The sequence below is a fragment of the Xiphophorus couchianus genome, chromosome 14 (genome assembly GCF_001444195.1).
Source record: "Xiphophorus couchianus chromosome 14, X_couchianus-1.0, whole genome shotgun sequence".
Classification (NCBI taxonomy): domain Eukaryota; kingdom Metazoa; phylum Chordata; class Actinopteri; order Cyprinodontiformes; family Poeciliidae; genus Xiphophorus; species Xiphophorus couchianus.
The window spans coordinates 7,060,245-7,348,602 of NC_040241.1; the positions used below are offsets into that span (position 1 = coordinate 7,060,245).

General features: G+C 38.4%; 2 protein-coding genes across 4 annotated transcripts; both read right to left on the reverse strand.

Moving 5' to 3' along the window:
- Nucleotides 1-6,720: 6,720 nt before the first annotated feature.
- LOC114157721 (wiskott-Aldrich syndrome protein family member 3) lies at nt 6,721-41,896 on the reverse strand. Of its 3 annotated transcripts, XM_028038866.1 has the most exons (12): nt 41,770-41,896; nt 40,294-40,577; nt 24,226-24,370; nt 22,701-22,835; nt 17,176-17,329; nt 16,947-17,064; nt 15,583-15,651; nt 15,016-15,060; nt 13,908-14,041; nt 12,680-12,973; nt 11,438-11,853; nt 6,721-10,264 (listed from the first exon to the last, which is right to left on the reverse strand). In XM_028038866.1, the coding sequence occupies exons 3-12, from the start codon at nt 24,356-24,358 to the stop codon at nt 10,107-10,109; spliced, it is 1,656 nt and encodes a 551-aa protein (XP_027894667.1). In that variant the 5' UTR covers nt 24,359-24,370; nt 40,294-40,577; nt 41,770-41,896; the 3' UTR covers nt 6,721-10,106. The 3 variants fall into 3 exon arrangements, with proteins under 3 accessions (XP_027894667.1, XP_027894669.1, XP_027894668.1); XM_028038868.1 differs by lacking the exon at nt 15,583-15,651; XM_028038867.1 differs by lacking the exons at nt 40,294-40,577; nt 41,770-41,896 and adding an exon at nt 39,703-39,907.
- A 9,777-nt stretch (nt 41,897-51,673) lies between these two features.
- On the reverse strand, nt 51,674-218,928 carry htr2cl1 (5-hydroxytryptamine (serotonin) receptor 2C, G protein-coupled-like 1). The gene is made up of 10 exons (XM_028039372.1): nt 218,491-218,928; nt 176,769-176,850; nt 131,059-131,149; nt 96,280-96,452; nt 89,871-90,908; nt 73,173-73,373; nt 56,564-56,727; nt 56,318-56,465; nt 55,125-55,360; nt 51,674-52,936 (listed from the first exon to the last, which is right to left on the reverse strand). The coding sequence occupies exons 5-10, from the start codon at nt 90,289-90,291 to the stop codon at nt 52,367-52,369; spliced, it is 1,740 nt and encodes a 579-aa protein (XP_027895173.1). The 5' UTR covers nt 90,292-90,908; nt 96,280-96,452; nt 131,059-131,149; nt 176,769-176,850; nt 218,491-218,928; the 3' UTR covers nt 51,674-52,366.
- Between the last annotated feature and the right edge of the window lie 69,430 nt (nt 218,929-288,358).

Here is a 288,358-nt window from a genome sequence, read left to right on the forward strand (position 1 = left end):
TATCCCTCATTTTGATCCTTCCCTCTGTTCTTCCCCATAAGCACAAGCATTTACATCACAGTTTTTAATAAGCAGGGTCAGGGGCAAGTGTGTACCGCAAATAAACCATCTGAAACCCTCGATTATGGAAACACTTCAGGCAAGCAGAGATTGTTAATAAAAAAAAGTAAAAAAAAAAAAAAAAAAACATTACAGAGCTAATTTTCTATCAGACCAAATATGGCCTTCATAGAAAAACAAACATTGTTTTATGCATCAATGTTGTAGGCTTGGATGAGTTGTAAGCATCTCTCTTTACTATTGGGTAATGATACTGTGATGTCATAGACCTGATAAAGCGTCCGTGAATCATGTGAGGTGTGTATTTAATTTATTTTTTAAAAAATATAATTACTGTTTTTGTGTTTTTTGGTTCTCTCAAGTTTGTGTTGTGACACGATTGATCAAAAAGTACAAATGCACTTTATAAGATGGACATGTTACACATTGCACTTGTAAATGTCGAATGTAAAACTACGAAGAGAAAGATTTATTTTTTAATATTGTAAATAAATAAGAGAAAGTGGGGGGGAGGAAAAAAAGTTGAGAAATATTTGCCAAATAAACTGTAAACAACGAAAGAAAACCAAAAAAAAAAAAAAAAAAAGAGTTGTTTTTTCTTTGTGTGTGTGTGTTCGTGGGTGTGTGTGTAGGTTGTTGACGTCAGCCGGTGTGTTTGTAGGAGTGAGCTCGTGTGACATTAGCTTCCCGTGGGTGTTGCTACGAGTGTTTATGTGGGAAGGAGGGGTGTGTGCCTGTGAGTCAGCGCTGCAGGTTCACTGTAGTGTAAACCAAAATGTGCTGGGTAAAAGAAAAAAAAGAAAAACAAAAGGACGAAAGAGATGCTGCTGAATTATTAAAACCACTCCCCGGTTGCATAACAACAGCAAAAGGTGTAAGACAGAGGCAGTGTGACGAGGGAGAGAGGACAGGAGAAATGGGGCGATGTCCACAGGGAGAGACGAGAAGGGAAGGTGTGAGAATCTACTCAACATGATCGGTTTCTGTGTTCATTTTAGGTTTTATGCAACATAGATAAAGGGTATTCCTGACCTAGAGATGCACAGAATGACTGTCTGGTCGCCAAATTAAATTGTCTGCTTGAGCAGCTGAAAGTCGAGATGTGAATCTTTCAATGTCTAGAGATTCCCAGCCTCCAGTCTTTAGGGTCCTGATTCGATTCCGAAACCAATTTTGCTATTCAAATGGTCGCCAGATTCTGTTTAAATGTTGTGATCGACAAGAGGAACAGACGGTGAACAGAATATTAATTTAAAACAATTTTATAAGGTTCCATTAAGTATCAAATTCCATCAGATTATATTTAAACAAAACTAGGTTTTTACGCATAAAATGCATAGTTCTCATGTGACGCCACACTTCTGGGAACTTTGCCACTGATGGCCATCTTGGTAGGTATGCATCACTAACCCTCATGACAGTTGCTACAGCGTTGCTATGACAACAATAAACATTCCTATCTAACTTATAAACAACACAAGTACATCACAACTATTATGTCAAACTTTTTCTTCTCCATTTACTTTCTTTTTGTTGGTGTCGAAGCCATGGTTGATCTATGCTTTGTGTTGCGTTTGCCTACCAAGATGGCGGGTCAGTGACACGGTCACTTCCTATTCAGACTTGTGGGAACTACGTATTCTGGCTTTTCTCCTAAAGAAGAAAATATATAATATTTATTCAAAATATATGGTGGATGAAATGACCAAGTGGACACATAAATCGATATGCAGCGTGCTTGCAAATGGGAGCGGCAATTCAAATTTGAATTGAATTTGATTAAAACTTAAGCAAATTAAATTCAGAAATACTTTATAGATCCCAAAGGGAAATTAAACAATAAACAAGACACATTTTAAAGTTCATTTTTGAGCATTTTGAATCGATTCAGAGTTCCCAAGACTAGGAATTGGTCCTCTAGTAGAAACTCAAAACTCTTTTTATGTACCTCTTTTTTTTTCTGTACCTCTTTTTGAAAAATCTTTTTCCAAACAATGAACTCACGGTCCTAACTGCTTTTGTGTTGTGCCAAACACTCTTTGTGGCAGATGTTGCTACTGATGGAAGTATGCTCAAAGTTAACCATTTCCACAGGATACAAAGCGAGGTAAAAAGCTACTTAAAAGAAAATGAGACTTTCTACCATGCTGAGAGATGTCAGCGGTGAGAGAAAGCGAGACCTTTTAAACGGATAACAGGAAGGCTTGATTAATTAGTAATTATACTCTGTTTTCACCTTTTGCTAACAGTGAAGGAGTGAATTTACTTTTTTAGGCAACACACAGAGACAACTGTTTAGTTAGTAGGATGACTGTTCAATATTTCCCACATGTGTATATTATATATATATACATGTGTATATATTATATACACATGTTGTATATACAACTCTTGCTATGAAGCAGTCTCTTCATAGCAAGGGACTGCTTGCTTTGAAGGTGTGAACAGTAGGCAAAGATTGTGTTCAAGTAGCAGTAGCACCACTTCAACTTATTTTAAGACTGAAATATAAAGCTTTGTGGAAATTTAGCTATTTTAAATATCAAAATTTAAATAATTCATACAATTACAAACTAACAAAAGAGTCAGACACGTCAGACAATAGAAGCATTTTTTTTCACATCAGTTTCTTTCAATATAAAACTTATGAAAATTTAACAAAAACTTCAGGTGTGTCTGTGTCTGGTGAATGTTTGGCTAAAACAAGCTTGTTTTTCATTCACAGTCACTCACAGTTGGCAGAGTAGCCAGAAATGTTTTTGCTCAAGTAAGAGTAGAACAGTAAAAATAGTTTCAAAAGTACATTTTTTTCCAAAAGGTTACTCCAGTAAATGTAACTAGTTACTACATCTAAATCTGTGAAACATTTCGGTACCATTCAACCTTTAATCTGCAAACAGACCCATCTGCTTGTGTGAGCCGGAGAATCGTGACAGCATGATGTGTGTGTCTATAATGCCCAAACTCCTTGACTCACCTTTATGCGGCTGCAACTCGGAGGTGAAGAGTTCCACCTACTGGCTACGGGTGAGTACTGCAGTTCCTAAGTGGTGAAAAGCCGCAGCATCCTGCACACACACACACACACACGCACACAAACCTCACTTGTTTTACGTCAGCAGCTTCAAAACAAGCCAGATTCCCCCCGTTTCCCAGCCTCCCGTCTCACAGGGTAGCTCTCCCACCCTCACATCCTCCACTCAGCGAGGCACAACAAATGGCCCCACTGTGGAGATTTGGTGGGAAAGTAAGAACCCGAACCGGAGTGATTCGCCCTCATCCGCTGGTCCTGACTCACACGTCGTCACGGTGATTTAGGAGTTTAATGAAGATTTGATTGAAAGTTGCGAGCATGAGTCCCTGTACGCAGTCTGGAGCTGAATCACGAGTGGACTGGGTGTGAACGAGAGACTACCAACACGTCATCAGGGTGACATCAGAGATAAACAGAAACAGTTTTAAATGATCTTTTCTTCTTTAAAAATTTTTTTTTTTTATATATATATATATATTTCCGCTCAAAGGGTCTTTATCTGAAAGTAAGCTGTCATGAGTGCAGGGAGAGAGAGGGGGAAGACATGTGGCCAGGGTAAAGAGAACCGGACTCGAGCTCTGGACGCCGTGTCAAGGTCCTCTGAATGCGCAGCGCGCGCTCTAACGACAGCGTCACGCGGCGCCCCTTTTATGAGCCTGTTGTCACTTAAAAAACAATTACTAACTACTGAGGAGCCTAAACGCAAGATAAGTCCTACAATATGGCTGCTTTTCAGTGCTTCTTCGTGTATGTAGGATAGCGTGATAGTTCTGTCAAAGTATGCGGCAAGCCATATTTTGTGCTAAAAGATCATTTAAGCAAAAAGAAAAGAAAGAAAACAATTTTTTGCAAAAAAATTACTTAAAACATTATTTTAGGAAGGTGGCGGGTGACGAAGGTCTAGGTCTAATTACCGGTTAGTGATTAACGTGTTTTCTCTTCAATCTGAATATACTGAAGCAGTCTTCAGTATATTTCTGGCTTACCATTGAGGTCAGCTTTAATAAGACTAGCCCAGGACATCTGAATGTTTTTCTTTACAGCAGTGGGGTGCTGTTCGTTGACTTGTTGAAGGGTAAAACTCTCGAGTTAATGTGGAACAACTTCTTTACTGTTAGATGTCAGAGAAAAATGATTTATAGCCTGATAGGTGAAGAACAAATTAATCATCATCATCAAATTTCGCAGGAAACAAGAAAGCTTTTGTCACAGCAAAACAAGCCGAAACGTCAAAGCATTCTTACAACAACATGACAGACAAGAATAAAAATGGTTTGATTTGAAGAGACCCAGCTAAATGAAAAACATGCACAAGTGAAGAAATGAGCCTGGGATGCTTAGAAAGGGCACTGCAAAGTTCAGCCAGTGGCAACATATATCCAACATGTCTGCAGATGGAATAGTCACTTCTAGATTTACAATTTAGTGTTACTATAAAGAGCTCTACTATGTTAAGGTGGGGATGAGGGGAAAGTCATCAATGTAGTTTTTGAATTTGAGTGGGGGTAACTAAAAGAGCAAAAAGCTTCCTGCAAACGTTCTCCAGATGTATTTAAGGAGGAAGTTCTGATATAAATGATGGCGTCATTCGAATATAACGGCTTTGGCTGCATTCATTCCCAGTCCCACCTCATTTTTAAAGATGGGGAAATGAAGAGGGTTCGAATAAGAGCTTTGGAGGAACAGGTAAATGATCTCTGACAACAACATGCCAAATATTTTCACTGTATTAATTTCTAAAGTGCTGCAGATGTAATTTTGTTGTGTTCTGTAGAATGGTCTTTTTAGTGTACAACTATGCCTATAAAATGCTGTAACTAAATGAAACCACCATATCTACATAAGGTTAAAGTTTTGGGAGAATAAAAATGTGATATTTAAAAAAATAAAAACATTTTCGGTTCTTTGTTGGAAGAATATAGATGGAGACTGATTTAAACATAAACTTGAATCCCACCTTCTTCTCTTTTTTTTGTTTTCTCTGTACTTCTCATAAATAAATAAAAAAATATTTGACTATGTTTGTTAGAAAATGTTACAATCTTGTCACTTTTGATTCCAAACTTAGATTTACACTATAGTTAGACTAAATCGGAACACAATTCCCAAGATAAACTTCATAACCTTTTCGCCACCCCAAAAGAACAGGACTTGAGTCATCCACATTGTTCTTTGCCAAACGGTGCGTGTGTGATTTATTTGGCTTTTTCCTCTGACCTCTCGGTTTCCATCCTCTCCTCTCCGCTGTGTCACCATCTGTGTACCGAAAACGGGAAACGGCGCCTGTGGTTCCCACCTCCGCCCTGCCAAACTCTGCCTCCTGACCATGGTGACTGGGCCTCCCCGAGAACAATGGAGTCATGGTTGCTCAATTTACGTAACAGTTACGTTTTACTTATAACGCTGAGCCACAATGGCTGCTTCCTTTTATTCTGAATCTGCATGGGTCTAATGACTCACGGTAGCCAAGGGGACAATATTAGCCTCCTGTAGGAAATCACATCGGATTTTACAGGAAGTCCTTTTACCGGAGCCAAGCCCCGTTTTTTAAAAACTTTTACCCATTCTATTCATAACATTACAGTGGACAGCTAATCAAATGCAATTTTCTTGTATAAATGTGGGGGTTGACCGATTGTATACTTCGCGGGACTGTAGTGCCACCCTATGCATTACTTACCAGCTAAGCAGTGGAAATTCCCCCAGAAACGTACTCCAACCAACATGGCCGCCAGATCAGTGGCGCCCCCTGGGAAAAGGTAGGCGACACTGCAGGCCTCCCAAGAGAATCACGTTCACGTCTTAGAAACCCACGCAGTCTTCATCAATGAAGACATAAATGTAAAATGAAAACAAAATAAATTTGGAAAAAAAAAATTCTTTGGGTTTTACATTTACTTCTTCATTCAAACAAAAAAAATGTATAGACCTTTTTTTTCAGCTCTGTTCCCTTAAAAAAAAAAATTGTCCCTGTAAATATTTTCTGGGGTTGCATTATCTTGCAATTTAAAATACTGAAATATATGTTTTAATCAGGAAGGAAATCGTAAATCTGTCACTTAAAGTGGACATCATGTATCGTTGTTTACATTTTAAATGCAGTTTACACTTCTAGTGAAGATATATTGATCTTAAAAATACTTTTAAGGGATATTTTTGGGAGAGAAGTTTCTTTAATTAATTACATATTTATTGATGGAACCTGACTTAATGTCGTGTTTTGATTGTTGATTCTATCTTGCATTGTGTTTCTGTGTTTGATATGATGTAAAGCACTTTGAAATGCCTTGCTGCTGAAATGTGCTATACAAATAAAATTTGATTTGATTTTAAGTTATAGTTATTATATGCTAGTTAGCTACGATGAGCAACGTTGTAATATGTACATATCGTACCTTTCAAACTAAAAGACGTATTGAGGCATTGGAGCTAAACTCTAGGTAATATGAGGATGATGCTACGAATAGCATGCTAGCGAATGAGAGTATCTCAGAAATGAAAGGGTTTTGATAGTGGAGCTGATAATACGACACAGTTCAAATACTGTTTTCAAGTGTGAAGCTACTGGAAAAAAAACAACCCAAAAAACCCAGGATGATATCAATAGAAGCAAAGGAAACCCAAACTGCTGTTTTAATCACTATTTATTGACTTTAGTCACATGCATACTTGTTTACAGCTGATTTTAGTGTGCAATACACAGCTTCACTTTGTTTTATTGTCTAGGTTATGGTAAACCAAATGCATTTAACCTCGAAGGCTGCCTTACCAAAAGTTTATACAACATGATTCATTTTGTCACATTTTCAACACAGAAGAACATTTTCTTTAAAAGCCAGAAGCCATAGATACACAAGGTACGGGTGTTCGGAGAACTTCATCATTTTGTGTCTCTGTGGTTGCTTTGCTATTTGTTGGCAAATATTTTGTCGTTAAAAGTCAGTCAAGCTAGAGTTTTACATTCTCGGAGTGTTGGGACAGATTTCTTTAAACGCGCAGATGGGTGTGTATCTATGACTCCCGCACAACAACACGATCACCGAAGAAACAATTTGGATAATATAGCAGATTTAATGCCTCTTGACTTCTCAGTTACAACATAAACTTTTTTTTTTTTTCTTTCTACAGTAAACTCTCACCGAGCTTTGTGGCAAAATCCACGCTGGCTTGTTTATATGTGCTTTTTTTTTTCTGTTTTGCTTCATGGCACAGTTTGAAAATCGTAGTTCGGACCTTTGCAGAGAATACCAGGAACTCATCAACACGTCGTATCATTCAGTCCTCAATCCAGATGTGGTTGTATTCTACAAGAGTGCAAATTCTGAGTAAGCCAACTTATTGTGTGTGAGTATATATACATCCTCCAAAAAAAGCGTGGCATCATCTGAAACGTAGCGACACGATAAGTTTTTTTAAACGTTTTGAACACCGAAGCTTTAAGACAGTCTCCGAAACGGAAAAATAAAGATTTGCTAAAGTAAACGCGTAAAAAATAAACCGTTAGTGTTTTTTCGCTATCAAAAATGCTGCTCCTGATGTAAAATCCGGTACAAGACTCTAGTATCAAATGCTTCTTCTGCTGGATTTTTGCTTCTGTTTGAGATGAGAATACGTCAGGTTAATCTGCTAAGGAATACAAATCTTTTAGCTGGCTTCTTGGACACATCTTCCACTCTGTCATCTGGCTCCTCACCTAATAAAAAAAAAATCCCTAAAATAAAGCAAACGAATCACTGCAGCACTTTAAGAAAAAAAAAAAAGAAGAAACAAACAAAAAGCACATTAGAAAAACACGACAGTCCAATCAGTTCACACTGAGGATTAGCCAAACCTATACTGAGAAGAGAGAAGAGATTTCATACTATATATTAGCGTTGCAAGTTTCTCACATTTATGTATTTATAATTCACAAGAGCCTCCACGGAAAGCAACGGTATTAAGCGTTTGGGACCACCAAAAGGAAAAGATGTCAAGATGAAGATGGTTGTTTTTTAAAATTTTTTTTCATTATTAGTACGGTGCTGGTTGTGGTTTAGCCTTGAAGCATTTATAGAAGACCAGGGCATACAGTCACAGGCTGAAATATTCGGCTTTGAGTTTGGAATGGCTAACAAAGGGTGAGAATAATAATAATAATGATAATAATAATTTTAAAAAAGCACAAAGCAGTGGGATAAGCTAACTAGGTGGCCTGACCGACCGAAGCAATGATATGTAGGCAGAATAACAACTTTAACCAGGCTGGTGAGGCTTGTAATCCCATGTTAGCGTTAGCATTTGCGGCGTCTTTTATCCCAGTTTACCAAACTATCTCAGTGGGAGAAAGCGACAGCACATCACAATCGTAAAAGATCAACAACTACATCAACGTTTGGGAGCTTGGTTTCCAAACCACTTTAGCCAAAATGTCTAACCCCAAATTAAAAAATATAAAGTTTTATTATCATGCTACAAGACCAAACGAAGCTTTAAAACACACCTAAAATTTGACTTTTCTTTAAAATAACCTAAAATATTATTCTTATTAACAAAGTGAATTCTAAAAATAAATATTACTTTTGCTGATTATTAAATTGTGTTAAGGCCATGTTATGCTTTTTCTCAGAGCTTTATATCACTACTCCAAATCGGCGACAGGCAGATGATAATTTAGCAGTTTAAATGTCTTTTTTGCCTGAATTCATTCAAGATTAATTTTTAAAAATGTTTTTTTTCAGCCAAAGAAGAAGAGATTGCTAATTTGCATATAGAATTTACAACAGATATGAATGAATGGCTTTCATATGGGCAAAACTCTGACCACTAGATGGCATTAAAGTATTTCCAATACGATCTGTGATATTTATTACTGTATTATTGGGTCAAAAAAATTTAACACTCTAAGAATGCGTTGAAAATTCTTGTGGCTACAATTTCTGATATTGACAAATCATCCTACAGTCTATTTTTAAAAAAAGTAATTTTCATTAAACTCTTAAGTCTGTAAATGTATAAGTACAACAGTACAGTGGTTGTCTAGTGCCAATAATTTAGAAACAAACATAACATGGACTCTTTATTAAAATATGTAGTGCATTATGATCAATCAGAAATTGTATGAAAATACAATTCATGTATTATTTTTATGTGTGGTTTTAAATAAACGTATTAAAGCAAACATAAATATATCCGACAGAAAACAAGCCTGTTAAAGTTCTCAGCTACCTTGGCTAACTTCCTCTTTAAGGTAAATAAATTATGAACTATTTTGTGAATGAAGCAAAGCTTAAATATCTAGCTGGAACATGTCATAGCTCACCTGGAGTGTGCCGATGCCGATCCTGTTAGTCAAGAGAACCAAACTCCCAAAAGTTTGGCTTCATCTCTAACGAGAGCGCGCGTGTTCCACAAACAGGCACAGTCGTCTGCTAACAAGCTATCATTTTCCCTGATTATCCTGATTTGCTTCCTCAAATTCTTTCGGAACATTTGGCAGATACGTAAATATTGCACTATCGTTCATCTTTCTTGTGCTGTACCATGTGTTCTGTAAACACAATAAGCCCGTAGTCACAGGGGGACGCTGCCTACATACTGCTAATAACTACCGCTCGGGTGTGAATATGGGGAGATGTTTATGGGTTTGTTTTTCACAGCTCCGTGCTTGCGGTTAAAAACGAGCGGACCGGGGCGGGAGGCTGCCGAGATGGAGGGCGTGTTTATTGTGCCACACACCAAGGGCGGCCTGACATAAAAGCCTCCAGGCTCTCAGTTCGAGAAGAGGTGTTGTGAGGGGCAACCGTGCATGCTGAAAGTATCGACTTGTCACTCGGCCTTCTCCGAGCCCTGCTCCGGCGATCTGTGTAAACAAATGTATGATTGGTTTTTCAGTCAACCTCGTAGTTAAAATGCGAACCTTGAAACTAACCTGACACCTTCGTTATTTACTCAATGTAAAACTTATCTCTCTTTTAGCTCCGCCAGTCCAGCCTTACAAAGCTCCATCTCATTTTTTCTCTTATTTTTATTTGTTTTAGTCAGACCACTCGTTCTCATCCAGCTCCGAGTCGTCGTCGGATTCGCTGTACTCCACGGCGATGCGGCGTGACAGGATGGTGGCCACGTCGTTGCCGACAGGCTCCCGCTTGGCTTCCTGTTCCCTCTGCTCCTGAACCTTCCTCAGCTGGATGCCTGCGAGGGACAAAGGGAAGGGAGGAGCAATGAGGTCTGATGAGAGCTTTGTCTTTAAATGCTACTGGAAGTATCTTTCATTTGATCAAACTGTAAGCATGAGCTGTTAAGGATTAAGGGTGTTTTCACAGTCCGTGTTCAATTGGAAACCAAAGTTCAGCTGGTGCAATTCTCTTTCACTGGCCATTGTATCAGACTATCCAAACCATTTGAAAAACTGGTTCACCTCCTCGTCTGTGGGGGCGCTGCGCCATGTACCATTGAAAGAACATGTTTACATTCTTTGCAAAATTTAACAAAAAATGGAGTTGCTTCAGATTATAGACATTGTAGTATTTCCCTTTTGTCCTGGCCTAAAGACCACGAGTCATTTCCCCATCAAGCAATACACTTTTGCATATTTTTGGTTTTATTTACCCAGATTGCCTTGTGCCATAGTCCCATTCCTGCTTTTGGAGCAGTCTCTGGTCTGCTTGGTGTTCGAACTTGGTGCCACAGATCACTTCAACCAATCAGAGAACAAGGTTTGTAGGTGGACCAAAGTTTGCTTCTTTGGTCAATTGTGCACTCACACCTCCCCAAACAAACCGGACTTTCTAGGTCAGCAAACTAGAGATTGATCAAAGTACACTAAACAGGGCTAGTGTGGATGAACTGGTTTCTCCCAGTGTATTATAAGCCTGGTGGGTCCCCAGGCTTTCCTTGCGCCCCACTAGGCTAAGCATTGTTTATTTATATATATATATATGTCCACCAGCTGATAATGCAACAAATAAATGTTTTTTAATACACCAGTGACAGACAGAACAAAGAGTCTCTTTGGTGAAAGGGTTGGAAGCACAATGGCAACATACTGTAGTATGGTCAGTATGTGAACACATAAGGAGACTGAGGTCAGGCGTCTTCTTTTATTGACTGGATCTCTACAACCACTGTCCGTCTTTACTGGTCTACACACTAACAACTTCAAGAAAGTTGGTGTTTAGGTAATGTTAATAATGTCTTCCAATAACCCATAATTACTTAGTCATATTTTAAAATTTCCTGTCAACTTGAAACATTTTTCAACTCAAAAACATGGTAGTGTCCTCTACCATCAGGGTTAGCAAGTTTTCTGGGAGAAACCCTGAAAGATATTCGCCACATATGTGGCGAATATGCCGACACTCGTACCTCTACGTATGGCGGCCAGCAGGTCGGAGCGTGCGTCGCTCATTGGAATCATCCCCAGCATGGTTGACTTCCTCGTCGAAGGCGCCGAATCCACGGCTGTCTGGCCGACAGCGGCGTGAGGCGGGGATGGGTGAGCCTGGTGTCCAGCGGGCACGCCAGGAGGTGGGGGCGGAGGGGCAGCTGGAGGTGCACCTGAAGGGGGGTGGGCGGGGGAGGGTACGTAGTTGGCAGGGGGAGGAGGAGGGGAGGGGGAGTAGTGGCAGGAGAGGGCAGAGGAGGTCGGTGGGATGGCGGAGGTGGCCGCAGAAGGCGGCGCTGTGGCGGAATCGAAGGCAGTCTGGGCGGATGGGATGGTTGGCGGGGGTGGGGGAGGAGCTGGAGGGATGTAATACTCTGGTATGGTGGAGGGCTGCCCACTACAGAGTGAGAAAGAGGAAACACACATTCATATGGGTCGGTACTAAATCATCTTTTCAGAAACATCTGTAGACACGACTGCATTTCTTTGCATGTGGAGCTGACAAGTGAGATCTAATCACCAACGCTCGGTGCGAACAATCAGGCTCACAGCTCTCCCATACTTCACCTTGAGACGTCGTCTCCTCCGTGGACGACAACTTTGCAATTTCCATTCAAGACTTTTTTTCACAATGTTTGCAGGTATTTTGTGCAAACTCATACCAATCCACGTAATTCCTCAATGTGTCTGATAAACACTCCAAAAACATATTCATGTCGCCTGCGGATACAACAACAGGAGACCTGCCCACTAACTTCAGACTAACACATCTCACAGAACGCTATGTGAAATTGTTTGTTGAGAAGCGGAATAGGACGGCTCACTGCGAACAAGATGACGCAATTTTTGCCACGTGACTACATCAATGAGAGCCGATTTCAATGCTTCGGATGAAGTAGGGGAGAGCCTTTAGAGTTGTCCACTTGAAATCCAACCAGCCAGGATGAATGTTAGTGCCAACCCCAGGTAGAACCACAGACTCCAATACAACCTCTAAGACTTCTACTTAGTTTCTTTGGACTGGAAAGAGAAAACAATAGTCTCACCCCAGGGCACTAAATTCTGCAATCTCATGAAAAAACAGAGGTTCATCAACGTAATGGAAGAAGATTCAAACCTTGAAGTCCTCAATGTTTCAGCTAAATCAAAGCCACTGAACCATTTAAACTGTAATATTCGCCACTGTCTCACTTTGTCAGTCAAATTAGTAAGCCTACCCGTACCCAGCTCGGTATTCCTTTATCGACTGCTGCCTTGGCCCATTGACCGTTGGATCTCCCCCGGCCTGGACCCCGTGTCCTGATGGGGTCCTGCCGAGGGAAGCTGCGTGTCGACCCGGTGGTCCTGCCCCGGCGGCTCCTGGGGGCTGGTTGGCTGGCCTCAGGCCGCGATCGAGCGACTGTGTCTGGGCGGCAGCAAGGTGATCCCTGGCATGGTGGTCAGCGGGATGGGCAGCGCTTGGAGCCTGGGTAGCCGGGTGGTTGGGACTTGCCGGGTAGGAGTCGGACGCCATTGACCTATTGGGTTAAAATTGAGGAGGGGAGCGGGGCTTTATTCACGCATAGCCTAAAGTAAGTGATATCAATGGAAAATACAATGTTTAATCAACGACCTGAGCCTGGATTCCATTTTAGTTGATTTCCATTTGCTTTAACATTTTAATGTTTGGCTATTTGTACTTCTACCAAACTGTGATGCTCTGATTAGTATATTTGAAAAGAACAAATACAACATTGGGTTTCACTTAAGAGTCTCCATAAGAGGGCAGCACAGAACTTCAAATGACACAAGTAAAGAACATTTCACAGTGTCTTGAAAATATTGGTGGACGTTTATCATTTATTGAAAATTTCTTATCAAGATAAGAATTTTGACTTATAGATGTGACAATAAAATCCAATTAATGATGTTTAAAACACCCTACAACTGTCCTTATTGTCGGGATTGATAGCTTCCATCAACTCTGACCCCTACCATAACGTTTCAAGATGACGGGAAATTGACTAAAAAGTTACATTTGACCTTCTTCCACATATTTTCTGTTCTCTACATGTCTTCGGACAAAAAGGTTAGGATTTTACTTTGCATTATCAAAGTAAAGTGGGTCTGAATACTTGGAACAACGTATAATTTTCCCCCCTAATTTTGAGACTTACATGCTGCTTTGTGTTGGTCTAATACATTGCGATTTCTGTGTGTAATATAGCAAAAAATAAAAATAGGTTCAAAGGGTATTAACATGTCTTCAAGAAACTGTAAGCCACTATATTTTGCTCGTCTTTAAATGTGTTGCTGTGTCTTTATGCAATTGCAATCCGAAAATTTCCAACAGAACACATTTAAGTAAATATGGTCAAATGAATTTGCGCTTAGCTTGTCTGAAATAAACAAAAAGAAACAAACTGATGTGTTAGAAAGGTACAACTGAAGTGGTTTGGGGTTAGCATGTACCTGCTATCTGGGGAGAGGGATCCTTCAGACGACATGCCGTGGTAAGGGGAGGGGGTGAGCCTGGCATCGGGTCGAAATTCTTTATCGTAGGCCAGAACGTTCCATTCCTGACGCCTGTTACGAGCCTTACGCACCTGCGGGACGAAACAACAGGAAAGAAAAACACAACTGGTAAAATCTATGCTTTCTTCTTTCTTTTGGTATAAGATAAAAGATGACTGAGCATACTTTTTTTAATCTATTTTTGTCAAACAAAAAATTATCATAAGTTCCCCAACCTTATAACCAATTGAATATTTGTTAAAAGAATCAAAAACAAACAAACAAAAAAACTCAAAGAGCATGTAAATGTATTTCATGACAATATAATTATAAGTCTCACAAAATTAGCTTTTGTAATAACTTCACAACCTTGTCATTGAAATAGGTCAATGTGTGGGCTTTGCAGGGCCTCAAAAAAAACTCAGCAAAAGGTCCACTCCCAGGAAAATGACTAACTAATGTAACTTTTTTTTTTTTTAAAAAGTATTTCTTTTTTACATTTTTGTTAAAACTGTTACCACAACATGAAACAGAAAATCTGTGAAAACAAATCACAACTGTGCTGAAGCACCTCCTCCCTGAGCTACTTCAGCAATCTGCTAAAATGCACCACTCTCGATCAAAAACAACCAATTATAGCCAGGACCTGGGTCTTATTGCTGTCGATAGACCTTGGGTACGCGCTGCTCAATGTGCTAATAACCACCTATTCACCATCACTGGTGGACATGTAATCTAACATTAGTATTGTTGACATGCTCTGATATTGGGAAGAAGCTACAGAGTAGCAGAGAGCAAGTGGGGGCGGGGGGCAAGAGTAAGGAGTGAACGGCGTGTACACGAGCGTGATTGGCAGTGCTAAGACCCTCCTCCTGGCTCTGATTGGTTGCTTCTTATTAGCACTGGGAGAAGGCAGAGAAACTAGATTTTTTTCACAGATTATCAGTCTCATACTATGCCATCACGACATAGTGGCAGCTACAACAAATATGTAAACAAATCTATATTTTTTTATAGATGTTACATATCGAATATTTAAATGTATCAAGAGCAAGCGGTTACCAACCTTTTTCACCTCTCTGCTTGGGTCTTCCACCTGCCGCTGCTGCTCCTGTGGAGGATACACAGACAAACAGGAGTGGAAAGGACCTCAGTCATTAGCTACTGGCTCTTTGTTTGCAGAAGGAAAGTGATCTGGACCCCTTTTTACCATCACACTGAACCAAACACACACACACACACACCCACTGGTCTACTCACTACCCAGTTCACTACTGTGAAACACGGACTATCACACAACGGACGACGGAGCCAAAAATGGGTGGGAATACAACAAACCAACCAAAATCAAACACAGGAGGTCAGAGAGAGAGGGGTGAGATGGTGAGATAAGGTGACGGTATACACACAGACACACACACCGGCGGGAGTTCATAGGGGTGTGTGTGTAGATTTAGTTTTTTCATACAGTGAGGACTTTGTTTTAGTGCTGTTTCTAAATTACAAGGTGTATGTAAGACTTCCTTTTTCAGAGGTGAGTGTATAATGTGTTTTAATGGAGAGTGAGGGCAGGAAGTGAGGGGCGTTGGGGTGGTGGTAGCGGTAGGGGGGTTAGGGGTCTGGGTCGCCTTACAGAGATGGACAGGGGGCTCCTGGGTGGGGCCTGTCTGGAGTGGGGCCTGTCGGGGTGGGCCGGACAGCCCTATGGAAACATGGGAGAAAGACAAGCTGGTGCATTAGACTGAGCAGAGGAAGAGGAAGGGGATGCGCATCTTCCAAGGCCAGCAAGCTATAGACAACTGAGAGAAAGGAAGGAGCAGGCGCTGAGGGAATAAAGTAGAGTGATGTCTCAGGCAGCCTGCTGCAGCTTTTTCCATCCTCTTACACCTGTTGTTTTTTCTTAAGTGAACGCTTGATGTAAGGTTCAAAATTTTATAAATCAGTACATTTAGAAGGAAGGGAACAGAAAAATATGAAATAAGCATTAAATTCGACACAAATATTGACAAAAGGCAGCAAATGCATACAGCAGCAGCTGTTCTGGGATCTGAATGGAAGGATTTCTTTTTTTTGTTAGACTAAATCAACGTAATATACTATCAAACGTCAGCTGTGAAAAGGCTTCAAACAGCAAGTCCATGCAACTTCTTCCAATTCACTGGAAGTGGCTCATAATTAAATCAGTTTTTTTTTTTAATGATTTATTTCCAGTTTTCAAAACAATGAATGACAGATTTAAATAATTATTTTGCAGGTCATTTATTTATTGTAATTTGGCCCTTTTTTGTTTTCATACAAAACAGCTGTTTAATTGAGTATGCTTAAAAGTGAGGTGTGTAATTGGAAACCAAAGTATTTGAATCAACTCTACCAATTCTGCCAAGTAAAGTAAGCAGACACATGTCTAATGGTTGTTGATGGCTAGAAAATGCATATCATTTAGGTACAACTTGCTAACTACAATAATCAGAATAATAATCAGTGATCAAATATATTAGATCCTGTATGTAAAACTTTGAACCTAGTGGTAAATCTACATTAAATTTGAACTCGAGCATCTACCCATTTTTTAAAGCTAATTGAAGTTTGTAATATAATAATGTAGTATAGAAATAACAGCTTATAATAAAACATTAAGATATAGTAACAAATTTGCTCTTGTCTCAATTTCAATGACTATAAGCAGTTATTTAAGTTTTCAAAATCTCTGATTATATCTTGTCACTAAGTATCCCCCAGCTGCTGCTGCATTCAATAGAGCAAAGCTAAATGGTGAAAACATTAAGATAGGAAAGCATCAACTTAAATAACAAAAGAACATGACACAAGTCGGCAAAATAGAACAGATAAGCAAATTAAAGCAGAGGATGACTTTATTTCTTGTAACTTTTCTAAAACACACTCTCCTCCAGCTCCACACTGACACACAAGCTGTACGTTCACAACAAAAATACACCTTCACATGCAAATGCACTCCCTATGGAAACGGATGCCTACCTTCTGCCGCCTCTTTTCTTTGCGTTTGTCCTCAGTGGCCTGCAGCATCTTCTCCTTCCACAGGTTAAAGAAGTAGGAGGAATCAGTGTAGAACTTCAGCGCATCCTTCTTGTCGTCCCTTGCAGAGGTAAATAGAGGAGGAGAGGTGAAAAAGTAAGCAACAGATAAGAAAGAAAAGAGAGCAGACACATCATTTGCTGGAATTAGGCCGACTCCAAATGTAACCCACCTATAGGGGCTGAGGATATTCAGTGGCGGGGGCTTGTCACAGCGGTGGTACATTTCCACCACAGGATTGGGCACAGACGTCCTGGAGACCACCTGCTGGTCTTGAATGGTACTGCTCTTAAATGCTTTCCTCATGTTGATGTCCTGGAGGGAGACTGAAAGACCAGAGGATGTTTCAACTTAGCTGTTTTGAGAAGTTCTGCACAGAAATACCTTTTTATGTCTTAAAGGCGGAATAGATTAGCAGCTAAATCCTGTTAAAACACTACTGTCTGGTCATCTGAACCTTGCTTTCAAATTTTACAGGCAAAAGGACAATTTATGGTTTCAGAATTGTCCGACAACTCCGATAATTACTTATCAGGGTTCTACACTCTGGCATGTGACTACTACTGATGAAACCTAATGTTTTAATAAAATCCAAGATAAACAACAAGTGGCCACAAAAGAGCTCCTACTATGGTGGAACCTATTATTGTATACACTTTTTAAGTATGATCAGTTATGTACTTCTATCTAGTTGCAAAGATTGCAACTTTACCTTCAGCCCACACTAGGAATTGATTTTCTTTACACTGTCATAAACAAGGAACATTTTTTGAAATACATTTATCTTTTACAGCTACAAATACAACAATCTGATTGGAATTTTGATACCACACAACTGGAAAATGATCACATATATATATATACACACATTTTTGCAAATTAAAATTTTCAAGTGTGGTGGCATGCGTTCAGTAATCTGAAACTATATTTTGTGGAACCATCAACAAAATTTGCAAGATTTTATTTTGGATTTTTAAAAACTTTTTTACAATCAAACAGTCAAACAAGGTGAAGAGTTTCTCGGAAGATCAACCTTTTAGGTCTTGCCACATGTTCTCAGTTTGATTTAGGTCTGGAATCTGTCTATTCTCACATTCATACTAAACATGATCCTAAACACACACAGAGCTGGATAATAACAGAAGCATCTGCACTGTGTTGTTTGCATACGCCACAGAAACAGAAATAGCAATGATGTGTGTTTGTGCGTGTGTGTGTAAGCATGCGTAAAATTTTATTTTTGACATACTTTTTGTGGTTACCAGATGTAAGAAAAAGTGTGTCCCCATAAGCATGCTAAAAGTCCTACTGGTATCATAAACCACAAATACGCGTATGTGTGTGTGCGTATCATTCCTTTAATACTGTAAGAGGTTTAACACAGAGCTATCTAGCATCTTCCATATGGCAGAACACATAGTCACACACATGGGTGGGATCAGCTGACACCAACCCAGCATATAATAAGGTTAAGCCACAAACGGTGTAACATATGTCCCGGTCAGTGATTTACTGAAGGATCATTTATGTGTACAGAGGCTGACAGAACAGTTAGACTCTGAATGCAGTGACTTCCTCCTTAAAAACTAAAAGGCAAAGGGTTGTTTGATTCATATGTAAGTTTGCAGTGAAAGCACTGTACCGTCTGAACAGTGTTTGATCATTGCCTCCTAAGCCTCTGTCCCTGTGGCCAAATGAATAATCCACTGCTGTAGAAGCCAATGAAACTTTGAATCAGACTCATCTTAAAAGAGACTTGACCTACTCTTCCAGCAAACTTATTTTATTCCTCACTGTGTACTCTCTTTTTCTTCATCCCTCTAAGTTCTGCAGGATATTCCTTTTTGCACATCCTTGCAAATAATCTAAATACAGTTGATAACCAGAGTAATGAGATAAAACAGAGAGTGAGGGCCTCTGTACATGTCTAGAATCTGCAGAAGTGTTTTACCAATCTTCTGAACATTTACACTGCAGTAGGTGAAACAGAAGAATGTATTACTGATTTTTTTAAAACACTCTCTGAGCCAGTAAAAGATATCTGGGGTTTGCACTTCAACAAAAGAACTTATATTTTGCTGGTTCACAAAATGTTTTATTCTGTAATATAAAAAATGCAAAAATGGTTATTAATAGTTTCTATGAGATTGCTCTAAAGCTCTTTTAGCCTACTTTGTGTCAGACAGGTCTGATTAGATGATTCTTGATTCTACATGTCTAAATGTGTCTAGGAGAATTCAATTCTGTTGTTTTTAGTCCTTTATTATAACAGTTTTCTGTTGATCAGAAATATTCAAGTGTGTAAAATAAAGCAAAAACAGATACTATTTTTAAATTTAATACTTTTTAATACCTATTAAATGAGCTGGTCACTGTTGAAAATAAAAAATAAATACATTTTAAATTGTTCTAAATTACTTTGAGGTATTTTTTTTTGTAGAATTTACTTTATTTTTTTCATTGTGCCGTTTTACTACTCGAAAAAAAGATAAGACATAAGAAGATTAACAAGAAGATTAGCATAAATCTTTCAAATTTTCCTTTTTCATTAGCATTTTTATTACTGTTTGCCTGCCTTGGGAAAGAGCACACAAACACACCTTGCTAGTTAAAAAAAATCTGCTCAATCAGCCTCCACTTTTTTAGAAACAGAAATTGATGTCTTTGTTTTAGAATTTGAAATAAAATACAAATTAATCTAAAGCATTTTACCTTTTAAAGGCGTGCCAATAACTGAGGGAGGTGCTGTATGTGAAAGGACAGTGAGCAAAGCATTTGTTTCTCAATACATGTCAAAAATACCCTCAATAATACTAAGGTGATAAAGCTCGTGGGTTTGTATTACTTACTATCTCAGGGTACAATAATTTGAGGAATCAATTGTTCCTTCTATGGCTTAAACCTGATACCATCTATGATAACCTAGTTAAAGTGAACGTCACATAATAGTTTTACTTGTTACATAACAGAGAGACATGTCAAGTGTTTTTGCCTTTTCTCGACTAAGCACCATTCTTTTATTCTTCTTTTCTTACAAGATACTCAGATTTCTCCTTACCAAATTTTCTATCTTTACAATATATATTCTCCTTTTTTTATTTTTCTTTACGATATTTTTACTCTTTTTTTCCCCATTTCACATACCCCTCCTTCCTTCTCGACTAGAGAGAAGCCATCAGTGTCGCCATTTTACAAATAAGATGGAGAGACTGAAATAGAGAAATGAAATGAAAGACAGGAGAAAATGACTGAGCAGAAGTAGTAAAAGCTAAAAAAGTGAAAGGTTTGTGAATCATGACTTCTGTAATGGAGAACTAAAAAATGAGTATCAAGAGGGCAGAGGAATGGATTGCGAGTGGGAGGACAAGGGAGAGAGGAGATGAAAAACTAAGCAAGTGAGGAGGAGGTGGAAGAGGAAGAATGGGAGAGGGATGAAAGGGTATGACGAAAGACTGCTGAGGTTTTTCTTTTCATCTCCGTCTGCGCTGCTGTGACGCTGAATGTCTGAGGCTGCTGTGCTGCAGAATGACTCGGCAGAACCAGCAAGGATGGAAAAAAGAGAGAGGAGAGGAATAGAGCGAGAAAAGAGGATCATGAATATGAAATAGATGGGGAAAATGAGAACTAAACATGAGGAGAAAAGGAAAGTGGGGTAAAAGAGAAAAAAACCTGAGCTAAAAAGATAGGAGGTATGAACACGATGCGGCTTCTTTCAGTCACTCATCAAAAAGGTTAATGACAACAAAACATGGCATTTAAGTAAGCTACAAATCTGTTGATCTTCTAAACTCTGGGAATGGCCACAAAAAACTGTGATTTACCAAATACTTGCATTTATCTGCAGTCTGAATGATCATTTTAAAGTTTTAAACAAGTAGAATAATGAGTATACAATGACAGTTTTTAATAAAAGGTTCAAATCCTGACCTGGGCTCTGTCTAAACTGCCTTTAGGTATGAGTGTGTGTGTGAATGGTTGTTTGTCCAGTGGGCCTCTGTAGGTGCCTTTCCATTGACCATAAAATTGCTCAATTTGGCACATCGAAAATAAATTTGCATAATGAAAACAAGTCAATCTTCAAAAAACAAATTATTTGATCAAACGTTTTGGCGCTAGGATGAGGTGTTTTTATGGAAAATTAGTTTAGTTTGATAAACTGCAATGGAAACACTTTTCTTCACATCAGAAACGGATGTTGCCACTGGCGCAAACCATGAAGACAACAGGAAGGAGTTTGAGGATCATGGTGCAGAATGATTTTTAATGACTTATCGCATGAACAAACTTAATCCCTTCTGATTTTATGTGGGTTTCTTATTTAATGGAAACACTGCAATTGCAAAATTGTGTTTTTTTGACATTAACTGAATAAGAAATTTTTGTGCACATTTATAATGGAAACACAGCTTGTGTATGACCTGCTATGGACTAATCCATTGTGCACCCCGCCTCTTGACCAATAACTGCCATAGATGGGCAGAATTAGATAACTGTAAATGCTATAGATTGGTTTCCAGACTTTAGGGCTTGGCAGAAAGCTAGAAAATATCAATCTTACAAAATGTACCTACAAAGATATTAAATCAAACATCTGAGAATTAAGTATGAATTCATATAACTGACTATTGGAGACAATATGAAGCTAAATGGCTGAGAGTCTGACTCACTAATAACTAACCAGAAGCTCTAGTTAAGCACACAAACACAGCTAAAGAAGAAGGTTCATCTTAGTGAGTTCACTCCAGCACTCTTGGGATATGGAGACACACAGACATCACATGAGAAGGGAGCATAATGTAGACAAATGTCATAAAAAAACCAGACAGATTGTTTACATGCACTGAGCAGACATGTACTTTTTGTGATACTCCCCAAGGGACTAGGCAGAACGCCAAACCGTAGCATCTGAGAATTACTCTGGCAAATAAATGTTCCCCTTAAATCAAACTATCTACCTTGACTTTTTATGTGAGTAGAGAAGGATATGTATAGACTTTATGGTCATTAATGTGAGTTTTAGGGTGTCTACGTAAAACATGTATGCAAACTTTATGACATGGTAATCTTGTGACACCAACCGTCCAGAAGCTTCTGGGCTTAATCTGGATCATATTCATGTCAAAAATCATGTGTGTGATCCTAACATCGAATTCATTGCCATCAGAATGCGCCCTTACTGTCTCTCAAGGGAATTTACATTCCCCTTCTGGTATAGCCGACGCTGCCTGTGACGTCATTAATTAATTATTATTATTATCTATTTTTAATTTTTGTTGTGTGCTGTGCTGGGACAAACAAAATCACCCACCCTTCGGGGGGCAAGAAAGCATTATTATCTTATCTTAAAATTCAAGGGGTATGAATTCTTTTGTACTGTATATAATAATGTAAGAGCTCTTTTATGCATCAAGCATTGCTATAAGACTAGTTAGAGGACAAAGCACAAACACACATGTACCTATAAACAAAGAAAAGACAGATAAAGCATAAATTGCAAATCACAATACACCAACACTCACATTAACCCACACACACAAGCATAGAAACAATCCCTTTGTTCAAAACAACACAAAAGATGAATCACAGATGTACACATGTGGCTGCTTGGATACCACTGTATTTCTGCGGAAGAATGACCTTTCCAGAGTCAGACACACACACACACACGCACCCCCACACACGCCTGCACACACATACCTTCCTCCACAGTGGAGTCGAGCTGAGTGACTTTCACAGCCAGCTGGTCCACTCTCTCCTGCAGGCTGCTCATCCTCAGGTAGAAGCTGTTGGCTTCATTGAACAGTTCTCCAAAAATGTCCTCAGCATGGCGACCTAGGCAGCAGCGCAAAGACCCCGGTGTGGTTAGATTTGATTTGTGTCATTCACATCCTTAAAATGTCAACAGCTTTTATTATTCACCGAGATCAATCCCCCCCCACTCACCAGAACTGCAGCATCTACAAACACATCCGTCATAAAATATTTAAAAGTAAACGTTGTTCCATCTCGACAAATGAACTGCACAAGGACTTCTGTTAAATAGCATTCTGTTGCAGACAATTCCAACAGTGTAGAATGGCAACGCTGGCCGCCCTTCCTTAGTTCTGGTCTTGATAAGATGGAGACCTGTATAGACATCTTTTGTTTGTCCTGTTTTGACAGGAAACCATTTATTCTTAGCAGCACTTTGAGGTGGTAAAAGGCTGTGTTAGTAAGACTTTCAGATATAACATAAAAGTGGCACAGGTATGGAGCCCTGAGGAACCTCATATGTTATCTTTGTTTACTCAGTCTCAGAATTTCCACTAATTCTGCCAAATAAGATCTGACCCGATGTGGCACAATCCTGCTGAGTTTCTAAGTTTACTAACTAAATTATTAACTATGTCGACAGCAGCAATGAGATCTAACAATCCCAACTCACAGGTTTTAAAACCAGCACTGTTGAGACGGATGTCATTTGAAGTTTCACCCATAATCTCACAGTAAGATGGAAGGTTGTTTCAAAAGAAGAAGAAAAAAGAAATACATTTGTTGATTATGTACTTTTTCTATTAACTTATCTGAAAATGCACAAGAATATAAAAAAAAAAGAACAAAGAAGCCTGTCGTCTGTCTCTGCAGGAAAGGCTGCCCCCTGCTGTGAATCCCGTCAGACTGAAAACTAAAAAAAACCTTAATGTCTCTATAAAACCATGACAGGAAGAGAGAGAGATGCAAATGCAAACTAAACCAGATTGCAATGGATAAACAGACATCTATTCCTCCCTTTTTTTTTTTGTCCCCACCACTCAATTTACGTCTGACCGACGCAGCAGAGTCACCCAGTCACCCTCTGGGCCTTTAGTCACCCAGAGTGAGCTGTCACAGATTTAATGTAGCACATAACTGTTAAACACATTTAGATAGCCATTTTGCCCTGCATATATCAACTGAGTCATTTGGGTGGAGATTAATATTCACGTAAAGTTTTGTCCTTGCTGGTAAATTAACTATTCACGTTTCTAATGAGTTGTTTAAAGTGAGATATTTCAAAAGCAGACTAGAGACTGCGCTTTATAGCTTTATTAACCAAAGGTGTAATTGACTGGAAGCATCTCTGGTGTTGAAATTGACCAAGTAAATGATTTTAACCTTGTTACTGTAAGTGAGAATTACTTTCTATTGGAGATTAGAAGAAAAACTATCAAAACTTAAGTAAATATTATGTAATATTACTCACTCAGGCTGCCCAGCTGTTTGATAATGGCTGCCAGTGTGCTGTTGGTGACACACTCCAGTTCACTAGTCACCCCATCTGGCAGCGCCCCGCGGCACAAGTGCCGGGGTTCAATATTCCTCTTCACCAGCGGCATGTTGCTCTATACCTGCAGAAACAACAAAAAATAACTGAAAACGCCATGTTTTTAAATTTTATTTAATTTTCCACTTCGCTGATTTATGGTTACAATCTGTTTTCTGAAACTTGGAGCTTTCGTACCTCCCAGGGAATAGTTACTGAATATCCAAATAGTAAGATGGATGCAAATATACCAACAACATTTCTGGGAAATAATAAGGATGGGGGTGAGGGGAGGAATGACTTGATGTTGATTTGTGAGGCCTGATGGAAACGGAGGTGTCATGTCCACGGTGGGGCGCAGTCACTCATCGTGCTGTCTAATGCCAGAGCGCCTCGCGTGAGCCAGAAACTAAATGAGCCAGAAAGAATTTTATAAATGGAGCAAATGAGTTTGAAACTGGGCAGAGAGACCCGAAGGGTCCTGACAGGGAGACAGAGAAACTAGACGAGGCAGGATGAGTAAGGATCAGGGGTGCTACTAGAAATAAAGCTTCTCTGGGGCCCAAAACCACCCAACTGCCAGGACTGAAATGAATCTTTGACCCCTAGTATGAACTTAACAGCTAAAAAAAACCTTCTGGTTTATCTTAAAATACATTTAAATGCCATCCAAATGTTTTTATTTCAATAATTTGATTCAAATAATCAAGCATATTTACTGTAAAAACACAAAATCTTACCAAGTGTTTTTGGTAGCTTGTAGTGGAAATATCTTAGTACACTTGAAATAAGAAAAACTAGCTGACGAGTAACTTTTAAGCAAGATGTAGAAGCTTGTTTTATGTAAATAATTCTTTAATATTGATTGTTATTGTGATATTGTTTTTTTACTGATAAGACATTTTCTCCATGTAACAAGTAAAATAATCTGCCAGTGGAACTAGTACTTTTTTCATAAATTTTAAGAAATTATTGACTTAAACAGGCTCCTGTATCTTGCTGCAAAGTGGCATGTGAATTATTTTAGTCTTTTTTTAAATATGCTAAGATATTTGCACTAAAAACTATACAAAAATACTTGGCTTTAACAAACATGTAAAAAAAAAATTTTTTTTAATAAAAGTTATATATTGCAGTTTTAAGAGTTAGAAAGTGACAATCTTAGCCCAGTCCCTGTCTGTTTTCATGTATTTTGAAAAGTTGGTAAAAATCGAAATGAATGCCCCCTACTGGCCTGGAATAGTTGTTTCAGGGCTTTGAGACATTTGAGAAGTTCCTTCCGTCTATTTTAATGGGTATGGAACACCTACTAAAAACAACTAGAATATTGTGTTGTAAAAACACAAGCAACGAGGGAATCAAGTCTCTTATCAATATAAGAAGTGTTTGTGTCTGCATATTCAATCAATTACGTGTTAGTTTACTCTGAAATATTTGCGATAATGCAGGGGTAAACACAAACGTTTATAGTGAGTTTTCCAGTCGTAACCAGATCCGTTTGAAGCACTCCCCCGCTCGTTCCTCCCTCTAACAGCTTCTGACATTTAATTATATTAACTACCTCAGATGACGCTTCTTAAGTACGCTGTTGAGCTTCCCCGCGCGTTTATGGGTGCGCAGCAACCAACGTCTTCCCCCACTTCCTCCAGCTGTTGTAAATAATCTAAGAAGCTCGCTGGTTAATAATACATAAACGCTCCCCATCATCCTCCTTCCCCGCTCCGATTGGTGCTCTTCCTCTCGTCTGTTGGGTGGGTCCCCCAGTCGTTCTTTTAGCAGGCTTCTGCACTTGTTTTCAATCCAAATATTTTGTACTTCCTCGCTTGGTTTCATCAATAAATCAGTAGGGGGCGAATATATACTCCAACTCCCAAGCGTCCAACAAAGACTCGGGGTTTCCCCCCTGTCTCCGTGTCGGTCTGAGAATCTACGGTTTCTTCCTCGGTCATAAAAGCGTATGAGTGTGAGCTTCAGCGACTCTGTTTTGACCCTCGGGCGCTTACGTCTCTTTTCATGAACACTTTTAGGTCAGCTGCAAGGCAAACTGACATGGTTCTAGTCGGCTATTCTTCAACAAGGGAAAGGGTAAACAGAGAAACAACTCCTAACAGGTTCACCTTCTTCCGAGGATTCCTCTTTAAATAGAAATATGTTCCCACTCACAAGCAGTTTCTTCAAAGGAATGTCAAGAATACAATAGCAACTTGGTTGCCTTTGTTCTAGCAGAAAATTGTAAGCTCGTCTTTCCCCGATGTTCTTAGGAGGTTCGCCTCATTTTCACATTTCTTTCTTCATATAAAACTGAACTATTTAACTATTTTTACAGCTGAATAATAATAATAATAAAAATATATATATTTTTAAAAAGTGTACAAAGATGCAGGTTTTTGGTGCAAATCTGTTATTCAAAATGTAAAATGTTCTTTCGATATAAGCAAACTTATTGGTTTGTCCTATCAAGGTGAAATTCATATCAACACTAAATTTAAATTAGGGCTGTCAACATTTGCGATTTATCCAAAAAGTTCAACGGCCCTTCTGTCTGCTCACTTCTTGTCAAATAACGTCCAATAACATCAAAACAACAACAAAAAAGATGTGACGACAAACATTTGGATAAAACCAAGGTAGCATGTACCCTACTTATCACAATGGTGAATTATTCTTTCACCGAAGCATAGCCAATTTATAGTTAACATTTCTAAATTACATTTGAAACGAAAGGACTTCATATAAAACCTTCGTAAATATGAAAACATGAAAAGCTTAGATGTTTGCTTTGAGACAATAAAACACTTTTTCAAGCATTTTTTGAAAATGTGCATTTTTACATTTCAGGCTTACACAGTTAAGCATGTTAATTGTGATTATTCAAAGGGCGAGAGTGTGATTAATCTGATTACATTTTTTTAATCGATTGACGGCGCTTATTTTAACTACAACCATGTTTACTAAAGACTGATTAATATTAAAATTCACAGCACTCCAGTCTCGGTGATTCCTTAAGTTTAACTATATTAAACTTTATATAGACTTTGCAGGCATCAAACTTTTCTGGCATCATCAGCGATAATAGATTTGAAAACTGAAAAAAACAATTAAAAATTTGTGACCTTTAGCATTTTGAGCACTGTCTTTAGTGTCTGATGTGAGCATCTCAAAATCAAAAATACATAATTCATATAGCACATATAGCATTATTAACCAAAGAATCTTTTGAAAGCGAACAAGAGTAAAGAACACAAGCTTAAATGTTGAAATATTTAGGTCCAAACATCACAAATGTAAAGAAGAAAACAGACAAGAGACAGAAGAGGAAAAGCACCCTGAGAACGCTGTGGAGCCACGGGAGTGTTGTCATGCCAACACACTGAGGAATCTGCTCTTCAGATCAAAAGTTGAACTGGCTGAGCCACTGAAAATAGTATGAAAGAAAGACTGCAGGAAGAGGACAGGAAATAACGAGAGAAGGGAAGCAAAATAAAATTTAAAAAGAGGGAGCAAAGGAAGCCAAGAGATGAAAACTAAAAGTGGAAACTTTGGTACGTCGGCCTGCAGATGATCCATCACAACGTGACACCCGGGCTTAACACTGGAAGGTCTGGAGAGGAGCAAAGGAGACGATACCTAAAAGGTCAGGTCAAAAAAATTCGTAGCAAGATGAAACTCTTTAGAGATGTACCAGTGAAAATTGCCCTGTCAGAAACTGTTAGTTAGCATTGTTACTTCCTAACATGGAAACAATTTTCTGTTTCCATGAGCAACAGTGAATCTGTACAGACTAAATGAACAGTCCCAAGGTTATAACCTAAGGTAAATAGGGAGATGGTAAGTGGTAAACATAAATCAACAAGGTTAGCTCAGCCTGAGTGACTGCCTTTTTTCCAAAAGCATTGTTAAAAACCCTAATTTAGCATTTGTGGATATGACAACGGTGCATACAATATCATTCGACCATCAGACAAGCCAGGCTACGACTGAATTGTTTAACACATATGCTGAAGAGGATCCACTCACGTCAGCATGCTGAACGCTTGAAATTGTCAAAACCTGAGCTACCTTAAAAATAATTTGATCCTCAGATATGGACAAAAAAAATTCAACAAGGTGACATCATGGTTAAAGTAACAGACACATCCTGTAAAATTCACAGATGCAACAGAACACTGTGAATTTTACACCACTGAACCTAACATCAACATACTATTCGAACAAGTAGTGCATTAAAGGAAGTTTTTAAATAATTATTAACCATTAAATTCAATGGAATCCTATAATTTGTGTGATTATTTATCTCTATAGTTCTTCAAAATACTAGAGTACCAAGAAACATACAATGATATGCATTGGTTATTTAAATAGTTTTGTTTACTGATAAAAAAAAAAAAAAAAGGAAGTAGAAATGGATGAAATGTGAAAACAAGGGCAATTAATCCTGCACCACTTTCAAAGAAACCCCCGTAAATCAACAGTAGGACTCTAACTCCTACCGTCAAAAGCAAGATGAATTTTCAGAGTATGGATCAAGGCACGTCTTAAAGCAATCAACACAAACTGTTACACGTATCACTTAAACACTAAACGAAAAACATAAAAACGAAAACTAAAATGCGCCTCTCACATTCATGATTGCTGCCACCGCTTTTAGCACAGCCTGTTCATGTTATCTGTGAAAGGCTGAGGGATGGAGTGGCAGATGATCTGAGATGGGTGTTGGGGGTGTGGGTGCAGATTTGCTACCAATATCTTGAGGAAGGATCTTTACACATGCAATTTCTGTCAATGTTATAACAAATGATTACATAGGGCAGGAACATTTTGTACCCACCTAAAATTTGACATTATATACAAAAATATAAATTCAGATACGTAGGAAACCATTCAGAAGGAAGCTCCTGCTCCACAACTTCCTCTCAGCGTTTCAGTGTCTGTGGTTGTAATTACAGATGAGACTTTATCCGTCTGAACCAAAGCTGATTGGATCCTGTTTGTAAAACCTGTGGGGACGTTATAAAAAACCCCAGCTTCCATGCTAACCTCTGACCCCCCACTCCAGACTGGTTCACGCACCCAGACATCTCAGCAGGGGGTAAATTAACCCACTCTGTTGCCTCTTTCCACTGAGGCTGTAAAATATTTTTTTAGCCTTTACCATGAAGCAATTTTGAGTGTTACTTTAATTTTACAAGCATGTAGATGGACAATGAGCCAGGAGAAAACCTGACTGACTTTAATTACTCCTCCTTCTGTTCAGGAATATGGACTTGAGCCCAAGCTAATGACCAAGTACACACTCACAAACAAACACGTCTTCACTGAGCCACTTAATCGGTCTCAACCTGTGATCCAACCTGTCACATCCCCCTCGTCCCCTCTCGGCCCTGCAGGACTTACCCAAATAATCACAGCTAATTAGATTTGTGCAGTAACTACAGGAAATAAGGAGCTCTGCCTCTATATATTGGTGTAATTAAATGATGCACTGCGTGACTTATCAATTGGGATTTATTTTTAAAATGAAAGTAACATCAAAAAAATCCCCACTGTAAAATGTTTATTATCAATAAATTTAGTTATATCACATAAGCCTGTCGCAATAAGCAAAAAATTATATTAATCTCATGATAAATTAAAATGAGCACAATCAACAATGATTTATCGTTTTTCTCTTTATTTCTGTCTTTCTACCAAAAACTGGATGACAAAAGTCTTCAGTCTGGTGTTTTGGTCTCAACTAGCCTTTTTTTAAAAGGCCAATTTTGTTAACAGAGACTTCATAATTCATTTATTTTGTTTAATTATTTTAGAGATTTAAAATGTCTTCCAGCTCTAATGTTAAATGTTCAATAGAATTGAAATTTTATTGATCTTTGAGAATGTGTTCAATGTTAACATGGCTCAGCCAAATCTTAAAGAAAGGAAAACTTCAATAAATAACGAGCCAACAAACCTGGAGAAATTTGGCGAAGGTTTTGATACTTTCATTTAAGGATGAAACAATGTGAACATCTGGACAGAAATTGAAATCCTATACTAGCATTGTTGTTATGTCCGATAACTGATATTTACCCATATCATATGAACAAAACAAATGTATTAAAAACTGTATTGTAAAGAATCTGTAACCATCAAAGAATAATTACAACCCTGGTTTGACTGGTCCATACATCACATTTTACAAGATCCGGACCAAAAAGTAGAGCTTTTTTCTTCTGCTTCTGGATGGACTGATCCTTCAAACGCAATAAAAACTTTAATCTGATTCTTCTGTAGTAACAAATACTCTAAATATGTAAATAAATTAATAAATTACTTCTGTTCTCAAAATTATGCAGATGCTGTCCGGACAAATATCTGTATCTCTTCTGCATCTTACACACAATAACTGGTTTGAAGAAAAAGAAAGAGAAAAGAAATCTGCACAAACAATAAAGTGAGCCAACACAGAGAAACAGAGCTAATGTTTTATTCTCAGTGAAAATTACTCTGGTGTCGCTCTGTGGCGCGCCGGAGCTCCTCGCTTGGCGGTAAGCCAAATGTCATTTAACAAAGAGGCATCAGGGAGCACATCGCTGAACAAAAAATATTTCACAAAATGAGTTTGAGAAGCTGTCAGCTGTATGAAAAGCAATTTTCAGGTGGGTTTTATTTGTTTGATGCTACCAAAACCAGGAGATTAATTTGTTTTTTGTTTGATGTTGCATTAGGCAGACCATGGGAGTTTGTTTAAATTTTTAAATGTGCGAGCTGCCTTCATTTTAACTCCCTCTTTTCTTGTGACTCTAACCTCCTTGTTTTTTTTAAACTTTTTTACTGTTTTCATCCTCAGTGTGAAAAACTTCATGCTCTCCAACCCCCCCTTTTATTCCAGCTTTAGCTCTCTTTGATGTCTTCATTCATGCTGATGCTCTTGGGTGAGAGGCCAGTGTACAAAAAGGATTGTTGTTATAAAGCCACTCCCCTCCCACCCCCAAGTGTTTTGTACTAATCCTCCCTAGAAAGAAATCATCCAAAACTGTAAAAGAGAAGAAGAGCAGAGAGGAAGCGAGGAGGCTGATGCTTGCCTCCCTCTGTCCCTTTGTTTCCCTCCTCGTCTCCGCTCTCTGACATGCGGACTCTGACTCTGTAGGGTCGTTGCCATGGTGTCTATGGAAGAGTTTCTGATTTTGGCAGCAGAACGGAGTGATCGGGACAGAACTGTAGTTAGTTTACAGTGGAGAAAATACAGCCACTGACTAAGAAAACAAAGCTCCAAGAAGAAACGGTCTGGAAAAAAAACTAACTTACCAAGTATTTTTGGTCTAGTCTCTAGTGGAAATATCTTAGTCCAATTGAAATAGGACAAAACAAACATACAAGTAACTTTTTTAGCAAGAAATAGGAGTTTGTTTAAAGTCAATAATTATGTAGTTAAAAGATGTTCTCGAACAAACTTCTGGGACCTTCACAGAAACAAAAAATGTTTTACACAAATATTAAAATTGCACACAGATGGCCTGCTTTTATTAAGTGGGTTCAGAAGGAAATTGTTTGTTTTTTTTGTTAGGGGTATCAGAGTAAAGGCAATGCAATTTCTAAAGAAATATCCAAAAACATGTGTCTTTATTTTTCCACCCTTCAACAATGCGTTATTTTGCGTCCCTAGGTCTCAAAGGCTACATTAACACAAGATCTCCGTTTGGAAACGTTTCATGTTTAGACGACACCGTCAAAACACCTTGAGGAAGCTGTAGTTATCATGCCAGGCCACTAGATGGCATGTGGATAATAGAATAAGAACTGCAGTTCAAAGCATGTAGTTGACTTATTGCCACTTGTTTGGAGAAGCGAGTGCACCTCCTCCATCGTTACCTTCACATTTTATTTGTTCATCAGACCATTGATCAAAACATTTAAAAATAACACAGAGCTAAAGGTGCCTTACATCAGTCCTATCTTCTTGTATCGTAGCCACGTTTTATTGTCTGCTAATGCGGTTAGTAAACAGGTCAGCTCTGGGCTTCAGTGTTGTGTTACCGGGGAGCATTCATCCTCTGCCCGGTTGTGTGTTGCGGGAAAAAAACTCCCCTCGTGCCCCTCTGAGACCCAGTCTCCCACAATTAAATGTGCCGGCCTCAGCGCGATCGCAACAAGTCATCCGGCAAAAACCATGCGACCTGACACTGTCACACACAGTATGGAACAAACTGGGTTCTACTGAAGCAGGGATACTAGGAAGAGGAGGAACCCTCTTGAGGAAAGACAGGTCACATCGATCCCAGTGTCCCAGTTTCTCTGGTCTGGGAAGAAACAGGGAGGTGCCCATAAAAGACACAGATACTTGTTAAAGATGGAGGCTTATTTTATCTGCCACTTTACAATTACAACTAATGGGCCTAGCAGAGACAACGCCAATACGCCACTTTGGCTCACCGTGGATAGTTTTACAACATTTCAGAAACAGGGTGTCCGCGCATCCTTAAAATATCTTGCATTTATGTATGTAAAATTAAGGCCTTAAAATGTCTTAAATTTCTTTTTTTTTAAAAAGGTAATATAGCCTTAAACATGTAATGACAGGTCTTAAATTTTATTGTGGCAGGACCATTTAATTTTATATATTCTATGCAGAATTTTTTTTCCCTTGGATATTCCTGTCAGGCAAAAGTTTGAGTCGCACACACTTTAAGGTTGAGGCTAGTGCTGATGAGTTGCTAATATGCTAGCTGGTTAGCTAGCTTTTTTTGCATCTGTTATGGGTAAGTGCAAAATTATAACTAATTGGCTGGATGACGTTCATCGTCGCTAGGCCCGTCACAATAACAAATTTTGCTGAGCGATTAATTGTCTCAAAAATTATTAAGAGCGATAAACGATAATATTGCTTGAAGACCATTTTAAACTGATGTGATGTTAATGACATAATAATCCAAGCGATATCCTGCCAAAAATAGATTTTCAAAAGAACACTTAACGCTGGAACTGGTAAACAAAACAAAACTAAAATTGACTCTCAGTCTCCATTAACAAAAAATGCACTTGAATAAAAACTAAACATAAAATCAAAGTGGAAATAAATACTGCATTCTACCAAAAGAGTGCAGATTATGAAGACTGTATAGTATCTTGCCCTTCAATAATCATTAGATTTAGATGGAGAAGATGGGCACATCCAACTACCTGATACAAAAGTTCACTCCTACCTTAAGTCCAGTTCACTCTACACAACCAACTGAGATTGTCGCTTACGATAATCATAACCGATCATCCTGTAGTGTGTTACGACTGATTGGGTCCAGTCGGCCGCTCTAAATCAGGCATATTCAACATGTTGGATTGTCTTGACCAGTTTATCACAGCAGCGTGTGGTTTTCCCCGACTGGGAGCGAGAACACAGCCTGTTGAATGTGACAGGTAGCCAATCAGAAAGCACGGAGAGGAATCCCAAACAGCTGACATGGTGCAACCCAAAGTCCAGCGGACATCGGAGATGATTTGTGGAAACATTAATGTTTATTCAACATTTTGTGCAAAGAATATCCACAGAAATGACAAGGGGAGGAGTTGGAGCACAATTGGTAAAGCATTTGATAAACCTGGTAACTTTTCAGCTGTTCATCGTTAACGTGACATAAATAGGTTATAATGTTATTCATTCAGTCAGGACTTTACCTGACGAAAAGACGAAAAAACAGAATAAAAAACCTCCTCATCATAGTGCAGCAAATAAAGCCCCGTCCTCCACTTTTTCATGCAACGCCTTTTCTTTTTGTTACATTTTTTATCGCTTAAAATAAGCTCACAAACTATCGCTATTGCTTCTATGTCATCAGCCGTGTTTGTTTACATTAAATTCGCGTGTCATATAGTGGGCTTTTACAGGATTTTCTGTCTGAAATGTGAATGTCGGTGAGAGAAATCGGTTATTGTGTGGTGTGTTGCTCTTGCTGTGTGGCTGGACAGACTGCAAGGTCGAACCCAATCGAACCCGTTACACCTTCGGTTTTTTGTCTGCTAGCTTGTGGTCTCAGGTTTTGAAAATGGGCGACGATCGGCCGATAATTCTAAAATCATATAGTGTGAACTGGGCAATAAGGAAATGAGGAAGGTCAGTGGAGAGCACTGGAGTTGAGCCTTTTTTCATCCATCATCATCAACAGAAAGAGGAAAAGGCCGGAAGAAACGATACAGCCGATAAATTAAAATTAGGTCGATAACTTTCATTTATCGTGTGATTAATTGATTTATTGTTTATTGCGACAGGCCTAATCTTCGCCATTGCCATGTACATTCTGCGCAATAACGCTTGGCACTATGGGGGTTAACACTGTAGAGAGCCAGTGTGAGAAGCACAAAGCAAAGTAGGGCCGCCATTTGCTTTCCTTGCCGCTGATTGGCTGAACTCTCAAAAGCAGAGAGAATGAACAATGTAGGTATTAGCTTTTGTTAGTGCTAAGGCGGTTTCCACTGTGTGCACTAATACATGTAATGGTGTGAAGTGTTCCTGATTTCATTGCTTTTTTTATGCATGTTTGCCAAACTAAAGAGTGTCAAAATATTAAACCAATTGAAATATTAGTCGAAGACAACACAATAAAATACAAAGTGCAGTTTTTAAATGAAGGTGTTTATTACTAAGGGAGAAAATAAAAATCCAAACCTACATGGCCTTATGTGAAAAAGTGATTCCCCCCTGTTAAAACATAACTTAACTGATATTTTGCAAACATGCCAAAACTTAGAACATCAGAGAAGGGGCAAACTGTTTTTCACACCACTGTAGTAAGGTATATTTGGTATTTGAACTTCTAAGATAAGCAGCTCTGAGCATTTTTAGAGGAGCGTCTCAAGTATTTTAGCTAAGTATTTCAGTTAGATTTTAGCTAACTCCCCAACTCCCGTGAATCCTGGGCATTCACTTCAATGAAAAGAACCTACTGCTGCTACCTTTCAGGCTTATTATCATACAAAAAAGGGACTTTTCATAAGTGTTAATAGTATCAGACTCTAACAATTTATACATTTCTGCAGTTATCTCAGATTTTTTTAAAGCACTGAACTGTGAAAGCTCACCATGACTTCTGACCTCAGTGGGGGAAAACAAAATACAAGTTCAACTGATGGATCAATAACAATGTTATGTTGGGCTCAGATCAGCCATTATTGCGTTCTTCTTTGATATATTATCATAGCCAACCCAGAGGCAGGCGGCCACAGAAAAGTGCTTAGGATCGTTGGCTTTACCAATAAAACCACCAGCAACACCCGAGCGTGAACACCCAAACGCTGCCCCCGAGCAACGGCCGCCGTTTCCACGCAGAGAGGCATCGATCTCCGTGCTGTAAATGAACGAGCCTGGAAACCGCTGACTAAGGCGGATTGCGTCAGTCGGGGCGGAAGAAAAGCCAGACGGAAAACTACAAATTTTTCATGACATCAGAGAGCAGCCAGAAACGGCGAGTGCGGCAGACTGAGATACGAGCAGGACGATGAGTGTCCTTATGCTGCTGGGTCAAAGCCCACACACACACACACACACACACCCACACACACAAACGTGTATCTTCAGTGATTGTTGCACTGTGAATGACCCCAGAGGGACCAGATGGATGTTGGGTCAGGGCGACAGGTGAAGGCAGAGTGAAGCTCAGATTTAGGAGAAAAAAAAGTTTCTAGATAAATGCTTTAAAAAAAATGTTCCCAGATCCTGACAAAACCTACAATGTTATGTTTACTAAAAATCCAACCTCAACAAAAAAAACAAACTGTTGACTAAATTATTCATTTGTTACAAGAAACTAAAAAGCAAGAAAGAAGCAGATTATTTTTCACTTATCTTTTTTAAAGCATGAGGAAAGTAACTGAATTATCTAGGGAGAAAACAATTAACAATTAAAGTGAGTAATCACAATTGGCAATGATTAATTAATTAGTGAAATAATCGTGACCTAAGTTAAAAATCTATTAACTATTCAAATTCTGTAAAAAAAAAAAAAGTCCTATTAATCACCTTTTGCCATCCAATTATTAGTAGGTTCATTATAAAAATAATTAACAGATTAGCCCTTCACTGTATTATCCTTTGCTAAAAATATTCAAGTGTACACTAAAGGAATGCTGTATAGTTGCATTTTAGGAAATAAAATGTTTTTTTCTTATTTAAAAAATAGAATTTAATTACTTGTTTGTTGCATTTTTATTATATTTCTTATATTGTATAAAAATGCTTAAGTGATGAAATAAAACATCTGCAGAATGTGGAAATTGTTTTTATCCGATTAATCATCAGAATAATTGATTACTAAAATAGTAATTGTGCTTTTGCAATAACTATTTCTATTTCCTTTAAATGTTTGTGAACTAACTGTATTTACATTGCCGACCATTTCCTCTATAACTAAAATAATTTCCTCTGATGAGCTGAAAATCCACTTCTGGTTCTAAGCGGCAGCTGATCACAGTTTGTCATTTGTCAGTTTGTTATTTTCCAGCTTTTGCAGAACGGACCACCTGCTCTGCATGAGGTTAAGCTTCCTAGCCACCATTTCGGTAAAAAAATGATTCTGATAACCTCACCAAATTGCCCCTGGATTGTTGGGAAGTATTGCTCTTGGAGGGCATTTTGAAATCCCTCTTATTTCCCAACAATGTCCTCAGATAAAATTGTAACCCAACTCATCTGGCTGAGAAGCAACCCCATAAATAGTACAGTTGGACTTTATATTGACTATTTGATTACTATTTAAGTTTAATAACATTACTATAAAACCCTGAGTAAATTCCCCTAATGTGGTGCAAAAGTTTAAGTTAAATAGACTCAAATTACTACGTTTTGGTTATAACAGCCACACCTATTTCCATCCATGTTGTTGTGAAGGAACATCATTTTCCTCTGCACCTGCACTCTGTCCTTAGACGCTGGACCATTTCCAGGAATATTAAGTAGTAAATTTCCACTTCCTATCATTGTCAGCTTTTAATACTTTGCTAATCTACTAATGAATCACACAGCACACAACTATTTTTCACAGGATAAAATGTTGTTTTAGTTTGAGTAACTGTAGTCACAGACGGAAAACCAACTGTTGACAGTGTTGAACAAGCTCTGCAATGGTGGAAATTTTATTTGATTTTGCTATAAAGTAAAGCTAATAAAACTCTTCACGACTATTACTGTGTATCTGATCAGCATAGAAAGCAACTTGGGACTCCTGACAATACCTTTAAGTCAGTAGCAAACCTTTTTTCACGACAGTGAAGCCAAAAAAGCAGGTTTACATGCAACAACATGACGGAGGATTTTTCAAACCATGAATGAGTGATTAATGGATTTGCACTTTAAAGCAGTATTGTCATGAATAATATTTACTCTAAACTAGCGGTGGGCAACATGAACTTAAACTGTTATCACAATATTTTGTGGTAGTATTACAATAACGATAAAGGTGACGTTAACTATTTCTTATTTTTTTAAGAAACTCCATGGCTCTGACTGAGTGTCGCAGGAATTATAGTCCAAATAAAGCTCTTGAAAAACATTCCTATTTGCAATACGCTTCTTTAGGACACCAGGCACATAAAGTGTGATTTGTGTCACTAAAATGCACACAGTGACTGCATTTAGTCATATTTTCTAATCTATTAATACTTACTGTCACACCTTAATTGAACAAACAGTGGAATAGCAAAAATAATAATTCCAACAATACCGGCACTTATAGGAGGTTTTAAACATCACTAATTGGAGTTTATCGTGACAACAATAAATCAATCTTATGAGAAATTTATCACAATAAATGATAAACGATCCGATAAATGCTAACCACCAAATATTTCCTCGAGAAAATTTTCACATGCAGCATACAAAAATGCTGCAAAATTCCAGAAAATGTCCTTTTATTCAACCAGTGAAGGCCTCCCTCCACATTTCATTTTCACCCATTGAACTTAAGTAACCATGTGTGTGCGAGTTGAGGCTTCTTGGCCCTTCTTCCTCCATCATTGGCTTATGTAATAAATCAGTACAAGCTTCTGTGAGCACAGCCTCTCATGAATACGACTCTGTTGTAGCTTCACAAACAAGCATTAAAAAAAAGCCTATTATCTAATCCGAGTTCGGACATGAAAGGACCCCCTGAAGTGGACTCCGAAAGGAGAGCAGTTATGATGAGGACGACCGTTTCCAAATCGCCATGAAACATGCATCAGGTCTGGTCTTTCATCTCTTATTCTGACATGTTTAAAGTAAAAGCCTGGACTTTTATTTCATTTGAAGCATTCATTTTCCTGCCAGGGATGAATATGACTGCACACGTACACATAGTCGGTTCAGATCGAACCAATCGCCCTCAAATGACCAGGAACAATCCACCAACGCTTAAGAGTGTCATGAACTATAAGCCACTAGAGCAGCAGCATCAAAGTCCACATTAATAAATCCAGTTTCTCATCATCAAAATCCAGTTTCCATTTGCTAATATGAACAAACTAAATATCTGGGTGACAATTTTACTGTCTGATGGGACAAGGATTCAGCTATTTGTTCGCAATGACAGGAAATGTTTGTAAAAGTCAAATTGAAGTTTTCGAACCAAAGCAAACTTTAATGGCTATCAATATATCTTTTATGCATGTTTAAGAAATTCTTTAATCTCCCATGGCAACAATTCAGCTGTGCGAAACGCCTGGGTGGACCTAGCTCCGCCTTCAAGACGCAGGTCCTCCTCGCAGCTGCAGTTTCCAAGCTTCCGCCTCACAGAACAACCCCCCTTGAGACGCCCTCATTCAGCTCCTTCAGACTAGCCAGCAGCAATTAGCAAAAGCCTGGTGGAACTGTGCATCCGCTAAGCTCATTATATGAGCTACTCCTCAGTGCACCGCTGGTAAAAACATTAAAGGGTTAATAGAGGATGACTTCCTGAAGGCGGAGTTTCAGAAAGAGCAGGAGCTTCTTAAAGAAGCAGAGTCTCAATTTGAAGGCATTAAATTAAGTCATATTTGGAAAATACACAATACCGCCCCTTTAAGTCTGTGTTCTTGTGGTTTTTAGTTTTTATATGAATCATGCATAAAATTAAGTAATTGAATGGAAAAAATTAATGCATCGTCGTATGCTAAACTGCTCTGGAGAATAATATTAATGGTCCACAATCTCTGCTGCTCATCTTTTACTGCCCATCAGCATCAATCCCTTTGTTGACCTATTTAATATGCTAAATGCTAATTAAAGATTTTTTTAAGTTACATCCCTCAAATGACCGAATACCATCCAAACATCACAGACTGCTTAGACAGAGGAGGACTTTAAACATGAAGGCATGTTTAAAGCAACAAAAGCTGTAACATCAAAAGGCAATAATAATAATAATAGTAATAATAATAGTAATGGTTTTTTTAGACTGAAAACAACATCTCTATGCCGTCCATTTTAAATCACACCTTATGTCCACACACAGCATAGATCCGGTGCCATTCTCTTCTGTTTCAGCAGCTACTTTTGAGCAGATCCACAGACATAATCCTCCGCACACCTCCTCTTCTTTATACTCCATTCCTTTCCTCTATCTGCCTCTCTCTTTGGAAGCCTGGAGCGTGTTTTCTGCCAAATCCTGCAAGAAAAATCCTCCCAGCTGGTGACATTTTGTTGCAGGCAAGCAGAGAGAGGGAGAGAGAGAGAGAGAAAGAGAGACACCTGACCAGCGCGCCGCCGCCACACAGGGGAGGAGAAAATGGTGTGAATGGTGCAAAAGGAGCGCCTGTCTTGCGTTAATTCATTAAAACATACATAATATATATATTTCCAGATAAATCCGCGCGCATTTATTTGATCACATTTGAAGCTCTGTAAGTACGCACGTATTGTCTTTTTATTTTTATTTTTGCGTGCAACAATAACAAAAACAAATGCATCATCCTCCTTTCTCCCACCCTCCCCCTCATCCCCCGCCGTGGCTACGTGCCCCCGCATGGACACGGCTCCACGCCACGGCCGTGGCACGCGAAGCTGATTGGAAATCCGCTCACATTTACCTGGCTGCAGCACCTCTCGTCACCTCCTCTCTCTCGCCGTCGGTTATTTCGAAGCTCCTCGCCGTGCCCCGTCCGCTGCGCCGCGCTTCATTTCAGATCCCCCATGCTGGCTGATGGATGGAGGAAGAGGTGGAGGAAGAGGTGGAGGAAGAGGTGGAGGAGGACAGAAGAGGGGCGGAAAGCCTTTGAAGTGAGGAAATGTAGGTCCCCGCTCGAAACCCAGCTCCACGCACTGGATTTATGTCGTTTCCAAGGCAGCGTCTGTCTACCCGACGGGTATCAAGCTGGAGAGCGCGAAACAGCAAGTCAACATCCGGTGGGAACTTCAAAATAAAAGCAATTTAATCGATTTTGGGGTAAAATACGTCCAGTTTGTCGCTGATAAAGCGCTCGCTAACGACGCTGAATGTCCATGAAACTTAAGAAAGCATCCAGTTTTTAATCCCCACTTTAGGTTTCAATGTTGCGCTCAATAAAAATAATCCTATTCCTATTTTGTTGTTGTTTTACGTTTTATTTGTAAGGTGTTTCGTCCATTTTTACTTTCCGTTTTAGATTCAGAATGTTTCTTGCATGAAAAAAGGGCTTATTGACTTTTCCCACATTTTTTGTCTGTATAGCTACAAGCATCAATTATTTTAATCATTGCTTTAAAAATAATGCCACTGGCTTGGAAGTGAATAAATTCTGAAGTGGAAGGAACATTTTCAGATTTTTTTTTTATTTGTAATGGGCAGTGCGCATTTGAATGCAGGCCTCTTTACAATTTAAATTTAAATTATGCATTTATTTTGTTGTCTCTACTACCCCTTGATAAAAGTCAGTGCAATCAACAGTTTGAAGAAGTGACGTGTCAATAATAATGTCGGAGTGGCAGACTTTAATGGAGTAAACAACCATTTTATTTAGTGTTATAAGAGTAAAGGAGTTGCTTTCTTTATATTTCTATTTATAAAGACATTTAAAAGCAGACAGAATAGAAAACAAAGATTAGCTTCATTCTACCCTTTTTGAACAGTTTATGGACTGATTGTGTTATGTTTGTGTTTCTTATTTACTATTTAATTTCATCACCTAAATAAACGTCATGATAAATCTTTTAAAACAAAATAGTTTAAATTGTTTAAAATAATCCTTCATTTCACAATTAGATTAGAAAGTAGTAAATTGTCATTTGAATAATTTGTAGTCCATTTAGGTTTTATATGTAGCCCGCAGTTAGTTAGCAGATTGGTAAATTGATCAAACAGTATATTATTTTATTAACACACCAAATCAGTGTCCATATTTACATACTAGACTTGAACGTATATTTGATTGAAGGCGGATAGCTTTAACCTTTATGGTGCATGCAAGCTCCTAGAGTGTAATCCATATTTTTACGTTAACGTCTTTCGTTCGGAAAATATGCTACAAAACATTTCTGTACATCGTCAATAGTAAACTGGTCAACAAAGAATATTAAATGTGTCTTACTTTGTGTAGCTCTGGACAGGAGACGTTGCTGCTTTTGCTAGCTTCACACAGCTGTCAGGCTCAAACAGAGCCGCAGCAAACCAGCCGAAGGACGCATGCGTACCCGAATCTGTCCGAATCTTCCCGATGGCAGTCGAGTTTGTCTACGTCGAGGAAAGTATGAGAAGAAAGCCTCCGCCACGGGGCCTAACCACCACGTTTTCTTTCTTTCTACACGCTTATTTCGACTTAATAAACCACAGAAGCTGGTTTTAAAGGTATTATTCCGCCAGGGACTAGTTACACCTGAAAAAAAATGACTCTACATGTTGCATTTTGTATTTGAGTTAGCTTGCTGCTAAGACTAATTATAATCCAATTAAAAGCTCGTGCTACCGAGAAACGAAAAGCCTTAGTCGGGTCGTTACACCATTTGTTGTGAAACAAGCTTGACTTTCCCCCAAGAAAAAATACTGTAAAGACTGAACACCTAGAAGACAGTATGAAATAAATATGCCTGAATTATTTCCCAAGCTCAGTAAAAGTGCAATAAACAATTCAATATTTACAGCTGTCAAATCTGAAATTGTGCTTTTAGTCATTTCTTTCAATTCACTCATATAGTACATTTTTCTCATCCTATTAATCACATTGTGAGATAAATGAGTCGCCTCTGGCTTTTCAAATCAACGATTAAGTGAACTGTGCTGCAAGATAATTAAATATTACATACTCTGCTGCTATTCCCACCAGCTACCACTGGGTGGTGCTGCTGCATCACGTTTCAAACAGATCTCCGTCCCTGGCCGTGGTGCTGATTTTAATGGCGCTACCTAACGCGCTCTCTGTCACTGCCCGTGGTGCTGATCCATCTTCTCGTCGACCATATACCAGAGATAGATGAGCCTTCACACTGAAACCAGATTCCACACACAAAAAGGTGTTTATTATTTAAAAAAATCTTATTGTTATTCTCCACGTGAAGCCAACATGAATTAAAGAACAGGTTCTCTTAAGGCTAAAGGAAAGTGATGCATCATGGTCACCGCCAGCTTTCTCTAGGCTCAGTTAATTCTCACTTCAGCATTCGGAATAAGTCTGCCATTATTTATAGCGGCACTGCTAAAGCTGGAGGTATACTTCAAAATTATTAACTATATTTATTAATAGTCCCTGATTGTAGTAATAATATATTTCTTTATTAATAGTAGTAGTAAGTAAAAAGGCATTGTCAATAAGACCAACTGTCCCAAGTTATTATTTTGGTCACTGCTAGGAAAAAAGGGCGATAAATCAAAAACCCAACTAGCTTAAAAATAATCTTAGCTCTTTTAAATGACACTGGATGAATATTTCTAGGATAATAGAGAAAACTAAAACGTGAGCTGTATAGTTTGTTTTAGCTTTATCCTTTGTCAAAATCAACAAAATAATAGTCATGTATTTCCTTCTTTTCATCGTAACCTTCCTTTAATTTCAATTTGTTGAGACGTTCATTGTCATGTACGCAGCTTTGTCGCCACCTTGTGGCTCATTGTGGCAATTACACTCTTTACACGCGTTGGCTAACCTCAGTACAACCCTTTGTGTAGGTCAGTCTTGCGAGATCACTACTGGGCTCTTGGAGTTTGAATGGCATAAAAAATGCAACGCTGACGTTTTCAGCAGAGCATCGGCTACCACAGTTACTGCTTTAGCTTGAAGTCTTGCCTGCAGCACCTTCATTTATCAGTAATCAGCCTGAGGCCCCTTTAAAATTGGATGAAGTGTGTTTTTCAGGAAACCACAGTGGCTTTTCTGATTTATCATCCTGCCAACTCTCCACACCACTTTATGCTCGCAATCATGTAAAGAGCTTCTTAAGTCGGTCTGCGGCAAGTGCCACTCTTATTTTGTATGTAAGTTCAATAGATTTTGTCTTCTAACATGTTAATTTCATCGAGGTTGTATCAAAACAAGCTACTCTGGTGATTGGAAAAAGTAATCCAATTAAAGTTAACATAGCACTCTGGAGGAGGGGCAGTCAGCTCCGGTCTTTAAGAGCTGGTGTCCTGCATATTTCAGATGTTTCCCTGGTTTACCAACTGAATAGTTTATGTGCAGAACTCAAGTTCATCCATTAATTCAGCTGTGTTGGGACAACCAGAACCTACAGGATCCTTGAAGACTGAGACCCAGATCCTGCAACTTTCTTCGTCAAACTTTTTTAATAAAATCCTTTGCAAAGATTCAGCCATAATCAGTGAGAATATGAGTACTGATGAAGCTCGTTTATAAATTTTAAAGTAACTTTTGAAAAGAACAGGTATTGAACAAACTTGCCTGCGTTTCTGTATTAAAAATGTTGCTTTTATTTGCTCTGATCTAATATTCGTATGTATTTTTATTAGCTGAAGTTGGAAATTATATAGTCAACAGAAATAAGGAGTTAGAAACGTGAATAAAATCTACTTAATGTGTAAATTAATAAAACTGTAAGTTTGTCACTTTGATAAAGTTGCCATTTGCCCACAAAGTGACAAACTTACAGTTTTATTAATTTACACATTAAGTAGATTTTATTCACGTTTCTAAGTCCTTATTTCTGTTAACTATATAATGGCAGTGATTTGCTGAATTTCAGTCAGTAGCTGGGATAAATTGAGATATTTTTTCCAAATGATCCTCTGTGCTTATTGAATTATTTTGAAAACTGCTCAACAAACATTTTTTGTTTTCTTAAAAAAGTATGTTTTATGATAATAAATGCTGTTTCGCTAATCATTTATTGTAGTTTCCATTATTAGTAGACCAAAAGTTGCTGTTGCTTGATTTGACAGTAAAACTGTTTCACCGTCGTTAGTTTTACAGCATCGATGCTCAAAAGATTTCCAAACCTTTCTGCTTCTGACCTACAAAAGAATAGCAAAAGACCAATGACCCAATTATTGGTTGACAATACAAATATTTCTATAAAATCAATCAAAAATGAGCTTCAACAGCCAATGCAGTGGTTTTGTCAATTTACAAGTGTCCTTATCTTATTGAACATTATAGCATAAATGTGCTTCACCATTATCATGTTCATTAAGATTAATTTTCGTACAGCATCTCAAAACGCCATATTTGTGAATCAACAGCTTCAACGAGAAGCTAATAGCTTTCGACCAGGAAGTTTGAGCAAAGCTAATTGATGCAGTAAGCTCTCAGAAACGTTAGCTTAGCGTAAACTTTGTAAAAGGAAGAAAATACAGAAACAGAGTCTAATTACAAGAACTCCTGTTTTGATAAAGTTGCCAGATTTCATTACATTAACAAAACAAAAATAAACAAAGACCAAACAACGCAGCTAGCTATTGCATAGTTATATCAAAAGGAGGTTATGCTATGCTAATGCTAATGTTAATGCATGGAGGTAGCTGTTTAGCTGATCCAGAGCTTCTTTTACTGCCTCTGTACATTTACAACATAAAAACTGATAATGGTTTAATAAGATATCACATGATTACTTTACATTCATTTCATTAAGTTTAAAATTTGGAATGATATCTAGAAAGAGATTGACAAAAATAATTAGTTTATCTTCATTTTTTTCTACGTAACTGCTGGCATACAAAAAGAGGATTGCATGCAATGTTTTAATGAAATGTTTTGTTAAAGATGTTTTTTTCCCACCTGTTTACCGTAGCTGCCTAAACACATGCTAAGCTAGCTAGCTAACTGTCTCCTGCCATTTGAATGTTGACCTACAGTAGCTGTGGACTTCGGTAATTAATCAGTGCTCAGGGGACAAAAATAAATAAATACCAGATTATTTCTTCATTGTCAAAACATTTATTCTTATGCAGCTTTGTTGGAAATATAAAATTCAATGGATACAGAAAGAAAAAAAAAGCAGAGGGACACTCAACAAATAACTGAAGCTATCCCTGTACACGCCAAACCCAGACCAAATTATTACTTTATAACTTTCCACATATGTCTTCACAGTGATTGCTTTCCTATATCTGGCTTTGATTGAATTTGCAGGGCTGGACACAATCAATACAAACCAGAAAATCAATCTCAGGCAGCAGCAGCTTGGGTCGCAGGTACACAGGACGCATAGTTATTAAACTGTGGCTCTCTCTCTACTATTTCCCCTCTATTTTAAACTCTAATCACGATGCATTATTTTGTAGAGGGGAACAAATGGCACCAGGAGGAAACTTATTTAAGGTTGGGTCAAGGAGATTTGAAACACTTCAAACCCAGAATGATGTGAAAAAGTATTTTACTCTAAATGAAGAGGTTTATTTTTTCCCCTCATTTGCATGTTTATATGAAGGAGTAATAGGGCCGTAAAAATAAAAAACAAAGTAATAAAATGACGAAAATAAAGATAATATTATGACTTTATTCTTTCTCTTAATTTTATTCTTTATATTATCTTAGCGTAGCCCTAATACTCTGTCGTATGTTTCTAGTTTTCAGCTCACCAAAAAATTTTTTTAGTATCAGACAAAAAGAACCTGATTGATTAAATACAAGAAAAAGTTTGAAAAGTGCTTCATTAATGAGGGGAGAAACTATGTCCAATCAAGGCCATCTCGATGTGAAAATGTAACCGTCCCAGCAGAATTGAGAAATCATTTACATAGAACCCGTCTGACAGCATGAAGACCAAAAGAATTAAAAACTAAACTAATTTGTTAACGTCTAATAGTCTTGAAATTGTTACGAAGCCATTTTTAAGGCTTTGAGCCTCCAGAAACCAACAGGGAGGGTCGTTATCTGCTATTACAGAAAACATAGAGCCAGGGTTGGCCAGTCCACCAAAGTTACTCCAAGACCCCATCGGTAGCTGCGTTTCCACAAATGTGAGCAAAATTTAGTCGACATTCCACTAATGTGAAAAAGACAAACATAATTTAGTAATTTTGGTGTTTCAATTAAATAAGAAACCCAATTAAAATCACACATGAATAAGTTTGTTCACGCAATGTCATTTAAAAAAACATGCCGCACCATCATCCTCCCACCACTTCCTGTCGTCTCCTTCGTCTTTTCCACCAGTAGTAATATCCGGTTGTTGATCACATGACTTCTCTGATGCAAAAAAAGTGTTTATATTGCAGTTTTGCAAGATACGGAAATTATGATATTTCTGAAAAACTATCTCATCCTGGAACAAAAACATTCCATCCAAAAATTGGACTTTATTTCACAACTGATGTGTTTCCGTTAAGAAAATTTACTTTGGTTATTTCAATTTGTGTAAATTTACGAAATATGCAAATTCTGATGCAGCTGAAAAACTACCTCATCCTACCGCTAAAGCTTTTATTTGAAAAACGTGTTTGGTGTTTTTTTTAATAAATTGGCACGCTTCCATTAGGCAAACTCATTTTCGTAATTCCAATTTGTTCAATTTTATGGTCAATGGAAACGCAGCTAATGAATCATTCAAAAGGACATAAATGAACGCAGAGCAATGAAGCACAGCAGGATTTATCTGCTGTGCTTCATAAAACAAAGAGACATCCACAGTAAAGTTCAGAGATAAAACCCTACTGCTGACCAAAAACAACACAAAGGCCTGTCGCACATTTACTAGAAAATATCTTGATGATCTTCGAGTCGTTTGGTGAAAACCTGGTGACTGACGAGACAAAACCGGTACCATTATGAGGAGGATGTCCTGACAGCAGAACAAAGAACTGGTAGAGAAAATACCTTTGACCCAATGTCTGTTTTCAATACTACTTGATTGGAATTGTTGATACCAAAGGCCTTACAACCAATTGCTAAAATTAGGGGGCAATTACTGTTACACATACAAGCCAGGTGGGTTTAGGAAGCCTTTCCCCCCTTAATGACTGAAAAAAATAATTAGAATTTGTATTATCTCAGGTTTTCTTTGTCTATTAAAAATAGTTCTATAAAGCCATAATGGAGGAAATACAAACTTTGGTACAATCAGTAGCTCGTCCTAACCTCTCCTAAGTGGAGAGAAAATTGTTTCAAAGGAAGACTGTTTAAGTCTATAGCTACTTGAAAAAATCATGATGAGAAAGGAGAAGCTTATGTTTTCAGCCTACATGTACAAATTCAAATACAGTCGCCTATTAGACTGGAGTTCTAACTTACTGGCATAAACTCTGACTCACTACAAGTTGCGAGTGAAAAGAGAGACGGTGAATTGAATTTTTAAAGTACTCCAAGTTGTTGATATTCAGGCTCTGAGAAGCTTTGGGGGCTTCAAAGAAACCTATGGATGACTGGGTCCCACTCCCAATGCGGCTGCAAAAGAAATGTCGGTGAAACCCAATATGTTTCACTACATAGCCGGCTCCATTTACGCTCTAGATCTTCATTGGTAAGACGCAGAAACGTTTTGCTCACTTTTGTTCCTTTAGCAGGAGCAAAGTGACCCAGGTGAGAGTGTAGAGGAAAACTTTAAACAGATTTATAGGCTGAGGAGATTTCTGTTCACATTCCTTGAGGTAAAATAAGGATTTTTGTCCTGTTGCAGATGCCGTCCCCTTTCCTTGCTTTGTGCAGTTTTTTTTTTTTTTGGACATTGTTCTGTTAAAACAGTTCATCACTTCAGAGCCGAAGGCCGTCAGGAGTCTGTGAAAGGTCTGAATGGAGTTTTAATTTGCCTAATTTTAGCAACCCACAGAGCAGTTTAGCAAATTGGACATTGCTTTACTATATTACTGAGAAAATTGCTGCAAGGCTAATAAAACCCCTCTATTTCTTCTCTATAAAAAAAACCCAGACGCAGTTATGTTCTGAACTACTTATGGGTCGATTTAATTTAGGATTTTAATGGTTAAAACTATTCTTCACCCAAAGTTGACGACGTGGTGAACAAAAAATATCATCTAAGCCACTTTAGAAAACAGAATTTGGGTGTAAAAGTTTGAATTTATTGTGTGTGTTTTATAATCCACCGAGGGTTAAAATTTTGCGCGCAGACTTGATTATATACATAAATTTGATATTTTAAAAATGTTCCATTATCTACCCTTGAGATGTAAAAAAAAAGATGTTGACCAACGTTTCTTAATAGAAAAGTCCAAAGAACTCCAAGAAGGAAAGAACTTCTTATTTTGCAATTGTAGATTAGAGTCTCTGCAGTGTTCATGTTTTTCTGACGTTTTCGCGTCTTACCAATGAAGATCGAGAACAGCACCTACATAGTCGCTCTCAGATTAAAGAATATTATTGGATGGACAGAATCAACCAGCACCAACGGTGAAGCCAACTGGTTATTGGCTATTTGGCCTCAGAGATAAGAGGTGTGACTGCAGGGGTTCAACCTTTCAACCCTAAAAACATCGTTCGTGACTCTCATTTTGATAGAAAAAAAAGGAGTAAATTTTCACCAAAAAACTCAGAAAGTTTGAGATAAATCTCAGAAATATTATAGAAGAAAAAAAAAAAACATGCAAATTTCTGAGTTTCAAAAATGGAATATTTTTGGACGTTTCAAAAAAAAACTTTTGAAAAACAGATTTTTCCAAGTTTTCTATACAAAAGTTCTGAGCTCAACCTCAGTTTTTTTTCTAGATAGTATTTTTGACTTTTCAAACTTAAACTTTTTTTTTCTAGAAAATTTCAGAGCTTAATCTCAACATTTCTGAACATTTTTTGGTAGAAATTTACTACAGCTTTGTTTATGTCTACAATGGCCCAAGGTATTCTCAGATTGTACGGTCTTGTACAATCTGAGAATACTTTCGCTTTGTTCAAACTAAAAAAACAAAACAAATAAGAAACTATTCTGCCAATGAACTTCATTTGCCCGACTAAAACCATAAGTCAGATTCTATGTTACTCTCTGCTGTCTTAGAAATCAGATTTTCTGCAATCCTCAAAATTTTGAGTTTCATTGGTAACTCGACTCACGAGAGTTTAAATTCTTTTTTTTTTTTAACTAAGCTACTTTTTTGATATTTATCAATCTTCCAACTGTTAGTGCTTCTTCACTCTGGCACCTCAGCTGACTGAAACTCAAAGTTGCTGAGTTTGACTCCAAAACTTGGAAAGTTAAAGTTTAAAAAGTAATTTTGCAGACGAAAAGTTACCATGTCTGGCTGAAAACTGGAAGAGATGCTAGCGTTAGGGTTTTGGGGGGGAGAGATTGTTTCTGAATGACAGGACTGTAAATTTAGCAAGTTGCAGAGTTGGTGGTTGATCAAAGCGTGTCGAGGTTCTCACCTTATTTTTGAAATTTGAAACATATTTGCTCTCTCTGCTCTGACGGTCTGAATTAGATGGTTTGATCACCGTGTTTCCTGTCAAAGCCGCAGCTCTGCCGGGCATTTCCATTTGAAAAGCCGTCATCAGAGGGAAGGTGCAACCGGAGAGCGCTTTGATCATCTGATTATCTCCTTTTAAATTATTCATTTTCAACCACAGCTGATAAATATGCAGAACGCATCAGTGTTCCTGTTTTAATTCATTGGCTTTCAGCGTCCGAAGTCTGCTACGCTTTGGCCCGCAGCATGACGGGACATCCCGCAGCTTAAAGAGTTCAGATGAAAACAAAAGAGACGGAGCTGGTGAATGGCTGAGCTCTGACTGAAATCCCTGCTTCTCATCGAAGTAAATAACACAGACGCTCTTTCCATGTGTCCTTTAGAGAAGACTACAAAATATTCAAAATTTATGCTTGGAAGTAATGAGAACCAGATGTTATAGGTACAGTGCTGTCCAAAAGTACTCAAACACTTAAAAGTTTGTTTTAACATTTTGACTTGTTTGAACTGGAGGGAAAATATTAAGCCGTTTCAGAAAGATTACAGTCTAAAGGCGTGTGAATAAACTGAGTCAGCCTGATTCAATATTGTTCAAAGCTACTTTTCCCTTAAAATACAGTTTGAGAAATCTCCCGTGGCAACCATTCAGCTGTGCAAAACGCCTGGGTGGAGCTAGACCCGCCTTCGAGACGCAGCTCCTCCTCTAAACCTGCAGTTTCAAAGTTTCCAAACTTCCACCTCGCAAATCACACATTCTGTGACTCCACCAATCAGCTCCTTCAGACTAGCTAGCAGCAATTAGCAAACACCTGGAGGAACTGCGCATCAGCTGAGCTCATTATAGGAGCCACTACTCAGAGCACGTCTGGTAAAAATATTGTTGAAGGGTTAATAGAGGAGCCATGCTGTGATGACTTCCTGAATAATGGGTTTCAGAAAGAGCAGAAGGTTCTTAAAAAGACGGAAGTCTAATTTCAAGGTGTTAAATTACAAAGTCAAATTTCTTTTAGGTTATATTAAATATATATAGTATTTTTATATCAGTTTTTTTTTCGCTACAGAATAACATTTTATGCCTGGAAAATACATAATACTGCCCCTTTAAATACACTAAACTTTTTTGCTTGTGAAGATTAAAAAAATCTAAAACAGTTCAAGGGTTGTGAATCCTTTTGAAAGGCACTGTATCAGATTTTTGATGTTGATTTGAATATTGTCTGTATTTTGTTGTTTTTCAGTGACACACATCTTAACAGAGATGAAGAGACTGATCAGGTAAAGTAGATCCATTTCATGGTGTAAGCAGATAGAAAATGTTCTTTTTTCAGCTCTTGCTTGTACTACAGCTGAACACTAAGTAACGTTGCGGACTGCCATGCTTTTCTTCTAGAGTAGAAAACAAAGGAAGAGATGGAGACATGGGCATATAAACCTCGACATTTAAGACTAGCTGATAAAAACCATGACTATTTCAAATGGCTAGTGTAAAAAAATTCATATTCTTTGTTCCTATTAAAGACAATCTGTAAAATAGTTGTGCACTCTATCAAAAACATTTTCCCCCCGCTTTAGTTTAAACTTTATTTGTGGATTTCAGTAAAAACATTTTGGAAGCAGTGAGTCTCCAAAGTGGTTGTATTTGACGACAGAAGCAGTAAAGGTGAAAGGACTCTGCCTTTTAAATTTTTTATTTTTACTTTTCCCCCTTTTACTTTTAGCTCTTTTATCTACTTTGGTCAACGGAAGATATTTCCATGACCACTAGATGGCACTGTGAGTCCACCGGAGCCTAGACATGATTGTACATTCCTTCATCTCTGTCCTCTCAGGGAAAACTTTCACTGCAGCCTTTATGAAGAGTCTCCTCTGTAGACTCTGTCAGCTGAGCAGTGTGAAAAGGTTCAGCCAGTCAAGCTTGACTGTTTCAGATGTGTATTTGGTTGAGTTTGCTCGGACCGTGTCTTCACTCTCTGCGAGGGCTCAAAGTCACAGTTGGACTCCGTGGGGGGCCCGTTTGGCTCTGCAACCCGCGTCAGTGGGACTCCAGGAGGGGCCGCCTGACTTCATACCAGGTTAACAGCGAGTCCCACTTCACTTTGTCCCTTGCCTCGCTCGATACCTCAATCACCATGAAATGCAACACAAGGTTTGGTTGATGAACACATCAACCCCACAAGTCAAAACCTGAGCTTCATGGTATGAGACCGAACGTTTTGGCGAAGCTGACGGCAAACGTGTTTGGAATGTTGAGGGTTTTTTTTCTCTTCAACACCTTTCCGCCCTCTGCTTCCTTGACGTCCGGAATACAGCTGGTGCAATTCAGCAGCTCTCCTCGTAATAGTTCCCGGGTGAGGAGGTTGAAGTCGGAACAAAAGGGGGTGACCATGCAGTCACACGCTGCTCGTGTGTTCTCTGGGGGGAGGGTAGCTGATGAGCGACAGCTCCTGCTCAATCTCCGTTTCTGGCTCCGTTTCAGAAAGTGTGCCGGCGTTGTGGCATTCCGACAGGCTCTGCGACACTAATCCGATTTGCGTCCCGTCGTCTGTCGTGTCCTCCGGGTCCACCGTCAGCCTCCCGTTGTCTCCCCTGCTGCCATTGCGACAGTTACTGTTGCGGTCCACCCCTGATTTGTCGTGGCCGCCCATCAACAGAGGGGTGACGGCGTGCGACGGGCACTGCTGGGGCGTGAGGAGGGTTTTGCCACCTTGTCCCGCCGCATTAGCCCCGGCTTTGTACTGGCACCTGATGTAGTTGGAGAAGGCTCTCCTGTAGGTCTTGTTGAAGAGGGTGTAGACAAGAGGGTTGACCCCGGAGGAGATGTAACCCACCCAGACGAAGACGTTCAGGAGATCGTGGAGCAGCGACTCGTTGCAAGAGTCGCGGCACAGGACAAAGGTGACGTTGGTGATGAAGAACGGACACCACATGACAAGGAAGAGGAAAAAGACAATTCCCAGGACCTGGAGCAAAAGTGAGGGGAGAAGTTAGTATATTAATAAAAGGACAAAATGAGGTTTTAATGTCCCTCCAGGTTGGTGATCCACACACAAACACCGCGGTTCATCAAACACATGCCCGTTGTTGGTTGTTTCAGCAGAGAACTTGAGTCAGCATGGCACAAACAGTGATGCCCTGTCTACTGTTACCTTTCTACAGTTGCGTTTCCATTACAAATTACAAATGAGTGCAAAACTTTGTTGATCTACTAATGTTGATTAAAAAAAGGAAACAACTAAAATTGCACGTGAATAAGTATGTTCATGCAATGAGTCATTAAAAAACATGACGCACTATCATCCTCCTATCCCCAGTGGTAGGTTTTCGAGCAGTCTCCGGTCCGCTTGACCCACAAATGCATTCGCACCGCGCCAGGCTTCACTTTAATTGAACCGAAACAGAGTTTTGTAGGCAGACCAGAGTTTGCCTGCGAATTCACACCTCCCAAAACAAACTGGACTTCCTAGACAAACTAACTAAAGTTCAATTAAAACAGACTAAATAGGCTTTTAAAAGCAGCTAGAGACCTTCTCATTCCAAAAAGCTTTGAGTTGCACTTGATTGTATCGCAGTTTGTTTCCTCTATTCTACATTGCTGTGTACTTTGTTGGATTTACCCGTCTAATGAAGAACTTTGTGACCACGGTGGTCATAATGTTATGCCTAGTTGGTTGTAGGTGTATGAGCTTTGTGCCTCTTTGTCATTAAAGAGGAATTTGAATTCGGTCACCGCTCTGCCCGACTCTGGCAGCACTCCAAGCTTTCTGACGTTACTCAAAGTGCCTGACAGGATTTGATAGCATGTGACGTGAACTGCACTGAATATTCTAGAAGAAATATTTCTAAATCCGCTGTTGGAAAACGTCCGCGTCAGAAAAATTCACCTATCCTAGTTTTACAGAACGACACAGATATACGGCGACAGAGGCGGCTGCGGCGGACGGAAGGGATTGTGACTGCAGCAGCTCAAGGTTTGTTTTAGCTGGAGTTTTTCTTTAGCTTGTCTCGCGACAGCAGACATTTCCACATCACTGAAGCCAGAAATCTTACAGGTGTAATGTTTTTAAGAAATGTGATCAGTTTTTCTTGACATAAAAGTTCGAAGCTTGGGTATGTAACTTTTATAAAACATTTTTATAAATCTATATAGTTGTAAAAAATGCCAGGAGGAGGTTCTTGGCGCTGTCAATCAACCTCATGTGCGTGCTGCTAAATGTGCTAATGGTGGAGAAACAACTCAACGTTGCAGAAAAAATGTTTTTTTGAAAGACGTTCCGTCTCACATTCACTTCCAGGATTTACTAAAACTTTAAAGACATCGTGGATCATTGTAGATAATTGCTCTTTGTAATTTGGTTTTCTTATTTCTTTGAATATTGGTCATGTCCTTGTTTGTTTATGTCAATTTATGTCTTGCCATATACTGTCCAGTCTTTTGTATTTTGTTTGTTCTTGCGTTCTGCTTTTTGTGACACTCGGATCAGTGTTGGTATTTCCCCCCCTGGTTGGTTGGATCTGTTCAGCTCCTGATCTCCATTACTCATCTTCCATCTGTCTACCTGTTTACCTTCTGTTCCTGCTGCACCACCTGTCTTCTGTGTCAACAATCTTCAGTATTTAAGCTCCTGGATTTTCTTTGTTTGTTTCTGGATCTTTCCGTCACCCTGTCTGTTCGCGTCCTTGTTCCACATCCTGCATTTGCTCCTCTCACTTCCTTATTTTGCTGAGTTTTTCCATTTTCAGTGATGTTTTTTTCTCTATCTGGGTCATTTAAACTGTAAAAATGGTAGTTCTTGGGGCAAAAGAAAAACCCAGTCAAGAGTCTCTGGATATTATTTACGAGTTTGTGGGAACAATACTATGTATATAAAACAACACAATTATCAGAATAGTCAAGATATAACTAATAAAGTTATAGGAAAATATGGCATAATACTATGCCATATCGTCATAGTATTATGAAAATAAAGTACGACTTTATTCTCATAACGTTATTAATCTTGTATGACTTTATTCTCTAAAGTCATATTTTTTATTTAGCTTGGCTCTAATAATCTGTCATACAAAACAAATAAGGAAAAAAGAGAAAAGTATTCATTCATGTTTGTTGTCTTGCCAATCCTCGGTTCTAGCTGCAGCTTCCCTTCTCACCTTGGAGGCCCGCCTCTCGTTCTTTATGGCCTGCATCATCCCTCGTCTCCCATGGCAACCCGAGGCATCGCTCCGGCCCGGCCCGGCGGCCGGAGAGCTGAGCTGCGACGCGGCCTCAGAGCTGGGAATGATGCTGAGGCTGTCTGAGGCGGAGGCGCTGAGCAGAATGCTGGGCTCCGGACCCTTCAGGCAGCTCAGCGTGTTCCGTCTGCTCTGGAGCGGCGGCGGCTTCAGTTCTGTCCCAGGAAAAAAAAACAGAGAAAATACAAGGATCTGTGGGGTTTGAGGGTAAAAAAGGGGAAACTATGCATTCAATACAGAAATTAATTACGGGAATTAATAATTCAGTTACCAAGAAACTAGATGTGTGTCTTACCGCTGGTGTGACAATATAAAATTTTCAGTTGCTTTCAGTTGGGGAAAGAGTATAAGTTTTATTTTACACATATAAAACATGTTGTTTTTTTTTGTCCTTATGTCAAATGTCAATATTTAATTTGCCTTTTAAGACAGCACAGCTACTTTAAAGGGGCAGCATTATGCATTTTCCAGACAAGTGGTGCCATTTTATAACACAATCAAGTAACTACGAGAAACTCAGCTTATATAAAAATGCTGTATATATCAAATATGACTTCATAATTTGACACCTTGAAATTGGGCCTCCGTCTCTTTAAAAACTTCTGCTCTTTCAGGTGGTCTTTACAATATGGCTCCTCTATTAATCCTTTAACATTTTTACCAGCGGTTCACAGAGCAGTAGCTAGTAAACGAGCTCAGCAGGTGGGCAGTTCCATCAGGTGTTTGCTAATTGCTGCTGACTAGTCTGAAGGAGTTGATAATAATAATAATAATAATAATAATACATTTTATTTGTAATGCACCTTACATTTCAAAGAAATCTCAATGTGCTAACAACACAATTATCAGCTGATAATTGTGTTGAGTAGGGGAAATGATGGGAGTGGGCTTCTCTGTGTGGTGGAAGCTTTGAAAATTGAAAACTGCAGCTTGGAGGAGGAGCTTCGTCCTCGAAGGAAGAGCTTAGTCCACCCTGGTGGTCTGTAAAGTAGCTACTTGATTGTGATATAAAATGCCACCGTGTGCCTGGAAAATAACTAATACTGCCCCTTTAAGAGACGAATAACACGCAGTGATCTATGTCCAGACTTTGTGTCGTGATCGTTGGTTACCTTGCGAGTTTGGAGGGGAAAGAGTGTTGATTTGTGGAAGGTGGAAGGGGCTCGGTGGAGGCTGCAGTGTGATTGCTGGTGCGCTCAAAGGCTGCTGGGAAGAAGACTTTGCTTCATACAGGAAGACCGTGGCCTGCCTCTGGAGCACCTACGGAGGATCAGACCGGACGATGAGGAGATAACAGAGCACAGGAATGCGGGTTTGAAGGGCTACAGGCACGTCGCGTTGGCTCCTGAACTGGTTACCTGTATGGTGAGGCAGTAAGTCACCACCATGATGACCAGCGGGATGAAGAAGGCCACAAAAGAACCAATCAGTATGAAGCGCTCCTCGTTGAGGACGCAGCTGCCATTGACAAAAACCTTGTCCTCGTTGTGGAGACCGATCACTGGGATGGGCATTGACACGCCTGGAGAGAAACAGAGCAGGAAGTGGATGTTTAAGATTTTATTGCTGCACACTCGTTTCGTCTTTAGTCAGATGTCGCTTCTTGTCAAAGCAGATTTTAAAGTCAATTTATTTGGTCGTTTTCCAGATTAATCATGTACAGGCTACTAATTTGACCATATATGTGCCTCAATATGTTGTTTCCAAGACTGTATATTTTTATACTGTACATCTTTTTCCCATAAAATCTTACCAAGTATTTTTGGTCTGGTTTCTAGTGTAAATATCTCAACACACTTAAGCTAAGACAAAACTAACTTTTCATCAAGTTAGTTTTGATTTTAAGTAAATAATTAATTAATTTTGAAGTAATCTGCCAAGACATTTTAATTTATAACATGGGCAGATTATTTCACCTATAGTTAGTACTTTTTCACCAAACAAGCTCCTATGTCTTGCTCAAAAGTGACTTGTAAGTTAGTTTTGTCTCATTTCAAGTGTACTACGATATTTAAACTAGAAACTAAACCAAAAATACTTGGTAAGATTTTGTGTTTTTGCACACAAAAAAACAACAACACCAAAACAAATTCATTCTTGGTAAAAGGAGAGGCACCATGAAAACATCTATTGTTGTAAGTATGGTACCATGTAGTGAGGCACAAAGGCCAGGGATCAAACTCGGCTATTGTGGAGTCTGTTCTGAACCAAGTGATCTGTACTGACAACAGTGCAATCATACGATGGAGGCTTTCCAACACTGAGAAGTAACCAAAGTGTGAAAAATTACAGACAAGTGGGGAATGCCGAAGTAGTGTGCAAAGATTTGAAAGTCAAATTTTTGGCTGCCTGCTGCTGCCAAAACGATACTGCTGGTCCAAAATCAGACGATTTAGCATTCAAAGGCGGATGGAGGGAATGTGAATCCTAGTCAAAGCTTTAAACGATAAATACTGTGTCTTTCATGTTGAATGCCTAAGCTGCATTCCTTCAGTACTGTCTAATGCACGCATAAAGTTTTAGGATGTCACTGGAGCATTTCAAAGACCAGGGGTCAACTGACCATCCACCCACTCGTCCATGCAGTGTTGTCGGGGGAATTTAAAGTGACAACGTAACCTTAAAATCATGTGTTTAGGGCGTGCCTTGGTGGCGTAGGGGATAGCGCAACCTATGTTTGGAGGCCTTAAGTCCTCGACGTGGCTGTTGTGGGTTCGACTCCCGGACCTGACGATATTTGCCGCATGACTTCCGCCCTCTCCTTCTCCCTTTCCTGTCAGCCTACTTTCATATAAGAGACTAGAGCCCACAAAAAGACCTCTTGGAGGGGTTAAAAAAAAAAAAATCATGTGTTTGGACTGTGCAAGAAAGGCACACCATGCAGAGCGCCCGGTCACATAATGAGATATCATTTGAAAAAAAAAAAAGAAAAAAGTCAAAGCTTGAAAAAGCAATGGATGAGTTCAGGGTTAGGGTGAAGATATTAATTAAATGCACCATGGTTATGCATGCACATAAACCAATGGAAAGCAACAGAAAAGCAACACTAAGTTTCACTTTCTTTTTTTCTGTTTGCATACAAAAAAGACGACGATTTACTGCAGCAGCTTGAGTGTTAACCAGAAAATCAGAAGTTGCTTGGAGAAATCCAAAGAACATTTCAGACTGCTGGGAGAGTGAATGAGGTAAAGTGTAAAAGATTCATTCCCAGTTACAGCAAACACATGATGGCCATTGTTTCTGGCAAGGAATGCACAACAAGCTGCTAGCTGGTTGCGACATATGAAGTTGTCATATAGGGTCAATACGGCTTTTTCTTTAGGCTTTAGAAAAAATTGTTTTCCTTAACTTGGGCTATCTTTGATATTCAGTCAATTTATTGTCTAAAAATCTAACTGACAAAATAAACCACTTGAATTTAGTATCACTATTGTAGCTTTTTTGTCTTATTACTGCATTAGCAAAGCTAATTTTCTTTTCAGATTAAAGATAATACAGGTTACAGTAATTGTTTGCTACGATAGCAGGTTCTTGTAGACTAAACATGAGATGTTTTTCTAGTTAACTTCTTGTTAGCCATGTTTCAAACAGTCCGATTTAATAAAACGTCATATCTGTTGAGATATCCAATAAAATAAAAGACGTATGTAAAGGTGCATTCTTTAAATAAAAATGCTCTGGTATATGTAATGTTGCTATAGTTGTAGCATTTTATGAGAGCTAAATCAGACCAAATTAGCCTATTAGCAGAGCTTGCATGCTAGTAATTATAAACATGCTCATAAGTCTTAGCTGAGGCTTTTCCTCATCGTATAAAATAAACTAATGTTTAAACAAAAATGGCTTCCACAACATATTAAAGTTAAAAACACCTATTTGTGTCATAACAACCAAGTAATGACCACAAAAAATGAGGAGAAAACACAATATCATCTCCTCTAATAACAACCCAAACATATTTGTTGTTCTATCCATTAGGCTGTGAAGTCTCTATATTTCGGGAAATGAAAGTAAATAATCATAACGTATGGCAGAATAACACATTAAGCAGGTAATGAGAGCCGCACCTGTAATAAATCAACATGCTGTTAGCGTTTTTATAATGTATTAGAGTTTAATGGACGCTCGTGAAGGTGCATTTTTGCTGCTGGGGGACAGCGCTGATAAAAGACTGCAGTAAGAACAAGCCTTTGAAGCCCCAGTGGGCTTTTTGACCTCTGATAATAACACTGACTAATGTGCCTGGTCTGATTTGAAAGGATTTCTTGTGAGGTTGAAAATATCTGGCTGATCTGAGAAACAAAGGAACACCTCAGTGAGAGGGAAAAAAAAAAAATCTCCTGAGGGTGAGAGCTACACTGCAGGTCATGCTAGTCCTTGAGCTGAATCATGGTTCATGTGAGGGCAGGTAAGGGCAAGGTGCATTGTTTTCTCCGCCGCTGTTCCTGACCCGGCCGGCACAAACATCCAATTCCAATTTACAAGCATCCTGTACACCATAGTATACTTCTGCCTGTTTATATGTTGTGCATGAGCAAAACCCTCCTGGGTTTATAGACACATTACATGTTATTGTTTACATCTGGAAATTTCATGCACGCGCACAACGCTGGAGGGCAAGTGATCAATTTATTAGCTGCTATCAATACCTGCTCCCGCGGTAACGCAACTCTGCTAACAAAATAAAACCTGGACATGTAGGCAAGGGCGCTATATAGGGGGGGGGGCATTTTTTGTTCATAGAAAGAGAAAAAAACTGGCGCCCTGTCAATTACAAAATTAATCATATTGTGTTTTTACAATTGTTTTCAGCAGTAAAAATTAAATGTTATCCCTCCTAGACTAAAAAGCAGACATCCATATTTGCGCTGAAGCCTCCCCTGGATCAGCATGAAACGATTCGTTCCTGCTTAGCGCTCCTGACAACGGTGTTCAGCAGCAGTCAGTGGAAGACCAGAATGACTGTTGTAGTTACTATGTTGCTAAGAAAAATAATAAAGTCTGGTTTATTAAAAAAAAAAATAGAGAGATAAAAAGACAAGAGTGTTAATTTGTAACCCAGTTTTTCTCCTAGAGAGGTGGGTAGACTGTGTGAGATTATCAGCCATTTAGCATAGTTAGCTTAGCTACAGATTACTGTTTGGTTGTCACCAGCTAGTTAGCATCATTCCAGGAAGTCTATGTGGATTTCTCTCTTTTACAATTTTTGTTGTGTTTTACAATTACACAATAAAAACAATGTATTATTGACAGAAATTCAAACAATCTTTATAAAATGATGATAAAAAAACCAGCCTCCTGTCTGGACTGGAAACAGTCCAAACAGTTTTACCTTAACTTGAATTTAAATTACAGATATCTGTTGCCACGTCCCTCCTGACCCGTCCTCTCCTAAGTGAAATTAAAGCTGCAGTATGCAACTTTTATAAAAAATATATTCTTTTACATATTTGTTAAAACTGTCACTATGTTGTGAAAGTATGGCATGAGAGATAATCTGTGAAAAATGTATTTCCTCTGCTTTCTTCCAGTTCTATCTAGAAACAACCAATCAGAGGCAGGAGGCGGGTTTTAGCGCTGTCAATCACAATCTCAGGTGGCTGATCACCTAAAGCTAAAACCAATGGCAGTCATTAACGACTAGCATTTCTTTGGCCCTCCAGCATGGAGCTGGGATCTTGCGTGTGCGACGTCACGGTACAGCGTGTCTATAGATCTGACTCATGGCCCGATGAAAGGATTCATTCACTTATTCAAGGACTATGTAAAACAACGGGTCAGGAGAAAATGCTTTAAAATGCCGTTTCAACTTACCCCAGCCTCACCTCAGCTCCCTACACGCCATAAAAAAACTTGCTCTGTACCTCATTAAATTACAAGAAGATCACATAAAATTGGAAGCATCTGGATGGCCTTGGGTTCTAAGTGAATTGATATTGTAATTTGGGCGAAGCAGCTCCTCACGACAGAAAAGTGCCTAATGGGCTTCTTCTGGCTATTTCATAAGTCACTTTGCAATGTAACTTCTGACAGTCACATATTAAACTTCTTGCTGAGCTGTTTAATTTGGTCCTAAGAGCCAGCAGATTCCATTCCTTTAGGTCATGGCAGATTTCTGGCGAAGCTGCAGCGACTCTCTGTAAATCCACAGAATACACAACAGACACAATAAACATAAAGCTGACACGCTCGCTTTGTGGCTTCTCGTGACATGACCGCGGCAGGCTGCTGGAGTTAGATTATTGTAGCACGAGATCGAGATCTGCAACATCAGCAGAGTGCAGGCAGCAGAAGAAAAACTCCAGGAAGGAGAGCGGCACAAAGCGAGGAAATGCTAGGCAAGATCTCAGCTCTGTATTTGAGGAATTTATGAAAATGGTTTTGAAAGTTTGAGAGTTTTTTTCCCCCCTGTAAACGCTAAGAGGAGACTGAAGGTGTCAGTAACGAATTTAACTCTAGCTCATTTGCTTGGAAAGTCTGATTTGTTTGTGTGCGATTGTTGTGAGATTTTGAAAATAAATTTGGTCAATGGAAGAACAAGACAATTTCTCGTTGTAGCGAAGGTTCTATGTTCGAAACTTGAGGCTGGTGGAATGTTACACTCGCCACTGTGTGTCGATCAGGACAAACTGAGGAGGGGATTTCCTACTTGTGAAGCTCTCTTTATTTGGTTATTACAACAGTAGTACAGGCTTGGAGTTGGAGGTGTGGATGTGGAGGTGAGGTGATGTGGTCTAAATCACAACAGAAATAAAGCCCACGTTAATTCACTGTACACATTATCACGTACAAGTTGCTGCAGTGACATCTACTGGCCACAAACTAACCACACGTATATTGAATGCTACAACCGATAGCTAACAGGCTAACCCACGTGGAGTTAGTAAAAGGTCGCATTAAACCGGCGACTCTTATGAATATAACATCAACATGTAATACAGACGGAACTACTAAATTAACTGCCTTGATACATATAACAGCAATTACTTACAGTGAGTCAAGAACGCACATCGACCTCAACCGAAACGGTAAGCAGCAGCTGCGTGTCTCCACTCCCAGAGCTATAATGCTTCTGCAGCTGCTGAATGTGCAATAACGCACTCGCCACCGGGTGGCGCACCTCCCTCTCCCAGTCCAAAGTAATAAACACCCGAACCTTTGTAACACTCGTTTTTTAGATAAAAAAAAAGTTTTGACACTAGGAGGAGCTGTTTGTCTGTTCCACGGTTAGTTTATTTTGCAAAACTTCGATGTTTGCAGTGGCGATATGGACGTAAGATTTTATCACGATATTCCGTGATAAAAGATCGCAATAAAAAAAAAATGGTGATAACGACATTAGTGATGATGTGAACTATTGAGCACTCTTTTTTTATTTATTTTTCTTCGGTAACCTGTATGGCTGTGATTGCATGGCACAGCATTCATAGCTCCACAAACAGAAATACTGCTCTTGAAAAACATTCCCATTTTTAATGTTTGCAAGTGTGAATTGTGTCACTAATACGCACACAGTGACTGCACGTAATCATGTTTTCTAATTTATTGATGCTCTCATTGAACAGTGGAGAAAATAATAAAAAATAATTCCAACAATACAGTTTTGAAGGACTTTAAACATTAACTAGAATGTATTGTAACAACGATAAATCAAAACTTTTAAGAAATTTATAACAATAAATTATAAACAGTATGATAAATGCCCATCCCTATTCGGTGCTGATCATATTTTCTCCAATGACAGATGACGGAATGTGCCATTTCTTTATACTTATGCTTTGGAACGATTTTGTACCCATCTCCTGACTGATACCTTACAAATAATACAGATAAAAACATTGAAATAACTTGCATCCATAAAAGCTCTACATAGTGACAACCTGAAATGCTCAAACACTCCTGAGATCTACTGTACAAACCGATCAAACATAAACAACCTCCAAGTAAAACAGCCGGTGTTACTGCACACGTGAAAACGGCTGCAGAGATCTCCTGCTGCATGTTTCATTGATAATCTTTCTGCATCGATTGCTGGGAGACCTCTCGGACCTCAATCATAGCAGCAGGCAGAAGTGAGGAACCTTTACTGGGGTCAACGAAATGGCTAGAGGAAGACACGGCGTGTCTTATCTCACAAAGGCGCTGGGCCGTGAACGACTACACAAGGAAGAAAGGAGGGGACCAACAGATGATTCAGCTGCATCTAGCTGTGTAGCAAATAATAATACAAAAAAAAACTTTCAAAGCAGTACGGTTTGGTTAGAAAATATGCTTTGTTTTGCTTTACCGCGAGATCCACGCTATGTTTTGTTCAAGATCCCACTGCCTCTTCATTTCTGAAATGATCGCTCAGAGTAAACTTTTACTTATTTTTGAATTTAAAAATGACTGTTAAAATATATTTGTTGAAGTATGTGGAAAAATATACACGTTAAGCACTTCAACACATTATTTTGCTTGATATAAAGGAAACTGAATATGAGAATTATTGCATTATGTTTATAGTTATTGTTTTATAGTCGTACAAAGCACCATTAGTATCTGATATGTTGCTACATTGCATCCAGCTCTCCAGAGACTTTTCTGTTCTTAGCAGTAACCTAATTTATCCAATATTAATGAAAAGGTGTTATTGAGATACATAGATTGCAGTTCGAAGCGAAATGTAAATTCACCACCAAATGTCAACAAACCTCAGTAAAAAAAATTTTTATTGAGTGCATTTGTTGAATTCCACTTACACAGTGCCATTTTATAGCACAATCAAGTAAATATGTTGCTTTCACTTAATATAAAAACTATGTATAGCCTATATCAAATATGACTTAAAAAAATTTAGATTTTGTAATTTAATGTCTTGAAATTGGGCCTCTGTCTCTTTAAGAAGCTCCTACTCTTTCTGAAACTCTGCCTTCAGGAAGTCATCGCAACATGGCTCTTCCATTAACCCTTCAACGTCTTTACCAGCATTTCACTGATAAGTAGCTCCTATAATGAGCTCAGCATACATGCAGTTCCACCAGGTGCTAGTCTTAAGGAGCTGAGTGGGGGAGTCACGGGGCTGAGGTCCTTCTCTGTGAGGCTCAAACACTTAGAAACTGCACCTCACAGGTGGAGCTAGTTCCAACCAGGCGTTTTGCACAGCTGAATGGTTGAATGGGGGATTAAAGAATTTCTCAAAAATACATGAAAGAATCAAAGAAACACTCCAGGTTTGTTTTTGGTGAGGAAATAGCACTATAACATGACGTGAAGCCCAAGAAAGTTGATTTTATTTAATACTGCCCCTTTAACACTAGAACTACCAAAGAATCCCAAAATGGGAATCTTTGTCCAGGTACCAGAGAGGGGCCAGTTTGGCCCTCCAAGAGAGGGTGTGAAGAGGCGCCTTAGTTATGTAAATAAGGCCATTACTGGAATCATCAGCTTTTTGCATTTTGGACTCAGTGTATTTTGTCTCTCTTTCAGGACTACAGGGGGAGGTCGAAATTCTCTGGCATGCTAGTGTTAAAACACTAGGAGGGAGACTGACTTTGTTGTCATTTTCAATGCACAGGGTGTATACAGAACGAAATTTCGTTGCATACGGCTCAGGATAATGTTTGAGGTTCCAATGTTGTGAGTAAAATAAAATACAGTATAAAATATGAATATAAATCTAAATATAAAATATAAAGTGCAGGACTGACAGTAAAATAGAAGTCCACCCGTCTCTCCTGCACCCCAATGCATGCCTGATAAAGCACATGTGCATTCAGTGCTGCCATGTCAATCATGTTTGCCAGGTTTGCTGACCAGCTGTCACATAGTGATGGAACCTTGGTCACCCCCCGCAAGATAATGACTGAAATAAATGCCATTAGTTCTTGTGAACTAAATAGGTGAAGCAGTAACCTATTTATCCTCCACAGCACAAAAGGCTGCATGCAAATTTGCATGTGCTAAGTCTCCCAGATTTCTTTTGCTTACACTTTTTGCATGATTTTTTTGAGGTGGATCAACACAATTAATACCCTCTTAGCTTTATTTCAAAGAGAAACATTACTCATTTCTTTTAGAAAAACCTTTGCATATTTTTTGAAACAGATTGTATGTTTTGCAAACTCTATGTACATTTGGCAAAATGACCTGGATAATGCAGCACAACATCATGGATCAGTTGCAAAAAGTCACATCTCGCCAAAAACACTTCATGTATGCTTCAAAACTAAACTGACTAGTCGTAGGTATCATAGATACCCACCCCCAACATGGACTATTCACATTCCTACCTTCTGGCCTGACGGTCAACGACCACATGTACAATAGAACAATAGAAGAATAGAAGAATGGATGAATGGAGGCTAATTTGAGCCATCAGAGTCGTCAGTTTGGACAGGGTCTTGTGGGGCACAAGACCCTGTCCAAACTGACGACTGGCTGAAACAGGGCCTGTTTCAGCCAGTCTGGGGAGAAATCGAAAACCTGGCCCTCTCCTAGTGCTAATCAATTTAAACTCTTTGATAAAACCAGCCTTTAATCATAAACGTCCCATAATTAAAACTCAAGCAGTGGGAAGACAGCAGCAAAAACAGGATGTAAGAATCAGAAAATTGTTGCTGTTCTAAGTAAAACTGTGTAAACTTTTCAATTTGAACTCTGTACTAAAGAACGTGCTGTGAAAAGAAACTCCTTTGAGAGACATTTCAACTCGCGAAAGATTTTGCCTGTGGACCGACAGACTCAGCACGCCTTGGGGCTTTTCTTTTTCTTTTTTTTAAAATCCATGACAAAAGAGGAAACTTTCGTGTAGATTAGTACTGGAGAGGCGGCACCTCAGGCCAACTGGACCCAAAGAGAAACAGCAGACAGAAGCAGCACAAGGCCAAGAATAAAAAAGACAAAAGGAAACAGAAAATATTTCTGTGGGGACGTAATGGACCAAAGACTGGATGTTTCATTGCTAATCCCACAGTATTGATCGATGTAAGCTCTCTCTGATCTCAGTCATCGCTGAGGGTTTGTGCTGCGGAGCCTCTTGAGGGGTTTAACGAAAGGCCAACAGGAAAACATCTAAAAGCAAATATGAATGTACAGAATCACAGAGGAGGCCAAAAAAAGTCCCAATACAAACAGGGAGCCAGCAGCGACGCTACATATTAAAACAAAGATTAAAGTGAGAGCATCATTAATTTACATCTACATGAATTGAAAAAGTGGTCTGATATTAATAAATTATCACTAAATTTAGATGAAACCAAGTTCATGTTATTCGGGAACTGTGAAGGGGATAGCGATATACAAATAATAATTGATCGTGTGAAAGTGGAGAGAGTTATTGAAATTCGGTTTTGGGAGTATTGATTCATAATAAGATCTGTTGGAAACCTCATGTTAAATATGTGCAATCTAATATGAGAAGGGATATGAGAAACGGGAAGACTATTTATGTTATGAATTACTGAATGGAAAAGAGGTGTGATTATATAAGTTAAACTTCATCATGCTCCTTTTCAGACTGAGTCACCATGTATTTGAGTAAGTATATTTGGTAATTTACACTTACAAATATGAAAGTCTTACTTTATTATTATGTTTTGTTGGTGAAATGTCAGTAAAATAAAAATGATCATCATTATTTGTCTATGCCTTGGACAGATAAATAACATAAATATTCACATCTGTTCAACTGTTCAATATCTTCAATGAAAACCTGCAGTTTTCAGGTTTGTGTAAGTGTGAGGGTGTGAATACTTTTGCAAGGTCGTATGTTTCATTGGAAATATAAATTCAGACATATTTTTAGTTAAATATCAGCAGAAAAACAAACAAAAACACAGGTCTCTCCATATTTTGTGTTACAAATTGTTTGTATGCCAACCGAGACAGTGTAGCCAACGGTAACTAGTAGTTTCTGATTAGCGTGAATCAGTGTCATTGACGAGGTTGAAATGAAAAAGCCCACTTTGACTCACTATGCTGAATATTTGCTCTCCAGGGTTCAATAGACAGATAAACACCACAGTTCCAAACAAGGCCAATCATGACTGACACATTCCATTTCAAGATCTTTATGCTAAGCTAATATGATCTGCGTAATATAGTACCCTCCAAACATGATAATTATTACTCTTGTTTGTACGTTTTTCCTAAACCACGAGCTGTCATCACTTACTCTAAGTTGCTTATCAGTGTGAAATGATCTCTTTGGCCGAACACAAAGCACAAAATTCTCATCAGCTTTTATCATGCCCTTTGACATTGGCTGGATGTTTGAGAGACAACTTATTAAGCATCTTTGTGCAGCCTGTCTGTCTCATAGAGCTCCCTCCACAGCTATTCCCCGACTCTCTGGTAAATAGCTGATAAATGAGCAAATGTGGAGACTTGAAGACATAAATGTGACACTCTTTTAAAACTTTTATCTATTCCTCTGACTGTAAAAACGAGCAGCTACGTAGATTTTACTGATAACTACTTGATATACGTCAGAATTAGAAAAAAATATTTGTATTGCTAGTGATCCAATATGCATCCGCAACATTTAAAAGGAAATTAAATGTAATCTCCGCCAAGTATCTTCAAAACGTTGGTGGATGTTGTTGCTGTGTGCAGGAAGGATCACCTCCAGTGTCAAGCAGTCTTCTATAGCAGTGGTCCCCAACCTTTTTATCACCATGGACCGGTCAAGACTTGGCAATTTTACTGCGGCCTGAGGTGGGTGTTAGCAGGGGGGGCCTCTGCATGTTGGTGTGTCCGCTAAAGAAAAGTTGACATGGCACAATTTTACATTTTTTACCCTGATTCTCCCCTTGCAACAATCTTAGAACGTTCCGAGTTCTCTGTGGATTTCTGTTGGAGGTTTTCAGCCCGTCTGTTCCAGAAGTCTTGTGCGGTCCTGTTCCAGTGGTACCGTCTGGTCCAGTTCCAGAGGACCTGTGTGGTCCAACTCTCGTTCCAGTTTTCGTTCCGCTCTGAAGACATCTGTAAGTCTGTGACGTTTTGACTATACAGAATACATATTCAGGATATGAGTAACGTCATTCTGACTAGTCAGAATGTTAATTTAAGATATCGTTAATAGAAAAACGATGTAATTGAAGATATCTCTAATTCATTTGGAGATATTGGAAAAGAAATTTTGACTAGTCAAAATTACAGTTCAAGATATCTTTAATTTATAATAATTTAGTCATTATTTCCTTTAAAGATATCTATAATTTAAATTTCGCTAGTCAAATCCAAAAACACATTTAAGATATCTTGAATTATGGCGTCATTTGAGATATCTAATTAGAATTATGACTAGTCAAAACTAAACTCCAGATATCCTGAATTTACTTTATGACAAGTCATAGTTTAATTGTAGATATCTGAAATGTGTATTTGAGATAGTCAGTGATGCATTGTAGAAATCTTGAATTGAAGTCTCCATACAACTCAGTGGTAAATCTGATGTCTTTTCAACCAGTCAGAATGTGAGTAGAGATATCTTAAATTGCTAAAACGTCTAGTCATAAAACAATTTGAGATATCTGTAAAATAAGGCAGTAAAACCAAATTTATGTTAAAACAGTTTGCCGGAGGCCTGGTGACCTTTGCCACATGTCTTCCCTCTCTTGTTTTACCTACTTTCCTCTGAACACTTTCAAATAAACGCCAATAGAGCCAAAAGAAAGAAATGTGCAGATTAGGTACATTAAACAAGTGGCTAATTATCATTTTACAGTTAATTGTAATTTAAAAGCATGTTTTTAATAATAGATTTTTTTTAAATTTAAAGATACAAATGCTATTATTACTATTATTATTTATATAAATAAGCATGAATGGGTCGTTTCAGGAATCTTTACTTTAAGTTGGCTAAGTAATGTCTCATAGAGATGTCTTCAAGGTTAGAGGACATAATGATACATGCAGGCAGCTTGTATGCATGTAAGTGCGCTAAAACCCGACAGCCCCTTGGGATTTAAAGGGCACCAAACAGCACCAATGGAAGCTCGAGGTCAGCGACAGGGAGGAGAGAGAGCTGAGTGAAAAGTTTTAAAAGTCATCCTATCCCCAAACACTTGGAAAAATCACACACACACACACACACACACACACACAATTAGAAAACTGATCTGTTCCCTTGATTATTACACTACAGGAACAGTCGAGAGGGGAGGAGATTGATTGGTTAGCAATGTGAAAAAAAAAAAAAATCTCCTGAAAGGGTTTACTCCCGATTCCTCTGAGATGGACTTGCTTCCCTCTCAGGAGGTCGTATTCATGCTTGCGAAATGTATCGTTTATGAGCTCATGTGACCACCGGATCTTATGTGGCAAACTTAATTATCCGGGGCCACATGCAGAGTGTCGATCTCAGAACGGTGGCTCGGCGTCTTCTCCTTTCCTCTGGCGCACGGCAGACACAGGCGGGTTGATGACTACGTACCCTCTGGCTGACCCAACCGCAACCGAGACAGAAGGGAAATAAAGAAATGGAGGGAGAGGCGCGATTTTTACCCCCCCCCCCCCCCCCCCCATGGAAAGGGCACCAAACAATGTGAGTCGTGAGCCGCTTAATGATGCTCTTTATGTTCCTCTCAGTTCACATTCAGGAGAGAGTCTGCAGTCTTTATAAGAGCATACCTTAGTTACAGAACAAAAATATAAAAAATTGATACTAAAGTCAAACTTTCCCATTTTTAAAAGATTTTAAAAGTTTGTCCAGAAAAAAAAATGTACACAACAGCAAATTCTACCTAGAAATACCCAGAAAAATATTCACATGCTTTGAATTTTTTACCCTTGGACATGTTCAGCCACAAAGGCGATAAAATTTACCCTGGAGGAGCTGCAGAGATCCGCAGCTCAAGTGGGAGACACATTAAATAGATTTGGTCTTTATCAACCTGGTAAAACCCAGTTCTGTGCTTTTCTTTGGTCAGAGGGTCTGGACTAAGGATGCACCGATCTGCCTTTTTCCACTTCCAATACTGATGCCTGGGCATGACGTATGACCCCAGTTTGATGAAGCTAAATAACTGTAACTAGTTATTAACCGCTGTAAATAACTCAAGGGGACTAGAGGAATAAAATGTATTATACCTACCTCTTGCTCCAGCTTTAATTGCTCTATATTTGGAAGCGTGGTGAACGAATGGCTTCGTTCACTTCCTCCGCTGACATTGCTAAAACTATGGACAGAAAATCAACAACAATCCTCCTTCAGTTCTCTGATTGGCCCGTTTAAAATTCAACCGGAGAAATGGAGCTCAATGGAAGAAAACCCAGACAGAGCACTGGAAGGAGATGAGAATCAAGCAGAATTGCTTTATAAGGCAATTCTGCTTTATGGGTCTTTATGGAAGGGAAGCAAAAGAAAGCCAGTGTTGACAAATAGAAGTCATGTAGAAGAAAACCACAAACAGGTGAACAAAAATTGAACTTCGTGGCCAACATGGGAAACACTATGCATGGTAGAAGCATTATGTCTTCATCTCCTCAGCAGGGCCTGGGAAACTGAATTGATGGGAAGATGGTTGGGAAACGGTTTGAACAAAAAAGTTCTGTTTCTAAATAATTTTGAAAATCATTTCCAGTTTTCCTTTAAAGTTAACAATTATGCACCACTTTGTGTCGGTGTACCACATAAAAACCCCAAATAAAATACATTAAAGTTCGTAAGATGACAAAACGTGAAACAGATCAAAGGAAACGGATACTGTCGAATACGAGTCTCGCCTGGCTCACAGAAGGGATTATAAAGTTAAATGTGTGACAGCGCTGTCAGAGGTTTCATAGCTCGACTGGACTGTTTCCACTGATAATTTGAACGGGTGCCTGACGATAAAAGTTTTTTTGCGTCCGTGAAATGAAACATTAGGCTCCCAAACTCGACTTTGGGGGATGAATTTCCACTGTTGGATTAACATAACCATATAAAACACAAACCCCTGAAGGTAAATCGGTTTCCATTCTTTATAGATTACCTCTGGAAAAAGAAAAAGGAAATCAAATGATGCAAATCAACCCCTCCCATGGCCGTCTGATGCACAATGCTTTGATTTAACGCACTGAATGCTCCCACTGTTTTAAAGAGGCAAGTCATGTGTAGGTAGAACCAGTTCAAATTTTAAAAACAGCTCACTAGAAGTCAGTGAATTTGATACCAGCAGACAAACAAAAAACAAACACAAGAAGATAATGGCTAGAAAGCACAAATCTGAATTTGGAACAAATCCTGAAAGGCCTGCCAGGGGCTTGTTCACAAAACCAAGTCTTCAGAATAAATACTGGCATCTATAACAAAATGTCATTGTTTTACAGCTTTTTTTCCACGCCACATTTGAGATCTTTAAACAAAAAACCAACAAAAAAAAACAACAAACAAACAAATAAAACAATCATAAACTATAAACATTATTAGTCTGGTGTTAAAATGGGCAAATGAAAGAACAGGCTATGATGTAGTGACTAAAAGATGAAGTGGACAATTCCTTGTGAAAGCAGTATTAGTTTTCAAACTTGTTACTTTTCTAGCTTCTCGTGAAGCTAGCTGTGCTACGTTGCTAGCTCTGCCTTGTATGTAGATGGGAATATAAGGATAAAAAGAGATTTGGCTTCAGTTTGGGCTTTTTTAATCTTAAAATACAGTGTATCTTATAAATCCCTGATTCAAAATGTAATAATTATATCACAATGTTACCTAAATTTCATTAAATAAGAGTGGACAGATGAATCAAATAGGGAATCTAGACTTCAAAACTCATGTTACCACAAGACTTCCATCAGATTTGACTTGGACTTGAGCTGATTTAAAAAGAAAAGTGGACAGAAGCGTCCATTCTCCACGTGGCAAAATGTGGTTGATGTGCATTTCTTCAGATTTTTATCTAAGTTCACTTTTGATCTCAAACCAGTTCTTGGCGACCATACGTTTGGAAATCACTACACAAATTTAGAAATAAATGTCACGGAAAAGTTTTTTTTTTTTTTTTGCCAATGCAAGTGAGTGTCGTGTAAATTTTTGGAGTTTGAACACAAAATGAGGGCATTTGGATTCTCCTGCTTGTGTTTCGTTCTCACTTGGTGGTATTTGTAATTGATTTTAACACAATGGCGTGAAAGAAGTTGTCAAGCGAGATCATTAGATAATCGGCTTCCATTATATCGGCGCTGAGGCTGAAAATGATGTTTTAGAACAATCTTGGTTTGTGTGGTTACACCCGAGTCCAAACAAAGTCTCTATGCGGTTCAGTAGAAGAATCCTTTAAGCCTCTTTTAGGTCTCCAAAGACCAGCTCTCCTGCGCCCCTCGCCTGTTTGTCAGCTTTAATTGTTTCAGCTCATTTGGTCTGACAAACAGGAGAAGGGAGGCGGTCTGCTGTGATAGTTTCACACAGCGAGGCAGTGGGAGGGAGGGTCATCAGCGTCTCTTAACAAAACAAAACAAAAAAAAATCAATGGATTTCTTCCTACCGACACAAACATGCAAATGCGTCTTTTATTGATTCTGTGTAATCTACCAGATTAAGCTCCAAACGGTTAGGCTACATATGTAATTTCTTTTTCTTTTCAGTAATTATAAAATATAATCCAATTATATTTCCTATTTGTAGCAAAAACCAGAATTTCATTTTGAGACAATAAGCTGAACTTTTATGCAAACTTATGAAAATGAGTCCATGTGCTATTAAAAAAATATAAAATTTGATGTCAAGTCCACTTGATATAACAATGTAAAAGCTTAAATAAATTGGGGCAATTTAAAAAAAAAATCTCTTAATTATTCTTAGTTTAATATAACTGCTAAAGACAGTTAAGACAACTTAATTGAAGTTGTAGCAACAGTGTTTTGAACGTCACCGTTAAATTTGGTGCAACTGAGTCAAAGCAACAAGAAAACTTAAGTCGAATCAGCAATTTACCTTCTGGCGGTTTATAGCCTTTAGACATACGTGCAATTTTTCCACATCAAATGTCGAATATGAGGTATGCTGACCTATAGAAATGGTCCAGACTGCGGCGATCTTCATCATGGCTTTGGTTCTGGAGTTGAAGCGGCTGTGCTCAATGGGGTTGCGGATGGCGACGTATCGGTCCAGGGAGATGGCGCACAGGTGCATGATGGAGGCGGTGGAGAACAGCACGTCCAGGTAGATCCAGATTGGGCAAAGGGCGCTGGGTAGAGGCCAGGCGTAGTCTGGAAGAACAGCAACAGGTAGGGGAGGGGGGGAGGGGGAATCATTATGTACTCCCAACTGATGAAATATTCTGATTTCCCTGCTGTGTCTTTCCCCCCAAACCCAACGCAGTAGATGCTGCTGACTTTGATAGGAGGAAAGAAGGTATTTCATTACAGCCAGTCTGTTCTGAGATACAGCTGAGCCGAGTTTTTAAGCTTAGCTGACTATCAAGGCTTAAGATACTCCAAGGAGAGGCTCAAAGTACCATCAATATTTAAAGTTAATTACAGTGAGGGGGGGAAAATCTAAATATAGATTTTATGCACTAAATGTTCACGACGCAACAGCAAACAGGACACAAGTCATTCCATAAAAAAGAAAAAGAAAAACTTTCAACATATGCACGGCTCTATGTGCCTTTGGCATTTGTTTTATCGTAAGGAAGCTATATACTTAAAACTAAATTATCAACAATACTGAAAGCACACAAAAATCAGCTCAAGACACTTGATTAATGAATTCACAGTGAAAGCAAAAAATATTACCAAGTATTTTTAGTCTAGTTTCTAGTTCAAATATCTTATTACACTTGAAATAAGACAAAACTCACTTTTCAGCAAGAAATAGCAGCTTGTTTTATGTCAATAATTCTTGAATTTTGATCAAATATGCTAGTTCCACTGATATATATATATACACTGCTCAAAAAAATAAAGGGAACACTCAAATAGCACATCCTAGATCTGAATGAAAGAAATATTCTCATTGAATACTTTGTTCTGTACAAAGTTCCATTTGCACAACAGCAGGTGACATTGATTGTCAATCAGTGTTGCTTCCTAAGTGGACAGTTTGATTTCACAGAAGTTTGATTTACTTGGAGTTATATTGTGTTGTTTAAGTGTTCCCTTTATTTTTTTGAGCAGAGTATATATATATATATATATATATATTATTTATAACATGGGAGGGAAAAGTATTGTTATACCGATACTGGAATACCAATCACAAATTTGATGTGTATTAATGATTTTAACGACGGCAATATAAAGTTAAGTGCTTGTTTTGCAAATGGTGAATTGTTATGTACGCCTATCGCAATAAGCAATACATCTATTAATTGCATGATAAATTAAAACGGGTGCAATAATTTCCATTTTTATTATTTATTGCTTTTTTCTCTTTTTCTACCAAAAAACTGGCTGACAAAAGTTTTCAGTCTGGGTGCTTTGGTCTCAACTGGCCCCTTTTTTGAAGAACAGTTTTGTTTACAGAAACTTCAGAATTTATTTTATTTGTTTCGTTTATTTGTTTTGATATTTAAAATGTCTTCTAGTTCCACTGCTAAGTGGTCATTAGAATTTAAAGTTTACTGATCTTTGAGAATTTGTTCTCATTGTGTCCTTCTCACAATATTGCTCTAAAATGGTCTCAAAACAACAATATTATCGTTTATCGCAATAACTTATCATCCAGAAAAGTGTGTTATTGTGACCGACCTAACTGCATGATGTTTGTAAGATAAAATGCACTTTGAAATGCCTTGTTGCTGAAATGTGCTAATCAACTAAACTTGACTTGAACGTGTCTTTCTGTTTTTAGAGGTAATCAAACGCTGAAGGGTTTCATCAAGTATCTGCAAAGCTTATTGGTCATTATCGGCGGCTTGTTAGCTTTCCAGGAGGCAGCAGTTTTGTAAGATGATTGGTCATGCACGTTTTATCCGTGCATCTAAATATTTCTATAAGGCAGTGTGATTAGGGATGGGTCGGTAAACAACCCCTCTACATTCCCCGCTACAGGCGACTTTTCTTTGCCCCTTTCCTTGTGAGGAACGCCAAAAGTCAGAGTTCCAGGATGTGATACACAAACTAATTTGGCTGTGAGGTCACTTCTCTACAGGGTGAGCAGGCTGGGTCACAAAGAATGAAACTCCTTCTCCAGGATTGTACAAGAGCCCTGAACCACAGGGTCACTGGCAAAACAAACAAAACAACTAAAGTACAGTAACTGAGGAAACAAAAAAACAACGTGCCTGTCATCTGAGACCAACCAAGAGAGAATTAAATCATCCCCTCCCCAATTTGAGGGAAATTAATTAGCTCAACAGGCATGCTGACAGGTGAAATAGCTTGGTATTAGTTTTTATACCTGTAGGAAAAATGAAAAGCTGCAAATGTTGAAGGTAAAAAGGTGGTTAAAAGTCACCTAAAATGAACCGTATCTGATTAAATTGCTCCAAGCGTGAATGTTCCATTAAACTCCCCCATAATCACCGTCACAGCTTCAGTCGAGCATATTACGTTTGTCTTTTTTAGTACTCTGGCTCATCTTGTATCCGTCACCACCCTCCTCCCCAGCCCCCCCACTTAATCATGTCTCAAATTAATATCAGTGTCTCCACGTTGCATGTGGCTTTAATATATCGTTAACATTCATCGTCGTGACTCAAATTCCAATCCTCTCTGATCAAATACTCGTACAAACTCGAGTCAACTCGAGGGGATTTATGTAAGCGACAGAATCTGTTCACCTTGATTCTTTTTTAGAAAATCTGAAGAGTCTGCCTCTCTGTGTCCTTCCAGCTGCTTCGACAAAACATTCCTCCCTTTGGAGAGAACAAAACCTGCAGCCAAACATACACACGGACTTTTGGATTTTTGCTTAATTTCAGTTCTGATCGCAGGTACAAAAGAAATGTGATGCGTTCGCAATGATTCATCATACGCTCGTATTCCGAGTGGGCGGCAGCTTGCGTAAGTTTTTAGAGGTCAAAGACATGTTGGAGGCACTGAGGGACACACACACCAAGACACAGGAGGTGTGGAGCAGCTGGCTCAATCTAAATTTGGACTTTTTCACATTTTGCAAACCTCACTAGGGTTTCTCCCAGTTTATTATAAGCCTGGCGGGTCACCAGGCTTTACTTGCTCCCCCACCAGGCTAAGCTCTAAGTGTTTTGTATGTTTGCCTTGTTTAAGACTTTATAGTTGTTGTTTATGTATTGTTAATAATGTCTTGCAATAACCCATAATTACCTATTGATATTTTCTCAAAAACATGATGACTGCCCTGGCGCCCCGACCACCGGGCTCAGCAAGTTTTCTGGGGGAAACTCTGCTCACATTTAGTTTTCTTTTTTGAATGGGATGGTAGAGCATAATTGCAAAGTGAATGTGATAGGATAGATATTTTTCAAAGTCTACCAGGAATAGAAACTTAAAAGTGTTGCTCAATTTCCGTTCGGCCCTCTTGAGTCAACATTTTGTGGGAATTTTTGGGGGTATGCCGCAACCAACTTTTAAACTTTCAGAAACTAAAAGGTTTTCCCATTATTATTTACACAACAACTCAGGCTCAATCAGATTGAATGGTGACCATCTGTAAACATCAATTTGGACAGGACTTTCACTGGTCCATTATAAAAAAAATAAGGCTTTCCTTGATTGAGTTAACAATTCTTTAGTATGTTCCACATTGGATATAGTTTAATAATTTAACCCCCCGTAAGATAATTAGTTTACTTGTGAAAGTTGTTGAAATAGATTTTATCTAAGGATATCAGAGTGAAGAGTAGAGTTTAGATTGAGCCTGATAAAATCCAGCCCGACCCAATCCCATAGCCATTGTATCCGAGCCCGATCTGACCCGACTAATTAATTTTATTTATAGTCCGAGGTCCAAAGTAAACCCAACATTTTAATTATAGTTTTACTAATTTCATTTTTTGACCACCATTTAAGTAAGCAGTGTGACTTCTCCCGTATTTAGCTTTCATTTAGCATTTTCCAGCTCCATTTTGTTGCTTGTTGCAACCGCAGGGCGAGTCGGGTGCAAATCATCCGGGATGTGTGACTGATAGGAACGGAGCAGGGCAGAACCAGCACCCTTTCCAAATTTGACCTCGAAATAATTTTCAAAACAATAATCAAATCCTCACTTCTTCACGAACATCAGCAACTTTTATTACTTAAAATCCAAATAAAATCCAATTAAGTTTACGGTTGCAACATTAAAAACTTGAGAAACAAACCTAAAATGAGGAAGGTGCTGAAAACATAAGCGTTGCATTCAGGTTCATCTTGGGAAACTTGCGAGTCACTGATCTATATCACAATTCCTCTGAGACAAAACTGAATCAACAGTAAAGTAGAAGTCCAGAAATTGTTGCGAGGATCCTACTGATATTAGAGTTGTCCTCTAGCATTTTAAGTGTTAGTTTAATAGCTTAATACAACAATAAACTCAGACGGCATCAATCACAGAACACGCTTTTTAATGGCTTCTTCCCTGCGTCAGTCAGACTTAAACAAAATGACTAAATGTGCAATAATAAGTTTAGACTTAGACAAATGTTATAGCTTGGGCAAGCCAAAGCATGATAATCAACAACCGGAATTAAGTTAATTGTTGATATTTATTGTTAAATACATAAAGGATTCTCCGCTAGCTTTATCCGTTCGTCGTCAAACCGACATGGGGATCACACCAAACAGGATGGAAGAGTTCAGGGAAGTGCCACAAAATAAACAAACAAAATGAATGAAAAATTGTTAGCCCGCCCTCACAAGTACAACAAGCAGAAAAACAATCCTAACTGGGCGGACTAACAAAAAAGAAAAAACTAAACGCTAAAAGGACGCTAAAATGTATAATGTAGCTTATTATTACCATCAGTGAAAAACAGGCTCATGAGCCATGCATCTTTATGGAAAATGTGCAATATTCTTAACTGTGTAATAGTTGTAGTAGTACTTTCCCTTTATTTTTGTCCGTTACTTGTATTTTAAATTGTGTATGGAAACTACTCCTATCAATAATCGATGCTTTACACGAGAAGAGAAGGCACAGTTGGTTGCAGCATTTAGCTGTAATTTTGGAGGCTGGTGGATTTTGTTTTATTTTTTGTAATGAATTAATTAACTCAGTGATTATAACTTAGGCACTAAAAGCTCCTAATGGCACCGTAATGATGTTTGAAATAATTTCTTTGCGATAATTGTCTCAGTTTTGAATGGGGTGTCATGTACCGGGCTGTGAGATTTCATCTTCGCTGTGTCTCTTTTGTGAAAAGTCACATCCACCCCCTTGATAGTGCCTTCAGAAATACTCAAAAACAGTTTAAAGGCATTAAGGGACAGTTAAGCACCCTAAGATGGCAGTTTGTTGCAGCCTAAGGAAACATACTGTATGTACACCTTTAATCGTCACATGAGGATTTATGAGCTAGCAGTTTGTAAATGTTTTACCTGATCTTTAGTTTCCAGTTTTTAACATCTTTGATTGTACATGTGCAGGTTTTTCATCCAGTGCACACATTATTCTAAGACCCTTTAAGACTGTGCTACGACGCCAGCAATGTTCCACAATGTGGTTGATCTGTGTCTCTCTAGGGAAAATTAAGAATCCAGTTGGCAAAGTCATGAGGTTATATTATTATGGTGGCAGTGTTTTAAGGTCTCGGGTAGAGTGTGATGTTAACATCAAACCACTCACCTCCTTCATGTTGGCTAAGCAATATCAGGGTTAGAAATTTATCAGATTTTTTTTTTTTGTTCTATAAGTTGTTTGGTCCAAACCTTAGGAACAGGACATTTGAAACCATGAAAAAAACAAGACTGGAACGTGCCACAATGCACATCGACAAGCCACAAATATTCTGGGAGATTTTCCTCTGGACAGATGAGACAAAACTGGAAGTTTTTGGCGAGGCACATCAGCTCTATGTTCACAGACACAAGAATAAAGCAGACCAATAAAAGAACACCATCATGGAGGAGGTTCTGTTATGTTCTGGGGCTGCTATGTTGTATCTAGCACAGGTTGTCTTGAATCTATCCAAGGCATAATGAAAACTCAAGACTGCCAAGGCTTTCTGGAGAAAAATGTGTGGCTTAGTGTTAGAAAAGCTTGGTCTTCATTTGCTGTTTGTGAGACTTCCTTCAGGATAATGACTCCTGAAAACAAAGTTAGACACACCCAAGAGTGGCTAAGAGCAAATTTTGGACGAATCTGACCTGGCCTTCTACAAGATCTGATCTAAATCCTATTAAACATCTATGGATGGAGCTAAAACACAACGTCTGGAGAAGACACCCTCCTTTAAACCCACTGGAGTCGTCTCTCCAGAAGGAGTGGGCCAAACGACCTGTGGACAGGTGCAGAAATCTCACTGATAAGTACGGAAATCATTCGATTGCCTTTAAAGGTTGGGGAGCAAATCTTACGTAACAGGTACCAACATTTTTTCCCAGACCTGTTTCATTAGTTTGATTTTTAAAGATTCTGTTGAACCACAATTCAAAAGGAATGTCTGAAATTTATTGTCTAATTTTCACTAAATGTTTTGTTTATTGTCACTTTTGCCAGTTTCAAGTAATTATTACGGGTTTATTGGTTCATTAACAGAGGTGAGTTACAATTTAGTCCTTGTGTGTACAGACACAAGACACTAAGGACTTGTATTTGCATACCTTCACGTTCATGAGTAAGTCCACTTTAGATGCAGGCAAGTGTGCTATCAAAATACTATCTTTCCTAAAGTGGCTCATTAAGATATTTCTGATAATTGTGTTCCAATAACCAAAAAGGGAAAAAAATACTATTGAAATCTGAGGTGGGAAATGTTTCCTTCCCTCTTTTAACCTAAGTATCAAACAGGACTTGTTCCTGCGACTCCAAAGCTCTTTAACGGGTTTCTTTTAAATTTGCTTTTATCCCTTCTCTTTTTGTTTTTCCTTAGTTCTCTTTTGCTTTTCTTCTCCAAACCTGTTCTTCTCAAATAACAAACACAGAACACGTGCCAAGGTCTTTCCCTCTTCGCTAACGCTACTGGTATCCATAATGCTATTTGCATTGAGATTTATGACTGTGATCTCCTTCAACTTGCTCTTTGCTTGGAGCCAAAAAAAAAAAAATAATAAGATTATTATTTTATAGCTTGAGAGTTTCTAAATAATTCCGGGCCTTGCTCTTTACAGATGGCTGTGGTTATGATGGGTGTTGTGTTTACTCAGATATCATTTCAGGTTAAAGCTGCAGTATATAGAAAAAATATGTTTTTTTTTTAGATGTTTGTTAAAATTGTCATTATGTCGTGACAGTATACTATAAGATAGATAATCTGTGAAGAAGTCAAGCTCCTCTGCCTTCTCCCACTGCAGAAATACACCAGTGAGGCAGAAACATTCAATCAGAACAAGGAGGAGGATCTTAGCGCTGTCAATCACTCTCGCCCTCAACTGGTTCACTACAACATAGCGTACCATGAAAGCCAATGCAGCGTACAGAAGGTTGATTGACAGCGCTAAGACCCTCCTCCTGGCTCTGATTGGTTGTTTTGACCAGGAGTGCTGCATTTATAGAGACGACACTGAGAGGGCGTGCAGAAGCTTGATCTTTTCACAGGTTTTGTGTCTCATACAGTCTCGATATGATGAGTTTTAACAAATATAGAAAAAACCCACATTTTTGTGAAAGTGCAGTTTTAATGATATGTGGGGCTGCACTATGAAGCATTATTTATCACATTTGCCAATTACAAGAAGGTATGGTGTTAAAAGCTCAGCCAGGTTCAATGCTGAGTGGAGTTTACCTGTTACCTACTGGAGCGTGGAAGGATATTGTCTGGATACTACGCCCGCAGTCCAAGGACACGCATATTAGGTTAATTGGAGATTCTATATTTCCCTTCAGTATAGTAGTCTTGTGATTGGTGGGGAACACACTGACATTTACACTGTCTCCTGCCCGTTAACTGCTGGAAATGGGCAACAGCCTCTGTGCAAGCCTGCAACATTAATTCAGTTTAGTGAATAGATGGATGGATATTATCATTGTTTTTGGCATCACAGTTTGCGGGTCGAATCCAAAATGCACCCACAGCAGTTCTGTTGTGTTTTTGCCCCTGCAACTACTGTAGTTCATGAGGTTGAAAATTAATACAGGTTTACTGCTTAAAATCAACGACTGATGCTGCTGTATTGACACTGGCTTTTACATAGTTATGTCAGAGAAATGCAATGCAACAAAAATGCTAAAGAAAATCAATCAATTACAGCTAATTATGTACCATGACAAAAAGGCAAAGGAAAATGGTGACGATATATGACTTCCATACAGAAGGAAACAGTTGTAAGGACTGTATAAAACCGGTGAGGTCACCTCTGATGAAAATAATCCGGCCTGTCATTTTGTCATTCGTCTTCTTATTCAAGGATGGTTAACCTTTCCTGCGTAAGAATGAACATACATCACACGGGACAAATCTAATATTCACAATTTGATTAAAGGGTTCTGAACTACAAGGTGTCTCCTGTGAAGGCAAATAAGATGGAGTCATGTGTTGTACCTTCAGGTTTTGTTCAGGGAGAAAATGGCTTAGTGACACCAAGTCCTTTAGCAACCACATAATTTTTTTAAACTACTGTTTATTTTAAGCCTATTGTTTGTCCTGTTCCAAGAATTTCGGGGTAGGTCTCTACTGACTTTGCACATATCTATCTAGAGACAGATATTTTTAAAATATTTTCTTCTGTGAAATAGCTCAAACCAGGACAGACTGCGGGAAGTGCATCCATAAACAAAATCCTAAGTTTTACCAAAACTTAATCTGATTCGAACACTAAACCATTCAGTTGTAGCTCACGTTGTACGTTAGCAGTTGATGTCCTGGTGGAGTTTAAGTGTTTTTTTATGAGGTCAAAAAAAAAAAAAAAAAAAAAGAATGAAACAAAAAACAGGACCTATTTAATTGTTTAACATATTAAGGTAATATATTAAGTGACCAAAAGAGCCACTTGCAGACCCCTTAAATAACAGATGAAAACTGTGATCCTATCAGAATTTGTCTGAAGTTAAAAGTCCAACACCTTCACTTTTAATTTATTGTTAGATTAAAACTGATGGTAAAAATGAAATTTTTCCAATGGACCATTTAGTTACGATTTCTGTGGCACCGCACGTCATCATAAGGAACTTATTTAGGACAGTCTCTTCAGTCAAGGGTGAAGTTGAGCAACTTTTCGGCCTAGAACTGGAAAGTCCTAGGTTTTGTATTTTTTTTCCAAAAGAAAACATCAGGTAAAAATGTAGCAAGAAAAAAAAATCACAAATCCCAGATATGAAAAAAATGAAAGTTAGCAAAAATCATAGGCAGCTGTGAAAAAGTTTAATTGTGTCAGTATACTTGTTAAATTATCAATTGTACCTTATGTCATATTTCCCATTTCCAGTTGCCTCTTACTTACTCCTTGAAAAAAAACATTAATTAGCTATGCACACTTGGCAGCATCCTCCACTAATGCTTTTCTTTTCTTTGAGCTGGCTTTTCCAGCACCATCTTTTACTCACTCGTCAGCAGCTTCGTCGACTTCTCTACTTCGCCTTGACATTTGATAGATATGCGCTGCTGGCATGGACTCAACCCCCCCGTCAGGTTTTCAGGGGTCAAACGGTAGCTCTCAAACAGTTGGTGCTGTCTCTTAAAGGGTTCAAATGAGAGAAAATAGCTGCACAGTAAAAAGTGCCATTTTACTGTTATTATTGTTCCACGATGCCAACCGGACTGGCAGTGAAGCGGCCCACTGGGAATTGTCCCAACTCTCGCGATTACAGTAACTTGTTATTGTAATTATTCTTCAAGGTTTGGATTCTTCAGGGTTATTCTTCAAGGTTTGGATGATAGATGGTTGTTTGCTCCGTAAGACGTTCAAAGATATTATTTCACAATCTAACGCTGCTTTAAACTGTGCTGCTACTTTCTTTGTGTTCCTTGCTAATGAGTGGACTTCCTGAGGCCACTGATTGCACTGGATGTTATTTGGGCTCATCAAGGTAAAGTGTTGGTAAATTACTAGATTATTAGTAAAAAATAAAAACATAAATAAATTAAACCAAGTAATACGTTCTTTTGACTTCAAAATCATGCAGGTCTTTGTGTTTGCATGGAAGTGTTTGCTTCTAACATGAAGAAGTGTGGAAGGATTCACTGGATTTGAATACTTTTATAAGGCCCTATAAATAATCTACAGTCACAGGAAAAATGCATTAGTATGTCTTACTGATAAATGTTACTTGTTTGGACTCCCTGCAGCAAGATAAGCATCCAGTGATAAACTGGAATGCACCATGAAGGTCACTTGATTTTTTTGTTTCTTTGCTTTTTGTTTCCACTATGTTGCCTCAACTAAATCTAATATTTCATCTTCTTTGGATCTTACTTTATCTATCATCGGTTTCTACGACAGGCTTGCTGGTCTCTCTTTCTGGTTAGAAAACAATCATTGTGCATTAAGGAATGACAGTTTTGCTTGTGTGTTCATTTAAGCTTCAGGTGAGATATACCTAATCTTTTGTTGGCAAATACTGTCAGAGCAGCTTGTTTGTTCAAATGTAATTCTGTCATTTACCCTCTTGGCTAATTTGTTGTTTAATCGTGGTTTAGACATGTTGCTGCAACAGTTTATATTCCAAATACAAGAGGTTAAATTGCACATTGCGAATATGGAGTTAGGGATCTGTGGACTTTTGAGAAGCTGCAATAAAAAGTCTAAATGCTGCTTGATGTTATTTACTGCCATTTAGGAACATCAGTCATTTTCCTTATGACTGATTGGTTGTACCCCCAAAAGTGGCAATAACAAAGACTACAGCTATTAGCTTGCGGGGTAATGAAAAGACAGTTTCCATTGTGCATATAAATGAAAATTTAGGTATATTTTATGTCCGACTCACAGTGACTGAGGTCAAACCTGACGAGTCTGTGTGGTTCATGCTTGACTTACGGACCAACAGCAGAACTTTTAAATTCTTTGACACGCAGGGAAGTTGTGCAGGGATTTAGGAACCAGTGTGATACAATCAGTTTCCTTGGTGTTGGTTTGGACTCAGGCTTCAGCATTTCAGATTTATTTTCAGAAACCAAGTAGATGTTGATGTATTCTACCTTAGCGCAAAGAAAAGCATGTACCAGTGTCCACTGCATCCCATTGTGACAGGAAATATTTATGATCTTTAGACCCGTTGCATCTTGCCAAGCGCCATTACCAACTCTTGCATTTTTGAGACGAAGAACACAAAGTTCTGTCTAATCTGAATTAAGCTAGAAAAAATTCACACCTATTATTCTCTTGAATTTATGTGCAAACTGAGTCATGCGTCGACTCGGAGATAAAAGGTTTTTGTCGCCACAACACGTACGGTAAGAGACGATAGAAATCTTGTTCATAAACTGTGGAGTCCTTCTATACACCAGAGATAAAATAAAAAGGACTGCATTACCATCTGCAATGTGCTTTATTGTGATTGCTATCATCATAATCATTATTGCTACCACAGTCAGAACAATTCACTGTCAGTTAAATGATGTCAGAGACGTGTGTGTGTGTACGTGTGTGTGTGTGTGTGTGAGGAGTGTGTGAATGTCGGCTCTATCTTTCAGCCAGCCTCATTGATCAATGCAGTCAACTAGGAGCCTGATGGATAACACTCAAAGTAAAGATCTAAGCTCCATTCAAGTGTGAGTGAGCGTTTGGTGCGGGCGTCTCTGCAAAGACCAATAGCTCTTTTTCATGATGTGCGTAGAAAAGAATCGAGAGCGGGACTGATTACCCATCTCTGTCTGTAATGGAGTCTGTTAGTGGAGCAGAAAGACAGACCTGTCGGTGTTTATTTTCTGGATTTTTGGTTGTTGTCGTCGCCCCCTCCACCCATACCACCGTGTGTCTGTTTGTGTGAAACACTGATTACCACTGTGAGCAATCAGTAGCTGCAGTTTGAACCGACAAAACAAACCCAGTGTGAGGGAGCTGGGGTGTCTGTTGACCATACGCGGCCCATTAAGCAGCAATCAACCCTCGCTGACCTGCTTAGTATTCCTGAGGGATGCCCGACAGCCAAGGAGCCATGGCTGGATATTGAAGTTTGGACAAATTGAGTTCTGGATACAAAAGAGCAAAGTGAAAAAAAAAAATGCAAAGGTGAGAATGCTTATATGTGTGGATCTACATTCTACTGGCTTTAAATGACTCACCTATTTCAGCCTATTTAAATGTGCAATTCAGCAATCTGAAGGCAAATTTTAAAGAACTGCTAAAGATAGCTTTGTAGCTTAGAGTTTAGATTGGGTCTAGCAAAAATCAGAGCCAATATGACTAATTAACTTTAATTATAAACCCAAACCCAAAGTAAACCCAACATATTATTTTAATCAAGATTTTACTGCTTTCTTTTTTAACCCACCATTTAAGAAAGCAGCGTAACATTTTTAGCTTCTGTTTAATGTCTTCCAGCTCCATTTTGTCGCTTGTTGTAACCTCAGAGTGAGTCAGGTGCAAATCTACTGGGATGTGATCGATAGGAGCGGAGCCGCATGCACATGCACTGCGCTTGTTTCACTCTGATTACCATCTGCACCCTACTTACATTATTTCCTCAACAGGTTAAATATCTACTCCTCTATTTACACTATAACCAGTAGATTAACACAACTTTACATCATGCATTCTCGTTTGGTTTTCTTTGTGTTTTGTATATTTTAGGTTTGTTAAGAGCGAAACTCAGGCTTGAGCCAAACCCGACAATCAAGCAAAAATAATTCTGGTCCGGATTTCAGGTTAGGTTTGGGTTCGGGCCATACATCTAAATTCTATCATAATCTGTTATCTGTACTGTGAGCATCAACCTTGTTAAAAAATAAAACATAAAGAATAACACTTTATGGATCCGACCACTGCTTAAAATGTTAGAACTGGGACAAAAAAGTTAAAAGTTTTCACATTTCATTCCAGCCTGACGTGTTTGTGCATGGAGTTTGAATGTTCTCTCCGTGTGTGTGTGGGTTCTCTCTGGGTGCTCCGGCTTCCTCCCACGGTTCAAAAACATGACTGTAAGGTCAATTGGTCTCTCTAAATTTCACCTGGGTGTGTGTGTGTGTGTGTGTGTTGTTTGTCCCGTTTGCCTCTATGGTAGCCGGGGTGAACTGACAGCGGTGAACCCTGCCTCTCGCCTGGTGACTGCTGGAGATAGCGACCCTGGTGCTGGATAGTAATCAGGTTGCAAGCTGAGATTTAAAAGGCCAAAAAAAAAAAGAGGTACACAGTCAAACACACTGTTCAGCTTGTTATAATATCTGTTTGAGCTCCTGAGAGCAAAACGTTCTATAACAAATGTTTGCAGCAGCAGCCTTCATGGCGTAGTGCCAGATTTTACACCAGTGGCTGTGGAAGAGATTACTTTGGAAAGGTGACAAAATGAAATATTTTTTGCCTGAGCAGTCAAAGATTTGCTCATTGGTTCGAATTTTCTCCTTTCTAACTCTGTAAAAAATGACATGATGAGTAAAAATGTGACTGTTACCATAGTCTACATTGCTGTCTCACTGAGTGGAACAAGAATCACTCCATGGTACGTAAAGTGATCGTAATGACAGCTGTTAGCCAACCGCAGCCAGAACAGAAAAATAAAGAAGCACTTGGAGCTGTTTTCTCTGAAAAACACGCATTAGCTCATCAAGTCAGCAAATCACGTCTGTTGTTCCAGTGATCAATAACAGAAAATAACAAGAATATGTAACTTTGTCCAAATTGTGTGAAGTTGAAATTTAAAAAGTGTTTTTTTTTATCTACTTACGAATTATATGTATTTTAGAAATACAACATTTCTACCCAAAGTGAGGATTTAAAAGGCAACACTAAGAATTGCTCTAGTCTTCCTTTAAACATAAACTCCACCAGTAAGTCCAAGTAATATGTAACTTAATCTCCAACTACAACACAGATTTTTATTATTCTAAAATAAAAAACAATTTTTTAAAACGATTTCCATTTACACTACGGAATTCTAGTCAAATATGTTGTAATACATATTTGTATTATCCATACCACGCTGATGTAAATACAATTTGTGCAAAATACAATAAATTATTTGAAGGCATGCGTGTACAAACTCGCATGCCTTTCCCATTGAGCCAATGGGAAAAGTGATAGCTCAGACAATAGAATTCAAAAAATGCAGACATAATAAGTACATAAATATATGTTGGTATTAAAAAGTTCAGTTGTTATAAAAATGCTATATAAGTCAAATATGACTGAAAAGAAACTTGACCTTGTAATTTAACGCCTTGAAATTGGGCCTCTGTCTCCGTAAAACAGGGGTCCCCAAAGTCGGTCCTGGAGTGCCGGCATCCTGCATGTTTTAGTTTTCTCCCTGCTGGTAGTAACAACCTTTTCAGCATGTCAATGTTCTTCTCAGGCCTCTACCGAGCCATCATTTGATGCCGGCGTGTGAAACCATGGAGAGAACTAAAACACGCAGGATGCTGGCCCTCCAGGACCGACTTTGGGGACCCCTGCCGTAAAAACTTCTGCTCTGTCTGAAACTCCACCTTCAGGAAGTCATCACAACACGGCTTATTTTGTTTGTATTTGCTTTTAATTCCCTGTAAAGCACTTTGTAGCTGAAAATGTGCTATATAAATAAATTTACCTTTACCTTTACCTCCTCTATTAACCCTTTAACAATGTTTTTACCAGTGTTGTACTGCTGCATGGTTCCACCAGGTGTTTGCTAATTGCTGCTGACTAGTCTGAAGTTACTAAGTGGGGGGATTTGTGTGGGAAGGTATATTTATGAGGAGCAAACTCTGCTTGGAAACTGCAGCTCAGAGGAGGAGCTTTGTGCTTGAAGGCGGCGTTGGTCCCACTGAGCGCTTCGCATAGTTGAACGGTTGATATTAAACGATTCCTGAAACATGCATGAAAGAATCAAATTAACACTGTATGTATGTTTTGATGAAGGAATAACATTTTACATAATACTGCCCCTTTAATAGGCACACCGACAGATCCAGTTGCCTTCATTGATCTGAAAGTACCAAACAGCGTTACAGAAGGTCTCAGTCTATTTGCTGACATGATATCAGCCACAGCCAACAGACAGACACATAAACATAAGTAACTCAGACGGCAGCGATGTCAGCAATAACAACGATCACCATCGAGGCGATAGCTGCAAAAGGTTGACATGTGTTTGTAAACGGCGCTGAGGAAAGGTTTCCTCAGCTCAGGGATCACTGCTGTGATGGTGACATGTAAGGACACACTTCCTGGAGGTGTCAGACTAGAGACCTGGCTGAGGTTGCAGAAGCAGAGAAATCCACTCTGTTCTTAACATCAGAAAAAAAACAATAACACTAAAATTTTATTACACTAAAAAGGGGTGTTCATGCATAATGCTGGCCCAGACACCGTGAGCAGGAACACTAGCGGATGACTGGGATGATATCGCAATTACCAAGCTGGCGTTCTCTGAAAGTCAAGTCGCTCGCTAAATAACAGCGTACTGCGTCTCAGGCAAGCAATAATCATTTAAATAATTACATGGAAAAAATATTTTGAAGTGATCACAGCACACATGTCGCAGTGTGCTGGCAAGCAGCTGGTGAGTGGGTGTGTGCTCCAGAGTTGTGGTAGAAATCCGCTGCGAAGATCATTTAAATATTGGCTCAGAGTGATAGGCATGAATCCGTCTTCATTAAAATAGGTCTCCGCAAAGAAAGAAGTCTTCTTGAGAAGGATGAGATCATCCTTTTTCTTTCCCAACCGAGGTCTTCACAAGTGAAGGTTCTGTCTTGTGTTTGTGTTGTGTTTGATCGTGGCGCAATTACAATTATCTGGATCTAAGTTCCTATTTGGTAGAGCAATTTCCATGTCTTCGTATCGACTGAAACGGATTTCCATACTAAAAATCATCAGGTCATACATACTGGTACTAACTGTCAGTATTAATTCAATAATACACAACAATTTTTATAAGACATGAATCTAAAAATGTGTGTCCGTGTTCATGTTTTCACACTAGTGGAAGGTAGACACCATGAGTATGGTGAATACACTATGGAGAATACACCCGATGGCTACTCTAAGGGCAACCCAGACCAAATCAAAGTCTTATTATACTGAAATTACTCTAATCTAACTACCAACACAGTGTGAACTATTATCTTGTTTGTGTTGAGTTTATAAAAACAGAACTCCATGGATATTTAAGCAGGAAATAGAGGCATACTGTGTTTACATCTGGAAATTTTGTGCATGCGCACAATGTTGGAAGGCAAAAGGCAAAAACTTGCCATCCAAAGGAGGAGTAGAACTCCTTTAACAAGATGAAACCTGGAGATGTAAGAATTAGTGAAAAACTGTAGGACATCTCAATACCACACTTAGATTTTATATAACATATGAGTAAATGATGTAAAGAAGCTGTTCAATGAAGTTTTGAATCACATGCCAAGTTCATCAATGCGACTAGAGCTGGGGTAACCTTTCTTTGCCATCAGTGTAACTGGTGTGTAACCCCCCCCCCACAATAAATAAACAAACAAACAATGCTTAGCTTGGTGGGGGCGCAAGTAAAGTCTGGTGGCCCTCCAGGCTTATAATACTCTGGGGGAAATGCCAGTGTATGTAAATATATGCTCTCAACTGCAGGTTTTCAGTGAAGTTATTACTCACCATAGAGGATGTTGATGAGGGAAATGGGCATGACCAGGATGCCTACAAGCATGTCCGCCACAGCCAGCGACCTCAGAAAGAAGTTGGTAGCGTTTTGCAGCTTCTTCTCCAGGGACACCGCCAGAATCACCAGGATGTTGCCACCGACCGTCAGTGCGATGATTACCAAGATCAGCAGCGCCGGCCAGTTCTTCTCTTTGATCACGGACTTGGTGACCGACTCCTGGGTGGTCGAATTGTCCAAACCCAAACCCAGACTCATGGCTGCTGCACTCGCGCCTCCGCCGCCTCCCGTTCCCCACGCCAGGGTTTGATTGAAGTCCAGTGGGTTGTTGCTTGGCCAACCTATCTGACTCCCAACCTCCAGGGAGGAGGTGGTTGTGCCAATCCCACCGAGGACAGTCCTTGCTGGGCCACCCATTTCTCACAAGAGTAGTCACTGTTTCAAAGACTGAAAGGTGTTGGACTCCTTTTGCTTGCTAGCAACGCACAAAGCGTTGAGTTGGGTTTTCAAACATGAGCTTAATTATGGATCGGCACAACATCCGAGGGAAGGAGAAACTTGACGGACAGGAAAGTAGAGGGAGAGTGTTGGGAGGGATTAGATTTTCTATCATACTAAATCAGGGGGGAAACAAAAGTGTTGCTTGCTGCAAACAGTCTCAAGTTGTTGTTTGAGGTTTAAACCTCCCATTTCTTGCCAAGATAACGCTGGCAAAGGGACCTCAACTTAGACGGCGAGCCATGCTGTCCCAAGTTGTTTATTGGTATTTAGCCACATGTCCCGCCTGCTAGAACATAGACCTTTAAGTGTTTCTAATTGCGAGCTGGAAATTGGATCACTCATAACCATGGCTTGCTGCCCACAGCCTTCTGCACCCACCCAATCAGCGGTGGTTTGTTTGCCAAAAGGTACGGCTCCCTTTGAATCTCTTGCTTTCCGCTGTAAACCTCACTTGCCAAGGTGTTTCTTTTTGTTGTTTTTTTCCCAAGCGGGTTTCCACCGTCTGTCAGATCAGCGTTGATGATCAGTCTGAGCTACAGAGAAAACAGAATGGGAAGAAGAAGTTTGATTATTGTATATGTCCAAACCTTATCTTGCTTCCCTACTGCATCAAAATTGTTGGTTTGCTCTTCAATTCTCTCAATTCTTTCTAGCTACCTCTGCATTTTCATCTCCTTAATCACCTCACTGCACCTTTGATGCATCCATCAACCCTCCCACTCAGTACTCGTCTTCTCCTTCCTGTCATCCTTGCAGCGAGTCTTCCCGAACCTCGCTAATTTATCACATTGTCCTCGTTCATAACAAAAGCCTTGAGAACATGCACACACGCGTAGAATAGAAAAGAGACTGAATCAAGAAGGATCTTGGATACACCCTGACATTGACATCTGTGTTCAAGTGCAACCCGTCCTCTAAATTTTCCTTTACCCCCTCAGTAAGCTCTGTGATTTAGCACCTCGCAAACCTCTTCAAGAACAGGTCGAGGAGTCTGCAAGGAGGTGTGTGGGAGTTGATGTGTGTACGTGTGCACACAGATGTCTTTGCCTGCAACAGGAAGAAGACGCTTGACAGACTGTGGAAACTAGTGAGATGTGTTTTACTACGCGTGGGCATCAGGGGTGAATGGCTGAGTGTGATTTCTTGATTTTTCGTGCGCCTTAGAGTGTGTGTTTAGGAGCCAACACGTTTACAGATGGACCCGAGCCCTAAGCTGAGATCACTGCAGTGGGCAGTGGGTGTATGAAACTGCAAGATTAAGACGCCAAGTGTGACCATATGGTATTCAGTCACTAACATACACAAAGAGACAGAATTCCCGCTTTGCCTACTTCACCATGGGGGTGTTTGTAAACTGCTCAGTGTGTGTAAGTGTTTTCAATTGCCTCTATTTTGTTTGTGTAAATGACTGTGTGTACAAATTAACTGTCTCAGCATAAATGTGTAAAAAATATATAAATATTTTGGATTATTAATGCCTGTCAGGGCGAACACGTTGTGTCAACCTAGGGGGTGTTATTTATTACAAGTCATGAAAAAGCTCACAGCTTGCTTCCTCTGATGTCGTTTCCGGAAAGTTGCACAAGTCGATTAATATCTCTGTACATTAGAAGACACATTGCGCTATTTTTTTCTCTCACTGTTTGACATTAAATCAGACTAAACGTTTCCTGTTTTACAGTTATGCCCTAAATTATTCATATCACTGTCAGATTCGAGTACAAGCATTTTTGGAATATCCCACACCCAATAGTCCTGATCTGAGGCTGATAAAGAATCTGCAGAGGGTGCTAAAGATTTCAAAACACCTCATCCCAGCGCAACAACTTTTTGCCATGTTTCTATTAAGCAAATGTATTTTCGCCATTTCAATTTGTGCAAATTCTATGGTTAATGGAAATGCAGGTGCTGCCAAAATACTCCAAAAACACAAATGACTAAGTTGGGACAACATTGTAAAATATCAGGATTCTGTCTTGATTTATAAAATATTTATTCAATATTACAACATTTTATTCAAATGAACACCAGTGAGCGGACAAGGCCAGAGTTGAAGGTTCAATTCCACATAGGAAAACTGCTTTGGGTCAAGCTACTTTGTTCTTCTCACACTTGGAATACAATTCAGAGTAAAATAAGGGACATTTTATGTCTCATCTCATAAAAAATTGCTTAAAAACTGGCTTTTGGAAAGCCCAGATTGTCAACATTGAGTATATGTAAAGATATATATATTTTAAGATTGTTTTATGTGTTTCTTATTCCACAGTGTTATTTTGTGTGGGTTTTTTTTATTCCTGTATTTATTATTTTTCTTTAACATCAAACTGCCAATGGAACCAGGGATGGAAATCAGCATCCTAGCTATAATCTCGTGCATTTACATATAAATGTTCGTTAATATTGTTCCATTTTTCAAAATTACTAAAATTTGGGACACGGCTAATACATCTTTTGAATCCAAAATGCTACCTTGCACCACACACTTTATACTGTAAAAGAAAAAGAGAGAAAAAAGTTTTATAATATTTTTTTGTCCACTTCTGAAATTATACTTGCTTTAATGCAAACAAAATCTTTTTTCACCTATTATGGGCCCAAAATAATTTGTACATGGACTTTTTATTTAATGTAATTAATTTTGCAATTTCAAAAATAAAATTATGTGTAGGAAACTTGATTTATGAAATGGCCAGAAGCATCTCAGGACCTCAGATTGGCAACTTCGAGCTGCTTCGCAAAAGCAGCTAATGACTGTAGATTAATATTTAAATTGTATTTAAATCTCTATAAACACCTTAAATTTTTTACTAAAGAATACAAACAATTGAACAGATGAGATATCAGGATGCGACTTTTATGCCACTTCTTTCAGATTAATTATCTTGTACGTTCACCGAGGGAACAAGAAGGCAACATAAAGCTAGTTGCTAGCTAATTTACTTACTGAGGCTGCTGTACATCTAATAAAAATGACACATTATGATGAATTAGGGATTTGAAGAGCGGAGGATTCGCAGGAAATCCAGTTGCGACTCAGAGTGACAATTTCTAAGGACAACAAAGGATTAGCTGTGCAAGCCATGTTGTAATACAAAGTTTATCACTTCTCCCATGAACAGTGCGTAATAGACAGGCTGCTTCCTATCTTCTCCTCTGAGCAAAAACATCAGCATTGTTCACAGGAAGCTAAACAGCACTGCAGGCAAACCATTTTACTGGTCTGATAAAGCAGTAATGTATCACAGCACGTGGAAGAGGACTGGGAAAGTTAAAAAACAGGATTCCAAGTTGTACAACATGCAACCAATCACTTCACTCCGCTGGATAGTAAGTTGTTACTCAACCAGTGGATATCCTTTTCCTTTTAATCATTTAGCTTTAGCCTTAAACCTGGCATGAAAACAGACAGTTCATTAGCTTACAACCAAAGATTAGATGCAGCCTGCAGAGAGAATAATTGTGCACCTCAGCTAACCACTCGCGTCCACTGTAGATCATAATTGGTGTTGTGACAGCACAACGCATTCTAGCCGACTTCCCGGAGAGAAACCACGCAGATCCAGCTGGAGAATCATAAAGGAATCGTGCCGCCAAAGCCTTGGAAAGGCACAGATGTCACCGCTGTCACGTCGCACTTCGCCGCTGGGACAAATTGGTGCTGCACTAATCTGCTCTGCAAGATAACGAAGTGGAGGGTGGCAAAGTGAAACAAGTTTGAACGAATTAGAGTTTTACTGTTTTCTTAATGTTATTTTTGATAAATTGTATAAAATTCCAAGACAAAATGTTGCTTTTTAATAGCAGATTTTTAAGGTAGGGTAGAAATTTTTAAAAAATCTTTTTAGCCGTTTCTCCAAAAACATTCAGTTTTTAAAATAATGAAAGTCCAAATGCAACAAAACGCCACCCGCAGTCAAATGTTGATGTTAGTTTTGTCTGTAGAATGAGATTCTGACACTTGAACGGTTAGTGAACAAATAAAAAAAATGAAATCAATACGAAGATAACCAAACCCAAACTGAAAGGTTGGTGAAGTCTAATGATGTTGCCTCAGGTACGCAGGCGAAGAGGCAAACATGATTGACAAATAGCTTCCTGTAACGAAGACAGCGAGGAAGATAGATAGATAGATAGCATTTATTGTCATTGAACAGAATTCAACGAAATTTCCATTGCAGCTCCCGTGCAAAAGGTCAAATATATACAGTATAAATAAGCAAACACACAATAATAATAATAACAATATATACAACTAAATTAACTAAATTAACTAAAGGCACTCAACCACACCAAAGAAGTAGCAGCAGGTCCAATTATGGCAAAGTACAGATAATGTGACAGTGCAAAATGCAGAACAATGTGGCTGTGTGGGGGTGGGGGATATGTATGTGTGACTGCGAGGTTATGATATGTGTGGGAGGGGGGGACAGCAGGGAGTAATGGCTCTGACGGCTGTGGGGAAGAAACTGTTTCTCAGTCTATTTGTTGTAGTCCGTATATTCCTGAACCGCTTGCCTGATGGCAGCGGCACAAACAGTCTGTGGCCCGGGTGGCTGGAATCCATGGCTATGGATCCAGCTCTCTTCTTGACCCGGCCTGTGTAAATGGAGTCCAGGTCTGGGAGGGGGCATCCCACAATGCCTTGTGCTGTTCTCACCAAAGCATCCTCTTTTGTTTAATTGATCGATGTAAGAGTCCCTGACAAAATTCAACTACGGATTTCACACCAGTGTGTGTTGAACAGCCAATATTTAATAAACGCAGCCGTTATCGCCTAAAGTTATACCTCAGGGTAAAAACGACATTCTGTGACATTCTTCAGGCAAAGACTGAAGTGACATAATCATCCACTAAAACACTTCAGAAAACATTTATCCTTATCCGTTTCTGTGCAATTTCATCCGGTCTCGTGTATAATTTGTTTGGCTGCATGCGCTCTCTTTCTTCGTTCACACTGCCGGGCTTCATGCTCAATTCCGATTTATTTGTGAAATACTATTTTTTTGGCCGGGGTTTTTCACATTTCCAAATATGTACGACTTGTACATGATATCCTGAGAGAACTCTAAATGACCTAAAACTGTCCCGCACCCACAGCAGAGGACGCGATAACGTCACACGTAGTGAAACGTGATTTATTTTCTAAATTGACGGGTTTCTATTTACCCTCCTGCAGTTTTAAGAGACGGGGCCATTTGGACCCCACTGGTTTTTCACTGCAGCGCACTGACCCCTATGTTTTTATGAGGTTTTTCTTTGTTTCGGGAACTGATGGTCTGACCGGACAACCCCCCAGCTTCCCCGACTGACATTTGTGCTCAGACCGCGGGAGTGTTGGGCAAAATTATTTTCATAGTTCCAATTCGTCCAATTCTATGGTCAATAGAAACGCAGCTTATAACTGCTCCTCATAGGCTGATTTTCTTCAGACTGGCAGATGATGTGCTGTTTTTAAAAAAAAAAATGTTTTCGCCTACTTCATGTTGACAGGTTTGAGCTCAGTGTTTTGTTGATTCTGTTGGTCTGACGGTAACCTTTTTTCACAGCATTGCATATGGTGTTGATTTAACGAGTCATTAAAGTAACAGATTGTTGTCTGTATTGTCAGAGGGAAAATCCTAAATGATGGATGGTCTTGCAGACAAAAAAATCCTCAATGGAATTTTTTTGTCACGTAAGCGGCAAGTTGCGGCACAGGAATGAGTTAGCTTTAAATCTAAGACAACAACAATTAGGTGCTCAAGGTGTTTAAAAAAACAAAGCAATTTGCTAAATTGGTTATAACTTTCTAGCTGACAACTCATAAATCAACGAGACAGACAGAAAAAGAGAGAAAGTGAAGATATATACAGATTTAGAGAGGAGTGGTCTCTTCCCCCTATCTGGAATCTGGTCACTCACTTCTTCTCTCCCGCTGACCGACGTGCCGGACCTTTTCCGCTCATTTCTGTTACCGGCAGAAGTGACTCTTGGCGACACAGCGTCTCTGGCTCGCTCCCTCGCTTGATGTATCAATCCCCATGTCATCTGTCACTCCACACATCTGCGGCGAAGTATCGCCATCATCTATGTGCCTGCAGAAGAGGAGGAGGAAGGAGGGAGGGAGGGGAAAAAAACAAAGAGAGGCTGACTTTGATGTTCTGCTGTGAAATGCTTCAGATCAAACCTGAGGTAAATGTGACTGAAAACCTCCTGGAACTACAATGACTCCTACACACACCCACACACACAAGCAAGAGCAACAACATCACTTCGGATCGTTTCTTCTCACTACTTTCATCCAACAGGATCACAGCCTCACAGCGTACGGTTAGATTAGACAATTCTGAAGTTTCAACAGCATCCAAACCCCAAGGATACGAGCGAGAGTAAGAGCAGGGCATGTCCGTGAAATATTGTTTTGACAAATTTGCCTTAACAAAAAGCCTGGATTTTGCTAACTTTTGTAGAGATATATTTTTGTGTGTTTTGGAAGCTGGAGTTTGAAACTTGAGTGCTGACCTCTGCGTATTTTTTTCATAACTTGTCCAGAGCAATTTTGAGGTAATTATGCATGTGTCGTCTTCAAAGACGCCACATGGACGTTTTCTAGCTAACAACCTGAGGGGGAAACATTATCAAGGAAGTTCATGAGACATGCTGACATTTCATGTTGTTGTTTTTTTTTTGAATGGCAGTCTGTGAGAAGCAGATGGTTGCTCCTCCCCCCAAAAATCTGCATTTCTGAAATAATGTGGTAGGAATGAACAAAGAAGCATCTTTTAAAGTGAAACAAACAACAACAAAAAATCTAACATGGTTCTGCTTTAGGGGAATAGCAGTAAAAAATGCATTATTTTATGGGAGTTATTAATTCTTGGACCTCCTTGTAAAAACTGCTGCATTCCCTGGATCATCAAAACGTGCATCTTTTTTGATAACCAATCAATTTCTCACACAGAAATGCAGACTTACTTAAACATACATCCAACTGTACTATGACTCAGTTGGTTGAATTAACCAATAGCTTTACTTCCATTAACCGTAAGATTGCGCAAATTGAAGTTATGAGAATAAATCTGCTTAACGGAAACACACCGATTTTGAAAAAACAAGTGCTAGGATGTTGGTGGTTTTTCAGCGGTATTGAAACACTTTTTTTCCCATCACACGAGTCATGTTATCAACAGGCGGATGTTACTACTGGCGAAAACGCCAAAGAAGACAACAGGAAGTAACAGGAGGTTGACCGTTTGCTTTTGTTTTTTTCGGACAATGTGCAGTTGGCTTCATCAGAGCTCTCAGGCATCACAACGGTTTATAAAACGTTGTGTGTCATTTAAACATGTTGAATCCACAGCTCTGAGGTAAAATCACCATCTACAAATTCCCCAAGATGCCGCATACGCCGCAACTATAATAGGTTTGTCATTCCAACGGCTGAATAAGACGCCGACGTCTCTTCTGATGGTTGATATCGCCATGGCTTAATTATGAATATATCTCATATCGGTTTATAATATATTTGAAGCCCTAATCATGAAAATGAACAAAAATCACAACTTGAAATATAGAACTCTTTCTGCAATGGATCTATATACTTTGCTTTTTGAATTTAATTAGTTAAATAAATAAACTATTCAATTATTCTCTAATTTACAGAGAACGGTCCAAAACGTAGTACATAAATTCAATAAAAATACAGTAAAAAGAAAAACCGAAAAAGTAAGGTAAAGTTAGAAGTAGGGAGAGGAAATTAAAGATAAAGCCAACAGAGAGAAAGACAAACGGCGTGCTGCAGCGCTAATGTGAAACCACATCATTCACAGTCTCCATCTGTGTGTGCATTGGTGTGTCTGTGATTTGTGTCACAGACGATGAGGAGTGAACTTGTGATATGAAGATGTTGCTGTCAACTGCTGTGCTACTGCAAAAACAAAACGGGAGGTTCACAGACCAAAAAAAAAATGTAAAAAAAACCACAGAGAACACAACGCACGTATTCAACGAAAGGCACATTTACATTTTCTTGTTTGCAAGAGATTGAGCCAAGAGCCGAACAGTCAGAACCGGACGCTGAGCGGTATAAACAGACCACGAGCGAAACCGGACAGATGCGTTAGCGATCGGAGCGCGCTCACTCGAGGACACAACGGCGGGTAGAACACAGCGTTCCCTAAATTAGTCAAGAGGCTCCGATTACACGTAGTGTGCACTCAGCTGCGTACAAAAGCCAAAACACGGAGAGACAGACAAGCTATTTGGTGCCACACACAGTAAGAGAGATAAAAGAGAAAAGAGGGAGCGGATAAAACTCAAGATTCAAAGGACACAAATGATAGAAGATGACAAAGGCAGAGACACTCAGATAATTGGAAGAAAGGGAATGACTGCGACACGGGTAAAAGAAGGCAGCGCAACTGAAGAATGTTAATGGCTCGCCATGACATGGCGGATTATAGTTTTATTCTGGGAGAGGAAACGAATTGGAAGTGAAGTTAGATGGAAAGTAAAGACAGTAGGAGTCAACAACGGGTGGGTTAGAGGGAACGCAAGATGTACAAGTGGAAGAAACGTGACGCTGGAAACATGGAGTACAGAAATGAAAGAACAAAGCACCCAAACAACAGATGCGTTTCTATGAACCGTAAAATTGAGCAAATTGAAATTATGAAACTAAATTGGCTTAAAACATTTTTTGACAAGTTTTTGAGCTAGGAAACACTTTTTTTGCATGATCGCGTGATCAACAGCTGGATGTTAATACTGGCGAAAATAAAGACAACAGGAAGTAGTAAGAAAATTATAGTTTGTTTCTTTATTTTGCTCCCTTGTGTTAGTTTCCTTTCCTCAGTTTCTCCTGCCTCAGCTGTTTTGCCTCTAATTAGATCCCAACATTCATTATTACCTGCTTTCGATCTCACCCCTAAGATGGTTGCAAAACTTTAAAAATGTTTTCCAAAAATGCCTCCCATCAGATCTGATTGAACTGTCCTACAACTAAAAAAGGGCAAAGTTGATAGAGACATACCCCAAAAAACTGTAGCTGCAAGGAGAGGCAATTCTGAAAGTACTGACTCAGGGTCAACTGAATCTTGATCTGTGCCTCGATTTTTCAGATTCTCATTTGTGAAAAACTTGTTTCAAGTTGTCCCAAATCCTCTATTCCAGTCAAGTTTCTGGTCAGGTTTCTCAATCTGCTTCCTGGACATGTTTCCAAACATGCTAGAAGATGATGAGAGCATCTCTGATGTCACAGTTGGCATGTGGATGCTGGAGAGACGGAGGAGCTTAAGAGAAGCGCCAGCAGGTACGTAGGCGGGCAGCAGTCGCAGCGGCAGTAAAGATGCACCAAGTGAGGCAGCTTAAATGGACTGGCCAGATTGGAAGGGTGTGTTTGAAATGTTCTGTTGAGTGGTAAGCAGGAGCACAGTTCGAGTAACTACCTGAATTAGCTTCTATGAATAGCTTCATTATGAGGATAGATTTACGACTGTTTAGAGGCATTTTCATCTAAAAACTCAACATTATCTGAACTATCTAGGATTTCTGTTGTACCATAGACGTTTAAGACTTGTTCCGGTCAGAGTTAGCCTGGCGATGGCCTTCCTGCACAATTCTGTTCAATTCGACTTTCACTTCACTGCTCAGTCTGGGATTCCTCCCATTGACTTGGATTCCTCTGGTAGAATTTCAACCAATCAGCCAACAGGAGGAGAAGTTGTGAATGATGATGTATATTTTCTGAGCTGTTGTAGAACTATGTTCCTGCTGTAGTTTTAATAATGGTTGCAGAGGAAGGGAACGAAAATGTTCAGTCCATGTCGGCCGCACCACAAATCGTCACCTTCCTAAAATAATGGCCTAAGTTATTTTTTGCCAAAATAATCTCCACCTCCTTCTTTCCAAAAGATGACTTAGACAAAAAAAATTATTTTGGCAAAAAAAAAAAAAGACTTAGACCATTATTTAGGAAGGTGACGAAATACTGAATTAACATTAGCAGCCACCTCGTTCGGTTCGGCACTTCTTTCTTTGCAGTGGAGGATGGTTGTTTACAACTCAGGCAATTAAGCTTCACAGCGTCGAACTGAGGCTTTACACGTGTCACGGACAAACGTCAGCGATTGGGTGAAGTTAAAAACTTCAGCAGAGTCCACACACACCAATCATTTCTCAATAACCAAAGGTCCAAACCGTCGGTATGAAGCAAAGCGTAGAACAAAGCTGGTTTTTACCAGGCTAAGTCAAACTGAAAGAAGAAAGAAAACGTGTGTGAAACTGGTTGTGCTTTTTACCACACATACACCATTTAGTTGAAGTTTTAAACAACCCATGTTTTCTGAAGTTCTATGAAAAAGATTTTTGATAAAAATTGAAGTCATACATGGTAAGAGCCACAGCTCACCACTAGTTTTGTTTTCATTTTAGTTTACTTCAAACTAACTACCCAAGCTATTGTTTTTTTTAGTAAATCTGATATTTTGTTCTTGATATTTTACAAAGTTTATATGGAGTGCACACATATCAACACCTCAAGCTCAAAATTCTGTTTTATGTTGTATTGGCAGGTGTGTCTTTGCTTCACTTACCCGGGGGTTGTCTTCTCCTTCCTGGTTGGTGCATGTGCATCTACTGCCTGAGGAATGAGGAACCTGAAGTAGTCCTAACGGCCTCATTGGACTGAACCACATGCTTCATTCCTTCAGGAATGTTTAGGGTTTGTTTCAATTTTCTGCGTTAATTTAATGAGTTCCATGGCAGCCATTTTGTCTTCTGCTTCTGCGTCATATGGCTTAGCAGCTAAAACATTGTTTAAGTTTCTCCATAGGTCAGTTTGTCTTACGTTTGAGGTAAAACAATCAAAAAGAATTTAAAACTCAGTGAGATTTTTTATATTTTTTTTATCTATTGATTTTCCGTCTAAGTTTGGCCAAGTAGATACGTTTTTGGAGAAAACGGGAGCATAATACAAATACAAAAAACCTGAACTTGTAAATAATGTAAAACGAACTCTACGAAGTAACGGCTCAACCACAATAGGACTGCAGCCCCAGCATCCCTCTGCAGTTTTTTTGATGAAACAATGTTAATCTTCAATTATTGGTTTTAAGTTGATATCCCCGGATTGTGTTCTTCACCCCACGTCCAGGAGGAAAATTAATAAGGAGGAGAAGAAGAAGGAAGTCCGCAGGAAGGAATTGGAAAATGTCCCTCAAGAGTCAATAATGGAGGCAATGAAAATGGAGCACTTCTCATTGGTACCAGCGCAATGTAGAGAAAAAAATCTGTGAAAGAGAGAAAGAAAGTGCAACAAGGATGTATTATTACTCAACCACACATTACACCCACACCTCAACGGGAGGAATTCATTATTTCCTGAAAGTCCTCTCGGCTATTAATCAGAGGCAGACTCCACCCTACGTTTATCGGAAAGTTTCCGTCAGTAGAGTGAATGAAGCGCACTGCGAGGAGGCACAGAGAGAATGTGAAACAGGAACCATGGAGCAGAGGCAGAAAGTTTGTTTCAGGAGTTCTCAATGGTTTACCGACATTTTATTTGAAGTAGTTCACTGTATTCCTAAAAGTGTCAGAGGATCGGGCAAATTAATGACACAACGTTATGTAAACTGCAGGGAAAAAACAAATATATATTAACATTTTAGCAAGTAAACACATTGGGAATGTACTGCAATGTCTGACAAGTGGAAGCCATAATGACAGAACCATGCAAAGATACCCATACCCCATGTTTTTCATATTTGATTACATTACAACTCCAGACGTAAATGTGTTTTTTTAATTAATTTTAAATTAGCATCCACACTGCAAAAACAGAAATATCTGGGTAACACTTTATTTGACGGGTTGTGAATCAGACCGTCATGACAACGTCATAAACATAACACCTGTCATGAACATGAGTGAGTCTTCATGAATATTTATGACTATTGTCATAAAGTGTCATTCGGTAAATTATGACACTTTTAATACAAAGTTGACATTATCCAAAATATCTTTGTTATGACAACTTGACATTAACCAAGAAATCATGATCTGACATAAATTTATTATAAAAGTATTACTGATTAAACTTTAGCTTTAATAACATAAAGCTACATAATTTTTATAGTTTAATCAGTAATACTTTTATAATAAATTTATGTCAGATTATGATTTCTTGGTTAATGTCAAGTTGTCATAACAAAGACATTTTGAAGAATGTCAACTTTGTATTAAAAATGTCATGATTTACCGAATGACACTTTATGACAACAGTTATAAATATTCATGAAGACTCATTCATGTTTATGACAGGCGTTATGACAGTCTGATTCACAACCCGTCAAATAAAGTGTTACCGATATCGGTATAGTTTTTGGACAACATCATAGTACACTAAAACTAACTTCCAATAAAGTAGTCAACAAGAAATAGGAACTTGTTTTAAGTCAAAACTGATTGAATATTGATTTATTTTTTCTTTTAAAGTAGTAGTTCCAGTGACAGATTTTGTCACTTGTAGCAAAACATTAAAAACAAAAATCTGCCATGGAACTAGAACTTTTAAAAAAAATCAATATTTAAGAACCATTGGCTTAAAACAAGCTCCCATTTCTTGCTGATAAGTTACTTGTAAGTTAGTTTTGCCTTATTCAGTCATATTAAGCTCATTTACAATAGAAACTAGACCAAAAATACATAGTAAGATTTTGTGATTTTGCAGTGGTGCATTGTTTTATCTGAAAAGTGCGTCTCTGCAGTTCCGTCTAAACGTGTAACTTTTCTCCAATCAACAGCCGAAAATACCAGCAGTTCCCAGGCATCAGTTTCTCGTAAACGCAGCCTACAAAACTGCGATAGTGCTGAGGTAATGACTAAAGGGTAATATGGGAGCTCAGAAATAAGATATCCACTGAGAGGAGCAAGGAAATCTTGCCAAGCATCATCTTTGGGGGAAAAAAAGTGCGTGAGCAAAATCCCACCTGGTGGGAAAAGGTACAGCTGGGGGACAGCTGTGACATTCAGTTTACGATGTTGCCATTCTCTGGGGAGCAGAGCAGCTGTAATTGATGTTATCAGTGTTAGTGGAGCTGCATGGACTCAGAGAGCCTGAAAGCCACTGATGTACAGGTGGTGCCTGATGTGACAACTCAACGGAGGATAATCAAAAGTAGAAAAAGGATGAAGAGCTTTCTTTTAAACATGAAGGTTACATTGACAGTTGCATTTTATTTTAGTTGTTTTAGTTTGGGCAATGTGACTCACCACCCAGGGTGCCATCGTTTCAAAAAGTGGCAAGAACACTACAGGAAAAACAAACAAAAAATCATATTAGCTAGTCATTGAATACATTTCTTGCTGATTATTTGATTGTGGGGCCAATTGGGAATCCCCTTCAATGCAGATTATTTACTAACTAGTTCATTAACTCAAAGTGCGGCCACACAAAACATAAAGGTTTTTTTTTTTAAAAAAACCCTACTTCCTTTAAAGTCAGAGATTAGTGATACTCTTAAAATCAGGCAGTATAATTCATTTTCATTCTTTTTCTGTTGCCTAAAAAATCCAGCGGTCCTCGGGGTGCACCCTCATCCATACTTCAGAAATGTCCCCGCTACCACAAACCTGATTAGATGGAATAAATTGCCTCAGTATCTCCATTTCAGTTAGAAACAATTTGCTCCCCCGTCGTCATTCTCACCGTTTAACCTGGAGGGAGATTAAATCAGAGTGAATCAAACCATCTCTGTAATCCTCAAAATGTTCAGGATTTCATTGGAATAAAGAAGCGGCGCTCCCAAGGGAGCCCAGACGTCAAAGTGTCACTGTGTAAAACGAAAGAGTCTCTCCGGTGAGTTGAATTCACACCACAACACATATGTGAAAATAGAAAAGGGAAAAAAAGGGGAAGAAACTGAGGACAATTGGGAAATTGAAGGCAGAATATGCCGTCTAGTCTGTGTGTGTCCACTTGGTGATTACTTCAACAGCTACAAAGTTAACACTCAACTGTGATTCCCTTTTCTGCCAGTTAAGATGTTAAGGAGGAAACACAGTTATTTATTATATCAGACCCACAAATATAGCAGATAATGGCCATAGCAAAAGTAGCTGCGTTTCCATTACAAATGTGCTCAAAACTTTGTCAGTATTCTGCTTATGTTGAAATAAACCACACGATTTTGCAGTTGCCGTGTTGAATTGAATAAGAAATGCGAAGTAAATCACATGAATACGTTTGTTCACACAGTAAGTGACTGAAAAACATGCTGCGCAATCATCCTCAAAATACTTCCTGTTTCACAAGAAACAGGAAGTAGTTCTGTTTCACTTCCTGTTTCATGTGATGTGAAACAGGAAATTTCCATTGCAGTTTCACAACTTCGATGCGGCTAAATAAAGCTACCTCATCCCATGTCATGAAACGATGGTGTGAGGTGGTGAGGCAGATGCTTGAGACCCAGGTGGAAATGAAAATGATGATTTTAATGGTGAGAATGGCAAACCAAAATCCAAAAGTCCAAAACCCCGGCAGCACTGCTGAGTCGGAAACAGGGGCTCAACACAGGTAGCAACAGAGCAAACGAGTGGACTGACACAACTGACTGAGGACATAGATGCCAAATGAGACGAAGACCCGACAGAGACGCTGGGACACAGGTGACATTAAATACACGGGAGGGTAATCACAGAAACGAGACACACCTGGGAAACAATCGAGGGGAAGACAGGACAACACAAAGACTCGGGGACACAGAAAACTCTAATTAAATACACAGAAAACACAGAACATGACATCCCAGCGCCAAACCTTTTATCAAAATTGGCATTTACATCCAGCAAATTTATTTTCGAAAAGTCAAACTGCATAGTAATGTGGTGAATGGAAATGCAGCTAGCAATTATTAGATTTTTTATTTTGTTAGTTTTTGGACATATTATGAGTAGACTATCCTTTCAAGCTCACCACCGTTTCCTTTTACAAGAGACATATTTATGGTAACAAGTGGAGAGGATGCAAGTAATAAAAGTCAAAAAGAAATCTATTATCCCATCTACCTCTACACACACATGAACATTAATGACATCCCACTCCTATTTGTTTTCAAATGGAATAAGACGGGATGTTGCTCATTCCATTGGTTCATTTTTATTTATGATGTTGCCAACGTGATGTTGACCCATCCTTTGAAGGTATAACAGCTCAAACCCCTGTTGGGAATTTTTTCCATGAGGTTTAGGAATGTGGTTATAGGAATTTTAAGACTATTGTTCTAGAAAGGCATTTGTGAGGTCAAACTCTGATATTGGCAGAAGTGGTATTTCTCGCTCGAAGATGGTTTTCTGTCAGGCTGAAGTCAAGGCTCAGCAGGTCAGTCAAGTTCTTACACACCACGTTTGTCCACAGGTACATAATCTTGTTGGGAAAGAGGAGGGCCAGAAACTTTGGAGCATATAAAAGTCCAAAAGACCTTAGCTTGCCAAAGTATTAGTACTAGTTCATTTCACTGGAATTAAGGTGCCAAGCCCACAATGAGAAAAAAAAAAAAACACCCTTCTCAAAACAAGTAAAAAAAACATGGAAAACGAGACGTTTTTTTCTGAACTGTAAATGAAAACATGAACAGATGCACAGATCCATCAGATGTTTGCCAATTGCTGGTGGCTAGTCTGAAGGAGCTGAGCGAGGAATGGCTGCTCTGTGAAATGGAAGCTCAGAAGAGGAGTTCTATCGCGAAGTTGGTGCTCGTCCTTGGTTTTGCACAGCTGGATGGTTGCCACAGGAGATTAAAGTATTTCTCAAACATGCATGTGAGAATCCAGGAAACTCTCCAGGTAAGGAATAACAATATAACATGATGTAAAGCTAAAAAAAAAGTCAATTTTACATAACACTGCCTCTTTAAGCTCCGTTTGTCCTTGAAGTTGCTTTATTTATCTTTTCTTCTTTACTAGCTTACTGTGCCTTTTTCCTGCATTTGGATTCTTTCAACCCTCTGCATTTTAAGACAGTACAAGGACTCACAATGAATTTCCAAATTTATGATAAACACTTGTTCATAAAAACCCATCCCTACTAAAAAAAACCTTGACGTCAATGGGTCAACGCTGTGTTAGTTAGTCTCTAACTACCGTTTCTTTCCGTTTAGGTAAATAAAAATATGTGGAGGGTTTTGTGGGCACCAGATGGGGTCCAGTTGTGGCGTGGGTTCTCCATGTGACTCCGTGTATATGTGAGTGAGCACTCAAGACGAGCTGTTAATACAACAGGGAATAATAACCAGACCAACCGGACAGATGTCCCAGATGGGTTTTTAATGCCTGCATTACATCGCCAGTAGTGTGTCATTGGCTGTTCTGTCAGCTCATCTAATTAGAGGCCAAATTACTTTCCCTGCTTTGGTGGATTTTGTGATCCTCTGGTCATTTGGTAAGTTTAAAAATGTATTTAAAAAATAAATAAATAAAAAAACCCTGATATTGTTTTCTTCTGATCTTATAAATCTGAATATTTCTTACAAATTGGCAATTTAGTTCCAGCCTCTGGCACTGAAACGGCTCTCAGCCGATGGACTGAGTTATTATACTTCTCTCAGTGTGTTTTATAGAGACTTTGTTATACATTTGTGATCAGTTGATTTGGCTGTGAGGCACGTTGTAATCCACTGGCAGAACAGCCTCCAACTCAATTAAATAAACATAGGCTGTTGATTAAACCTTGCAGGAATTTGAAACTTTCTAATCATATAAGGATGAGGCTCGCAAGAGCCAAATGGAAAAAAATTTGCATTTCCGTTCAAAAGCGAACCACACTGAATTTAATTTCACAGTGGATGAGTTTGGGGAAAATGTGTTTATCTGACACCCAGAATTTTATACATGTATACCACTTTTATTCAATGCAAAAGATAATCAAATTATGTTAAAGTAAATATCAGTTTTGACATTTTATATTCTTCACATATTAACAAAAAGCATGTGGAAAGTTATTTATTGCATTGTAAATGCAAACATATTACTCAACATACTGGTGATACTCCAAATGCTACTGACAGCATTTAAGCTAACTTAAATGCTGTGCTAATTGAGCTAATTTTAGCTCAAACAATATTGTTTCCATACTGAATGGATTAAGTCAGTATCAGTCAGTACAGCAGTGATACCGCACAGCCTACAGACAGCATTTAAGCTAACATTAGCATGCTACCTCATTTTAGCTTATACAACGTTTACATACTAAGAGGGATAAGTCAATGTTAGTCAACATATCCACATGCTAACATTTTAGCTAACCTTAACATTGTTGCTAATTTTCAGCATCAGAACCACTGATTCTGGTTCGACTGATACACACACACACACACACACACTTTGGCAATACCCTTTTAAATTTCTTGAGAAATGTTCTAGTTGGGGCCTGCAATAGCAATGAATATGAGAGCAGTGCACTGCCTTGTGAACCTGATGGTAATTTACACTGTGCTACGCTGTCAGCACAATTACCGTGGCAAGCTTCCCTGATGATATAACTAAAACTCAGACAAAATGGACATGGCAAACAGACAGATGTCTGCGTGTGTCTTCATATTTAACGTTAAGCATAAATAGCCGATTACCATGCCATAGATACAGTTCCACTGTCTGCCATGTCTGATTTTCAGGGATCCACATCCATCCCTTTTCAAGTATTCTTGCTCATGAAAGGCTGGACTGTATTAAGAGATTGTCACATAGCCGCCTGGCTCCTCTAGATATGTGTACGTCTGTTGTGTGTTTCTGTACACTTGAGGACTGATTGAAATAATTTTAGGATGTGGTAAAGACCCGATCTTTTTAGTTTGGTTGCACACATGGGAGCTTGGGGTTCAAACAATTTGTCAGACAATCCCTCCCTCCACCCCACACCTACGCCTCATAAAACCTTTTCTTGGGCCTAAAAATAAAACCATTGTGAATGTGCGGCTTTGCTTGTATCATCTGCCAGTGCTATTAGTGAGAAAACCTGTATGCTCGCAAACAAGCTGCAAACTTAACATCTTTTTGATGCTAATTCTGTCTGGTACCTGTCTGGTAAAAAAACAGAGGGGGTTTTTGCTTTTATGAGTTCGTGGAATTCTGCGAGAGTTTAATAAATCATTATTTATTACGCTTTTACATTGTTTTCAGCTTTCGTGTAGAATACAAATGAGGGGGTGAGTTGCATATCACTTTCATGCACACATTTCATATGTATGCAAATGGATGCAGTGAAACATTGGGAAGCTTGTTGAAATTTAAAGGGGGCTACATTTTGGTATTGAATAAGAAAATTAGAAAATAAGCAGCCTCAAGGTTAAACAGTAAAAACATCATCCGCAGCTTGTGTGATCATGTTTTCTCCACGATAGCACTATGTAAACACACGCAGGTATTAAGATGGATTATAACTAAGTGTGCGTGTGCGTGTGTGTGTGTGTGTGAGCAGCAGTCACTCTTCATGTTCTTCAATAGAACGCTGATTCAGTCGTCCCTGAGCTCTGTGCTAGCATCTGATTGTTCACGGTGAGACAGATTTGACCCAGGAATGTCTGGCTTCTTTATCTCTTATAGTTTATGTAATTAGAGTGTTTAACACAACACTGTTGTTAACAACGGACCTAAACTAAGAAAGGGGATTTAATATCTACGTGGCACCACAAAACATATCTGTCCTCTCAGCCTGTAATAGCTTTTACTAATCTTACGTTTGGGGGACCAAAGCTAAAAGAATATCCACTGAGAGGGAGAATTTTGTTAAGAAGGTGTCACTTAGCAAAAATCTTGGAATATCAAAAACAATTTTGTTCTTTTTAAAAATATGTGTATATTTTTAAGGTGACATAAATTTCTACAGTAAATAATGTATGCATTTATGTAGTGGCATATATTCACACTATCTGCTTATTTATTCAGACTCAGATATGTCACTATATATCTATACTGTGTAAAATTCTTCCTATTAATTTGTGTAACGTTTAATTATGTCAAGATTTTCTTTTTTTAATATCTAATGATGAGGGTCCATCTGAAAATATAGTATGGAGCTTATGGGGTAGAAGTTTGTAAGTTTTTTACTTCTTCCTACTTCTTTTCGAACATGCTAAGATTATGTATTGCTTCCATTCACTGTTTATGTGTTACTTTACACTGCTATCATGTTTGAAATAATTTTGTTTTTAAAGAATTGAATTTTGAATTGAAGGATACACACTAACTCACTAAATTTGTGGGATCGGTTGCAGAAAATCTGCAAAGAGGAAACTAGATAATGAAAGATATTAGAAGTTTTGTGTCCTGCATTTGGCCCATAATAAAGAAAGTTGTATTTTACAGTGTGATCACGTATTCTCAATGTCCTTGCATGTCATATTTTAGTTGTAGAATAAAATGAAACTAATTGTTTTGATTATAACTGCATTATGAGTTCGACTATTGCAATTCTACATGTGAAACAAAAATTGCTACTGCTCCAGTAAAGCCTAGTTTCAATTTTTTGTTTTCGGTAATAATAGAATCTCCCATTTCCTATTAGAAACAAACTTCCTGCTTGAACAAAAATAATTAAGAATGCATGGGTTTAACATTATTGCTGATAAAACTATATCTGGGATATGCTATTATGTTTTCACTGTTGAGAGATGGATTTTAGAGAAAAATATAAAGAATAACAAAGTTGTTTTAGAGATTAGGGGTGTCGAGGGGACAGAACCGGAATGACACAATGAAAGAAGAAGGAATTAAAAGCAGAAAAGACTGACAAATCACCGTGGAAACCAGGTTTCTTGGGTTGTGATTACTGGAGTGGGAACAGGGGAGATTGATTAATGGACGTTGAAAGAAGCTTTAGGGAAACATTGACACGGGGAGCTGAGCGGAAAAATGACAAAACCCCGATCCTCAAGGTGAACACGAGGATCACATAAACAACGGACGAAACCGAATGAGACTGAACAGCAGAAAAACAGGGAATACAAGGTCAAACATTAACTCAGTGCGCATTAGCAACTAGATTACCAAATTAGAGCAGAGCGTACAACTCAAAACACAAATTTGTACAAAAAAACTCCTGAGGAGTACAGAACAAAAACACTTTAAATGCTTGTCGTTTAAAACACTAACTCTTGAATCAACTGGTGTAGCTTGATCGGATGTAGTTACACGATTGATTTGCAACGAAGCTGCCGGATAGATAAATAAATAACTAAAAACTGAGGGCAGGATGAGGGGGGAGAAAAATCTGACAGGAGTAAAAACATTATGACCCAGAGGAACTTAAAAAGGGGCAGAAATAGAGACACACAGAAGAAATGACATGACTCTTCAAGAAAGGCTGTCAAGGTGCACTTTGCCCTTGAGTGGGCACCGGCACATTCCTCCATCTCTCCGCTGTCTTCCCCTTTCAATCCATTTCTCTCTCTCTCTCTATCTTTCTCTCTCTCTCTCTCTCCCCAGGCCTCACAGGAAATTTTGTGTGAAGAAAAAGAACTGGTCTGCAAACACTTGGGGAGTTGTGACACATCTTGCTCTCTCGCTCCGGATATTTATACCTCACCACATTTCATCGTTGAACCTTTGCCCTTTACTTTTTTCCTCTTTAAATAGTGTATGCTGCCAGTGAACAAGATGACATGCAGACAGTGGAAGTGGGCAGGAGATCCATCAAGAAACCACAATATTTCTCTTCTTCACCTTACACAGGTTGCTTCGCCCCGCAAGCTGACCGAACGAACCGAGACTTTGACGGAGTTGTTCTAGCGTGCAGGATATTTACCGTCACCAGGCTTGTTAATGCAAAAGAAATAATAATTAAAAAAAGGCTTGTTAATTTTATTTCCCATATGGCCGTTTCCACAGAAACAGCTGGGACGCGCTCAGGAAAGTCGGCCGCTGACGAAAAATCCTTGGCAATCGAGCGGGTGAACCATCTGCTTCCGACTATCTGGAAGTTTCAAACCAATCAAGTGAACTGATTAGATCGGGTTAGCAATCTCAACTTGTCGTCAATGCTGCTGGAAAGACATTTGCACAGAGAAAGGCCTTGCTTTTCTCTAAAAGAATCATCATTAAAGGTTAGATGAAAGTTAAAAGTTGGATGAAAAGTTGCTCCGGTAAAGTTTGGTACTTGGTTATGCCAAGAATGACAAAAAGGATTGCAGTGCTGGCAAGTTTACATGGATTCAGTTCCTATATATGATGGATTCACATTGAGAAGGCAAGGGTGATGGTTACCTCAGGTTTTTTTTAAATATTAATTTTCTTGTATCCCTCTGCTTATGTCCTGTTGTCAGTCCTTTGTCGCAACAAAAACATAACAGATACAGATTACTTATTGGGGGGAAAGCAAGATAACTTTGGTACGCCTCATCTCTACTGACATATTTCTACGACTCTACAACAATTTCCACTTGCCGTTACAAATGAATAAGGCAAAGATTTTCCCGTCAATGCGGTCAACGAAATTATATTTTAACAAATGTGCCCAATGCACATTTGATTCAGTCTTTTTTCAGGTAGACAAACTTTGACAGTAAGGAATTTAGATGGGAAACAGAGGCTGTAATGTTTTTATTATAAAATATTCATCCAGTTCTGCTCTGAAGTTTACAGACATCTAAAAGAAACGGCAGGCCTCACATCTGAGTAAATTGTCCTCGACACTTTCCATCTTGAGCAGCTGCTTCAGACAGCCATCAAAAGGCTTCATTGTGAATTCTGGTTTCCTTCCAGGTGAATTGAAGGCTTCACTTTCCAAACTTTGCTCACAAGCTCAATTTGGAAAGCAACTTTTAAGAAAAATCGATCCTGAATTTTCCCTCACCACCAAGTCTGAAAGGGATTGTCCACACACCTTAGATTCTCATGTGTATTATTTCCATTCATGAAAGGCAAGTGGAGCAAGTGTAGTACTTTACCCTGGTAACCAAATCTTCCCTTTCCAGCCTCACTTGGTGTCTCCCTACGGGAGAGATAGTCCTCTTGTGGGTTGCATGCTTTGAATCACTAATTATGTCTTTATGGGACAAAACTAAGACCTCACACAAAAGACGCAATGCGCCTGACAAGATACAGTAATGTCCATTCAACAGAACCCTGTAAAAGTATGGTGGGATGCCACACTTATGCCAGTACCAATACCTCACAAGTCCTGTGAGGTAGACATGCCTTTGGCTGACTGTGCCCTAAAGTGCTAAGGAGGATGTAGCCCCTGGCACACATAAGCCTCCCTAATCTCTTCCACAACACACTGTGCCAATAAGTGAGTAACCTATAATCTGATCTCCGACTGCAGTCTATTTGTATTTAATGGCGCATTGGTCAGAATGTCAGGAAAGACACTCCAAAAAGAAAGTGTTAGCTTTATCTTGGGGGTCATTTTAGGTTAGGTTACATAATCCTAAGTCACTCTTCATTCTTTATTGAGTTTAGGCCTCCCATGCAATGCATGGAGGCACCTGTTATTCTACACTGCCAGTAGAACGTCGGATATAACCAGCAATGATGACTAGCATTGACATACTCCATGTATTATGTAAAGCTTAGCTTTTATGTAAAAGTTGGCTAAAATGCTAATGTTAGCTTATATGTTGACCATTAGTCTGTGGGCTATTGCTAGCGATGACTCACATCCCACAAGTAGTGCCAACATGCTAGTCACACTACACACTAGTGATAGCAATCATGCTAAAGTTAGCCTTCCAGCTAAAGTAAGCATTCTAAGTAATTTTTTATATATATGCTATGTTTAATATACTGAATGGAGTAAGTCCATGTTATTCCACATTCTAGTGATACTCCAGATCCTACTGGTAGTGACAACATGCTAGCCACTAGTAGTGATAGCAACCATGCTCATGTTTTTATGGAGAAATAGGACAGGCAAGTATAAGCTTTGGCTTCAGGATATTCCTTTTTTTTTGGTAAATTAGTATTTGTGTTTGCTGTGTGTAATGTTGATAATTTGCCAAAATAAAGTGAAGTGAAATTAGCCAAAATTAGCTCATTTTTGATATATTAGCTACATTTAGCATACTGAATGGAGTAAGTGTCCATGTTGTTCTGCATGCTAGTGAAAGTCCCCATGCCACTGATTACATGTTCGATAACCTTAACATTGCTGCTAATTTTCAGCATCAGGACGTCTGATTCGGGTCTGACCGTATTCCAACGCCCATTCATGACAACTAACACATGTCAACGGTTATGAAGTGTGGTGTTTAACAATTGTAACAGTAGATTAAGGTCTGGTCTGCAGACATCTTTGTTTCTTTATTTACCTCCACCGCAGACTCCCTTCCATATAAAGACCGAGCAAATAGATATGTACAGAGGTAGGGAGTAATGCAGCATGAAATTAAACACGCTGCAGGGATTTGGTATTTTGCTCATTAATGGTATTAGTCTAATGTATCCGCGTGGGCCTGAAGAAACACAAATGTTAGAGTTAATGTGAGAACTAGTAGGAGAGTCAGCCCAGATATTGGCATCTCTTCTTTTCAGTAAAATTAAGTCCTCTGTGATTTGGTGTGTGTTTGCAATATATATAAAAAAGGAAACGTTCAGCCTGTTTTGTTGTCATCCAGAAAAGCAGATGGACATTTAAAGAGTTCAAGCAACTCTACACATTGCCAACATAATCAGAAAGAGTTGCACGAAAACTAAACCTTAGAGGAAGTTGTCTATAAATAAAATTTGTCTACACTTCAGTTATTTTTTATGTACTAAAAGTTGTGCAAGAGATAATTGAAACAAGATTAATGGAAGAGGCAACTGAAGAATAAAGAGTGGGGAAAATATCTGTAGTATCAGCAAGAGTTTTTTAATCTTATTTTCTTTCTTTTGGGTGGTTCATAAAAAATGATCCAATTACAGGTTTTAAAAAGCTTACTTTAATGCTTTTAAAATTAAATTATGTCTACAAGGAAATCTATGCAGGGTATCCTCCTAAAACAATTCAACACTAGTGCACCTAAAACCAACCAGAATACAACGAGACATTAATTTGCTCATCCTGATTGCTATTTTTAATTAAGAATAATTACTTAGTCTAGCATGCATGCTTGAAGATGAAAAAAACTGGAGTACATGTGGAAAAACCATCAGCACATAGATTTCTTGTAGGAAAAACAAAGGGGAGAAACTGTACCTAACGTAATACAGCCCTGCAGCTGCGGACACTTAGCCCTAACAACGTCTTTACGTTCAAATCAAACTACAGCATCCGACTGCATAATAAGAGAAAGCTATTCTCGCCCACAGAGGACGGCTACTCCCTAACTGCCTCATTTAAAATCCATGCTTTGCTCCCTTCTCTTGTCTTCATCAGCAGAAAAAAAAAGATTTACAAAATGCCTGCCTGTTGGGTATTCTAGAGTGCTTAGGCATTAATAAGAAGTGCTCCTACACCGGTTGCAGCATTTTTACCGTGGTCTTTGACTTTAGAAGTTGAGTTTTAGGACAGGGGTGTCACTAGATGTTAAGGACAAGGGGGCCTTAGCCCCCAGGAGATGAACAAACATAGCAGTGAAGAACAGAGAAGTCACTTTTCCACTTTTAAAATAATGGTTAGGGTAATACAAATTTTTGCAACTATAAATTATGACTAAATAGAAATATTAGTTAACATTTGCTAACTATCTCAGCAAATGTTGCTGAGGTAGTTATGCTTTTCTGGGGGTTCACACCGAAAATTGTTAGGTACTCTTTGAAGAACATTTGTGCAAACTTTCATGTTTGTATCACCTTCTGAGAGATTCTAGTCATGTTTTATCTCAATTAGGGATTCCTCGAGTGATTCGAGTACCTCGATTATTAAAATTCCTCGAGGAAAACTGATCTGCCTCGAAGCCTCGTTATATTATGTTTTATTATTTAGCGCACCGTGTTCCGGCCAGGACTTTATTTGCACTCTCACTTCCGCCTGAGTTGTTGACGAAAGCTAAGTGTTAGCAGCATAACGTCCAATTTTCAACTCCGGCCTGGGAGGATTTTACTGATTCATGATAACGTCCGGGTTTTTGTCGCTTTTCGGGGGACCAATGAACATCCTTAAAATGACGGGAGTGATGCTTGGAGTACGACAGGAGCTGCTGGTTCAGAGCAAATGACGGGGACGAGCACGGCGGGATTATTTATACAGGTGAGCGGATGGACTGAACACTGCGGACGGTTGTGCTTTAGATGCGTAGTTTTCATCAAAATACCGGAAAATAAATTTCATATCATTCCGGTTGCAACAAGTGGGTGGCGAAGCGCATCGTGACGTTAGATACCTGGTAGATGTGTTTCTGTGTGTGACGAATGCAGGTGTCAAATCCCGTCGCTAACATGAACACAAACGCTATAAATGTCTGGGCAAGGTGGGAGTTCATTAAACTGACCGAAGATGAATACATAAACGAAAAGCTGGAGCATAGACATTTTTTATAATAGCCTGCTCACAAATAGGCAGGCTATTTGTGAGCCTGCCTCAATTTCAAATTTTTGTATAACTTTTCTTCAGGTTAACTCAGAAAGTGAGCTATTATCGTTACAAATTAATTTTCTAGAATACAGAAAAGTTATTGTTAGGGAAGCTCAAATGTGAAAAAATTGGACTGATATTGATATGTGATAGTAATACTGCTGTTATGTTAGATTTACCAATGCTTTATTTAATCTTTTCTTTATCCGATTACCCAATTAATCGTAAGAATAATCAATAGATTACTCAATTGCTAAACTATTCGTTTACAACAGCCCTAATCCCAATTTCTCAGACTATTACACTACGAAGTAAATGGAAACTGACAGATTTATGTTAATTTTTGAGTAAAACATGATAGTTTATATGATTATCTAGATTCATATTCTGGGCACATTAAGTTTAATTTGTTGGCTGTTTGGATACAACGGTGTGGTTTCATTCAAGTGTTGAAGTGACCTAGTCCAAGTACATACCTACGTTAAATAAAGACTAGGTGACGAGACTTGAAAGTTAATATTTGCAGAAACTCTCCATACAATCTGACTGAGTTTGAGATATTTTACATTTTAGTTGCAAAGTTGGTAGAAACACCCCCCCATATTTGGTGCAAAAGTTCGAACACATGCCTCACTTTTAGATTTTTATTACAAATTATAAAAATCTAAGGCGGTGCCAGACATTAAAATTCTATTTCAATTAAAAAACATTTCTTTGCCATAGTGCCTACAAGCTTTTACTCTGGTCCTATGCTTCCTCCAGTAGGATCTGGTCGCTGATCTGATTACTTAATGCTCTTAAACAGGTCAAGAGAAAAGGGGGTTTACAGCCTCGAGTCTTTTTGATAAATTGATCTATAAAGACCATTAAAGTATTTTAGCCTACTTTTCTTTTTCTTCGTCAGTGGTAACAAACCCAGTGCAGGGCTGTTGCTATTCATTAGGCAGTTCATTAAAGAAGCTCCACACTGTAGCAATAAAACTACTTCAGTGCAGTACAAATGTGCTTCCATAAATCTACTCCTATTTGTTTCCTGTAGGCAAGTGCTGCTGCATGCATTTCAGTTTATTTCATTACACCCTAAACGAAAACTGGCTCAAGCAGCTGAAAAGTCACTGTGGTCAGAGTAAAACCGCTATTGAAATAATGGGTGAGGTCCAGACATACCGACTTGTATAACAAATCGCTGTCGTTTCTGATTTTGACAGAGGAATAAAACCACAATTTTATGCAGCATTTTCATAAAGATTGTATACGTACTTTTTTACACATATACTGCTAAAATGTTCCATCACGTTTTTAATGTATTAATTTCTTTAAGGTCTTTTTTTGTTTTTAGCCCAGTTTAATTTTTTCTGTCGAGGACCTTGAATTATCCTGTTCATGAATGCCGCTACATAAACTTGGTTGCACTGCCTAGACATTGTCATTGAATGGATCAGGAAGACTTAACCCAGCAAACACAAGAATGGTATTCACTGTACCTTGTGGAGGCAACTTTATGACAGTTTGTTGATAAGATCTCTCAAAACCCAACAACAAATCCAAAAAAAAGACCAGCGCTCTGGCAGCCTTATCGTCAGCACAGTTTGGACTCATCATCCACAAGGAGAAAACCAAAATCCTTAAAATAAACTCCAACTGCTTCAACTCAATCACTCTGAATGAAAAGTAAGGAAGTACAGTCTTTCACGTATCTGGACAGTATCATCGACCAGCAAGGTGTAATAAATGCAGATGTCAAGTTAAGGAAAGGCAAAGAGTTCCCTTTATTCAGCTCAGGAATAACTGGACATCTAGAGAGCTGACGGTGACCACCGAGATCCGACTGTCCTCTAGCTGAAACTAACAGGACAAGCAAAGCCTCAAGGAGAAAAATGCCAGAACAGCTGCCTCAGAAGGATTCCCCACATTCGCTGGCCAGAGACCATCGGTAACATCAACCAACTAGAAACAACCTGCCAACTCTCACTAGAGGCAGAACTCAGGAAGAAACGATGGCGCAAGGTAGGGTACACTGTACGCAAACCACAAATCAACATCACCAGACAGGCTCTCAAGCGGAAACTTGAGGCAGATGAAAAGGAGGCCGTCCAAGAAACATCTTAAGACATCAAGAAGATGGTCTACAACAAGCAGCAGCGACAAAAAAAATGGCTCAGGAGAGACATCTCTGGAGTTCCTAATTTGGGGGACCATACTCTGGGACGGTATGAAGGGCAAAAAAAAGAAGACGACACCTAAGGACTTGGAATTGCTGCCTAAGTTACACGTATATCCGATGAACACAAAAATATTCAGAAGCACTTTCAGCTAATCTTTGCCCTCATCAAATGTCTCAGTTGTGCCATTTTATCCTGGCATGTTGTTTCAAATCCTGTAGTTACTTTAGATAAAAGCTGGAGGTGACCCTTGCCTTGCAGAAGAAGAAGCGGAGGGGGGTTGAAGGGAGAGGACGCCTGTGAAATGATCATACTGAACAGATGACTCACCCAGGAGCAGCTAAGAAGTAAAAACATTCATTAACTTTGCATTTTTCCTGCTCATTCATCAGCACTGATGAGGGTCCTCCTCTCTGCCGCCTTAAAACGCAGTTATCTCTATCCTATCCACCTAACGCCTATCCACCCTTCGTCCATCCAATAGCTTATTCTGAAATTTAGAGCCATTTCTCCTTCTCCTCTAACAGAACGAGTTCACGTGGATTGGCAAAACATTTCCAGCAAAGTAGGAAGTGGGAGGTAAAGGGGAGTGTGGTGAATCCAAAATCAAAGTGATTCTTTCCAGTCGACACCAGAATTGATTGATTCTCTTGCCAGGGATGCTGAACGTTTGTGGAAAATGATATAAATGCAACAAAAGTACTTAACACTTACTGATGAGAAAGAAAATATTACTTGTGTCATTCTGTTTTGGAAATTGAATACAGGATTCACTCCATGCAAGAAAACAAAATAAAAAATGTTTCTTAAAAAAAATTAAAAATAAAATAAAAATCTGAACTTTTGCACTTATCAAAGGGGACAACACTATCGAAGACTGTAGCTTCTGTAAATGAAACCTGCTCCAGTTCTGAGCCATGCGGATCCCCGTTTTATTTGTAGTTTTATAGCTAACAATTTGGGCCACACATTCAACATAACTAATTGAAATATGATCAGTACAAAGCATTCCCAAGACAAGTCCAGTATGACACTAGGTCATAAAAAATCTGAAAACGATATGATTAGGCATACAGTAGGAAACTTAAGGAACATTTACATGATGTATACAAAATGTTGCATACAACATTCCTTTTGGTACCTGAAAAGGTTTTGAAACTAAAAAAAGTATAAGAGTAAAACAGGATGAAAAGGGAGAAATGACCTACAACCTTTGTTGACCTTCTCATTGTTGCACCACACAGTACAAAGCCCTTTTTTTTTTTTTTGCTATAATAGTAGAAATTAGAAAATCATCTATCTGTTGCGCTGAAAAGCTGTGCTTGGACATGTCTTTTGCTAAGAAAAAAAAAAGCCTGTTCACAATGTGTGAAAGTGATGAAGGAGTCAAAGGCAGAGGGAAGCCTAACATTTCAGATGTCAGCAAAAGAGATGGGGGCCCAGCAGATCATTATCGCCCCGCTGCAGAGGTGGTGAAAGAAGATCCCAGCCCATCTTTGCGGAAAATAAGAAGAAAATACTGTCAGAGGGAGACCCTCCATTCGTATGAGCAACACGCAGACACCGACCATTTTACAGCCTAATTTCCAGTGGGACGCTGGATGTTTTCTTTATTGTACGTCAGCGAAGGTTTGATTGTCTCCTGCTCTGACCTGTACACATGGATTGGTTTGCAGTTTGAGCACTCAGCCTTCCCGAGAAAGACATCACAGCTGGAATGATACGAGTTACTTTTCTTTATTATTATTATGAATTTAAGCTTGGAGGAGGATTTTACCCAGTTGACTGGATTTTATTTTGGCAATTTGGCTGCTTTCTTTTTAATGATTAAAAAATAAGACTTGTGTTCCTTTAAAGAAACTTATAAATAATAAAACTACTAATATAAGACTGAATTTACTGCTAATACCTCATGATGTGTCATTTAAAAAAAAACCCCAATACTTTAAATGATGTTTTTACTTTAAAAACTATATTAATTCTTTTTATTTTACTGCTTGTAGGCAATCCCTTAAAAAGGAGACAGGCACAAGTCCCATAAAGCTGCTGCCTGGTCTGCAAAGCATCTTAACAGGAGCTACTTCCAAAAAAACTGTTTAATTTATAATGAGAAAAAAGCAATTAAACCGACTTAGCCCTAAGTGAAAAACTTATTGCTGTCTTGTTAAATCATAAGTTAATTGTGGGTGATCACAGTTTTCCTTTGACAGCTCAGTTTAAGTTCACGGTTCAGGTGTGATTACTGCTTGAACTGCAAAATTAAGAGATCCTCTAAATCATGCCCTGATCTAAATTCAAAAACAGTTGAGAAACAATGTCATTGTCATCCATCTTTCTGGAAAAGGTTAAGGTGAGCCACCGTCATGATAATCTTTCATTAATGAAGAAACAGTAGGGAACCTTTTTTCAGAAATAGCAAGGCTACCAACACAAGAGCAGCTAACTAGGCTTTATACGTCCCTCTTGCTTCAGTTGAAGCCAGTGGTCATGATTCAACAACTTTTTAAAGAGTGACTCGGCAAAAATGGCACCAATGGGAGAGTTTGAAAGCAAAAATTATCCTTCAGAGTGACGTGACAAAAGTGGAACTTTTTTGGAAGGTGAGCATCTTGTTAAATCTAGCACAAAACAAACATTAATGGTAGAACAATGGCATTTTATTATCGCCATTACTTTGTCTTATTTCACTAAATGGTTCAAAATAACCTGGTAGAAACTAGCCACTTGTTCTACACTTCACTTCATACAGACGGTCTGGGCTCTCAGAGATCGAGAAATGGTCAGCTGGATGCCTGGACGCAGGTCAAGTTTTAAATTTGACCCAATCGCTGACGTTTGTCCGTGACGTATGTAACGAGCCAGTTTGATGCTATGAAGCTTACCAGAAACTGCTTGCGTTATAGACAAACATCCTTCACCACGAAGAAGCGTCAAACTGAACGTGGCGGCTGCCAACGTTAATACCATATTTGGAAGCGTGGTATTAAGGAGGAAATTTATTAGGTTAGCTTAAATTTTGGAAAAAGCATGGCTCTCTTTTCCTCCTGTTAGCCCGGGTCCCGAGCGGATGTCGTCACGGCTGGACAGCAGACGGCGAGGCGCGATGACGTCACAGAGATACAGAGTTTAATTCAATAGAAAACACCGTATGAATTTAACAAGAAACTTCAGAGTACAAAGAAGTACATTCTTTACCTGAGACAAAAGAATTAAAAGAAAAGAACAAAGGCGCCTTTGGAGACAGCTGTTGCTTAAAAGCAAAACAGGGCAGTTGTCTGAATTCTTATTGTTGCGCATTCCCTTTTCTAGTGAAGGCGTTTCTCTTTGTTAATATATGCAAATAGGGCGTACCTCTGTTTTGACCAACCAAGAGCTACCTTGGAAAAAACTTAGACCTTCCCCTGAGTTTTAATGACAAATATCAAGAGTCATTTTAGTTATTAAAGTTATAAGTTATTTTCACAAAACCTATCTTGCTCCTCTGCAGTCAGCTTCTCCAAAGATTTGAATCTTTGCCTTATCACAAACAATAATGAGATAGAAGTCTTTTTCAACCTGTGAAACATAACATTCAAATCATTCTCTTTTGATTCCGATATTGTCATAGTTAGTACATTTTCAAATACATTCCATTTACTAGATTAGTACTTGTAACTTGGGTAATATATTTTAATCTAACACACTATTGCTACCAATATTAAAAAGGTGTATCAGAAATTAAACCTAAGTGTTTCCAAGATTCCTAAGCTGTGATCAACTCCAGATGCAACTCTGAGCTCCTGGGAAACCCCCGACCTCTGACCTGTGAGCCGGGGAAGATATTCTTTACGGCCTACTAATTTAAAGCCTTTCAAGAGCATAGTATTTTATGGCTGCTCTAAGTTACAGCCTTGCCAGGAGAATGTTTATCTCTGACCTTTTACCTTGCCTCAGCTTGTCCTTTGTCCAAATAGGAATGTTGATCTACTTAAACGCACATGGCATTAGCTTAACTATATTAAACAATCCAAAATAGCCATATTTCCTTAACAGTGGCCAACACAAACTCAACGGCTTTGTTCACTTCCTCTACTGCCATCGCCAAAACTACTGACAGAAGAACAGCGCAGAAAATCCTGAAGCCCTTTTGGAAACGCTTCCAAAAAGAGTTGAAAGCTGAGTATGATGGCTGCAAAGAATGGAGCGACGTATTGGATCCTATTGATTAGAAATGGGATCAAATTTAAGTGCACACATGTAAGAACGCAGACTTGTTTATATTCTTGGAAATATAGTATATATCTAAAAAAAAGGAAATCAGAAGCAGAAAAGGAAAATCACCGGAGGGACTGGATATGTAGTATTTAAAATACGTCAGTCATGATTTCACCATCTTGAAAAAAATGGCGGTGTAACTGAAAATAACGTTGATGATCACCGAGACTTAATTTCCAGGAAAACATTTTTATCTCCACAGCTTCCAAACTGTACTCCATAAATAAACGTCCTGAGGCGACGCAAACAAGAAACACTTCAGAGATTTCTGAAAGTGCAGACACTTCCCCAACCATCGTCACCTTGCCTGGGTGAGATTTGAAAAAACTCCATCAAAATGTAAATGAATACCTTTTCAAAGAATGAATTTGAGTGTGAAGAGCCTGAAAAGGAATGGATACTGGAGACATTTCTAAAGAATTCCCTACTTCTTTTTTTTCCCCCACTCGCAACAAAACAGGGAAACTTAACTGCGACTTGCTTTTTCATCACAGACGGTCCTCACTGTTTGAAAAGTGCAGCAGGCAAACACAGTCAGCTCCGGTACGTGGGGCTTCGGGAACGAGGAGGTTAATGCATGTTTCAAATCGTTCTGTTGACAGAGACAATTTCTTTAGAAACGGGGATGCTATGGTTCCCTGCAGGCTAACAAAAATTATATGCCAGTGAGTCAGACAGCATGTTTAATTCCAAAATCCCCAAAGTTAAAGGATTACTGCTTAAATATTACTCAAAGTGGTTCTAAGCCTGCTTTAAAGAGAAAAAAAAAACCTTTTTAATTCAATTTGTTGGCTAAGTCTAGGGATGGAAACATGCTGAATAATGTAAAGCTCTATTAAAAAAATATTCCGTGTCTAAAAATGGAGTAATTACATTTCAGTGAATGAAAAATAAAACAGCCTGTTTTTGTCTAGACTGGAGAAAAGGAGAGTTGCATTAGTACCTTTTCAAAACGACTGCGGCTGAATTTACGACCCTATAGGGCGATGTCAGCGCAGGAGATGTTTATCTGCTTGAAGAAGTTGGCGCTGACCTTGGATTCACGTAAACTTTGCTTTTCTTTCTTCTCATCTGGCTCTTTGTTGTGGGAACTGTAAAACAGTGATGAATGCCAGTCTCTTTCACGCTGCCGCGGCTGTGTTGACAACGTTCTTAGCGAGGCACGTAACGAGCAGACTGTGTCGGAAGTCTCTCGCTGACAGCTTCGCCGGTTCCCTTCATTTAAGCAACAAAAAAAAAAGAAAGATTCTAGCACAATTCCTCTTTCCCTTTGTCACACTTGAGGTAATAAAGCAGAAAGGTGTCTAAGAAATAGATTGTTCATTCCTGCTGTGATGACTCTGCCCTGCAGCTGTTTCTCTTGTGCATGTGTGTGTGAATGGAAGTCTGAGGCTTCGGGAGTGTGTGTTTGCTTCCCAGGAGAAGCCACAAATGGCCATGTCAAACAAATAGATGCGGCCTCACACGTACGTTGAATCATTCGTGGAGCAACGCTGTCCACTGCGAGGACTCTGTTTGTTCAGGTAAATCACGACAACGAGTAGGACTGTGACGATAAATTTTTCGGGACGATAAGTTGTCCCAGAAGTTATTGCGATAAGCGATAATATCGTCATTTTGAGACTGTTTTCAAGTAATTTATTAATAATGGGATAATTATTCAAGTCCAACATCTAAAAGAGTAATAAACTTCAATTTTGTAAAGCGTAATTCTGGAAGACATTTTAAATTTCCAAAATAAAACACGACAACCAAAGCCAAGAAATAAAACGGAAATAAAAAACGACAAAACCAGAACCATAAAGGAAAAAGTTTATAAAGTCTCTATAAATAAAATCCTTAATTCCTGCCTGTTCATTCTACATTAGGCTGTAAAATATAAAATGAAAAACAAAATCAGATTTTTTTTTCTCAGCATTCTGACTTTAATCTCCGAATTATGACTTCTTTTTCAAACTTTTGATAAAAACATTTGAACTCTGAGATTAAAGTTAAAATTCAGATTTTAAATTCCTGATTCTAGGAAAAAGTCAGAATTTTGAGATTTAAGTCAGAATCCAGATTGTTCTTTTTTCAGTGACCTTAATCCTCTTCTGTACTATAGATTCTTGTCTCCCAGATATTGTAATTGCTTGTCACTTTAATTTCAGACTTGGCAACAAAGCTTCCAAAGGAGACACGCTGTCAGGACTCTGCCGTGTTTACCGTTAGATGCTGAGCAGGTAAATCATTGTTCGCATCGATTCGCCAATCGACGGGGAAGACGCTTCCGATACTTTATGTTAACAGTAAGGAGATCCCACTTGAACACGATCATCACTGCTGCTTCTCCTCCCGTCTTCTGCTTCTCCCACTCAGCCTGATGGACCCCGTCCATTTGCATTATCACACACACACACACACACACACGCACACACACGAAAACAAAAAAAAAGACTCGGAGGAAGAGCGAGTGGAGAGAGTGGGAGGACAGTGTGTAGAGCTACGTGCGTGGTGTGTGTGTGTGTGTAGTCCTCTTGGGAGTTTTCTCCAGCATTCTGACACAGCCCATCCACTCTTAAACAGGAACACTATTAGAGATTAAACAAAGGGAGCACACTCTTCTTCTGTCAAAGAGCGATACAGTCCTTGCTAGCACTTTCTCCATGTGGGTGACTGCATTATAGAAACCACTTAGACTGAGCGGGACTGACAAACTGGCTGGACGGCCCCTTGGGGCGGGGGAGTGAGGAAGGAGCAGGACTGAAGAGGAGGAGAATAATCTTCAATCATTTTAATTGCAAAGCTTGTTAGGAGTTTTTTTTGTGCCTTATTAGCATGTTATTGTGAAGCAGCAGAATGCCTGATAGACAGCCTAGGCGCAGCAGTTATTTTTGCGGGTATATAGATGTGTGTGTTATTTAGACACCCAATAATTGATGTTTGCTAACCGTCGAAGGGAAGGTGTGAAGAAGAGCTCACCGTCACCGGCAACTTCTGCTCCAACATCCTGTCACTCACGTCGGGACAACCGCAATGAATCTAATTAGCAGCTATCATTACATCCAGACGCTCTGCATCAGTCGAATGTTTCAGCTAAATGTCACATTAACGCTCTGAGATTGGATCGTTTTCACCTAAACCCAAAAGCTGCTGCCCATATTTGAGCAGAAGAGGGGCTTTTCACTGGGCATGGAGAAATAAGTTGGTCAAAACAAAGCATACATGCTCTACCACTCTCCATTTCCAGCAACCTGCCGAAAAAAAGAGATTATCTTGGTTAAAGCTCCATTTATTTAACGCTTCATCTAATCTGTGCCTTAAAGCTACTGTATTTTCAGGACAATAGGTGCAATGAATGTTATCGGTTTGACTGATAGACCAGCTCACCAATAGTCACCCCACTGTTACCAACGCAACGACTTTTTTGCTACATTTAACAACATTTTGTACAAAAAAAAAAAAGGGTATCTGTCAATATCGGAAATGACAGGTCCGGCTTTTCGAGGATCTTTATAGGCCGATCGGCTGAAGAACTTGTTTTGACAGATTTAAAAAATTTTTTTACTTATGTTTTGTGATATGGATAGTGTGGCTTGAAACACATCCACTTTTCTCCCTCCTTATGTTTTGGTGTATGACATTTTCCAGCTTGGATTGAAAGGGTTAAGTTCACTTTTTTTGAAGTGAGTTTGTAAAAAAATGTGGGACTCCTCAGACTAGCGGACGGCTAGCATCTTACCCGACAGCCTGAATGGCCTCTTTCCCAGGTTTAACAAATACAGATCATACTCGACAATTAGTAAGGAAAAAAAGGCAGATAATAACTTTACAAAAACTCAATCCAGGCAATCTAACCTGCCTCGTTAAGACGGCGATTCATTGTGTTAGCACAATGAAGAGCTCTCAACAGACTGATTGTGACTTTTGATGGCTCTTTCTGATTACTGTTATATCTGTTATTATGTGGTTCAGTTGGTCATAAATCAGCTCCCTGATGACCCGTGGTAAGAATCCCACTCCTGTGGTCTTAATTGGCGCTCGGGCGCAGCGGTAGCTACTGGATTCACACAAGCAGGCGAACGAACGCTGGGAGCCATGACAGGTGTGAGCACTGACTCCTACAGCGGCAACAGCGATCTGAGATATTTCTGTCGCAATTAAGGACTGTTTTTTTATTTTTTTTACAAATATAAAAATAGACCCAGAGATATATGTTTGAGGCATTTTTTGTGTTATTTTTGCACAACTGGGTTTTTATAAATTGCTTAAAATTCAACCAGATTGGGTGATTTTTATTCTTTTTTCAATCAAACTATTCAATAGAAAGAAATTTCTCTTAAGAAATATCGGAATCTGTGTAATTTATGTTTATGTCCTAATGAAATGGGAAGTTGTGGGTTACCAATTAAATGTTTCCAATAGTCGATACTAAAAATGCATTATTAGCAGTAATTCACAATAATGTAAGGGTTGGGATGTACATGTTACTTAAAAACTGTTTGGTTTTTTACGTGTCACGAGACTTTAATCATCTTTAACTTACCAGTGCCAGTTGGAGAATATATAAAAAAGTGATTTTAATACAGGGTTTTTTAAAATAAATGTGATTACATGACATGCTGACAACAGATTCAAAGAAACACGGGAGAAATCCTTTCCAAAAACTAAAACATGACCTGATCACCTGTTGCATCATATTCATAACACCAGAGTTTATAAACTATAATTTCACTACTTCAAAGAACAGGTAAAACATATTACCCAAATTATGTCACCTCTCCACTCCTAGCTGGTCTAGAAACACGTGAAGCCGCTCAATCTTAAGTAAATCAGCAGCTTCGGGTCGAAGTAACAATACAGAGGTAACAGCCGAGTTTTACAGCCGTGCGTTTGTCCCTGGGCGTCACTCGCTACCTCACATTTATTTATCGGGAAGATTTACACAGCTAAATACGTCTGATCCCTGGAGCCGCAGTGAAGAGGTAATTAAACCTGTATCTCCACTGCTCTGGCAAAACAAATTGATTTGGGGCCCTTTCGAATGAAAGACGTCGGAGGCGCGCCGACGTTGCGCCGCGTAAACGTGTTTGTTGGCCGAAAATGTGACCGAAAAAGTGGGGATGTAAACACACGCGGTGGTCTGACCTCTGTGTTGGAATAACAAAAAAGAGAAGAGGCTGCAGGGAGAAAAACTCATCTACACCTGAAGGCAAGAGACTAATTAAGTAGAGAGACGTGCCCTTTTTCTGCTTCTCCCTGGGAGACGATATATATATATATATATATATGTGTGTATTTAGAATCAATAAAAGAGCCATTGCTATCACAGCCAGATGCACAAAGGACACCGTGTCTCATCACACATCAGCATGAGAGGGAAAGCGGAGAGGAGAGAGAAAAATCAAGGACAAGCTAAGAAATGTCTGACATCTAATCTAGCCGATGTTTACAATCAATTCAACACGTAGGTACGAAGTCAAGAAGTCAAAGCTAGCCGTTCTAATGACACGATAAATATACTGCAGGCTAAGAAGCGAAACATAAACTCAGTTTGTTGTTACCTGATCCTAGGTTTTTAAGAAGTTGCAAAAAATTTCAGTCTGAAAGAATAAAATGGCATTCAGGGTTGTTGTAGATGAAAACAGAAAAAAAATCTAAAAACGAGGAAATGTTCAGATTCATTTTAGAAATTTACGTGAAAACCCTGGAGGTTTTCCGGTGTTGTAAAGTCGTAAATTTGCAAGAATGTCGGAAAAGAGTGCATTTCCGCATAAAAATGCAGAAATTTTCAAATTCCTTTCAGAAATTTTCAAGAAAACCTCAGATATTCTCCGATGTCCTACAGTCAAAGAATTAATGCTTATAACCCCCCCAGAAATTTTCAAATTCCTTTCAGAAATTTCAAAGAAAACCTTGGATATTTTCTGATGTTTAAAAAGTGATACGTTTGCAAGAATGTCACAACATATCTTTGTTTTAATATCACGTCTTGGTGCAGATGGTAGAGAAGGTGCACAATGTGAAGAAGCCACCTTGTCCTGGGTTTGATTCGTGGGGTCGGACCATTTGCGCACACACTGAGAAAACACATTTGTCTTGCTACAAAAACAAAACAAAAAATCTAAATGTGTAAAGTTTTCAATATTTGTGTCACTGCCAGAACTTTTGACCAAGATTGAGAACAGTTTCTGGTTTCTTTGTCTTTGTCTGGATTCTTGCTTTGAACATCCTCTCTGGCTGAGCCGGTTTCAGTTGTCCTTGGATTAGTTTATGCTCTGCGCCTCAGCAGACTTAAAGAGCTTTGTTTTTCTTCCAGCCTGCCTGCCTGCCTGCCTGCCTGCCTGCGGATAGTGTCTCTGCATCTGGCTCGCTCGTCCAATCCCTCCATCCGTTACACTCCATTCACTCATCCTCTGAGACATAATTGCATGGGTTCAAAGAAAGGAAAGAAGAAAAGAACGGCATTGCAAGAATACCTTCTGAAGGGATTTTTGTGGAATTGCCCCTTTAAATGTTTAAAGTTACCTTCTCCAGCAGAGGAAACTGGGGAGAACATTTTCCCTTCGACTCTGAAGTAGAAAATCCGACCACCAGTCGGGAGGCAGATCCTTGTTCTAAAAAATCTGTAGCTGATGTAAAATACTTCAGTCTATGTTTGACCCACTGCAATTCATATACCTGTCTAATTCTGAGTTTGTTGTACTAACAAAACACAAATCGAGCTACGATTTGACGAATCTCAAACTGAGTCTCTGTTCCAGTTCAGGCTTGAATAGATTTTATTAGCGTCAATTGGACGAAACAGAAGAAATGTCAACTTTGGACTGGCAACTAGCATCCAACAGTTTCTGTAAATGCTAAAAATGTCTAAAAACCATTCCTGTTTTACGCTGCATGCCCAAAATGCTGCCAGATGGAGGATTTAAAAGTTGTCAGAGCCTCTTTAAGGATTGTGTAACCGAATGTTACTGGGAAGGTAGGCAACAATTGCTAATTATGCTAGTCTGTCGACGCAACATGCTAATGCGAGAACAACTTCCTTTTTGTACTTCAAAATAAACTTGTTGAACACACAAACTGCTTAAAACATTCATCTTTACATTTGAGGCTCCTACTGATAGTTTAAATTTTCTTTACCAGATGAAGTATTGTATGTTACTTCCACTGTAACATACAATACTATCCCATTTTATTATCGTAGCGTCATGAGATATTGCTACATACACAGCAGACAAACGTGACTGGATGAAGAAAATTGTGGAGGTCAATGAAGAAGGAAATTCTTTTAAACAGGAAGTGGACAGGCAATAAAAAAAATCAGACGTTTTCTTTTACCATTAGCTTGGTTCAGGGCTACTTTACTAAAATGACTGGTTCTTTTTTTTTATATATCAATAATGGATTAACTACATTTTGAATTAGCAGACACGAGACATGGAGTGAAAATGACCAATAATTTTAACTCGGGGGACCAAGTAGATTAGCAGACCACACCGCGCCGCTGCTTCAATCGTCAGGCGTTTGGCGACAAGTGATTTATGTCAGCGAGGGCACGCTAAATATTAGCCCTAAAAACGAGCAACTGCTTTTGTGTCAAATGAGCTCATCAATAGTGATGAGTGAGCCCAGAGAAAGCACGGTGAACTCCACCTCATCAGTTATCAGCGCGCCCCATGCACGCTCACGCAGAGGAGCGAGAACTGAGCTAATTTCAGTGAAGCCATCACAGTTGGCTGGAAGCTGTAAATTTTTCAGTGAAAGACAGCTTAAGAGTAAAAAAAACAAAACAAAACAAAAAAAAACAGGCATAGAAGGGAAGGAAGAGAAAAAGAAAGAAACCAGGCGAGAACGTATGTGTGTGTGTGTGTCTCTTTAAATAGACACCCTCAGACACAGAGGCAGAGAGGAGGACAGAGAGGTGAACATGACAGGAGGGAGAGGGGAAACCAGGCGTCCGCTGGAGGGACATAATTAACAAATCCGAGTTCGTGTGTGACGGGTGATGTGACCACGTTGTACCTACTGTGTGTCTGCCTGATTTAGTGTCTCTGTTTGTGCGCTCGGGAACAGATGGTGCCAGCGAATCCTCGACGCAGGCAGGTTTTGTTTGAGCCCGGCAAAAGCACATGTTCAGTCTCTCCCTTCGCTCGTACTTTCATGACGTTAGATTATGAGTACAGCAGCGCCTGCGTGTTTGTGTGTTGTGATCTTGTTTTAGAGGGATCCGACTGTGTGTGAGCTAAGCTAATCAAAAAGGATGGTGCTACGTTATAGAGTGAGATGGCTCTAACAAGAGTGAAATATTGTTGTGATATTTGGTTTGACTTGACCTCAAAAAGCAGCAACGTCCAATATCATCTCCTTCCTAAAAGAAGTTATTTTGTTGCCAAAAGTGATTTTTTTAGTGATATTTTGGCAACCCATCCACCCCCCCCCCCCCAAAAAAAAAAATCTTTTGGTTTTCTCCTAAAAGTCTCTTTTGGCACAAAGATATTCATGGTGAGGTTAAATATTCTCTTGTACTATTTTAGTTTATGTTTTCTCTGACATTGCAAGTAAGGCAGAAGTGGAAAAAACCAAAATAAAGAAATTACTTTGAAAGTGAGAACGTTAGAGCGATCACCACACGCTGTTTAAAAATGTGACTGACACCCAAAACTTAAATTTGTGACGCGTACAACAGGTGAAAACTGAGCAGACAATATACATTTTTCTAAAACATTAACGTGAACAGAGCATGAATGTTTCCCACAAATTAAATTCTGGTTACGTCACAGTGAAAATGCATATTTTAGATTTTAAATCTTATGAGCTGCTCACCCTCAGGATACGCTGTTTGTGCGGCTTCAGACTCCTCGGTGTTTTCTGTCGGTCGTGTATGGAAACCTTCAGGAGCGTCTGAGGATTCAACCTAAAATAAACAAGGGGAAATATTTAAATGATTAAACAATATAATAACTATATTTGGATTTTTATGCCACATTTGGAACAATGTAGCAATTATCTTCGGGAAAACAACAACCCTGAAAGAAAATACATTTCGTCTCCAATAACTAAGTACGCCTCTTTTTAAAGGGATTGTTAAATGATTTTTGGTGATAATGAGAAAAGCAAACTTCTCTTGAAATAACTATATCACATTTTCTCAAGAAAAAAAGACTTTTCTAATCTCAAGTTAATGAGAAAATGTAACCATAAACACAGTGTCATTATCAGGAGGTAATGAGACACGAAAGCTTTGTTTCTTAAGATAACACATTGTTCTCAAAAGTAAACCCAAAACCTTGTGCTTTTTGTAAAATGTTGAGAAAAACCAGAGGTACTACTTTTCCTGAAACTCTATAAGGAACACAATCAGTCCTTAAGTTGGTTTTTCTTGTCTCATAAATTGATGATTCTACAGATTTCTTATTGCCTTTGGGCTCCTGTAGTTTTCCTTTCAACTTCCCGTCAACCGCTTTGGTGAACTCATCTGTCATCGTAAAATAAAAAAGAAATCCTCGTTTGATATGTTCATCTGACTGCAGCAGCTAGCATCAGTCTGGAGAAATAAAGGCATTTATTTCATCCAACTGTTGTTGCCCTGGCATCCAAAAAAAAAAGTCTTCAGGGTAAAACAGGTAGATAGAGCAAAAAGAAACAACAATAAAATGCAAAACACACCTAAGGAAACCCATTTAACACCTGGAGAATAATGTTATTGTATTTGAAGTCTATAGGAACGCAGAGCACTCGAGGCGATACAACAAACCCACAACAAAAGTGAAGGATAATTTGTTTACAGCAAAAGAAAATCTTGAACAAACTTTAAAAACCACAAAAAAGTATCTTAAAGTGAAATTACCGTATTTTTCGGACTATAAGCCGCACCCACAAAGTTGTTTTTGTTTGTTGTTTTTTTTAAACTGGAAACGTACGTAGACAAGACGGGCTATAAGCCGCTGGTGTCTCCGCCGCTCTCTGCTTTCCACAAGGACGCAGCCCTGCGTCGCCAACGCCGAACCATGGATTCGTTCACGTCGAGCCTATGTACAGCTGCTATCGATCTGATCGATAGCCTTCAACTTAAAAGCTGCATCATATGAACTTCTTCTTGTGGTTTCCATGATGAGGACGTATGAGTTTGAAAACATTTCTCCGTCGTGCCTGCTGCTAGACTCAGAATTAGACAGGTATATGAATCGCAGTGGGTCAAACATAGACTGAAGTATTTTACATTAGCTGCAGATTATTTAGAACAAGGATCTGCCTCCAGACTGGTGGTCGGATTTTCTACTTCAGAGTCAAAGGAAAAAGTATTTGTTCCACTGGCAGATTATTTCACTTATAGCAACATTACAAGTGAAATAATCTACCAGTGGAACTAGTCATTTTTAATCAAAATTAAGGAATTATTGACTTAATACAAGTTCCAAAGTTTCAAACTCATGACTTGTAGCTTCGACGCTACAATGCTGATAACAATTCAAACATCCTCAACCGCACTGTTTACCGTCAGCGACCAAATGTAGCGAGCGCACAAAACGGCAATGTTGACAACTTAAACATGGGTTGCATGACAAAAGATTGTTGCTTTCGAATAATTGCCTTGTATAAAAATGTCAATGATGCGTTGATTCTAATGAATCTTGATCCATTTTGTCCATGTCTGTTCAAATCACGTGCTCCGTTCGGCAGCAGCCTCTTTTCTCAGTAGAAAGAAGCAGTGCTCCAGGTCACAGCTCTCCCTAGTTAACCAATTAGCTGTGTGTTGAATTGTTTAATCATAATGATGTGTTAAATATAGAGGAAAAACTCTTAATATTTGGGAATATAACAGGATTTTCAGAGAAATAGGCTCGGCCAATTCAAGGCCTTGTCGTTCTGTTTTACTGATGGTGTCAAGAAAATCCGAGCTCATCCCACTTCCCCATGCTAGAGATTTTAGTTTAACAGTAATAATAAAGTTATCTTTAAAATGAATCACTCAAGTGACATCAAGGCCCAACAGTAGACTTAAGTGTCAATAAAGTTAGTTTAACAGTAATAATAAATAAAGTTATCTTTAAAATGAATCACTCAAGTGATATCAAGGCCCAACAGTAGACTTAAGTGTCAATAAAATAAATCTGGTTGTGTGTGTTGTTTTTGTCTCATGCAAACTTTGCTTTAATTCTACTTTTTTCTATCTAATCATAAGAAATCATAGTCAGTCAGAGAGAGTCATTAAACAGGAAAAGCAGGTTTCCTGGAAAAAGAGGAAGTTTCCAGCCTGCAGATTTATAAAAATAGCTGAGACTATTTTAAAGCATGAAAGTTTTAAAAAAATTAAATCTAAACATTATTAGTAATTGGATAAGATTCAAAGTAAAATACTTATATGAATATTGGTTTACTTGTAATAATACACTTATATTTGTGGGAACTACAAGAAAAACAAGTAACTGTAACTTTAGTAGTAAATAATTAGAATCATGTATTATTCTTGGTTTCTTTTCAGAAAAACATCTGTAATAACTCACATTAAGATTATAATAAGAATAATTAATAAGTTATGGTTATAAAATCATAAATGAATGATAGATCAGAGAAGCTGAAGAAAATAAATGTGATATAAGTTATGGTTATAAAATTATAAATGAATGCTAAATCAGAGAAGCTAAAGAAAATAAATGTGATATAAATGTGATTTTGACATTAAACTTGAAATGGTGTAAGAAGGTGTAACTGCAATTAAACATCACTGATATGTTGGAGGTAGAGAGTAGGTGAAAGGTTGTGCAGGCAAGGGACACAGGAGGTTGAGCAACCCTGAGACATTGGCACAGACATCAGGAAATGTCTGTAAGACAGTGATGGATATGAGATCATCTGTCTAAGCAGACAGCAGGCGCACCAGGGGGGTGGATGAACCCTATATAAGGTGAGTGCAAAAGAGGAACCTTTTGTTGGATCCTCCGGGCAGCTTCGAGCCAAGATCGAGATGGACAAAGAACTCTGCAGCTGAAGAAGTGCCGGGGCCACGGAGCCGGAGACTGTCCTGCACATGGAGACCAACCCGTCTGGCCCACAATCTGTGGCTTCGAATCGCACTTCTCTCATCGGCTGGGTTCTGACCCCAAAGACAAAGATGAAGACAAAGACAAGGAAGAAGAACTGGTGCCTTTTTTCCTGCCAGCACCAAGTCCTGTGTGACCTCAGCATCCATGCGGAGAGGAGGTTCATCAGACCTGCGGAGATCCTGGCCTTCATCGATCAACTTCTTCCTCCTGCTGCCACACCTTCTTCATCATCAAGCCAGGTCTGGGGTTCGAAACGCCAAACTCCGTCCGTCTCTCTCAAAGGTTCCCTTTTTTAGTTCTCAGTATCAGCAGTAGGGAAAGATAGAGTAGATGATTGATTTTACTTATTTGATTATTTCTGCTACTGAATTAAGCTGTACTGACCCTTGCAAAAATGCCTTACTAATAAAATATTTAGCATAAAGAAAATCTAAAGATGTTGTGGACATTCAGTTAATGAGTCACCTTAAAGTTCTTTGATGGTTGTAAAATAGCTGTGATGTTTGATTCTGGAGAGGAAGAGGTGGAAAATGTTTTTAGGTTGCTGGTAGCCCATATTTAAAACATCATACTTGGGACTCGCCCGAGTTACTAAAACCTACCTGGTTCAATAACAAATGCAAGTTGCAAAATAGAGAACGAGCGACCGTTAACAGGTGTGCTCTGTGAAACTAGTTGCCTGTAGGCTGCTCAGTCTGGCTAATTCACAGGGGGAAGAAGGGTGGGACACCTGGATGTAGGCCGTCAGATAACCAGGCGAATCGTTTCTCGAAACCAGCTTAAACAGAGTTTACTTCAGTTCTGGACAGGGTAAATCCCAGCAGATTTAGGAAACTCAACGGACCCGTTAGACGGAGAGCTGGTAGCACATCTCCCCTCTCAGAAGAGGAAGTACGAGAGTGAGAGAGTAGAGACAGAAAGGAGGGGGGGGGGTGTTGCGCAACAACAATGTTTTCGAGATGCAAACATCATCTCTTCTTTTGAACTCAGACGTCCCTTTTACTCCGTACAACAAGCAGCCTATGTGTTCTGACAACATTCATCAGCACAGACTTGAGGCCGTTATTGTGTTTCATCAAAGTGCAGATTTTCTTTATGCCTCTTTATTTGTCGGCTTATTGTTCTCCTTCGCTAGCTGTCAACTGTTCATTGGTCGAAGACAGAAACAAAGCTTCACATGGCATCTTTGTTTGAAATAATATTTATTTAATTTTTTTTTTTAAATAGGCTTTTAAGATCTGGTCCTAGAAAGCCTGGAACAAAACAAAAGACATAAAAATATTGGAGAAGTGCTAAGGCAGTTTCAGGATTTCACAAAGACTGAGGGTAATTTACAGAGATTTGGGAAAGCATTTTACTTTGTCATAATTGTGTATGATGATACAACCACTAATTTCAGGGTATTAAAATCTTATGTAAAAGATCAACACAAAGTAGTTAGTAATTGTGAAATAGAAGAAAACATACACATGGTTTTAACTTTAAACTATCTTTTAACAAAGACCAATTCAGACGTCCGCCTATTTGAGGTTCAGCATTTGTGGATTTTACTGTGGTCTGTTATGCCAAAGTATTCATGAAAAACAACAAAACGCAGCATGTCTGTGTTGACGTATATTTGGTGTTTGCACTACAAAAATAGGCAGTTATAATTGTTTAGCTATTTGCAGGTAGCTGTTGTTCCTAAATACCACAAATGTGGAGGGTTCACGTTATTAGGACCCACACTGTTAAAACAAATCCCTTGACGTATGAAGACTGTTGAGGTATATCACCTTTTGATGAAACATTTTGTGAAATAAAATGATTTTGAAGTTGATGTAATGCCTAAAACATTTCTTCTCTCTCTTTGTAAGAATATTTCAACTTATTCTGAGTCCTTGACGTCTGCTGTCAGCCAGTTCTTTTCATTCGTCTCTGGATCACTCTCTCCTTTTAAAAAACAGAAACAAACACTTTTGAGAAAATATGAAAAAAAAAACTACTTTTCCCAAACACCTTTCTAATGAAACGTGGCATAAACTCCGACTTGTGCGTCCTTCTGGGTTGCCGGGTCGGTGAAGTGGTGATGAAGATGGATGGACATTCTACCAAGTCGCCAAACAAGTTTGGTCCACTTGTTTAAAACTGCTCTGCATTGTTTCCAATCATGGGAACATCTTTTATCTTTTAGCAACAGTTTTTCCACTTATCATTCAGCAAACAGTAAACATCCAACAGCCCTCCAGGCTCAGAGTAAACTCCCTAAAGACAGGCAGCACCTTAGTGAGTTACCGCCGGCGATCCATTTTGGCAGAGAGAGAGAGAGACAGAAAGAGAGAGGACTAATAAACCCGAAGGAACCTGGAGCACAAGCTGGTTCCAAAAAATTGTAAACAGTGTCTAACCCAAAATGGAGGCAGTCCCTAAGCTGTCCTCTGATGAGGCTGTTTTTCTGGCGCCCGACCTCCAGGCTTCCCTTTCTTGGGACCTCGTTCATGAATTCTTCTTCTAAGCTTTCCTTCAGACTCGAGGCACAAATCCAAATTGTCCCTGTAAAATGTGGGCTTGCTTTTCAAGACGGGGAAACATCTGATGACGTTACATCTGCCTTACCTGAAGAAAACCTGAATATACATTCTGGAAACATTTTAGGATCTTCTTCAGGAAGTTCTAGATTCCTTGTTTATGTCTTGTTAGTAAATTCATATATTTGGTAAATGAATCAAATACGTTGCTAATTATTTATTTCAGAGCCACCCTAGTCATCTAATTAACAATTTAAGCTAATTTACAATTCTAATAAGCAAATCATGTTTATAAACTTTTACTGTCCTCTAATTCAGTTCATTCCATTAAGTGTTCAATGAGGTTCCCTGAAGGAGAATTTACCATTAGTTAGGCGGACTCTGTGGAAAAAAGATGATGGACACGTTTTGTGTATTTCATAGAACTATTTTAACCTGTTCAAGGAAGAATAATAGGTCATCTTTAATAGAGAGATATTTATCCTACCATCTCCACAACACATACAAACCCAGTAAAATACATTGAGGCTTGTCAATGCATCGTGACAAAATGTGTAAGACTGTGGAAGGTACGAATACTATCATACAAGATTATTCGTGCCCGTACATGGCCAAATGGATTCTATTCAAACTCACCTCTGGGGCGCTAATACCCTGGTGGCGCAGGGGGTTAGCACGCCCCACGTTTGGAAGCCTTAGTCCTCGACACGGACATCGAGGGTTCGACTCCCGGTCCTGGCGACCTTTGCCGCATGTCCTACTGTTGCAAAAAATACGAACCACTAGCGCCGCAAAAACTCTTCGGAGAAAAAACCCCCCCCCAAAAAAACTCACCTCTATGGTCTCCATGGAAGTGATCACCTGCACAGCCCTGAATTGTCCTGCCGTCCTGGAACAATTCCACCAGGTGCCATTTTGGCCACTTTGAAGGTGCTCATTTCAGATTTCATCAGCAACCTCACACTGTCAAAGGTCAAACTGATTCCACCTTCGAGTCACCAATCGTCACTTGTAACAAGAGCTGCTCTCTCTGAGACCAGCTGCCAACATTCAGTGGGAGTTGCATAAGGTCAAGTGTATAATCAGGGGCAGGCTTGTCATTTTCTTCCACATCCACAAGGTTACGGACCATTAATCTGTCCCAGGAGTCCGACTGTCACCTTTGAGTGTTGCGGTAATGGCCTCGCATCCGAGGTACAAAGAACGCCTAACGTGGTCAAGTTGAAAGGTCACAGTGTTTGAACTTGCAAAAGAAGTTTGGAGTGAGTTGCTGATGCACATATGAATCTGTCCAAGATAAACGTTTTTTTCCACAGAGCAATGGGACCACATATCTAAGTGTTTATATGCTACAACCAGCTCAGGGTACCTTAAGTTGCATTAGATTTGATCTAAATTAGCAAAACTAGCATAAATACATTCTCAAAACACATTTTACAAAGAGCATAAACCGAGATCTTCTTAAGAACAAGACAGATCTCTAAAATACAGATTCGTTTAGGAGAGTGGAAAAAACATGGGTAATGCAAGAAACATTTATGTTTAGCCATCTTTTAGACACTAAAGTTATGTTTAAAACATCACATTTCAATTTCTAACATCATCTTTTTATCATCCTCTTACAATAAGAGAAACATCAAGAATTCAGATGGTGACAAATCGGATTTTAGTTGGGTTACCCCTAAACAGTACACAACCAGTTGGAAACTCAAAAATCTGATCTTTTTTAGATCAGTAAAAGCACCACCAGACTGGAGTGACAACTTCCCTCTTTGCAGTGGCTGCTTTAAAGTTCAAGGTCCTAAACAGTTGTTCTATGTTTAATAAGAAATCTGTTTCTCAGGACCAACAGCAAACAAAATGAAATACTATTTACACAATAAATGATCAACCACACAATAAAAATTACTAAATTCAATAGCATGGCAAAAATATATCACAATTTTTTAAGGTACTGAATATAAAATCCCAGATGATGCACTGAGAGGCAAGAAACTATGACCAAAAGTTTCTAAGACATTGTGGGATATTGTTCCTTTCATTCAGGTTGTAAAAAATCTAGAAAGCAAAAGTTTGAATAGATACCAGGAAGTCCAAACTGAGTACAGTACTAATGTTTTACTCTCTTGTGCTACCAATTCCTTTCTTTTGTGGGACATGCTGGGTTGAGAAATGCTGACAGCCTCTTGCAAATCTCACAACCAAAGTCAGGCTTTATATTCTCAGGAGAGTACATAGAGATGGATGTTTAGTACTATTAGTCAAGCTAAACATGCGACATGCTAATATAAATTGCTAAAGAAAGTTTGAAATGACAATTATTTCTTTTGTCTTTGTGATTACTAGCGAACTCCAGGACGGGTCGAACTCGGGATTCTGTGGCGCATTTATTAAGCTAACAATGCATCCCTCACAGAGTAAACCAGAAGAGAAAGCACAATATAAAGTTGTGTTAATCTTCTTATTATGGTCTAAATTGAGGAGTTGCTAGCTTAATTTGTTGTGGGTAGAAAAAAGTTCATTAGGCTGGACAATGCGCACGCAGCCCTGCTCCTCTCCTATGAATCACTCATCCCAGATGATTCGCACCTGACTCACCTTGCAGTTACAACAAGCGACTAAATAGAGCTGGAAGATGATAAAAGTTCAAAACAGAAAACGTTTCACTGCTTACTCAGATTATGCTCTCCAAACGAAAGCCGCAAAGGCTTAATTCAAATAATATGACGGGTTTACTTCGCGCTCGCGCCGAGTCAGGCTGGATTGTTTTTTGTCTCAATCTAAACTTTACTTGATTTTGACCACTCAGAGAAGTGAGAAATAAGCTTAAAAGTATATTTATGAATGCTTATTGGTACGAACACTAAAGACTGTAACAATCTCTAGTTATTACTGGCCTATCTTTTCTTATTCATTGCTTTTTTTTTGTTCAAGTCAACCAATAAGAGCAACAGAAAAGGCAAGCACAAGTACCTGAGATCCCTCCAAGGCAGTCACCTTGAACCTGCCTGTTATTATGGGAAGTTATCAGCAAAAGCAGCCAATATCTGCCCTTACACTATAAGAACAACAAGGGTCAAAGCCACTGCAGTGGACAGCAGGAGTAAAATAAATGTATGTGTCACACTCTCATTTCTATGCAGTGAAGAGTTACGACTATACATTTTCAATTATACCTTCCAACCTTTACATGTCTGGATAAACAGCTACCCTACTTGGTATTCACAGAATAATTTAAAAGCTTAAAAGTCTCGTACAAATGCACAAGGTTAACAACAAGCATTGTAGGACGGGGCAGAGGAAGTGCTTCCTGGAATTAAAATATAGCTTGAACCAATTAAAAGATTTGGCTCAAGCAGCAGCAGTCAACGCTGCAAGCGCTCCATTGGGAAGCAGAAGCTCATACATGGTCTGCTTTTACAATATCTGAGAAAGAATTGGCTTTAATGTTTCAGGTCACATGATAAAAGTCCTCACGGGGGTCTAAGGTTTTTTTATTCTTTAAAGGAAATAAAAATTAAGTTATCGCAAATTACTTCAAATGGTAAATGAACTGAGTTTAAAAGGTGCTTTTCCAGTCATTTTGACCATTCACAGCCTTTACACTAGAGTCACATTCACGCCCACAAACACACACACATTAATACACAGATGTGCAGATCGGTAGACAACTTGGGGCTAGGTGCCTTGGCCAGCGGACAGGAGGAAGCGGAAATCAAACCTACACCCTTTCAATCAGAAGACAACTACTCCGCCCACAGATATTTCAGACATCAATGATTCTGAAATCGACACCATGTTGCATTCACCAGACGTAATGTACGAACAGTGGCTGCTTTTCCATCCATATAATTCTGCAATTTGACATTTCTACAACAAATTCGCTTAGTGGAAACACGGCAATTTTGAAAGAAATTGTTTTCTGAAAAAAGGTTTTGGTGCTACGATGAGGTGGCTTTTTGGCCAAACCAAATTTTTTTTTTTTTTTTTTTTTTCACATGCCGAAAACAATCACAGTCACACATATCCTGTTATGCCCTAATCAGATGTGAAAGGGTCAGTATTACATCATTTCCAGGCTTAGTGCCATTTTATAGCACAATCAAGTAACTGTTTTACAGTTGTTGCATACCGTTGCATATATCAAATATGACTTTAAGGAAATGTGACTTTGATATTTAATGCCTTGACAATTGGCCTCCGTCTCTTTAAAAACTCCTGCTCTGTGTGAAACTCCATCTTCAGGAAGTCATCACAACATCTACTGACGTTTCCACCAGCGTTCCACAGACAAGTAGCTCAGCAGATGTGCAGTTCCACATCTGCTAATTGCTGCTGGCTAGTCTGAAGGAGCAGAGTGCGGAAGTCGCTGGGGAGGATTTCTCTGGGAGGCGGACCTTAAAAACTGCAGCTCTGAGGTGGAGCTGTGTCTCAAAGGCGGGTCTAGGTCCACCCAGACGTTTTGCACGGCTGAATGGTTGCCATGGGAGATTAAAGGATTTGTCAAACAGCTTGAAAGAATCATGGCAACACTCCAGGTGTGTTTTTGATGAGGGAATCACATTATAACATGATGTAAAGCTCAAAAAAGTTGATTTAACTTTTTTTTTCAAATATGTTTTTTTAATTGCCAGCACAATTTGAGAAGCAAGTTTTCTTTTATGAGTGATTTGTGGATTATACAGATATGCAAACTTAATTTATCAGTTAGAAAGATCTACTAAAGATTACGTAAACTGCATTTTGTGGGACTTCAAATTAGGGTTTAGTGAACATAAATATCATTATTATTCCACTTCTTTATTATTTCTGTTTCATTATTATATGAACATCTTTTGATTTAAGCAAATACATAGATCATTCCTTCGATATGTTGTTTGTTCTAAAGATCATCACAGTTTTTTCTAAAAATTTTATATATCCTCCAAGTGTGGACATTTCTACTGTGTAATGAACTTGTTTTTATTTTTTATTTCACCAAATATTTGTTGTTGGGTTTTTTCTGGTCATTTTTCATATTCCTGAGCTGGGTCATAACCTTTCTGGGTGGGCTGGATGACAACAAACAAACCACTACAATAGCCTCTGCCTTCACTTTTTATTTCTGGTGGCATCAGACATTTATTATGATGAATATACATCTCCTACCTGTTGAATGCCACAATACTGACATTTTTAAACCACATTAATCATTAGAAACCATGTCAGTACTGAGCATGAAATCTCGAATCAAAAATAAACATCGGCTCTGCAGCATAAAGTGCCGAAAATAAACTGTTCACGTTTATAGTAAAAATGGAAAGCAGCTCTTTAATGTAAATTCAGCAAGTGTATAACAGATTAATGTTTTAGAAATGTAACAGCTTTCATTTGGTTAAGTACGAATATGGATGTTTCTGTTACACACAGCATCACCAAGCATAATTTTTTTTTCTTCAGTTCATCTCCCAAGGCTCTGCAGGATTTTTTTTTCTCATTTCTACGTGCAATAAAAGTCAACATGGAAAGACTTTGAACTTACTCACAAGGAGGTAATCCATCACAATAAATGCTTAAATTGCATTTGCTTCTCCTGAAGGTTTCCTTATCGCCGCGCCAGTGCAGTTGCAAGCAATAATTACCCCACCAGGCCTGATAATGCAAAGCATTCATGGGTGTAGGCCAGCTAATTTAATTTGTCAATCTTGTTTTTCTTTGCTCAGATCACCGATTGATGGGAAACTGGTTCAGTGTGTCTGTGTTGGCCTCTTTAAACGCTTTTTTACGATACGAGTCGAAAAGATTTGAACATGTTCTCGATGTTCGTCCGTTTTTTCATATGAACCTCGAGACACTGTCTAGGGGACATCTTCTCTCATATATCCATCCATCCATCCATTTTCTGTTCACCCTTGTCCCTAATGGGGTCGGGAGGGTTGCTGGTGCCCATCTCCAGCTACGTTCCAGGCGGGAGGCGGGGTACACCCTGGACAGGTCGCCAGTCTGTCGCAGGGCAACACAGAGACATACAGGACAAACAACCATGCACACACACACTCACACCTAGGGAGAATTTAGAGAAACCAATTGACCTGACAGTCATGTTTTTGGACTGTGGGAGGAAGCCGGAGTACCCGGAGAGAACCCACGCATGCACAGGGAGAACATGCAAACTCCATGCAGAAAGACCCCGGCCGGGAATCGAACCCAGGACCTTCTTGCTGCAAGGCAACAGTGCTACCAACTGCGCCACTGTGCAGCCCTACTGCCTAGGGGACATCTTCTCTCATATATAGTTAGATATTTGAACTAAGAATTTCTAATCCATACAGAAACAGTAGTTTTATGTTGCATATTTTCAACTCAAACCTCATCTGATATGAATGCAGTCAAGGCGATGTGGTTACTGGTGTATATTCCAGATAACCAGGATCGTACTGCTAGCAGTTTGTCATCTTCCAGCGGCACAAGTTATGCTCAAATGAGGTATTGCTGCAAATGTGAATACTATGTTACAAAACACAATAGATCACACAAAGATGTTTGAAATTCATTTTCAAAGGTTACAAAGAATTTCACAAGCTGCGTTTCCATTACAAATGTGCCCAAATTTTATTTCTATGTTCTGCTAATGTAAAAAAAAAACAACAACAAACAAACATCATTTCCCAACTGCAATGTTTCCACTGAATAAGAAATGGAATTAAAATCACGTTCATGCGATAAGTCATTAAAAGTTGTGGCTGTGCCGGATGTGAACTTTTACACGAGATATATTCAGAGTTCAACCGTGGAGCCAACGCCATCAAAGGAGACGTTGGCGTTGGAGGGACAAGCCAGCGCCTTATACTCCAGAGCGGCTACCGATACCACGTTTGGGGGAAATTGTAGTTGGTGGTTTTCTAGAAGAGCTAGGGATTCAACACATTAAAATAAAATAACTTTTTATGAACTGTGTGATGCTGTGAGAGCTCTGGTGGAGTCAGCTGCACATTGTCGGAAAAAAATAAATAAATAGAAAACCATCATCATCCCCCCCTCTGGTCTTCTTCGTGGTTTTCACCAGTTGTAACATAATCACATGACAATTGTGATGCGAGAAAAATGTTTCCATTAGAGTTTTGCTTAATACATCTATTTTGATACGGTTGAAAAATCACCTCTTCCAAGCGCAAAAGTTTGTCGTAGAAAAGCGCGGGTTTTGTTAAAATGCAGCGTGTTTTCATTAAGCAAATTTATTTTTGTAATTTTAATTAATCATTTCTCCGAATGTTTCGCCCTCTACTAGACTTACCGACAATAATTTAGGTGATTTTGGGCGTGCCGTGGTGGCGTAGGGGTTAGCGGGACCCATATTTGGAGGCCTTGAGTCCTCGACGCGGCCGTCGCGGGTTCGACTCCCGGACCCGACGGCATTTGCCGCATGTCTTCCCCCCTCTCCTTCCCCGTTTCCTGTCAGCCTACTGTCATATAAGGGACACTAGAGCCCACAAAAGACCCCTTGGAGGGGTAAAAAAATAATAATTTAGGTGATTTTGCTTGACTTTTTTTTTTTTAAGTTCAATGAAACTGAAACAATCATCCAAGCAGTTCCCGAAATGTGCTATATATAAAAACGAATGCTGCAGTAATTCATCAAGCAGATGCTAAAACCACTGGGCTTTGTCAGAGGGAGTAAAATTAAAACCTGTTTTGTCATACAAAGTCATGTTGTGCTGTACTAATAACTAAAAAAAGACCCAAATCCTAATAATCCATTTGACCTTGTGTTTGATCTTGAGATTGAATTTAAGAGTGAAATGACATTATCAAAGATAAAAACGCCAGAGGAAGTGTTTATGTTTTAAGAGTTGCCCTCTGATAACAGCAGCATTTTAATGAATGATGCGGTCAAGTACTTTTCTGACAGTCTTTCAAAATACACAAATACATGTACATGTTAACACTGTAAATATGGAACGGGTCTTTGACATAATTACAGAGCAAAGAAAAGAAAAAAGACTGCAGCAATGCAGACAGTACCGGCTAGAAAAAGAGAAAAACAGAAGTTTAATTAGAATGCTGCTGGAAAGGTACACCGAATAATTACATTTATTTCATTTCTGTAACACTTCAAATAAATGGGTTAATGTTCTTGTGAGAGGGAATAGTAAATGTGGGGATTAAGTCAACATTTATATATCCAATCCACTGGGGAGCCAAACAGAAAACCAGATTATCCCAGTGTGATTAAGTATGGCTTCCATCTTGCCAATGTGTGTTTCATGCTAGTGCTGCTCAGTGGCCAAATATGTTTTCTTGCTCATTTGCTTCATTTTAACGGCCTTATTTAAATCCAGGCACCAGTTTCCCATAATATAGCAAAACCCACATGAATATAGAAGTTAAGCCATGACGTCACTATTTTGTTGACTGATCAGTTCCCAGAAAGACACCAGAAAGGCGGTGATTCATCAACTTGGAAAACGTCAGCAGCTATCAAATCCGTCCAAGCACTCAATGCACATCTCTTATGTCTATTTGATATTGGCCATCATTGTTTTGCGCAGAAAAATCTGTTAAGTGGACTTTTTGAGAGGATAGGTCCTGTCCGGCTTTAGCTCATCTTAACAACCGTAACCCTAGTAACACGTCAACAAACTTTCTGTAGACTCCTTTTTACCTTCTAAACTTTCCGTGGAAGCCAAAGCTGTCGCTCAGTGAAACATTCCTCAACAGGATACTGTCGTTTACGTCAACGGTACACTCCCCGAGCCGCAGGTCCAAGCTCAATGTTTAATGATTGAATGAACAGTTACATTCCTTTGTATGGATCAATAAATGTTTTAACTTACTGGAAATAATTCATAACCTTTTTTGGGAGCACTAGAACCAGATTCTCAACGACCTCCCACAGAATGACTACGTGACTGTTTCGTCAGTAGGAACAGATTGAGCCTCAACAACAACAGTGAATTACAATCTCTCTTGTCATATAAGAAACACATTATCTATCTTTTAAAATTATGTTTGCTACTATTTTAAATCAATTTAGTGCTTTAATATTGCAACTTTGAAACTGAATCATCTAAAAATCTGTTAATGCAGATTTTAGTTCCAAATATAGTTTCAGTTTGTCATTGAAAAACAAAGGGCCAGTATTATGTATTTTCCAGGCACCTAGTGCCATTTTATAGCAAAATCAAGCAACTTTTTTACCTTCACATGTTGTAAAAATGCTGTGTAGATATATATATTGAATGTGACTTAAAAGAAATTTGACTTTGCAATTTAAAGCCTTGAAATCGGGCCTCTGTCTCTTTAAGAAGCTCCAGTTCTTCCTGAAACTCCGCCTTCAGGAAGTATCACAACATGGCTCCTCTACAACGTTTAACAGCGTTTTTATCAGCGTTGAAAGGAGAAGCAACTCGTATAATGAGCTCAGGATATTTGCAGTTCCACCAGGTGTTTGCTAAGTACTGCTGCAAGTCTGAAGGAGCTGAGTGGGGGAGTTCTGTGAAGTCGAAGCTTCAGGGAGGAGCTGCGTCTCAAAGACGGCTCTAGCTCCACCCAGGCCATTTTGCACAGCTGAATGGTTGCCACGGGAAATTAAAGGATTTTTAAAACATGCATGAAAGAATCAAAGCAACACCCCATGTATGTTTTTGATAAGGGAATAAATTCATAACATGATGTAAAGCTTGAAAAAGTTGATTTTGACATAATACTGCCCCTTTAACTATTAACTATTAATCATAATATTGCTTGAGATCATGATTTTAGCTCTAATAAGCCTCTAGTGCTCTTGTTAGCTCTAGGCCTAAACCTTATAAGCCCACTTGAAATGTAGCAACCCTACTTCTACTTGTTTGCAGTGTCTCTCAGTTCTGTTGTTGCGTATTCGCTAAGGAGTCCAAAATGATACCAGGTCACGATTAGTAACTGTAACTTGTACATGTGCAGCATAAAAAAAAAGAAAAGAAAATCAACGCAGACATTTACTGAGAGCACTGGCTGAGAATTTTGCCAAGTTTGAAACCAGACCCAAATGCAGAAAGTGAGAATATTAGTACTTTAAATTGGACAGTTTTAGAGAACCGGAGTCCTAATTGAACACAGAGTACCAAATGTCAAAGCACCCTGTGAGAGAAGTGGACAATGTGGGCTGATGGATTTTGGAATCATTTCTGGTGCAGCGTCAGATGGGAATGAAGATAGATTGTAGCCAAGAGCGGACTGGAGGAGCTGGTAAGAGCGGGAAGCTGGGAAACAGATGGGACCCACACACATCCAACTGCAAGCACACACCCAACACACACAAACAAGTTATCAGATGTATGTCTTGCTACAGAAATACTTTTCCACTGTTTGTGTAAACTATCAAAAGTTTTGTACTATGAAAAATATATCTGCATCTTGTGTTTTTATTAAAAGAACACTTTATGAAACTTCATTCAAGTGTGATTTTCGTCTTGATTAGAAAGTACAGGTTTTTAGAATGACCAACCATTTTAAAGTTCACCAAGGGTCCACACAGTGATAAAAAATGGCAGCAGCAAAACGGTGACTAAATGTCTTTTCAGTTTCACATAAACATGAGTCACTTAAAGCAATCTATAGAAGCTATAACACTGCAAAAAAGTCTTACTAAGTATTTTTGTTCTAGTTTCCAGTGAAAATACCTTACCACACTTGAACTAAGTGTAGTAAGGTAATAATTCATGGCGCTTTAACTTACAGGTACCTTTTCAGCAAGATGTGGCAGCTAAGTTCAAGTAAATAATTCCTTACTATTGATCAGAAAACATACTAGTTCCACTGGCAGATAGTTTCACCTTAAACAAGACATTTTTCCCATATTCTAAGTGAAATAGCCAGTGGAACTAGAAGTTTCTCATAAAAATTAATTACTTATTGACTTATAACAAGCTCATATTTCGCTGAAAAGTTACCTGTAAGTTAGTCTTGTCTTATTTCAAATGTTTGAAGTTATTTGCACTAGAAACTAGAATAATAACCCTTGGTAAGGTTCTGTGTTTTCGCGGTGGGTTTTTATTTGCACGGCCCTTGCGGCCCTCTGCTGAAATGACCAACTATAAATCTCAAAGTTTTGCAATCTGTTAATTTTTTCAAGCTTCGGTTATCAATATTGCATTGTTTCTGGTCCAAACAAGCTCCTTCAGGCAATTGCTATTCTTCCAGCAATTGGGTCCTTATTGTTGAAAGAATAATAATGATACAAACAGTCGTGGTGATGACTAATCTGAAGGCTAGCCAGTCTACATTTTGATATTAATGAACTGTGTTCATGAATATTACTTGTAATCTTACTTAGTGAGATGTCCAGAAATCCTTGAAATTTGCTCCAAAGATTATAGTGAGGATGCAAAAGAATAGGTGACATAACTCCGACTAGTATATTTGGTGTCACAAATCTTAGAAGTGTGGAAACCGCATTGCACCATCTTTGAATCATGGATTCAAAAGCTGTTTTTCTTTTCATTTTCAATTTAGTACAAATGTGAAACATTAAAAAATAAATCCTGATGATTTGAAAATTTCAGGTGCAGAAATTGTTTTGCTATTTTTTTGTGTGTGTTGCGTGTGTAACTCAACTCCAACAGCTAGTAATTCATTGCACTTTAAAGTCTGGCATGAATATATATAGATAAAAAGAAGAAGAAACAATACTAGTCAGTTCATTATTCCCCACTCTGTCTGTTTCCCTTCCCTTTGCCTTCATCTCTTTTTTTCATTCTTTTCCATTATCTCTATCCCCACAACAGTCTTCCCCAACACGCGTTTCTTAACGTCCATTACTTGTCCATTAAAATCCAGCGTGACCCATGTAATTGCTTCCAATAAGTGGATCCCAATGGAAAATATATATATATATATATACACAAATCCATCATGTTTGCGGCGCAATGCGCAGTGTGTGGGTCCTCTGTTATGTGTCAAACCAAAAACAGATAATGTTCTCTGTCAGAGCTTTTACTGCACACTTTGGCCAGCACTCGTATGTGCCAACTGACTGCAGCCTTGACCAATGCAGATAATATTCTCCCAGACCCTCGTTCCACCTTTTCAACCTGCTGCACATATAAAAAGAAAGAAAAGTGTGTGGCAGAGAGATTTAAATTGTATTTCCAGACGTAGATAAAGATGAAGTTGAAAGTGTGTGTGTCAGTTTTTGAGAGAGGAGAGGGCATTCAAGCATACTAGACAGTGGGGAGCTCAGGTGTGTGTGTGTGTGTGTCAGAGAGAGAATGAGGGAACAATGGAATGAGCAGGACTGGCAAAGAGCCAAATTGTAAAGTGGAGGGAAGGCACATCTGTTAAGCAGGCTTACCTTACACATTTTAGATGGATCAGACTTCATTGTGTTAACACACAATCATGGGAATCCAGACACTTTGGATTTTTTTGTAAGTTTTGAATGATAGAAAAACATATTTGTTGTAAGAACAGCAGAAGAAACGGTGTGTGTGTGTGTGTGAGAAGGGGAGGAAGAGAGAGGAAAAAATCTGGGCGACTCCACAGGTGATTTAAAATTCATGCCATGCAGAGCAGCATCACTATATGGCTGAAGTGGGAATGATACAAAAACACAGAATACGTGATGAGAATAAACCTGGCATATTCACTGCACTTTTGTCACAGCGATGCTGCATTTGTACTGCTGGAAAAGCCTCCCAACATCTATGTGCCGAATAGAACTCCATATGTAGATGTTTTTTACACATGTAAAAAACAGAGGTCCCATGTGTAAAAAACAGAGGTCCCACCCTCCTGCATGTTTTACATGTTTTCCTGCTGACTCACACGTTCAAGGAGGTAATATAATAATTTTAATCAACTGGAGTGGAGTGTGAAACATCTACCTGTGCTGTATTTTACCCCAGAGGTTGAACAACAAAGTAGAAAAAGATGAAGTCCAAGGAGTTTTGTTAGCATTGAGCTAACAAAGCTAACGAGCTTAGCTAATGAAACCCCAAATACGTGAGGCCGCAACGGTTGACTAAAAACTGGATCTAGCAGTTGAAACTATCTGCTTGTTAGAGGTTTTCATCTTTATGCATTTATTTTGATACAGTTTCCTCTTTCTTTCTTCTCGTTCTCCACTGATCTGTTTAGGGCGGGCAGCAGTCACTGCTGACGTGAGTAGTGTTAATGGTCGTGATGTGAATGTGTGGATATTTCTCCTCACTTCTCACGGTGTTGTGTGGCTGCTGGTGGATGTTTGCAGCCTTTAAAATGTACTTTTTTTTTGCTGTTATCATCATCGTGGTTTAGCTAACTTAACCGTTAGCCTTGAGATGTTAGCCTTTAAGCTGTTAGCCAGATTATTTCAAGACACTGTCCTACATCGTTCAGATTTAAAACAGCAATTCGGACAAAGGGAATGAATACTGATGTATAGGTTTATTTATTCACCTGTGTTTTTTCTGAATAGTAAATCAGAGCTTTAATTATTCTTTTTATTTCTGTATTTTCAGAAACTGTTCTGTTCTGTATATGGAATGCATCGATGTAGCCACAATTCTTCAGTAAACCCTCATAAACCTGCAGATGACCAGCGTGGTTACTAACAGAAGCACTGAAGTGGTTAATTAGGCAAAAAACAAAAAAATAAATCAGCAATAGAGGTCAGAGTCTTCTACGCTGCTAGTACCATAGTTGGTTGCCATAGAGACCGAATGCAGGCTGAAGAAGAGACACTGCTGACAAGCAAGTGACTTTAAAACCCTGCTGCCTGCTTATTGATGTTGTAGATGCAGCTTAAGTCCCCAAATTTTTTTTTTCTGTCTGTTTATATTCATATAAAATGAAAATAGTTACTTTTACATGTTAATTTGCTGGAGTATCCAAAATCCAAGTTTTTCTTTTTATCTCGTCTAAGATACTGACATGTTAATGTAATACAAAGTAAAGGTAACAAAGCTTGAGAAAAAACAAAAAATCTGTTAGGCATAGCCAAAAGTCGCATCTGACAGTTTTAATAATTTGTAAAGCCATTTTTTCATCCACTCTGACCTTTGTTTAGGCCACAGCATGGTAAAGCTAGAACACAAGCCACAACACACAACACAACACCTTCCCTTATTTCAGAGACATTTCTCATGTTGGACTTATAGAGTTAATAAGATTTTGAAAAATAAGATTTCTTCATACTGAAGATGCACCAATCTATTGTGTGATACACTGTGTATCTTTGTTGGTTCTTCTGACTCCACAGCCAAAAGAGGTGAATAGAAGTGACAGGAAATCAGGCGTTACCAAAGGTCATGCAAGAAATAAAAGACAAAAATCTTGAAAGGAAGTAGTCTTGCTGTCAGGAGTAAGTTATTTGTCCAGACGGAAAAAAAAAAGAAAAAAGAAGCAAGCTTACCCTTTACATTTTTCCGCCTTCATCGTAGGCTAAGCCACTAATATGTTTCCTTTTGTCATGCTCTCTTTTTCTCAGCTGTTACTTGGAGAAATAGTTTTTTTTCTTTCAAGCTCTTGCATCTTTGAACTTGTAAAAGTTGGGCTTTGCTTCAATGTATCAATTAATTTAGGCATGGGCAAGTTTTAAATGAAAATACAACATTGGTATATTATAACAATAATAAAGTTTTTACATTATTATTAGTGGAAGATTGAAGGAAAAGATAGAATGATCAGCCTTTGAATTTTGTAAAAGTTTTCAAATATTTGCTTTTTTTATCTGACAGAAATGTTTGAATCACATATAATTTTCTTAATACTTTACACCTGTATACCACTTCGTGTTGGTTTTTCACGTATAATCCTGATGACATGTATTTGTTTGGGGTTGTAATGTGACAAAATACAAAAAAACTCCAGGGTTGTAAATACTTTTGCAAGCTGCTGTATTTAGCTACTTGCTCAATAATGGAATGGTTGCCCAGACTTAATTACTAGTTCCAATAATAATTGTCCCAATATTTGCTCCAAACAATACTAGACTCCTATTGCACAACACTGCCATGTGTTACTGCTGTGTTTAATTTCAGGCTCTCTCCTTTAATGCCATTAATCTCTCGCTGTCCTTGAGTCCTGCTCTTTCCTTTTGGTTTGCTCCGCGCGTTCCGTTTCGTTTTCATCTTCCTGTAAGTCTCTAAAATTGTCCTGTCACATCCCCCGCTGTCCTTTTGTGTTTACTGCCACATGTCTTCTCCGTGTCACCTTCTCTGCTTTGCAGGGCGAACAAACACATAAAACTTGAAGCAGTCTTCTTTTTTTCCCCCCTTTGTGACCAAGAGGAATGGAAATACAGTTAATAATACACATGGGACATAAAATTCTTATCCTTGGGAATTTTTCCGCATGCTTACTCGTCTCTCCAGCTTCTTATCATCAATGCGCAGCAACTGCAATATATTTCTGTTTCACCTATTTTCTTTTTACCAAAGTCCCGAAGGCCGTATTTCTTGTCTGATGCTTTGGTCTTTTATTGCCAGACACAATCAGTTTTTTTTTTCTGATAATGTTGATTGCCAAGCACACTCACCGAACTCTGCTCAGTCATACTTCACTCGGCGTTCCTTTTCTTCTTCTCACCTCCACCATGTCTGTTCCCATCGCCTACTCATTTGAAGGCCCACCAGCGACTCAATCAACGTGTCAGATAAATATGAGGGATACATCTGAGTGATGCACAAAACACCAACCGGCTAACAATGAGCTGACATAATTGTGGGACATTATGGAGAAAAACTGTGAGAACAGTCCCAACAGATTAATTAGCTTGACTGACTCCGTCAACCGATGTTGATGGATGACGCAGTCGCCTCTTAAAATAGTTGGCTCCATATTGCAGATGGCAGCTCAGAGCGAGAATGTGTTTGGTTGGGTTTTTTTCTGCCTCACTGGGTGCTGTACAATATGTTTTTCCAGTGTTGGAAAGCTGGATAAGATCTTTTCCTGGTTTTGACAGTGTTTAATATACTACCTAAAGCACCAAGATAAGCCGTACACCTGGCAGATGAACCCCGAGAGGTGGTCTGCTGCAAGCGGCTTTCTAGATGACTGGGAATGTTGTCCAGCGGTGCGCAAATAACAAACCTGAATGCTGGAGATAACCGACGTAATCTATACAAAAACATGTTCTTGACAGAAACCCTAAACTCTCCTTCACACCAAAATAACTCCTCAGCTTGTTTACAGTCAGTAGATACAGACATCCAAACTTGACATTGCAGTCAGATTAGCTCATAAACATGGAGGTTCATGAAATGGACAAGCAGTTGCCTTATGCCACAATGTGCAATGCAAAGTGTTGGATGCAGGTAACAGTGTAAGGTGCTCTAACACTGCACTCTATAGCAGTAAAGACATATTCTTCGGGTCGACTAATCATGCCTCTCTGTCTCGTGATCCAATGGACAACTCATCTTGGTCTTGACTACACTGCATCAAGGAAAAAGTTTAATAGAGGGGTCATACTAGTGAAAGGGTGTTTCTAAAGAGTTGAACTCAGTCGCTTAGCTACACCAAAAGGAACTCTTAATGCTGCAACATGCCAAGACATTTTGGACAATTCATGCTACTAGTTTGTGGGAACAGTTTGGAGAAGGCCCAACGTCTGTTCAAACAAGAATGGACACCAGGACAAGAAGCAAGTTTCACAAAGACATGGACTAGCAAGTATGGTGCGAAAAAAACAGAAGTCTCCATTATGATTTCTCATTTAGCAAACTATCTGTATACCAAGACTGTGCCTTATGATATCACCCATGATGGTACCTTTTGAAATACCAACATAATAATATAGTTTGAAAAAATCTGCCGGAGATTTAAAAAAAAAATTCTTATTCAAGAATTAAGCTCTTGTATCTTGCTGAAAAGTTACTTGTAAGATAGTTTTGTCTCATTTCAGGTGTACTAGGAAAATCTAGAAAATAGAGAAAATATACTTGGTACAAGTTTGTGGTTTTTACAGTGTTTAAACTTTTTAACCACCATCTAAAGAGTTTGATTTTGGCCTCACTGATCACACTACGTTTTCTCAGAATTTCACAGACTTTTCTAAATGTTTTTCAACCACCGCTAAATACCCTTCAACTCGCTGCTTCTTCTGCAGATGAGTCTTGCATGGCTCAGGCCATTGTGGCCAAGTGCAACACTTGTTTTCTTGTACCAAGTCTTTTTGAAGATTTTCACAAGTGGTCCTCGTCTCTTGGACAACTCTTCTGATAATAATTTCCATTCGTCTGTCTGGGTCCAGCTTATGGTGTAATAATACGCTTCCCACTTCCTGCTTATGGCTTCAACAGCTCAGTGGAAACTTCAGTTGTTTAGAAAGTCTTCTGTAACCAGTGCCATCAATATGTTTTGGGGTGACTGGTTTTGCCCAATGTGAGACGTTCCTTGATAGGCCATTAGCTGGGACTGAACCAGCTGATATTAACTCATTCTAAAAGCCAGGATTTTGCTTTCTTTTTACTAATAGATTTCAGTTGGTGTCATGGCCTGTTTGTGCCTCCCTTTCTTTATGAGTCCAGTACTTTTGTCATTCCATTTCATTCCACATTCATAAGTTAATTCACAGACATCTGCGGCTAGATTTCTTTTTTAACCAGTTGTTATCGACATCTGGTGAGAATTTCATGCCAATTGCGCCTTCGGAAATACATTTTCTTAGAAAATTAGCGATGCACTCAATACTCTTTTTACTCACTGTGGTTAGGAGGCAATATTGCTCACTTGCAATGCATGCAAAGCAATTCACAGGTGGTTATTCAGCTTTATTGCAGTAAAAAGGAGGCGTTCTGTAATGTGTTACAAAAAATGAGAAAGTAGAATGGAGAAAAGATAAAGAAGTGCATAGCAAGAGCAAGAGTTGGTGTTTTATAGTTAGGGGGTTTAAAGAGTGTTTTTTTTTAAGAACAAAAACTGTCTTTAGAAAACTTAAAGGTAGAAAGAAAAGCTTTGGCTTTGATAACATTTCGAACCTCTGGGCCATGTCTTTGGAAGTGACGGCGGGCTGATAATAGAATAAGGTGAAGAGACCCACAGTGTTGCTTTTTTTGAAGATTCAGATCATATCACACCACATCCTGTCGAACACAATGTGTTCAAGCCAAAAAACTGCTGACGTTTGAACACCTATGATCTTTTAAGTTTAAATGTTTCTGCAGTGGTGAGGGGAAAAAAATCTGCTGTTTCAATAAAAGAAAAAAAGTATAAATACCTCTGATTTTATTTCACATTTTATCCTGTGAGAGTACTAAACTTCATTGTACTTTAATTTAGGAATGCGCCGATCCAATTTTTTCACTTCCAATACCGATCCAGATATCTTTGACTTGGAATCAGCCGATACCAATCAGATACAAAAAAAACAGAGCTGAATTGACTTGAAATTTTGTTTTTTAAAACACAGATACAAATGCACTGCATTACAAATTTATTTGATAATTCTTCACCAGCATAGTGCACTAAAATATACCAAAAACTTCACAAGCTTGGTCAAGCATGTAAAAACAACACAACTTTAATTTGTTCATTCAATTTGGAGTATAAGAGCCAATGTAACAAATAAGTATAGATAGTATTTTGTCCTGTTAAGTAAAAGGAATATCCCTAAAACCCAACCCAGCTGTCCTGTGGAGAATAAAAACCCATCATCCTGAACAATACCATCCTCAAAATGAAGCATGATTCACCTTCCAACAGGGCAAGAGTGTTTAACATACAGCATGAGATACAATTAAACGGCTTAGAGCAAAGATTAACATAAAAGAATGTTCTAGAACTCAGTCTAGTTGAGAATATTTGGCATAGACTTAAAATCTGATTCTCACAGACATTCTTCCGTCAGCGTGGCTGAGCTACAACTCTTTTGAAAATGCGATTAGGCAGAAAGATTCATCTCTAGTTGGGTAAAAACGACATAAACCTTAAAAAAACACCTGCTGTAATTTCTAAAATATAAAATCTGTGTGCGCCATAGTCCTTTACCACTTTGAGTTGGCCTATCACATTCGGTCCACCGGAACTGTTGAGGGAAAACAAAAATTAATGTGCGTTAATGTCCACGGGACAACAGAGTTATCATAAAAACCTCAAATCACTGAAAATGTGCTAAGAGTGTGTGTATAAATGAATGGCTGTATTTTTGCGTACCTGTGTGTTTTTCATTAACCTCGTCTCCCGAGTTTCCCCGTGGCTCTGCTCATGTAGGCAGTAGATCACTGATAAGGGAAATTAAAGTTGAAATTTATCAAAGCTAAAAATGGTCCTGGTGCGCATCCTCTTGTGGATGGCATGTGTTCGTAGGGAGACAGAGGGTTTTTCTTGCACTGACATATGCCTGTGTGCATTGATGTGTGTGTGCGTACTCTGTCTGTGGCTTTCTGCCTCCTCTGGGGAGACCCCACGCACCGTCTGTCTCTGACTGATTCAGTATTCATTGCCACAGAGAGACAGGAAGGAGACAAAGAAAAAAAAGAAAGAAAGGAAAAGGAAGTGGGAAGAGAAGAAGACGATGACGAAGAGGAGGAGGAAAAGAAAGAGGAGCAAAGGGTGGGAAAAAATATTTAAGAAGCAGCAAGACGATACAGAGACAGATGAGAGAAAAGGAACCAAAACCGTGCTCTGGCAAAGAAGTGTTAATTTTTACTTTCACGGTAAAACATTAAGAGAGGTGTCTCCTTTAATGCACAACTTTTCCATGTTAGTGTCTTAAATTATATGAATTTTACACTTTTGCTTTATTAGCCAACAAAAAGTAAGAAGGAAAAAGAAGTAAACTAAGTTGTTTTTTGTAGGCCTTTAATTTAACGACTGGCTAAGAGCAAAACAAATGAATACGAGACGAAAAGCAAAACTGACTGATCGATGTAAGCTTACTGCAAATATACAGGGGCACATGGCGCATCAAATAAACTACGTATGATAGTGAGATATAGAAAACATAAGCACATCCTTTTAAGCTTGACTGCTTTTGCAATATTTTAATCAGTACAGGGTTTCCCTCAGAAAACCTGCTAAGCCTGGTGTGAGGGGCGCTAAGCTAGTCCACCAACAATTTTATTTGTGTTAAAAAATGTGAAAAGTTACACAAATACGGAGGTGCACGAAGAGGCATCGTAATTTGGACAAAATAGCGTCTAAGGCCAATGGGCAGGTGCAAGGAAGCAATTGGTGCGCACCCCCTCACATTCAGTTCAATGGGTTAAATATAAACTGATCTTAATCCGTCTTTACTGTCACTGGTGCTTGAAAAAGCCTTTAAAATAAACAACAAGCACTTAGTCTGGTGGTGGAAGTAAAGCCTGGTGGCCCTCCAGGCTTAGAAAGCACTGGGGGAAACCCTGCCGTATGTAAAAAGTATTACTTAAATGTTGGACGTTTGGGAAAAAGAGTAAAGAAAACCTTATCAAGAAAACTTGTACGGTTTCACTGTTTCTTTGAGAATTCCTATTTAAAAGTTCATGGATTCGTAAATAATGTTGAAACTGGACACTACGGTACACCATATTAAAAAAAATGTAAGAGTTTTTCTTACTGACTGACATTAAACCACACTAAATGTATCTGTTTTTCTACGCATTGTAAAATGTCCATCTATTCGAATGTTTATGAAACCACTCAAGAAAGTAAGATTGTTCTGTGTCACTAAGAGTCAAAGTCAACAATAACCTCAGTAATAGATTCATGTACTGATTTAAGGCTTAAAATTCACCAAGAAGCTTTTATGGCACAAGTAACACAACAAGAAGATATTCTCAGTATATTAAATCGCAATTGTAATAGGAAAGAACTTCTTCAATGGAATTTGTTAGAATAATATCATTCCACTACATGTCACATATATATCTAGCCTCCTACTGTCCTTATGCTTACATCTGCTGCATGTTTTTAGCGGGTGATATGCTAACGCTCACTGAGTGTGATGCAGACATTGGGCAATGATACAGAAAGAGTCAGGAAGAACAAAGTCTTTACCAAATCTTTTAGCATTACGATTGTAATTTTAAGTTGTTTCAAATTCAAATTGGTTGTCCATAGTGACCAAACCTTGGAGAAAGAGCGTGGCTGAGGGGAGGTTATAACCTTGAAAACAGTATTCCAACTATAAAGGCATCATGTCTTAAATACTTAAATTAAATACAATTTAAATACATGAACTACCAATTTGTCTTGTTTTCCAATCGAATAAACAACACCAAGACACTGCCAGTGGCAGGAAAAGCAGCTTGGTACTGGCAAAGAGGATTTGGCAAGTCTTCCACAGCTGCAGCTGAACTCACACCGACATTTCCCTTACACATGTGGCAAAGCTTGAGATGAAAATGTATTTGCTAAGCAGGATCATTACAACACAAAAATAATCAATAAACGTACATTTCCTTGCTTTTTCTGCTCAGTAAGCATCCACTGTAAATGTGCTAAAAGGACAAAAACAGGCTTGGGCTGTTTCATTCCTTACTGACCAAATCCAGGTGATACCAGACCTGAATCAGATGCAAAATAAATCAATCAAGATCAATCGTACCATAGAAATGCTTAATTAAAACAAAGGAAATGTTTTTAGGTAACATTAATTAAGGGTCTGGACAGTACTTGACTGTAAAGGGGATATAAAAAAAGCAACATTTTGGACCTATTCTCTGTTCTTCACTTTCATGTCGCCACTTTCCTTAGCACCAGATCGATAGAGTGTGCCCTTCTCTCTTACCCCATCCTTCATTATGCTCTTCTCTACCATCTCAACTGGGGGAAGATTGAGCGAAAGAGGAACCAAAGGTGAACAGATAGGAAATGTTTTGTGATGGTCCCACTTGTGTTGTTTTACAGCCTTGAACATTAGGTCACCATACACACAATACGCCCAATATACTTTGAGACACAGCAGCACATTGCATGAACTCCAAAACTCTTCTCCCTATGAAAAAGGCTTTGACAAAAATGAAATAAAAATCTTTCATTGACTATGCCATGTTTGGCAGCACTGAGGTGACAAATATAGAGAAAAACAACAACAACAAAAAAACAAACAAGAAAAACACCTTTTGCTTCTATAAGCTTCTCAGCTCTTGTGTTGCTGTGAGATTCAAAATTGGAAACGTAATCTGAAATCTGATTATGTCTGTCATGGTTATTTGGGTTTTGTTATGGTTTTGTGAGATTTTGCTGTTCTCATTTCCATAATTTCGTCTCTCTCCGTGTTAGATTTGTTTAAGTTTATTTTGATTTCATGGTTCTTTGCGCTTGTTTTTTCATGTTGTTCTATTTTTGAATTATTTGCTCTCTGCCAGCTCTCTGAGTTTATCTGGCTCTCCGGCTTCTTCTCACAAACGGTCGCAGTCACCGATTGCCTTTCAGCTATTGTTCTGTCTCCATAACCTTTTTTGGTAGATTTATGGCTGCCTTTCCTTTTCGGGTTATTCTCTTTTGTAGAGCGACTGTAGGGCCTTTTTTTAACAAACACTTTTTCTTTCTTAACCAATCTCAGTCCAGAGGATGTCACAACTATGTAAATATGCATGTAAACATAAAGGTGAACTGGTAAAGCATTGAAACTGGTTTGATAAATTGGTATAAAAGACACTTTGTGGTCGATAAACATTTGAAACTGTTTTTTTTTTTATTTATTTATAACCATAACTAAAGATCTTTACTACCTACACCTAACAAGTCCGCAGTTCTTAAGTGTTGGTCATCTTAAAAATGTTAAAAACTAGCATGTTATGATTTAAAACAAAATAATGTATTAAAGCAGAATAGGACGACCACCTGATGTCATAAGGGGGAAATAGAAATGTCCTCTGATATCATAAAAGGGAACAGGAGGATAATCTGATGTCATAAGATGGAAAAATGTCTTCTGATGTAATAAGGGAAATAGGATGAACATCTGATCTCACAAGGGAGAAAAGAATAACCAGCCGATGTTATAAAGTGGAATAGGAAGATCATCTGATGTAATAAGGGGGAAAAGGACCATTATATGCCATAAGTGGGCATGTAATGGTCCTTTTCCCCTCCATGTAATAAGGGGGAACAGAATGATCATCTGATGTCATAAGGCAGGGTCCTCAACCTGTGGCTCCGGAGCCGCATATGGCTTTGGCCTAATCACTTTGGCTTAAAATCATTAAGTGCCAACTAGTAAATGGAAGCATTAGAAAATATTCAGTGTTTTTTGTGTAATAATTGCATTTAATTTCCACAACAACCCAATGATAAAAGTGCCAGTAACATCTGTTTAAATCTCTTTTCCAATCAGTAAATTTTTCAAAAACACCAACATCCTGTTGAAGACAATGTATCTCTCCTGTTCTTGAATGTTTTGTTGTTCTTTGTTTTAGAACCTTAAAAGTATATTTTAGTCATTTATGGCTCTGAATGAGTTTTGTTCAGCCTGACTGACGGTGAAAATGGCTCTGTGGATTGTTAAGCATGCAGGACCTTGCTGTAGAAAAGAAACCTGTTTAAATGCCATTTTGTCCTGGCTCCACACATCATGGTTAATATTTCATTCAGTGTTTTGTGGAAGAGCCGACAGCGCAGAGGGCATCACATTTCACCTGTTTCTATGACGACTTTTTGAACAGCATTAAACTTATTCAGACATTTGGGTTCCTCAACAAAGAAACCAGAAAACACTTTATGAGCTGACTCTCCTATAGCTACACATCATGTTTGTGCTGCTTTGGAAACAGTACAATAGTGAAGAACTACTCTCCACTAAACCTACTGAGCAAAAAAATCACAAACGAAGGAGGGGGCAAAAAGTAACAATCAAACGCATATGTTCAGTATGAACTATTTAAGACGTTCTCCAATACTGCTGCTAAAACAGACTTAATTTAGATATAGATCATTTGTTTTAAATCCCCTGAGAAACAGGAGGCGACAAGATCTTTAAATTGTTAAGCATGTGTCTCTAATGAAGTCTGGAAGGCTTTCTTTGGTTTGGTCTGTTCTCTATTTACAGCCCAAATAACTATTCAGATGTGTCTAGTAGAGCGTGGGTCGGATCAGTGCAGGAGAAGTTTCATAACCGGAGTCAGCTCTTTCTGAATATATGAATAATTTCGTATAACTATGCGTGCTTACAGTATGTGTGTGGCCTGCTGTCTGGCTCTGAGGTATGAAAGTTTATTTTAATGAGTATTTTTTAAGTGTGTGGTTGCGTAGGAAGGTAGGCCCTCCTTGGACACGGCTAAGTTTGGACTTGTCCAAGCCAAAATGATGAATTTCTTTTTGTGGCTACTGGAGTTTGGTTGTCTTAGTACACAGTTCCACAGCTTTGACATACCGACTGGTACCTTCAAGACACCAGATCTTCTGCTCACTTCTGTTTTCTGTTCTTTTCAGAGTTAACGGATGAGTAGAGGGCACAGGAAAACACTTGAAAATTGTTTTTAAACTTATTTACAAGTATAATACAGGGGCTATCTTAAACTCGCTAACAAATTCAATCGTTCCTGTTAGATGCATTTATTTATTTATGTTTAAGCCATTGCCAAAAGTAGACCTGCTGGGATACATGGTCCGAAAATAACTGAAATCTAATGTCAAATTTTCAAAATCACAAACGAAAGACCCTGCAGTCTCACTATTTGTGTGAAAAAAGTCAGATATCCACAAAATACATAAAGTTGTAAACACAAATGTACTTTTTGTTTAACTGCCCATAACCCTTACATTGCAAAGCTATTTATAACTGTAAAGTCATTTCAACTGCATTGACCAACAAGAAGTTGTTGTACCTGTTTAATTCACAAATTATGCTAAAAATATTTGCCACAATGAAAAGTAATTCAGAAATTAATTTAGGGAACTCGAGAACCAGCAACTGCGAGACGTGGGAATCTTAAATAGTGGCTGACGTTTTTTGACAGACGTACACCAAAGAAGAGTAAATAAGCATTGACTGATGAAATCCAGCTGGTATTTAAATTATATAGATTATTTAAAATATGTGGGTGGCAGATTTTGCATTAAATCAGTTAATACACAAAACTAACCCCTCCAAGTGACTGGCTAGATTTTAAAAATGCTGAGTTTTGTCAGGATCGAACGTGTCTTTCTTCGCCTGCTGGTCCTTTCCTTCGCAAGCCTCTCTTGCTTCACAATAGACAAGCATGAATTAGTACTGAAATGAAATGTGTTTTATAAAAGACATGACAGTTTTCTATTCTGCTTGCAACGGGGCAGAAAGAATGGCGTAGGGATTAAGCGCGCGTTTACAAGAGCAGACTCTGAACATTCGTGTAAAATTCAAAATGGAACGAAACTTCAAAAGGGATCAAAGTTCCACCAGCGACGAAAGAGAAAGAGGTGAGATCAACCATCGGTGAAACAGAAAGTTCTGTCATCTATCAATCATTCCTGAAGCAGAATTTATTCCCCACAGTTTGCTCCAGAACAAAATAAGCCTGGCAGCCTTTTTTTTTTTTTTTTTATCTATTCCTATCCCTCTCTGGATGTGTGCTTTAAACAACAGCTGCTTCCTCCTCTTCATCCTAAAAACAGCACCAACTATTTATTACTTTTATCTGCCCTCTTATCGTCGGTAGTTGTATAATTTCCCTCCTACGTGCTAAAAGAGGCCATTTTATGCTTTTTGTTTTAATCCCATTGCTCCATTGTGCAATGTATCTGTTCTGCAGAGCATTATCAGAATGGACAAGTTCACAATGATAGCAGTTACTCCAAAAGTAGATTATATTCTTAAATAAATTTTTACTTAACCTACATCTCTTTGCTTGATCTTAATCAAGCAAAGATTAAGATCTTTAAGCTATTTGCTTAAAAAGATGTTTTCCAGTTTCATAAAGTTAGCACCTTATTTTGAACATCATAAAATGTCGTCAGTAAACTCATATATGATGTTTTCATGGAGAGGCGGTGGTTGGAATGCTAGCATACGTCGTCTCTGTTTTAATATGACCGATAAATCACCTCATAAGATTATTTTTGATATGTTTTCAGTTGAGGTGTTGCTTAAAAAGGTGTTTTTCAGGGTCATAAACTTAGCACTGTAATTTAAACATAGTTATTTCATTTTTAGGCACTGACTCAGCAGATTGAGATACTTCAAGGTAGAGCTGAGCGACTCTCCTGAGGGACATTTGGTATTTCTTAAGTTCCCATTTTCTTTAATCTCCTGTAACCTCCTTGCGGAAACAGCAATAATAGATATTTTAAAAGATAATTTAATGTGGAGCGCCTGATTTTAGTTACACTATTCAGTTAGCAACAAGTTTGTTAATACAAGGGGGTTGGGTAACATGGGTCTCAGTAGGGAAAACACTTGAAGGCGTGAGTGCTTTAGTCCAACTCTTGAAGTTAAGTCTCCAGCTGCAGTCTTAATTTGCAATCAAAGAGCTCCTAAGTACAATGAAGATGTGTGTGTGTGGGGGGATGTGTGTGCGCGAGCAAGGCCTTACTTGAATTAAACCGTTCATGCATCACACAATTCACAAAAATTAAACAAACAACTAAACAGTCGTTTTTATGGCCGTTTAGCTAAGCCACCTCTAGATGTAAAAAATAATTCTTGAGTAGAATTTTAACTAATGTTTCTCAGAATATATTTGACTCATGTTCAAATATATTGTGGACAGAAAAACTCTCTTTGAATTAAAAGCGTATCTTACAATTTTTCAAGAGGAAACAATGATTAAACTAGGAGTTTCTTATCTTAATCCCGTGTCAGTGACCTTTGTAATCTAAATTTTAATTTGTTGCTTGTCTTTTTTAACTTATTTTACTAATGAACTGAACTTAAAGGGAGAATTGTATGTATTTTCCAGGCACCTAGTGTCATTTCATAGGGCAATCAAGTAACTATGTTACCTTCAGTTGTCATAAAAATGCTTTATGTATCAAACATGACGTAAAAGAAATTTGACTTTATAGATTAAAGCCTTGAATTTGGGCCCCTGTCTCTTTAAAAATTCCTGCTCTTTCTGAAACTTCGCCTTCAGAAAGTCATCAAAACGTTGTTCCTCCACTAACCCTATAACAGTGTTTTTACTTGCGTTGCACTGAGAAGTAGCTACTATAATGAGCTCAGCATATGAACAGTTCTACAAGGTGTTTGCTAATTGCTGCTGGCTAGTCTGAAGGAACTGAGCTGAGCAGGGTAGTCGCTCAGCTCAGCCGAACTTCCGCTTTGTGAGTCCATTTAGTGTGAATTTGAAAACATATTCACACTAAATGCTTCGTGTTATTCTTCATAAAATGTTTAGAAAACAAAAAGGAAATTTATTTCAGCCAAATTTTCTACTACTTTTTGATTTTATTTGATAGATAAATACGTCAAATACGTTTTACGATTGCAATGTGACTAAATGTGAACACAGGCTGTTTCTCTTAGCTGAAATCAAATGGTCCAACTCCTGTTTCCCATAGGAGCGGCTTGCTATATGCAAAACTAATTAAACTCCTGCTTAAACAGTAGAGGCTGACTGTGCAAGCATAGCTTGAGAACATCACAGCAACGAGAAATCAAATAAACCGGATGAAGGGTTATCGCAGTCGGCGATGTAAAACATGTGTCGTTGTGTTGCTGCAGCATTGTTCTTACTAAATGGAAGAGGACGCGCCGTTCAAGATGTTTCAAGATGTCAGACACGACATCAGGTGAAGTCTCTCACTTCACTTGAAAGCCTTTGGAGGCTGTGAGCATGAACAACTCTGGACAGCCCCAACAATTTGCGAAGCTTTGCATCACTGTACCGCCTAATTGGGATCTGACACAGGTTATTGTGCCGCAGTGAGACTGCAGTGCAGTTACTCCCGTTTCAAAGATGCTGTGATTTTGCTGAACTGCCACAGAAAAAGAATCTTGGCCTTGAAGATCATTTGCTTTAATAAAGAAAAGATTTAAATGAAAAGCAATGATGATAAAACCGGAGAACAAGAAAAAAAAAAAGGGTCAGTCAAGACAGCACAGTTACGACTCAGGTTTCTTCCAAAATGGCTCCATGTTTGCAAAATGTGCTCACATATTCATGAAAATACAGTTTACAGTAATGGCTTTTTGCTGAGATCTCTTTGTGATGTAAACTTGTGTTTTTCAAAGTGGGGACCCACAAGGGGTGCCGTGTGGGGGGCCCTGAAGGGGCATCAGAAAATTGGAGGGAAGATGAGAAAAAATTGCAAACATACATCTTTTCATCTTACTTTTTTGATTCAAATTTTAGTTTTCTTTTTCAATCATTTTTCAAAACTAAAATATTGGTTAAAATATTTCTTTTAAATGTTATTTCTGATGTTAATTTTCTGATTAGCTGCCAATCAAATTCATCAAGCTGCTTAGCTCCTCAAGCTAGCATAGCTAGCAAGAAACAAAGGTTTTTGACAAGAAAAATATAAAATATTACATATTTTTTCTAATCAAAAGAGGTGATTGCAATAAAAATGTGTATTATCTGGTAATGAAATTATAATATGTTATCTGGTAATAAAAAAATTTGTCACAGCATGCATAGATATCTACAACCAGAAGGAATGAGGCGGAAGTTATGCTAACATCCCAAAAGTTGATGTCTCTTTACACATTTCATAGCAATTTCTGTGGATTTGCAGAGGCTAGTGCTTTTTTGGGGAGGGAGACATAGCATGGAAAAGTTTGGGAACTCCTGATGTAAATCACTTGACCAGTAGTAATAATCTCTGACTAAAAACTAAAATAAGGGGTGCTGGGAGGGAAAATAGCAGCGGCGGTTCTAGTTAGCTAAGGTATAAAGCTACCATACGTTAAACTGCTACAATGTGACACTTTTTTTTATTTTCATGTTGCCTAACTTCCTATCAGTTGTTAAATAAAATGGTTCTGAATGTTGTTAGAAAGCAACTTTCAGTTTCAACACGTTACCCGAGTTGAAACTGTTTAGCCATTTTTTTTGTCCTTTTTTGAGCATGTTAAGTGTGCAGAAAACTTTTTTAAAAATACAAATAATCGTGGGCGTGCAGTGGTGGCGTAGCGGTTAGTGCGACCCGTATTTGGAGGCCTTGAGTCCTTGACGCGGCCGTCGCGGGTTTGACTCCCGGACCCGACGACATTTGCCACATGTCTTCCCCGTTTCCTGTCAGCCCACTATCATATAAGGGACACTAGAGCCCACAAAAATAGAGGGGTAAAAAAAAACAACAACAAATAATCGTATATTGTTTATGCGGTTTATGCGGTGCGAGATGCCTCGGCGCGTCTCGACCTCCACATTGCAGGCGCTGTGTGGCGATCAGAGAAATACACACAGCATGCACAATGAGGAGACCCCGACGCGCCGTTCCGCAGCCGCCGTGACGAGCTAATTGCCAACTCCATGGAGTTACTGACCCGGTGGACCCGGACACAGAGGGAACAGCCTCTCGTATTTCCCCGTATCTGTAATATTGCATGGAAGTGCCCAACAGAAAGAAACATCTTTCTTCATTATTTAATTGAAACTTGCCAGAGCCACTGCAGCCAGGCATTTTTCTACCCGTTTTCACTCTCGGATTGACCGGGCTTCTCGCTGCCACAGACGGAGTAATGAGAAAATCTGGCGTCAGTCAGAAGAAGCGCTGTAGTCGTGGTTTTGGAGGATTCAGCTAATGAGCAGATGAAACTAAGTGATTTTACTCCTTTCATTTGCAGATAGAAATAATTTTTTCCACTGTCATGGCTATGCAGCCAGGGTAAAAATAATAATAGTAATAATAATTTTATGTGGTCTGAGTTCAATGTCTTTGAAATGCGTACAAACTTCTGCGTCTGGCTCTTTCAATAACACCGTTTGTCAATCACCATACCTCTTCTGTATCATTTTTATCATTTGTGTAGGAGCATAGACCATAAAATTGCACAAACTGTAGTAACGAAAATAAATTTGTAATAAATTTGCCACAAGCCATGTTTCTAAAGTCCCAGTTAGAGCTGCAGTTTGTAACTGTAGGAAAAGAATATGGGATCCGATTGGATTTGATTAAGCATGTGCAAACTGCTTCAATGCCTTTACACTCATTAGACTCTAATGTTACCTAGATAACAGTCAAATGTTCAAGTAAAATCATATCTAGCATTTATTCATTTAGCATAATGCTACGTCATACAGTCTGATTTTAGATGGCCATGAGTTAAGACAGCTAAAGCTACTTTCACAAGTTACTTTTTTCTGTTTTGAAGAAGTAGTAAAGCGGCAAAACATAATTCCAGACATCATTTTCGACTAAACGCTGTCTGGGCTGCCACACGTTGCTTTGTGCATCGGTTTGAATGGCCTGATTTTTTTAACGGATACATAATGGACATTTATGTAGATTGAATCAATTATGAAGAAGGCTTGCCACCATATTCAGAGCTTAGTAGGCTATAATTCTATTGGCTGGATGTCTCATCCATCAGTTTCTAAGTGCTTTGTCTCCCCTTCTCTAAGACACTGTATTGTATAATCTGCTGTCAGTTACTTGCAGTGCAGGAATTACAAATAGCAAGTTTAATGATCTATGTAACACCATGCTTAAGAGAATCAATGGGATGTTATGAAAAGAAAGAACAGTCAGTCACAGATCAGGTGCAGAAATACTACAAAATCAATTTCTTTTGTTCACTAATCAATAATTTTTACATTCATTTAGCATAAATGCTACGTCATACCATCTGATTTTAGATGGCCATGAGTTAGACATCTACAGAAAAAAAAAATTTGTGTTTGGTCTTGTTGAAATATGTTTTTCTGTCCCCCTCCAGCAAAGATGTATGTAGACAAAATTCATTCCAACTGGTTCAAAAAAGAGAAAAACAGAACCCATTTTTAGTCACAAGTTTCAAAGCCCTGGAACAAGCAAGGTAATTATGGCTGTTTCATGTAGAAAGCACTGGCTCCAACAATGTGACCTTTTAAGAGAATGAGAAATTATTTTGGGAAAAAGGAGGTAGAGTGGGAAAGGAAACGCAGTATGATGGTAGACTACAATTTAAAAAGTAGCTAGCGCTACACATTTCAGGGCTATGTCCCAAAAATTACTTTACTTATCAACACTGCAAAAATATTAAAGCCACAATTATCACTTCTGTTTTGCTCTACAACTTGACTTTCACAATGAAACCCAATTAAAGCAGCATAGAAAAAAATACAATAAATCCCAGAAAAAAGCAGAATATATCAATAAAGGCATCAGAGACACGTAGAAGTTTGTTGCTTTCTCATTCAAAGTTTATCCAATTCCAAACAAGCCGTCCGCAGAAAGCCATCGGAAAGTACATCAAGTTTTTATCCTCCGAGTCCCTTTGATGGTTTTTATTTATTCTCAATGAACTTTAAGCAACTCCACGAAATCAGCAGAAAGGTTTCATCGACTCTGTTGAATTGTTTCATCTTTTCTGATGCAACACGAATCAACAAAAGGCCCAGTGTTACACTATTTATACTATATATGCAAAGTTACTTTCAGTTTTACGTACTTCTTTTCAATAAGCCAATGGATAAAAACATCAAGTATGGTCAATCACATCAGTCGTGTTTGAACTACATAAAAAAAAAACTAAAAAAAAAACTATAACTCTGAATTTTTTTCTGCCACCATGCAAATGAGTTTCCATGGAGAAACTGAGTTTTTGTCTGTCTGTTTCAGCAGAAACGTCTGTCCAGTAGTTTGGTAGGAACTTTTTCCTCTTACGTTTCAAAAACCTATGAGAAAAGAGACAATAGGTGGAAATTTTTAACATTCTGCCGAGCTTGTTCTTTCTTTTTTCTGTCCTTTTGTTTATTGTCAGTTGGCATCGCCTTACTGGCGGATGACTTTGGCCTTTAACTCCAAATGGAGAGTGGGTTGGAGAAGCAGATTACAACGTGTCCACTTAAATAAACTAAAGCGCACAAACATGTATAAAAAAAAAAAAAAAACTAGATTTATAATTAAATGACCACTTCAGGGAGCTCAGAGCTGAAATTTCATTATCACTGGATATTTTAATATAAAAACAAAATGAAAATATAACCTTACGTTGCAGAACAAACAGGACAGAACTCCACCTAATTGATTTCACAACATTCAGAAAGGAAATGCATCAAAGCTGATGCACATACTTGAAACACATGACAAAATGTGACGTTTCACAAACTCTCCCTCAGTCTTTAACATTCAGATGTTAACATGAGTTTTTCTTTAAAATCCCAGCATACATTGCAAAATATATGCTGGGATACAACTTTGATAATCTTAAACAGTTTAAATTAAAAGTAGCTGTACTTTCCCTCACAGTATTGTCTATGTCCCTCTAGGTATTCAAACACATGGCTAATATAATGATAAGCTTTCCGTATTAGAATTAGCCCATCTAATCAATCATCACAATATTGATCCATCCTTGGCAGTAACTGGTACTTTAAATAAATGTTGCCTTCATACAGCGGTCTTGGTGCTAACCTTTTGTAGCATTTGTAGCCAAAATAATATATTGCAACACATGGTTTACATACCAGGGTATCTGAAGGTCTCAACAAGAAAAATGTAAGACTTTTTAAGGCCACCTTGAATAAAATTTAAGATAGAAATATAAGGGATGGGTTGGGGGAACTTGCTGCATTGCAATCAAGCATAATGAAAATTTGTTCTCTACAGCTACCATAGTGCCAAGCTTAAAATTCGTTCTACACCCAGCCTCATATGGGCTGGCAGCAGCAGTCAGCCAGTGGCAAAAACAAACATCGTCCAGCCAACTGGCGATAAATTTGAACTTACACAGGACAGAAGCAACAAAGCTAGCTAGCTACCAAGGGTATATTAGCAACTAGATGTTGGTAGCCTCAACCACCTTGGAAGGAAGAGGTTTGCATCTCAAAGTTTTGCTTGACAGAAAAATCCCTTGAGAAAAAGTCTAAATTAAGTAGTTCTGACACAACAAAATTTAAGACCTGTTTAAGGCCAACTTACATTTTTAATTGAATTTAAAACATTTTGAGGGCTCATCTTAGACACGCCACTTTAACACTTTAGGGATGTGTGGACAACCACCCTGTATACATTCATGAACGCTTAATCTAAGATGTGTTTATTTGTTTTTCCTGTTTGTGTGTGTTTACAATTTTACTGCGTATATATGGGAGGGAATTAATAAAAAGCCCAAAACTGGAAGCTATTCCCATGCAACAAAATACTATTTATTTATCTGTCAAACTGTGAAACAATATTCAAGAAGAGCAGAACAACCCATTGTGTCTGTGATTATACGATTTGTCCTTTTTAGCAACTACGCCTTTTACTTCACTAATAGTTACTTGACTACTCATTAAAAACATGTCATACCTGTAAGAGGTTAACTATCATAGCAAATATGGTAAAACTGACATTTTTGAAACTAGATTGAATTTGATTATACCAAGTCACATCCTGTTATGGTTTTTCCAATGTGTATTTTTCCCCTTGGTCTCAGCCCCCCATGACTCTGACAAATAAGTGTACACCATAGATCGGAAAATGTTCAAATGTTGACAGATAAAAACAGAAAAATGCCAAATTAATGAAACGCAAACAGCATTTAAGCTTTGATTTTACAGGGACAAACAAACCACAATAGATTCACTCGTCTAATTAAGAGATAAGCAAATGATTTGCAATTGAGACTCAAGTATTTTATAATACCATCGCTAATTTGACATCTAAACAAAATGGCAAGTGCTAGAAAAACAATGAAGAGAGTAACTGGTCGATTCAGAAGAAGAGGCAAAAATTAAGTCAAGCAATCAAGTAAGTATGTTACCTTCAGTTGTTATAAAATGCTGTGCATGTCAAACATGCCTTAAAAGAAATTAGACTAGGCATCATAGTCATATCGGAGGCCTTGAAATTGGCCCCTGTCTCTTTAAAAACCTCCCCGGGAGGCATTAGTGTAAAAAGTTTTCTTTTTTCCCTCCCAGTAAATTAAAACATCAAGCCTCACAAAACATATGCAGAACATCCATCTGGATTCGAAATGCAATGTTTATTCTGCCGGCAGACAAACTCTGCATTATAAATGCTGTTCTGTTCTCAATGGCAAAGATTTCTCTACGTTTCTTTGTGTCTTGACAGACTATTAAATGTCTTAGTCTTTAAGTGATTTCATTGTAGCAACCTCTTGTTGTAGGATTACAATGGACTATTTTTAAGCGCCACTTGTACACATTATCTCAGTATGGATTGGGGACATCTAAATGTTTTAAAGATGTTTTTGACTGTTTTAAATCCTACTTAGCACTAACAACTCATTGATATTGACAGATCTCTGTTCTTTGATAATAATACAGCACTGACTCATATTTACATCTCATTCGATTAAGTAAAGATATATAATTTCTGGGGCGTGCCATGGTGGCGTAGTGGTTAGCGCGACCCGTATTTGGAGGCCTTGAGTCCTCGACACAGTCGTCGCGGGTTCGACTCCCGGACCCGACGACATTTGCCGCATGTCTTCCCCCCTCTCCTTCCCCGTTTCCTGTCAGCCTGCTGTCATATAAGGGACACTAGAGCCCACAAAAGACCCCCAGGAGGGGTAAAAAAAAAAGATATATAATTTCACCACAGATTTATACTGAACAAAAGCTAATATTGGATCATTTTTTCCATAAACACCCAAATATCAAAATATCTTGGTCTCAACAAAGTTTGGCCATGTTTTGTGTTGTAGTAAGAAATCATTGTTTTTTCACATATATTTAAAGAAAGAGAGAAGTGAAATCAATAATTTACAGGCATCTGGGCTGAGCAGAAAAACCTCCCATACTTACCGGCCTTTAACAAGCAGCTGGTAAAACTCGTGGTCCTTCTATTCCCTAACGTATCATCAACAGAGCAACTGGGATACAAAAGACAAAAAACAAAAAAAGTCCCCTCAACTTTTACCTGCTTTACCTGTTAGATGTGAAATGTTACAAATTCTGAGCATAAAAGCAACAACTTTGGTGCCTTGACGTCATCGTACTATACCAAATTATAACGTTATCACGATCAGACAATATTCCAATCAATAATTGATAAAGAAAAGCCATGAAAAGTATTTCAGAAGAATCTATAATTTTTGGGGTGGTGTTGGGATTCTTACGCATATATTTTGATTAGTTATATAATAGTTAAAAATGTTAATTAAATTCACACTGATATCAGACAAACACATTAACCTACTGAAGACAACCCCGAGTGGCATCAATGATTCGCCTCCAAAGTCCAAACGCGTGATCTTCACAGGTCAGCACCTACTTATATTTCTATATTCAAAATATAGAAATATAAATATATAGATGCAATACAAAAATATTTTAGTACTGAATCATTTATAAAAGTCATTCAATCCTGCCACAATACGGTAATAATAATTGCGGGGTTTTTTTTAGATGAAGTAAAAATTGTTATAAATACTAAAACAAAAAAAATTCTGAAAACCATTTTAGAAAAAAAAAATACTGGAAACTGTCATTGAGAGGAATTATACAATCTGATGTCAGCAGGGAGTAAAATCTGCCTGACAAACACAGATTAACACCAAAATGTGTTGAGATAGTTAACACATACAGTGTGTTATAATGTGTACATTGTAACACATTGTGTTAAAATGAACACAAAATGTGCATTAGAGGTAATAACACATTTGTGTGTTATTTTTTAACATCTGTTCTAAGAGATGTTTCTCTTTATTTCTTCAGAGATTAAGTGGACACTAAAACACTAAAACAACGGACTTTTTAAATTGAATTTATCTGACAGGTTTTAAATAATTACGAGCCGGAGTTCTTTGTTTCTACGTTGAGGAAAATAAATTCTGTTAAAGTTACATCTCTGGGTGTCTGAGCAAATTGATTTTTAAAGCAAAACATGTTATGGGGAGCGTGAAGCAAACCAAATGTGTAGAATTGGGGTAAAACAGGGTGAATTTTTCTAAACTAATCCACAAAATGTTGATAAATACCCGTACTCATCTCATTATTGCATTGGATTCAATCCAAAAGCTACTGTTCTGACGTGCATCGCGCAGCATTGCTTCTCCATTCTAATTTCAGTTTCCCCTTGACGCCAAGGTGACCTACTGCAATTGCATCACAGAGGTCTGGCTCCAGACGTACCATGTCTGGGTGACAGAGCCTTAGTATCCAGGAAAACAACATTTTTAGAAACGTAATCTGGACCCAGTTCGTTGAAAGGTGAATCTCTTTCCTTCACACATTACACGTCGCCTGTAAATTCTTTTGTGTTGCTAATACGCTAAAACAAAGAGTTTATTTGAATCCCAGAGTAGATTCCCAAAGTACCACCTACAAAAACAAAACATTTGAAGTACAGAATATTTACCATTTTATTTATATCAGAAATATTTACGTGAAAGTAATAAAATGAGCTAAATCAAAAAAAAAATATCTAGCATGCTCAAGGTTCCCATAGTAACCAATTACCATAGCCACAAAAAGCATTTGTGTCCGTCTTCAGAAAACTCCCACAGAGCAGCGAGTAAAGTCTATTTACTTTTTCTAGATTGTCAAGTACTGCCAGATGTTTGTTTTAAAATTTTGATGTTTTTAGCAGCTACACTTTTTACACATGGCAACAAAACATTACTGATAGATTAGTCTCTTTTCTTACTTTACTTTCCCATCCAGTGACAATCACCTGACACTTAAGAGTGCGCACATAAACCTGTATAATACGAATACTATGGGAATGTCAAACCATCGTACTATTCAGGAAATGGGTTTGGAGTGTGAGAGATGGACATGTTTTGCTGTTTACAGACATGAGTGAACATAATAAAAAGCTACATAAATACAGACTGTGGAAGAACCACAGTATTGGTTCTGTTGGACCTCAGCGCAGCTTTCGGCACTGGTGACCATGACATATTACTGAATCGACTGGTCCAGTACGAAACTGGGGCAAGTCTTACCTAAAGAACAGAAACTTCTTTGTTACAATAGTTAACTTGGTTAACATTGTATTGGTCAGAAGTCACATGCGGCGTTCCCCAAGGCTCAATCCTGGATCCCCCCTTATTAAATATCTACATGCTCCCACTAACTCAGGTTATAGCAGGAAATAAGATTAGCTACCATAACTACGCAGATGATACACAGCTCTACATTACGATATCATCAGGTAATAATGAGGTTTATATGATGTATAGCATTTGAACTTACTTGTTGCTGAAATGTGCTGTACAAATAAACTTGAACTAGTAGTTGAACTTTTGTAAATACTCTCTGGGACAAAAGTTTGTATGCGACACCGAGTTGATAAGGCTCGCATATCAGCCAGATTGCCACTTTGTCCCGCACTAACAGATATGCAGAAACAAAGCGAGGTGCCCAACTCGCTTATCAAACATGCTAATACCCTTTCCGATGGTGGGAAGTTAAGGAATGTGCAATCTGTACGCTCCACAACGAAATCTCAACTGTACGTGAACAGTTTGTGGGGAGCCCGAGCGGCTCCCAGAATACACACAGTACTGTACTTTGGAGAACGTGGCAGCCTTGAGTATTTGGAAGGGTTTCCCCCAGATATCTAGCTAAGCTCAGTGGTAGGGGCGCGAGGGCAGTTCACCAGTTGCTCAACTGCGTTTTTGTGTTAAAAAAATTTTAAAAGTTGACTGGGAATTTTGGCAATAAAACATTAACAACAAAGAAAACACAGCAGTGGACTGAATAAAAGTAAGTCGTTCTGTAGGCTGTGTATGTATAATCAAATGCCATTTTCTTTTAAAACAGACAAATGTCTGCAAAAGATTACTGACGTTTATTGTAAATAAAACTAGATTAACTCGTCTTTACCATCATTGTTACTGGTGTATGTACATCTTAAAAATCACTTAAAATAAACAATACTTATTCTGATCGGGGGGTAAGTAACGCCTGGTGGCCTGTTAGATTTGGCCATATGTTAGATTTGGAGGAAAGTGGTAGAAGGTCTTAGAACGCCATTGGAATGGTCCAATTAAAAAAATAAATGACATCATAAGATAAGAAACGCCATCTCAAATCATAATTCAGGAAGTTAAAAGCTCGGTTATGACTCATCACACCAGCAAATTAGTTCCAAATTGGCTTAAGGACAATGGAGTCAATGTTTTGGAATAAAGCCCTGATCTTAATGCGTGAAAGTGTGTGAGCACAGCTACAGAGATGTGTGGGCGAGGCAGACCACAAACCGGACTTCATTACACCAGTTGTGTCAGGACGAATTTACTGGAATTTGGCCCTAAGGTTAAATAATGAGCCCAAATACATAACACACAGCGCCTCGCATGTAGATTATAAACGTTCGATTTGGTCTCAACTGACCGTACAGCCGTCTTTCACGTTTTTGTGCGTCAGGTTGCAAATGGGCAGAGTGTGGTGTTTATATGTTTGTGTACGGTGAAGACACATTAAACCTAATTCATGATTAAAGAAAAGGAGCCTGAAACATCTAATGCATGTGAATATCAAGTCTCCAAGCAAATCTGCAAGGTTAAAAACTGAGTAAATCACTTTCTGCCTCCAGGCCAGTGTGATGTCCCTATAGTCATTTGCAATTACATTAAAAGCTGAGTCATCAACAATGTTATTTGCTAAGAAGACTGCAGCTGCAACTGAGACCAACTGGATGGAGACAAGAAGATAATAAAAAAAAGTATTGACCAATCATCGGTTTATCCCAATAGGCTGGATTTACTTGGTTCTTGCGCTTCCTGTACATCTATATTCAACAAATTAGGAGATTATTGAGTAGTTAATTTATTTTAGTAACTTGATACACAAAAATTAAACTCCTTATATGGATTAGTTGCACACAGACTTAACTTTTGGAATGTTTTGCTGGTAATTGTGATGATATTTCAGCTAAAATTTAATAAAACATGACATTCAAGATTAGAATATTACATCAGACCAAGAAAAAAAATACAGAAATGCAGATTTAATGGAAAGTATGTTTAACAGTTGCTTGAAATTTAATATTTTCAAAGGGCTACTTTTAAGTGGCCAAACGAGCCTCATCAGAAGGCATATCGTAATTTATTGAATATGACTGCAAACATACAGAACTGAAGTCAAGTGCCTGAGGGTCTGTGATGTAAGACCGCCAACGACAGAATACAGATTCAAACCAAATAGGAGCTTCATCAGCTCATCATGAGCTTTGGCAGCGGCCCTGTCGGCTTCAACAAATCAGCCGTCAGCGACCAGACGGCAGCAGAAAAAAAAAAAGCCACGATAAATGTGCCGCGTGGTCCGAGCCTCGTGTGGATTAATGAAGTGTCACTTGTGCACCTCCATTTCCCACGGCGAGAACCGCGACCTGATCAAACACCTGCTAGGAGGGGCTAATCCCACCCGCAGTGACAGCATAGCAGGTTCCCACATGGATATTCACAACCCCCACACTTCCTGAGGGAGGCAGACACACACACACACACACACACACACACACACACACACACACACACACACACACACCCACACACCCCTCTGAACACATGTACTTTTGGACTTCCATTTGAGCGGCCCTACAACCACAACATCAAGCAATCATTTGGTTCAATGACAAAAATGTTCTTTTTGCCACAAATACTGGTAACCCCTCCAGTCGTCCGTTTTTAGACTTGCAGTGTCTTACCTTTTAATTTTATGTGATCAAAGTACTGCAGAATTTTGTAGGGAAGGAGAATAATAATTAAAGAATTACTTTCCAAGTGTATTATGAGTAAAAATCGGGAAGGTATGACTATTGTACAGTAACTGCAGCTACAAGTCTTTTTGGAATATGAACGGAAACTAGTGGCTCTGGGTTTTATTTGGAGGTCTTCAAGAAAAGAAGTAAACAGTTTTCAAATGCAGGTTGCTAGCATATTTGAGGGATTTCTGATAAAGCCTACATGGAAGATCGTCGTAAAAGGTGATTTCTGACGGCAAATGGTTTGTTTAGGGTAATCAAAGGGAAGATTAACACAAGTACAAGCTACAGTTTTCAGTTTTTTGGGGGGAAGCTAAATTAAAATGGAAAAATACTTTCCCCAGGGACTGCAGAGATTTGCTTGTCAATACATCAAGTATGTTTAGTGCACCTCTGATGTTGATGCTTCTTCCCTGAAGAGAGTCAGCAGGTCTGGAAGTTCCTGTCATCCTCTAGACGCCTCATGTCTGCATCTGTGGAAATCGGTTTGACAACAAAAAGCAAGTCACGTTTCGGTGCAAAAGAAGCAAACAGACGTTCCGAATTGTTGCAGAAACTGTTTGCCTCGACGACTCTTTCTGACAACTAAAATTTATCATCATGTCTGCCATGAGCCGTGTGTAAGTCTCTGTTTTTGCTTCGGTAAGTGGGTGGAGGCTGGGGAATTGGAGTTCTCAGGATATTTTGCAGGGGTGACATGTTGTATATTTGTGTGTGTGGGGATGTGTGTGTGTGTTCTCCATAGAGCTAAAAGATCAAACAGTTGCATCCCCTTTGTTGCACCTCTGGTTCAGAATTCTTTTTCAGAATGTGCTACTCAAGAGGTTGCCCATAAAGAATATCAAACATGTATTTGACACACAGAAATACAGAGGTATTTGCGTTGCCTTTGATCGCAAGGCAGCACATTTATTTTTGTGAAGAGCCACTGACAACATGTCGAGAAACATGTCATCTTTACCGCTTTAGATTATGACTGTTTTGAGCAAATTTCAGTTAGAAAAAGGTGCAGTAAAGAAAAAAAAATCAAAAATATAAAAGTAAGATCACCCTATGGCATATTTTTTAATTTGCTGACATATTGGGAGACATTGATATTCGTACATTTTAATACGAATACAGACAATTTCAAGTAAAATGATTGAAAATAAAAATGAAGAAACATCAATCGGCATTTTGAAGAGGTTTGCAATGTTTTAATCTCAGGCCTACATATTACCTGAACAACAGATAACAGATAAAATCCCTTCAATAAAACTTGTTTGACAACATTAAGTATACCAATAGATTTCAAAATGCAAAACATTCTGTCCCAATCTAATGAAATTTAAGAAGTCGCTGACATATATCAGTGTGGTAAGGACTGTAAAGCGTTTCTAAGGCTTCTGACCCACTGCAAAAGCTTTGGAGAAAAATAGAGAAAACATGCAGATGAAGTTTCCTAGTAGCTGCCAAGAGACCAAAGTCATCCGATGAATGGTCCAACAAGTTATCCAGGTCACACAAGAAGCAAGAACCCTACCTCAGTCACTCTCTGTGTGCAAATGTGGCATTCATTGGAGAGTCCCAATACCAAAACCACAGCTGCCGAAAACACAAAGACACAATTCTGCAAAGAAGAGTTGAGTTTGTACTTACTCGGAATATCAGTAGCTGCGTTTTCATTACAAATATGTGCAAAACTTTGTCAGTATTTTGCTAATTAAAAAAAACAAAAAACACACAACTTCCAATTGAGGTGTTGAATAAGAACCACAAATAAGATCACAAGTGAATAAGCTTGTTCACGCGTTGAGTCATTAAAACGTGCCATGCCATCATCCTCCAACTACTTCCTGTCATTTTCTTTGTCTTTTCCACCCCAATAGTAACACCCGGTTGTTGATCATGTGAGGCAAAAAAAAAGTGTTGTCATTGCAGTTTTGTGAAATAAACTAATTTCAACACAACCAAAAAAAAAGAAAGAGCACCTCATCCTATGCTATATCATTTTAACAAAAAACTATTATTTATTTATTATTTATTCAAAATAGAAATTTTCCCATTGATCGGATTTATTTTTGAAATGTCAAATTGCGCAATTAAATGGTCAATGGATCAATTTTCTGGCACCGATGTTTGATGATATGAACAAGTAAAGTTTGACAAAGAAGCGAAAAGCAACAACTATGTAAGGGGCAAATACCTTCTCAATTCATCTGCATTCTCGCTCCATAGGAGACGACTAGAATGGCTTTAGGGCTCAGAACGTGATTCTTTTTCACAGCCGATTTCTGTTGCCTATTATGAGCCTCCAGACGTATCTTGAGATTCTTTTGCCATATTCATCCATCGCTTGAAAGAAAAAAATTCTATTAGGGCTGAAAATGAACGTGTATGCTGTAACTAAAACCCGCTCAGACCAGCAAACCTGCAGAAGAGGTTTAGTAACATGACTAAATGTTTGTGTGCTAAAGCATTGATCGTCTTTTTTTTTTATTCTGAAACTTGTTAAGATTCACATGGACACAAAGGAAAGTGTGAGCCTTCATGAAAAGACGTCCTAAAGAATAATCACGCCTTCCAAAGAAATCGATGGAGACGGCATGCTTGTTTGACTTGGTGCGCATGTTTCATCTCTTGCTCATCAGTCTGTCCACTGAATGATCTATTTCCACTTTCAAGTGGCAATGTGTCTGTTTATTTATGACTTTTTTTTTTTCAATGGATGAATCAGTCGGCTGAGCTGTGGTCAGATATTCCATGTGACTCATTTCAAGTCAGTCTAATGTCAATGCCATTATTCTGCAATCTCCGTTTTGTAGTTTCCCATACGTCTGATGCGAAATGACAAATTTGCTGGGGATCATAAGAAAAATGAGCAATTACTATACAACAGAATAAATGCTAAGATTTTTATTTCCTGCTTTGTTACTCTTTATGGCTTTCAGAAGCTGCTACCCCCGCGAGCCGACCCCGGATAAAGCAGAAGAAAATGAATGGATGGATGGATGGGCTTTCAGATAGGTTGACATACGACTATGGGATGTTTTCCTCTCATACTGAAGTAACACAACTGAACTTGTTTAAAGTATGAAGCAATTCTCAGTAAGAAGAATGCTGAATATTATAAGGTGAATGCGACAAGATTATTTAATGGGTTTTATATTTCATTTTTGTTGCTTTCAAATTTTCTGGGATTTTACCATAAGGGGAATTCCAGATCCGTGCTATATACACAAATTTGACCTTGACACTTAGAGCAAGGCCAAAACCACGGACAACTTCTGACAAATTGGTCAATCAATTCCAATTTTAGAGATCACTGGAGGTTTTGCAACAACGTTTACCTGAAATACTTATGCACTTGCTCTACAGACTATGATGGATCAAAATCCAGCGAATTGTCCATCTAGGATTGACACAAAATAAAATCCGGCGCAGTCAGTTGCCCTGGGAAGTCACCTAATTAGAGACCACTTGTGTATAGTTCAACCTCTCAGATGTTCTGTGACAAGTTTGCTAAAGGAGGCGTAAACACTTACTGAAAGTAAGTTTAACAACTACTGTCAAGGAGGACATATGCAGAGACACACCTACCGTTCCAGGAGAGAGAGCCGCTTAATGATTTTACACTTCGCCAGTCAGGCACTTTGAGGCTGATATGCCAAGGTGAGAGGTCAAACTGGTTCCCCTTCGTTGATTCTCTAACCAGAGCTCATCATCTGCCGTCGCGCCCCTCCCGCTCAACGCCGCGTTTTGTTCAGCCCTCCCAGCCAAACAGAGCGTGCCAATCACAACTGACAGCTAGTAAGGTGTTCATTAAAATGACTAAGCGACTTGAGTAAAACTGAGAAGCATTAGTTCCTCAGATGCATTTCTGCTTCGGGTCTTAATGAAGTACTTTGGCTGTCTTGTACAGCTTCATCCAGCTATTTTTAACAAACATATATTTCTTATATTACATTTTGGAAGTGCCCTTCATAAACAAGAAAAAATAAATAACATCAAGCACCTAATGGGATTTACCGCTTTTAGTCTCCCTCTCCTTCCACATTGGCAGGATGCTTTTTTGTTTGTTTTAGGTGTTTTGTTAAATTAATCTTTTTTCTAGTAATTACCATTTGTGGTTTCCCTTCATTTCTTTTGTTTTTTTAAGGCTGTTCATTGATCTTTACTAAGAGTGTCAATGACTGTGGTGAGCCCTATATATTGAGTTTGTATACCACTGAGAGGAAACACGATACAGTGTCAATACAGCTTAGCAGGGCTTTTTCTTGATTCTTCACTGGCATTATACGGAAGCGGAAAAATCTGATTTCTCATTCTAAAAGTTGCTAATTGATTTATTAGACATTTAGACAGTTTTTACTCACGATAGTCTGGTAGACCCAGTTTGATTCATTTTCAGCGGACGCGGTTCGCTTGTGCGCAACACTATGTCAACCTCACCAACCCTTTAAAAAACTTGTTCCCCTCCTCGCCTACGTTGCACCAAGAGCCACTGAAGGAAACGACACAAAAACTTCAGAAGACATCAGCGCAGCTTTCTTCTTTGCAAAATGGAAACAAAAATGGAGTGCAGTCAGATTTTAGTGGCTGTAGGGTTTCTCTTTTGTCTTTGGTAAAAGACCATTGGTCATTTCTCCCACTAGCGCTATAGTCACTTGTTTGTTTTGGTTGTATTTACCCAGAATGCCCTGCTCTATAGTCTTGCTTTCGAAGGGGTCTCTGGTTCACTTGGCATTTACATATGCATTCAAACCGCATCGGAGTTTACTTTAACCCAGTCTTTCTTAAACGGTGGTCCCCGGACCATTGGTGGTCCGTGGGGTACTGCACGTAAACAACTACTTATTTACTGTGACCCGAGCTCAAAATGTGGCGCTATAGCTAGCTTACCTTCTTTGGTAGGTAAGCCAAAGAAGGTACGCTTTAACACACCAAAGGATTGTGTTAAAAGTAATGATGGAAAACTGGCTTAAAGCCAGGTCACTCAAAAGAAAAGCTGCAAATACCAGTGGAAAGAAAACACCTCTAGGAATATTATATGATCAGAAGAAGCTGAGTTATAGCTGTTGGGTTTTGATGTGTTGTTCAGTAGCGACTGGATTCCTTTGAACGATGAGCGGTAGGAATCGCTCCAGTTAGTCAGAACTGTTCTTTGTTTTTGACGACATCACTTGGTAATGAATGATGCTCTGCTGTCAGGGTCCACAGCTATTGTTACTTTTATTTAATTAAAAAAATATTGAACTAAATAAATGCAGTAAATAAATACAATGGATTGAATGGGTTAATTATTTTTATATTTAATGGTGCAGAAAAGGTTTTTTTGGTCCTGTTAAAGCAACTCAAGTTTATTTTTCTTTAATTGTGATTCTAAATCACAAATAGCCATAAATGTCATTAATGTACACAACACTTGGCAGTAAAGAACACCTTCTATTTTTATTTCCATGTTGTTGACATCATTGGAAAGTTTAGACACTTTCAGAATCTGTAAATAGCTCAAACCACTCAAGTAGATGGGTCTTCATTTTCATGGCTTTGTCGTGGCCAGTCCTATTGTTAAATGGGTTAAGTGGTCCTCAGCCTGAAAAAGTTTTGAGAAACACTGCTTTAACCGAACAGAGAACTCGGCATTTAGGTGGACCAGAGTTCGCTTTTTTGGTCCACATCAGAGTCCAATTACGCATTCGCATATTCTAAAACAAACCGGACTTTCTGGACAATCGAACTAGAGATGGATTAAAGTGGATTAAACAGGGCTGGTGTGAATGCATCCTTAGAATCAGTTTCCACTTTCAAATAAACCCTTAAAGTTCTGGGTTATATTTCTATATATACACCATCTCCTGCTGAGTTGACACTGTGCACCACTTCATAAACCCAATCCTGTACTCTTACATCCATCTCATGAAAATTCAGCTTCCACTCTTCCCCTCCTGTACTTCCTCCTCCACTGTCCATTTATTTCCGACCCTAAGTTGTGAATCTCCCTCCTCATTATTTCCAACAAGACCCTACTTTTTTTCTCATTAATCTCCCTTCCTGAAGTGGCCAGTCCACTTTGGTGGGAGCTGGAGTACGTGTTATGGTAGAACTCAGTTGTTTCATCACGAGATACGAGGGTGAACATGGTCCGGAATCCGTTGTGCGCTGAAAATGATAAAAGTTCATTTTAAATAAGCGTTTTGCAATAATCTGAAAGCAAAATTCAGTGCCAGACAAAAATCATCTGCTTCAACATTGTAGTGAAGCAAGTTGTACAGTGTCTGTGTAAAATATTTCTTGAGCAGAAAAATCTATCTTGATAAAGTTACTCTCATCCACTGGCATGGATCAGAGGAAATTATTTTAGAAAATAATTTATATATTTTTAGATTTTGTCAGGTAATGTGCTTTAAGAGGAGCACTCCTTATGCACAAAAGTACGTAGATTTATTTTAGATTTTATGGATGTAACATTATATGTAAAAATGTGCAGTTACTGAATGTTTCTGCCCCTTTTTCCAAGACGGGTTCAACTTTTAAAATTGAACAGTTGTTTGGTTTTACTGTGCATTGTGGATGGCAACAAGAACATTCAAAGTCTAAATGGACCATTTTGAATTTTTTTGCACTGAATGGTCACACAGCTAAGTATTTTCCTCTGAATGATTTTTTTTGTTCCTAATAGCAGACACCGACCATTTTGTTCTACAATATTTCCCACACTGCGCCACTGCTTCTCATCCAATCACTCAAAAGAATGACATTTAATGATTTGGAGCCAGAAAAAAATTGCTCCTTCTGCAATATTTACATCAATAGTTTGACAAAGATTCTAAGATCTAGTTCTAAGAATGTCGCTTGCGATTTTGTAACCGACTATCCTGTAGTGTGTGGTGTGTTACGCTAAATCAGGGGTTTTCCCCGACTGGGGCGTTAACACAACTTGTTGAATAAGCCAATCAGAAAGCGTGGATTCTCCTCGGTGTTTTCTGAGGGGAAATTACAGAGGAGAATCCCAAACAGCTGTCACGGCAACCCGAAGTCCAGCGGACATTGGAGATGATACATGGAAACAACATTAATGTTTATTCAACATTTCGTGCAAAGAATATAAAAACAAGGGGAGAAGTTGGAGTGAAATTGCTACCGCAGTTGATAAACCCGGTAACTTTTCAGCTGTTCTTTGTTAACGTGACATAAATAGGTTATAATGATTTTCATTCAGTCAGGACTTTACGCTGACACTAGCCACATGCATTGCAGGTAGATTGTAGTAAAGCATTGATTGATGCCTGGTTTTAAAATTAGTTAACTGGACTTGTAGCCATTATTTTGTGCCCATTGTTGGACACCACATGGCAGGACCGAACCCGATCTAATAGTTATACCTAGGATTTCTGTCGGCTAATGTGTGGTCTGTCAGGTTTTGAAAATGGGCGACAATCGGCTGACAGCTCTAAGATCGTGTCGTCTGCGCTGGGCTTTACACTAAGGAAATGAGGAAGGAGGGTCAGTGGAGAGCACCGGAGTTGAGCCTTTTTTTCATTCAGTGTCATCAACAGAAAGAGAAAAAGGCCGGAAGAGACGATGATGCCGATAATTAAAATGACGTCGATGATTTTAATTTTATTGTGCGATTAATTGATTTATTGTTTATTGCGACAGGCCTACCAATATCTATTAACTTCAATGTATTTTATTGTGACATTATGTGATACATCAACACAAAAGTGCGTAGTCATAAAGTAGGAGGAAGAGTATACTTCAAAAATAAAACCTAAACACTTTTGGAGTGTTTAGGTTTGCACTCATTTTTACTTGTACAATAATTGTCATTCAACCAGATTAACTGGAGAGATTGCGTAAACGACAATTTTACTACAGATTTCGTATATTGGTCAAACAATAAATTTGTTCTTATGTGACTGGAGAATTTTATTTCCCATACTTGCTGTCCGTTGTGTGGCCTGTATCAACCTGCACATGAGTTGATACCCACTTTCTTTTCCTCACTGTGCCTTAGGGTGTTTCACACCTGATTGTCCTGGGGACCAAAATGGCAACATTTATTACATTTTCAGCTGGCGAGGTTCGCTTTCACACTGCACTCTTTCAAACAATCCAAACTCATTGAAAAACGTGTTCACCTCCACAACTGTGGTGGTGCTGCATCAAGAACTACTGAAGGTATTGACACAAAAACCTCAAAAAAAGAACGCTGTGCAACTTGATTCTTCACAAAATGTGAGCAAAAATGAAGTAGCGTCAAATTTGAGCAGTTGTAGGATTTCTCTTTGGTAACTGGTAAAAGACCATGAGGCTTTTCTTCTGCTGGTGCTAGTCTTGTGTGTTTATTTGGCTCTGTTCACTCAGAATGCCCAAAGCCATTCTGGGTTAGCAAAGCATTTCCTGTTTTTGGAGCGGTCTCCAGTCCGCTTGCATCCAAATACGTATTCAAACCGTGCCAGAGTTCATTTCAACCTAACCAAAGTTTTTAGGTGGACAAGAGTTCGCTTTTTTGGTCCGCATCAGAGTTTGATCACACATTCACACCTCCCCAAATGAACCAGACTTTCTTGACAAATGAACTAGTTTGATTTAAGTGGACTAATCAATGCAGGTGTGAACGCACCCTTAAACCCCAAATTTGTGTTAAGCACAACAGATTCTGTTAAGTGAACTGTAGATCTCTGCAACTCTTCCAGAGTTTCTTAGCTGCTTTTGTGATTAACAGTCTTCAAGCGTTTCAGTTTAGGTGGACTCTCTTCTTCTAGTAAATTTGAAATTGTCAAATACTTTTGCTAGGCACTCTGCTTTGTCTGTCCACATAGCTAGCCTTTTTTCTTTTGTAAGTATACTTTATGTATGTTCAGCAAAAGAACATTTCTGCAAACGCAAGCTCTTTTTGACAGGTTTTCAGTCCTGGATCGATGGGCTCAAAGGTTCACTGAACCCGGTGGGGGGTTTCTTGGGCTAAAAGGAACAGCCAACCACTGCTGGTTATGGTACTTATTAGAAACCCTGGGCTGATTCATAGCTGCAAGGAGAAATATTACCTCTCATCTTTGGAAGAACCTGAGGGCAGCTGGGAAGACGCGTGGGGTCCTTTAAGACACGGAAACCTTGACTTTACTTTTCTCTTTATTGCTTCCTCAAACTTATGCCGACTCAGGGGGTTTCGAGGATAAATCGATTGGGATTTGACTTTTAGTTCGTCTTTGATCAAGGCATTTATGACAAATCGAGTAAGAGCATTTTTAAATTTCTTTAATGGAATCCTAATTGATTCTTTGTTTTGACTTTTCAGTCAAGATTTTCAATCGTGACGAGAAACGTTCATGCGGACAACATTTTGAACCTTTGTGTATGTCAATGCATTAATGATCTGTTCAAAATTTAACCACCATGGTATTCATGAGTGAACATTTTACTCTCATATTACAGCGACAATATTGAGAACACAATGACATCTGTTTCAATAAAAAACTAAATTTTAGATTTCCCCAAGAGGTGCTGATAAATTTTTGAAAGGCACTGTGTACGGACGACCAATGCAGGTGAAGAAAGAGGACGACTGGAGAGCTAGATTTATTTTATACCAGCATCTGCTAAAAAATAAAGGGGGGGGGAAACAATAACACAAGCACAAAAAATAAACTTGAACTGGTCGAGTGGAGTGGATTCACAGGCGATGTGATGAAATCCATATTTGGCCCCAGGGAATGAGAAATAGCAACATTTTCTCCATCACCACAGACTCTACGGGTCCTAGGTAATCAATGAAACTATTTGGCCTGTAGATTTTGGTGAAATGCCTTTGTTCAAAAAAAGGACAACATTCCTGCTTGTTATCTTCACATGTTTTTTATGTGCTTTGAAAGGTTCAATACTAGTAAAATGAGATTTAATTGGAAAGTAAAACGCAAACGGTAAAACTCTTCCCTTGAAAAACGAAAGGCTTACCAATTTTTCTTTTATGGGATTTAAAAAAAAACATGAAATATTTAATTAGCTTTTACACTAATAAATCCCAGCAATTCTAACAAAAAATGTAAGTAAATGAATAAAACTTTTGCAGTACTAGTGCTAACAAGATTAAATCCTCATTTTGAATGAACCATCCGCCGTTACACATCAGTCATTCTACTCTCCAATTTTGTCTACAAACCACTTCAGTTCCGTTTTCTCACCCCATGCTCTGTATTTTAGTCTGCAAGGGTTCGTCGTCTTTATCCAATCATCTGTTAGTCCCTTCTGTTCTCATTCAAAGCTAATCATTTTGGTTATTGACTTCATTTTTCCATTTGCACTTCCTTTCTATTCAGGACCCTAATGTGAAATTTGCTGGGTCATGTTCCTCTCTGTACAAATATTGGTCACATTTTTCCTCAGAGTATAACTGAATTGTTTGACAAATAATCCCAGTTTTAACTTGTATTGAGTTTTTTTTGTTGGGGAGAGCTCAGATTGTTATTGAGCCATCTTTTTAAGATTTCTCATTGAGGAGTCTTTTTGAGTGACAGAAGAAGTTGAGCAGATATAAATGTTGCTCTCTACTGCAGAGAGACAAGTCTATGCTGGAGTAGTAGGATCACTGAACATGAAACAAAAAACTAACTGGCCACCACAAAACTTAACTTAGAAAATGTAAGCATAATTACACATGAGAATAAAAGTTGCAAAATCACAATTTTCAAGAATTAAGGGCAAACTTGCAACATTATGAAGACAGGAATTTGTAAGAAAAAGTACCGTCACTATATCCTTTGCTATCCAGTAGAATTTCAACCAAGTCGATCAGTGAATGGACGGAGACGTTGTGAGCGATGATGTTAATTTTCTGTGCTGTTTTTGAATTGCAGTCTGCCTTTAGTTTTAGCAATGGCAGCAGATGAAGCAAACAAAGACGTTCAGAATGCTTTGGCCACGTCTCCAAATATAGAGCTAACATTAACAGCCATCTTGTTTGGCTAGGTACTTCTCTCTTCGCGGTGGAGAACGATTGTTTACAGCGCAGGCATTTTCTGGTAAGCTTCATAGCATCAAACTGTTGCGTTACATACAGTACAGACCAAAAGTTTGGACACACCTTCTAATTCAATGGGTTTTCTTTATTTTCATGACTATTTATAAGGCAAGAAATCCCACTTATTAACCTGACAGGGCAGGTTGACCTATGAAGTGAAAACCATTTCAGGTGACGACCTCTTGAAGCTCATCAAGAAAATGCAGAGTGTGTGCAAAGCAGTAATCACAGCAAAAGGTTGCTACTTTGAAGAAACTAGAATATAAGGGGTATTTTCTGTTGTTTTACACTTTTTTGTTTAGTGCACATTTCCACATGTGTTATTCATAGTTTTGATGCCTTCAGTGTGAATCTACAATGTCAATAGTCATGAAAATAAAGGAAAGTCATTGAATTAAAAGGTGTGTCCAAACTTTTGGTCTGAACTGTATGTCATGGGCAAACATTAGCAATTAGGTAAAATTTTAAACTTCCACTCCTCCAGGAAGCAATCGTTTCTCAATAATCAAGAGTCCAGCTCTTCTCTACGAAGCGAAAGGTAGAACAAGGGGCTAGTTTTTACCGGGCTAACGGAGGTATAATGTGACACAACCAATATAATTTGGGCATTAATCTACCAAATATATGAGTAATTTTGTGCTTCACCTTTTATGTGCAGTAATTTTTTTTATTCGCAAATGTTGATGTATAAAAAAAATAACTAATTTGTCACAGTCATCATATAATTTCCAATTTTTAGTTATTTTAATGGTGTCCAATCAACACCTCAAGAGTCCAAGAAGTGTTTTTCACTAAAGGACAGAAATATCCATAATCCATTGAAAGTCAGCCATCTTGAGGAAGATTTGTTCAGATTGAGGGCAAATGTAACAAACTGAGATCCAATTATCTGGTGTTAAATTGTTAATAAAGTTATCTGCTTTCACACTGTGAAGGTGGGTGGTGCCGAAACAAACAGAAAGAGCTCATTCTCCAAAGCAGATTGCAGTTAAAACTAGGAAAGAAAGAGGAAGTACAGATGGTGTCGAAGTCTTCGTTGCTCCTCCTGTTAGTCTCTGCGCTGTGTTTTCAACACTTGCTAGTTTTTGAATTAGCTGCTTCAGTGACACAACAGAAACAAATGACCCGAGAGAAACACAATCAAAGGTGTCCTTGGACCAAAACTACCTAATGTGAGCATCCATGTGGGTTCACCGTGGAGCAGCAAATCCTGTGCTCAGCTCCATTAAACCCAAAGGTTGCCCAGCTTCGGGGACGCAGATGTTATTTTAAACAAGCGGGCGCACAGTGATGAGAGAACATCCGCTGAGCCACTTTGATGAACAAAATAGCGCAAAGGGGGAAAAAAATAAATAAATGAACATGAAATGAGGCCCAGACAAGAATTTTAAAGTGAGTCTGATCTGTTCAAAGCCCTAATGTGAAGTCATTTATAGTAACATTCACTTTTATCCCAACTTTCCGAACGCATCAAAGCATCACGTTGCTGCAGCAAATGTTAGAATCAACAGGAGATCAAGGCAGGGAAGGTGGGGAAAGGATTAAAGGCTTATGTCATTACTAAAAATTGGGTTCTTTGTATTATTTAGTTCATGAAGATATGAGGCTGAGACACGTTTAGTATTTTTACTGGCAGAATCTCATAATAAAAGGCAAAAGTAGGTATTTCTTATCCTGGTCTGACCCGAGTCTTTGGCTTGAAGGCCATTTGTTTAAGCAGCCGTCAATCTACGTGATTTTTACTACTGCACCTGAAGGAATTTCACTTACTAGTTTCCGGAGGGCAGCCAATGTGTGTGTAGTGCAAGAATAGAATAAAGAAAAGGAAAGGTCTGTGACAAATGGCTTTGGATAGAGGGACATGAACCAGTTAACTCTATCAAGGTATTTAGAGGTTTTGAAGAGTTTCAAAGCCTCAGAAATTTTCTGTCATACTATAGTTTAAAGTTCCTTTAGTCAGATGTTAGAAAAAATGCCCACAGTTTTCTCAGGCTGTGTAAAAGATGGAATAGTGTAGCACTCACCTGCTTCTATTAAGAGTAACTTTAGTGTATTACTACGATTTTTTTTTCTGACTAGAAATATCCACTAATAAAGTGTTGCATTCCACACATACGTACGTTTTTTGTTTGGGGTTTGCTTACTTTTCTACTAAATTATAAAAATATTTTTTGCAAGATGTAAGGCAAGTAAACTTGCTATAAAACTGAGGATATTTTTTTTGGGTTGATTGGTCACCACTTCTTGGCAATCTGTCTCACACCATTAGAAAGCTTGTTTACTTCACCTTAAATAATGTAACATTTGTAAGAACAATGCATTGTTGGGTTTAACAGTGGGGTTGAATACAGGTATGCCTCAAAAAGTTATTGTTGAGAAAAAGTTCAGTGTCTTATTTCTCACTCATTTCAGAAAGTTTAACTCTTATAGACTCATTACACAGTGAAACATGTCAAGTCTTTGTTTCTTGTAAAATCTTGAATGATTAAGACACATGGGTAATGAAACCACAAATCCAAAGTCTCCAAAATCCAAAATTTGAATATTGTGGAAAAAGTTAAATATTGGAAACACAATCACAAATCACAATCAAAAATGGTTTTTGCATCATGTGACCAACAACTGGATGTAAATACTGGTGGAAAAGACTAAGAAGACAACAGGAAGTAGTAGGATGATGATTTTTAATGACTTAAAGTGTGAACAAGCTTTAGTGATATTAATTGCCCTTTTTATTTATTAGAGACACCGCATTTGCGAAATTGTGTTTTTTCGACATTACCCGAATATCAACAAAGTTTTTGCATACATTTATAATGGAAACTAAGCTATTGAGACATTCCTCAAGGAGACAAAACCACAAAAGGTCACAACTCAGGGGTACTTGGTTTTATGCTGGGAAAATCACATACATACTCATTCCCAGAAAAATCCTCCAGCTTATTTTTAAGACCAGTTCACTGCTGTATTTTTTCGGTAACACTTTATTTGAAGGGGTGTGCAAAAGAGTGACGTGACACTGTCATAAACATCACATAACCTGTCATAAAGATGAAGGAATCCTCATGAATGTTTGACTGTTGTCATGAAGCGTCATTCAGTAAATGACGACAGTTTTAATGGACTTTAAATCCAACTTTTAGTGCATTAAAAGTGTCATTATTTACCGAGTGACACTTCATGACAACAGCTCTAAACGTTCATGAAGAATCCTTCATCTTCATAACAGGTGTTATTTCAGCCTAGATCACAACCCTTCAAATAAAGTGCTACCATTTTTCTTTGGGAATTTATTACGTTTATACATATTGATAATCATTTTTTGTAAGTTTGTCCAAAAAGGAACAAAATTAAAACAAGCGCTGTGTTAAAAACCTAGACGACCACACGACATGCTGATGGCTTAATTCTACTGTGACAAAGTGCACAGCAACACATTGTTAGTGATTGTGCCGTTTCCACCTCCTGCAGCAATTTTAAATATATCCAATTGGAGCCAACAAGCGGAATCGGCTTATCTGAGGCAAGGAAGAGCAAACGGAGCGCCTGGCTCTCGTCTACACAGAGGGTTACGCGGTGCGCGCAGTCGCGTGCGCAGTGACAGGCTGAAAGAGAGGGTGACAGAACAGGAAGTCTGACACTTTCCCGTGGCCCCGCAGTGAAGCAGTCAGACGCACTGACGAAAGGCAGCAACTCTCCTGAAACCGCTGATTGGAGGCTTCACAGATTCGCAGCTAAGAGCCGTGATTGCCAAGGTTTTGTACCTGAAAAAAGTCAGCGTATGCTGTTCTGGTTGAGATAGGCAGCAAAAGCCTCTGTTTTTATAAAGGGAGGAAGTTTTAAATATCTTGTATATAGATTCATATAACAGGAAAACAAGTGTCAATGTCAAATTTGTTTGCACAACACATTCAAAACAACAGCAGTTTACAATTTACAGCAACCAGTAAATCATAAAACAAAACAAGTACGGTCCATAATAACTAAATATGTTTTCTTGGGTGATAGACCAACAAAAACTGAAGCATAACCAATGAAGCAAGCCTGGGTGATGCAACAAACGGGTCAAAGCAATATTTTCTAATAGTAAAATCGAGATTTTATCACAATTTCTCAACATGAAATCATAACTCTTAAATATATATATTTATATAACAAAAACAATGGAGCACTAAGGGCAAATAGTATTTCTAAACATTTTCTGAAGCACAAGTGGCATAGGCATCTTTTGTGACAGAGTGGAGACTGTACGTTCGATTGACAGAGTGATCACAACATCTACTTTTAATTGTAATTTTTTAACTTACTGTACAACCAAAACAAGTTGGTTGTACATGGTGATAATCAAAATATTCACCCATTTCATCCCCACAACAGAATGCTTTTTTTTGTTAGTTACAAGAAAATAAGATAAATGCGAAACTGAGCAAGAGCATCATTGCGTAGAACATGTTTTATAGATGATCTCCCTCCTTTGGCAGCCCATCAACATGGGAAGTTGTGGGAGACGAAACACGCCTCCCTTTCCTTGCTAACGAAATTGACAAAGAATAAAGACATCTGCAAATAAAATCCACCAAGAAGAAAGTCAAAATGTCTGCTGATGCTGTCCACCTACCACCTTCCTTGACACTTGTATTGCATTCCCTTGCAGAGACAAACCTTGAAACTGTACTCTTTCTTTCTGCTTCCCTTTGTTTCATGTCATTTAGGACTAGCTATCTTTAGCACAGCTTTTTTTTTCTTTTTCATTAGGTATTTCTGTCTGCAGTACTTCTTTAGATGTCTTTGTTTGATCTACCTTGAATGCTTGCCTTGGTATCATACAGACAACATCGGTTACCACTCAGTTTAGGCGACAAGTTAAAAGTACTAAATCAGGTGAAGCAAGCGGGTCTGTGTTCATAGAGGGCTGGGACTGGAAAACACTGCAGTTTATTTCTTTCAAAGATTGTGACAGAATTTAATTTGATCTGCTTTATGTTTAGTTTGTGCTGCATCATCTTTTGAGAGATCCCTGTTTCCTTGGATGAGTAAAAAAAATGTCAATCTAAATCGGCCAGCGGTTTGCAACCTTCGGCCTAACTACATAAACTGGACATTCACAGTTTTAATTTTTATTTATATATAGATACACTGAAAAAAGAAAGCAGTTGATCCAACTTTTTTTAAAAAAGTTAAATTGTTACAAGTTATCAAATTAAATTTATCAATGTATTAAATGTATTAAGTTGTTATGTTAAACTCCATTCTCTTTTGTTCAACGTATATATTCCTTGAGCATTTTTGAAAGAGCCATATATTCAGTTTATTATTACATAAAGATGGTATGGGTTTTAATCATGGGGCTTTAATTGGACATAAACGTGTCCATTTTGTGGTAGGAAGAGGATCAAAGATCTAGGAGAAAGGGGAAAAAAAGTGTCTGGCCAGTCAAATACTAAGACAAATACATCACTGTCAGCGTTCACACAAACACAATTTCCTTGGTGGTGATTACACAGAGATAGCTGCTCAGTAGCATTGTGGTGACTTGGAACTATAGGCTAGAAAAAGAAAACAACAGAGGATGTTACTCAGAATGTAGCACTTACATAAAATACATTTTGCAAATTACAGAAAATATTGCTTTTATTCTTTTCTCAGTTGCCCAACCTCATCTTGTGAATGAGTTCTATGTTCTTCAATTCTAAATGGTACTTTTGATCATCTATGTTGCCTGATTCAACAAGATGGATATCCAAACATTCATCCATTTTCTTCCGCTTATCCGGGGTCGGGCCCCAGCGCCAGCAGCCTAAACTGGGAGGCCCAGAGTTCCCTCTTCCTGGCTACATGGGAATCCCAAGGTGTTCCAAGGACACCCCAAGGTGTGTGGCAGAAGGGAAACATTTAAAACATACAGGACAGGACAGTGATCCCTGAGGACCAGAACTGAGGACCACTGCCAAAGATGAGGGTAGGAATGTAGATTGGCCAGTAAACTAAGCGATTGCCTAAAGAAAAGAGACTCAGCTCTCTTTTCACTATGACAGACAGGTACAGCGCCTGCATCACTGCAGATGCATCACCAATCCGCCGATCAATCTCTCACTCTATTTTCCCTTCACCGCAGGAGGGTTAAACTGCTCCGGTTGGACCAGGACCCAACCTCCAGAGGCATTCTACCCTTGTCCGGTTCAAGACTAGTGTGACATCTAGAATGTCACACTACGCTGCAAACTTCTCCAACAAAAGATGCAGATCACAACCTGATGAAACCAATAGAAGCACATCATCTCCAAAAAGCTAAGACGCAATCCTACGTTCACCAAAACCGATCTTCTCAACACCTTGGCTGTGCCTAGAAATTCTGGCCATAACCGTTATGAACAGATTCAATCACAAAGGGCTACCTTGACAGATTCCAACTCCAACTTACTGCCAGCAAAGCAGCCCAAGCTCTGACACCACAGATGCGTATGGTACCCCATAGGGGCGTGCTGTGGTGGCGCAGCGGGTTAGCACGCCCCACGTTTGGAGGCCTTCAACTCCCGGTCCCGACGACCTCTGCCGCATGTCCTCCTTCCAAAAATGGCGCCGGCTAAGCTGGCTGCCTGCAGACACAGCTCCTGTCGTGTGCTGTAACTGCGAAATAATTTCCCTGCTGGGATGAATAAAGTAAAAATTATTATTATTATTAATTATTATTATTATTACACTCCCGGACTACCCCCCACAGGATTCCCTATGGGTCACAGTCGAATGCCTTCTCAGAGTACACACTCAGACCGAAGCCAATGCCAAACAAATTCCACTCTTTCTGAAAACTAGTTGGGCAAACTCCCCTGCTTACATAGCAGGATAACTGCTGAAGTAATCATCTTATTAAATTAGATGTAACAGACATAAATAACAAGGATTTCCAGAGGGCAGGAACAGGCAGCAGGAGGGTCCTGTCAGTAGTGCCAGGACATCATAATCATCTATGTTCTCCCAGCATGAATTATTTTCACTGACTTCTAACAAAGTTTAATATTCCTGTAGGCTTTGTGAGTGTGGATATTAATTCACTTTCAATCAACCAGCAACAGGGATCTGACTGTTATTTCTAACGAGTGGAGTACAGCAACACATACTCCGCAGCCAGGAAGGTTAAACTGATAGTCCTTGATGGGGTCAGAAAGATAATTTTACCAGCCAAAAACAAACAAAGTGTGAAAAGAAACCAACAAAGAATGGATCAATTTTTTTCATTGCCTCTATATCTTCCTTTCTCCTGAGCTGTCTCTGCCAGAAAGCGAACAAAAGAAGACAATCACAGACTGACAGGAGTGGAAGGAATGATTCACCCAGTCAGCTTTTGACACTTTGTGTCTCATTCGTTCACATAAGCCAGAATTTATAGGACGGGGAAGGACAGGTCAAGAAGTGGACGGTGAAAGATGACGTGGGGATGAACAGAACAGAGGGGAAAGAAGCTAAACGTAAGTGTAAAGACTGAGTGGGCCGTTTGAGTGAAAAGTAAAAAAGCTGGATGAAAATGAAGAAAAAAAAATCAATGAGTGAAAAAGTGGAAAGAGAAAGCAAGTATTAGCCAATTTTAAATCCATTGATCATGACACTTCCTTTACACCAAAGGCTATCATCCTCAATAACTTGGCAGGAACTTTACTTTTCCACTGCCAAAAAGCTTACTAACAAAAAAAACACATTTTATTCCCACCAGCTGCAGTGGCTGAACCAATAAATGAGCTATCACATACATTTAGTACCATTTACTATAGTTTGAAACTAATGCCAAAGAAATGCCGCTCTTTATGCCAACACATTTAGTTTTTTCCAACCTAAAATAATCAGGTATTAAATTAGCATTAAGAAAAGCCTACTCTGCAAAAAAAAAGTTCAATGTAAGCGCAAGGAGTGAGACTCGCTACCATTGCGCATTGTCTTTGTCTTATACTCGAGGTCGGAGTTATAAGTTGGTAAAGACACCAGGAAAGTTGTAACTTCCTAAGCAGCTCAGTGAGATTTTTATCTTGATGAAAGGAAACTTACCTGGTAACTTGGTAACTTATCTAGGGCGAAGTTTGCCTCTCGCACAATTAGGTGAGATTTTAATAAAACTAAATGGATTGATGGACGAACATATGAACATGTCAGTTGCAAACTGGTTTTAGATCAATAAGATGAGAATTTTTTATTTATTTATTTTTTACATTTCCTTCCCACAATAGAAAACTAGTTCAATAAATGGCTGGGCTGAATTACCAAAACACAGTTTCAAGGTCCACATGATTTTTTACATGTGAAGTTACAACCACAGGAAGACTGATTAAAAACTACTGACTTTAAATTTTTATTTTTTAATCCATGCAAGATTTGAGAAATGTTCCTTTCTAGTTTTTTACAGTTTTGTACCAAGTTCATCTGTGGTAAATTGGAGTGAAATGAAAAAAAGACTGATTTGTATGTAATGTATTTCAGCCAAAAACATTATTCACACTTCAGCCTGTCACAATAATACATTTTCCCATACAATAAATTGTCCCAATAATTAGTGCAATAAACAATACTATTGTTGTTTTGGGACTATTTTCAAGTAATGTCATGATAATGACAAAATAATGCAAGATCACAATCTTAAAGATCAATAAACTTGAATTTTGTATAGAACATTTCACTGGAACTTCAAAATATTGGAAATGAAAAATAAAACGCAACCAAAAAAAAAAAAATACTAAACAAAATTGTCCATCCGTAATAATCAGAATGGGAGTTATTGAGGCCATTTTAATTTACCATGCAATTAATTGATTAATTTCTTAGCACGACAAGTTTATTCACACCAGAGGTGGGGACTCGAGTCACATGACTTGGACTCGAGTCACATGACTTGGACTCGAGTCGTTAAAATCACGACTTGAGACTTGACTTGAAAAAATGCTCAAAGACTCGGACTTGACTTTGACTTTCATGCCATTGACTTGGGACTTGACTCGACTTGAAGCTGTTTACTTGAAAAGACTTGATATTTTTTACTCAAAGTCTTAAAATTTAAAACACATTATTTATAAAGTGGCGTCATTAATTAATGTCCCTCATTCCGTATCAATATGCGCAGACCGTCACTATGGTTTTCCTCTCTCCTTATGTATGTATGTGTACGTAGCTGCAGCACAACCAATCAAATTAACAGGATTTGGACGTTTAAAAAAACGCGGCAAAGCTGCAGAGCTCAGGGAACGAAATACGAAATAACCGCTCGAATATGCTTCCGCGAGTAATTTCTTTTGGCTACGTAGGTTATGAACTTTCGACTAAAAAACGAACTGCAACTTGTAAAACATGCAAGAAGAGAATATCGGATGGAGATGCCACGACGTCCAACTTTGTCCGGCATTTGAAGCTTCACAAAGATCGGTAGGTGGCGCTTTTCTTTTGCTGTAAGATAGCTGACTTTAGCTAACTTCGTGTTAGCATGTGTACTCCGGGTTAAATTGGTGATTATTTACCATAAATCCGGTCCTTCAAATGCCTCCACAAATAATGTGCACCGTGTTAGCTCAGGAAGCCGGTGGATAGTGAGCGGGGCTCCGGAACAGAAAGCAGATTCTGGACCTGAACACAGGGAACAGAGTCTCTCTGTCCCATCATGATGATGAACCGGGTCTAGTATCATCTAAGGATGGTTGGTGTATTTGAAGACATCTACGTTGGGAAATTATATTGACAATATATTGTTTTGACAGGTCAGAGAAAAGAGGAAAAAACTGCTGTTATGGTTCTTTGTATTGTGCTGTGGAAATGTCAGCATTTTCGTCTTTTTTTATTGAATATCAAGTTTAACAGAACTGGGCAATAAAATGGTCCAATTTAAAAATGTTTTTTATACTTTGTTTTCAGCTACACATGTTCTATCATTTGAGATAAATACATATTTTAAAACGAACAAATGGTCTATTATTTGAATTTTATGTATAATTGCAAATTATAAAAAAAAAAAAATAATAAAAACGACTCGAAATGACTTGAAATTAAAGGTTCCTGACTTGAGACTTGACTCGACTTTTGCCAGTCTTTACTTGAGACTTGACTCGGACTTGAGGACAAAGACTTGAGACTTACTTGAGACTTGCAACACAGTGACTTGGTCACACCTCTGATTCACACTATAATTTTTTAGGTATTTTTTGTTTTGTTTTTTATTGTAGGGTAATAAAAACGCCTTACGTCTTGACATCACACTAAAAAGTTGTGCCAGGTGTTGGATAAACAATCGCCAACTCATTCCTTTCCACTTAAATGAAATACATGCATGCTATTCTTTCTGAACCTATTTCACATGAGCCTGGCTGGTTGTCTGAGTGCATGTTAGCCCTGCGGTTGACTGACAGGCTGTCTGCGCTCTACTTACTCCTGAAGCAGCTGGGATAGGCTCCAGCGCCCCTGTTGTCCTGAGCGATATGAAATGGGTACAGTGAAAGGTCGAATAGACTGAGAGCATTAACAAAGGGAAAGATGTGCATTTATTGGAAACTTTTATGCATACAAGAACTGTTACTTCCAGGTTGAATCGAGATTGTAAATATGCTAATAAAAATAAAAACAAAAGTGGTTGCTGAGCAACTTTGCACTTAAAAAGAACAGCTGAACAAGATATTTTGTCCATTCTCTCATTGCCTTTGCCATAGTTGTTTTTTTTTTCCTCCGAAGAGTTTTTGCGGTGCTAGTGGCTCGTATTTTTTTTGTGTGACAGTAGGCAGACAGGAAAGAGGGCGAGGAGAGAGGGGAGGACATGCAGCAAAGGTCGCCGGGACCGGGAGTCGAACCCTAAGGCCTCCAAACGTGGGGTGTGCTAACCCCCTGCGCCACCACAGCACGCCCCGCCTATGCCATAGTTACTCTAATGGGGAGAACAGAAATAGAAATGTTGTAAGACATAAACCTCTTACTGTTTATATCCAAGTTGGTGTTGTCTCAGTGGCACAGGTAGCTACGACAGGAAGTTAGAAAAAATGGCAGTTAAAAACGCTCTGAATTCATTGGCTTAAAAATAAGTGGCAACCGATAGAGAATTCCTTTGGTGTTGCTAAATATGTTTCCCTTATTAGCAAAAATTAAAAATGTCATATAGAATTTACTCATGTTATCTTTGATTTTAAGATGTTGTTATCTGAAGCATTTAAATGTGACAAAAACAAACATTCTGTAAGGGGCAAATCATTTTTACAGCAATTGAAATGAACTCTAATCTGAGCTTGTCAAATCACCAAATAATTGTAATTGGTTTCTCTCTGGATAAATTGTTCAAATGTAGTACTTGTAAAATCTCAGCCACAAATTAACTCAGTGGTATAAATAAATGTGTTACATAATGAAATAAACACAGCAAAATGGAGAGAGTCAACACACTTAGTTAATTTCTACTGCTGCCTACACACCATCTAAAATAAGACACATTTGTTCTTTTTCACTTTTTGGATCCAAGTTTCTGCAAGTTGGATCAAATTAAATGAGACTTTTAAAAATAGTTTGTGAAATAAAAATTTTAGATCAACATAAATTACATAAAATAAGGCTATATGTGCAGTGATGCATTTCCTCCAACTTGTCCCATATGTTAAATTATCATTAAATGGCACTGCGTCCAATGGCACTTTTTGCTGGATTATAATATTTATAATTGGATAACAATGCCAAACAACCATTAGGACCCCGTGAGAATCCATATGGATAAATTATTCCTTTTAGGGGATGACTAATGTGTTTAGGAAAACAGATTTACTCTGTCAGAAGAAATGCTGTAAAAAAGACCTTGAGTGATAGTTACTGTCATCTGTTTCTATTTCTTCCTAATGTTCTGTTATTCATCGTCTCTGTCTTTGGTTCAGTATCCTTGCTGTTCGCACAAGGTCACTCTTTTTTGTCACCATCTGTGGTATTTTTCTCTCTAATTGCCCTTTCTTTTCTTTGTTAAACAACAGAAATCATTTTGACTTGAGGCGGAAAAAATTTCTGACAAACATAGCAATTTTAAAATTCTAAAAGCTACTATAAGTTATTGTTAATCTCAACTAATCTGAGATATGTAGTCTTATTTTTAAAAACAAAACGCTATATTTAAATGCTAACAAAATGCCAAAAACAGGGGCGTGCCGTGGTGGAGTAGCGGTTAGCGCGGCCCATATTTGGAGGCCTTCAGTCCTCGACGCGGCCGTCGCGGGTTCGACTCCCAGACCCGACGATATTTGCCTCCTCTCCTCCCCCATTTCCTGTCAGCCTACGGTCATATGAGGGACACTAGAGCCCACAAAGACCCCCTGGAGGGGTACAAAAAAATAAAAATAAAAAATGCCAAAAACAGAAGATATTGACATCATATGTGTGAGAGAATTTGTGGCTGAAATGACAAACTCCTGCTGCTCCTAATAAAAGTTATGATCGTAATCATCATATTGATTCTGGTACTTTTCTACTATCGGAAAACTCAATGTAATATTGTAATAAAACTTTTCTTGCATATTTGCTACATATTTTAACCATGTTAGTAGCTGTGACGAATTAGAAGATAATAATCACGAGGCAAAGTTTTTATACCTTTGCATTCCAAAGCCAGTATCCAAAGACAAACATTAATGACCGCTGTCGTGTAAAAATGGCTCTGCTTTTTGTTTCATTAGTGCAGCATAACAATTATTTAATTTCCCTTTGGGATTAATAAAGTATTTTTGAATTTCAATTTGAAATTCAATTGTAAAATAACATTTTGGTAACACCTTACTGCTCACATCTGCGATCTAAACACCAAATGGGTCAAAGAAAGTGCCACAGATATTTTTCAGTTTGAGCGCTACGACATTGATTTATTTTCATTAATTACCCAATAGTTGACAGACTGCAAAAACATATATATATATGTATATATATATATATACATTTATGTACAAAAAGCAAGACATTGACATCATGCCTTACCGTGTCTTTATGTAGCAGAAGACTATCAATTCCACACCTTTTATCCCAGTATTCATGCACTATTCAAGAGGGGAAAACATCAAAAGCAACACATGGCTTGACGTTACACAAATCTGCTAAATTTAGTCACTTTTTGACCTGCATTGCATGTTTTCCAGGCCTTCATCATTCATGGCAAGATAAAAAAACGTGTGACAGCACTATTCAATACCTACGGAAAGCCTGAAAAAAATTATCAAAACCACTGAAAGATTAGGGGTGAGCTCCTTGGAAACAATATATAACCACAAGACTTTTGCGCAGCACTCCAGTTGCTTGATTTTTGTAAATATTTCTAAAAAATATATACATTTTTTGCAGAAATATGGTAGCAAGAGATATATGGTGGATTGTATGGAAAGGTGTGAAACTGGTCACTGGAAGAAATTAGAGTCATCAGAATGTGACGGCTCATGATCAGCGAGTCGAAACAATTTGGCCCTTTCATTAAATTGACGTTAATTAGCATAAACATAATCAGTTTTGAAATGTCATTTATCAATTTGAGATTAGCAAATTAACTGGCTCGTAGTCTGTGTGGCTTTATTTAGCCTGTGCAAATGGACATTGCTCCTGCAATGTCTCCCTACAGCAGTGCACTCTTTGTCCATGTAGCGAAAACGTCAAAATTACCATTCCATTCCTAGGAAGTTTTATTCTGGATTTTTTTAACTGACAGACTTTACGGCAGAGTCATGTGAACAATCCAAGAGAAGATTAAGGCAATGAATATTGTTATGTAATTTATACAGGAGAATCGGAGAAGGTGGAAAGGATGTATCCTGATGGCCTTCACACATCACAGGCCAAACGGGATCGCTGGCGGCGGACAGCCGAAGATCCGAAGCAAAAGCTCAAATCTTCCTAAGCCTTTCTAGAGTCTCTGTCGGCATTTGCTTTGCTCTGTCTGAGGGGCAAATGCGACAGAGATTTGACTTGTGGGAATTTCACCCAGCAGTGCTTTGCTATGCACACACAGTTTTAGGGAATAGGAGGAAAAAAAGGGAATTTCATAGGGTTTCATCCGGGTTTGCTAGATATTTAAGACAAGCACAAGTACAGACCACTAAACCCCCTTAATCCAACGTTTCCGTTAAAGCGATTACATTGTCGCATGTTAAGTTTTTAAGCCTTATTAAAATGTAATCCATCCAAGAATGGTTGCCAAAATCCCAATAGTCTTTTTTAAAAAAAAACTATACTGTTTTTCTGCGGCACTGTTTATCTCTACTGTTGTGTAGCGCGACAGAAAAACCACCCAAAGAAAAAAACTAATCCTACAATGAGCTTTGAATGGTGAGGAGAACGTGTCTTTAAATCACTTGATATAAAATATATTTGATTGCAGTAATATCAATAAAATGGTTTCCATTCAATACAACAGAAACATCTTTATAGTCACACTGGGAGACTATAAAGGTGTAAGAGCAGTAAGTTTTATTTTTATTACATTTATTTGATAAAATTAGTTATGCTATTGGCACTATTACAATTTATTAATACCTGTTAATGCTATATGTTGTAGAATGGAGAAGAACAATGTTATAGTTTGTCAATGTAGGTTGATTTACAGCTATGAACTGCACCAAAGTGCTGTATTGTATTTTTTAAACTAAGTTAGAGTTAGCCATGGGTATTAAACAGGAGTCAGAAGGGAAGAAATCGCAATGTTGGACATGAAGACGCAAAATAGGAGAGAGTATGCTGACATTTTGTGGCCTTGTTTTTTGTTTTGCTTCGTACAGAGCAAAAGCCTCTGGATCCTCGGCTATTGCTAGCTGGAGGTGTTGATGTTTTAAAAGTTACAAATCCAAAACGGTTGGCCATGACGCATTTAATGCACCAGTTTGACGTTCAGAAATGACAACCATCTCCCACTGCAGAGAGAGAAATGCTGAGCCGAACAAGGCGGCTGTTTATGTTAGTTTTATGTTCGGAAGAGTGGCCGACATGGACTGAACGGCTTCCTTTACTTCCTTGTCAAAGATAAAGGCAGTTTTTACAATTCTAAAACAGTGCAGGTATTTGACGTCATCATTCACAAAATCTCCTTCTGTTTGATTTGTACAATTGTAATTGAACCGGAGAAATCACGCTGGATGGGAGAAAGTCCAGAAAGAGTACCGAAGGGAGATGAGAACCAATGTTTCGGTTTGTTAGTTCATACTTATATTAAAAGAAGCAGAAGAATCACAATGTTTTCTTCATTACTTGCAACTTTTTTTATTCTTGATACATAAACAAATCAAATTCACAATATTTCTCACTGGTCTGTTTCTCTAAACCAGGGGTGTCCAAACCTTTTGCAATGGAGGCCAATATCTCAAAGTTAAAATTAATCTGCATATAAAACTTTTGAAAATGCAAAAAAATTTTGTTGTAAATGCTTTTTAATTTATATATATATATATATATATATATATATATATATATATATATATATATATATATACAGTACAGACCAAACGTTTGGACACACCTTCTAATTCAATGGGTTTTCTTTATTTTCATGACTATTTACAAGGCAAGAAATCCCACTTATTAACCTGACAGGGCAGGTTGACCTATGAAGTGAAAACCATTTCAGGTGACGACCTCTAGAAGCTCATCAAGAAAATGCAGAGTGTGTGCAAAGCAGTAATCACAGCAAAACGTTGCTACTTTGAAGAAACTAGAATATAAGGGGTATTTTCTGTTGTTTTACACTTTTTAGTTTAGTGCACATTTCCACATGTGTTATTCATAGTTTTGATGCCTTCAGTGTGAATCTACAATGTCAATAGTCATGAAAATAAAGGAAACTCATTGAATTAAAAGGTGTGTCCAAACTTTTGGTCTGTACTGTATAACGGGCAACTTTTTTGTCTGAATAAGAAACTGACAGTTTCTGAACTTTTCAGTTTATTTGGTTAAGGAAACATCAGCCGATTCTCAGGAAAAAAAGGAAGACTCAGTTCAAAAACTCTTCTAACCAAGTGTAACAGAATAAATGTGCTCTGCCACTGGATGTTTACAGCTATTGCTTTCCACCGATAGCTTTCCAGCCGGTCAGCACTTCACCGCCCCACAACTTCTATTCTGGCCTTTATTAATAAGCGTCGCACTTAAGTCCAAGTACACAGTATTTTGTTTTCATTACAGACAAGCATGCTTTAGTGTGACAAGGAAATCGATGCAGAAGCTAATTATACTGTACAGCATACTGAGATAGAGCGGGTCGATAAGCCTGTCCGAGAATCAGCGTGTGTGCATGTGACATCATCAAAGTTTAATTACCTTTGATGAATGACTTCACCCGAGCTGGCTCGGTGGAGATTCACAATCACAGTTCGGTGCCACAAGAAGGGGAAGGTGTTAGCCTACGTATGGTGTGCGAGGCACTCGGAGCGGGAGAAACTCGAGCCTCGCACGCTTGGCACCGTCCTTCACACGTTAAAGCTATACGCACTTTAATGAGAACCCGTGATAGTGTGAGACCAAGTGTAAGAAATACCGAAGCAGACGGCGGGTTGGTGTGAAGTTGATATACTGACAGGCTAAACCATATTTTAGCTGGTAAACTGTGCTTGGCAGCATATATAGCAGCTGAAGTGTATACGTGTGTGTCAAACTGTCAAACAGTAGTGGAACAGACAAATCCCCTTCTGCACATCGGCTTCAAAGCAAGACTACCCAGAGACTGCAGAAGCTTGGGAAAGAGACGGTGCGTGTGTGGCAAGTGTATCCGATACACTTACACTGAAGGATCAGTTCTTAGGGGCTCAGAGGGGAGAGGAAAAATGGACGGAATACAGAAACAGTGGAAAAAGTGGAAGGAGGCATAGACAGAGGCTAGAGAGGTAAAAATTAAATAAATAAAAGATGGAGATGTAAAATAAAAAAAAGGAAAAGAGAGACTGATGCAAGGATGTACAAAAAAAGCAGGAGGATGAGGTTGAGTGAAAACACCAAGAATGTGAGAGGATGGGAGGCAAGTAAACAAGAGGGGATTAAAAAAAAGAAACAACGGCAGAAAGGACCTGAGGCGTTGGTGCAAAGATAGAATGATAATTAAAACCATTCAGGTAAAAGAAACGAGCGCAGAATGAAAAACAACGCAGCATGGACTAATAGGTGGGTTATCACCTTCAGAAAACAAAAGACACACAACAAAGGGATTCTGTAAGACATATAACAAAGACAAAGACAAAAATATGAAAAGGAGGGAAAAAGTAGAAAACTCAGCAGTGGAAACAAATGTACAAGGTCCAAGTAGTAGTGAAAAATGAGAGGAGAAAGGAGGAACAGTTGAATGGGTGGAAGAATAGCCTAGAATTTGACAAAGTGATGCAACTGTGCAAAAGTAAAAATGTGAAGAACTGAAATAAGCATAAGATTTGCAAGAGCAGTGCAAAATAAGGACTAACAAGCCTGTATCGACATGAAGAAAAGATGAACGTAGTGGTAGAAGAGAAGCAGTTCCTCTTACAAATCATGATTTACCGTCTGTAACTGATTCTACAAGGTTTATTTCTCTCAAGATGAGCTATTATTCTTTCTTGAACAGGTTAAGATGGGTCTATGGTCTAAACAAAACATGCTCATTACTTTGTTTGCCCAAAATAATGGGCAAATAAAATCATTCTTAGGTTATGAGATTTAATTCTGGTCTCTTCTGTCTATTTTGAGCTCCTTTCAGAATGGGTTGTTCTAGGGCCTCCCGTCACTTTAAATTCAAATAAGCTGCTAGCTCTTCTTGTCCACAGAATTTTATAAGTTTATGTGTTTACTTTACATGATGCACTCATTACCAAGCATGGTATCCTAGGGGATTTTAGTTTTGGTGACTTTGAATAATAACACTGGGAAACAAGGGTATTATTATTCAAAGTCACCAAAACTAACCTGTTCAAGAAAGAATAATAGCTCATCTTGAGAGAAATAAACCTTGTAGAATCAGTTACAGACGGTAAATCATGATTTGTAAGAGGAACAGCTTCTCTTCTACCACTACGTTCATCTTTTCTTCATGTCGATACAGGCTTGTTAAAAAGCTTGCTAAGATTACATAAACCCTTAAAAGCTTGTACTTTCTTACTTTTACTTAAGTAAAATAATAATGTGGTACTTTGACTTTTACTTGAGTAAATTTTTGTCTGTGTATTTGTACTTTTACTTAAGTACATTGTATGAGTACTTTCTCCACCACTGCTTACCTAATAATAATGTCAGTAGATATTACCAAACAGCGGCATTTGTCTTGCTAGTTTTTTTTCCCCAGTTCCCAGTTGATTGCGATATGACAGAAAATGTTTAGGTGGTTTTGAAGCCACTGCTTTTAAAAACCAAAAGCCTTCAGACTTGACTTACACTTGAAATAGCTTAAATGTTTAGGCAGAAGAAATGTGTCTTGTCCATGTACACAGATTCAAATGTCTGTCTAGTTTGAAGGTGTTGATGTTGGACAAGTGTCTTTCCTCTCAGTCGGACTTCACTTTGCACAGTGACGCTGGTGTTCCAGCAGCTTCCAGCTTATGGTGGGCTTGAGCCTCGGTGGTTCCTGGGTTGTTCTTGAAAATCTTAATGACGATCTTCTTGTCTGAGGGTGACAGTTTGGGTAAAACCTGGGGGAAAGGCAACCTATTCAAACTGTTTTTGGAATGAATAAACTAGGCCAACATTAAGCTTCTGGGATGGCCCCCATCTCCTACTCTATTAAAAATGTATGAACTGTTGCTAGGAAATATAAAATTTTAAATGAGCTCTACCGAGTGTGGTCAAACATCCAGCCTTGAAAGTACCTGAAGCTCGTTGACGGCGGGTTAGTGGTTTCTCTGCAACTTCCTCGGGCATTTAATCCAAATATTAAAGCTACATATTTGAGTTTGTATTTATAATTTAGACCGTGTGGATCAAATAAAATAGAAATGAAAGAGAAACTTTTACATACAGTTGTAGTTTATAAAATCAACTGAAGTGCCATGTTGTCCTATTACTACAACCTGTCACAATAGAGATTCAGATGCGTCAGCAAAAGTCTCAAACTTCAAGATGGCTGCATTTTGAGTGCTGACTGTCAGTCGTATTTGTTATGAAGGGCTTGGAAAAAGCTGTATAAAAATCTTGAGACCTTTTATAGTGTCAAGTGTCATTGCAGGTTCGGAGCCTTTGCTGCCTTACCTATCCAACAAATCTGTGTAAAACATGATAACACTGAGTCGGTTTGATATGATATTAAAAGGCAAACGCCCTCTGACCCTTCAATTTTTGCTGTACTTCTCAGAAAGAAACAACTATTAGCTTCGAGGAATTCTCTGAAAGGTCTCCTTGTGAAAAGTTAAATCTATGGTTTGCTGTAGTAGCGTTTGTAAAACAGAGCTTCAAGTGCCTCAGTGACCATAGTTTACTCTAGGAACTGACCATTCAGACAAGCTGAGGCATCAGACTAACAATCAAAGGCCAGAAACATGTCTAACTCAACAGCAGTTTGTCATTTGTGGCCAATTTGTTTAGGTAAGTCGAACTACTTTCCTTGCCCGATCATACAATTACCCAAACTGTTACCCCAAATCAAAACCCTACATGGAGGAGGTTACGTCTCCTCCATTCCTGGAGTGGTGCAGCCAAAAAGGCCTGCGAACATACGTGGTAATGACAGTTTACATATTCTTCCCCTCAAATCTCACAACCTGACACTGACTAGGATCTTCGGGAGAAGATTGCCCAAACACAGGTGTGCTAAGCCTCTAGAGAGTTCCCTAAGAAGACAAAAGGCTGTAATTGCTGCCAAAGGGGGTTTTGAGGCAGCCGTGAATTTTGAATGGAGTTCGGGTACAAAAAGGAGTTCTGGAAAGTACCAGAGAAAGATGCATGATTCAACGAAGAAGAAAAATCTGTTATGCATAATGAATGAATATTTCAACTCTTTACTGAATTTTACCTTGCAGTCAGGCTTTGCTTTGGTTATCCAGCTTATGTTGTTCCATAGCTAAAGGAATTTTAACATTCTCCATCTAGGTAAAAGGTGCACATTTGTGTAAAACTGAAGGAGCAAGCAGCAGATGGTCAATCAAACTCCTGAATCTCCTCAATCGTTGACCTCTAATCACTTGTCGTTTCCAATCATAATAATCATTTTACCTGTTGATCAGCGACCAGCTTGCCTTACCAGCTGTTGCCTCTGCTTTTATCTAAATGTCATTTATTCCATAAGCCAGTTTTCTGTAATTGCAGCAAACTATAAATGGACATAATCGTGAGTTTCATTTATTAAATTTATATCCTTGACCTTGACTTCACCTCAATGAATGTGGGATCTTCCACTCTTTCCACCAACTCTCATCTTTCCATTCGCCTGCCGACCGTCTCTCTTTAAGTCCCCCAACATTTCAAGTGACAATCCCACCGAGGGGAGCTCAACCAGAGAGGAAATGGTAATATACAGTAACTGTGCTCACACTGGTGCATGTGAATGGAGGAAGATAGCGGCGGCCACAGAGCACAGCAAGGAAAATCTACAAGGAGCCATGTGGGATGTAATTCGCACTTTACCTCGCACTTACATATCATTTCAAAGGGAGCGCGGGTTGGGGAGGGCGCCATAATAGAGGAACGGAGAAGTGTGATCTGGGATTTTGTTACAAAATATCTCGCAGAAGACATCATATAATTCCAGGCTTTACTCATTGATTACATTTCAAGCACTTTTTTATTTCATGTAATTGTTTTCTATTGGAGTACAAGTATGGTGGGGCGATATGGCTGCAAAACGTGTTTCAATATAAGCGTTTGATATCAGTCAATATCGATCATTGATTCGGGTTTTTTTTAAGTACCTGCAATACTCTTGTGGCCTTTATCAACAGTTTTCGCACCACAATGTTGTTTATTTTTAAGCAGTTATGAGGAACAGCGGCAACACCTGAAACTGCTTCTGGGCAAGTTACTCAACAGGTTGTTGCTAGGTAACCAAAAAGTTAGTGAGTTGATGCCACCAATCTTGATTATGATGCATTCACACCAAACGCGTTACACGGGTGCACGTTTCATTGGGTTGTGAGCATCGGGCGCGTCTGGTTTACATTCAAAGTCTGTTTGGACCGTTGGACATGTTGGCACGTCAAACGCTAAAAACGGTTCAAATCGCAAAGCTAGACGCTTGAAACACAACGACCCTCAGCGCGCCTCCACCTAGACTTTGAATATAAACCAGACACGCATGACGCTCAAAAAGCGTTTAGTGTGAACGCACCGTAAGCATAATAGGTCGAGTGGCTAAAGCCTTTACACTGCCTACATCCCCCAGAATGCTGTGCGGCTCTGGATTGGAGTTCTTCGTCCTTGGCGCCTTCAGCCAAGGACACGGAACAGAAGGTCAGGGGAGATCGGGCTTTTGCGGATCCAGCTTTCAAATTATGAAACGCTTTGTGGCTGCAAATGAGAAAAGCATTTTCACTACAGACATTTTCAAATCTACTCACCATTGCTCTCTGGCTTTTGGCAAGTTCTTACTTTTTATTTAGATTTTCTTCATGTCTATGTCATATTTACTTGTTGCTATACTTTCACTTGCATTTTTATTTCAGCTTTTAATCATTTTTCATTTAAAATTCTAATATTTTATTCAATTATTTTTATATCTTTCTTTTGTTGAGCCCTGCTGTTTTTAAAAGCACTTCATGAATATTCCCGGTTTTTCTTGGCTCCCGTGTGCATCAAATTCCAGATTTATTCATTAATTTTACAGCTATGTTTTTAACTCAAGGACAACTTACCCACTTTACTGTTTTCATCTTAAAATAACCAAAAGTTAATGTGAAATGAATAACTTTCGACTTGCATTAAGCATATCATGTCTGTCTTTTTTTCTCATCAATTTGCATTCAATTTACATTCCCATGTGAATCATCTATTTTATTTTATTTTGCCACATACTTACGGATATAAGTAAACTCCAAAGGCTCTCTAAAACTGGAATTCAAATAAGCTGATGGTGTTTACGCAGTCATTTCAGATAATGAAGTTATTCCTCCATTAGCCAACCGACGGTAAATACTAATGCAAAGATTTGTTTTCGGCTTTTCTTTGAAGTCAGTGTTGAGTGGGCACTAAGCAGCGCTCTTGAGTCACAGATGAATGGCACGGCACAGACGCTGCTCACCTGCTCTAAAGCCTTTTAACTTATAAATACCCAGCAGCAGCTTTATCAGTAGTGTTCAGGGCGAGGAGACGGAAAAGTAACTCAGTCCTTTTAATATGGAGACTCTTGGATGTGTAAAAGCATCTTATGATGAAAAACACAAAGCGCTGTTATAACTAGTGATGCTCTGATCAGGTTTTTTGCTGCCGATTCCGATACCGATCACCCATGAGGCAGATCTCTGCCGATCACCTGGAATGGCTGTTAATTTTTCCCAGTTCTCCTCATACAACTACAAACCTGCACATAAGGGATTTTATATTTTAAAAAATAAGCATAAATATGAAGTAGAATTAAAAAGATCCATGTATCCATCGTCTATGCATGCTTTTCCTTCCAGTTTTTCCTTGCTCCAACTCAAACACAACACATAGACACACAGTTTTATCTGTGATGTAAAGACGCAATTAGCCAAATAAACACTTTTTCTTGTTCTTATCAACCAGTTAATACACCAACTCAACCTCTAAAGTCAACAAATCAAAGATGAACAATTAACCAAATGTAGAGCAAACATCTGTGAAATCATAGGATAAAAAAAGAAACTGCAAATAACCACCTCAAGCTCCAACTGTGAAGCTGCAGAGGAGTTTAAATCATACTTTGGATTTATGCTGCTGCCTTGACTTGTAGAAGAACTTCACTTAAAACCAGCTCGCTTTTACAAAAGATTGAAATGAGGTCAGTTTAGGTACAACACCTGAAAATAGAGTCACGGCACATATTAAAAAGTTCAAGAATCACGCAGAAACAGAAGCTTTTTTCTTTATTTTTATAGAAATGCAGGTAAATGCCCCAAACAATAACCGATTTGTGTTATCTGTCTGATATTTACAATAGAGGTTCCAGCTAATAACACATTAACATTAGAAATGCACCAGTAAATTAGATTCGTAATTAGATTTGTGACAGTGGGTATTAGAAATAAATGTCACTATTGATCCCCGTTTTTTAATCTGCAGAATTAGCTATGAGCGATGCAGTGCTCCTCGGCGCTCCTAGCTGTGTAACGGCTACGTTAAGCCTTTTGGATGAAGTGCTGCATCAACAACTGAAAGGTGGGCTTGGTAAAACCACTGGGCAGCTACAATTACACTTTCAGCTTTGGGAATGAGATTGTGCTGGATTATATCCGCTCTGTCTGACCTTGTGATTTTACTCCCCAGATTAGGAGACTGTCAGACATAATCTTCTCAAAGGGCAGCAGAGGTAAAAGAAGGGATAAAAAGAGTCACTATGCTTTGTTTTCATTTCGTTTCATCATCTTTACATGGAGATGTCCTTGATTCTTTAAATATATTTGACGGTGTCTGGATTTATGATTTTTACGTTGCAACTATTTGACTGTGAGTTATCAGGGAAATAGAAGTTTGATGGCCAGAAACAGATCTGATGACTGACATAATTACAGTAAAGAGGAATATAAATAACTAAATAACACAGAAGATGCAGTTTCATGTAAAGCTGGGCTGTGCTTATAAGCAGTGGTGGGAAGTAAAGAAAGTGCTTCGTTACTGTACTTAAGTACAATTTTCGTGTATCTGTACTTTACTTAAGTAGATTTAATCATGGATACTTTCGACTTTTACTCCACTACATTTTACAGTAAGTATCTGTACTTTCTACTTCACTACATTTCTACAAAAACGTTGAGTTATTCGTTACATCCAAGTCGCATTGCACTTTTTTTCCCGTTAAAATATGAAGTTCAGGGACTTAAGGTGGCGCTGTAAAACCAAGCAATAGCGTGACTTACTAATTACACGTGTCTGTTGTTACCCATCGCCTCCTCCTTCCACTCGCACGCGGAGCTCCAAGACATGCGCAGTGGTCTCCTCTGAGCGGGAGAAGATGTCTGTCTAATCGTCAGTAATAGAATTATTGCTACGCAAATCATAAGATATGGCGACATGTAAAATCAGCAGCGCTTCGCTTTCACAGACGGTAAGAACTTCATCCAACTTTGAGCGTCACTTGGAGTTTAAAGGAAGGTAAGCTCTGTGGACGTGATGCTAGCAAAGCTAGCAGTACAGAGACACACATGTTGCATCTGCAATGAAACATTTTGTCACTCATGCGCTGAATTATTGTGTGGAGGTTTTGACTGAAGTGTCGCATAGATGGGACGACGCTGTGACCAAAGTCTGCTATAGAGTGATGTGACATTCACGAACGATCCAATTCTTCTGGACGGATCTTTACTAAGTCCTATAGGACTGAAGCCCCACTGAGGGAAGCTCTTTGTTCTTGTGATGCTCTGTGTACACTCCAGTAGCTGTTATTATTTTAATTGAAATATATATAGATTTATTTAATTGGCAAATAAAAGAAGAACATGAGAACGCAGAGCATGCTCATTGCTCTTTGATTGTTTTCGTCACCAGTCATGGTGGCAGTAGAGGTCACTCCGCTGAGCATGCAGTACAACATAAATGCTTATATAACATCCTAAAAAATAAAAATGACCTCCACTCATTTGTTTCTTTTTTTTTTTTTAGTCCAGTTTGACTTGACAACCTGTTCAATATCCATTACCTGAAAAGCTAAAAGAGACCTCCACCTAATGCGCACAGATCAATATTTCAACACCACACATGACTGGCTGTCATAAAACATTACTTCTCAACTGGTGAGCTTAACTTTTGAATTTAATTGAAAGTCGACACTTACAAAATGCCTGTCCCATTTTCAATTGATTTCCCATTCTAAGACAAGCCTTGTTTTTCTGCTTTGAAAGCACTACCTTGAGTTTTTTTCCTAAATAGAAGAAATGGATTTAAGGGGACAAAAAATGTTGCCAGACATTTATGGAGGGAGCAGATGGGATTTAAGTTAAAAACATTTCCTTCTGAAAGTATAATGGGATTGTTAATACCTCTTGCAGAAGCATGGCCAAAAGACTTCACTTTGTACTGTAACATGTAGGATTTTAAGGACTTGAGAAGTTAACTATACGCTGGATAGTTTTTAATTCCGTGAATATTTATTGGTATACCTTTATTGAATAAACAGTGTAGAAAAATACTAAAAATAATCCCGATAGGTTTAGTGGTTTTTAACATTAATTGGAATTAATCGTATCGTTTATCATTTATCGCGATACAATTCTTAGCACGATAAATTTCAATTTATCATACATTTTCCACTGTTTGTTTAATAAAGGTCACAAAAAAAGAAGAAATAAATGGTTCTTATTGTCACTTTTATCATTATCAAAACGTTTCCACAAAATATTGTGATAAAACTTTAAGTCCACCCCTAATCCTAGAGCAACAGCACTAACAAATACCCACACGTGCAACATCAAGTTGCGTTCCACACTCATCATTAAAACAACCAGGATGCTACCAGGTTGAATAAGTCATTATGTTTATCTCTGCCCTCCATTTCAAATGAGGAAAACAGCGATGCGGTAGTGCAGTAACTGTAATTGAAGATGTTCGTCTAACACCGACCCACTGCTGGAGGTAAAAGATGCAAAGAACGATTGTTTGGTGATTGCACGTCACTGAAAGATTCACACATATGGTGCATGAAGCAGTCATTTCACATGACTGATCTTTACTTAGATATTGTGGGACGTGGCCAAGAGAGAGAGAGAGAGAGCCAATTCAGGCAAATGAAATCCCTATTTGCTGCATTACCGAATCAGGCATAACAATCGTGTCTGCATGCTTCCACGGAAGCATGGATAGTTAGAAGCATGGAGAAGACAATGTCAGTCAGTTTACTCACAAGTAATGAGTTAAGAGAGAAAAATCAGGAACAATGATGGGAAAGCCTGTATTTGAGCCACTATTTTGGTTGCATTTTTATAGTCACTTCTGCTAAACGTGTAAAAAATACATTTACTAAAGCTACTGTATATATACATGTATAGCAGCTGTAGAAAGGCACTAGCCATTCTAAGAGCCTGCAAGGATAAGCTAGTATAGACAATGGATGGGTGAATTTTGGAGTTTAGATTTTCAGATTTATGGCCTGAACTCCATAAAAATCAAATCTGAAATTCAGGCCAGGTCAGACTAAAATTATTTTCTTGGTTGTTGGGTTGGGCTCGGGGTTAATAAGTTTACAACACATACAGCATAGAGAAAACCAAACGAGAATACACAATATAAAGCTGGGATAATCTGCTTATTGCAGAGGAAATGGAGGAGTAGATAGTTTAACCTGTTGAGGAAATAAAGAAAATAAGGAGCAGAAGTTCACTGGACTGTAACAAGCAAAGCACTACACAATAAATGCACATATCGCCCCGCCCTGCTCCTATCAATCACACATCCCATATTATTTGCCCTCAACTCCTATCCCAAGATTACATCCCTTTAAAGGGTGTTTTGTTTATTTCCTCTTCAGTAACACATCGACTAACCTCTAAAGATCATGAGCTTAGAAATCAAAACTCTAATCTACTAATTATGTCAGAGCTAATTTAACAAAGTCCCAGATGCAGGTTACCAATGATTAGAAATACACGTATCAAACACACCTAAGAAAAACAAAAATAAAATAATTTCCCAAAAGTAAATAGAAATTTTTAATGCCTTTTATAGAAGGAATCTACACTAAAACACAACAATAATTTCTTAAAGTTGCAAAGCTGTCTCTCTGCATCACTGAAAATGTTTTTGAAGAACAATATTTGTGTTTGTGGTGCTACAAATGCAGCACCATGCAGTTACAGCTACACAGTTACCTAAAACAGAAGTATTTAATAGATTTATTTTTATTATTCTCATCACAATTTTGCAGTAAAATATTGTGATAAAATTCAAAGTTTATATCTCCCATCCCTAGCCCATACCAGTTAGTGATTAGTTCTCTGATTAAATGTTTAGTTTCTGACCTACTAACCTGGTCAAGCTTACAATTAGCCTTTTCTGCTCATCATTCATATATTGGTGCATTTACCATACACACCGTTTATTTTTGCAGCTGCTACTATGTTTTATACACATATTGTCTATTTAAGGATGTGAGAAATATTTTAAAGTCCAAAACTACATGCAAATTTAACAACTGTTTATTGTTTTGACTGAAACCGGTACAAATGAATGGCACCATCATCACTTTACCACTGCAGACAAACCTCCTTCCTCCTTTTCAACTCGGTAGCTGTAAGCAGTAGCACCTACACACAACAGGCATACCTATCCTTATAAGTTGTTGCTTAGCTAAAGGATGTGAAGACCCTCTTGGGTTCATTTCATTCTGGCTTTAGACGGCCCCGACAGACGGATGCACATTTACAGACAGTTTCTCACAATCACCCCTGCAAACCTGCAGTATGCAGCAGTTGCCAATGCTTTCTGTGACGCTCTCACGCACAACAACCCCACCACCTAATCACGCCCCGTTTCATTGCCTGAATTACTGGGCTCCACCTCGATTTCTATTTTCAGACACTCTGATCCCCACGGTTATTGCCCTTTTCTCTCCCCGGCGTTTCTTTTTTTTCTCCAAGTGCGAAGAATATCTACTTGGATTTTTTTCTTAGAATCTGATAAGATACTAGGTGGCATTTTAAGAAGGCAAATCTGAGGGAATATTGCATGTTTTTGAACTTGTAGAGGAAGGGAGGCATCCTTATGGGTACACGGTTGATAATTAGTGAGAGTCTCTCTTTCTTTGGCAGCCCTGATAATGGGCTTTATTTTATTTATCTGGCACAAACATCCATCACAAATCCACCTGCATTCCACGCTGTGTGCATGGGCTGTTTTCGCCAGAACATTCTGGTCCTTTCACCAAAAAAATAACTAAATAAATAGAGCAGGAAAATCTTTAACTTAAAAAAGAATATTTAAACTGGAAAAACTGAATTATTTTTTTAAAATCTCGATTACATGGAAGTAGAGACTCGAGATAAAAGCCTTGAAAGACAAGCAGGTATGAAACCGTCAGCCTTCTGAGCAGGATGACAGCCTGAATAAATCAAATGGAGGCAAAGCTGAGAAAACGCAACAGGGCAGATACGGCACCAAACGCACGAGCATGCAAAGCCACGGCGAGGCTTCGCCCATATTTCTTTCCAGTGTCATGGCCATAAAGCTCACCGAATTGAAAATATATTTAAACCGAGACCCTGAGAGGAGACGGGGAAGGAGAGATGAGCTAAATTGGAGGACCGAGGGCAGAAAGTGTGCTGAAGAATCTGCCTGTCATAAATGAAAATGAGTCGTTTCGAACCTCAAATCTGAATTTCTTTAAAGCTATTTTAAGTCTGACACAACTGAAGGTAAATTTGACTATTTAAAACACTGTTTCCCCTCCATGGTCGTTTTCAGTTCTACACACGGCAGCAATGATGATGAGAGAGGTGACGACCCAGGATGCCATCTGATCAGGGGGCGACTCAGAAACTCGAAAACAAAAAGAACATTTCTGCCACTTGTGTTTTTCACAAGTTTTCTTTTTCTGCTCATTTGCACATGAAGTCAGCTAACAGTGTGTCTGACTGTGTACACGCAGTGAGAAAATACGACTGATCCTAAGCTAGCTAACAGTGCTGAAGGTAGCATGTAATTTGATTAATTACAGAATTATTTGGACTAATTTTGATCAATTCCATTTCAATCTCTAAAATATTATGCTGTTTAACCCAATCAGGCATAATATTGCAATCAACTTTTGAGATGTTGATTCTTTTTTTTTTTTTCATTACAAAAAGTGTGCTGTTGAATCTGACACCAAGATGCTAGCAGTAGGTCACTTCAGGTTCTGAACAGGTGGGAGCTCCACGGATCTTCAGCTTTGTTCTGCAATTCTGATGCCATCGATGTGCTGAGAGTTTGTTCTGTTGGCAAGAAATAGGGGTGAGCATGGGCACACCGCCTGGTCTATGGCTACGTAACAACAAGTAGAGGCACTGTTTATTACACTAGCTCTGTTTCCATTACAAATGTGAGCAAAACTTTGTCAATATCCAATATCAATCCTCTGACTACTTCCTGACATTGTCCCCTTCGTGGTTTCCGCCAGCGGCAACATCTGATTGTTCATCATGTGGTGCAAGAAAAATAGTTATTTCTGCTGCAGTTTTGCAAAATAAACCAATTTCGATATGGCTGAAAAACCACCTCATCCAAGCACAAAAATTGATCATAAAAAGAGAATTTGCCGTGTTTCCATTAAGCAAATTTATTTTCAAAATGTCAAATTGTGCAACTATACAGTCAGTAGAAATGCAGCGTATGTCTCAGAAACATCAACTTTCTTTAGATATTTATTCTATGTTTTACACAAGAGAACTGCTGGTATGTTCTAATGTTGACTGGGAAAGTTTCACGCTTAAACAGCAACGCCAACACACTTTGAGAAAACTGTAGTTGTTATTCCAGACCACTATGTGGCGTCGTTATTTTACCATGTCACTGAATGAGTTAAGCAGCACAACAAAGAACAAAGCTATCCGTCGTTTTTGTTGTTATGCTAGTCCTTTATCCCTGGTTCTATTACATTGTGTACGAGGACAAAATGTTTATTTGTTCCCACGATACCCACCATTTACAGGAGTAACGATAATAACCTGTTATGGCATGTTATGCCACACTTGTATTTGGAAACGTTAGCATAATATTTTTTACCTACGAACCAAGGACTTAATTTACAACAGTCAGTTGTGCTTCCCTTAAAGTGTTTGAATAAGTTAGATACAAAATCAGGGCCACTGCAGATGGAAAAAAAGGAGGAGTAATTATCTGGCAGAAATTTTCTAGAAAAAAACTTGGAAATTTATGAATTTGAAAAGACAAAGAAAAAAATCTCAAATTTTGAGATTAATCTAAGAAATGTTATAACTTTTTGAAAACATTCTCCTTTCTTTTCAAACTCAGAGATTTTCTAGAAACTTTTTTTTTTTTTTAACATTTCTGAGATTGATCTCAAAATTCCTGAGTTTTTTTGGCTGAAATTCACCCGGGACCCCATCCATTCAGTGACCACCAATGTTCACATACCATCACACAGAATCATAACAAATTCAGTCTTACAAAAATTCTACTTGGATCAGAAATGTTAGCAAAACGCCCCCAAACAAATGCTGCATAAAAAAAAAAACACTTGTAGCTTCATCTCTAAGATGCACGTGCACCGACCTGCAGGTTATGCGGTTGAAAAGCGTTTGAAAGGAAAAATCTACAAATAAATGGACAAATAAATAGGCAACAATCCAACCCATTCTCACTCCCAACTCGTCATATATTGGAGTGAGAATGTGTTGAACAATCATGTCTCCAAAGAGCTCTAATCCTCCCTGAGAACAAGTGGATTAGTGCGCGTTTATTGCATAGACACGCGCGCGCACATTTTTATATATGCGCAGCAAATCTTCAGCGCATCAGGATGGAGAAGCTGCCACACCCTCTCGGAGTGGGACACAACAGATTTGCGGCTCACTTTCTGTCGGTTAATTTAGAAATTTCCTGACACGCAGAAAAAAAAAAAACCCCAACATACTTGATTTTTTTTTGGTTACATTTCTTCAGGCGAGCTACTTCCTCATTAATGATTCCAGACTATATTAAACACTTGAACCCCTCCGAAACCGGACGGAAAGACTCTCATTAAACAGCAGGGGTTTTTTTTTTCTTAACAGTAAGTACTAGATGGTCTGAACCACCTGTGAATGTCGCCACGTTGTCCACACTCCTCTGCAGGGATGATGCATGCTCAGGGATGCTGCGGTGTTTTTTGTTGTTGTTGTTGTTGTTTTTCTTTTTACGTCGACCGTTGATCAAAGTTTGATCCAACCACAAATACAGATGTGTTTCTATTGTACGAGTAAATGTTTCAAAAATGACAAATTTCCACATACATCCACTTTTAACTCGGGCAAGAGCTTTGACCTCCAGCCAGTCCCAAAAACACAGCGCGCGCGCACACGCCGTCGTCATTTATACACGAGATATAACGTGAGTTTAAGAGTTTACTCACCTGTCGTCTTGAATCCTAATTATCTTGTCTCCATGTCATTTCGTCGAATTGGGGAATCAGGGTTTTTTTTTTTTTTCTGTTGTCTTATAAGCCCCACAACCCGCGTCTCCGCAGGGCTTGGTTTAGTTTGTCCCGGAGAAACAGCAGGACAGACCCGCAGGACGCGGGTTATCCATCCCGGTAGAGAGCAAAAGAAAAATAAAAAAAAGGGGGGTCGCTCTGTGTCCGGAAACCGGTCCAAATAACAGCGTATCCTTCCGAAAGTTCAGGGGGAGGAAACTGCCGCTCATAAAGTCATTCTGTATAAGTTAGAGTGGGCGCAGACCCGCTTTCTAAAAGGTAAAGTTTAAACACGGGAGAGGAAGAAAGGCTTTGGTGGGATGAGAGAGAAACGACTGTGAAGGACTGTGACACAACAGCTGAAGGAGGGAGGGAGAGAGAGAGAGAGACAGAGAGAGACAGAGAGAGAGACAGAGAGAGAGAGAGTCCGACACCCACAGACTCTGGCTCCTAAACAACTACATTCCTCCGCTTTTTATTTTTGTTATATATGTATAAAATTACCAGGGTTTTTTTTTTATTGGTCATCTTCTGAAATAGTATTTCTATATACAAAAGAAAAAAAAAGAAGAAAGAAAACCGGTTAACCCTTTGTGTGAATGTTAATATTGACATGGATATACTGTACATATAACGTTCATATTCTTCACATATCAATGATCATGTTGGAACTTCCTTGTCTCATCCTTTGGTCAGTCTAATTGGGGTATTGCAGTTACCAAATACCTACATTTATGTCAACTTAATTCTCAGATGATACATTTCGAATTCATTTTTAGCTTTAAAGCAAAAACGCCCATGGTTTTTAGATAACTGTAAAGGGTTTCATATGAAACCTACAGAAAATACCGACCAGAAGTATGAAGGAACAGAGAAAGGAAAGAGGCATGAATTATCAGAAAAGGGGTGAAAGTTAAAGAAGGCATTAGTGAAAATAGAATAAAAAGAGGATGGAGGTAATAGATGTAAAGTTGGATAGAAACAAAGGATGCCTTGAAAGATGTCAGGAAGGAACCAAAGATTGAAAGAGCAGTATTACATGTTTTGTCATTTTATAGCACGATCAATAAACTATGGTACCTTTAGTTGTTATTAAAAAAAATGCTGTATATATAATATATGACTTAAAATTTGAAATTGGGCCTCTGTCTCTTTAAAAACTCCTGCTCTTTCTGAAACTCAACTTTCAGGAAGTCATTACTACATCACTCCATTATTAACCCTTTAACAACATTTTTACCAGCGTTTACTGAGAAGAAGCTCATAAAACAAGTTCAGCAGGTGCTCAGGTCCACCAGGTGTTTGCTAATTGTTGCTGGCTAGTCTGAAGGAGTTGAATGGGGGAGTCGTGTGGGATGACTGCTCTGCTAGGCGGAAGCTTGGAAACTGCAGCACGAGGAGGAGCTTCATCTTTGTAGGCGGGGCTAGGTCCACCCTGGCATTTTGCACAGCTGAACCGTTGCCACGAGAGATTAAAGGATTTCTCAAACATGCATGAAAGAATCAAAGCAACACGCCACGTATGTTTGTGATGAGGGAATAAAAATATAACATGATGTAAAGCTCAAAAAAGTTGCTTGAGTTTACATAATTTACAAGCAAAGACAGGGATGAAAGTCTGGAAATACAAATATATTTCTCAATAAACCGTTTTCTTTTTCTGTACTCATTCACACCTGGAAAGTTCCCGCCTGAAATAACGGACATTTTGACACACTGACAATTTTATAGATAGACGCAAACAAAACATGTTGTACCAGCAACTAGACTAGATATGGATCGATCATGTTTCATCAATTCAACAATCATGTTGAATTTTCCCTGTTTTCTCCCCAATGAACAAACAGACAAGAAGAAAAAAAAAACATTCTAGGCTGACCTAAACATAAATCCTAAGTAGGACTTTTTCTTTTACCAGCTGACCTGACGGAGATTGTTCACCACAGGTACCGCTAATAACCAGCAATGACAAATACACCATATTAGGACCCGCAGGCTCAGCAGCCATTCTAAATCAGCTTGAATTACTGATGTTATGCTGTGCAGACTTCTGAACAGACCTACAGAAAAATGGGAGGTTGTCAAAATAAAAATCTGCCCCCACCCCGTTCTAAATCCATCCAACTCTCTGCCATACATGAAAACACACACGTACACAACAATAAGCAAGACAGTGAATTATATGAGGAATCAGCTTCCAGGCACCTTAGCTTTGAAACTAATCACCCTTTAGCTATAAATCCCCCATTTATCCAGTGCATTCCGCTCATCCAGGAGAACAGATACGTCTTCTTTACTCTCACGGTTCAGTTTACTTCTTATACCGTGCATTCATGCATTTTACCCGCCTCCCGTTGCTATAGATCAAGTCCTGTAAAGCTACGCCCCCTACACTAAAACCCACTTCATTAATAGGTGTCAAGAGTCAGCAGTGCATCGCCACATTACATCGCTATACACAGAGTGCTCACCCCATCATGAATTTCTAGGCAGGGCCATAAGGAGAACGTAACTCATAGAAAAAAGTAAATACTGTCATGTTGTTGTGCTGTGTAGCCTTTGGTTTTCCAGACAACTAAAGTGTTGGAGCTTCTTCCTCATGTGTCTTGTAGTCACATTTATACATCGCTCATTTGATGTACTTATCATCACAAAGTGTGGGTTAGTGGCTTTCTCCAACAACTTATTACGTTTTCTAGAAACATCCTAGTAATAGGCGTACTCAGTGCTACGGTTATTTTTGTCCAGACTTCAAAATTAAAACCACAGTAGCTCTGCAGCAACGTCAACTAAAAGGTAAATCCCGTGATTCGAGCAGCATGGTGGCAGCTTAACTCTACCCCAGACTCCCGTTATTTTCTCTAAGATAAAGTCGCTGCGTCGGCTGTCATATACTCTACTGATGTTATACTAGCTAGGAGACCACACTCGCTAGCCTCTTTATTAGGTGCAGCTTGCTAGTGCCAGGTTGGACTCTGCTTTTGCCTTCAAATTGGCTTTAATTCTTTGTGGCGTAATGTATTCGGAATAAGATCAGTCATCCCAAAGGTTCTCTATTGGATTGAGCTCGGGTTTCTGTAGAGGAGTACACTGAACCCATTATGATGTTCAAGGGAGAAGATTGAGTTGATTTGAGCTGTGTAACGTGGCGTATTATCTTGCATGGAGTAGCCATCAGAAGATGCGTAGTGCAGTTGCAAATGGATGGATATGATCGGCAAAAATACTCAGACGTACATTCAAACAATGTACAGTGCGATATGAATGTGACTATTACAGTATAATATGAAATTAAAACTTCAAAACAGAAACTGAGCTCCATTAGCAAAAATAAATGTCCAATTCAATTTAGTATCTAATTTCCTTGAGACTATGTGAGATTATGTATGAGTTAGCTCTTAGCTGACATGAGTGGTACCTGTTGTGGTCCTCCATTGACGTAACGCATTCAGAGATGGTATTTTGCCAATTCTTGGTTACACTGATCAGTCATTTGAGTTCCTGATGCTTTTCTATTGTTTTAAATCCCTTTTACCTTTCTCATAACTGGTTTAAACTTTAGCCCATCTTTTTCATCACATCAGGATGCCTAAATGTGTTGAGCTACTAGTTTTGTTACAATCGAACTACTATATCTCATAAAGGGACCAGAGTGTTTGAAAACAAGTTTAAAAGCTCTAGCTTTTTGACTTTTATCCTTAATAGACAAAGCGCAGTCTGTCGTTCAGTTAGGTTATTGTCTTTTAAACCTCAGTCAGCAGATTTCTACTTTTGAGAAAATACATGCATTATTTTCTGAATTCATCTTTCTTTCCTTAAAAAAAAAAAACAACAATGCAAATATGCAATACAGTGTTGAATTTATAATTATAAATATGAAACAAGATCTAGAGAATTTGTTTAAAATTCTTAAACAGAGCTAATTTCTTAGAAGAAACCATCTAGGAATGTGGTTACTGAGAAGATATGTCCAAAGTATAAAGCAGGGTTAAGCAAAAATAAATCTGGACACAAACTATAAAATGCCAAAGAGATTCAACAACTGAAACCTGGTTGCAGCTGTACTGAGGGTTGTGACTGTGCATTGTCCTGTTCTCTGAATCAGTGACTATGCTGGTACATTATGTTTGCTTTCTCTCCATATATGTCACTGGGCATTTTAACCAAAAACTTTCAGAAATGTTCCGGTTGACTTAGATGCAAAGTTGCCCAGTGAAACTGTGTTGAATCCTTTTTTTTTTTTTTTAATAAAGACGTTGTCAAGGTAACCCTTTGCAGAAAGCCATACCCTTTCAGTCCTTTCTCAAACTTTAACTCAGTGAACCTTGACATCTTTACTGAAGCCTTCAGGGTTTCAAATGAAAGTCAATTTCCTCTGCGTCTTGACATTCAGGTCTGTTCCTCTGAATGAAACTGGGTTGCAACAGAAAAGACAGAAATTGTGTCAAAATTACCTCATTGTTGATTGCCTAATTGTTAGGCAGTTGTTTATCTAAGATCATCCTCTGCCTTTTTGGCATTGAATGAATACACACGAGTGTGCTACAAATCAGGCAACAGAGGGATTTGGTCCGCACCACCTGTCCACAACATGGCCCACTAATTGTTGTAGAAGCAGTAATAGCTTACCAAAGACTAACTTTACAAATACACACAACATATGCTACAGGGGAGGAATGTATACCTATGAATCCATCACTCTATTGCATACATGCATTGCAATTTTTTTGTTTAAGGAAAGGAAGATGAATTCAGTTAATGATGCTTATAGCATCACGTCTCTGCGCATCTGACATCAGAGCATACATAATGTAATCTGCAGGCTGCTGGAGTTTTTGAAATGAACAACAACAAAAAAACATCTGTGGATGAGTTTAAAATGCCATTAAAGTTGAACAAAACAAACAGCAATATGGAATTTATACAATTTCTACTTAAAGCTGCACTATATGATTTATTTTAAAAATATGTTTTTTACATGAATGCTAAAATTATTATTATGTTGTGACAGTATAATATATAAGACAGATAATCTGTTAAACAAATTGAGCACTTTGCCTTCTCCCAGTGCTAACTGCAGAAATACACCTATTGGTCAGAAACAACCAATCAGAGCCACGAGGAGGGTCTTAGCGTGTCAATCACTCTCATGTACGTGCCTGCTCAGCCACTCCTCCTTTCTCTTTGCTACTCTACAGTTGGTTCACCATCACAAGCTATGAATGCTAATGCTAATTAGCATAGCCATTGATGATGGTGGATCAACGGTTTTCCCTGAATAGTTAGTTGTTTCTCCACCTTTAGCTCATTTAGCAGCGAGTCCATGAGAATGACTGACAGCACCAAGACACTATTCCAGCCTCTGATTGGAGTGGTGCTTTTCTTCAGACAGCAGTAGTAACTCAGGCAGTAGGTGGAGGACATTAATATTTTCACAGGTTAACTGTATCATATACTGTCATGACATGGTGACAGTTTTAATAAATATGGGAAAATTTTTTTTGTAAAAGTTACACGTTGCAGTTTTAAAGGTCACAACCATGACCCTTCGTGATTTCACACAATCATAACATACGAGGTGATGACACACTGTATTACTCTTAATAACTTGAATTTTGTTTGTCTTAAATTTCTCCTTACTGTCCAGTCTCATTCTTATTTCCCTGTTTTGACATATTTTACCTTAGTTTAAATCTGCATGCTTTCAAATGTACCTTTAACTACCCACTTGTACACCTGACATTCCCCACGGTGGGACAATAAAGGATATTTCTGTTCTTCTGTTCTTTGGAACATATGTGACAGCTGCCTCGATGTTCCACAAAACGTGCCTCAGCGCTTTGCGTTTAGACCCATGAAAGATGCGCCTCTTTGGTACAATAACACGCACGGTATGATGAAAACAGCGTGACAGCCCCTTTATATTTCAAACATGTCAGTTCGCAGCCTTTGAGAACAAACGTTCTCTGTTTTAAATGTATGACTTAAAAGGTGATTTGAAAACAGAAAAAAACTTATTTTCCTTTACTCTTTTTTTTCTTCAAATGTTCTCTGTAGACAACGGTGAGACATCACAGAGGTACAAAAGGATGGATGCAAATAGTGATTGTGAGGTATTTTGTAAATTATACTGTGAACCTCATATTAGTATTTTGTTTTCAAACAGGTACATCTAGAAACAGACCCCTGCTTCAACTGAGATTAGACCACCTAATGGAGGCTGACTTAATGTGCCACTTTCCAATCCCTGGTGTGACGAAGGCTTCGGTTTTATTTGCTTTTGAAAAGTTTGCCAACTTTTTACATGGCAAGCATTTTTTGATTTATGTGCAGTGTATTAGTTAATGGGATTATTAATCCAACAAGTAATTAATCCTGATCCTTTCCTGAAGAATGGGAGAAAAATGTAAAAGAGAAAACCAAGCGAACACACCAGCACTGACTGTAAAAACCTACATAGCCTTGTAGCTCATTCACAAAAGAACTGCGCCTCCTTTTTAAAACAAAGTACCAGCTTGTTTTCCTACATTGGAAACAAGAGGTACTTTTTACAAAGAAAAAAATTCTACATGCGTATGAAACCGATAGCCTCAAGGTCACGACCAAAAAACTGATTCGTTTCCGATGAACGGGATTCATGTTGAAGGGCTAATGGTAACTGTAAAGCTAGCGGAGCATTCTCAGGGGATGTTTGTGCGTCACTTTAACAAAGTCGGAGTTCACCAAGATGTTGCCTTGGTACTGTTGCATGAAGCCTTTTGTCAAATGCAGTGATGAATAATTGAACAAGAAAACACTAAAAACAAACCACACGAAGAGCTGACGGAGAAAAAGTTAAGTGGCGAGTGAAAGCGACGGAACGAGAACGGTGTCAAAGGAGGTAAACGACAAAGCGATGTGGTGAAATTTAACCAGAGCGATAACTAAACAAGAGGAAGTGAAGGGGCATCACTACAGGCAGCAATGATGCCCTGTGACCAGCGTGTTGCAATGAAAACATTGTTAAGTGTTTTATTATGCACTGCGTGGGGAAAAAAGGTCAACAGAGAAGAACATCCAGCTATTTTGCAACCCGTAGAGAGGGGAAGCAATGCTGAAGGTTTCTGCTCCCCTAGAAGCATTTCCCTTAGAAATGTGTACAACTTTTAAAAAAAGGTCTTCTTGTTCTTGTGTCTTGGAAACGTTTGTCATGGATCTATACAATACTGATACAGACTTGATATTGATATTTTGGATCAAACCGCCCACAAACTGCTACTTTCAGTGCATCACGCCCATTTGTTTTGCACAAAACCTCACTTTTGCAGAGACGTGTTTCTGTTCACTGAGTATTTCAATTTACCATTCACAAAATGTGCTTTTCATTCGTTTGCTTCTTCTGCTCGTCTGATCCTGTTCATGGTCCTCTGGGGCTGGAAACCTATTTTGGCTGTCGCCAGGCGGAGAGCTGGTCTGCACCCATTACAAATCTCCATTTGGGGAGAGAGAAAAATGCAGCAACGATCTTATTGCTAATTTTCACCACATATCAGATTTTAGAGGCACGGGTAGCAGATCTTCAAAGGTACTGAATCATAAGTTATTTTGTATTCTGTTAAGGCCAGCATCTCTCAGAAACATTTGGACTTTACCACGGTGGGGGACAAGTCTCAGCGGACTGTGACTGAATGCTACCATACCATGTTCTTGTATCAGATTGGCCCAATCAAACTCCAGACCAAAATCTAATTAAGAATTGGTGGAGAGTTGTAAATTCATATTCATTTACTCTAGTCTGCTAACTCTACCAATGAAGAACAGGCAAACATTACAGTCTCTAGAGACATACCCAAAGATAAAATCTTAAAGGTGACCCATTATGCTTCCTTTAACGGGTTAGAATAGGTCAATATTCTATGCAATGTTCATTCAATTTTTTACGCAAAATTGTTAGATAATAATATTTCAATCAGTTCTGCCTATTTAGAGCTCCTTGCAGAATGAGCTGTTTTACGTCCTCTTGTCACTTTAAATCTAAATAAGCTGCTGCTGACCCGCGACAACATTTACCCTCACACATGAAAATGGCCTCAAACAGATGAGATGCACAATTATACAACTGTACATATTTGAAAAGCAGAAGTGGAGTCTCCTGCACAACCAACAAGAATGCAGCAAGTAGCATCTGGATGGAAAGTCAACAACAAAACACTTTTCTTTTCCAGCAGCCATTGTACAGCGCATGGAATGGTAAAATCAGCTGACCAAACGTCCTGGAGCTCAGCTTGAGTTGCCAGGTGACAGGATTGCTAGGGTTTGTCAAACACCAAATGACATTAAAGGAGCAGTTATGTGAAATCAACTTTTTTCAGTTTTACCTCATGTTATAATGTTATTCCCCCATCAAAAGCATACCTGGAGTGTTGCCTTGATTCTTTCATGTGTGTTTGAGAATTCCTTTAATTTCCTGTGGCAACAATTTAGCTGTGCAAAACGCCTGGGTGGACCTAGACCCGCCTTGAAGACGAAGCTCCTCCTCAAGCTGCAGTTCCCAAGCTTCTTACAAGAGCTTCCTTGTACCCTAGTCCCCCACTGGCCTCCTTCAGACTAGCCAGCAGCAATTAGCAAACACCTGGTGGAACTGCACACCTCCTGAGCTCATTATGCGAGCTACTTCTCAGTGCAATGCTGGTAAAAACGTTGTCAAAGGGTTAATAGAGGAGTCATGTGATGACTTCCTCAAGGCAGATTTTCAGAAAGAGCATGAGTTTTTAAAGAGAGAGAGGCCCAATTTCAAGGCATTAAATTACAAAGTCAAATGTCTTTAAAGTCATATTTGATATATAGAATTTTTATAGTAATTGAATGTATTAGATTGTGTTGTGAAATTATACTATTTGTCTGGAAAGCATCATAGTTCCCCTATTTTATTTATTTATTTTTTCATTTTTAAATCATTTGGCTTGTTTTTAGACGCAACTGAGACCCAAATAGCTGCATAGAAATGTGCTAAATGTGCATTTTCCCTTTAAAGTGATTCATACAAGTTCACAGTTGTTACGCGAGAGCAACAAAACTAAACCTCTGGAGTCCCCAAGAGGACCAGCTCCTACGCACAGCATCAAACATGACGCAGGTGTAGACCAGATGAGGTCAGAGGAGGCTGTAAGAGCCTCTGTCATGCTTCGTCTGCCTAATTACTAAAGCAAGCTGCTTCATGCTGCTGCTGCTAGACTCCAGCACAAGCTCCAACTCATCAATAGTCACCTGCGTGCTCACACAGAAGCCCGTTACGGGTCGGACAGACTTTTAACAAGAGCTGCAGAAACTCATCTCAAGCTGAGAACAGGATGAAAAATTCAAAGGTTGTCACATCTAATATGGGTGATGTTAAAATGTCACACACATCTCAAGCGACATCCTCACACCAATCCTTGTTAGTGGTATTTCTCGCCTTTCTTTCCCGGGCGGACCAATTTGTCTGTACGTACAAGAGTTAGCTGGTAAGGGGCAACGTTAGGTTGTGGTTTTTTATTTATTTTATTTTTTTTAAAGCTTAGGAGAAATGCTTCATTTAACAGCCCAAGCTGGGATTTTGGAAAACCCACTCAGTGTCAGAGGTAAGTTAAAAAAAAAAAGAACAGTTATGTAAGAGCTTTTTAAATAAAGATGAAGATGCAATCAAAGCTTTTCTATTTCGTCTTGCCTCTCAAGTTTGCCATTGACATTTTAAAAAGCTTTTCTTTGAATAGGAAAGGAATGTGTGCCCCCCTGAGAGCTGCAGATGAAATGTCTGGCCAAAGTCCTAATTTAGAGTTTTGAATGTCACGATCGACTATTTATTTATCGAAAAGATCAATTCTAAACCAAATGGTAAATTTCAGCAGGATCTAACATTGTGAGTATCTTTCTTCAATAAGTACATGTTTTGTTGACGTCCAGAAATTCAGCTGTTCCTGAAAACCTCCCAATTATTAAGTCAAAATCGGTGAGCACTACCGTGTTACGTAACAAAGCCAGCCCCTAACTGACCAAAGCAGAGGTCCACTCACTTCATTATTCAAAGACAAGTATGTTTGGTCAGCTGGTTCTACCGCTGTGTGAGGTTTACAGCGGCAGCCAGAAAAACAAAGTGTTTCATTGCTGGCTTCAGTGAACGTCTTGTATCCAGTCACGAAGAACACATCTACATGGCTTCATTTTAATTTTAAACCATGTTTCGATGTTCTAAGTATTGCATTAGAAAATAACTTCCTCAATTTCACAAAAAAAGAAAAAAGTACTCTCAGTTGAGGTAGTTTTTACAGAACCTGTCTGGTGATATGGGAGAGGGGAAAAAAATGCCCCTGACTAAATATTTTGTTGGAATGACTTGTTAAATTTGTGTCCACAGTTTTAATATCTTGTGGCCACAACTGAACGACTTGCTATAATAAAGTCATTCCCACAAAGTAATTCGTGGCCACAAATTAAACAAGTCTCATGAGTTATTAAGTCGTGGCCTTTTTTCTGCCATGTCACCAGATGGGCCCCCTAAGTTTCTGGCTTTAATTGAGAGCTAATACGCTAAATGAGGAAATGAAAACATTTGTCAAATAAATCCGGATTTTGCAAACTTACCCATGCACTGGTGGGTCTGTGCCTTACCAGAGGCATGAAGATAGTATAAATCCAAACCTCCACTCTGTAGGCTGGGATACGAATGGCGGAACACCGCCATCCACTGGTGGATCTGTTGGCAATGTCCCAAAGAAAATAGTAGTTTGCGCAAAATCACTTCACAACGGACTATTTTTAAAACTAAATACCAGCATCATACAGCAAGACTAGCGAAGAGATTTGGCCTGGAGGAAGGTTCTGTCCCTCCTGCTCGCTGCAAAGCATGAGTTAGATCAAACATGTTTAGATCAAACATGAGTTAACACTTCTTCAGTTGTACAATTGTGCATCTGTTTGCTGCCAATTTTGCAAAATGCAAGTGTAAACACTGCGGCCAGGCGCAGCTAATTTGAAATTAGAGTGACAACAGGCTCTAAAACAGCTCACTGTGAAAGCAGCTCGAACTAGGCAGAACTGACCTGGCGAAGCCTCATTATCTGAAAATGATTTTGCGCAAAAAAATATAATGAATTTGTTTTGCATTACCAATAGAGATAGCCTAACTTGTTCAAGGAAGCGTAATAGGTCGCCTTTAAAGTTTAGAAGAAAATATATTGTTTTTCTGTTTAAGGTTTCACTTATTTCAACTAATATGTTCAAAATAATATATGTTCTTTATAAAATAAAATAAATACATAAAAAAAGAGTGAAAGCTGAAAAGACAGGTATAGGGAGCAAGTTTTGATTATTTGTTTGTGTTCAAGGGGAAGAAAGGGGGATTCACTACCTGCCTATTCACCCATAAATCAAAGGTTCATCTAAATGTCAGTGCAGCATTACTTTTTTCTCTAGTATTTATTCCTTGAGGGCTCAAATCATTAGTGCTTATGAGACAAGCAGTGAGACACGGTATGAAAGAAAGATTTAACGTCATATTATTCTACGTTTATGGTCTGTAGGACATTTTACAAGCAGCAGCTGCCCATGGCTGGTTTATGGTGACATGAAACGGCACTCGCTCAACATTCAGAGGGCTAGAAATGCAGCTGCAACCATTGCTATTTGCAACAGTCAGAGTTTTAGTTTGCTTAGTTACTTTTTCTTAACAACATGCGTATTGCTAGTGTTAACTTCAAAGCAACACTGAGTTCCTTTGAATCAAGGTTAAAACCCCAGCTGTTTAGTTGCCTTTAACAGAGTTAGAAATGGAACATTGACCCACATATTTGACGTCTATTGATGATTTTCATGATGTCACTCGTCAAAATGTAACGTTTGTCACTGGTTGACACGATAGTCGACTGTTTTTATGGCTTCTTATTCGTGTGTTTTTATGATGTAAAGCATTGTGAGACAGTTGTTTTTTGTTTTTAAGCATATGCACTGACTGATGGCACCTTTTAAATTTCGTTGTCCTTGTGACAATGACAATAAAGATTTATCTTATCTTATTTTGAACTGCCTTGTTGCTGAAATGTGCGGTACAAATAAACTTAATCGATTGACTATTGTTTGTCAAGTTAGTTAGCATAGTTTACCCAACAAACATTTGCAATGCAGCCCTGTTAGTAAGTACACTTCCTATGTACTTAGTTACTACCACATAGTTACTATTACTTTAGTTACTATAGTCACTATGACTGATTAACTTCCTATTTTTAGCTACTTACTATTTTATATGGTTTACATGCCTTTTTACTAATATTTAAAATAAAAAACCTTACTTTTACTGCCAACATAATTATGTATTCACTTTTTATGTAAGTATCTATTTACAATTAGTTACTTAAAATCTAACTAATAATACAAACACACTTATTTGTGTTATTCACTCTTTTACAACTAGTTGCTCACTCACTAATATGAGAGGGGATTTCAGCAAAATTTCATCATATTGTTAGTGAAACATGTTGATTTTAACTTTTAAAAAAAAAACAAAAGCTTAAATCTTCATTACTTTGGCTCGCCGAGTATGAGATGGTAGGATCATTTTAAGCTAACACTTCCTGCAGGTTGGTTTTATTTACTGGAGTCATAAATTAGCATTTGAGTTAAAAAAAAAAACAAACAGACTGGAATGCAGAATATTGTCAGATGTCAAAATCATCCTGACAGAGTGAAGTATTCATTAATACTTATGTGGATTTTATTATCTCTAACGTTTGAGCCATTACTTTTATAGTAAATTAAAGTTAGTTGAATTGAATTGAAATTAATGCAGTGTTGGTTTAATCTGTGTTATTCTAAGTGGGATTTGAGTGGACCAAAATTACAAAAATACAAATTTTACAAAGCGACAAAATGACCATTATTGTTTAATAAGGATAACGATTTCCCCCTCATCCAGTTGCTAAGTCTGAGCCCAGCCACCATACAGAGGAAACTTATTTCAGCTGCTTGAACGTTAAATGTTGAGTCTGTGTCTTTGGTTATTTATAGTTTTAATGTAAAATTTTCCACCGTATTTCTTTTTTTTTAAGGGTTGGTGGTGATTTTTCTGGGAATCCCAACCCTGTACAGAACATCAGCTTGGAGAGGAAGACTGTCTTCATGTGGCGGTGAGGAATTTACAGGAACTGTGGAAACACAGAAACAGAAAGTTGATGGTCCGCAAATGCTTACATGTGTGAATGCAGGTGTGTGTGTTTCCTTTTCCAAACATTCAAACAAAAGTCGGATGAAACAAAGACAAACTAAAAAAGTATTTCAAACAGTAGTTTATATGCAAATCATTCTGGCAAGCAGGATTCTAATTTAATGGTTGTGCACATAAAAGCCCCAATCAAATGATTTGCACTGTTTGTGCCATGATGAGGTAAAAGTCAGATAGCATTGTGTGATTTATTGTTCTTATTCACACAACTAGGCATGTTTACAATGTAACTTTTGTTATTTTACAGATGTGTGTTCAGGCAGTAAATCCACTAAAAAATAAAAGGCAAAATTAGCAAAATACCACCATTTTTCTGTATGTTCAGGTCTGTTGTTACCTGCATAACAAATTAACATAATTTTAATGCACAATGAAACCCATCACAATCAGTTTTGATAAGTAGCTCAATAATCAGTCTGAAATCGATATTAAAATGTGAGTTAAATTAAAAACCTTAAGAGGTTATGTATAACTGAAATTTCTGACAAAAATACAATCAAATATTTATACAGTATTAAGGCTGGGAATTAAGGAAAAAAACATATTTGAAGACAGTTACAAAAAAATCTCTAAAAATCGTTCTCAAACTTTTCTGGCATTAAAGCTACTGTTAGGATCTCTGTTTTTTTTTGTTCTTTTCCTGGCCTCCCTCCAGCCTTGGTTAATTAGTGCAGGTGTTTGTGTTTTTCATTATGGGTGTGTAGACTATTTAAGTTGAGTGGGATTCCCAAATAGAGTGGGATCCTTGTCATACAGGGCATATGGTGCCGTTCCTGTATTGCTACTTCAATTCTGCTGACCGTGAGCAATAAAGAAGAGATCATTTTTCTACCTGGTGGTCTCTATCTGCGTCCTTCCATGATGCCGTCACATGACAGCTGCAGCATGCAACTTTTAGAAAAAGTATGTTTTTTATACATATTGGTTGAAATTGTTGTGAGGGAGATAATCTGAAAGATTGAGTTCCTCCACCTCTTCTTTCTGTGCTGATATTGCCGTCTGAAGAAACACACCGCTCCTGACCAATCAGACGCAGGGGGAGGGTTTTGGTGCTGTCACTCATTCGCATGTACTCGCCGCTAAATGTGCTAATGGCAGAGAAACAACTTACCATTACAGGAAAACTGTTTATTCACCGTCATGGGTGGGCATGCTAACTAGTCTAAGCATTCACAACAGGCTATGCTAGCTGCAGCATAGCAAAGAGCAGGGCTTGAGGGTTGATTGACAGCAGTAAGACCCTCCTCCTGGCTCTGAATTGTTGTCTCTAGTTAGCACTGGAGGCACTGGGAGAATGCAAAGGAGCTTGATATTTTCACGATGTCTGACTCATAATTTAAGATCATTTTGCATCTAAGAGATAAAATTCTTCAGAAATACGGCATAAAAGTATTAAAGAGGCAGTACTACTGTATGTATAATTTTCTCTCATAAAATACCATCACAGATACATACTGCAGCTTTAAGTAAATAGAAATAATTTTGGAAATTCACGCTACTCTAAAGAAAGAGAATTTTGGTCTGATTTGACTTCAGACATAGATAAAAATATCTATATTTATTTTTATTCTGTGATTGTAAATGTATGTTTCTTTCTGTATGTATATGTATGTAGGTCTGAGCTAAAGCTTTGAGAGACTGGCTGAAACGACAATGATAAAAAGGTCTAGTGCGGAAAATGTATTTCCATCAGTAGAAATAAGGATTACAGTAACCAGGTTTTATCTTTGTTTTTCTGCTGGAAGATGAATTTATGTCTTATGGTCTCAAGTAGACCCTTCACAATAAATTGTTCCAGAGCTTATTGCGATAAACGACAATATTATTGTTTTGAACACATTTTCAATTAATACAGTGGTAAGAGCATAACAATGGAAGAACACCTTCCCTAACATCAAACTTTAAATTCTAACATTTGACACTGTAACCAAAAGACATTTTAAAATATTATTGATGTTTTAATTTACCATGTCATTGATTGATTTACTTCTCATTGCAACAAGCCTGGTCTCAGATCTTTTGTAGCCTCCAAAAGGTTCTCCACCAGTTTTGCTGCCGCATTATGCGCAATTTATTGTAAATTTTAAACAAGATTTCAATAAAACACATGGGAGTTTGTTGTTGCTGTTAGACAACATGCAAACTTCGTGCAGCACAAACACCTTGGCAAGGTGCTGTAATAGTTTCCGGTCAAGCCAAAGTCATACCAAGGCGCCGCTGGAAGAAGTATCGGGCCTCAGAGATATTTATTCACAGCCGCCAGATAAATTACATTCACATCTAGAGATTGATCCCGGTCAGATTCCCATTTCAACGTTTTTTTTCTCTCCACTTAATGCTTCACACAGAATTGTTACATCTGTCTCAGATGCCAAGGTCACTGGTCGAACAAGGCAATAAATATTTATAAAAGGGCTCAGAAGGAGCTTCTTACATTTCACTAACACTGGGCCTCGTAAAGCAGATAACTAGCACTATCAGCTGTAATGGATTTCATCAGGAGCCCAAGGGCATGTTTGTCACTTTTGATTCAGTGTGCTGGATGTAGATTAACTGCCACTCACCACTACACATCACTCTTCTCTTACCAAGCCCAAAGTCACTACGGCAGGTATAAATTCATATCTGCTGTCGTCCGCTCCATTCTTAAAATATTTACCATAATTCACTGTGTTACAGTGAAAGCTGGTACTGCACAGCTCACTTTGTGCTCGCGTGAAAAAGAAAATCCCATTACCATAGCGATCAGCTCCCACACGCTGCTCGTCTATTCGAGTGTGAATGATAGCAGTCGGTTCGGTGTTGTTTTCTGTGATATTTTTCCTGCATTTATTATACATACAGCAGTGATTTAATGAGTTTTTATACACGGTTTCTAAATGTATTACTTTACAATGGTTAAGAAAAGCGTTGTTTATATACTGTATGTGTTATTTTTTAATAATGCAGCAATTTATGATGCCTTTATGATGCTTCAGAGAGACGGCATAAAAGTATTAAAGGGGCAGTACTACGTACATAGTGTCATTTTTTGCACAATCAAGTAACCTTCTGGGTAAACACAACCAGAAAAAACATGCTAGTCTTACTCTAGCGGGCAAAATGGCTCGAAGTCTTGTATCAACGACAAAAGAGAAATCCTACAACTTCTAAAATTGCTACCCTGCTTTTTGTTACAATTACTGATGAATGAAGTTGTCTTCTATAGAGGCTTATGTGTTGTTTCCTTCAGTGGTTCTAAGGAACCACTGAAGGCGAGGAGGGGAACAGGTTTTTTAAAGGATTTGGTTTGTTTAGTTTTGTAATGCTAACCATGCTACCTGCTTATATCAAATGCTAGCATCAGCTATAATAATTAAGATTTAAGATTTTGTTTTACGATGCGGCTGTTCGTGGCAGTAACGCTATTGAAATATTTGCTGTTTAAAATTTTTAATATTCCTGTTCTTATGTCTTTCTGCATGTCTTGAATATCTGAGAGGTTGAAATCTGTAAAACTCCGAGATCAGATTTTGGCCACAAATTATGGTTAAGTCCATCTCCGCATGTGATATGCCAAGTAAAAAAAATGTGATATGCCAAAATACATGGAGGAAACAAAAATAACTAAATGTTTATGTAATTGACAAGAATGTGAAATTACATGTGTTTAAATTTAAACGCGAAAAACACAAGAGAATGAAGAAAGCTGATAAAAGGAAGAAAGAAAAAAGCTCAGCCAGAGCAAATAATGTACAATATTGTTATCTCTTTTTGGTTTAAGAAACTAATTCAGCAGAAACTCCTTCTGTGCTCTGCTACCGATTTGGTAAATAAAACCTCCCGAGGTAAGATTGGACCTTTCATCTGAATAGTTGAATTTATCCATTACTTTTGTGTGTGTTTCTTTGTCACATGTGGTTATTTGAGAATAGGACCAGAAAAGGAAATATCAGGAATAAAACACAATGCATAAGACCTGAGTTAAATGAAGAAAAAATAAAATAAACCACAGTGTCTCCAACCATTTTTTCAGAAATTCAAATCAGCATATTCTATTCACCAGACAGTACAAGTGAATTTTAATAAATTAGGTTTCTTGTAACAGTTTATCACAAAAAATAAGCTAATATATTTGCATTTGACACAAAGTGATGCATTTCAATTGATTATTTCTGTTAATTTTGGTTAATCTAGTTTTAATCTAACAAAGACACAAATATCTATTTCTTAGTAAATGTAAATATTACATAAAGCCTATGGGAGGGAGGGGGAGATATGAATTTAAAATGTAATCACAATATTTTGTGGTGATATTGTTTATTACATTTGCAATTTAAAAAAACCCAATGAGTTCCTACGTAACTGTAAGGCTGTGACTGCCTGACATGGCATTGTTAGAACCACAAACACAAATATTGTTCTTAAAAAACATTCACATTTGAAACGGGCTTCTTCAAGACACCACTTTGAGGGAAAAAATGTGATTAATATCACTAAACTGCCCACAGTAAGTCAATTTAATTAATATTTTGAATTCACTCATAGCTACTGATGCTTTCATAGGACAAATAGTGGTCAAAATAATCCATCCATCCATCCATTTTCTGTTCACCCTTGTCCCTAATGGGGTCGGGAGGGTTGCTGGTGCCTATCTCCAGCTACGTTCCGGGCGAGAGGCGGGGTACACCCCGGACAGGTCGCCAGTCTGTCGCAGGGCAGGTCAAAATAATAAAAAATACTAAAATTGAAATTTGTTGCAACAATGGTTAATCAAAATTCTCACAATATGATCATCTAGTATCGTATCGACGCGATAAGATAAATCGATAAGCTAAATCGTATTGTATATATGCAATTATTTTTGCACTAAAAATCAACCAAAATGATTTTTAGTGCAAACATGTCAGATAAAAAGTGTTTCCAGACTGTTTCTCATTGTGGTTAAACTCTCTCGTTCAAAACAACCGCATTCAATAAATATTAAGGTCATCTTTTTAGAATGCATTTTACCCAACATGAAATATTTCCGATATTACTCCTAATTTTCACATATTTACTCAAAGTCCCTCCATGGAACAGTAAAAGTGCACATTATAGTGGGTAACACATCAGCCGACGACCAGACTTTGCTTTAACGACGCTTGGATTGACCTGCAGTGAATCAACAATCTTTTGTGGCTAATTCATTCCATTTCATTGCTACTCTCCAGAGATCAGGGCTTGTTTAAAGCTGGCTAAGCTCCAGACAAAATGATTAAACGGAGTGAAAGTCATGAATAATAATCGGGATAATTTTACAGAGGGTTTAAATCAACTGTCCACTTTACGGCTTAATGAACAGAGCTCTACTCAATGGTCCCAGAAGGGAGAACGAAGTGATGGCATTTTAGTTTTATGTGAGGATGACGGGATTACACATAATCTCATAATTTGTAAAAACAAACAAAAAAAATGTAAAATTAAAAAAAACAAAAAAAGTCCAAAAATTCGGTAGTTTTGGATAAAACAAATGGCTTTAATAGGCCTGTCACAATAAATTTTGCTGGACAATAAATTGTCCCAGAAGTTAGAAGGCCAATAGTCGCCTGGTGGAGAGAGGAGACCGGTCCACTCTGACATGTAAAACCAGCGCCAAGTAAAAAAGTCTGGGATGGCCCAAAGAGAGAAAAAAAACAAAGACATGAACACAGACAACATGTAAGTCTGGATATCGCCAACAGGCAACTCACTCATTCATCTGGTAATAAGAGTCTTTGTGTTAACAATCTTCAGATACTTTTACATCAAATTGATGAGAAAAAGCAGCACCAGCCTTTTTTTTTATCTTAACGGGAAAGCATCGTGTTTGGTCGCCTGGCGCCTGTTAAGAACCTCTTTGTGTTGACATTTCGGACGGCAAATTGTTCAACAAGTAAATCAGGCAAACAAAAGGGAGCAAATAAAAGCTGCCCTTTCGGATTAAAGAAAATAAATAAATTCCATCTCCCCTTCATTTCACCCATAGCGTAATTTTGATGGGGCACGTTTTTTTTTTCTTTTTGTTTATCACGGTCAAAGAGGCGGGAAGACGGGCTGTTCAGGCGAGGCTAACGCAGCTCTGTCGGATGACCTCGGTAATCTTGCTGAAAAATTTTCGGATGTTACCGTTTGTCAGCGCAACCACAATGGATGCCACTCCTTTTTCATGTTCAGTTAGTAAGCTGAACAGAAGGCAGAAAACTGTAGAATTTTCCACAAGAGTCGACGCCTGGAAAGAGCTCGACGGGAGCTTTCCTGCTCCGGATAAATTTGCTCCGTCTTGGAAAGGGCAGCGGTGATGAATCATGTCAATTAATAAAAATAGCGAGTTCAAAGGCAAAGAACTAAATCCCACAGGCGCAGCAAAAGGTAAGACACATGCATCGTGTCCAGGAAGCCATTAAACATTCCACATAGTTTCCCCTCCTCTCTGCATGGGCTGCAGAGTCTCTGAGCGCAGCAGAGTTTGTTGTTGTTCTGTCTGACTTGTACAATTTTGAGGCGGCTTGAGTTGGGAGGGATTAACTGGAAGGGCTCGTAAATCCCTCACATATGCAATGTTTTTATTCACTGGCGAGTGAGGACAGATCAGCAACACTTAGGCTCATTCAAAAACAAATATTTTCTGTCAGTTTTGTTTTCCACCTGATAGTCTACACACTCCCGTCCTCAGATCTCCTTGGTGAATCGGCCCTTTTTAAATCACTTTTAGCTGCAGTTCAGCTAGAATAAAATTCATAAAATCAACGTCCCTGATGTAATTTGTCCACTCAGACGTTAAGGAGGCTGTTAATGTTGCTAGTTTATAGCTGAATGTGAGCTAGAAGAGTTGGTGCCAAACATTCCTCCATCCAGACAACTGGACTGACTACATATCGATCCTGTGATAAATTATTTAAAAAATGATGCAGAAAGAGTTGGTTACCGCGGAGACTGAGCTCAAATAGGTGGATGAACATTGCTGCTGACTTTTTAGGAGAATCTTCGTACAGTTTGGGCATCAAGATTTATGGCAGGTGCTGCTTGATCTACAGCTAAAAAAAAGAAACCAAAATTTCAATATTTATAAAACAACAATACATTTACCCACTGGTTACCGTTTCATTCAGTTGTGCTTTGATCTGACTTTTACACACGAAATTGCGCAGGAAATGTAGCCATGTATGCAACGGTATATTATGAAATTCGACTGGCATTTTAGGTATCTGCACAAAATTTGATTTCAAAATCAAGGTAAAAAAAAATTGCAACCAGACTTTTTTTTTTGTGGAAGAATATTATTTTAAACAGATTAATTTCATCATGTAAAAGCAAAGTTATGATCAGTGCAACTGATCCATGGGCGCTTATTGGGTTTTGTTTATTATATTTAACTATGTACCTTTATTTTTCAAAAGCACATATAATTTTCCCCAACAAAACAACTAGAGAAAACATAAAAAATTGACCAAAGTCTAAAACAGTTAAAATGTAACTTTTTCCAAGGTAGACAAATACTTTTTCCCAAAGGAGTTCTCTGATTTGAATACTTTGTCACGTCCAGTATTCTATATACAACATGATGAATATATTTATAATAAAGTGAACTGTACTATAAAGCTACAGTTGCACTTAATAATGTTAGAACATAAGAGAATTACACAACATACTGACTGTAAATCAAGGCTTTCATCTGTTTTAACCATCATTACTGATGAGTTTGATTTTATCCCTGGACCTCTTGACAAAGCTTTTAAAAGTCATTTCAAAAGTTTTATAAAAATGTTTTTTAATTTTATTTTACCATGCAAAATTTAATTTCTTCTTTAGGTTAAAGGCAACATATCCAGTAATTATCTTGTTAGTTATGCTGTTATTTTCAGGTTGTAGATTTTATTACAAAGGACACCGAATGCTTTTTATCATCATGGTGTTTCTTTCTCAGGGGAAAGCTTCCATTGGTGCATTTTGTGATTGTTCTGATGTCGTAATGACTCCAGGAGCGATCTGGCAGAAGGAGCTGGATTGTTTTCATAACTGACATGTGGGAAGACATTTGGGATAACGCGAGAGAAATAAATTCAGAGACCGCACATTAGACATGATGCTCACCTTTAAACTTAGAATGGATGAAGCATTTTTCCCTAAATGCAAGATGGATATTGGGGATCTCACAAATGGTTTTAAAGTCTTTAAATAAATAAAAAAAAACAGAAAATATTGCAGGGAGGGATTGAGAACTGTTTGAATTTGGCCTTTTTTCTCTCTATTGATACAGATCACACTACGTGGCGTGTTCTTCTGACACTTTGTAGGAGGAAAATGTTCTGATTTAAGGATGTTTTGTCGTGGGGTGGCAAAGGATGATAACAGTAGAATACATGCTGGACTTTTTGACTTGCCTGCAGCAATAAAAAACCAATGTCTCCTATAGTTTATGGAAATCATTCTTTGACGCAAACAGCTATAATGACAAGAGCATTTGTAAAAACCTCTCTCTCTAGCTTCCTTTCCTAAAATGCTCTGCCATACATAGTCCACCTCTCATATTTATGTGACCTGAGTTTTTCCACAGTTCTTTTGTTTATCTTCTTTTTTTTTTGCACAGAATAACTATTAGGAAACAAAGTTAATATACATCCGCCACAACAGCATCCGTTTCTTCTTTACGGCGCTGCGAGGTTTGCTAGGACGGGCCTCAGAAAGGAAGTCTAGGTTTGCTATCTTGCTTTGTTGTGCACCCAATTGGCTGCAACTCCTGATATATAACAGCGCTCTACAATGTACAAAGCAAACAAGAATTAATAAAGATGTAAAGGCAGTGCAGCTAAGGTATGTGTTATGACTCAGCTGCCCTCATGAATATATGTAACGACGTTTTCCCTGAAATAACTCCGTGTGGAATGACAATGGCCCTGCAAACCACCTACGCATGTATAATATGCCGGTGACTCAACACCTTCTCTGCTGCACACAATTACTGCGATTTGTTACCTTAGCTTTCGTATTTGGGCTGCGTCATTCAAAACAGCATGCCCTGTGACCTCCGGAAGGATTCTACCAGTGGGAAATGGATTGACATGGCAATAAATTAAAAAGAAGACATTTGGACTGGCATTTGTTTAGAAGATTGTACTCTAACATTTTTTTTTAACTGAAATATTTGAATATTTCTACCCATTCAGCATTGATAGAAATATAGATTGCAAATCCATATTGGCAATTGGCAGGTTTTTGAAATGACTCGTTTTCCAGACACCAAAAAACATTAACTTATTGCCAAAAAACCAACTGGGTGTGTTGTCTGTTTCTTATTTTTCTTTCTCAGCTATTTTTAGAAACCCAAATGGAAGCATAAAGATGTGCAAAAAGTACATTCTGAATTAACAGGTCCACTTAAATAACTAATTTGTGTTCTTGGGGGGGAAAGGCACTGCCAAGAAAAGCAACCTTCACTTTTAAAGAAAATCTCTTCATTCAGTTAAGTTCTCTTTATAAAAAAAGTATTCTTGATGGACAGCAGCTTAGCATGGATTACTTTTGACAAAACAGATTACTTCCATCTGCAGTCCTTTATATTTGCTGTACCACTCTGCTCCAGGAGGTCCCAGGACAGCAGCCCACCGAATCATAAATATTAATTATGTAGACGCACACGAAGAAGCCCGAGGCAAAAAATCACAGGAGCAAAGCCCCCTTAAGGTATAGAGTGTCGCCAGCATTAATGATAACCGACTTAAAAATAATTAACTCCGGTCCAGGCAGCAGAACGTACACAGGAGGGACCACAGGTAGGCAGGGAGAGTCGTCTGAATGTGTGTTCTGTAATATTTGCTAACTGAGTGCATAATAATAGAAGCAGAGAAGTCAGCTGATGCAAACTTGGATAGAAATTCACTTATTAATCTTAATCTTCCAAGACTTTTTTTTTTTTTCGTAACCTCTGACCATTTTAGATTGTTTCTAATTATTATAACTGGTTCCGGTTATGTCACCTAAACCTTTTTGAGTTTGGACTTTTTTTTTTCTTTACACTGCAAAAACAAAATCTTAGCAAGTATTTTTGGTCTAGTTCTTAGTACACTTCAAATAAGAGAAAAACTAACTTGCAAGTAACTTTTTAGCCAGATATAGGAGCTTGTTCAGAAACAATAATGATGAAAATGTATGAGTTCCACTAGCAGATTATTTCACTTGTAACATGGAGAAAATGTCTTGTTTGCACAAGAAGCTACTCCAAAAATACTTGCTAAGATTTTGTGTTTTTGCAGCGACTTCAAGTCAATTGACAACAACCTGACGATGCCTACTTTATGCCTACTTTGACAATTGACAATTGTTTTAGCTTGAATTGATTCATTTTGAAATATTATGGTGTTTAGTAGAGTTTAAAACTGGAGATTACACATTGAGGAGCACGAAGAGACAAATGCCGATGCGGAGGAATGGAACTGTGGTCCAAACTAGACAACATGCCGATTCATCGCCTGAGTTGGACAAAAAAAGAGAAATTCAATCACACCTCATTCTTTTACAGACTGAAAATAAATGCTACATAATTTACTGTAGGCTTTGAAAGTTCTGACAAGAGAGGAGCGCGTAAATCATTTATACTTGGAATGACCCTTAAAGCAGTCGTAGAAACTGGAAAACACGAGCCCAGTGGCATAAATCCAGTGGTCAATAACCACTCTTCCCAGAGAGCTAAATCACCTTCCACTAAAAGGCTGTCAACTGAACTCTAATAGCGTGATCTGACAGAAATACACACTCCCAGTTCCAATGCCACAAAATAATCTATTTTTTTGTTTCAAGGGGAAAATGTCATCTTTATTCTATCTCACAAAGCCAAAAACAAAAAAAAAACTCTTAAAGTCTTGTTTTGGTTCAGGCTGAGTCCAAAACGATCTTAAGGTCAAAAAGTGCGATTAGTTTCACGATTCATCAGTTCAGCCATTTGTACCCCAACTAACTGAGTCCCTGCATCGGCCACTGGTCCTATCCACCTGAGGGCAGTGGTTCGGCAGGGTGGGAGGAGTGTGTGCATGTGTGTGTGTTTCGGCTTTACAGGAGGAAGACAGAGTTCTCCAGCTGTGTAAAGTGATTGTTAACCCACTGGCAAATATGATAAGGGTGTTAGGAAGGACAGCAGAAGGACATAAACCTCACTAAATGTTGTTCAACAAAAGGTCTGGTTTTGGCAATGAATAACAAACAACTGCTTAGGAGAATTATTTAATAAAACTAGTAATTTAGATGAAAATTTGGGGCATCTCTGATCATCAGGAAAATAGTTCAGTTGAAATTGTCTAATTGTTGTCGATCCATCCATCATGTCCGATAGATTCTACACATTTCAAAATTAAGTGCAATACCGCGACGTTTTATTCACAGTTTTGTGTTTTTCTGCCACGTGACAACAACTATTTGGACAGAATTTTTCTCTGGACATTTTATAAAATGTTGTGAAAAGAAGACCAGATTTTAACAACATTGCATTCATCCCCAAGAAGGACATAAGACGAGACACTGAAAGTGGGATTGGTGTCTGTCGTGTCCGTACATCAATAAAAAGAAACGTGTCTAGTGAGACCTAATAACACCCTTAAGTCAAGAGATGACTCAGTTTCCACAAATATGCTGACTCATCCCATTTTATGCTTTGCCAAATTGGATGTGTGGTTTATGCCGTCTTGGTGTTGAGTGGATTAAACAGCAGTCTTGTTTGACATTGGGGGTATCTACTACCACTGTTTTTTCTTTCCCCTCTCAATTATTTTCCCAGATGCACAGGAAAAAGTGTATCCGGACATTGCCCTCTCAACAGCAACTACCACTCCACAAGCAGAATTTAAAAAAAAAAAGTTTTAAGGAGGTTGTGAAGAACGGCGGGGATGAAAGGAGACTCCTGGTCATTCCGCCGAACATAATCCCTCACCGGCAGCTACTGTCCTAGATTCCTCCTGAGTAATCTCTCCCAGCTCTCTCCATTCAGATAAATAGTGCGTGCGCGTGTGTGTATGTGTGTGTGGACTTTCAGTTTCTTGAAAGCGATGTACTTTGGCTCGGCAGCAGCAGCTGTTCTGACAGGGTGAAGAGTTCCCCAAAACACACAGGTGAGATCCGCTGAGACGTTTTGCCTTAAAGGGGCAGTGTCGTGTGTTTTTCAGCCACATAGTGCCATTTTATAGCACAGTCAAGTGTTATGAAATGGCACTTGATTGTTATGAAAATGCTTATTTTTAGATTACATATATGACTTAAAAGAATTTTTCTTCACAATTTAACGCCTTGAAATTGGGCCTCCGTCTCTTTAAGAAGCTCCTGCTTTTTCTTAAGCTCCGTCTTCAGGAAGTCATCACAACTTGGCTCCTCTATTAGCCCTTTAACAACGTTTTTACCAGATTTGCACTGCTGCGTGGTTTCACCAGGTGTTTGCCTATTAGCTCCTGGCTAGTCTGAAGGGGCTGAGTGGGGGGAGTCGGAGGCGGAGCTAGGTCCACCCATTCATTTTGTGCAGCTGAATGGTCGCCACGGGTGATTACAAGATTTATCAAACAAGAAAACAAATTAATCAGAGCAGCACTACATGTACGCTTTTGACAAAATAATAACATGATGTAAAGCTGAAAAAAAAAAATCTATTTAACATAATACTGCCCCAAAAGACAAATTGCAGAATAATTTGGTTAATTGATGTTCTGACTGCAGAGCCACAATACATTTTTCTGATATATTCAAAAAATTGTTGATGATATATCATTGTGGGGTTTTTTTCTCCTCATCACATTACATGCTCCACCTTGTGTTGCTCTAACACATTAAATCCAAACACAACACAATGAAGCTTGTGGTTGTGCTGCGGCGAAGTGTAGAGACCATTAGCTAAGCATACGTCTTCAAAGCCCTACATCAAGCTAATGCACAGAATAAAATGGCTGCACTCAATAGCTGCCATTTCAATTATGCAGCAGCGTTTTCTGGCCAGCAGCGAACACATCGATTCTTGACACCGTATTCTAAAACTTCCATTGTGGCTTCGAGTCCAAGCCAAGTAATTTGTCATCGATATCCAGCAATAATTGCTCTTCATGTTGTGTTAGTCAGTGAAGAGATGTTTGTGAATAGAAAGAGCTGCTTTCTTTTTGAGGAGCAGGAATAAAGTAAGACCACTTGAATAAAATCTTCAATTGATCCTGAATAAAAAAAATTAACCATCACGAGTGCAAATATTTCATTTATAACATGGGAACAAAGTCTTAAGTTAAATAATCTGCCAGTGGAGTTAGTATTTTTTAATCAATATTAAAGATTATTTACTTAAAACAAACTACTGTATCCTGCTGAAAAGGTACTTGTAGGTTTGTTTTGTCTTTTTTTAGGTGTAGTAAAACATTTGCACTAGAAACTAGACGCAAAGTACTCTCACATTTTGTATTTTTTGCAGTGCCGCGAGGGATATGCTGCCTTACATCACACTCAACTCTGCTGCTAAAGCCCCAAAGCATTTTCCTCCGAAATTTGTTGCCGTTTAAGGAAATAAACCTATAAGATTTATTGACAAGAAGCACAGTTTAAAAGAAGGAATTAACCAACACAACTATCCTTACGTTTTGTGCTAAATATGGAATTATAATGTTCATATTTTTTTATTTTATATGACGTGAAACTGAGTGAACATCTTCCAGGATTAGCAATTCAACACTTACTCCCATATCTCAAGTATTATTAAGTTTATTCAACATTTGCAGCTCCTTTATAGCTTTGTTTGGTTGATATAATTTTGAGACATATATTTTACTATAGAATTAATCAGATTCTCTCTTTGGAGAACTTAAAGATTCAAGGCTGAAACTGATTTGTGTTAAAACATGAAGCTCATGCAGCTGCTGATGCTGCATAACTTTGATGGGTGTTATTGATATTCCTCTGCCAGCTGTCAGTTTGACAGAAGTAGCTGCTGAATCAGATAATCCTGCTGACACACAATGGCCTTGTTGCAACTGGCAGGAGATTTCGGACTTAAATAGCGATATTCATCTGAAAAATCTCCCTTTCTGTCACCAGATGTTTTTACCGAGAGATAAAAGTGAGGTCCCACTCTGCTCTTTTTATTTTGTTCAAATCTTTTGGCTTTCTCGCTTTAGGGAGAGTGTTTAGGGAAATAGAAATTATTCAGAAATTTGGTGTATTCCAACAAACTGTACTTAAGAGAATGTATTTCCAGGTGTATGATGATCCAGGTATTTTGCAGAACTGAATGGTTGCCATGGGGAACTCAAGGATTTCTCAAACATGCATGAAAGAATCAAAGCAACACCACGTATGCTTTAAACAATTGAACAACATTATAACATGATGTAAAGGTTAAAGAAAATCTATTTTATATAATACTGCCTTTTTAAAACATTACAAACTATAACCCATTGTTCAGTTGCCACGGTTTTCTCTCAGAAAAATCAACATTCTTGTTATTCTGCAAAATTTTGAGAATTGAGCCATCTGTCCATCTGATCAGTCGACACTCATCCTTCAACAGTTAGAAACCCAAATCTGCCAGAGCTGAAAGAGAGTTATTTAGCAAATAATAATGATAAAGAGACAACACAATATTGAAAATGGCTTATGGATTTGAGGCTTTTACATTTCAGTGATTATTTCAGCATCTTCTCATGATTTGCGTTTAAGACTTTATTTGTCTTGTGACAGAATGAATTTTGTTAGAGCAGAGCTCTGTTTGTGTTTTGTGAAGCCCTGCTTTCCTTCTTGGAAACTCCAACCTTGCCAAATCTCTCTCACAACAGAAGCACTTGGGATGCGATGGCAGTGGGAATTATCACGTCTGCCCCAGTCGGTCTGCTGTGTCCTTTATGGACTTTTCACACCAGCGTTCTGTCTTTCTCCCCATTGTGTCTCACTAACCACCGAGTTGCTGCTCAGTAATCTGGCTTAAACAAAGATCCTCTTATCTCCCGATGGAAATTGTAAACCGTATCTGTTATTAAAATCAGCTATTTTGCCTTTCTCATAGAAATGTCTCCAACAGTAGAAAAAAAAAAATCAGCATGCAGGTTTTTGCATTATAACTCTGTTTTTCTTTACTTTTGCAATTTTTAGCATTGTATTGCTTTAGTATTTGAGTTTACAGCTCACTAACAAAGTGCTGACTTGCTGTCACAATAACATTTTGCTGGATGATAAATTGCCCCACAATGTATTGCGATAAGCAATAATATTGTTGTTTTCAGACCATTTTCAAGTAATTTAATGGTGATGGCATAATAATGTGAGAACACGTTTTCAAAGATCAATAAACTTTAAATTCTAATGAACTTTTAACACTGGAGCTGAAAGAGATTTTAAATATACAAAAATAAATAAAAACAACAAATAAAAAGAATTATGAAGTCTCTGTAAACAAAATTGTCCTAAAAAAAAAGTTGCTAATTGAGACCAAAACACCAGACTGAAGACTTTTGTCAGCCAGTTTTATGTAGAAAGAGAGAACAAAAAGAAAATAGATATAAGTTTGTTTTAATTTACTATGTGATTAATTGATTTATCGTGACAGGTCAACTTGCATCAATATCAAATATTCAACTCTGAGTCTGAAATGTGAGAAAATTTACAAAGCGTTGAATAGTTTTCCAATCACTTTACGTTTTTTCCATGAAATATGAAAACGTTTGTGCTTGGACGTGACAAAATGTAAAAAAAAATTTAAAAGAAAGTTCAAAGAGTTTAAATGCTTTTTGCCAACCACTGAAGATCCTCTGGAGCCGTGAAGCGGTTCTTGCACATGTATGTCGTCAGTCTGTAAATCAGTCGCCGCTCGGCTTTTCTTTATAGAACGGGTCAATGCTGCCCTTTGCCCTTCTTCAAACAAAGTATGTTTTTTTTTTCTTTCCATTTTTCAAAAGAAAAAGTGTTTTGTTTGAAGATTTCCCACAGACTTTACAGCATGAATTCTTTAAGCAGGCAGGCGAACAGTGAACAATAATCCCATTTCAAAAGTTCAACAAGGTTCCTACACATCTTGTACCTTCAAAGTTTTGTACTTTTTCAGTCTCATGTGAAAATAAACCCATAAAAAAAATTTTAAAAGCATGTCTTGTAGTTTTAACCAGTTTTAATGTAAGTGCAAAGTATTAACCTTTAGCTGCTAAGCAGTAATTAAATCGGGCTGCACAGTGGCGCAGTTGGTAGCACTGTTGCCTTGCAGCAAGAAGGTCCTGGGTTCGATTCCCGGCCGGGGTCTTTCTGCATGGAGTTTGCATGTTCTCCCTGTGCATGCGTGGGTTCTCTCCGGGTGCTCCGGCTTCCTCCCACAGTCCAAAAACATGACTGTCAGGTCAATTGGTTTCTCTAAATTCTCCCTAGGTGTGAGTGTGTGTGTGAATGGTTGTTTGTCCTGTATGTCTCTGTGTTGCCCTGCGACAGACTGGCGACCTGTCCAGGGTGTACCCCGCCTCTCGCCTGGAACGTAGCTGGAGATAGGCACCAGCAACCCTCCTGACCCCATTAGGGACAAGGGTGAACAGAAAATGGATGGATGGATGGATGGCAGTAATTAAATCACATGACTAAAGAGACAACACAATATTGAAAATGGCTTATGCATTTGAGGCTTTTACAGTTCAGTGATTATTTCAGCATCTTCTCATGATTTGCGTTTAAGACTTTATATGCAACAATTATGGACACAGAGGTGAAAGTCTGAAACCAACATGTCTTGTGACAGAATGAAATAATATTAATGTTTTTTTAGACCCCTGACTCGACTGACGGAGAATCTGTGCCAAGAGATAAACTAGTGTGATGGCAAATGGAGCCAAATTGTCAAAATACCAGAAATTATTTAGAAACATAAATAATCGCTGTACTGTAGTTAAAGATTCAGGTTGTTATTAGTTATTAGTTACTGAGAACAATATAAATATATATATTTTTCAAAAGTCTCTGTTTTGCATTGTTCTGTTATCTCTTAATACTCGTCTCCATATAATTTTCTATCAGGAAGAAAATGTAAAATTAGTTGAATAAAAACATTTTCACATGCAAATTTGTGAGGTATATGAATTAAAGTAAGTCAGTGTAAATTCCACTCCAATAATTAAGATTTATTGGGTTTTTGTTATTTAGAAAATGGATGATGGGGGGGAGGGATGCCAGAAAGGCAAGAATTTATTTTTATTAAAGCCACAAATCATTAAATCTCAATTTCTTACACTCAGATATTTTATATGTGCAGGAGTTTAATCTGCTACATTTATTGACATGACAAAAATATTAAAAGTAGTTTTTTCATCATTTTCATTTCAACCGATTTCAATTAATAGAACGTTAGTTTGAGTCTAGCACATAAATAAATATAAATGTTGACGATTAGTATGCAAATTAGCGTAAGTGGGGCTAACTGGGCATGGCTCTGACTATGGCAGGAAAGCACTTGCATTGTTTAGTATATATGTGTAGAATACATCCCAAAATATATTTGTATACGTATATAAAAAATTATATACATTTACAACCTTGGAGTTGTGCTGGGTTTTGGTACAAATTCAAAAACATAGCAGTGTATTCAGGGAAATCATTAAAAAAATTAATAATTCCAGTTTAGAAAAAATATGAAGGCCAGGAAGGAATCAAACTTCTGTAGGAGACGAGAATATTAAAGGGTTAATACAGGAGCGTTGTTGTGATGACTTCCTGAGGGCGGAGTTTCAGAAAGAACAGGAGTTTCTTAAAGAGACAGAGGCCCAATTTCAAGGCGCTAATTCACAAAGTCAAACTTCTTTTCAGTCACATTTGATATGTGCAGCATTTTGATATCAACTGAAACTTGATTGTGCTATAAAATGATGCTGTACAGCTGGAAAGCAGATAATACTGCCCCTTTAAGAAACGGTTTGGGTAAATGTGTAAGTAATGCGTCTTGTGTAGTGGAAGCATAAGGAAGCGTTTGAAGGGTTCCAATTAAAGAAAATGATGGCCACCTGGAACAGCATCTCCAGCAGCAGATTTCATTTATGATTATTTGCAGCTGGGTCCAATTACTACAAAACAACAACAAAAAAACATGAAAAATGATGATACACTTGGACAAACACACAAAGCTACCTAAGACTGTAAAATTATTTCTTTGGCAAGCACAACTTTATCAACTTCCAAATAAGAAAAAAGAGAGTTAAGAATAGCTGCTTTTGTTAAGACCGACCAGACAATAGAAACAAGAGATTGTGGACTCAGCTTTAGTTGAAAATAACACAGAGATAAAAAGAAACAAACTGGTTTAAACAGAATTCACATCACAAAAAAACAAGAGTTGAAAAGAGAATTTGTCATAGAAGGAGTGTTATTCTGACTGAACAAAAAGATTCTGCCAAGCAAACTAAAGGCAAATTAGGTGAAAATGAAAATAAATGAGGGGCACAGAAGAGCAGATGAAATAATGGAAAATAAATGTGTTACCTGGAAAGCGGAAAGAAGAGAAAGGAGAGGGTGTGTTGAAAACTTCAGCAAAAACAGAAAATGGTAAAGACTCAAAAAATTTATTTGTAGTGTTTTGTACAAATTTTATAATGGGAAAACGAATGTGTGTAAATTGTATTATGTTCAGATATTTGTTATAAAGTCTCTGGTTAAGAAGTTGTTTGAAAAAGTACAAAAATAGCAACAAAAAAAGGAAACAAAAGGGGGAAGACAGGAAACAATTTTCAGCAAATGAGGATTCAATCTTCCAGGCGGACGAGTTATCGGGCTTTGTAAAATAATATGTTGTTGGGTACCGACAATTTCCAGCTTAGAGCCACTTTTTACTTCTGCCTTCCAAGCTGGGGTTAGTAATAACAAAAGGCCCACAATGACCGTTATTTCAGCCACCAATTCAACGGTAAACATGACGTACAATCAAGGTGAAAGGAAAACAGTAAAGAGACGAAAGAAGTGTCAAGTTGGGAAACGTTTCACTTTCGTTTTGGATAAGGAAGAAGGGTCCCCACTATAAATTACAAAGTTTCTACCTCAATAGAAGAAAGTGGAGAGAAGATAGGGAGAGATTAAAGGTAATTTTGGTACATTAATTGTTTGTGTATAACAATAATTTAGTTATATACAGATTGATTAAAAGGGTAGAGGCTGAAAATAAAATACAATAAAATCCGTTTTTTCCAATAGCATTTGATTCCTCCTCATGATTCTGATATCCCAGTGAAAAATGTTGCAATGTCAATGAACAAGCTGTAGGTGGTGATAACACAACCATTAACTACATCAAAAAAAATTTTAAAGAACATCCTATGAATGGCTAAAACTGCTGCATGCTAAGCGAAAGATACTATAACTTTATTGTTTGCATTTTTTGCTCCCACTCACTGAGGAGAAATGACCCAATCAAGATTTTCTTTTATTTGGATTATGATCCAAATCATTTTACATTAGAAATGTACTTATACAGTGCAACAATACAATTTGTAAATGACCTTAAATCAACTCCTTTAATTGTTTGTATCGCTTTTTTTTGTTGCTTATTGCCTTTAACTTCGTTTTCTCTGCTTTGCCTATGACTAACTTCCGGTTTTAGGTTTGACGCTTTTATTTTAAAAGGACAACTTCCTGTTTATGTATTAACAACAGGAAAAGACAGACGACAAGTTGTAGAACAGTTAATACAACTTGTCGTCTTATCAGCAGCACGAGGTACGTTTGTTTTGTAAATAAGTATGTTTTCAATATTGAGCGACGAAAACTGCATTTGTTTTAAAACTAGAGTTATTTTTAGACTATAGTCTATATTTAAACATTAGGTTACAAACGTAATGTTTGTAAAACTATGGTCTTGGCTTACACTGTGCTTTTGGGGGCAGGTTTGCTTCACAATTATTTATTCACTGAGATTATATCAACTAAAGTGATGTAAATACTTAAATAACACCACAGTGTTTGCCTCAAGTGCTGCAGTCAGACAGTCTTGCTGGACAAAACTGACCAAACTGACAAACACTTTGAAGGTTGTTGGACTGCTAAGTGGCAGGCTCAGGATGAAGCAAAGGTCAGCAGGGTCAAAGCTGTTTGGCAGAGCTCTCTCTGTGTGACATTTTGCAAATTTAATACATCATCGCACAGACGCAGCACAAAAACATCTGTCACAAAGGCCAGCGGCTCTGACAAAATGCCAGTATCGATGCTCGTAGTGTACGCTGCGTTACGTCTTGCTGTTGTGGACGAGGGAATCGGAGCAGGGATTTCTTGTAGCCATTCGATAAATAATTTAATCCCAAAAAGGAGCGGTACTCAATCTTGTTAAACAAGAACAATAACCACAAAGAATATTTCATTTCTCTCCCATCTTTTTGTGGGGCTTCCTCGAGCCGACTTCCTGATCTAATCTTGGCAGTTTCACGTTGAAAAAAATGAAAAAGGAGAAGCATCCCCTGAAGTTTTGATCCTGGCTCCTTTCGCGCCGCAGTTTCAGACTTCTTCATGGTCTGATTCACAAACTTATCAGGAGGAGTAAGCTTGGGGGGCGGTGAGGGGAGAAGGAAAAGGAAGAGCAAATATGACAGAGAGGGAAACGGCGAAATAATGCTGAAGACACAGAAGGTGACAACAGACAGAGGGGCGGCGGAGGTGAAGATTTAAAAAAAGGGAGAAAAGCTGGAGTTAAGATGCAGAGATTTTCAGGCAGACACACACTCTCCCAAAAGTTGGTCAGAAATGTTTTGGATCAGTTCTACTCCCCAAATTGATTTTTCTGTCGCCTCTATTTTAAGTCGTCTTCTTTGCCTTCAAGTCCATTTTCTCATTCTCTTGTTTTTGCTCCTTTACCAGTTTTCCATGACCCCCCATCCATCTCTTCCCTTTTGCTCCGTTTCTTTATTTTCATCAACTCATCTCTCTCTGATTCCTTTGCACTGCTTTTCTTACAGCCCGTCTCACTTTGTAGCCCTTCAGAATAATTGCTCTGTGGCGCTGTCTCTCTCTGGGTGCATATCAAACCTCTGCCTTTAGCTGCTCTTAACAGGAAAGAGCATAAACAGAAAAGCATTGGGAACAACACATAGGGAGGGTCCAACACAGGCGTATAAACCTCTGTTGGGGTAAATGAGGTGACACTCAATAATATGATGCTGCCACAGTTCCCCCGAAGATCAGGGCTATCGACTGACATGATGCCACCCATCAAATGACAAAAATGCCTCACCAAGTATCTCAGGTCAGCTTCACTACAGCATTTGTTGGCTCTACTTGAGTTACACACACGATCTTGCCCTGGGGTCATGTCGATTGGTGTGCCATAAGTGTGTGAACTTCCTCATCAATCAATTCAGTGTGTCTGACGGAAACTGACTGATCGGCGGTAGTAATTTGTCACGAAGTAAACGCCCCTTACCTGGAGGAAGTGAACCTACGCCAAAGCGTTGGGGTTTAGCTTTTGGAATACGCTGCGCTCATAAAAAATCTGAAAAAACTTTTACAATGAGAAAGATTCATGTGAGACACGCTTTACCCAGAGCATTTAGAGTGTGGAATAGAGTTTATTCCATTTCCAAAACCTAAACGGTGGATGAAAAAATTTCAAAGACGGACAAAAGCCTGTAGCAGCATCAACAGTGGCAGCGTTTCCATTACGAATGCGCGCAAATCCTTGTCGATATTCTGCTAATGTTGGAAAAATATTCACAATTGGGACATATCCATTGCATAGGAAAGAAAATTAAATCACATGTGAATAAGCTTGTTCATGTGATAAGTCATAAAAACAAATGGCAGCGACGAATCTTGACATCTGCATGCTCATTACCCATCAACCATCAGAGGAGACGTTGCCGTCTTATTCAGACGTTGCAGCAATGTATGCAGCGTTTTGGGGAAATTTTAGTTGGTGATTTTACAGAAAAGCTACGGATTGAATTTCTATGATTTTTTTTTTGCAAAGCAATTTATTACTATTTATTTGGAATCTTTTAAGATCCGTCCGTTGAACTTTAACGTCAATTTCTCAGTGGTTTTCTGCAAATAACGTCAAACGCCTGATGTATGACTCGTTAAAAAAAATGTTCCCCATCTTTCTTTGCCTTAATGTTGGCCGAAATGACAAAAATGCCTCACCAAGTATCTCAGGTCAGCTTCACTACAGCATTTGTTGGCTCTACTTGAGTTACACACACGATCTTGCCCTGGGGTCATGTCGATTGGTGTGCCATAAGTGTGTGAACTTCCTCATTCAGCCAGATCTCTTTCCCTTTTCAATTAATCCACACAGCCATCCATCAATCACCGTTCCACCAAATGACAGAAGAGTCGAGGGATTTCATTTACCCTTCCCTCACTCTTTTTCTTCCCAATTAAACCTTTCCTCTTCTCCACAATCTTCCCATTTGTCTTTCACTCCTGCATCTCTGAACATACACATATGTTTTCCAGTTGTTCACCCCTTTTCACAAGCCAGAGGTTGTTTAAAGTCCAAAGAAAACCTATTGGGGAAAACAACTGCTGGCAACAGGCGTGAAGAGAGCTATGCTTGAAGAAAAAAAAAATGTTTGGGTTTTTGGCAATTTAAAATTCACTTTGAGTATGTGGATGCGTGGTTGTTTTTGGTTTCATGCTTCTCTGTTTGTGTTTTGGATTCAGGACTCATATGGAAAAAACCAGGAAAGTTTGGAATCTGATCTTTTATGTATTAAAACTCAGAATACAAACAGAAAAAAAAGAGAACAGAAGATGGGAAAGTATTGAAATGTATAAATTAATGTCGTCTCCAGCATTAAAGTAGACAGGAAATATGAAGATGTGTTAAAATGCCCCTTGGCCTTCAGGTATATGTATGTCCGATAAAGCGGTCTATTTCTTATTTATTCCATGTTTTTATGGAATAAATAAAAGTTAATTGTTTAAATATTGTGTTCATAACTTCACTTACCATCCTAGGTTTGTTTGTGGTAGCTTTCTGTCGCTGTTTACATCCATGCATATGTTTGTTAAAGCTAACACCACTAAACCATTACATAAATGTGAATGTTTGTTCTGTTACAACATACATTTCTGATAAATTCCTTCTGTTTGTGTCTTTTTCTTACTCACCACTGTTTGTGCCTTCAGATCCGACAGGTGAATGGGAGGGGCCGGCCCAGCACTTCCTGTTTAAATTGGTGTGTGATGTCACTGATTACATCACCGGGTACAACTAAACGGAGGGGTTTCTTTTTTGTATGTTCTCTTCAAAGAAACCTTTTAGTTGCCCTTTGTTAATGTTTTAGTTAACCAATCATTTAGTTGCGTTGATCAGTTTCTAAATTATATTAATAACTTTATTCCTGTTTTTTGTTGTTGTTGTTGTTGTTTAGATTTTGGTGTTTGGTTTGACCTATTTTCTGATGAAATGCAGGTGTTTCCAATTCTGTATACGACCAGTAAGATTTTGGTCACTGGGAGGTCATGATGTCAAAAACTATCAGGAGAACATTATTTTGAGTTCTTTCAATACTAACACTTGACATTCTTGGTGGACTTTCTTTTGTAAGTGTAGTGATGGATTCAGACCTGAACCAGTTACAAAATCGGTCTGGTTCTAGCCAAGTGGATACAGAACTTGTTTGGTTCTGTATGCACAGAGCCAAACAAGTTTCTATGAACCACAAATCTGGAACAAACGTCCAGAAAAATCCCACCTGGTTAATAAATGGCAGAGGTGTGACCAAGTCACTGTGTTGCAAGTCTCAAGTAAGTCTCAAGTCTCTGTCCTCAAGTCCGAGTCAAGTCTCAAGTAAAGACAGGCAAAAGTCGAGTCAAGTCTCAAGTCAGGAACCTTTAATTTCAAGTCATTTCGAGTCGTTTTTATTTTATTTTATTTTTTATAATTTGCAATTATACATAAAATTCAAATAATAGACCATTTGCTCTTTTTAAAATATGTATTTGAGGTTCATTTGTGATCCTCTTATTCATCTGGTATTCTTCAAATCTGTCAGAAGTAAACAGATGTCAGAAAATAAATTACAGCCTTTCATGAATTACATTTGACTTCAGTTTACTCCTTCTATTCATAAATAAACATCAACACTACAACAATCATAGTTTTCAAAAAATGAAATAAGTATAAATGAAGTTATCACAAGTAAACTCAGGAAGGTCTGGTGCATTTATTTTTCTGCTTTTATTTCTAAGTATGTTAGTTTCAGTCCTCCGTAAGTATGGGACAGATATTCTAAACACACAATTTATTTGGGACAGTCACTGTATTTGGTCTTTTTTTTTTTTTCCCAGCAAAGCTATACTACTTGGAAATGGGTTCTGTGCGACATGTGACAGTCACGCCGGTCAGTGCATTAAGTCAAAAGCAGTTGACTTAATGCACTGACTGCAGTAAACAATATATTGTCAATATAAGTTCCCAACGTAGATGTCTTCAAATACACCAACCATCCTTAGATGATACTAGACCCGGCTCATCATCATGATGGGACAGAGAGACTCTGTTCCCTGTGTTCAGGTCCAGAATCTGCTTTCTGTTCCGGAGCCCCGCTCACTATCCACCGGCTTCCTGAGCTAACACGGTGCACATTATTTGTGGAGGCATTTGAAGGACCGGATTTATGGTAAATAATCACCAATTTAACCCGGAGTACACATGCTAACACGAAGTTAGCTAAAGTCAGCTATCTTACAGCAAAAGAAAAGCGCCACCTACCGATCTTTGTGAAGCTTCAAATGCCGGACAAAGTTGGACGTCGTGGCATCTCCATCCGATATTCTCTTCTTGCATGTTTTACAAGTTGCAGTTCGTTTTTTAGTCGAAAGTTCATAACCTACGTAGCCAAAAGAAATTAGCATATTCGAGCTGTTATTTCGTATTTCGTTCCCTGAGCTCTGTAGCTTTGCCGCGTTTTTTTAAACGTCCAAATCCTGTTAATTTGATTGGTTGTGCTGCAGCTACGTACACATACATACATAAGGAGAGAGGAAAACCATAGTGACGGTCTGCGCATATTGATACGGAATGAGTGAAATTAATTAATGACGCCACTTTATAAATAATGTGTTTTAAATTTTAAGACTTTGAGTAAAAAATATCAAGTCTTTTCAAGTAAACAGCTTCAAGTCGAGTCAAGTCCCAAGTCAATGGGATGAAAGTCAAAGTCAAGTCCGAGTCTTTGAGCATTTTTTCAAGTCAAGTCTCAAGTCGTGATTTTAACGACTCGAGTCTGACTCGAGTCCAAGTCATGTGACTCGAGTCCCCACCTCTGATAAATGGGTTTGAACCACAAACATTGACCAACATATTTCGTGTGTATTGATTTTGACGACGGCTTTTGACAAAATGTAATTCACATTTTGCTTCACATTTGGTGATTATGTGATGTTTTTATGATGTAAAGCACTTCGGACTGCCTTTTTGCCGAAAATAAGCTGCACAAATACACATGACTTTTTCCTACTTAAAAAAAAGGAGGACACAGCAAACCAAGGAAAACAGTCATGCACCATACAAAGGGGCCTCTACTCACACAGTCTAGTGCTGCAGTGTCCAGGGAGTAATTGTACGTCTTGGTAATAGCCTTTTCACATTATTTTCCCCCCCAAAAAATGAAAAATCCCAAAATACACTGGATGCTGTCCCAGAAATGGAAGCAGAGTGCACTTCTGGGCCATCTTTTCTTGGGGAGTTGAGTGGAAGAAATGAGAGCAATTTAAGAATCACTCTGACCAGTATGTTTAAAAAGTAAAAGCACAAAAATTGGTATTTTTAAAAACTAGAAACTATTTCCCAGTCAAGGAGAGTAACATGTTTGGTGTTTGACCTTCCTCTGCCATATTTTGGATATAGTTTGATGGTGAGCAAGGTCAGTATGAATGAATAAAAAAAAAAAAAACAGTTACACAAAAGTGTTTTACTGTAAAGATGGTTTGCAGTGTGTTTTGTTGCAACCTGAAGTGTGAAATAAACTTCAGTGGAGTTTGAAAATAAAATATGTGTATACGTTTATGTCTGGTTGAACGATGTGTGTGCCCAGTTTATTTTTTTTTCTCTTGGGGGGGGATTTTAATGTAATCCATCGGAGGGCCAGAAAATCTTTGGGAACCACTGCTGTAAGTCATCGTGTTTGTGCTAGCATATGTGGTATTATAAGCATTTTAGCTGGCTTTAGCTTTTCAGCTAATTTTACATGCTTTTTTGTTTACTCTGCATGGAGTATGTTATTGTAGGTCATCATGCTAATGCTAGCATTGGTGGCATTATAAGTATTTTAGCTAGCTTTAGCTACATATCTGCTGAGCTCATTTTACGCTGGCAAAAATATTTGTTAAAGGGTTAATAGACGAGTGATGTTTTGAAACATCCTGAAGGCGGAGTTTCAGAAAGAGTAGAGCTTCTTAAAGAGACAGAGGCCCAATTTTAAGGCGTAAACTTACAAAGTCAAATTTCTTTTAAGTCATATTTGAAATTTACTATATGTTTATAACAACTTAAGGTAACATAATTACTTAATTGTGCTATAAAATGGCACTATGTGATTGGAGGATGTAAAATACCGCCCATTTAATATCCGATAGATAATAAGGAGCGTCTGGTTTGGCAGTGAACAAATCCAAGTCCACACACTGTTACTAGGTACTGTATATTTGCAGTAATAAAAAAGTAAATAACTTTCATTTGAAGCCATTGAAATCTTTGCTGCAATGAGAAATGATCACATTACTTTGAAATGTTTGCAGCTGTGTTCCTCCTGTAGTCTAAGACGGTTCCCTCTTGTTGAGTATAACGCAGGGGGAAACTCAGCGTGGCCCCGCCTGATAACGCCCGAGCAGAAAATCACCGGCGTGCGCCGCGCTTACGTGACTACTGTGAATTCTCAAATCAAAACCCTCGAACCGACCGAAGACAGACTGAAGTAATGAGGAAAAGAAGCAATCATCAATCAAAGTCAGACTCGCACGAGCCAAAAAAAAATATGAGTCACGATCCCGTAGCCGTCTCATCTCCACGGTGATTATCTGGACGAGATGCGGGGCAATTCATAGGCGGACATGATTGTTTTTGGATTATGGAGAGAGAGAGAGAGCGGGGGGGGGGGGGAGGCACCGAGACAATTACCTTTATTAGCTGGAGAGCCACATCTTGTGGGTACTGAGTGATGACTCAGTACGGGATTCGCCAAGTGATAGTCGTCGGCTGTAAATGAGTTATGTGAGTGCCGTGAACCCAAAGATAATTACACAATGTGTCATGAAAGCACAAGTTAGAGCTTTAGGAAATGACAGATAAAACCTACCATGAGTAAAGATATTTACTTGGCCTCCCTTACTGCCTAAATTTTAGTTGCAAAAATCAAAATAATTCATTTGAATAATTGCTGTCAAGCAGAGATTGTTACTGTCAACGTAACACAAATGACAGAAATAGATAGTGTAACTCGTGCTCTCGATGATGGAAATGTAATGTTTGCCACTGGTTTGCAATTCTCAATTGTTGACTTCATATTTTTATGCACTTCTTATTCTTTTTTAAATGAAGTAAAGCCCTTTGAACTGCAGTGTTGCTGAAATGTACGATACAAATAAACTTGATTGACTGAACTTGATAAATAGATGAATTTCATATTTAAATGGGTGAAATTATGCATAATTATGCATAACACTAACCGTTGGGTGTTTTTGCTTAAGTCTATCAATATTTAAACAGTGATTCTCCAATTTATTAGCCGCCTGTCAGGTGAAAACTATGTTTAATTTATCGTTTTGGGATTTTATGGGAGAAATCAGCACAAAATCAGAATGGGAAAGTTGTTTAAAAATATTTTTAACAAGTAAAAAGCTAAAAGTGTGTTCTGCATTTTCAATTTGTTCTCACTACTTTAGAACCCCTTCAATAAAATCCAGTGAAACCAGTGGTCCAATTAGCAACAGGAGTCCAGAGCGTGTAATTAGCATCGTGACGACCATGAATCAAGGCATCATATTCCCGGCTTTCAGCATTTCACTGATAAACACGGATTTTAAAAAACAAAGTAGGGCTGTGTAGGTAATCTCAACCCCTGCAGGCGACAGCAACAAAATAAAGCTGGAGCAAAATGGGTGAAAACAGAGACGGCTGACACCACACAAAGGTAGGTCTAGGTAATATGACCATTACATTGTAAATTTATATATTGCATTTATACATTTAAAATTTTTGTTTTTCAAAACTGGTGTTATGCAATATTTAAAAAGTTCTAGAAAACTGAGTAGTGGGTTTGTTCCTTTTCCTATTAATATTTAGTAAATGAAATACTTTATCTAAAGAAAAAATTTATAAACGCATTTTTACAAAATTGTGTAAATCTACACCATCATAAAGCCTTTGCACTAAAACTAGGATGCTTCTAAAGTCCTTAGTGACCCAATACTTTGACTGGTTTATTTACATGGTGATGAATATTTACAGAAAAACTAACACAAATTGCAAATTTAGCCGGTCTCAGACACAAAGACACATTAAAGTTGATACATATAGTTATAAATAAATTTGTGTGGTTCTGCGCCCTAAGGAAAGCCACAGGCGAAGGCAGATGGCGGGAGCAAACAAGGGTTAGAGACAGATGTGACGGTGTGTGTAGGTTTGTGTGGGGGCGTGTGCGTGTGTGTGTGGAGCAGAGTGGGGAAAGCAGACATCCTCATAAATAATGGGCAACAGAACCACAGAAGAGGCCGGTAATTAGGAAGGTAAGAATCAAAGAAAGACAAAAGTGACTCTTGAGACAAAAATAGACACAGAAGAAAAGTGTGAAGCTGCTCAGAGAACAATAGTACACATCACACTTTAAAAAAAGAGAGGCAGTGTTATGATCTTGGAATATACTTGGGTTTCCACCACTTATTCTCACCCAAATAGAAATGACTTCTTTTGACCTAATAGCTTTAAAACGTAAAATCAAATTCTTGCAGAAAGGTAAATAAAACAGATAAAAGTGTGAGGTTTTTAGGTGGTTTCGAAAAAGGTGTATTTTGCAAAACAGCTACGGAAACTCCAGTCACCTGATCTATAACCGGATGTTACTACTGGCAAAAACGACAAAGAAGACAACAGGAAGTAGTGGGAGGAGGATTTATTTTTTCCCTGGACAATGTGCAGCTGGCTCCATCAGAGCTCTCACACAGTCTTGAAATATTACTTTGTCTCCCATTTATGACTTTCAGGATCTTATTGTGCTGAACTGAGACAGTAATTGGGAATAATTTCTTTTTACTGTTTGTTTCTTAGCTAGTGGAAGAAAAAAGTGACATACATGACTTTTTCCTAACAGTGTCTATTGACCCTGTTAGAGATAAAGAAAAACAACCACCACGGCAGTAACCTAATAATTTTAAGAAGGTAACCGATCTCCTTTGAGAATCTATTTCCCGGCTGCATTCGGGTTTTGGTCGCAGTAACTCGACCCTCCAGGCAACACATTCATCACCGCAGATCCTCCGAGCAGCTGCTGCTCCGCTGCCAGCTTAGAAACGGCAAATTTCTTGTAAAAGTTTGACACAGACTGCAGCTGGGTATGCGGCTAACGCATTATCTCTGAGAATGCATTCTTTGTTTGGTGTTACTCACTCTGCCGCTCAAAAGAAATTCACACCACTGAAACTTTTGTTTTGTTTCGTTTGTTTTAGCTTCTTCAAGTTAAAACCACAAGGATCTTATCTGACGGACCAACACAACGTGGAGCACCTTGGCAGAAACTGGAGGGAAAATAAGATAGGTGAGACGATATGGTTTTAAAAGTTTCCATAACAATAAAAATAAAAATAAATCTGAAATATGTGATGACTCAGCACCTTGCTGGATTGATGTTTTGTGAACCAGCCTTTCAGTAAAACTACATCTGCAAATTCTTTGGTTATGCGTCGCTACGAGCCTCATGTCTAGTGACTAGGGCTGAAATGATTAATTAATCGCCAGGAATCCCTTATTGCAATAATCGTCAACTAAGTTACTAATCGATTAATCGCTAACTGAAATATTCAAGAAAAGACAATTTTCTGAAAAACATATTCAGTGCAGTAATTAAGCCAAAACTTTGCAAAATATATAGCTATGTTTTCCATTTAAGATATATACTGTATATTAAAAAACATTTATCTGTAAATATGTTTCACCCAAAACTCCTCAACTTTAGCTTCACCACTTTCAAATTCACTGAAGGAATGCTGAAGGCGGGACCTAGGTCCACACAGGCAATTTTGTTAATGTAACAAAATGTATATTTTACTGTCTAAAAAATTAATAATGAAAAAAATGTTTTTTGATTTGACTAGTTCTGAAATCGGAATTACAGTTTGAACAAAAGTAATGAAATTAGCTGTAACAAATAAGAGTATTTCTTTCAAATTTGGTTCAAAGAAACATTTTTTGAGTGTAGATCAGTGTCTATATATTGTTAGACACTGATCATTTTAAGAATGATCTGTGAATTGAAAAATGCTTTGGTTATATTTACTTTGTAAGAAATGACTGCAGTTGATCCAACTTAAAAATAAAACTGAGTTAATTTGTTACAAGGAATCAAGTTATGTTTATCCAGGTAAATATGTCAGGTTTATAAATTGTCATACGTAAATAAATTAAGTCAATCAATAACCAATTAACACTTTTTTTAAAGTTGGAACTCCATTTTCTTTTTTTCAGTGTATATTGGATTATTTTTTTCTCTCTATTGAATGAATGTATTTAAATTGAAGGGTGGGAATTGTACATTTGTGAGATTGAGATAATGTTACAACAATACAAAAATAATTAAAGTCTTTTTGCATTTTTAGCAGGAAGTTCAATAATTTTCACCTTTTCCTGGACTTGCATGAAAATCCCACACTGCATCCACCTTGACGACATAACAGACTTTCCGTCATCCAGTTTTAAAAACACAGATTCTATTTGATTTTAAAGAGATTTACAGGCTGCAGATCACACATTGAGGTGTTGTTTCTATGCAATCTTTTTTTTTTTGTCTGCAGAATGTGACGCCACATGAGGACAGCGCTAGAGGTGATCTGACAAGTTAATTCATAATCTTGACAGGATTAAACCAGTAAAGTCCAAGTACAGGAAAAAAGAAAAGTCATTTAAGCATTAAAAGCCCCACCCAGAATATCAGAGATGGAATCTGAAAGAAAATTAAGCAGGAAAAAAAATCCAAACCTACACAAACAGTAAGAGTTATTCCAGCAGGACCTTTATCCCTCACTCTGGCTCCAAAGTCTAGTTTCATGACGAGTAATCTACTTGCAAATCATTTGAATTCGTGCTCCGGCATCTGGTGTTGCCCAGAGGGGACACAGTCACAGGGAATGTTGTTACAAATGAGAGGGAAGTGGCATAATTTTCCCCACAAAATGGTTTTACAAGGACCAGAAAAACCAATAAATGGGAGCTAGCTGGGGAGATTATAGTAATATTCGTTGTGCGTGGGGACAGGAAATCGAGAACAGGAAGTAGAGAAGAGGCGTCCGCTTAAAACACATGAACCATGTAACAGGTATGGTGTTTAAAGGGACAGTATTTGGGTTTTCTAGACACAGAGTGACATTTTACAGCACAATCAAGTAACTATATTACCTTCAGTGCTGATTATTCAAATGTCACTTTAAAGGAATTTTACTTACTGATTTAACACCTTGAAATTGGGTCTCTGTCTCTTTAAGAAACTCCTGGTCTTACTGAAACTCCACCTTCAGGAAGTCATCATCCACCTTCAGGAAATCATCACAACATGGCTGCTCTATTAACTCTTTAACAAAGTTTTTACCAGCGTAAGAAGTAGATTGTTTAATGAGTTCAGCTGATGCGCAGTTCCACCAGTTCCAAACTTAAACTTTATTAAGTTAAAGTTAACTTAATAGAGCTTAACTTAATAAAGTTTGGTAATTGCTGCTGGCTAGTCTGAAGGAGCTGAGTGGGGGGAGCCACAGGAGAGTGTTGCTCTCTGAGACAGAAGCTCTGAGGCGGAGCTTCAGCCCTGAAGGCGGGGCTAGGTCCACACAGGCATTTTGCACAGCTGAATGATTGCCATGGATATTAAAAGTTTCCTCAAACATACATAGAAGAATCAAAGCAACACTCCAGGTATGTTTTAGATGCGGGAATAACATAGTACAATGTAAAGCTCAAAAAGATCAAAATTACACCACACTGCCCCTTTAAACAGTCAAACCACATTGAAATGTTTGCCAAAAAGAATTGAAATGAAGCATATAGTAGCCTGCGTCTTTCTTCCTTCCTTTGTTTCACCCCATTATTGCTGCCTCCAAATGGCCCCTCATCTCCTCATGAGCCTCGCCATCATATTTCCGCGGCCTTAATAGGTTCACAGCAGTGCATTTTATGGCCGCTTTCTGGGCTGCTTTTCTAATGACGCCGCTGTCAAACACAGTGACTCACAATCTGAAGGATTCTCTCTCCCTCGCCACTTTTGCTCTGGACAACTCTCTGCATAATTGTCTCCCAGCACAACAGCTGCACCTGAACATTTTGGAGGGGAGGGTAAAAACAAGAAAAGAAATCCTGCTTTCAAATCAATAAATAGTTTGATAAGAAAAAAAATCTGTTATATGCTCCAATAAAAGAGCTTCTGACTGCTGTAATAAAACATACCACCATAGCCCATAGGGATGTAATGACTGTGGTTCTGTTCAAGTGTTTTATGTCACTACTTGGTTCTATGTTTTGAATGATTGTTGATGAAAGTTATTTAAATTGTTTTCTACCTGAAAAAAAAAACCCATTACCATTTGGGTGAGGTAAAAAAGATAATCTTCATCAAACCTCTATATGTGACCTTAAAATGGTTCTATGATTGTTTATTCCTCTATATTTTATTAGTCTTAGATGTGACCAGATTTGTGTTTTTTTTACTTTTTTGTTTGTATAACTAAATAAGGCTTTGGAAGAAAATGTTCAGTACTCAATGCCTGCATGGTGTGAAAATGAAAACATTTTGAGTTTAACTGATTTTTTTTCCTGACTCACCTGTAATTCAGTCAGAGATAAAACCTTGAGAAAGTTACAATCAAATGAAGAAGTTTTCTTGGAAAATTCTCCAAAATGTTTCTATGCATATTCAGAAAAGGAATCTCATTTCTATTAAGATTTGCTCTGTAGACTGTCTAAATCGAGAGTACCGAAAGGCTTTTGGCGTTAATTCAAATGGTCTTAAGTTCAAGTTAGTTATGAGAAATCAAACATAAGCGTCCAGATTTCCAAAGCTTCGAATTGGCTTTCTTCATGCTTAAAATGCCATCAGTCTCATAAAATATGTTAATATTTAAACACAAAAGACCTTGAAGGAGTTATCCACGCAGTTATTGCCACTCAGTTGGATTATTGTAATGCCTTGTATGTTGTTGTAGATAAAATCACCTCTGCATTGCCTACAAACTGTTAAAAACGTAGCAGCTCCTATTATAACAAGCAAAAGGAACAGAGAACACATATCTCCGGTTCTGGCTTTTTGTTGGCATTTGATTGAAACAGAATTATAGTTTCTTTTGTAATGACAGTTATGGAATATGTTTGTATTTTTTGCTTTAACCTTACTTTTGTATGTATACAACAGCCAAAACACTGAGTTCCTTTAACTCAAGATTTAAAATCCACTTGTTCAGAGTTGCTTTTAAAGCATAATAAGTGAAACATTGGCCAACATGTTCGACGTGTATTGTTGTTCTTGAAGATGGCACTCGTCAACATGTAGCGTCTGCTACCGGTTTGTCAGTTGTTGGCTGCATGTTGTTTTTATGCTGTAAAGCACTTTGAACTGCCTTGTTCCTGAAATGTGCTATAAACAATAAACTTGATCGAATTGAGTAGTGTTGTCATCTTACTGTATTTCATTGAATTGCTCATCACTTTGGTCAACATCTGTTTTTAGGCGCTATGAACGCAAACTGAATTGATATTGCAGTGATACCATCAAGTCAGCGGACGTTCACTTACGACTTTGAACAAGCAATTGGTGCCGCATCTAAATCGGTTATAGGGAAACATTCACATAGCCACATATTAAAATAAAACGAAAGAAAAATGAACCTCTGAGTCATGACTTCAGCAAAGGTTTGCATGCGAATGACTGGAATACCTGCACCGTGGTGGAGGATCGCTGGGCAGCAGGGAGAACAAGTAAAATGATGCCTGGGGTTCAAGTCGCATGTGTCACTATGTCTCTTGCCCTCCTATCGTGTCGCTGGTCTCTGAAGTGTCATCCTATCAGACTGTGCAATGCACTGAGGACTTCATTAAAATCTATTGCTGCCTCTCTTCTCTCTTCTTATGCTCTTCCTTTCCCATCCGTAGCTTTTTCACTGCCATATGTTTCCCTCTATTCCACACACTGCAAGGATATGAATAAATTGTGTGAACAGGCTGTTATTTGTTGCGTACTTGGCATTTTTGAACTATGGCTTTGGCTGATCTGGAAAACGTTTGTTAGTGTGAAAGTAATTGTGATGCTGCTACATTATTAACCATCTATTTTCCTTGCCATCCTACCAAAATGCTCCCATCTTGGACTTTGCAACAATATACAGCATTTTCTTATAAAAGAGGTTCAAGCCGTGCCATTAAAACAGAAAGACAATACGTATTTTAATTAGTAAGAATTAAAAGGAAAGAATGCAGATGTTTCGCAGTGAGTATCCACCACAAACGGCACTGTGGTGCTTGGGCGCAATTTGGAGGTGTTGTCACATCAGCAAATTTTCCTGCAACAGCACACTTCCAATGCAACATGAAAATGCCTCTGATCATGACACTATATATTTGCATGAATTGTTTGTTGAAACTGTTTGATGAGATCCTTTTGGTTGTAGCAGGAGCAGCACTGGGCCATATTAGGCGTATTAGCCGCAGAACGAAGCGCGTTGCTACAACTTAACTGGGGAGTTGCTGATTCAGTGGGGGAGAGAATATGTTGAGGCCACGAGGCAAGCATAGTCCGTCCCGTTTGAAATTCTTTACATGCCCTACCTGCAGAGATTTTTTACCTGTTTAAAAGATTCCGAAAATTCTGACGCATGTAATGAGAAACTGATGGCAACCTAGAAAAGCTCAGTAAGATCTTGAAAATACAATCCATGGAGGATTTTGAATGTCAGTGTGCAACAGTCATATCTTAAAGGCTTAGTTTACACAAGTTATGAAAATGTATTGGAAATGTACCAAATGGTGGAAAAATGTTTGATGCTGTAGCACAAGTGACTGTGACACAAAACTCAAAGGCTACTGGCAGAGCCAGAGCTGGTTGTATAGTTGCAGCTAATCTGACTAGCGACCGATCAATGGGACACAGGTGTGGCTTGGCTGAATAAAATGTCTCTATATTTAACTAAAGTTTGATAAGACAAAGCAAAATTTGACTGATATGATTTTATTTTTTTTTACACCAAGTTGTCTCTAAAATCGCTAAGGTTAGCTAAAATGTCCGGTGGGCCTGGCTGTCAGCTTCCACCAGTCTGAGGAGTTTTCCAGTAAACTAATTAGTAATAAAACCCTTACATAACCACACTTTAAAATATCCATGCTAACGCTTTAGCATGGTTCTGTAACTCTAAATTAAAACAAAACACAGCTGGTGCAAAATTCCAGGTTGTTATTCACACCTAATTACACATTCCTGAAAACCTAGCTAGCAGGTCAGCTTAGCGACAAGGTGCGCTACACACACACATTTAAACACTTGCTTTCTGACATCAACCTTTGCTATGATTTCTAAAAAAAAAAATGGAATCAACTAGCTGAGGATTCACGTGATGTATTTCACTAAGCAGACCTGAGCAGAGCTTGCTATTTCTCACTCACTGCCAGATCAGATCCAGCTGTAGGTTTTGCTAATAGATTAGCTTATAGGTGTGACACTGAGTTTTCCAGTAAAATATGACTATTTCCAAAGTTTATCTCTGTGTTAGAAAGCTGACAAAACTTTATCTTTCCACCCAAGATACAAGAAATGTCTGGACCTGGAACTTAGCTATCCAAATTTCATATTTTATAGCTTACACACACACACACACACACACATATACACACACACACTATAGTTGCAAGCCAGACATCTTTTTCAGCAGTCTCCATCTTCTCATTTCCCCGCAGTCACTATACAATCGAGATCATTACAAATGCAGAGGGACCTATTAAAATGATACTGCAAAGAAAAGTGAATGGCCTCCCTGTAATAGAGTGCTCGGAGGAGTTCTCTACATTGTGCTCTTTCCATTTCAACAAAACATGAATCAGAATGGCCTTAAAGCGAAATAAACATGAGTGATTTTGAAGAAGATGACACAATTTTGAGCAAAAGGCTGACTGCTCTAAAATGACTCTGCAAACTAGATTGATTTTGATGATGTGACGTTTATTTTAAAGGACGGAGAAAAAAGGGATTTCTAGAAAGAAATTGCTTGAATAGCCTCGGTTACTTATTTTGATGAATACATTTTGTAAGTTTTATTTTGTCATCCTGCTGGCCTGTGGGTGTTTGCTCAGCTCAGCTCCGACTGTCACAAAGATAGATATCCGCTGCCGGGACTTTCTGAAGATCCAGGTTGCATTTCATGGCTTTTGTTCGAACCTCTCCCCCCCCCCCTTTTATAATCTCTATAAAACTGTGGGATTGTGTGACGTTATCTTTAACTGCAGATGGAGCAGAAATCTATGGGGAAAACTAAAGTAGCAAGCCCACTCTTTTTAAATTTAGCTCTTTATATAAACTCACAATCAACGCATCAAAGCTGGAATAGTTTTACTTTTCACTAAGCACACTAATCTCAGTAAATTTTACTCCGACAGCATCCATGAATTTGATTAGGCTGCTCTTTATTAAAAAAAGTAAATCCCACACAAAATAAACAGAATACATCTCTAGCTTGCAATGTGCAACTTAATTAAGTAATAAAAATATTGATCCATCATTGAAACAGGTGCACTAAGTTCCGGTTTTTGTCATTTTACCTCTCTTTCAAAAGCAATGTTCAAACTCTTTCTCTTCATTTCTCTTAAAGGTGCAAGTCTTCAGATCACAAACAAAAACAACAAATATATAAAAACCATCAGAGCTGTCTGTCAGTGTTTTGTATCTAAATGCAGGCTGGAGGCAGACAAACAGGAAGGACTGATCCAGTTTAAACACGACAACAAAAAAAGATGCACTGTATATACCAGTAAAGCCCGTTGATGCATATTCTATACATGCAGAAAACTCTTTCCACCACCAAACCAGTTCATGTCTAATTTTTCCATTGCTTAAAGAATACTTAAACATGTATTGTCTTGGCTATAATTAAATCAATAACTGGTGGGTTTTACAGTTCTGACCTTAAAATCCTATGCATAGTCAACCATGAACCATGTGAGTTAGAAACAAAATGGCTTTCCATTAAAACAGAGACATCTTCCTTCGTACCCAAGACAATTGTTACATTGTCATGTTTTACAGCTTTACTCAGCATGGCACGATGTGACGTTAAATCAATCGTAAATATAATCATACGCATGACCACATTTTAACAGCACAGTAAAATTTTAGATTTGATTGATGGTTTAAACCACAGGTGTCAAACTCCAGTCCTCGAGGGCCGCTGTCCTGCAGTTTTTAGATGTGCCACAGGTACAAAACACTGGAATGAAATGACTTAATGACCTCCTCCTTGTGTAGATCAGTTCTCCAGAGCCTTAATGACCTAATTATTCTATTCAGGTGGTGCAGCAGAGGCACATCTAAAAGTTGCAGAACACCAGCCCTCGAGGACTGGAGTTTGAGACCCCTGGTTTAAACTGTTTTCTGCCATAGCTTGATTGTCAAGTTTTGTGAACAGGCTTGTTAATTCTACATATTTAACACGACAAAAAAAAAAAGAACGCTATTTAGATATGCTAAACATGAATTAATCGTCTCCTCAGGTGTTGATCATAATTGCGAATTGTGGATTCTGGCGTGTGTTGAGATATCAGTAGTTTCCGATCAAGAATCAAGTGGGATAAGCGGATGATGCAACACGGCTCACATTTCTGCAAGTTTCCCTCTGATTCGGATGCTCTGAATGCCAATGAGACCCACAGCCCTCATCCGAAGGCTTGTCTGCTTCTCTTCCATGAGTCCCCAGTTGCTCCTTATTTTCTGCTTTGAGGAGAGCAGCCAGGAAAAACAAAAACACTGAAGAGTTGATTACTCGAAACGCGTGTTCATTATTTTTTGTTTTACATGTTGCGCCGTGCCAGTGTCCTCCCACCGGTTCTCTGCCGACTCTCGCTCTGGGCCCATCAGTCTCCCCTCCCGTCGTAAACCAGAGACTTCTTATCCGTCCCCGTCGATTACCCTTAAGCTGTTGTCAGTTTGGAAAGACTGCATCTCGTCAACGGTGAGTCGCACAGTCGTTCTGTTTGCTTAGTTTCTTTAAAACTCAAAATGTTGGTCGCTTTCCATTGCCAAAATGTTCTTAAGATTGATGGATGCACTTAGCTTCAGTTCGGTTTGAAAAGTCATTTATTTAGACGAGTCAAATGTGGCCCAGTGAAGTTGTTTTCCTGGAGTATTTTTTCTAACTAAAACTTATGATTTCATATTTCAGATTTTTTTTAAAAAAGTGAATTTATATATCCAATAGCTCTTAGATTATTTACAAAATTCCAATTTATGCTTTACAACCCCAAGGTTCTATCAAAATGATCCTGATGCATTTCTTACGCAATCCATTGGGAACATTTGTTTCTAATTAACTGTGTTTGGCACCAATAAACACACACATACATACAAGATAGATATGGTTCTATTGCTGTTGTGAACATTTCTTTTCAAGTATTAGAAAACATTCAGGGTTTTAAAGTGTCCGTTTTATGTGCTTCAATGCATATTGTGTCATTTTATAGCACAATCAAGAATCTGTTGCCTTCATTTGTTATAAAAATGCTACATGTATGTCAAATGTGACATAAAAGAAATTTGACTTTCTTAATGAACGCATTTAGAAACTCCTGCCCAGGTCCATTCAGGTGTTCGGCACAGCTGACTGGTTGCCACGGGAGAGTAAAAGATTTTATATAAATTACATTTAAACAATAAAATGTACATTTGCTAAGTTTACCAAGACTTGGTTATAATGTACAAACTACATTATAACCAAAATGGACAACTGTTGTTCCTGGACGGAGATCAACTAAAAGGTAGTTAAAAATAATGGTAGTGTGCATTGCTATGTCTGCCAGTACCCGGATATATTCTTTAGCTTGGTTTGAGGAAAGAAAAGTAGTGTATTTGTGTATTTTGCTGATACCATTTTGAATGTAAAACTCAGAACGATGATGTGACATTAACTAATATCAAAGATCCAAGTAGATACATTAATTTTGTTTTACGCTTTCTGAATGCACAAACCCTTTAAAAATCCCTCCAAAAATTGCTGAATAATCACAGATGCCTTTCAAACTAATTAGATTTCGTTATCTATTTCTTCTGGCAGAGGAATGAAACTCCATATCAGCAGCAGCTTGTGTTTTTAATGTTTACTGGAGTGGACACGCCGAAGTCCAGCTATTACTTCTTATCTGAACTCCTTTGGAAAAAGGCTTTAGAAAACAAGTACAGTCAGAGGGTGGAAAGTACATATTTGAGTCTGTTTTTGCTTTCCTCCTGAAACTGAAACATGGAGAAGATGGATGTCTGGGTAATGTGGCACTCCAAGGTTCAGCTGGTAATTACCCTGCAGAAATGGGATCAGTGCAGACTGTAGCAGCCTCTTGCTGCTACAGTTATTATTTGTTAAAAGGAAAAGCGTCAGGGGATAAACAGTTGACACCAACGGGGCGTTCTGGGGAAAACCATCCAACATTTAGGTACACCACCTTAATTGGTGATATTTTAAAACATGTAAGTGGTGGAACTAAGTAAGGAAAGTAAGTAATTTTATTTGTAGCACCATCCACAGGCGTATAGATCACAAAGTGCTTCACAAAGGCAAAACAAAACGAGCAAAAAAGAAAAGCAAAAGTCTATTTGCTGTATCTATACGTATGAGCAAGTGTAGGTTTGTGGCATTGCATCCAGGTCATGAGACGATGATACTGGCTTCACCAGAAATCAATTAATTTAAATATTTATATAAGTACAGATGTTATTTTGTAAGTAGGACAAATGTATGTTTTTGAAGAATCAGTTTTCAGAGAGAAATGAGCGAAGCATTTCAGTCCAGGTTTGACTAATCTTTACATCGGTATTTAGGGTCACGTCGCCGCATGAAATAAAAGAGATTCTACTGTTGTTTAAAGCTCCAGTGATTTAAAATATTGCTAAATTTAAATACTTCATAACCCAACAACTGCTTACAAAATGCTTAATCCGCAGCTGCAGAGGAAAGTCACACATAAAGATCAGTAGGTGGTAATCTGAGAGTGATGAATTCTGCTATTTGCTTTTTTTTCCCCCCTCCAAAAACTGTTTTAAGGCAAAGCATCCACTGCCTTGTTGAACACATTCTGAAATCAAATTATATCAATTCTTTCTGTCTAAGCATAGAGTGTTTTTTCCATCTTAGAAAATCCTGCATTGTTTTTTCCCTCTTTCTGCAGGTTTAGAGGCAGACTTCAATCGTGTTCACTTTTGTTCCCTCGATTCTTCTCTCTTCTACATCCATCTCCTTTCCTTTGAAACCTGTTCCCCACGTTTCTCCCTGCCGTTTCTCCTGTGTCCATTACGTCTGAAATAAACCCCAAGAAATTTTGAATAAAGTTGTACACAAATGTCAAGTAGAGCATCATGAGAATGCTGTAGTCTTTAGGCCTCACCTTGAGACTCAGGCAGCCACGCTGCCAGAGAGGACATGCTAAAAAAACATAAATAAAATCTACACTTTAATTAAATAATTAAGTAGACTGAAAGAATGATAGGGTCACTATATAGTGACAGAATAACAACATTATTCTGCTCCTTTGCAGATTGCAATAAGTATTTTTTCCTCGCTGGATATTCGTAACAACATAATCATCCAAAGATTGCTGGTCCATTACATCACAATATTTTTTTGTGTTTGTCATCTCTCCAAGATCAGAATCACTTTTAATTTGTCTCCTGTTGCCTGAATCTCCTTTGCTACACTGAACCAGAAGACGAAAACCAACATGATTTAAACCTTCTTATAAATTTTAGCAAATTTGAATTGATTTAGCGCACTAGTTGATAAAGAGTCCGTCCCTGTAAGATGGAGGGCATGTTTCTCAACCGGGATAAAAAACGGATTTCTCCGGCTCTGGATGTCGGTCTGTGCCTCAAACCGAGATGCTTAAGGATTCTGGTCTCTTGTTCCGGAGTGTTCTCCGGTAACCTGAACACGGCTCTGATCTGGTGTGATGAAGAACGAGCTCAGCAAAAACGAGAAACTCTTCACATGCCCGTCCGACTACATGTTATCTCTCGCCTTTGGACATTTAATATGATCAGAGGAGAGGAAGGGATGAAAAATCTGCTACAAACGGTTGAAATGATGTTCATTGAAAGAAACTGAACTCAAGCTAGGGAAACAAACCTCCATCATACGGAGGAAACTCAAAACATGGCTTCTGTTTCTCCACAGGCATCACCACACGACGCCTCTAGAGCCCTTTACCTTTGAATGATTTATGGACACACGAGGAGGAGACCCCAGGGCAAACCTACAACTGTCTGGGGAGAATTTATAATCCTTCAGGGAATGAATTTCGCTCTCCCAGAATGACCTTGAGAACATTGTGTGGGACCTGATCTCTTATCGACCTGGCCTCAGAAACGTTGAAGAAAATTAGAAAGATGGAGACTGGTGGCTGCGAAGGACAGCGAAAGAGTAAGTAAATATACATGCTGAAGTTGACAATTGCCGCATTTACATTAAAAATGTGCACAAAACTTTGTCGATATGTCAATAAGATATGTTTCCATTAAATAAGTGCAATTAAAATCACACATGAATAAGTTTGATAAGTTCTTAAAAAATATGCCATCATCCTCCTACCACTTCCTGTCGTCTTTTCCACCAGAAGGAACATCCACTTGTTTAACATGCGACTCGTGATGCAAAAAAAGTGTTTCCATTGCAGTTTTGCAAAATACACTTATTTCAACTCTGTCGAAAAACCACCTCATCTTTAGCACAAATACTTTTTAGCGAGTTTTTTTATTATTATTGTTATTTCCGTGCTCCCATTAAGTCAATTTATGTTCATAATTCCAATTAACACAATTATACAGTCAGTGGAATTGCAGCTATTGATGCACATATTTTATGCTTAAGGTGTTACTCTGCCCTTCCTCCTTTGACGTAAGCTTAATATGTTTTGGTTTTTTTATTCACACACTGCCATGTCACAATCATAAGGATCTCAGCAAACATATGATGAATTATCATAAAATTTGACCAGAATATCTTTGATTTTCAGAGGTTGAACATAAAACATTTAACATTTTTATTTTCCAGCCCTCTCATTTATAGCACACAACAGAAGTGACAGCTGTGAAAATGACCGTTGGGGGGAAAAGAGGCCGAAATAATTGAGAAACTGGGAACAAGGGTGCGAGAGATTAAGGAACATCATGAGAACAGGTGTTTGGTAAGCGCATGTGAATCGACACCGGTTAAAATGAACTACTTACAATTTTGGTTCCAGTTGGCTCTTTGGTTGGACAGTTTCGGGTGAAAAATGTTCTGGCGTGAGATTTTTACCACCTAATTCAGGCCGACATTGATCTGCCTTGAAAGTTAGTCACCCTCTCTGTCATCGCTTATTCAATTGTATAATAAGTTTGAAGCAGTCAAGCAAATGATACCTCTGTATACCAGGAAGTCTAAATAGACTCAAAAGCCATGTGGGAGATATGGGTCCAATCCATGCTATAAACGGCTCAATGAAACACATTTCTAGAATTTAATTACAAGAAATATGATGCCAGGGTGTGTAAGCAATGTTTCCCTTTTAGCAAGGGATAGGGAGCAGGCGTCGTTTTACTGACTGGCAGCCTTCCCAGAGCAATGGCTTGTTGGCCCATTTAGATCAGAGATATTGTCAGCCATCTGAGACATTTTCTAGATTCAATAGAGTAGCTAGTTTTTTGCTTCTCTTCATTATTTCCTGTAACTTGACTGCAAGAAAACACTAGAAGTCACAACTTGCTTTCCTCTTTTGCTTCTCGTCAGGGTCAGGTGCAAATTTGACATTAGCATTTAGTACCCTTACCAACCTTAAGACTTGATCGCAAACTCTTGCTTGGTCCAAACGCTTCATATTTTGATTGTATTTTTCACATTGGTTTGCTGCATCACTCATGTCTCACATCAATGACGTAAAGGTCGGATAGAATGCGACACAACTGTTCAAACTACAGACGTTTTGAAAACAATCCGAGACATATCCGGATTCACACAGGGAAGTGGCACAGTTGTTTTCTCTGGGTCAAAAATTCAAAACCGGCCACAGACCTGAACCTTTAAAGCCAAATAAAGACAGTTACAAAGTTGTCCGACTGTCACCTGAAACTCATCCAGGTGTTTATCTTCAGATGCGTTGACTACTGCAGCATCTGTCTTAAAAACCAATCAGACAGCTGCAGTTGACCTGAAACGCTGCTGCTCGCATTCTCACTAAAACCAGGAAGAATGGTGGAAGTGAAATAATCTGCCAGTAGAGTTAATACCTTTTATTCAATATTAAAGGAATATTGACTTGCAAAAGCAGCCATATCTTGTTGAAAAGTTATTTGTAGGTCAGTTTTGTCTTATTTCCAGGGTACTAAGATATTTGCACTAAAACGTAGACCAAAACTGACGATTCCTTTCTCGTAGTCTTCACGTAAGTGACATATTGATTATGTGACTTTTTCTTCAATTTTTTTTTTAAGACCTAATAGCATCTTTCTTAACAGGGAAGTTGTTAACACTGGGAGAAAAAAAAAGCCTTTATTTTAATCTAACACCCCAAAATCCTGCTAAAAAACAACTTCTTTGCTTAAGGGTTGAAAAAACAAAATCTATGTACTTATTTGCTATTTCGTGAATCATTAACCCGACCAAGTGGGTTTTTTTTCCAATTCTGAGGGTGTAATGAACTCACAAAATAATACAAGTGAAATCTGATGAACTCCTAAATCACAACCCGTAAACTTCTAATACATTCTTTACATGTCATTTGACAATCACCATAAAAGTTCAATGTTTTCCAGTTAGAAGATGAGACCAAATTAGTAAATAATGATGTTTCTCTTCCGTGGTAATCAGTGTGCTGGATCTCCAAAGACAACAGTGCTGTTTTAAAGCACTGAAGGGTGATGTTAGGAAAGGGACGTGAAGAGGAAGCGCGTAGGATGCAGAGAGAGGACAAGGAAGAGACGCTATTTGTGTGGGATAACAGAGCAAGAGGTTGCTCTTCTCCGTGTTATTTTGCTCCAACCGCTGGATTATAGTGAATTTTATTGGTGGTGCAGTTTTAGCAGAGCACAAGAGGCATTTTTAACCTTTCAGCAGTGTCGTTTAAAGAGGAGTACCTTTTCAGAACTAGTCCAGGGCTGATGTAAATGCACAAACCTACATTCAAGGTAATTCTAAGAAAGCTTGGTGCCCTGCAATGGACATTTTATTTTGGTTTGCGGCTAAAATGTGTCGCACTTTACACTTTGGAGGGTGGCTTAAAACCCAAAGGGGTGTCCTTATGTTTTGGCCGAATGTAGCACCGACCAATGTAGATAATGCTGGTGGTGAAAGGACACATACACTGCTGATGTTTTTATAGATCAAATTTTTTCTTGTCATGTATGTTGCCATGTTTAAAGGGCCAGTATCATGTAAAAACAAACTTTTTGAGCTTTAGATCATGTTATGTTATTCCCTCATCAAACGGTTCATCGGTCCTCACAGAGAACCCCTCCACCTGCCACTTTCCCAATCAGCTCCTTCAGACTAGCCAGCAGCAATTAGCAAACATGTGGTGGAACTGCACATCTGCTGAACTGAAGTATGAGGTACTTCTCAGTGAAACCGTGGTAAAAAAAAAAAAAACCCTGTTAAAGGGCTAATATAGGAGCGAAGGCGGGGTTTCAGGAAGAGCAGGAGCTTCTTAAAGAGACAGAGTCCCAATTTCAGCACGTTTAATTATGATGTCAAATTTCTTTTAAGTCATATTTGACATATAGAATTTTTATAACAACTGAAGGTAATATAGTTACTTGGTTGTTCTATAAAATGTTACCATGTGCCTGAAAAATATATAACAGTGCCATTTTAAAAAATTGGCAGTAAATCTTTAAATCAAGAAAAAGTGTCTTTTGTAAAAACTAATATTAAAAGATGTGTTCAGTGAAACAATGGTGGTTTCTACTCATCTCCTCAGATGTTCTTTGAAATGTAATAATATCCATCATATTTCTGGGGGATTTTACTTGCATTCCAAACCAAACTAATCCAGATTTCTCCCTGAATTTTTCAGCTGAGCGCTGATGCTCCAGACGGCCCTCTGTGGCGGCGAGCGCTCCAGCCAGGTTCACTGAACCATCTCCTGCAGAGACCGAGATTCACTGCACCAGCAAATGTTTTGCCACATTTAATCTATTCTTCTTTCTAACTGGTGGCTGCTGTCCTGTCCGAAGTTTTATGTTTAATCCTTTTGTTCCTCCAAGGCCAGACAAGTTGCATAGTTCTAGCTTCGTGACCCATACGTGTAGTTGAACGTTACGTATTGGAGCCGGCAAATCGTTCTCAGTAGAAACGGGATTGTGAAATTAGTAGACGATTTTCAGCAGCTGCTTGTTTGATACAGTGTTGGATTTTTGGTTGCATTTCCTTTTTTGCACAAAAGGTTAAAAGATTAAGGTACAAACTCGGACAGGGATTTTAAAAGACAAAAATATGTGTAGATATAAATCACTTCTTCGCAGCCCTGGTTTCTATATTTAGGGTTGTTCTCCAACTTGAAAGTTCTCCAGACATCGTTAGCAACTTTTAACTTGATTTCGATTGTGTATTTAGCTTAATCATTAAAAAAAAAAACATTTTTGAGAAAAAAGTCATAATATTATTTCTTTATTTTAAGAGTATTTCAATTTTAGTCTCATATTATGACTTTATTTTCATATTACTTCAGTTTTGTTCTTTTGATTTTAGGATTGTTTGAATATTTTCTACTACTGTTTTTAAAAAATTTTTTTATTGTTTTACATTGTAGAACAGAGATGTATTTTCCAAATAATTAAGCTATGTTTACAAGTTTTTAAATTTAAATTAACGATGCCATTAATGAATCATTAATGGCATCTCTGGGCTTAAGATGCAAAACTGTGGGAGACAGAAATGCCTCCATTTTCCTTTTTAACAAATTTGTCAGAAAATGAAAATATTTGAATAAAATCCACTAAAAGGAAGCTCAAAATGTCTGCTGAAGCTGTGCACACCTTTTGACTCTTATTCCACCCTGCCTCACACTGTTGAGAGAAACATATTTAGTTTCAAACCAGACTGTTGATACGCCACATGCAAGAAATATAGAACATAAAATTCAGATTAAACTATTACAGAAATTCCACAAAAGGAAAAACTGCTAATTCAGAAACTCATTTACCTCAAGAAGCTTAAATGTCATAAAATAATCAGGATTCCCCCCCCCCCCCCCCCATTTTAAAAATTCACAATTGGAAGTAAGCAATTGCTAGAATTGATTCGAGGGTCCGAGTATCTCTACTTCCAACTCACAGAAAGAGAAGCAAAAGAAAAAAAGTCTCTCATTGCAGTTTTGAAATGTCAGGGCAGAGAGGCTATTTGTGTCATTTCCCCGAAATTCATCACAGCCTCCTAAGTAGGAAGATGGCAAATTAAAAAGTGAAGCATCTTAAGTATCTTAATGTACTGTTGTCAGATTAAAAGGAAAACTGTATAATTCTTTGGGTTTTTTTTTTTGTTTGTTTGATGCAGCGATCTTCAACGAAGCAAATTCATCCAGTCAGATGCCCATGATGGGACCACTGCTCCGTCTAAAACCACTTAGCTGCTTTTCTGTTTAGAACTAAAATGACTCCATTTGCTTTCGGGCTGCGACTTCTCCACCTCCTCTCCATTATCCTGCCGGGTCCATTAGCACATCTTTCCATCTGCATTTCTTTTCCTCGAGTCTTCCATTTTCTCTCTTCTTTGAGTCTCTGCTTTCACCTCTTAATTTCTCTGTTTTAAGTAATGTCAATGTTTCTTTGCTCTTCAGTAAGCTCTCTCTCTCTCTCTCTCTCTCTCTCTCTCTCTCTCGCTCTCCCTGCAGTGAGTTTATGCAATGATCCAACATGTTATTTTTGTAATGTATCGGGTATTCAGTCATTCTCATATGATGCTGCGCGAGTTTTGTTCATCTTAAAGCTGCAGTGTTCAACTTTTATTTAAAAAAATATATTCTTTACGTATCTGTTAAAGTTGCCACTATGTTGTGACAGTAAAGTATGAGAGAGATAATATATGAAAAATTTGAGCTTCTCTGCCTTCTCTCAGTGCTAACTAGAAATAACCAATCAGAGCCAGGTCGTGCCGCTGTCAATCACCCCTGTGCTGCAGCCTTACTTGAGTGCTAATGCTATTTAGCTTGGCCACCGCTGACGGCGGATAAACGGTTTTCCTATAACATTAAGTTGTTTATTAGCCATCAGCACATTTAGCAGCGCTTGCACGACATTGGTTGACAGTGCTAAGGCCCGCCTCCTGTTTCTGATTGGCTATTTTTGACCAGGAGTGGTGACTTTCTTTAGACAGCAAAGAAGACCTGAGGGAGGACGAGTGATTGATCTTTTCACAGATTATCTGTTTCATAACAAACTGTAACGACATTGTGACACTTTTAATACGTAAAACACATTTTTTTATAAGTTACGTACTGCGCTGTTGAACAAAAACATATGCAAAAAACAAAAAAAAACCATTGCATCCACTTTGTAATCTTCATTTATGTGGGTATGAGTGGGACTTTAATGGTAAAATCAAAGTAACGATTACAATCCAAAGTGATATTTTTGCTTTCATGCAATCTGGTTTATTTAGAACCAAAAAGTTACATGAACTTATGAAAAATGATTCATTTTATGTACATGTATACTTTTGTACCATTTTATGATTAAAAATTTTGTGAATAATAAACTTTGGTTTTTTTTCTTCTTACAAAATAAGGTTCTCTGTATTATTTGCTCTGTTCTTCATAAAAAAGTCATGAAAAATCCTGTTTGTATTTACAAACATCCGCTGTTTTATAAAAATAATTTTAGGCTGTCGAGAGTGACCCTTAATGACCTTGGCTTGAAACGTCTCCAGAGCTGCAGGTTGCCGACCCCTGATGTTTGTAGAGTGACACCTGAAGGTCATGTCTCAGTCTCTGACGTTGCCATAACAACAGTCGATCCACAAAGTGGCAGCCGGCCAGACCAGCTTCCTACAGGGCGTTTATGGAGTAGGTCAGTCAGACCTACAGGAAATGAACAACCGTGCATGCCAAGTACTCTAATTGCCTCTAATTTGTCCCACACACTTTGAATGTTGATTAACTCATAATCATTCATATATGCTAAGTAATACTGTATATGTTGCTCACTCCTCAACTGTGGAATAAATTATTGGATCTACGTGTGCCAAAGTGTGTTGTTGACGTGTAGCCTTCTGTTAAATATGAAATATTTAACAGACTTTTGTTATATTTATAGTTATTGATCCAAAGATTACTATAACATTTAGTTAGTGTCATACAAGTCCTTAAAGAAATGTATGTTTTAGTTTTGTTAAATTTTATTTCAGTCACCAAATCAAAACGACTTTAATTTTTTACCTAACATGGGCATAAGCTGACATAACACAAACAATGTTTTATTAAGATTTTTTGTTGGCTCTAGTGGCTTTTATTTGATAGTGAATTGACAGGAAAGTGGGTAATGAGAGAAGGGAGAAGACATGTGGCAAAGGTCACCAGTCCGGGAATCGAACCTACGACGGCTGCCTGGACGAGTAAGGCCTCCTTGTGTGGGTTGTGCTTAATCCCTGCATTACCACAGGGCTTTAACTAAAGTTTTTGGGGGTTTTTTAAATTCTGGGTTTATGACTGATCTGTGTTTGCGTTCGTTTGTTCTTATTAGCGGGAAAAAAGTACGGCTTTGTACCATCATTGTAATGCATAAAATTGTCAAAATATGATTTGCAAATTTTTATATATAGTTTGGTATAGAAGTTATTTTCTGAACCCAGGCTATTTAGGCTGAATATACCTTTTTTTGTAATAAGACCTACATTTTTACTTGCTGTTGAAACATTTATTTAGTAATTAAGCTTTTAATTTTTATACATTTACAATAATGCAACAGACTTATTCCACCGTGTTTTATTATCCTTGAACTCTTGTTACTGTTTTATGTTGCCAGTTCATAACTGGAGAAATGTGTTTGTACAGAAGCTGATCTACTCTCTTTTCAAATAATGTCCAAGCATTTATTGCATTATTGTGAAAAATACGTCAGAAATATTTTCTATTGCAGCAAAGACCTTGGTCTTCCTTTGAATTTTACATTTATATTATGTATGATAAATGCACCAGTTCCTGCTACATTTCTGTACCCTGTACTATGCGAATCCCATTTATTTTCAGTTTGTACTGAAAATAAAACCTCTTCCTAGCAGTGAAACTTTTTATTGATAAACAAGTATTTTTGAGCTTGTCACTTTTCCATTAAGCAAATTTATTTTCAAAATGTCAAATTGTCCAAATATGAAAATGCAAGTTACAAGGCTAAATAAAGGGAAAAAACGGAAACTCACTTAAACGGAAAGAACCTTAATCTAAGGAAGCAAGTCCAATGCACAACGTTCAGAATCAATGAACTAATACAAATAAGTGAAAGAGAATGTCTAGCTGGAACTACAATAATGTAAATCAACGACAAAGAAATGGTCTAAACTTCAGCTGAGAAAACACCAAAGATTCAAACACCTACGGTGCTTAACCTCAATCATAACAGTTTTCACCTGTTTTCCATATTTCTGTCACTTGCAACAGATTTACTGGAATTTCTCAATGAGAGCCAAATAAAGTGTAATTGTATGCATTTCTATTCTACTTTAAAGGGCTTGAAGTCACAAGAGAATCAGTTTTATTTTGGGTTCTTGTCGACCTGGGAGCTTCGAGCTGACACTGGTTTTGGACTTCAAAAGTAAGCTAGCATCTTGTTCCCTCAGAAGTAAGGAAAACAACAACATTTGGGAGTTTGAGTGGCACATTCAGTAAGAATGATGGTTTCCTTTCATCTTCTGGAAAAAAAAACAAAAAACATTAATGAATGTATTGCTGTATTCTCTGGTGAACTTGGGTAACTCTGTCTCAAAGGCACAATCTCGTGTTTAGCAAATTTAATCCTGTTTCAAAGCTAAAATCTGGTCACCTTTCTATGAAGAAAAATTTAAAAATGCTAGAAATAGAAAGTACAAAGACATTTTTGTACATAAGGATGGTGTGGTTGCCTCCAAGTTGGGGTATATGATAAAAAAAAAATCAAAATCAGCACTTGATGTCTCCATAGCGCGGACGGTAACGATGGCAACGACTGGTTTCTATGAATGCAGGCATAGACCCTAAAAGAATATTTTACAAAGAAAAGCATTGGAACTTTTTTTACTTGTAAACGGTAAATCTCCCTCTACTCTGCCGCCTTCTCCAACTTTTGGAAAGCAACCAAAGCATTAAAGCATGCTAAAAAGTCTAGAAAATATAAATATTATTGCGAATATAATTGCAGTGCCAAGCAGAATGAAACACAAAACGTTCATTACTACCATCTATTTTAGTCCTGCCAACACTATGCAGACAGATGTAATCAAGCTCGTCATGCAATGTTCTAAAAATAACTGCATCTTTGGTTCTCGACTCTACATTTTGTTTTTCTTTTTCTGCCATGGAAAACTGAAAGCTAGTCTTCCCAATATGTTCCTGTCACATGGAAACAGTCCACTCAGACCACAACTATGTCTAAATACTCCATCAATGACAAGTTTTGAAAACCTGCCACCAAGTCATTCACTGCCTGGCCAAAAAAAAAGTCGCCACCAAAAAATGGTCACACTCTCTAATATTTTGTTGGACCGCCTTTAGTTTTGATTACAGCCCATATTCGCTGTGGCATTGTTTCAATAAGCTTCTGCAGTGTCACAAGATTTATTTCCATCCAGTGTTGCTTTAATCTTTCACCAAGATCTTGTATTGATGATGGGAGAGTCTGCGCAAAGCCTTCTCCAGCACATCCCAAAGATTCTCAATGGGGTTAAGGTCTGGACTCTGTGGTGATCAATCTATGTGTGAAAAAGATGTCTCATGCTCCCTGAACCACTCTTTCACAATGTGAGCCCGATGAATCCTGGCATTGTCATCTTGGAATATGCCCGTTCCATTTGGGAAGACAAAATCCATTGATGGAATAACCTGGTCATTCAGTATATTCAGGTAGTCAGCTGACCTCATTCTTTGGGCACACAATGTTGCTGAACCTAGACCTGACCAACTGCAGCAACCCCAGATCATAGCACTGCCCCCACAGGCTTGTACAGTAGGCACTAGGCATGATGGGTGCATCACTTCACCTGCCTCTCTTCTTACCCTGATGCGCCCATCACTCTGGAACAGGGTAAATCTGGACTCATCAGACCACATGACCCTCTTCCATTCCTCCAGAGTCCAATCTTTATGCTCCCTAGCAAACTGAAGCCTTTTTTCTGGTTAGCCTTACTGATTAGAGGTTTTCTTACAGCTACACAGCTGTTCAATCCCAACCCCTTGAGTTCCCTTCGCATTGTGCGTGTGGAAATGCTTTTGCGTTCACAATTAAACATACTCCTGAGTTCTGCTGTTGTTTTTCTTCAATTTGATTTGACCAAACGTTTAAGTAATCGCCGATTACGATCATTCAGGATTTTTTTCCGACCACATTTCTTCCTGGAAGACGATGGTTCCCCACCATCCTTCCAGTTTTTAATGATGCGTTGGACAGTTCTTAACCCAATTCTAGTAGTTTCTGCAATCTCCTTAGATGTTTTCTCTGCTTGATGCATGCCAATGATTTGACCCTTCTTAAACAGACTAACGTCTTTTCCACGACCACAGGATGTGTCTTTTGCCATGGTTGTTTAAGAAATGAGGAGTTACTCATTGCATCAGCTGGGGTTAAATAACTTGTTGCCAGCTGAAAGATAATCGCCTATGCAGTACTTATCCAATAGTACTGCAGAAATGTAGAAATAGAAATGTACCTATTTGCTTAGTTAAATCCAGGTGGCGACTTTTTTTTTGGCCAGGCAGAGTATATAGATGTAGATATGTAGACATGTACATAGATATCTTTATCTATTTACATATAGAGAGAGAGCTATATATCTATATAGATATATATCTATACTATATATGTATAAATATATGAGAGATTTATATACAGTATAGACCAAAAGTTTGGACACACTTTCTCATTGAATTCAATACTGTATGTATAGAGAGACATATCTCTCTACTCTCTATACATAGACATATATTTATCTATATATCTATATACATAATATACATATATCTACATATATATCTATCGATCGATCGATCGATAGATATAGATATCTATATACATGTCTACATATCTACATCTATATATCTACATCTCTCTCTATATATAGAGAGGGGTAGATTTATAGATATTTAGATTGATATCATATGTAGATATATATAGATTTATATATATTTATAGACAGAGAGACAGATATATATATATATAAAGAGAGAGAGAGAGAGAGAGAGAGAGAAATTTAGATATGGATATCTATCTTTATCTATTTATATAGATAAATTTAGATTTAGATATTTATATCTTGCCCAGAAAGATAAATAGTTTTTAAAATTTTTCCCAATTTGTATAGGTTTAGACTTCTAATAGGCTCTTTCTGTTGCACGTTGTTTACATTTTTTTCCCCAAATCTTCCTTTAATTAATAAATGTGGTTGTCTTATTTTCTGTTTAGAATTAGAAATAAAATCTTACACTGGATGAACATGAGTACTGATGTTGTTGAATGTGGGGGAAGCCGGAGCACCCGGAGTGAACCCACACCTACACGGGGAGACATTTCCCACCGTGCAGTCCTGGCTTTTTAATATTAAAATGTCCAATTAACAACAACAGTAGCTCTTTTTCCAATTACCGCCAATCACCCAACCCACACGTGGCCCCACCTCCCTTTCAAATCTAATATACTAGAGACGTAAAGTGATGTCTATGCTGGATGGACTTTACATCTGTCTTTGAATTTGCGCAGAGATGTTGGAGATAAAGCCTTTTTGAGACGCTTCCACAGTGAAATCTTTTTTCTGGGGCTCTCTTCTTGTTCAGCAATATCGTTGTGCTCAGCTGACTCTTCTGCTACTTGAGTGTCTAATTCCTGAGATGTTGTTTGGATTACATCTTCTTTTACTGTAACCTTTATCTGTGGATTAGATGTTCTCTGTTTTTTCATTAGACCACTCTCCCCTTCTGTGGAAACTATGGGAACCTTACCTGTTACATCTTCTGAAACTTTGCCAGGTTTTGTCTGTATTTGCTCAAAAGCCGTCTTGGGGATCTCTGGTATTATTTCAAAATCAATTTTTGGTGTCTTAATGTTTTGGACTGTCTCTGTTGGGTTTATAATGGTTTCCAGTTCAACTTTCTCATCTGGCTGGTCCAAAATGTGTTGTGTTTCAGGGACCGTTTCGTCTTCATTTGCCTGCTGTTGTTTACCAATCACTGTTTCATTCCTATGAATTTCTGCTATGATGGTAGCAGTTTGATCCCCAACTATTTCCTGTATTGAAACTTGTTCTGCGTTTTCTCCAGAAATGTTTTCATTACTGACAGCTTTCAATTCAGAATCAGCTTTCATTGCTAATTGTCTCTTGTTCTTACGTTTTGATTTCTTTGATGACCTTTTCTTCACTTCATTATCCCCATTTTGTTGTGTTTTGGAGATGATTAGCTCTTCTGAGATTTGCTGGGGGCTAGAGATAACTGTTTCAATCATATCAATGTAATTTATGATGGTAGCTGTCTGATCCCCAACAGTTTCTGCTATAGAAACTTCTTCTTGTTCAATGTTTTTTCCAGAAATGTTTTCTTTATTGAGGGTCTCCAGCTCAGAGGCAGCTCTCACTGCAGCCTTTCTCTTGTTCTTACTTTTAGATTTCTTTATTGGCTTTTTCTCATCATGATGGTCCCCATTTTGTTGGGTCTCAGAGACCGTTGCTTCTTCGATCGCCTGCTCAAGTTTAGCAATGGCTATTTCAATCATATCAATCTCATTTTTGATTATAGCTTTCCGATCCCCAACCGTTCCTGGTATAGAAACTTCTAGTTGTTCACTGCTTTCTCCAGATACTTTATCAGTGTTGAGGGTCTCCGGCTCAGAGGCTGCTTTTATTGCTGACTTTCTCTTGTTCTTACATTTAGATTTCTTTGATGGCTTTTTCTCATCTTGCTGGTCAAAGTTTATTTGTGCTGTGGAGACTGATTCTTCTTCAATGATCTGCTGTGGTTTACCAGTCACTGTTTCATTTCTATGAATCTCTATTACGATGGTAGTTGTCTGGTCGCCAACTATTTCTGGTATCGAAACTTCTTGTTCACTTTTTTCTCCAGAAATGTTTTCATTACTGATAGCTTTCAAATCAGAGGCTGCTCTCATTGCTGACTTTCTCTTGTTCTTATGGTTAGATTTCTTTGATGGCTTTTTTTCGTCTTGCTGGTTCCCATTTTGTTGGGTCTCAGAGACCATTTCTTTTTCAGTGATCTGCTGTACTTTAGAGATCACTGTTTCTTCTGTACGAATCTCGTTTTTAATGGTGCCTGTCTGATCCTCAACTGTTTCTGGTATAGAAACTTCTAGTTGTTCATTGTTTTCTCCAGATACTTTATCATTATTGAGGGTCTCCAGCTCAGAGGCAGCTCTCATTGTTGACTTTCTCTTGTTCTTACGATTAGATTTCTTTGATGGCTTTTTCTCATCTTGATGGTCCCCATTTTGTTGCATTTTAGAGACCATCTCTTCTTTGATCGCCTCCTGTGGTTTCCCGATTTCATTTGCGTGAATATCATTTTTGCTGGTAGCTGTCTGATCCCCAATTACTTCTGGTACTGAAATGTCTTGTTTTTCACTGTTTGCTACAGAAACCTTTTCATTACCGAGGGCCTCCGGTTCAGAGGCAGCTTTCATTGGTGACTCTCTCCTGTTCTTACCTGTAAATCTCTTGAAAAGCTTGGTCTGCCGATCCTGATTCCCATTCAGTTGTGTTTCAGACGGCTGTTTTCTTAGCAATAAAAAGAGCTCAGTCTGCGTTGAAATTGTTTGATAATCTGGTTTGAATTGACATCTGGTTTCCAACACATCCATCTCAGTTTGCGTTGAAATCGTGCGCCGGACTGGTTTTAATTGATAGCTGTTTTCTTGTACATCCATCTCCGTTTGTATTGAAGCAGACTGATAACTGACTGTTTTCTGCTTTGGGCTGTCTTGGTAATCTGTCTGAGTTTGAACAGAAACCATTGAATTGTTGCTTTGTTTTCTTTCTGAGAGTCTTTTCCTCATCAGATCTTTCTGCTGTTTAAGTTTAGCATTTAGTTTCTGATTTATATTGAACATCTCCTCAAGCTGTTTCATTAAGTACTTCTGTACTTCGATATATTCCAATTCAGACTCCTTAGATTTGACAAGACACTTACACTTTGCCTGACTTGTGTTTTCAGAAGAGTGGGGCAAATTCTGAATTTCAGGTAAACACTCTAGTTGAACATTTTCTGCTGTTAGATTATTAAGAACCTTAGTTAAACTCTCTGTTTGGATGTTGTCCTTGGGCTTAACCGTAGATGGATATTTCTCCCCTTTTTGATCGAGCGTCTCCTGCGGTGTGAAGATGGATTCCTTTTTGGTGGCCATCTGTTTCGTTGAAATCACTGTCTTCTTGGAGTAACTTTCCCTTTTCAAGGAAGTTGCTTCATCATGTTCCGGTGCTGGTATTGAAACATTTTGTTTTTCAATATTCTCAGCAAAAAAACTTACATCTATGCGAGGTTCTGACTTGGGGAGCATCTTCCAAAATGTCTTATTTCCGGTGCTGGGCAAAGCTGCCTGATCATTTTGTTTTTCCGGCAGAGGACCATTACTGATGTCATTGTTTTCAGTAAAAAATGCAAGGTCTATGCAAGCATCTGACTCTGGGAAAGATTTCCATAACAGTGGTGTCCTCTTGATGCGCTTTGTCTTCGATGTTTGTTCTTCCTCTTTTTGATCCACTATCTTCTGGGATTTGGAGATGGATTTCTTTTCGCCGACCAACTGTGTTGTAGAAATCACAGGTTCCTCTTCGCAAGTCTCCTTTTTTAAGGAATCTTCCTGATCACCTTCTTCTTTAGGCAGAGAAGTGTCCTGCTTTATAACATTTTCAGCACCAGACTTAGAGGGCTGTTCCTCCTCTCGAATCTCCTGCAGTATGGGGATCGATTCCTGTTTGGTATCCAGTGAAACATCTTCCAGTCCAGTACTTTCAGCTGAAATCTTTAGATCAGCAGGGGCATGT

Coding starts and splice junctions, on each gene's coding strand:
- htr2cl1 (XM_028039372.1), bottom strand. CDS start 90,291: ATGGGTGGCCCAGCAAGGACTGTCCTCGGTGGGATTGGCACAACCACC. Junction 73,374..89,870: donor CCTCATCAACATCCTCTATG/GTGAGTAATAAC, acceptor CTGTTCTTCCAG/ACTACGCCTGGCCTCTACCC. Junction 52,937..55,124: donor ACGAGAGGCGGGCCTCCAAG/GTGAGAAGGGAA, acceptor CTTTTGCTCCAG/GTCCTGGGAATTGTCTTTTT.
- LOC114157721 (XM_028038866.1), bottom strand. CDS start 24,358: ATGCCGCTGGTGAAGAGGAATATTGAACCCCGGCACTTGTGCCGCGGG. Junction 17,330..22,700: donor CGACTCCACTGTGGAGGAAG/GTATGTGTGTGC, acceptor CTGGTCTTTCAG/TCTCCCTCCAGGACATCAAC. Junction 11,854..12,679: donor ATAAAGGAATACCGAGCTGG/GTACGGGTAGGC, acceptor CTCACTCTGTAG/TGGGCAGCCCTCCACCATAC.